Consider the following 288,358-nt stretch of genomic DNA (forward strand, 5'->3'; position numbering starts at 1 on the left):
TTTCAAAGCACCGAAACAAAAGGAACATCACCGCATACGGAAGTAGCTTTTCCAGCGCAGATGATTACGTGTTTTGGTTTGACAATAGTACGGATAACAAGCGTGTCGCAAGTAAAATCGGTGATGCAGAAATTTTGTTGTCCGTCACTTTTATTTTATTTATTTATTTATTTATTTATTTATTTAACGATAATGCAGGCCAGTATTTTGGCCCTGGCAGGAGGGACTACACAGTATACATACAATATAATGAAGATTTGTAACAACAATCAAGACAACACGAAGACTATAGCAACTTTCACCATCAAAATGTACAATGTGTGACTCAAGCTCTTTTATATATTCAGCAGATTGAAAAACCTCTCGTGGCAATTAATTTCAATCAGACACAGTTCGGGGGAAAAATGTGTACTTGTGAGTGTCAGTTCTGGCGAAAATTGGTTATAATGAGTATTCTAGGTTATGTCTACTTGTCCGTGAAGTTAAAGTAAACAACGTAGACTTTGGCGCGACTGCCTCGCTGATTTTAGAGTCGCGGGAACGGACAGAGCCTGGCACGATACCAGCAGGGATTATCATCAAGATCAGCTCTCTAAAGCCCCCGCTCTTAAACATTTCTGGAAATGGCGGTATTCTTTGCTTTGGGGTAGCAAATATGAATAGATGGAGGAATTTTTTTTTTCCACCTGATGACACCGCCTCCGCTTGTTCACTCTTTAAACACCATTGTCTCTTTCTTGCTAAATTTAGAGGGTGCGAAAACTTGGTTCTGCGCTATTATTATTGTCAGCTATTCATACGCCGAGATAACTCGTTGTAGACATGAAGTAAGAGCACGTTGCAATAGGTTGCAATAGATAAAACGAAGACAGCTGAGTTTATACACTGTTCTCATGTTCCGCATGTCTATAGAAATGCATTCGGCAGCGTTATGCCCATTCAGACAAGTAATGGAAATGTTTCGAGGAAGGTAGGAAATTAATCGCGGTGCTTCTTGCACGCCACTGGAGGCAGAAAAAAAGTGACAACTGGGCTACTTGGTAATGCATATGGGACATCTTGAAGGTAGCTCACCTAAACACGCACACTAGGGAAAGAAAACGGCAAACCACAGCGCTGACTCACAACACGTTTTTATTATAACAGACACACAGGTAAATACTTTAACCTAAACCTATGTTACCACACATCATACATAAGTCACATTGCAGCGGATCATTTCAAAACATGACAGGCATAAAACAAACTGTGTGGATGAAGGCGCGTATTGTATTGACGTTCCATAGCCATTTAAAAATTTAAATTCACCTCATGTATTGAATTGACGGCCCCTGTTCAAGTGCGCTACCTTCAAGATGTCCCATATGCATTACCAATTAGCCCAGTTGTCATTTCCTCTACAGTATATTTCTTCTACATCGGGCTCTTTTGTTAGTCCTAACTGCTACTTCGAACTATCTAACCTTGGTGTCTTCGCCTCAATGACGGCTGTGTACGTTTGCAATGCCAGGCTCTTTTCATGGTACGCAAGATATTCTCATTGGCCGAAAGAACTGCAAGGACTCAGTGGGTTCTTGGAGCCTTCAACCGGACACAAAAAAAAATTCTGAATGCGGAATGATACAGCCAAGGCCGTACTTCAAGGACTGCCTACGAGTGGCGGAGACATAGAGGAACACTCCTGGAGTGGTGCAAGACACCGGACCAGCTGGCCAATTGGATGTGGAACTTGGTGTGGCCTACCCACCCGACCGTGAAGAAAAACCAGGCGGGCGAAGCAGGTGTTTTGTTCCTGGGGAGTGTTCCCGTCCTGCTGAGGAAATGCTTGGTTTACAGGAAACGGCCTTTACAGGAAATGCTGTTTTTTTTTCAGTGGGAGATGCAATCGAAATGACAAATCATCAAAAGAGAAGTGGGCCTTTCCTGTTATCTTTAGAGTAAAAATGCAAATCTAAGGAAAAATAGATCTAGGGAGCTATTCCAGAAAGGCCGCGTACTGCCTACCTTTGAGATTCCAGCTGCTCGGGTTATGAATGTAGTGATAGTGGAGCATTATACACCTTGAGCGAAACCGCCGGAATCTGGTTCATGACACCTGGCCTAGTCAGCGCGCTCTACTCGGGCCGCCTACGGTGAGAACGTACAATATGTTCTATCACTCCCATGCAGCGGCTTTTGAAATCGAGCTTCAATACTCGTTCCCTAGCATCAACTAGACAACAGCACTACCACTCTGAAATCCTAAGCCTTACTTTTGGCCACGCCCGGAGCGGGGCGTTGCGTTCTAGGTGCGGAGTACCTTAGCACCGCACAATGTCTGTCGTCGTCCGCATGCATCGCATTTACAATCACAAGAAATCACACAGGCACCGGCAGGATTCGAACCTGTGTCCGGTAGACTAGACAGAGATAGTGCCAGTCGTCTTACCCATTGGGCTGCAACTGTGAATGAGTAGCTGTAAGTCAAACGGCTTACTGCCTCGGCGGTAACATTGCGAAGCACCGTAGGACCTCCAATGTCCATCCGCGTGCATGCGTGCCCACGCCATCATCAAGCGAAAATCAAGCGAAATTCAATTTGAGCCGCGAGTTGCAATTTCATTTATAGAATATTCAAAGTGCAACTCACAGCTCAAATCGAATGACGGTCGGGCCGAAAATCAGATGTTACTCGGGGCGCAACTTGGATCTGTTTTGTTCATCCACTGAATAATGTTTGCTTTGTGGTTTAACGGAAGCCCCAGTGAAAATCTGCGCAAGCACAAAGCAAGTAAGCAAATGGGTTTACCGTAGTGGCGCAACACGTCGGGCTGTCGACCGTCTATATTTGCTTTTGTTTTCGGCTTTGATGAGTGACCACGGCGGGCGCTTATCATTTTCGTCCCAATACAGCGTATCCACAGTGCGTTCGAGCATGAACGACGGCATTTTCGGCGTTGATGTCTCTCATTTGTCATCGACTATGTTTTTACGTTGTACGAAAAAGGCTTCCGTGGGCAAATCTTGTGTATTGGCAGCTCTTATCCACTCGCACAAGAGTGAACTCCATTTCTGACTTACCACCCCTGCGACTGTGGCACCATTGGCTGACGGTGGCCTCGTGAATTTTTTCCAGATGCTAACGGGAAGTATAAGACGACTTCGTGGCTTCGACGCTTTGTCATGGAGAAAGCGATGCCATGGGTGAGCGTAGCCTTGGTTGCTACGCTGCGCCCACGAGTGGGATGGATGTGTTTGATTAAGACTAGCGCTCGGAGAAAACTGGGAAATGGTTTTGAAAAGTCGTGCTGAACATCTTAGGGTCGTAATAGGGGTACTGTGGCTGGATTCAGTGCTTAGGGTCGTCGTGGGCGCACATTTCTACCCCGAAAGATCTTTTGTACCAAGGAGAAATTTCAAGATTGTTTTTATTCTCTCCAAACGTACTGTGCGTTGTCTGGGCAGTCATCTGGTGACAGGTTCCAGTTTGCGACGACGCCGACGCGCCTTTCGCTCCTTGACAATCGTGGAGCTAGTTTTGTCTGCACGGCGGGTTGTATAACGGGGAGCTTCCACGGAAGCATTGGTAGCGACCGCACCATCGACCGGCACCAGTTGACAGTCACGCGGTGTATGGGCATAGTTACCGCTGGAGACGTGTTTGCCGACCTCGCCTTTCTTTTAGTTCGTTCGGCGTACGTGGCTTCCGCAGGTTATACCATCCTTATATCTCTGCCACGTTGGAGCGAGCGTGCGCTTGACTTATCGTGTGCTGGCAAATCAGTTTTGGACGAGGCATTGCACGATCGTGGGCTTCAGTTATCGCCAGCGCGGAGGAGAGTTTCCATTGAGGCGTTGCGTGACGCACACTCCTTCTGAAAACGTCAGAAAAAGGATAGCTTATACGGATTGAAGGTATTCCTGGCTACCGAGGGGGTTCAGACAACATCCATGTCAAGAAATTACGCACGGAAAGCTGCAACTCGAATATGGGCCTTAGTGAAGCAGTGTAATTAAAACAAACGCCACAGGATATGCATTCGCTGCAGTACTACAATGTCGGGAGGCTTACGGCACAGCTTCATGAATGGCTGTCCGCTTGCTGTCGTGGGGGCTCCTTGAAGGTGGCAGGTGGTGGCTGCTTTTTTCTGGCTGGCGGCATTCCGAAGTAGCGACTCCCCCCTCTGACAAGCGCTGCTGCGCTTCTCTAGCGTACATGATAAGTGTAATGCTGTGGTCACTCTCCCTCACCCCCTCCCCCCCCAAAAAAAAGTGCAGCGTTTCCACCGTTAGTTTACAGATGGCAGAAGAAGTGGAGCGCGGCAATTTAAACAGAGCAAAGCAGAATTTCCCTAGGGGAAATTGTCTACAGTATATAGAGATACAATTAACGGCGCGTGTCGGTTCTCCGAGGGGATCTAATCATACTAAAGGGTTTTGTTCGGCGTCACCGTCTTATGGCGGGAAGCAGACCATTAAAGGCAGTAAAGGGGAGAGGTAACAATTAAAATAACCGCGTCACACCAGAGATAAGGTAAGCGGAGGTGAGATAGGTGCGAAGTAAGAGAGCATTAATGAAGATCCTGTGGTTCATCGCGTTGACGCCACATACTCGATGAGGTACAGCGTAGTGGAGGGCCCCGGGTTTATTTTTACCAACTGGGTATCTTGAACTTTCGCCGACATCTCGAACACTCTGGCGTTTTTACTTTTCGTCTCCATTAGAAAAGCGGACGCAGCGGCAGTTAAGAAGGGAGAGAAGACAGAGATGAGAGGAAATAAAGCAAACAAATTTAAAATGTTGTCGTTGCTGCCTTCCTTCCTTTGTAGCGTAAAGTCACTCGTGGGATTGGTTGGAAATCGGGAGCTTTGACGAGGTAATGTGTCCGTTTCGCAAAATTCATAACACTGTGATTATGAAAAGCAAAAGTTGTAGAATAGTGCTTCCCGTCACTTGCACGTGATGCCACTGGAATAGGACAGGTAGAAACCATGCTCGCAGTATCACGATTCTAGGGATGCTTTGGCGGGTACCGCTCTGCTTGATACCGCAATTTCTGCAGTAATACGAACAAATAAAAGAAAACAAACTCACACAAACACGTTATAAAAGAAAACAAGCCTCTAAAAGGGATCCGTCACGAAAACCAAAAAAAACGAAAACGAGGAAGAAGGCGCAAGTACGACGTATTAGTAAAGTAGTTACTAGTATCACCAGGTTTGCTTGTGAAAAGCACGTGAGCAGACTTGAGTGCGCGCAGGAATTTTTTTATAGAAAAACAGACAGAGGGTTTTGTTAAGGTACTACCGAACAGCGATTTTTTTTAATGTGGCGCGCTTCCATCACCAGCTTTCATTTTTTGCCATTCGGTATAGTAAACGCGTTAGTGTAGAAGAGAAGCAGGTAGGTGTAATCCATGTGAAATGATAAAGGAAAAAATGAAAGCAAGAAAAAAAGCGCAAGTAAAATGTATTAGTACAAACGTTCTTTCTCCTTGAAGGCCCGTAAGCAGACTTGAGTGCCTAGAGGAAATTTTTTATTGGAAAACGGAGGATGGGTTTGTTAACATAACACCGACCATCAACTGTTCTGAATGTGGCGCGCTTTCAGCGCACGCGTTTTTTTGACAGTCGGGCATACTCACGTGACTGCGTTGTTTGCCCTCGACGGCAGAAACTGCTTGTTACAAAAAAAAACGAAACAATACGCTCATAATAACCGCTGTAAACAAAATAAAATAATTTTCTATTGAAATACAGAATAATAAATTAAAAGCGCAATTAAGCAAATTAGTTGGATTTGCTTGACCCCAGTAGCCACTGGCTCAACCGTGGAGCAGGAGATCGCAATGGTATATGCTCCACGCCCTCCTCGTGCATCCTTGGAGCACGCGCCTCCCTGGACCCATTTCGTCACCTCAATATTTATCAAATAATATGAATCGCATTTACAAAGTGTTTTAGTCCCGTTTCTAAATACTATTATGAGCTTTAGTATAATTCTCACTAAAAGAACCAGACACCTGCCGTCTTGTTCAAGCCCTACTGATCAACCGAATTACATATGGTACTCCCTACGTCAACCTCAAACCAAAGGAACATGCCAAATTAGACGCCCTTATTAGGAAATCATACAAAATCGCCCTCGGCCTCCCTGCCTTCACGCCTACTGTCCGCCTTCTGCAATTAGGTATCCACAATTCCCTTTCTGAGCTCCTCGAAGCACAGCGGGTCCAGCAACTCACTCGCCTTGCCCTCACCCCTACGGGTCGCACGGTACTGCATAAACTAGGCTACCCCACTCCTCTTCCTTTAGACACCCCCAGCGTATCCCTCCGTCACTCCGCGCTCACATCTTCGTGTCCCCATCCCCAAACACATGCACCCTTCCTTCAATCAAGGCAGAAGACAGGCCCGCGTCACCCGCCTCCGGGCCGAATACCACAACAAACCGGACACCCGATACACGTACGTCGCTCCGTATACATCCCGCCCTGCTCACGCACTGGTTGTCGTCGACTCCAAATCTGTCAATGTTACCTCCCTCAGCATTATCCACGCAAGCACCACGACGGCTGAAGAGACAGCCATCGCTCTAGCAGCGACCACGGCTTCCTCTAACTACGTGGCAATCCTCACAGATTCGCAACAGGCTTGCCGCAACTACTCTACAGGCCGCATCTCTCCCTCAGCGCTGAAGATACTATCATCAATCAAGGATCCACCCCACATTCAGATTGTATGGACACCAGGCCATTCTTCCCTCGAGGGAAACGAGGCGGCACACGGCGCTGCCCGCGCTCATACATTCCGGGCGTTTTCGTCGACGGAAGAGGACATTTTCGAACCCTCCATCTATCCCCCGGTCCCTCCCCGATACACTCAAATCCTATATCATTATGGCCAACTGCGGCTTCAATACCCTCCTCCTCACCCATCCCTCAGCACACAGGCGGCTCGCATTTGGCGTCGACTGCAGACCAACACATTCTACAACACCACGATACTCCACCACATATCTCCCTCCACTTACCCCTACAACTGCCCTTCTTGCTCCGTCCCAAACACTACTTACCACCTAGTCTGGGAATGCCCCTACGCGCCAAACCCCCTCCCATCCCCATCCCCTGAGCAGTGGGAGCGCGAGCTGGCCAGCTCACGGTGCGAGGACCAAGAACGCCTCATCACTCGCGCCCAAGCAGCTGCGCTAGCTCGCGGCTATCTGGACTGAGAAAGCCACCCACTTTTATGATCATTTAAGGAGCCATGAAGAGAAAACATAAGTTTGGTTCATTCAAAAGATTGTCTCGTTAGAATCATACTGACACCACTTTTAACGTAAACTTCGCTCAAATAAGCTACATAATTAGGAAAAACGGGAATGGTCATGCGACCCACTAGCTCATTTCCCGCAACAGAACCTATGATGTCACGTGAGCTAAGCTTTGCGATTGGCGGAGGCTGGCAGAAGCAGACGCAAATTAGGTAGAGCTTGCAAACTAGACGAACGAGCGATTTGCACTTAAATTTAGGGCACATTCTTTACAAAGCAATAAGAATGATGGAACAAACAGTGGAAGTTACGAAAGCACATGTAAACATAGAAGTACTGATGCGTTCTGCTGTTCGTACTGCGCACAGCATGCTTGGTTTAGCTGCACAGCACTACGGGGTTTGGGGTTGTCTCAGACGACACTGGCCGATTGACGCAAGCAACGGTGTCTTACGTGACCCCATTTGTCGAGCGAGCACTGTTTCAGGGAACGAATATTCTCTCCCAGAACAAAAACAAGCCAGGTTTAAATGCGGGCAAAAACAAACCAAACGCTTGCCACGGTATGGTGGCGCCATCTAGGTTACGGAAAGTAAAGAAACACGGGAAAAAACCAACACCGCTGTACAGGGTGGAGACAACCTTTGAACGGTCCCGTGCCGCCGCAATTGGGCCAACGGGCTCAACGCGTTATTCTTTTCGTTTCCCACGAGACCTGGCAACGCGTAACAGACAATATGATTCAAACTTCTTCAGTAAACCGTGTTGCGGCGATAATTTTAGCGCGGTTTTGACACAATGACTTGCTTCGGCGGCGAGCGTGCAACCGAAAATGGCGGCGCCAGCGTATACGTGTCTTTACCCTGTACGGCGGATGCGTGAATGAAGGTACTCTAGGCTGCACAGCGGTCGGTTCCTGTGATGTCATTTGGGACCACAAAAACACACGATTGAGCGGGAAAATCAAAATTTTAGCCTAAATTGTTTAATTTCTCAGTGAATAAAGCACCGTTTGTATCCGGACAAGCGCTGGGGGCACTATAAAACACGAAATCTTTCGAATAAAACCAACTTGCAGTTTCTCTTCATGGCTTCTTTAAATGTTTTCCAATCCAATCCAATCAGGCTTAACCCAGCTTCTCTGGAACTCGGGCCTTCTGGAATTGCGCCCCTGCTAAATACCAAACACTAAGAAGCATGCGTATAATTTGTGGCTTTTAATCTCATTTTTGCGATGAGAATTTGGCGGATGTTGTTAAATATGTGGTTTGTTTTAAACACATGATGCCGACGGGGGTACGGGGTGATGATGTAGCAGAGAAAGTCCCGGCGGGCGCTACCAGCGCCCCCGACAGCATCGTGCCATTAGCCGGAAAATAGTGGGCTACACGGGGCAGGTTCTCTCCGTCAAAGGCCGGTGGATATTAATTCTGGCGATTCTCCGCCAGGTGCAAGCGTCATCTTCTCGGAACTGCTTTGAACAACGGTATTTATTGGTATCTGCTCAGAAAAGGCTTACGATTTTTTAATAGGATTTGATTAGCGTAATATTATTATGTGAATCAACTTTGGACGAAGAAAAATTTGAGTTCAGTTGGGTTTTAAGATACCCTGCAGTCATTGAAGGCAGATAAGGCAACGGCACGTGACAGGCATAGAAAAGAAAAGCGGTGGTTAGTATGTACGCCGTGTGCGTGAGAGAGAACACAAAAAAGTATTTCCTTATATAAGACGTTGAAAATTTGGAAATTATGGCAAAAAATGTCGTTATAAAAAATCTAAGCGTTTGTGCCCCACGGTGAACTTCTCCCCGCATTTAACTATAGAAACATTGTTGACAAGCGAACCAGAACTACTTGTTGATCCCCGTTTCTGTACCGGGATTGTTTTCCCGCTGGACATCATAGGCGCTTTCAAATACGCACAATTTACTATGCTGTAACCTGAAAAGAAATTAATAACATACTGCATACTAACTTTTGAATTAGTAATAGCGACTTAAATTCTCAAACAACAGAGAAAGCTATACCTTCTTGCTTATACACCAAGGGCAACACAATTGAGACAACCTACGTTTTATGTACCATTCCGTAGTGTAGCAGAACTCAGGAAGACTATTTTATTTCCTTTATTTATTTTAACCTATAGTCTTGGGACTATAGCATCAGTTGGATACATGACAGAAAGAGCAATATACATTGAATAAATTAAGACACTTCGTATGAGAGAAAATCCCACAAAGTAATGTTAAAACAGCATTTCAGGGGCAACATATAAGGAAGTACACAAAGTAAAGCAGGCCCAAGAATAAAAATCAAATGATGTGGTATGCGCATCTAAACACACATCCGCGCACGCACACACACACACACGCACACACACACACACACACACACACACACAAACGCAGACACCCACACCCACACACACACGCACACACGCGCGCACACACATAAGTACGTACCCAGAAATAAAATGAATAAAAAATACAACAAATTTGGACAATTGTATAGTTTAGAGCGCTTGAATTTTGGGAAGAAATGCACCCGAGTCAGGGCATTAAGTTTTAAAACCTCATTTCCTATATACGCATAATCAAATCTGGCCCTATACACCAGCCATCACCATTATCTGTAACTTATTTTACTATGTTCGGTTAAAACGTTTTTTTTTGTTTTTTTTTTTGTGGTAACCACTTCACTTTATTAAATAAACATTCCTCTGGCGCTCTTTGCCCTTAGTCGGCCTTGCGCCATAAAAAACCCAACCATCATCATGATCATCATCAACTTCACACAACACGACACAAACACTTCAGAGAACTCTACAGACAACATACCCCACTACATCCATCGTTGTTTCTAGGTGACGATGCCAGTGTTTCTATGAAACGTGTGTTTGATTATTTGTCAGATGTTAAGTTTTTAAACCTTATCTCATATCACGCATAATCAAATCTGGCCCTACACACCAGCCATCACCATTCCCTTAATTGATTTTACTATGTTCGATTTACATGTTTTTATTCCTACCTTTTTGTGGTAATCACTTCGCTTCATTAAATAACATCTTTTCTGGCGCTCTTTGCCCTCGTTGGCCTTGCGCTATGAAACACCAACCATCATCATCATCATCACCCGAGTCAGGGGAGCGCAAGTGACCAGGAAACGAATTGCACTGCTCAGTTGTTCGCCAAAAGAAACCATATCCAAACGTTTCCGTGCTGGAGGGATAGGGGGAAAGGTTAAGAGCATGAGTGCTTCTAGTCTGTGTTGGATTGGCATATGCCACTTTTGTGTTAGAAGACTGGAGGCACGAACCGTGAATGATACGAGGAAAAAAGTTTTAAGCATTCAATTTCACGACGGGAAGATAAGGTGGTTATGTTTAGTGATACGGGGTCTGCGGGTGGTGAAAGGGTAAGGTCATACCGGCGATAAATAAATCGGATGACTTTCTATTGAACTACATAGATTTTGTTAATATCGCCTTGACGGCAAGGGTTCCGCACGGTTCATGCGTAATCGAGTGTCCGTCTGATGAGTGTTTCAGATATTAGTATTTTTGTGTCTCCAGGTGCCTCGGTGAGTGTGCGACTTATCTTATCCCTATTTCTGAAGTGTTTTTCTACTTATGTTTTCGATGTGTGCGACAAGGATAGGTTATTTTTGAAAATGATACCGAGGTTCTTGTATTATGAAACTTTTCAAGGTTTATAGCAATGGATGAGTACATGACATTTGAAGGCGAACGATTCTTAATAAAAGACTCGGAGAGTAATTCGTGGTAATTTACGGCAATCGGCCATGTTTTGCACCAGGCGCTAAACCTAGAAAACGACGGGGCAAGTTTATAATGACACTGCGCTGAGGAAATACGTTTGTATGGTACGGAATCGTCTGCATAAAAACGGATTTTGGAAGTGATGTTATTAGGGAGGTAGTTAATGCAGAGCAAAAATAGCCGCAGTGCAAGAACATAGCCCTTCCAAGCACCGGAAGTCAAGTTAGGTTTTTTTGAATTCGTAACCGGTCAATACTACAGACTCTGCGCCATCTGAAAGAAATCTTCATTCATTTTACCAAAAACACGGTTGTTTCATATGACATTTCGTTTGAATGTCAGGTTACTATGGCCACCTTGTCGTAAGCTTTGGATAAATAAAGATAGCGCCGAACTGTTTTTCAGAATCAATGGCAGAAAACATTTCATTTGCAGATTCTGTTAGTTGCGTCACCGTTCTAAATCCACGCCTGTATGCATGCTGAAAACTACGCAAAGAGTTGTGTTGTTCTAAGTGCTGCATGATGTGCGCATACATAATATGCTCCAGAATCCTACATGAACAGTAATTTAATGAGATAAGTCTATCGTTGTTAATTCTATGTTTTTCACCAAACTTTAATAACGGTACCACTATAGCCAAATTCCAAGAGATAGGAACTATGCCTGTTTCGAGAAGTTTTTCGAATATGACGATTAAATAACGGGAACTACGACGGAATAACGGGCGAAAACGCAGCGAGAATATCGTCAGGACATTTCCATTTCTTAATGTTTATTTTATTATGTAGTTCAGAACTCCGTCTTCGCTGATAAAAATGTGCGGTATAGATAAAGACTGGTTTTTGGTATCTATGTCGTCGCAAGTAAAAACCTACAAGAAGGGCTGTTGAAAGCTTCAGATATTACCGCGCGATCATTAATGGTGTCTATGTGGTGGGCAAATGTAGCTGCCCTGGCATCGTGGGGCAGTATTGATCCAAACTTGCGTGGATACTGGACAATAGGCTGTGTAGTTCTACTCAAATGAAGAAGGTATGCAAGAAGGTATCTTGGTATGCAAGCATGGGCCGTGAGTTAAGAAATTCAACGCTTAAGGAAGCACTACTTTCTAGACTACTAGCTGTTCGCATTGTCAAACTCTGGGAATATGTTGTGACAAATCTCTAGGTGCAAACAATCTTACGCAAAGAAGCAATACTTTCTCTAACTCTTACACAGGCTGTGATTTCGGATAAATGTGACATTTTTATCCATCTCAGGGGACTCCAATACTGACAGTTGCTTCAGTGCACCAAAAACTTTGTGTGGTCAATAACAGGTCATTTCTGCATGTTGATAATCTAATTTCAGGCAACATGAACGAATACAACGGTTTACAAGCATTTGAAAGTGGTGACTTCTTTTGACTTTTTTTTGAGGCCTAAGCGAAAGGCGGCAATGCTGGCGCAAGGACGTACACATCAGCTGAACATATGATGCCTCGCAAAGCTAACAACGGCGACTGCACAGAAAAGACTTGTTTGTATGTGAATGCCAGCAGGGGACAGCCACGATAACAAACACTACGGAGGCCCCTTGATAAGGAAGCATTGTGGGAGCGCCCTACATATCAATGTAGTGGTTTCAACAATCACTTGGCCCTCTTGGGATCCGGGTTTGCATATTCATTTTGGTAGTGTGGCTGGTGTTCCAAAAAAAAACGTTGATCAGAATACCGAGGCGTGTTCATGAAGGAGAGAACTGTATACAATTATTTACATTATGAGAGTACGTTTTTAGTACAGAACGGTACAGACAGCACATACCCGAACTGCACAACAGAAAACGGTAGGAGGCACACAGCACCGCCTGGTTGTTCCCAGCAAATATCCCTAGATTTTTCTTAGAGAATTTAATTGAAAACGCCTAGTCCAATGTGCAGCCTACACTTTAAAAAACACATACGCCGCGCCTATGCTCGAAGTTGCCCCGCACACGAAGTCAATTCCAGACTGGTGCGGCCGCTTTTCTGCTGGAAGCGACGAGCAAAAACGCCCCTATGTAAGAAATTTCAGCGCACGTTAGAGATCCCCAGGTGGTCAAAATTATTCGCAGCAACCTACTACGGCGCTCCTCATCGCCTGCGTTGCGTCGGCGCATTAAACCCTACAGTCAATGCATTTTTCCACCATGCCGTGCCAGGTGACCCCGTGGCTGAGAAAGTGGGGGGGAGGGGGGTGCTGCATACCTGAGTGCCCGAGTCATAAGCCTCGCGAATTATTGATTCCTACTGTCAGTGCTGGGATGTGAGTCCTTTGACATGCTGCCGTCGTATTTAGTAAGAGAGGTTCAGTTGCTGGGGCCGACTAACGGTTGACGAAATGTCTTCAATTGCGCGATTTCTCAATTCAATGATGGCTCGCACGGGGCACCCGCCGAGTCAGGCGCTGGAGACGGAGCGCCGCTAATTAACGGCTACGTCTGTGTCAGCCAAGGTATGTAAGGTCACCACCCCGATCATGACAGCTCCCAGGTGCTCGAAGTAGATGTGAATACAGTGGTAAGAAGCAAAAATATCTTAGTGAGTGTTACTATTTAGAGGCACCTAGGATAACATTTATTTGTGTTGTTTTGTTAAGATAACTTTGGCCTCACAGGAATATTAAAAATTCCAAAATTAGCACTAGAATTCAACATGTGACTATGTAGAAGCGTGACTACAGAAATCAACTCTGATTTGTATTTATCGGGAATATCCCGAAAACCAGCGCGGCCTACGACCAATTGTTTTGATTACCATTTTCCACACCTGCCCAGATAACCGTGCTCTGCCATGGCACCGTCACGCGCTCAATACAGCCACTGTCGAACACTAACCAAAAATTGGGACTTTCAAAGGTGTTCTCGATGGATGTTCCGGACTATGATCGCAAGTCCAAATGCACCAAAAACGCCAAGAACCTTTACATGCACACGCAAACAACATAGACGCGCCACCTCGAACCTTTGAATCTGGCATACATCCCCGATAGCAACACCTCTTGCTGCACCCTTCCGTGAACCGCATAAAGGAATGACGTGAGTCGTCACGGCGTTCTTTTGGTCAAATATGGCGGCCATCAACGACGTGCAAGCAATGTAACGGTACAACGTAATGCCTCGCACAAACGAAAGCGGTTGATCAATACAGTGACTTTTGTGTGAATTGGTTTATCGTATTGCTAGATTTTTCGGATGGTATCTCGACCTTTTGAGGATCCGCAAAATCGGCGGGCGACTGTATATGACGTGAAGGAGTGACGAGAGAAACATGGTAAAAAGCTCTGCTTAAGTTGTATAATGATTACTGGGAAGTCTTAGCTCTGTTAAAAGAACGTGAATAAGCTGCTCAGCGTCGCAGAACCACCGAGGACCGCCACCGCCACGCTTGTCTATTGGGGTAAAAGTGTTCCAGGATAGATTAAATTTTCTAACTTCGAGGTACGCGAAATTGTCACTAAGGAACAATTGTTTTATGAATCTTGTGGTCATTTCTTTGTGACCGTGCATATATGTGTTAAATTGTATTGTGAGTGGCCCATCCTCGTTAACTTGTATTGGTTTTGCGTAATGATTTGCTCACAAATTTTAGCAGCTTCACGGTGGACAATGCGGGAGCGCCCAGTACTTTGGAAACGCTGCCACAGTGTTCCACGATTTCGAATAACCAACGCGGGTGGAAGTGGAGGCGGCTGGCATAAAAATCGGCGATTTTGTGGTTGTTGACGTAGCATCGATGGCCTTGCCTCAAAATGAAGCGGCGTTCATATAAATAAGGCTGCCCCTGGAAGCGACTGACCTCCGCAGAAGCCATGGCGGTTGGTCCGTTATTCTCATCTTTTGTGTATCTCTTCACTGCTGTTTTGTTAGCCGCACAGATAACCGTTGGTCGTGAAAGGTAACAGAGTGGTTCCCTATAGAAGGCAAGCGTGGCAGGGTGCGGCAAGACGTTAGATGGGCTGGTCAGATCAAGAAGTTTGCGGGGATAAATTGGTCGCAGTTTGCACAGGAGCGGGATAATTGTTAATGGGAGATGCCTTGGCCGTGAAGTGGACGTAGATAGGCTTGTGGTGATGGTGTTGAGGATGATGATAATGATTGTGATGATGATGATGATGATGATGATTTTCCCCTCCTTCAACTCAATTCAGTTGAATGTGAGTGCTCATTACCGCCTTATATGTACTTCTCCATATTCCTTCGTTGAAATTCAAACGCAAATGAATCCCTTCCTTTGCACTTATTGTTGCGGAAATCAAACTCAGTGGGCTTGTTTGGTTTTTCATTGGCAATAAAATAATTTGTTTTGTTCCGCCCGTGGCGCGTGATTAAGAAATATTGATCCGCAAGACAAATCTTTTATCGTAATGCTGTTTCAGCTAGCGCTACAAAACTAGATGCAAGAGCAAATGCTCCAACGCTTAAGGCAATAGATAACCCACCTATACTGTGGTACAACAACATTGTCTCTCATAATCACTCATTATTATTGTATGGTGATTATGCAAAAATGCACAAAACAGCTCTTTGAGTTGTATTCCCAACTAACGTATGGCTCATTTTCTCTGCTTTGTTTGCTGCTGCATTATAATTTTCTTGATGCATCTGTAAAAGGGGACCACCCTCGCATTAGTTCTCTCGACCTCCTTCTGTATACATCGTGAGGTAAATATGTTCCCTGAAATTTATACTTTCTGTTCCCTTTTCTTCTCTCCAAATCACAAGGAATGATAAAATCAGTGTATCGCGTTTTTAGTGGTTCAATCGCCCCTCTAATATAACAATTCTGATTGCTCTCTGGAGTACGAAAAACATGAGGATTAGTGACCGAACCAACTGCTCGGCTACATGCTCTCCGTTCTCACTTTTTAGGTTTGGCAAAGTGACTACATCGATACTGCGCCTGTACGGGTAAAGCTAACTGCTATCAAACGGAAATGGGCCGTCGCCTGTGGGAGAGTTTCCGGCCCACCACATCGACGGTTCGTTCAGCGTGTGCTGCCTGTATTGCCGCTGCGTCTCGGCGTAGTTGGCGATAACGCACGTGCATCAGCTTCGTCGCTTGGTGCATCTGCACTAGGTCTTTTCTCGAAGTCTGCGTGGTGGCGCTGTGCTCGCCCCGGGTACCCCTCACCCTGCTGCTTTGCATAAAAAGACCTCCGACGTTGTCTTCATCAGGATTTGCTACCAAACCAACTGCTCTCTACACGCTTCCCGTTCTCATACTTAAGTGAGTATTTTTTTGAACCCTTGTAAAGAGAATTGCTCGAGCCAGTGTTCTTATTTGTTCGCAGATCCCCCATTTTTTGTGACTGAACATGGGAAATGACTTGTCCTACCGGGCAGGAAGAGCTAGCTTCTCTCCTCGCACCAAGGTGAAGACCAAGTCGTGATTGTGTTATTATTATGTGGTTCCCCGCTGTTGCTATCCTGGCGCGTCAAATATTCTGGCTATCGTTGCGACAAGTCTACAGCTATGTTCTGGTGACGTAGAATTGAACCACAGGCCCGACAAACTCTATGCTATTCTCGCCAAGCTGGAGGCTTTGGGTTCACAGAACACGATGTTTCAGAACGAAACTAAACAGGAGCTGAGCGATACGCGAACAAAACTGATGGCCTAACGGTAAGCGTGTCAATCCTAGAGGCTGCTGCCAAAGAATAGGATGAGGTAAAATCAAGCGTTCAAGAATCTTCCACCAAAATTAATAGCCTGCAAGACACCGTGGCCCTTCTTTCTGGCTCCCTAGATGAGCATAAAAATAGACCCAGAAAAAAATAATTTACATATCAAAGGAATGGCAGAAAAAACAGAACGACCTGGAATGACACTGAAAAAAAACAGTTCGCAATTTTTTTTCAAAGTGAACTCTGTATAGAAGTAGGCGATATTGAAAGAGCCCATCGTCTAGGGTTCCAGAAGGAAGGCTTTGACAGGCCTATCGTAGTTCGTTTCCCCAATTTCAATAGCAAACAAGAAGTTTTTTCAAACGCGTTAAAGTTACAGGAGCGAAATAGCGAAACAAAGTGTGCTTCGAAGATGACTACCCTGCGAAGATGCGTGGTATCAGGAAGTGCTTGTGGGAGTTCGGCAGCGTGCACCTTCAAGAAGGGAAAAAATATTTGACGAGAGTGTAAAGTTGGGCTTGTTGGTGATGCATTCTTGAAGGCGAAGCGCTAGGCAGACACAGGACCAGACAAGAGATGGGATGAGGAGGAGCGCTTACTTCCAACGAAGTTTATTTAGAGAAGGAAACGAATGTATACCCTGTGCCAAAACAGTGAAAATTACAGAGAATCATCTAGATATAACCCACATGCCTCGTCAAATCTCGTCTCGTCCTGTGTCTGTCTCGCGCTTTGCCTAGAAGAGTGTAAAAAAGTTCGTTTAAACTATGACAAGCTTTTAGTGGATAAGCAGACCAACATCTATGATCCCGCTTCTGATGCCGTAGTATTGTATGTTGCTGTTCCTTCTGATGTTGCGCAAGCAACCTCTCCTAAATGAGGTCAGTGCAATAGCTGCCAAAATTCTATTCACATCATACCCACGCCCGTGTCATTACTGTGGTGAAATATCAGCTGTATATTGCCGAAACAGAACGATCTCATTGCAGCCGTAATGACATGCAGTAAGGACATAATAATAGGAACTGAAACATTCTCCGACGACACGCCGGACAGCGCTTTGTCATTCCAGACGGAATACAGTATCTTCAGGAAGGACAGAAAGACTTAACATGGTAGTGGCGTGTTAATCGCTGTCCGCAAGTCTTTCCACTCTGTTCACGTCCCTGTTCCACCCTCTTCAATCGAGACATGTTGGGCTCTTTCTCGCTCCGATTCTTCGAAATCGTCATGCGTTCTGATTGGTGCATCCTCTCGGCTCCCTCAAACACGGAATTCTAAATAGCTCTTCAAGCCGTACATTTGACTATATTCATTTTTCATATCCACGCGCTCCTACAATTATGGCGGCGGCTTTAATTTTCTTGATATTGATTGGTTTACAATAAAGTAGACAGCTCTTTTTTAATCCAGCACGAATTCAACAACTTTCTGCACTTACTAGGAACATTCTCTTTGCAACAAATGGTTAAGGAACCTATTCGTGGCGAAGCCATCCTCGATATCCTGTGCACTACTCACCCCGACAGCATTACAATGAACTTTCTTGACGAAATCAGTGACCACAAACTAGTACAGTTTAACTTTGACTTTAAACTAATTTTCGTAATAATTATGGGCAACAGAAATTTATTTACGTATATTCCAAGGCAAACCTTTCCGCAATCAACGAGTTCTTCGACGAGTCGCTGGTACAGGATAAACACAATTTCAGGTCTTGAACTGTGGAAAAAAATTGGATTTTCATTAAGGAAGTGTTGTTGTATGTCTGTGTCCACTTGGTTCCAAAACTACGTGTATACCCTTCAATCTAGAGCCCCTGGTTTACACGGCATGTTAAACGAATCATTGGAAAGAAGAAACGCGCCTTCAAAGCTGCCAAAAGTTCATTTCACTCCGATGCGTGGGAAAAATACAAAAAAGCCTCGTGCATATGCAAGACGAAATTAAAAAAGCAAAGGCGGGCTTTTTCAACAAAACTCTTCCAAACTTGCTAAAGACAACCCCAAGCAATTGTGGAACACCATTAATCCCAAAAAACGTAATGACAGCAAATACTCCACTTCAACACATCGAACTTGTCTGATGGAAACACCCGAGTCTCATAACACAACGTTCTCCTTTGCATTAACCACCGAAAGCTCTCTGCCGCCTCCGCATGTCCGCTCTCACCCAGAGTGTGCTGGAATGCCCGATATCTTGATAACGTTAAAAGGTGTGGCGAGAGCCATAAGGCGTCTACCCAACAGATGTAGTCCCGGTCCTGACCAAATATCATCTAAATTGCTGAAAAGAGCGGTAAACCAATCCTTTTTTTAAGTTATTCAGCAGTCCATCGACCATAACTTACTACCTGGGGATTGGAAGCTCGCTTTCGTTGTGTCCATTTTTAAAGCAGGAGACCAAACTGACCTCTCTAATTATAGACCCATATCTCTGACCTCTATACCTTGCTAAATTTTGGAACATATCTTGTACACGCATATTATGCAACACCTCTCTTACAATACTATACTTTTCCCGAATCAGCACGGGTTTCAACGCGGGAAATCCTGCGAAACTCAATTGTATGAATTTATTACCTACCTCCACACCAGTGTACACTCAAGTAACCAAACCGGTGAAGTCTTCATTGATTTTTGTAAGCCTTTGATTTAGTTCTTCACGAGCGCCCAGTATCGAAACTACGCAGTTTTTACCTTAAAAACAGCACGATCATGTGGATACAAAATTTCTTATTGAATAGATCACAGTGTGTAACAACTCATGATATCGTGTTTTCACCTGTTCCCGTCACGTCTGGAGTGCCGCAAGGTTCTGTTTTGGGTCCGCGTTTGTTTCTGATGTACTGTAATGATATTCCAGATTTAATTTCATCCAACATCCGTTTCTATGCTGATGACTGTGTTGTACCGCAAAATTAAAGACTGCAGCAATTCTTTACTACTGACGTCTCTAACTGACCTCTCTAATTATAGACCCATATCTCTGACCTCTATACCTTGCTAAGTTTTGGAACATATCTTCTACACGCATATTATGCAACATCTCTCTTACAATACTATACTTTTCCCGAATCAGCACGGATTTCAACGCGGGAAATCCTGCGAAACTCAATTGTAGGAATTTATTACCTACCTACACACCAGTATACACTCAGGTAACCAAACCGGTGAAGTCTTCGTTGATTTTTGTAAGCCTTTGATTTAGTTCTTCACCAGCGCCCAGTATCAAAACTACGCAGTTTTTACCTTAAAAACAGCACGATCATGTGGATACAAAATTTCTTATTGAATAGATCACAGTGTAACAATTCATGATACCGTGTTTTCACCTGTTCCCTTCACGTCGGGAGTGCCGCAGGGTTCTGTTTTGGGTCCGTGTTTGTTTCTTATGTACTTTAATGATATTCCAGATTTAATTTCATCCAACATCCGTTTCTATGCTGATGACTGTGTTGTACCGCAAAATTAAAGACTCCAGCAATTCTCTACTACTTCAAAACGACCTAAACGCTGTATAATCATGGCGCTCCAAGTGGCTGATGCGTGTAAACACTGAAAAAAACCTAAGCTGATGACGTTTGCCAGTGTTCACTCTCCTCACTGCTGCGAGTATTATATTTCTGATTCCCACATTGGACGAGTAAACCATTTCAAATACCTAGGGGTAATTCTCACATCAAATCTATCATTGAACGCCCATATTGATCACATCACAAACAAAGCAAGTAAGACTTTGGGACTTCTGCGTAAACCACTTTCATGGCAACGTGGGAGACCAAACTCATGGCATACAATACATTTGTACGTCCAAAGTTTGAATACGCGGCTATCATCAGGAACCCTCACCAGATGTACCTTAGAAAATCGCTCGAAGCAGCGCAAAATCGCGCTATGTGCTTCATTCTACGTAATTACTAGAGACCGGATTTTAGGCAAATGCCTATTTTTTTCCTTCCGTTCCTATCGCCCCATTTCCACATATGAGCACGAATTGGAGGTCAAGGATGGCTTTTATGGTGGTTTTATAGTGCCTAAAAATGACTATTTTGGGTGTTGGTGCCTTAACTCCCATAAATGCCTATAAATGCCTTTTTTCTCAAATTGGCGCCTAAATCAGCAATATGTAGCGTCAAGTTTCGCTTTCGAGTGCAATTTGATACCTTTATTCATTCTACCTGGAAATATTTTCTGTCCCGAATTCTATGGGTTTGAACCTGGCCCTCTTTTTAACACTGCGCTCCCCCCTCCCTTTGCGCCGGTGCAACCGGAGCGGCGGCTTCTGCATGCTTTACGGGTGGCTTTCCCGCAGGACTTGGCGGTGGACGCACAACTCTCCTCCACGGGGAGGAACTATGATACCGTAAGGGGCACAGAAAGTGATGGGGAAAAATTACGCCCACCTCTTCTCGCGGGAACCCTGGTGTGATGCAACGCATCTGGGTGGTTCCATTGGTGTTTCCGTTGGGTTGATTCTCTAAAGGAACCGTCGCATCAAGCAATCGTCGAGTACTGCGAGACAGTGCAAACGGAGCACGGACGACCGTCTACTGAGACCGCGTTCGCTATCGGAGAGAGGAGAGGAGGAGAGTGGAGGAGAGACGCACCTGTGCCGACGCCGCCGACGCCACCGCCGCCGCCGCTGTTAGGCGAGAGCGTTCGCTATCGGAGAGAGGAGAGGAGAAGAGTAGAGGAGAGACGGACGCCGCCACCGGACAGACGCAGGAGTGACATAGCCCCGAGCAAGAGATGCGTTGCATGTAAAACACTGTGACGTACACGCCCTTATCTTGTTTTTAATTTACTAGTTGAAACGTTCACCACCAGGGGAGAAATTGGCTCTAGGCGATTCGACCCGACCAATAGGAGGTACCCTTCCCTTTTGGTCCGGTCTATAACGTGCACGGTCTGGTTTTCTTTGCTGCCCTTTTCAGCCATGCCGAAACGGAAGACGCCCAGAAATGCGTTGATCCGACAGTGGACACTTAACTCACCATGCTACAGAATAGACGGAGAGACCGTGTTCTGCCAACCATGCGGAAAAAAGGTGAGCCGACGAGTTTTTACGTGGCGTGAGTGTTTCATGTGTTATTTGAAACCACGGCCCCTCGATAAAGAGCGCTTGATCCAGGGGCCATGGTCGAACTCGAAACTATGCAAAGTTGTTCATTGCGCCGCCTTTGTTGGCGCCTGGGCGTCATGGCCGCAATTCGCTGTTATTGCTTTTTGTTCATACTGCCCCTTCTTCTGAGAAAAGAAAGGAGGCACCTGTGTATTTTGAATACGGCAGAGAGCGTTCCTTTCGGTGCCTGCATTTTTCCAAACGTTGGTTATTTTCATTGCTAGCGTTGTTTATAATAAAAGTTCTAAACTTTCAATACCGCTGAGATGATTTAAATGAAATATTTTAGATACCTTGAGAAGGAGATGCACATTTTTATGTACCGTCCCTGTGTGCTGCGTTAAGTGAAAATCCAGAAATTTCTTAATCAAACGAGCAATTGATCGGTTGGTACTGAAGGATGATGTTTCAGAACTAGCGCTGATGAACGGAGCATGTTTTTAAGATATGCACTGGACATCCTTTAAATCGAAGTCCACCTCGTAGCTACTCGGTTAATTACATGCAGACGATAGCTAGAAATTCCGAAGTACGCCACGCTAAGTTAACACGCAATTGAATCTGGTATCTTACTCCCCCGCCGTGCCCCCGTGAAATTTAGGCTATTGATGGTGCGCGCCGAGTCTGTTGAACAGAACGTCAATGGAATCTCACCTTCTTGCTTTTCAAGTACGTTTTGGTGGTATGACACGCGTAGCAGCGCGGCGCTGAAGTGCAGTTAAACCATCAAATAGGACGCAGCAGGGGTGTTTGAGCGCTTCTCTGCGGAAGTTTGAATGTTTATTGATGCTTATCGTATTTATTTGTCTTCTGTTAGCATGTCAAGACGCTTAGTATGCTAGCATGTTTATCTGCGCTGTGATGTTGAATATACGCTTCGTATTTAAGAAATCCTAACGCATTTGAGCAGATTTCTAGCCAGAAGTACCACCTGGCTCAGCATGAGAAGACGGCAGGTCACCTGTCAAACCTTAAGCGGGACAAGCCCTCAACATCCAAACAGTGTTTTTTGACAACAGCCTTCAAGGACGACAGGACGAACGCTTTCAACATTGATTTGTGCGAGGCCCTGGTGGCCGCAAACATCCCTTGAACCAAAATGGAAAATCCCGTGCTGAAACAATTTCTCCAGAAATACTGCAACCACAACGTTCCGTCTGAGTCTACTTTGAGGAAGAACTACCTCCGGCCTTTGTATGAACAGACATCAGCAAGAATCAGAGAAGAGCTTGGCGACTCCTGCATTTGGATTTCCGTAGACGAAACAACAGACGTCAAAGGGCGCTTTGTCGCTCACTTTCTTGCTGGGAAGCTTGCGGCGCACGAGAAGACAAGGGCTTTCCTCGTGTGTTCGAAACCTTTGGAGTGAACAAATGCGGAGTCTGTATCATTCTTTGAAAACGAATCCCTAAAGGTTCTTTACCCTACAGAAGTCGAGGCCGCCAAGGTTCTGTTGCTCTACGCAGACGCTGCAGCCTACATGCACAAGGCCGCTCATCTCCTGAAGGCCTTCTACCCGCAGATGCTCCATGTCACCTGCCTAGCGCATGCGCTTCATCGTGTTTGCGAGGAACTGAGGAAGCACTCCACAGACGTCAATGAGCTTATTCGTTCAGCCAAGGCCGTGTTCCTGAAGGCACCCTCTCGCGTGCCCGGCTTCAAGGAGATGCTGCCTGATGTGCCCCTTCCGCCAGAACCCTTCGTCACACGATAGGGAACGTGGCTAGAAGCTGTTGAGTACTACAACTGCTACTTTTCGGACATCAAGGCTGTGATGAACGGCCTTCCCATTGACGCGAGTGTTGCAGTCACAAAGGCTCAAGCTGTCCTCTCCGTGAATAGCCTTCCAGGAGACCTCCCGTACCTTTGCGCCAACTTCATGTTCTTAGCGGATTCTATCAAAAAACTGGAAAGTGCGGGATAAACTCTTGTTACGAACGTTGCGCTAATTCTCCATGCACAGGAGAATTAGCGCCGTGCACCGTTCCCGAAGGACCCATCGCCGAAAAGCCACGTGGAAAGCTGCAATCGGTCTTGGACAAAAACAAGGGGTTTTCTGTCCTTAAAGAAGCTTCAGACGTCCTTGCTGGTGAGCACTGTAGGATCCCAGTGTCAATTAACCCATCGAATCTTCCGAAGTATGAGTACGCACCAATCACATCTGTCGACGTCGAGCGTTTGTTCTCCGCGTACAAACTCATTCTCAGCCACAAGAGGCACAATTTTGAACCCGGAAATCTCGAGATGCTGGTAGTTACTTATTGTTTCTATAGTTTTCATAGTGATTCTTAAACTAGGTTCCGCGTTCTGTCCAAACACAATTCTTAATATTTATATTTCGAATGAGCGTATGTGTATTTGGCAGGGTTGAAAGGTCTTGCCTGTATAATTAGGGTACCTGTAGAAAATTGCTAAAGTTTGTACGTAAGTTCTCACGTAACAACATGTTAATTTCTTAACAAAACTTGTCTATCTTGCATTTATTATTTTCTTGCTTTATTGTAATTTAGTTGCGTCAGGCAGACATAACTTTGCGCTTTTATAAATCAGTATTACCATTTTTCAAGTATTGTTTCTCCTGCCTGTTTCACAATATGCGACGCTTGAGTGACTTTCGCATCTGAACATGTATGTAAGCAATGGGCTTGTGTAATTAAGCCAATTGATCGCCATTAGCCCAGAGGTATTACGGGGCAATTCCACGTCTAAGGTCAATGTATAGAACTTGTAATGAGGGAAAAATAAAGAATTGAATTGAATTGAATTGAACTGTTACTGCCATTGTGGCCTCATAGCAATAACATTTTTGGGTTTCCTGTCGCGCTTACAGTTCGCTCATGTCTTCACTTGAAATTATGAGCATTTATCTAAAAATTTATTGCGTCTATTTTATTCTTTTTAGTGCCTAAAACGTTGTTTTTGCCACCTATTTTTGGCGCCTAAAACGTGCTTTTTTAGTGCCTAAAAATCTGGCCTCTAGTAACTACACACCTCAAAGCATAACGCTACTCCGAAACAACTTGAAATGACCCACTTTAGAACAGCGTCGCGAAAAAGTTCTGCTGCAGCATTTTTTTAGTTATACCACGCTGCATCAACGTTTAGTTCTTTCCATATCAAACCGGCAACCCACATCTCCCCCCGTACCGGTCACCTCTTGAAAGTATTTCTACCGTTTGCACGTACCAACATGTATACATATTGACCACTTGTATTGGAAATAAAGTTGTGGAACGCCCTGCCGTGTCACACTGCTGTAATAAGTCACCACGACTCGTTTTGGAATGCCTTATCACAGCAGTAAACATCCTTTTCTCAATGCTGTCAGTATATCAGTAGTATTGCTTTTATGCTGTCTCTATATCTGTAAATCTTTTTTTTCCCTTTTGTATTGCCTGACCCCTTCAGTCTTATTTCCATTTCTGAACTTCACCTACGTGTGCAAGTATTCGTACAATTTGCACTAAGTATTCCCATCTTCCCATTGTTTCTCAATATCTGTATAACCCCCCCGCCCTTTGTAATAACCCTTTTTGGGGCCTTTAATGGTACTCTCAATTAAAAATTGTGTTTTGGGATTTAAACTGTGCTTGGGACAAAAAATGATGCCTGTGACCCAAAATGGTCCTACTATCAGCTTAGCTGGCCGTATCCCGTTTGTTAACTTTGAATGTGTTTGTATTACGTGCGCATTGCGTTGATACCGTGTCGACAAACTGTTTACGAACTGTTCCCGCCAATTTTGTATACTCAGCGAGTTAATATAAACATCTAACTTCCTTGAAAAGTTTTCCTAAATATTTGGCTCTTGCTTCTATCTGGTACGATGGGCTGTGAAGTAGCTTATCGCCGGAAGTTGAGAGACATGATTAAGCACGGAAGTACGCCAAATAAGAACACACGCCAAACAAGGACCAATGCCTCACTGTGAACAAGTAGGCACCACCTGGCCGCCCCTGCAATTGCCACTCTCATATACGTCGTAAACCGATAAAACTGGATTACTACATGGCCGCAGATATCACTGATCAGAAAAACATTGGCGCGATCTAAGACGGCATAATAGAGATATAGCTGAGTGGAGAACCCTTCCTGGTACAGCACGCAATGGACCACTGGCTCTACTGCAAGTGTGCAGAGGAGGAAGGAACTGGTTATTCCCATGAAAACGTGTAGCAGGCACCGTACCGGGAACGTTCTCTAATGTGCTAGAAATGTCTAATCATTGCGGCTGCACCAATAAGGCGTAGACTATTGCGCAGCTTGGAATAAATTTTACCCCTTTGCATTCTAACGTTTAAGAAGTCTTATGTGTCGGACTTTGTACTTCCCTTTGTAGCGGTGGCCATTAAAATGACAAAATAACAGCAGATCTGTCACGTCGATGTAGACGATCCACCAGCTTAAAATATATCGATCTTCAGCGCATACACAACAAACTTGTCTAGACTTTCACTGCTTGGAGTACGCTTCGCCCAAAAAACCGGTCGGCACTCATGCCCTCCCAATACAATTGACCCGCGGAGCTTGAAACTGGCGGAAATGGTGTGAATCTTCAAAGGGCTCGCACGACACCGTTGGCGAAAATGAATACCCGCGTCCACCTCACCTAAGTAGTATTACGGCCGTGGTATTGAGTATGCCTCAAACAGCGAAAAAGTAGGGATGGCGCATTCACATAAAAAAACGAAAACGAGGCAAAGAGCAACAGCGGTGGCGATAAAATCGAGACTACTTTGCCAGGTATCTCAAATTTTCTCTCCCTAATTTGTGATATGTTTTGCGTATAGCCGGCACGCACATATATCATAGCGTTAACTTTTTTCCACGACAAACGACCCCTTACTGGTTGTTTTAGTGGATTGTTATAGCGCTTGCCCAACTTGTTACTGACAAGTATAATTGCCGCTGATGAAAATGACGGAACATTTCGCAAAACATGACCGAGCTGAACACGCCTAAAGAAAGCGGTTTCGCGTAAAAGGATGTATAAGCTCTGTTCCGCGAAAGGTCCTATAACCATATTGTTACGTGACGGCAGGACGCAGGAAATGAACCATGGAAGATGCGAGTGATGTATTTACACTATATACACAATGTCGGCCATGAGGGAGCCCGCACAGCTGGGTCTTCGTCTTCTTCTCTGGAGAGATTGGAACGATAGCTCTCTTCTTCTTTCCGTGACACATCCCCCTTGTCGAAAGCGACCGTCCCGGTCGAGGCCGTCGGAAATGTACAGATGCGGTGACAATGCACTATGAGAGGAAAAGTGGAAGAGTCCTTGCCGCCGCGGATGAGGATGATGGTCGTGGTGAGAACTGGCCCCGGTGCATCAATGCTCGCAGACACAGTGAAACAACGTCCAAAGGCCTCAGAGATGTGCCGGAGTTCTGGGCAGGGGAACGGCGTCGTCTTCTATGTAAGGCACGGCTGGTCACGTCGGTTTATCTCGGAAGGTCATAGGCTGGGGACACGGGGCTGGGAAATGGTGCGTCCATGGCTCACAGGGGCTGGGGCAGGCCGACGCAACCCAAGAGCCTTCCAGCGATGTTCAAGTAGCCGAGACGAAGCGAAGCTGGGGCCAGGATGAGGATCAACTCCGCAACCTCCACCAAAACATGTTACGTGACGGCAGGACGCAGGAAATGAACCATGGAAGATGCGAGTGATGTATTTACACTATATACACGATGTCGGCCATGAGGGAGCCCGCACAGCTGGGTCTTCGTCTTCTTCTCTGGAGAGATTGGAACGATAGCTCTCTTCTTCTTTCCGTGACACATCCCCCTTCTCACGGTGAGCATATAAGTGAGTACGGTGGGCTTGGCAAGCATTCGCCGGGGACGCTTCGCGGTCGTCGCGACGTATTCACTCACAAGCGCGCGGCATTTTTTTTAATTTTTAACTGCAGGGCGGTCAGAGCGAGTCGCACGCTCACTGTTCTTCCAGAGTGCCCGGCCCAAATTCCCTGCACCGGGCTACGCGCCGACCGCGAAGCCAATTCACGCCTCCTCCAAACCAGACCAAACCGCCCGCGGCGGCCAGGAGGAAACATTCAGCGCCGCAAAGTCGCCTCTCCTTTTGCATCGCGGCCGCTCGGCCGAATCATGCATCGGGTGAATGACCGGCGACCGACATGCTGCTCTTGCCTGGAGGCAGCGTCGCGGACACGGCGTAGGCGTTGCCCTCCTTTTTGTGGCGGCTCGGTTGACGCAACCGCTTCGCTTCCATTCGTAGGACTTCAAACTCCGGCCGCCGAGAGAACTGATTACAGCGATTTAAACTTCTCCGAGCCACAACGGACTTGGGGGATATAAAAACTCACCCGGAGGCACTTATCATCGGCATTCTCCGGCGGCATTGTTCGGCGGTACTTTTCTGAGGCTGAGAGTTGAGAGGTGCTCTCGCCTTTGTGCGAGTCATGTCACTTTCGTGTACCCTTGTACATACTGTATATAAATGTTACTTCAAATTGTCATCGGCTTCATTGCTTTGCTGTGCGCCGCGTTGATCACGGACGGAGCAAGGCAACGCCGCTACCAGTTGCTGCGGTAGGATGGCCGAGTCCCAACAGCGGTGACAGCAGTGGCATGGCTGATTCCAAAAATCGGTGACAAGCTGGGATGGGAGCAACCACATTGGTGACTGCGGTGGGATGCCCAGTCGAAATATTGGCGGCATCGGTGGGATGCCCAGTCCCAACAATAGATGGCAGCTGTGGGAACGACTGGCAACCGCTACTACTTAGTGTGGTAGGCGGTCAACGTTTTCTCTCATGTTCACCAGACATAGTTTAGAGAAGGCCTGTGTGAAGCACCATGAAAGCTTTCATTGTTTCCAGCCCAGAGAAAGTGTGCTAAAACCAGAGAGCTAGTGCCGAGAGTGTATACAAAGGAGCGTAGAGAATTATTTGCGCGTGCCCTACTAGTAGCTCGATAGTACAGGAACGGCAAGGCGATTCTAACGCAGGAAAGCAGCAAACGATGGGGGACATTAAAGTGATAGAACTCCTTGACATTCGCGAGGAGCTAGACCTTGGCTTAGGCCGTGCGAAATGGAAGCACGCGATTCTTGAGATCATGAGAAAGGAGAAAATAACGCCTGAAGAAGTCGATGATGCCAGGGCTGAAATAAAAGAGCGCCTTGACCGCGAAGAATCCGAAAAGAAAGATAGCTGTGAGCGAAAACGAGCGCCGTGACCGCGAAGAGGCGCAATGGCAGAGGCGGATGCAGGAGGCCGAAAGGTAGGACCGGAGACAACGAGCCGAAAGGCATAAATGGAGGGAGGAAGCCTGAAGGCAGGAACGGTGAGAGCTAGCCCAAATGGAGCTCGAGTTGACGAAGCTAGAGATGAAGCTTCGGGAGCGCTCGCTGGCGTCTAGCATTAACTCTCCAACGGTTCAGGCGAGCGGACCAAGAAGTAGGGACCAACGGCTGCGGTTCGTTCTTGGGAGGTCAAGGCCGGAAGACGGAGCGTCCCAGGATAAACGCGAAGCGACCACACTTGTCGTATTGGACAAATAAATGAGCCACGTAAGCGATAAAGGCGCAGAGGCAGGAGAGTCGCGCGAAAAGAAAGATTTCGAAACGCCCCCTTTGCCCGCGAGTAGTGGCCAATGCATGGCACTTACGCGTTTGCATGCGGGGAAGCTCTCGCAGGAACTTGATTGATAGATATATAGTACAACCTTATTTTAGCCATTGAGAAACCTAATCTTCCCAAGCGAGCGAGGCACGAAAGGGCGTTGAGCAGCATAACCGAAACTACGAGACGACTGAAAACTCTCGTGGTAGCCTAGTCTCGAATGCAGCGGCGGGAAGCGGTTGCATCACACCCTTCAGTGGATAAATGCAGTCGACGCCGGAGGACACGAAGAGTACGTTGTCCCCAGTGCCCGATCAGCTGTTGCGGGAAAACAATCTCAATGTCGAAGCGCTGCCGAGAGAGAAATCCAGTGAGCTCTTAGCGAATGACTTTAACTGGTTGAGTACCGCCGTTTTGGAGACCGAGGGGGTACCTAAACGAGGTAACACACTCGCTGAGAAGTCCGATTGAGGACCGTACTAGTACGCTGATCGCGTTCATGTGTCGGCCTCGGGTTCAGCCATCTTGGCAGAATAAGCAGAATGCTCAGAGTGAGTGGATGCAATGGAAACTGCTTCTGACTGGAGTGCGCACAGCGCGCGGAATACCGAGGTTTGCGGAAGAGTTTGATCTGTGAGGCTAGCCAGACTAAGCCACGTGAGCCCCCGGAAACAGAAGGTGTTCCTTCGGGTGTGAGCTATAACTCGGGCGATGTTTTGGCAACGCCTGTGAGTGGGCACGAAAAACGCCCGAGCAACGAAGCCCGTGCGGTGAGCGGACCGAAAGCTCTGGTTGTAGCTTACTGGTGTCGCCGATGGCCGAAGCGGGTTGCGTCATCCGCAACGGCGGGAAAAATCAGCTAGTCGCGCGTTGCTAGGCAAACTGGGTGTTGCCCCCGTGCTCGATGACTCGCTTCAAATCAAGATGAGGCACTCACCCGCATTCCAAGCCAGTGAAGTGAAGGCACTTAGTGCGAAAACGGAAGTTGAGAACTCCCTGCTTTGAGCGAAAGCGCTCTTGGGGGGCATTCGCGCCTGCCGCTATGTTATCCTTGAAGTCATCTCCGGACAGAGATTACGGACGTCAGCCCTGCGAGGCTTGTATTTGACCGGGGAAAGAGAACGCGTTTCAGATGACGAGACGAGCATGCGAAGAGCTACTTCTAACGCTGAGTTCGTTTCCCCGTTCGGACAGTCTGTCCCGTCATGTTGAGCTTCGGACTCAAAAACAAGCAGTATTGCTTCTGGACGCTAACGAATCCCGTGTTTCGCGGCCTGCCTGAGTACACGCTCCCTTACCTCGGCAATGTCGCTAGCTTTTCTACCTCGTGGTAGGAGCATTTACAGCATTTAGAATTGTACTGAGCAGCCTCAAAGAAGCAGGCCTATCAGTCAAACCGTCAAAGGGTCATATAGGTTGCCCCGAAGTGACGTAACTAAGGCAGGCGGTGGTAGTAGCGCGGCCGACACAGACCGTCGGAAATCAAAGTCGTCGCAGTGGTGAACTATAGCCGACATACCACTAAGTCCGAGATAAGGGTTTTTTTCTTGTTTGGCTAGATATTACGAGCATTATGTGAAAGCTTACTTCACACTTGCTACTGCTTTAACTGACGGATGCTCTTAGAAAAACTGAGCCAGTTAAGGTGGAATGGGACGCACAAGAGGAGAACGCGTTTCAAACGCTAAAACGAGCCTTCAGAGAGGAGCCACTTCTATAGGGCTGCGACTTTTAAAAAGGTTTGTTCTTGGCGGTGAGCGCTACCACAGGCGGCGCTGCGAAGCGCGCCTCCGTTACGTCGGCTTGGGGATTCTTGCATTTGTCGTCTGCTTCACTCGGGCTCGCTCTCCCTGGTTTTTCTTTGCGCTTGGTTGACAGCTGATGCCTGTCCGCACCAAATTGTGCGTGTTCGTAACTTTTTATAATAATAATAGACTTAAAATCGCATCCACTAGATCAAGTTGCGGGTTAAAGCACAGTTTTGGACGCCGCTACGAAAGACACATTACCGGGGTGGCCCCGTTCCTTGGAAAGCTGGTACTGTGTGGAGCGTGAAGAGTCGGAGCTAGGCGTCAGCTTCTCTAGTGAGAAATCTCTCGAACAAAGGAAACAGCCAGCTGCTATTAACCGACAACAGCCAAAATACAAGACGAAAAAAAGTTCAAGGCCTTCGGGGCTGTCGGTTTTGGCAGAAGGAATTACGAATCCTCATAATCAAATCTAAGGTGAAACAGTTGTTGCAACCTTGTCGAACGCTCGAAAGTATTATATCACATCACTTTACGTTGTCATGGTATGAAAGTATGCCGACATTCACTATGGACTGCAAAAACTGTAGGTTGAGTTCCAAATAACCCACTGTGTCTATAGGGGCGTGCTGGGCTTATACCAGGCTTCTAACTAGTATGGAGGTTTGCTCAGCAGAACGACTCGCGTCTCCGGTAAAGATACCGTAACACTATGTTTGCTCCGACCTAGAGGGATATTTCGGTACATTTTTCACCGCCATACTTTGAAAATTTTCAGATATGAGTTAAGGGAAAACTGCACTCAAAACTACTAGGAGGAGTCGGAGAAGGAGACAACTTTATTTAACAGTAAAATCTAACTCACTAGTGGGCGGGGTCCTCAGTCCAAGACAAGAGAGTAAAGGAAGTTTTCTTCAATTCACAGAAAGTCATAGAGTAGATCAGGATTTGTTCTTTACGCCTGGAAGGGTTGGAAAAACAATAAAGAGCTGCTTGTAAATATTAATCGGTTTCGATTCTTGTAATCTATGCGCGTATACTATCTATTGCGTTCGTTACCGAGTATATCAAGCCTTCAACACTGTAATCATATCATACATGTTCGGGTTGAGAATCAGTTCGGTATGATAACGATGGTTACGATAAAAATTTGGAGCACGAAAGCCGCCTTTGAGTACTCTGGGCCACAATGTCTGGGGCGCGATCGCGGCGGCGTAGCCCAAACCTTCTGGTTGTATTTGCATGTGAAAAAACAACGTACGCGGCGGATATCACATTCGTGCACACAATCACAACGAAAGCTGATTTTTGAAGCAGAGGATGTCTGTCACAAAACCTAAAGAATTTATCCACACCAAATTTGTAAGCCTTCCAAACATTCCCAAGTGTCCTAACAAAACGTTCGCGACGTTAATGAAAAAAAATTAAAGCATTGTGCACAGAAAAATTCATCTAAAGCGAGTAAACAACAACGAAATAAATAGACGACGTCCGCCTTATTTCATTCTGTGCGATGCGCGTGTAGTGGCCGCTGCTTGGTACGCAGCTATAGACTGTTGTGTCTTCATAAGAGCATCTCAAAAATACTGTAGGGAAGCCTACGCATTTTGAATACTTATCGAGGAGCTCTGTGCGCTGAGCCTCGCGAATAAGCTAGAAAAGATGAGTTACCCATGATGTTCTTACCGATGCTTTGAAAAAAGTTGTTCTCTCTCTCCTCGTGAGGTGCAAACTTGTAGTAGATACAGGTTGATATAATTCACATGTGTCCTAAGATGGCGAAAATAACTGAATTACGAGAAATACGCTTTTGAATTGACTAGAACATCAAAGCGGCCGTTTCTAGCGCAGGCACTGCTGCCCCTCACAAGCGGAGTGCAGCAGACGACAGCGGCGCGGGTCCCCTAAGGCACATTCCCACTGGCGATTCGCCTTGTCGCGCGACGAAAAGCGACGTCGCAAAGCGACGAGCCGGCCGTCGCTTTTCGTCGCTTTGCGAGGGCGGAGCAGATCGCTTTCGGTCCGAATTCCCTCGTCGTGCGACGACCCCGCAAAACCGGATAGCCAATGATGGACGCGGAGTAAGCTGAAGTAGCCGGAAACGAAACTTTTCTTTACATCCGGTAATGCAAACGGCTGCGGGCGGGCTAGGGCGAGCCGAAGCCGCCACCGCCGGGCTCGCTCGGCCAGCGCTTGAGCCTCCTGTTCTGTGGCTTGGCCCGCTATCGCTGTACCCGCCGGGTCGGGCCGGCAAGCAAATTCCCGTGCGCTTCGGATCTTTTGTCAGTGGCTTCAGCGTACGCGTGCATTAATCAAAGAATAGCGTGGAACTCATCAGTGTGGAGAAGCGTGTATGAATTGCAAAAGCAAGTAATCATCGTATAGAGCTACGTGGACAGAGAGACGGTAGGTTGACTTGCAGTCTCTTCGTGTTTCTGCCGGCGACTGGTAAACACGCGTAGAGTTCGGAGGCGTCAAAATATTGCGCCTTTGAAAAGAAGCGAAATTTGTGGGCCGTGATGCGGGTGTTGTGGCGTGAAAGAGCGTGTGCATTTCTTCGCGCAATCATATGTTGAAAAGAGTCGTCTTGAGTTTGTTATTTTCGCTCCTCCCGCAACCCGCAAATTCTTTCTGCATTGTTCCATGTTAGTAGAATTTGTTTTAGTTTGATTTCTACCTGCTTTTGTCGCGTAACATCGTTTTCATTGACTGCGAATGGTTGACTCACCAACAAGTAGGGAATCAGCTGCACTGAACGCAGTCGCATCATCGCTCTTTGCAAGTGCGAACACCGCCTCATGGCCTCATCGCGCCACGCGAGCAGTCGCGCGACGAGGCAAATCGCCAGTGGGAATGTGCCTTAAGCCGACGTCAGAGCCAGGTGGCACCACTCAAACATCTCACCTTCAAATGAGCGTGATGCGAGCGATCGTGGCATAGAAGCTGTACTGTGCCACGAGCACGCGAAGGGCCAGGAACGACCAGTTTTGTACTTAAGCCGCAAGCTAACTGGCAGAGAAGAGGCGTACAGTACATCCGAACATGAGTATGACTCTGTCGTGTGGGCAGTGCCGAAAGTGGCGTTCTATGTAGCCGGTTTACAGTTTGTTGTTGAAACTCATCATTGCTTGCTAACCGGGCTAAATAACATGTCGACCAAAAGCAGTCGTTTGCTTAGGTGGAGTATGATACTCGACCAGCACAATCTTGTCGTCCGCTATAAGAAAGGAAAGTTGAACACGAACGCTGACCCACTAAGCCGTGCGTTGTAATTCGTCCTGCCTTCGCCCTCCCCGTGACTTGCGTTTGGTACCTTTGTGAACAGCTTTTAGCTTAGCAGGTTGATGCGAGCAAAATTATTGCCTCATTTGCTGCCTCAGTTGATTATTTCCGCCCGCGTGATTTCAAGTGATCAACTTTAGTTCCGATAACTTCAAGTCATGTGTTATCTTTGACACATAGTTTGAGTTCCTATTTTAAGATTTTTGAGTCCTGCATGGGTCTCTTAGTGTAGTGAGTCCAAACTGGGGATGGACACTTAGCTAGGAGAGTCCAAGTAAATCGAACGTTGTGAGATTAAGTCCCACACCAATCGCACCAACCCAGCCAGAAGCATGCGAACCCAATTTACAGGTTATCATAACCGCGGTAACGTAATCCTTACCTGGTTTAAATGGTGAGGAGGTGTAATGGGGGTCCTCTTGCGTGTCGTAATCGGATAGACGTCGACTTCATAACGCGAGGGTGCCCGGTGAGATTCTGACCGCAGGGAGAGATTGATATTTGTTCGCTTAAGCCACGATCATCATGCCTGTCAGAGAAAGTTGGCTCTCCGGATGCGTCTTTGGGTGGACTACAAAAGGCATCAGAGGCAGTGTGCAAGCGTCGCTTTAATAACAGGCCGCAGCTATTCGCTCTCACCTCTCATTCATGCCATGAAACGATGGCGTATTTTTTATCGTCTAAATTTGCTCTTTAAAGCAATATTTTCACAACAGCTTGGCGCCTTAAGACCTACGTCCGACTGCTGAATCCCCAGCGGAGATGACAAAGGTTCGCAGTCTCTATTTCTGTCTTCGTGCTTTGCTTCGCACGCCCATTTACAGAAGCACAGAGTGTTGTTTTGGCACGCCCATTTACAGAAGCCCAGAGTGTTGTTTTGGAAAACGCCATTACGAGGTTGAACGCCTAAGGATGCGATTTCGATTGGCGGTGCTGTCGCAGCGCATTTAAACCTGCGTGTTTTTCTGCGTTTGCACTTGTGGGGCGGCGTCCAATGCATTTTCCCTCTCAGGCTATAATACGAACACGACAAAATTATCACAATGTCCAACTTGGGAACATGCATCGAGCTGAATCAGTTTTTTCCTGTGAATAAAATATTAAAATCTCTAGAATAAGTGTCTCACGTAACACATGCAACTATTGCGTTTATCCAGTGAATACACAGCATGAACAAATCATTGCAATAATTTTATTAAACATTTCTTTTATCCAATTACACGCATTTATTGAACCAAATAGCGTAAATGTACCCACGAAATGTTTTCCCGTCTTACTTTTGTCGTCGAGTAAATCCCGGCAGCATCACTCAGGCGCTTTGTTTGGGGCTCGCTATGGTTTCAACGCAAAGAAATTCTTTTAATGGCCAGAAGCGCGGCGAGCTGGTTGGGGTTTTGCGTGTTTTACACTCCATGTACCCGAGGCGGTGACTTATTTTATTAAAGAAATATTGCACATATATTTATAGATCCTTCGAAACGCCTAAGCGTTTGCTCTCTCCGTTCACACACCAGCCCGGCTCTGGAAAGCCAGGAGTGAACTCTGCAAACATGCCGCAACTGTTAGTCCTCCAATAATGCACACTAGAATAATAACCTTGTTCAAGGTGCAAGCGAAGAAATTATGTGCTCGTGGAAATCATGTCGCAGCAATATGCTTAAACTCACAAAATGTGGGGCCGAAACTGGCAATTGCAAAATGGGATGCACTGTGGTGCAGCCATAATGGGGTCGTCTGCGTCGCGTTTTCTTTCAAGGCCAACGCGTAGTATACACCGGACCGGCTAAACAAACAAACAAACAAACAATAAAACCTGGTGATATCGGGGCACATAGAAAGAAATTTCAGTGATTTGTTTTGATGCGATGCCGTTAACAAACAGGTTTTGATAGAAAGCCGATTGCGAGATCCAGACTCGTATTTCAAGTCTCCTGAATAAGGCAGGATATGTGCTCAGTGACATCGAAGGCCGTAAATATCCGCCGTGCGTAGAGGCACCAGTGGGGCGCGGTGGTCGTGATGTCATTTTTCACGCTGTGAAACCGGGCAGTCAAAGCAAACTCGACTCTGAGAAACACGTAGGACACGAAATCGGTCGTCTACCATTGCGGGCGCTGCTCGAGTTGTCTACTACGACAGGCCGATGGCGTACTACAGCCTCCCGTGGCCGACTACCGCGCTCCACTCTCTGAGGCGAAACGCATGTGCACTCCATATTTTTAAGGACAGTAGTGTTTTTTGGGCTACTTTAACCGGAAAATATTGGCCTGCCTGTTTTTCGATGAAATAATTTCTGCAATTAGGCTACCGTTCGAAACGATACTAGCGGAAGACTCTAGAGACCTTTGGAGTTTTTCAACCCTTGTTTGGTTGCTAATTTTACTCTTTTTGGGGGGGGGGGGGGGGTTAGCAAACAAAAAACATTTGTTATAGCAAAGAAATTTGTGACATAAAAATAAAGATCGTCACAAAAAAAATCTGGGATTTATAATTCAACTGCCTAGTGCCCTTTCAATTAAAAATAAATATGCAATATGCACTCCATTTTTGCATACCACGCCGTAAATCGTTTGCACTATATTTTTAAACAAACACAAAAAGGGCTCGCACCAATTTGTGGGTCTCTTGGCGACACCCATTTGATGGTGAGAAAGCAGCGGCACGAGGCAAAGTTCCAATTGCCTGCAGAAAACCTCCGCAATGTTTATCGTAGGAGAAGTGGGCAATGAGGGTCAAATCATGACAAGTTTACAGGGAAAGAACACAGGCATTTCTTAGCCGAGGGTGCTGAAGTGTATGGCTTATAAACGAGATTTGCACTAATGGAGCTGCTATGCGCCCATTTCGTTTTGAAAGGCGAAACCTTTAAAACCTGTTGTGCGAAAATCTATCGTGGTACGTTCAAAAAAACGCGCCTGCCGCAATCAGTGCACCAAAAAACAATTTAGTTTTTACGGGATTTGAAGCTGGGTCTCTATAGGGGGATCCCGGTGTCCCAGCACTTAGTAATCTTTTTTCCTTATACCATTTATTTGACTTCAACTGAATGTGTGAAATGATATTCAGGACAAACATTTATGCTGTGTGCACCTACAGATTTGTTGAAGAGGAGTTAAAAAACAAAAGTAAACTCGCTGAACTGTTATGCAGATTGCACAGCAGATTGTACTGCAAACTTAAAGAATAAGGTTTGAGACATAGCAAACGCGACAACTCCTCCTCTGAAGTTTAACCTAGAGCGGTCGGATGAGGAAAGGTATCCCACTAAAGTACAGTAGTGCACAATACTGGTACGTGGCGGAAGGACGCATGACACGAACCTAGCGATGAGATGCGGACGATGTATCCCACAATATTTACACGGCGGCCATCACAGACCTCCCACCGGCTGCATGCCAGCCACTCCCTGTTTCATGACAAGCCCTGATACTTCGGTGAGTTCCTCTACAGTCGAACATTATGTCAAATCATCCGTTCGGCACCACGTTGTAATGCAGAATAAGTGGGAAAGTTATTTCTCTGCTCGCGGTCACACTACACACAGAGCCTAAACCGCATGTTGGTGACGGAAAAATGCCAGAAAAAGAACATCAATTTCCTGCCGGAAATAAGATAACAGGGACACTAAATAAAGGTGCATGCAGGGCTCCGAGAGTTGTAACTGGTTAAGGCACTCACTTTATTTGTCACTTTGTTAACGTCAACTTTTGTTTGCATATCTTCTGTATATCTCTCCTGTGTAATATACCATTGTAAAAACCCTCTGCAATAATCGCCGTAGTGCCAACCGTGCCGCGCCATAAGGCACAAACGCAGAACAATCATTAGGAAGGCTTCTCTACACGCAACAATATCGGCGCTTCGTAGAAGCATCGCAAAAATGGACCAAGGATTACAAGTGGGGCCTTAGGACGAAAACACCCCTTCTTGGTTCGCCCCTATGGTTTCCTTTAAATGATGAGTAACCGGCCGGAGAAACAAGGTCCTCGTGATGCCAGCACGAAAGAGACAATGTTTGTTATGTAGTCTTTCGTTAAGTTCAGATTCGGATGAAGCCTTTGCAGAAAGTTTATATGGTTCCACTAAAGGGCTACCATCTAAGGAGGGATTCGAAATTGCTTCCGCGACATCATGACAGAGCCAAAAAGCTTCTTCCACCATGTGGACCTCTCCTAACAAGAGAAAGAGAGAATAGTTCCAGTGAGTTTTGTAGTTGTCTGGTGTGCCTTCAGCAGTAGAGTTCGGCTACTGTATCTCGCCAGTGTTGTAACACTCGAAGCTATCGTTCAAGACGATAGCTTCCAGACCAAGTGTTTTAGATACCGTCAAGTCATTTATAAATATTTCGAAATTACTAGCGCAAATTGTACTGGAATTTTTCGGCCGTCTTTCGCCTACTCTCGCTGCGCTTACTTAACTTTGTTCAGTAGAAAAATCAAAAAGAAAATGCTGTCCTTCTCGCTCTGTCCTCCTTGCCAGTTTTTGGGGGAATTACGTGGGACGTCAAACATGATTGCTTGGATTTCCTTATTTATTGCATGGATTGCCGACCCTCTGACAGAATGAGTCGAGCAAACGCTTATTCAGCCGGCAGCCGGCGGGTCGTTGCAATTCCTTCGCTTACTTGAACTAACCCACGGGACCTTTGTGCTAGGAAGAATTTCCCGTTAGTTTGTTCGCTTACCCACTGTATCAAGCTCTAACTCCAAGTCTCTCCACACAAGCGTACATGCGACGTTTCGATGACTGGTACGCAAGTAGAGAAATCTAAGCCATATTGAAGTCGCGGGAAAAGTCAGCAAAGTTAATATAGGTACTGAGGAACCAAAATAAACCGAAACGTTTGTCGTGTAGCATAAAACCAGGGTTGTGGGAGCTCTCTGCGTTGGCTAAGCTAGAATAATGGTCAGCAGCCCGACCTCTCATCTGAGCCCGTTTTGCGTCTGTGTAATAGTCACTAGACATGATATATTGTAAGAATTAAGGGAACGCTCACTGCATGACCGCTGTGAAATAAATAGCCATCTAAGCAGCTTCAAATGAAAAAAAGCTATACTAAAAGATGTCGACTAGCTATACAAAATATGTGGCTTATATTGCCGCCTCTGCAATCCCTGACCTATGGCCGAGTGGTCTGTAGCACAAGGCAACGTGTTTTGCAAGTCGCACGTTGGACTCCCCGTAGGTGCATGTTCAGTAATGGTTTGCTTTTTGCAGTTGATTTATTCGTTTTCTTGCACTGATTTGAATAGTGATTTTCCCATTTCCTCGATGCAACGTTCATTGCTCCACGAGCAAGTTCGCAGAACGCGTGTAAAATGACATTGCAAGCTGGTGAGTTTTCGTGAGCGTGTTCTTGAAATAGGCTACAAATTCTTTCGGGGACCGGTTCGAATCAGCCCACCCTTGGCCTTATTCGAATTCACATCTTGGACATCGTCCAATCAACGAGAACCTTCTATTGGTTTCACTGCTGTCAGTTGGTGCGGCCGCCGCAACAGGCGCACGATAATTTTTCTTCTATGAGGCTTTACATCCCTTAATGGCCCTTTAAATAAACAAAAATTACCTGCACATACATTTTTTTCGCCCCCAGTGGTGTCCAGAGCGACTATGGTGTGCCCAACCTGCCATGTAACAGCATCTCTGCTATCCCGTCCTACACCTTGTGCGGTCCTTCCCCTCTGCCTCCTGCTATACTGAAAGCTGGGGAGGTTAGCTTAACTTGACTCAATCTTCCCGCCTTTTCACTACGACTGTGCCATCGGTTGGTGCCTGAAGCAGCCCGATTTCAATATCCTTTGGTTGGTGTTGCTTTATTTTTCCACTCCTTGGCGCCTTTTGAACAGCTGTGTTGTATTTACGATACTGAAACCAATTTAGCATGTGTTATAAATAAAAGCACTCCCACAATTTTTTTGCGTACTGATATTTTCCTTCAAATATAGCTGAGGTTTGCTCTGCAAGGAATTCTGCAGAGCTGCACGAGCTATTGTGAGAGATTTATTCTTCGGGGATGGTCCGGTCTGTATATCTATATCATTGTGATGCAACCTTAGGCAGCGGTTGTTTTCGACTGCAATTGAATCGAGTCACAAAAAAATGGAGATAGAAACCAACATTTGTGGCCTTAGGCAGTGTAAGAAAGACTTACATCTGAAAAAGTGTGGCCTACGTCTGCCGATTTCGCGCTTTTGGTCTCGAATGAATAAGGAATCTTTGTTTAGTATTCAGGTGAGTAATATGTTCCCTAAGTTTTAGTTGCTTTGTAAGGAGCACACGAGAAAAAAGTGAACAAAGAAGAAATATGAAACTACTCACCATCGAAATCTAGCCCACATTCATGGCCGGTCATAATGGCACGAGTTTTGCTATTTGCCTTTAGCAGAACATTCAGCTCGGTCTGTATGGCGTTGTTAGTGACCAATCTCGCAATTAAATAACGAGAACCGCATCGCGTGATTGTGATTCAACTTAACGCGTTTAGGGCTTTTCGAACCACTACGCCCTTAGATAGGAAATTGCTTACGACCTGTTCGGTGCTTTAATTTGCCCAGCCTCTTTTCCCAGATCGGGGAATTTGCAAAAAAAGCGCAAAATATAGGAAAACGATCGAACCCACCAGCGTTACAGAGCGTTTGCGTACATACGCGAGAAACTGCGCAAACTAAGCCCCGTTTGTCACTTTCCGCAGCGAGTCTCCTCACATGATTGCGGTATGGTGTTATGCGAGCGCCGAGACCGGCGAGCGCCGAGACAGCAAGCATGCGATGTAGTGCACTTGGCGCGGTTCGTATGCATACGCTCGGCAGCCCAAATGCCTGTACCGGGAAACGTATTGTGGGCTCTAAACGAAATTATTTTTTCATGGCTGCAGCAAACGTTATATGTTGTTTACCGAAAGCGTCCGCATGGAGATGTCATCTTTGGTAGCTTCCCGAACCACATCATGCATTGGTTTTTCTAAATCTTGATGATATAGTAACCAGACCACGGTAAGCAGGAAATTGTGCAATGGAATATAGACCTATCCTCTCGCACAGAAGAAGCTGTTGGCGGGTGTAGCCTTTCCTGTCTTTCTCTGTGAACGCAGCCATGTAAGTAATGTACATACAGCTTTGAATCGTTCAGGATTCATGCTTTGTGTCTCTTGGCGCCGTAACACTATTTCCATTCATTATTGAAGGGAGAACAGCAATTTACGTTAGCTATTCTAAAATCACGGCAGAACCGGAGGCGGCTTAAGGGTTAATGGGTTAATGCTGTGGGTGGGTAAAATTGTAGTCCGAGTGCGAGTCCTAAATTCCCAAATATTTTAGAGCATCCGGTTACTTGTGGCTGCCAGACATGGATTGAATTTTCTGAGAAAGTCCGCAGCGCCTATTACATTTGTTAGCACTGATTTCGATTGTGCGTTTTAGCGCCAAAGTTGGACCCGCCGCGCCGAGTGGAGGTCTTCGGATTATGTTTCATTACGTGGGAATATTTACGCGCGGGGATATCCTGACTCCCGGGTGTTGTAATTTTTTGCCTCCACAGGAAAGTGTCCACGGCCACATAGATTCTCGTTCCTGAGCACTTCGCTGCACAGCGCACATGCGTTGCATGTGTGGTGTCAATGCGCGCTGTAATATATTGAGCGTCTGGTAAAAGGCGCGCGCCGTTTTGGCCGTGTAGCGTCGAGGTTCAGTGGTGGGTATTGGCGCTAGCAGCATGTGCACGATTCCAGTGAGTCTAGCTTTATTTTTTCTGTTCCCCTTTTTTTCTGAAGGTAATTTTTCTGTTTATTGTTTAATCGTGGTGATTTTATTTGCTTTAGGTTATTTTATGTTCGGGGCGCAGTCTCTGTCAAAGTTTAGTTAACGTTCTCAATCGCAGTGAGAGGCAGGCGCATTTACGGGTTGACAGGTATTTCACGTGGGGCGTCGTACAGATAAGCCTTAGAAATACTCGCCTGGGATCCGATCAAGACACTGGCCTTAAGATCAAAACGCAGCGCCACAGCCACTGAGCGAACGCTGCGGGTCTGAGAAATATTATTAAAAGTCGTAGCTAAAGTTTTTAAATCCAGTGATTTTTATTTTTGTTATCACATTTTAAAAAGTATAGGTTTTGGCAACATTTAATGGCATGTAAATTTTCGGTGAAATCTTTTGCAATACCGTAACGAGGAAACAAAACTTTATAAAAGGTTCTGGTTTTTGGCCCGCAGACTTACCCAATTCGGAAAATTACAAGTTGTGAAAGCGTAAACTGTTAACCATCTGTTCTGGTTTCCTACAGAATGTGAAATGAGTATGTTGGGTTTATGTCTTGGTAGCCGTATGTGCCGAAAGATGGAGTGGCTTGTCTGGCCGTCCAGGCGGGTGGTGACGTACGGAGCGACCATGCCCTCTTCTTCTTCACTGAACGAGAAGGCGACCGAGCATTGTTCCTGTCGGATGAAGAAGCCATTTGTCTACAAATGCAATATGCTAAAATATTTTAATATTATTCATGGAGCGTTTCAGAAACTGAGTTTGAACGCAAAAGCGAAAAAAATACCCAGAGTTGTCAAGCTCCGAAGTGTTTCGCCCCTTGGAATCACGCCGGCATCTTCTCTTGCGCTTAAGACTCCGCCTTGCGTACTACTTCACAACTAAAACTAGAGCGGGTGGCGTGATTTGTGCGCATTGATTGTTTGTTCTCTGTACAGCTGCTGGCCTTGCAATTGATGCTGACCGACCACATCAATGTTGTGGCCCTTTGTAGCAAACCCTGCCGAGAAGCAAGAATAGTATCGGTTCCTGTACCATAATGAGGTATCTAAATGTGCATATGACACTGCCCAGTGCGTGAGAAACTTTGCTGGCTTTTCACTCGAGGAGAACAAGCATTCTTATTGCACTCAAAACGATGAAAACTGAAGAATAGCTCCCTGCATCTTGATCTTATACAAAGAAATAGGATTTGAATATTTTCCACCCCAACCTGAAACCATTGTTTATAGCAGAATGTTTCTGAAATTAAAGTAAATTTCACTACGACAAGATTTCAAGGGTAGAAATTTTCTTCGGAATGAGCAAAATACACCCTTTGCGTTTGACTGTTGTTCGCGGGACATGCTGGCGGTGCCCCTTCCGCGTTGGGCCCGGGGCGTTCCGTTAGGCTTTACAGGAACTTCATCGTGGACGAGTGAATTGATCGCATATTAGCGGCTTGTTTGACTGTTATTTGGAATCGCGTTGATTTCGGTGTGCCCAGAAAAAATTTTAATTTGGCAGAAATGGTAAGTACGTTCATGTGTTGAATCGTTGGTAGATGTTGAAGCAGTGACCTAAAAGCAACATGAAAGCACAGCGAAATAACGTTGTCACCATAGATGATTACTTGTTTTGGTTTTACAATAGCTGATAACAAGCGCTTTGATATTGGGATTGCTGCTGCAGAAATTGTCTTGTGCGTTACATTGTAAACAGGGTTGACATTGGCTCGACTGCCTCGCTGATTGTAGAATCGCGGGATCATAGAGAGCCTGACATGATACCAGCAAGGACTGATATCGAAGTAAGCCCCCTAAAAGCTACGCTGTTAAAAAAATTCTAGAAATCTCGGGATTGTTTGCTTTGGTGTCGTAAATGTTAAAATATGAAAGAATTTCATTCGGCCTATATGATAGCGCGTTTGCTCCTGCACCTTTACCAACCGCATGTCACTCTTGCTTAATTAGGAAGGCGCAGACACTATGTTCCAGACTATTATTATTACTATCAGCATTTCGTACGTCGAGATACCTCATTGTCGCGAGGAAGTAAAAGCAGGTAGAAATATGTTTGAATAGCTGAAACGAATGCAGCTTGATTCATAACCTGTTCTTAGGTATCACATTTTTTGTAGTTTTCCATTCGACAACCTTACGGCCCGCCGGAGAATATTGGTACTATTTTGCGACCTGCGGGATAGTAATCGCGGATCTTCCTGCACGCCATTGCAGGGAGAAAAACTATGAAGTCAGGACGCTAAAGCTTCCGTTTTGTGTACACGTTGCCTCGCGATACCACGGGGCTCCTACGCACAAGACCGACAGCTACACAGTGATCCGTGTTAAGAGGAACTGTGTTGGCTCGTTGATTATTGCGATGACGGTGACAAAGCATCAGCCTTTAACGAACGGTCCACAGCTTCTGCAGGGGCGAGGCCATTTGGTGAGCGAACATACGAGGAGATCGCGGATTGACACGTCTCAGCGATGACAGAGGCATCGCCAGGGACCTATCGATGCGAGTCCCGTGTATTTTTTATCAGAGGCGGCGGAGGGAGTGTGGGTTCGAGTTATTGCTTCCACCGGGTGGTGAACCAGCTCACTGTGACTGACCAAGTGTGCCGCGAGGAGACATGACGAGAGCACAAGGGGTTTCGAAGAAAAAGGAAAGGGGTGAGAGCCGACGCCATAAGAAAGATGTGGTAATCCGGTGGAAACGAAGACGAAGCAACACATGTGCACGTGATACGCTGTTCCGCATCACTGCCTCCGCATCACTGCCTATATGCAGCCTACATATTTATTTCAGGTTCATTTGAATGATTTTTGAAAATATTGCATTTTATTGCTGCAAACATAAAAAAACGTAAATTTGTTCACAGGATGAAGTGAACAGCAGAATATAACCACGGGAACACCTACTATCAAAGAAAAAATATCTGCTCCTTCTTCCACCTAACGCTGAATATGCAAAGCGAAAGCTTTGCTTTGCCTGTGTAAAATTTGTTACGCTTGGTTAACCTTTGACTTACCTGTCTTTTGTGACATGATTCATTCCAGGCCTGCCTTTGTCTACAGTTAGCATCTTGCTTCTGGCGTTTTCCGAACCGAACTGCTTGCCGGGAGATAGCCGCAGGGCGGTCAGACGCCTCTTGCTGAGGACGACTCGAAGCCTCCAGCTCCCGCACCTCACTCACAGAAGACGACAGCCTCGCTCTTATTCGTGGACAAGCCCCCATGCACGTGTCGATTCACGTGGTCAGACGCATACGAGCGGCTCAGAGAGCGTGCAGCAAGCCGGAAGCGGACAACAGCGGCGAACGCGGCCGTTGGTGGAGCTTGGCGTGGCGCGTCCCGTTATTCTGTGCCAAGAATACAGCGGAGCATCAATGAAATGAAGGTCACATTTACTGCAATAGCGAAGCCGCTCCACGATAATCGTAAAACGATGCTTTAAAAGAGGCGGCTGTCCCGGTCTCTCTCTCATGACCCACATGGTGTAAATACACGGCTCGTTATCTGCCATGGTTCGTGTAGCCTTCATCCTGACATCAGGCAACAAACTTTTAACAGCGCAGTAGTTGTAAAACCCGTAAGTTCGGAGTTGCACAAAAAAATTCCAAGGATATGCGGAGACCTCGCGACTGCTCGACTCACGGCGACCGCTGAAGGTGCAGGGCATCCGCAGTGGCGTTAGCTAAAAACAACTTGCATAATCTACGAGGACGAAGTAATGCGAGCGTTCGTGAACGCGTGCTCCCGGTAACTGCCAAGTCACCGGCTCTCGCATTGGGCTTAGCAAAAAAAAAACTCCACTGCTGTCGTCAAGGGCTACCGCCCATGTTATGCTTGGCGTGAATACGCCGATATCGATGTATTTCACAATGATTATTGTTAGCGAAGCGCAAAGAAGCGGCTCAACATGTCAATAAACCCTTTCAAACTTGAACAAATGCGTCTTTATGTATTTCTCGGTATTGAAGTGTGAAGAAATCTAGAAGCTTTTTATGGCTCTAGCCTTGCGCATTTCTGTGCAAACTTCGCCTGTTGAGCTGGCGGAACTCTTCAATGCTGAGGATGTGTTTGCCTCCGCCGCTCTCCGGCTGAAGTACGAGTACCTCTTCGCTGCATATGATGAGGACTACTAGCACCTCAACAAACCAAAGAACCAATAATACTTAAACTTAACTGTACGTGTCCTGCAATGCTCACAAACCGCGGCTTTGTCATACGAGTCTAGTGCATGAGTGCAAGATTCCTTGAATTTTTGCCACTCGTTCACTCTCCAGCATCCCAGTTTAAGTGTTCACTTTTTATTTAACGATCACACGTTTTGCTTCGCGCGCACAACATTCGCTATCAGGCGGTGTAATGGAAACGGTGCCTCTCATTGCCCGCGTTATGAGGGCGTCCGGGATTTCTCTGAAAGCTTCCATGAATGCTTTCCGAGGCGCAATAGTCGCTTCATGTCTCGCCGCAAAGGCTACACATGAAGCGACCTTTGCGCCTCGATCCCGAGAAAATGCGTACGTAGAAACCTGTCACGTGCATGTGCGCACTACACATAAATAAAACCGATCGTTGTGCAAGTATCGCACACTTGAATAAACTCCGAGCGCGAAGAACACAACCACAGCAGGTCAGCGGCATGACAATCGCTTATCCCGTCATTCTTCTCTTTCCGTTGTGTTCTGTTCGTTGTAAATTTATTGCCGTTTTGAAGCCTTTCCCTTCTGAGAAATGGGCGGCCGCATTTCTGATAAAGCGAAAACTTCCTTGTCGTCGAACTTTCGGCGTACGTTAAAGATCCTCTTGTGGTCAATATATCTCTGGAGCCCTGCACTACGGCTCCCGTCAGCGCCTGGGTAAAACCCCAAATCAACCAATAAACATGTGACGAATGAAAAGTACTATGCTACCGCAAACAGGCAATACCCGTATTACGGTTCGCAACTAATGTATTTCAGAAAGTGGGCTGCTGACGTTGAAAGAAAAACGTACCAAAATTATAGAAAGACAATGTAATCGCAATATATTCAAAGTCTATTTGCACTACTTCCCCCGTGCAACTCCCAATTAGATTCAGTTTGTACATAGAAAATATCCGGTATAGACTTCCATCTCAGTGTTTCCAGTTTTGGTTTTAAATAGACGATATTACGAACAATTAAAATATATTAATGTGGCGTTGTGTTTTCCAACCCACTGAAAATCCCTTTGAAAATAATAATATGCGGAAATCGGTTCCAGACGATCCGTAGTCGTCGGATCTGTTCATTCGCGGACGGTTCGGGGTTCCCTTGCGCAACGATATGCGCGGGCAATTTGTTTGCCGTAAAGTCGGGGAAGCGAAGAACCCACATTTTCTTCGCTAACCTTTGTGAGCATCAAGCTTAAAAATGCTGCCGCTGGTTCTGTTGCGTGCATTCGAGATTTGACAAAAAATAAAACCCTGGAGCTTAGGCCGTAATAACGTGAAGCAGAATTCTTGTTTTGTGAAGCCTGCGTAGATATTTGCGAAATTTGCTTGAATGTTGCGGCGTCTTTCTATTCGCCAATTTTGAGTAAAGAAAAAAAGAAATCTAGTTAGACTCACATTTTGCGACGACTGCCTGTCTTCGCGATATTTAGAGGGCTTTGTAGGCCAGAATACCGTCAGAGCTTTGCTTTTCCGGCGGAGCGGCTTTTGACTCACGTCCGCCAAATTTTTATGTACACGAGTTGGCACCATAATCCGGGGTAGGGAAGCACGTCGCAAAATGCATCGCCGCGCCATTTAACGTTGTACTCCTGGTGTCGAGACACCCATGTGGGCCTGAGTTCCAACTGCGCTAGCTGCCATATCTTTTCCGTCATTCTTATCAAATGTGACCGCATTACGCCTTTGAGGATAGCGGTGTCTTTAATTGCAACATGCCTCACTCGCGCATGCTTTGGCGGCAAACAGCGATGGTGACATTTGCGTTGCTCGATGTGCACTGAATCGTCTGATGACTCACCTTGCCCGTATTGGTGACAAACTTGTGCCACCTATATTCAGACGAGTATTTGCTGTTTTCCTTAAAACAAGCAGTTGTTTGGTTTAGAAAAAGGAGCATACCAAAACGGTTAGGAATTGAGGCAAGAAATATTTCATTTGAATAAACCTTGATGGGAGGTGCCCTTCCACGCACGCTAAACTAGTATTGACTTCGGCGACACGCGAGAAGGGATGGGCTTAGTCGTGGGTTTGGCAAAAAAGAAAGAAAAAAAGGCGTTGTGGCTCAGTGGCTAAGGCGTTGTGCTGCTAAGGACATGGACGCGGGTCCGAATCTCGGCCGCTATAGGCCACTTTTCTGTTGGAGGCAAAAACTGAAAACGCTCGTGCGTTGAAGATTTCGGCGCGCGTTATATATTCTTAAATGGCCAAAATTTATTCCAAAATTTATTACCAACATTTAATGCCGAAATTTATTATGTACGGAGGCGGGTGTACATCAGCGAACCTTCAACGGCGATTGCAATAGAATCATTAAATCATCACTAGAAAACACATTTAACTCTCGACCTGTCAAAACTCTCCTCAAAACTTCGGGATAACCGCAGCCCACTAAGACGACCCGATCACACAACGAGTTAGATTTTTTGTAATAGTTAGTTTGCAGGAAACTTTCAAATGTCACAGAACTGATATCTGCTATCTATACATCAGATGCTACGAGAAAGAAATAAAATGGTAGTTATTTGTCTATCTATTCACAAACCCTTCAAATGTCCATTGCGTAATGACGCAGCCATAATTACTATAAAAACAAATAAATAAAAAAAAGAAATTCGTACAGTCTCTAACCACGCGCGGGTTTTGTTTTATTTTGTACAGCTTTGCTCTTTATTCACCTTCCCAGAGTGTATTGCCTTCCAATGTTTTGTTGAAATAGTGTTGTGCAGACGGGCAAAGCTAAGATGAACCATGTGGTATTTTGTAGCGATGTATTTTTAAGATGTGGCCGGGCTTATGCAGGGAGCCCGCGCGCCGCATAAGCCCGCCCCTCCCGCTCCCCCAACCACACACACACACATCTTCGTTCTCCTTGGGAGTTCGGACCCTAGCGCTATGTTCTAGTCTCCCCATCGTGTTCTGGTCAAAATTGCTGCGAAGGTAAAACAGTGGAGTGACAGATAATCTGTGCTCTTTGTAGTTTAACACCGTGCAGTTTGTTGCGAACAGAATTCCAGCTAATGAAAGCAGGCTTCCTCGCAAATGCCGCATTCACTTTAGAATTTGGGGTTTCCAAACAAGCCGATGGCGTCACAGCTTCCTAAACCCGGGTATGATTGAAGAAGTAGTGTATTCCTTAGGTTTATTCTAAGGCACGCAGAGCAACGGAGGGCTGTGTATCTAAGTTAAGGGAGACCAGTGGAGCGTTTTGGTTTGGGGGGGGGGGGGGTGCGAAGGCGTTTCTAATTAGGAAGGCATCGATTAACAGCAGTGTCGAGGGAGAATGCTGCAGCAAGGGTGAAACTCTTTTTGCGAAGTTTTTCTTTTATGACACTCACTATAAATCGGAACGAATCCCTCTTCTACTTCTTCTACTGTGCGCTACTGGTGAAATTCGTCCATCCCATCGTAACCATTTGGTCTTTTTGCTAACTAAAATGTTCAATCCGCGGGCCTCACAAAAGCGGATAGCGTTCTCGTTCTCGTTAAAGATACGAGGGCTGAGTCATCGGCAAAGGGGGGGGGGGAGCAGCAGAGGTTGCGCGTTCGTCCTCGCCGATACTATTTCCGCGAGAGTAAGCCTGTCTTCTAGGTAAAAGGAACGAATTCTGTGTTGTCTAGATGTAAATTTTTCCTCTTTACGGTGGCCGCGAGTTTTAGGCTGTATTACCATTGTCGGGTTCTATGTCCTCCTGCCGTGTCAGATGATTCCCTGGCAAGTCTTCCAAAAAATTGGTAATATATACTCCAATAACCTTTCACCAAATGTGCATCAGTGGTCTCGTCTCTCTTCTTTTGCGTTGAAGTTTTCGGTTGGCCAAACTTCAACAGCGCATCTGTTTTTTCGCGCCGATGAGGACGCCCCGACGTTTCGCATGGTACTTCTGGGTAACAGTACAATAGTAGGAAAAGGAAGACCCACTCTGCGGGTCCCGCTAAAGATATGGGTGAAAAGAATCGTTTTTCCCGCAAAAATTGCCCCGAACGAGCACTTTCGGTCTCCATCCTCCTCTGCATGTGCACGGCATACTCGCCGTAGGAAAGCAATGAAGTGAAAACATCTTAAGGGGCCAGAAGTTTAGTGTACTGAATATTTAAACCACATTAACTGCGTAACCAAATTGATGATAACCCGTGTCATCGAAGCACTTGAATTATAGCGGAAATCCTTTCCCCTGATTTGCTGTCACACAATTACTGAAATAAAAAATAACAAATGCAGAGCCTGTGAAACACTGACCTGCCCTAGTACCTATGCAAATCCCGTTTCAACTGCAAAACGTCATCACGCACGTTACCCATTTTTAACCACCTTTCTGGGAGGCATGATATTTTGAAGCTTCCATTTCTCTCCCGCAGTATTGGAGAATTTATTTCATTGTCCACCATTGCCCCTCCATTTTAGGCCCAGGTTTAATCCAAGTGCACCGGAAGAAGCTGCCGTCCCCTTGTTGTGTGGATTCATTTGCGGCTGCTTTGGTGCATTTTCTTTCTCTTTGAATGCTTTCACTTTTCGCTAAATCTGCGTGCTTCGAACCTATCCATCATATTGCATTTTCAGCATATTTCACTTCGTATTTCACGCCACTTTGCGGCACAAAACAGGCATTTCTATGAAGTTGTACTGTGTACTTGTTGCGCCAGTCTTGAGTGGGTGGAAATATCTGGTGTAATAATAAATAAATATATTCTCACTGCTGCGCTGGACTTTTTTCTGGTAACGCTATCGTCCTTTGTCAGAAAAACCAGCAGAATGTGCATTGAAACGTGCCGCTTGCAATATAACTATGCGTGGAACAACGTCGAAGCTGTGCACATTACAATTATTATGCTCGAATATACGGGTAATAATTGTGAGTAAGGAATACTGTCTGTCACAGTACATTGGAGAAATATTCCTTGTACATGACGCCAACTTTCGATTGGCAGAAAACTTCCCCATGGGATGTAAATACTATAGCAACAAAGATACTGTAAGGGGTGTTTGCGGTGCTCTGACATGATTCCGCATTTTATATTAGCTCATCGCAAATGAAGAGCAGTTCAGAGACTTTCGGGCAATTTTCTAAATGTCCTCTGCTTGGTGTTTTTGTTATCTTCTGGCTGGACATAGTAGCTAAGTAAAATATTCGAGATTATTTCCTGCTAAATGCACCTTTCGCGTGCGGTAGCACAGCGGCAACAAATAAACATATTGAAGGAAGTATGAAAAAAAACTAAAGAATGAATTTAAAAAGAACGACTAACTGCTTGAGTGGGCACCGGCTTCCCTATTAAACCGCGGTTAACCACATCGTCGTTGTAACAGCCGGAAATTCAACATTGGCGAGCTTAGCGTACGATAAATCTGGTGCCGTTGGTAATAACGGATTGAGTGATTGTAGGTTTTAACGCGCCGACGCAACGCAGGCAATGAGGCGCGCCGTAATGGAAGGCTTTAATTTAATTTTGACCACCTGAGTGTCTTTATCGTGCGCCGAACTCTCGTACAAAGGGGAGTTTTTGCTTTTCGCCTCCATCAGAGAAGCAGGGGCCGCGGCCGGGAATCGAACCCGCGACCTCATTATCAGCAGCGCAATGCCTTAGCCACTGAGCCACCGCGGCGGGTTGGTAATAAATGCGCCTTATGAGAACGGCGATTGCGATGAAGGATGCAACACGCCTCCTGCCACCGCATCACACATCCTCGTGCCTTGCCTTTGACAAAGTTGACCAAACGTTCGCAAATAAGTGCGGTTTACTGGCATCGCATAATCTATTTCCATGTTTAATCTGCTTTACTTGTATCACTAGTTTATGTTTTCTCATGTTGTTCTATGCGGCCGCCAAGAGCATCGGTCAGTTCGCATGACGTGAAATTTGTTTATACCGCGATGGTTCATTAGAGTCGCCCTTTCGCAGTTTATTCGTTTTAGTCGGTCAACTCTGGTGGACTTAGCTTGTCCTCGCTCCCCTACGGCTGCGCGCGACTGACGTCGTTCGGTACGCGAATCAGATATAACGCGCGTAGAAGCAATTCAGCAGCAGAATTTGGTCCGAAGATGCCGTTTCGCTGCAATTGCTGCAGTTTTGTTAAAAACGATCTGGACGAAGTTAGCGGCGAGGCTGTAGAAGCGGCAATTTCGCCACAGTGAAGAAAACGAAACTGGCCGCCTTTGCCGAATTTAATGCCTCAGTGGCGCTACTTTGATTCCTTATCTAGTGACACTAGCCTTCACAAGATAAGCTTACTGTCCCCTCCTTTACATTTCCTTACGCTTCTAATAAAGGTGAGACACTTTGCGCAGCAGCTAACTCCCTATGGCCTGCCAGACAGAGGGGGACACCACTGTGTGAAGAACGAACCTCAGAGGATTACTCGGTGTTTGTGAGACGAATTATAAGGGTCCCTAGGGAGTCCCGCATCGGAACAAAGCGGAACGCGCATTTCCTGCGGAGAGAACATGGGTGATTGAGGCGCCATGTTATTATACTATATTTTCGAATAGCTTTATTTTCTTTTCCAATTCCAGCTGCTCTCATATATTCGACAACGTAAAAATATTGTTACAATGTAGTGCGCCTTAAAAGAGTGCCTAATGCACCATACAATATTTCAAACATGAACGCGCGCGACCCAAACGGGTCGCGAAGGTTGACGTTTTCGTAACCGAGAATTGAAAAAAGGCGACCATAACCCGCGGTCGTGCGTGACGCAGGTTATGGAACGGAAGCGATCGCGCGACTGAAGGGGGCCGTTAACAGCATTTTCCAGATTCGTCTGGTAGTTTCGGGTTACGCATTGCTATCTGAGAGTTGAATTTCAAGTAAAGTTTCCCCAGGCTAATGACGTTAGGCGCACTTCCGACATCGCTTTGCTATCAGTCGAGATGAAGTATACCACCTGAAAGTAAATTTAGCACAACAATAATTGGTGGAGTAGCAACTCTTGGCACTATGAAAAAAAAAGAATGCCCAGATTTTCAAAGCTACTGGCATGTATGACACCGGAAAATCCCTCTGGTTTAATATCGCTTTTTTTTCAAAGGTAGCAAACCGCGCACGCGCGTGGAACAATTACCAACTTTCAATGTGTCATTACGTTAAATAGGTTTGTCAAACTCTAGACCGAGCAGTTTTCACATCACTGCACGTCGATAATCGCCTTGTAAAATTGTTGCGCAGCCATAGGCTAGCTTATGCATCCAGATTACGCACCACAACACGGAAAAACGTACCTATGTATCGCTGTTTTAGGGTGTCACCAAAGACATGCAGTGGACAAGTGTTCTCTTTCAACTAAAGTAAATCGACCACTCTACAGAAGTACATACTTTACTGCGGGATTTAAAACAAGTTAGTGTATCTTTAAGGAACGAAGAAGGTTTGTTAAGTTTCGCTCGCTCACCATGAAGACGACGGCCGTTTTTGTGTGGATATATACATTACCACAAGCAAAGCTGATTTTGTCGGTCAAATGCTCATACGCGCACGTGGAAAAACACTATAAGATCTGCAATCTTTTGAAGAGGTCTATGGGGTGAAGGGGATAACAGGGCAGCCCAAATACAGCAAATATTGTATCCGCAACTGCTATTGATCGAATATGTATAAAAATCATTTTTTTGCAGTGACAGATGCATTAAGATAAATGCACAGCCACGTGGGCGTTTAGTGCATATTTTTGGAGTAAAAATTTTATTTTCGAGTAAAAAGAAATCTAAGCTAACTCCAGAACAACCGGAAGCGCACGTTAGTTACAAGTAAAAAATGGAGGATATTGCTACGATTGGGGTTAGTTTTAAACGTATGATACTGAGAGCAGTACGGGGCCACGGTGTAGCAAAAAAAAAACAAAACACTGCGGACGCTCCCATGCGCCCGCCAGAGCGAGGTGCAAGTCGCGGGAAAAGCGTGATCTCCACGGGACAGGTTCTGTTCTCCGTCACAGGCCGCTCGAAAATTGTTTCGGCGACTCTCCACCGGTTGCAAACGTCGTCAACTCGGAGCTCCTATGAAGGGCGTACGCATTGCGATATGGCTGAGATGGTTTAGGTATTGGTCATGGTGTTTCAAGAACATCAACTAATTATTTTTATCAGGTGGAAAGCAAAAATGCCGGTGTGCACGAGATTTCGGCGCGCGGTAAAGATCGCCAGGTGGTCAAAATATTCCGGAGCCCTTCAATAGGGCGCGCCTCATCGCCTTCGTTGTGTCGGTGCTTTAAACCATACAATCAATCAATATTATTTGTATCAATTTTGGACAAAAAGAATTTAATTGCCGTTGTGCTGTTAGTTCCAAATTTTCTAGTTGGTCAGCCTCACTCATACAAAACTTCCCGAAGCAAAACCAGAAGTTAGCAAGTCCGGAAATGAAACTGCAGGGTACAAACATCAATTAAGGAAAATGGTCGCTGGTATCTGGGTAGAGACAATGAAGAAAATAATTTGTCACGTGACACGTTGAGAATTCTAAAGTCATGCGGGCAAAATGACGTCTAAAATATAACAAAGCTTGTGTACCACCACTGTTAAGTATTCACGGTTATTTCGCCCTGAACATACGGGTGACGAGAAAACCAGAACTACATATTCCGCCTCTTCTGTGCAGTGTCTGTGTTCCCACTGTCCATCATGACCTCTTTACAGCTGGCACAATTGACTAACCTGTCACAGAATAACGTTTAAGACGTTTCGCATACTAGAGGCTGAAATAAAAAATTCCCCGCATTTACCCGAGGGGAAGAATGTGAAAGTGCGAATGCAGGAGTTGAATTTGCGCGGTTCGGTAATGTTCGCGAAAGAGAGATCACATACACACACACACACAACTACAAAGAAAGAAAGATGCATTTATTCACAGACACCTATTTGTGTTGTCGTTGTACTTGATTGCTAAAGAGTATCTCAGCTTTGAAATTTCGTGTAAGTACTCCTTTAAGCGGGTGCATTAGCCCTTCTCACGCCCGATTCCTGGCCAATCCCCCACGTGGGTATGTGCCATGCACAGACACCTATTTGTGTTGTCGTTGTACTTCACTGCTAGAGCGGATGTCAGCTTTGAAAGTTCGTGTCAGTAATCCTTTAGGCGGGTGCATTAGCCCTTCTCACGCCCGATTCCGGGCCAATCCCCCACGTGGGTATGTGCCATGTCAGCGGCCAGACAGCGCGCGCCCATCTCCCCCGGTTGCCAAGGAAGACGAGGAGATTCCTGGCCAATCCCCCACGTGGGTATGTGCCATGTCAGCGGCCAGACAGCGCGCGCCCATCTCCCCCCGTTGCCAAGGAAGACGAGGAGCGCGCGCACCCGCAGCTGTTGCTATGCGGATGGCGGCGGACGTTTCAGGCTCGCTTAAGAAGTGCATTCGCACTTAAAAAGCGCGACTGAAATTTCCAATCAACGGGCAATGTACCTTATTCCTTGAGCATCAAAAGCCACATAATGAAACCCTTTCCATCTTATTTCCCTTTCTGAAGTGTAGCACCAGTCAAAGCATGTAAGCATGTGCCGTGAGTTAAGAAATAGAAAGCTTACCGAAGCAGGACATTTTACACTAGCTATTCGCATGGGTAAACTTTGGTGAAATTTAATGGCAAATATACAGACACTAATCATCTTACGCAAATAATGAAAACTTACTCTCACCCTTGCCTACGTGCTGATTCGTGATTTCGGTAGTGCCAACTGTTTTACATCTGAGCGCACCCCCGTACATCAGAGTTATTTCAATGCTTAAAACTTCGGTGCGGTCAATAAGAGGTTGTTTATGCGTTTTGAAAATGTAAATGCAGGCGAAATCAACAAATACCAGGGTTGATAAGCATTCGAAACTGGTTGCTCCCTTCGACTTCTTTGTGAGGCCTAGGCGAAAGGCAGCGACGCCGGCGTAAGGGCGCACACAGAAGCTGAACAGACATATAATGGCAGAGCTGACAACAGCGATTCCACGGGCGCAGAGAACAGTGGGTCGCGTGTGAATGCCAGCAGAGAACAGCGCCGCCAAGAAGTAATTGGAAAAGATCTGGATATGGAAGCTATGGTGTGAGTTCCCAGTATAGCAATGGAGTGGTTTCAATAACCACTGTAGCGTGTTGTGGATCCGGGCTCGGATATCTATTGTGGTAGTGTGACTGGGGTTTCAAAAAAGTTTATCCGGAGACCGAGGCGCGCAAATGAAGGAGAAAACTTTATAACAATATTTACATTATGATTAGACGGGTTTAGATATGTAATCTTGAACTTAACTTTCACAGCGAGCAACGCTGGACGACACACAGCACCGCCTCGTTTTTCGCAGCAAAGATCCCTAGAACTCCTCTGGTGAATTCAAATCCAAAAGTGTGGTCAAATTAGGAGTCTACACTTGGACACATACGCTCAAACTTGTTCCGCATGCTTGCCCAAGTGACCCCAGGGCTAAGAAGACGTAGGAGCCGCTTCGAGGTTAGTACTTTCTTTTTCCAAGTGCGGCGCACACCTCAGTGCCTGATTCATGTAGCTCGCTGTTTGCCGATTCCATTGTACGCACCTGGGTATCACCGCCTCTGTCATGCTACCGTCGTCCTTCATTCAGAGAGTTACAGCTGTGGGGCTGCCTGAGGGTTTACGAACTGTCTTCATCATCGCGTACTTTCTGTTCAAAGAGGAGTAGGCGCGACACGGGACGATTGGGGCGCAGGCGAAATAAACACGCAAACTAGCGTTGACGTCCCAGCCAGCATACGTATGTAGGGCCACCACCCCGGCCATGACAGCGCCCAGTGCTCGAAGAAGTGAATAGAGGGATAAGAAGCGAAAGTATCTTGGCGAATTTCACAGGTTATGTGACGCTATGGTTGCATCCATTTTCATTGTTAGGAATAATCCTTAATTTCACTCCCGCATTGTAAAACAGCAAAATCTCCATTGGACTTCAATTTGTGGGCTTGAATAAAGGAGGTATGAGTAAAGAAACCAACTCTGATTTGTTTTTATAGGCAGTATCCAGAAGCAAACTCTGATTTTTTATATGCAGTATCCAGAAACAAAATACAGCAGCCGACCAATTTTTGGAGGTCTATTTTACAGCCCTGCCGGAATGCCTGGACAGTGACATGTCATTGTCACGCACTCCAGAGAGTAAATGCCTAGCCCCCCAAAACGTTAGGGCGTTCAAAGCGCCCCTCGCTTGATTTTCAGAACTTTTTTCATTCGATCACAAGTGAAAAGTTATTAAAAAGCCAACAAACATAGACATGCAACCTCGAACCCAAGTTGCTTGTGCACAGCATGGAGGTGGAAGTAAGCCGACACGGTGCCCCTTGGGTCGCGTATATCCACCATCGCCAAAGTGTAAGCTGATCTATCGATGCCGCAACGTAGCGCCTCGCAAAAATTTAAATAGTATATAGCTACAGTGTTTTTGGGAAATTTCTGTTTTCGGACTTCTCGTTTTTTCGAACGCTATCTCGACACCATGATGGTCCGCAAAATTTGTCGGCAACTGCATATGGTGTGAAGTATTGACGTTCCTGCTAGTGAAAGGCATATATCGGTACAAGAGGGAGAACAAGGTTGACTACAAGGCTGCGAAAGCGGCTGTCTTATCTAAAAAACGCTCTGGGAAGCGAAACGCGAGCAAGATTCACACAAAGGAGCCAAGTTAGCCAGTGTCTGAGGATATGGACTTTGACGTTACTGACTTTCCGCCGCTACAACCCCAGTCGTCAGACCAAGTTCCTCAAAGTCCAGCTCGGCCCGCAGGCCCACAGCAGCCTGCCTGGAAACGCTCCAACCAATTGCGCATGGGTCGTTCCAACAAAGAGCCGTCGGCAAACTCAAGCGCCTCCCTTCTTACGCTCATTGAAGCTGTGGGTTGAATCCTAGCGCCTTTTTCGTCTCCTGTAGCTCAATGCGGGAATGGCTGTAAACCATCTCGGGAGTAACGAATCAGTGCCCATGCAAACTCTTCGAAATCGGGCAACGGTGTTTCAGTGGAATGCCTGTGGTCTGCGCTCCCGCTTGTCCGACCTACGTCAGCTAGTTAACAAGCATAAATTCCCGGTCATTGCCATCTCAGAATCCCGCCTGCGATCGGATATTCGTCTGTCGGGGTACACACTGCATCAGTCTTCGACGACCTTCGACCAGAGCAGAGTGCTACTCGGAATTCGTCAGGACTTGACCTTTGCGCTTCACACTGTCGCTCAAGACGCATCCAACGAATACATTGCAGCAACCGTAAAGCATGGCCGTGCAACCTTCACCATAATAACCGGGTACGTCCCACCAAGGGCAAAAGTCAACACGAAGCTCCTGGAAGACATTTTGTACACTACACCTCCCCCGCACTTGCTCACAGGTGATTTCAATGCACACCACCCAGCTTGGGGCAGCACAAAGACTACATCAAGGGGAAGCAGTTTGCTCCGTGTTGCCAACGAAGCGGGCCTGGACGTGTTAAACACTAGATGCCCCACATTTTTCCTCGGCAAAACTTCAAGTGTGTTGGATGTCACTATGGCCTCTGCTTCCCTGCTGCCGTAAGTGTCCTGGCATTCCGATATTGAAAGCGGGGTAGCGACCACGTGCCCACATACACAATAATTGAAGGAATTTGTGGACGACCGTCTAAGCGGAAGCCATACTGTGTAAACTGGGACACCTATCAAAACCTATTAGAAGATAATGCTGGAGCCATCACAACAAGCGAGGAGCTTGCAGTTGCCGTTGGTCGGACCAAATCAGAATCTACACGGCAAAGTCTACTTCCCAAGCCATGGTCTACATTTGATGGGGACTATGAACATCTTCGCGCTATTCGCCGGAGAGCCGAGCGCCGGGCCAGAAAAACCCTACTGCCAGACGACATCAGAGCTTCCAGGCGTGCACAGAAGCGCGTTCAGAAGCACATGGCCACGCTTGCCAAAAACCGCTTGGCCCAGTTTTGTTTTAAATTAGATCCACGCAAGCCACTGACACGCATATGGCAGGTATTCCGCAGCCTGAGAGCCCCACCCAGTCAGATTCACCCATTTTCTTCAGTAGCCCTCAAGCCTGGAGTCAGTGAAGTAGACGTCGCAGAAGAATTTTGCATAAAAGTCCGTCCTCCCCAGAGCCTTTCTCTGATTCCCGCGCAGCTGACCGAGTGGCTTCCTACCACGAATGCTGTGATGATGGATGAGCCCTTTACCATCAATGAGCTATCTGCAGCGCTAAAATCTGTTAATTTGTCCACCTCGCCTGGGCCTGATGGAGTTAGCTATTCGGCTCTGCGACATCTCGGCAACAAGGCTCTTCTGCAGTTGCTGAGTATATACAACGCATCGTGGCAGACTGGCTGTGTTGAGGCAAGCTGCAAAATTGCCCGACTGGTACCGGTTCTCAAGCCGGGAAAATGCCCCACAGACATAAACTCTTACCGACCAATTGCTGTATTAAGCTGCATTGGTAAGGTAATGGAAAAAATAGTACTACAGCGGCTTGTCTGGGACCTCGAAAACAGGAATGTCTACCCGCCAGAGATGTCAGGATTCAGGCAAGGAAGGAGCAACATTGACAATGTGATCGCCTTGGCAACAGATAATCGTGCAGAAAAGGCTGCGAAAAGGTTCACCATTGCTGTCCTCCTAGACATAAAGGCAGCATTTGACAGTGTTTCCCACGAAGCAATTCGAAGGCAGGTGGCGTTTGTAGGACTTCTAGGCCGAATGCAAGCCTGGACCGGTGATTACCTAAAGGATCGGTATGTCTACATGACAACCAAAGACGGTGACACGACACGACATGCCATCACGCAGGGTGTCCCACAAGGTGGTGTTCTGAGCCCGACACTGTTCAGTATATGCCTCATCCGCATCACAAAGGTACTACATCAAGGAATTCCCATCTCGGTGTATGCTGACGACATCTGCATCTGGGCTTCGGGGAGGAACCGCAGACACATACGAGCAAAAGTGCAGAAGGCTCTGTTCGCCATTGAAAAATACCTCAGCAGCTGCTTCTATCTCCCGAGAAGTGCGCTGCCATGGCATTCACCAAGCGCGATGTATCTCGATACCCACTGGAGATAAATGGCGTGCAGATACCCTATGTTTGCAATCACAAATTTCTAGGCATTACAATTGACCGTTCGTTGTCCTGGGCTCCCTATATCAGGCGGCTAAAGGAGCGACTCCTTTCGTTCGTTCACGTTTTGCGGATGATGACAGGAAGCACCTGGGGCTGCTCAGTGTCAGCACTCTTGCGACTCTACAAAGCGCTTTTCGTAGGCCTCTTGCGATATAGCCTTCCAGCTTTACATGCTGTGTCCAGGACGAACTTGAAGGTTCTGGAAGGCTTGCAAGCTCGAGCACTGCGAACATGCCTGGGCCTTCCAAAATGCACCTCCACGATAGAAACCTTATGTGAGGCAAGGTGCTTTTCTGCGACCACTCTCCGTTCACAAGAATTGCTCCGTACTGGCCTTCGACATGTTTCTCGATGCTTTGCTCATCCACTGGCTGCCGCTTCTGCATCTCGCGTGGTGCACGTCCTGCCATCTAATTACCTCCGACCCAAGCTGCCTGCTACTCCACCGTAGTTGTACGCGGCATGGGCTGTGTGCACCACTGTGCCTGGAATAGGCCAAAAGTCGTCCATGCCAGCATCTGCCTTGACATATTTTGTCTTATAGCATATCGAAACCCGTTATTCAGACCACATCCAAGTGTACACGGATGGATCCGTGACTTCGGCTTCTTCGGCAATCGGCGTATGGATTCCGTTAGCGGGACGGTCCATTAAGGAAAAGCTCAGCCACAGAACACCCTCCGTGGCAACTGAGCTAGCAGCTGCCAGAGCAGCACTTCTTTACATAAGCGGAAGACCCGCTCGGCGGTGGGTAATTCTTTCCGATTCCCGTCCAGCCTTGCAACTAATAAATAAGCCGCCTGATTGTCGCAATCAACTTGTCTGCGATGTGAACGAAATATTTTCTAGTGCGGTGCGCGAAGGACATAAAATTTTCCTTCAGTGAATACCAGGTCATTCTGGTATAACGGGCAACAAGATCTCCGATGAGGTCGTCAGAGAAGCCCACGACCTCAACTTCACCGTTGGAATCCCGTTTTCCAACGAGGATAGCAATGCAGCTGCAATCGACCTAGGATGGCAACTCCAGCTGCCGGCTTGGCAGGATCCTCTGAGCAGCTATGCGCCTCTTCATGCTATAGACCCTCAGTGCGATTTCCCCTATCCACGGGGTCTGCCAAGGCGCACTGAAGGCGTGTTACACCGGCTGCGACTTAATGTTGCATACACCCGAAGCTTCTTGTTTAAGCTGGGCTGGGTAGAGTCGCCATTGTGTACAGTGTGCTCTACTACCGACAACATCAGGCACATTTTAAGCCACTGCTCGCGATATGCCAGTCAGCGGGCAACAACGTCGAAGGCACTTGTGCGACAACGACGCGGAGATACTCTAGAACTTTCACACTTCCTTGGACCCTGGCAAAATCGCGAGGAGGCAGTGCTCGGTACAAAAACACTGCTTACTTTTCTTGCGGAAACAGGGCTAGAAGAGGTTCTGTGAACTCTCTGAGCTTGTACAATTTGTATGTGTGCATTTCCCCTCTTACTCCCCTTTCTTACTTTCCTTTTCTTTTTCTGTCTATTTTTCGCTGTCACCTCACTGTATTCACCCTATCTGGAGTAGCAAGCCTTACCGTTAGTGGGGCTGACCTCTTCAGCTTTCATTAAAGGCGTTCTCTCTCTCTCTCTCTCTCTCTCACGCGACACGATATAGTGGGAAGCTCTTACAAAGTCCTATAACGGCGACTGTCAAATCTTGGCCTTCTTAAAACAACGCGACGCCACTGCTCAGCATCAGAGAGACAACGTTAAGAGTACCTTCCCCGGAAGTGATTGCCAACTGGGTTGCAACTGTTCCAACTTTTATAATATATTTGTTACATTGAGGAATGCTAAATTGCATCTAAGGAACATTTGTGTGTTGTATCTTTCACTCATTTTTATGTGGCAGTGGTACAATCTCAAAATAAGGTATTGTGGTGGTGCCATGCCTCGTTAATTTGTACTCATTTTACAATTTGATTTCCTCAAACATTTTACCGCCCTCGTTGCGATGAATGCGGGTGCATGCCGTTCTTCTAAGACTGTGGAATCGTATTTCATGATTCTGATTAACCTACGCGGGAGGTAGTGGAGGCAGCTGGAATAGAAATAAGCAATTGTGTTGGTGTCGGTATAATATTGATGCCTTTGTGTGAAAGAGAAGTGGCGTTCAATGAGATAACAGTGCTCCTGGTAGCAGCTGGCTTGAGCGCGGTGGCCAATTCCAGTTCCGTTTTCTTATCTTCTATGTATCTCTTTACTGCTGTTTTCAGGGGTAAATATTTTCTCCTCTTTTAATGAAACTCAGTTGTAGGTTAGTGCTCATCCTCGGTTTTGCTATGCGTGTCTATATTCACGCGTTAGAACTGCTAATACAACAATTTGTTTCTTGTTTTTTAAGTAATACGTTCGACGCAATGAACGTTGTTGTCGTTCTAAGGGGCAGTCGCCTCGTCAAGCTACACAACGGAGTAGGATTTTGGGATTGATGCTGCTATGATCGTCTCAGGGGAAACCCCGGAAGTAAGGACGTTACGAAGGCGCCCAGACAGTGCGGCAGCGCTGAGCGCCGCGAAGAAGGAGCAGACGCAATGCTGGCGTAGAGACGACTGGCTTCCCACGCTAGAAATCGGGGGCAGCGTTTATTGTTTACAAGAGATCGCCCTCTCCCTCGTTTACCCCGCGCCCGAGAAGCGGGGCGGGGTAGTAGCGGGCACAGGCGTCCGCTCGCTTGCAGCCTCTCGCTTCGTAGTACAGTGGAATATACGAATATAAGACTCCTCGCCCATTTGATGAGTTCACCACTTGGGGAGCTTGTCTTCACTGTGCGTAATGGCTGAAGGCTTTCCGTCGTCGGTGCGAGTGCCGAAGATGGTGGTCCGGCCACTCTTTTCGTTAAAGTCTCGTGTATCGCCCCGTTGCTTGTGAAGCGGGGCTCGGCTGGCGAGCGATACTCGGCGGCTGAGGCGTAGGCATAAACATTAGATCAAGTTTTTTGTTGCCTCCGGCGTCGGTCTGACCGCTTTCGGCAGCTTCGAGCGTGGTTTTCAGCCGCTCCTCGTCGTCGGAGATAATGCAGGGAGCAATTACCGGTCGAACGTGGTCACCATGTCTGTTCCAGACGGTCCCGTCTTGCAGCTCTTTCTCAATTGAACACGAGCTTGTGGAATTCCGGGCAGTTCCAGGAATCCAAGCACGGCCTGGGCGAAAGTTTCGTGCGGATACAGGCTCTCCGGGCGAAGGCATAGGTGCCTTGCGGGCTTTCTCGTCGCAGCGAAGCTTCTGCTTGAGTAATTTAAACTCCACGTCTGCTCGCAGGTTCGGATGCCGCCTGTCGAGAGCTGTTTGAAGTTTTTGCCCCATGAGGAGCTCAGAGGGTGTCGACCCTGTCAAAAAGTGCTTCGTAGTCCGGTAAGAGAGGAGGATGCGGTCGATGCTCGTTAGAAAATCCCCCGGCTGTGCTTTCTTGAGCTTCGACTTGATGGCTTGGACGACACGTTCGACGGCGCCGTTTGAAGCAGGGTGGTAGGGGGAAACGAGAATTCTGCGAATCCCGTTGCGAGCGAGGAAGTCAGCGTAGTTGTCGCTGGTAAAGGCAGTGCCGTTGTCCGATACAATTGTATCCGGGAATCCATGCGTGGAGAAAATTTGATGGCACTTCATGGTACGCTCCGCAGATGGTGAAGTCACTGGGGCCCTTTCCACCGATTTTGAAAGCGCGTCGACCAAAACAAAGAAGTAATCGCCTTTGAATGGCTTGCCGAAGCCCACATGTAGTCGCGACCAAGGTTTTTTAGGCAATGGCCAGGAAGCCGATTGAACTCTCCTTCCCATGCGCTGGTTTTCTTGGCATGCCTGGCAGTGCTTCACTTTGTCGCTATGTCTTGGTCAAGTCCGTTTCACCACCTATGGCTTCGCGCGACTGTTTTCATTTTCTCCACTCTAGGATGTGTTTCATGGAGCAAGCTTAGAACGTCTGCCTGGCGGGACTTGGGAATAACAACACGGGTACCCCGCAAAACGCAGTTCTCGTGAACGCTGAACTGCGTCTGGCACTTTCGAAACAACGACCATTCTTTTCCTGGCAGAATCTCGTCCCCTGACCGTAACGCTCCAAGTAGACGAGACAGTGTGGGGTCACGAAGTGTTGCCTTCGAAACAGAAGAAGGAGACAGGAGTCGAGGATAGGATCCTACAAGCTTGAAGATATCTGAGGGCTGTGGAACGTACGTTTTTTGTGCAGGTAGTGGCAATCGGCTCAAGGCGTCGGCGTTGCTCATGCACGCTCCCGGTCGGTAGATGAGCTGGTACCTGTACGCCGTAAGCGTAATTGCCTATCTGATCATTCGGGGCGATGACCGCTCCGGAGTCGGTTTGTCCTGTCCCAGCACTCCCAGCAAGGGTTTGTGATCGTGGTCCCACAGGTATTGATAAACTTGGCGATTCCCATTATTATGGCCAAGGCTTCTTTGTCAAGTTGGCTGTACTTCTGTTCTGCTGGTAGAAGGCTACAAGATGCAAAAGCCACTGGGTGCTCTCCAGTTTTGTCTCGCTGTGCAAGAACAGCTCCCACGCCGTACGGCGAAGCATCGCAGCTCAGGACGATGGGGTTTGTCGGATTGAAGTGCTGTAGGACGGATGCGGAAGTCAGCAGCTCCTCGCTTTTATTGAAAGCTTCTTCCTCTTTCGCTATCCACTTCCACCGCGCGTCTTTCACGAGCAGCAGGTATAACGGTCGTAGCACTGATGACACGTCTGGTAGAAAACGCCTGTAAAAGTTGATGAGCCCCAGGCAGCTTTGCAGCTGTCGGGTGTGTGTCCCCGGGACTTGGCGCCTTCAAGACGGCTTCAACCTTCTTCGGTGTTTGGTGGAGGCCCTCTGCGTTGATGCCGTGTCCGACGTACGCCACCTCGTTGGTGAGGAAGGTGCATTTTTCGAGCTTAAGCTTCAGGCCTGCATCTTCGAAGCGTTGCAGGACACGGTTCACATTTGTGAAGTGCTCGGCGTCCTTCTATCCAGTCACAATGATGTCGTGGAAATACACGGCGACGGGAGGAAAGGCCTGCAGCAAGTTCTCCATTTCTCAATGAAAAATGGCTGCAGCTGAGGAAACACCGAAGGGAAGCCTGGGGTATTTAAAAAAAAACCTTGCGGTGTGTTGGTCATGCAAAGCTCCTGCGATTCTTCGTCCAGCTCCACTTGTTGGTACGCATCCTTCAAATCAAGCCTCGTAAACTTCTGACCTCCGGAAAGCTTGGCCCACAGGTCCTCGACTCTCGGCACTACATACTTTCCTAGCACCGCGATAGGTTTAATCGTCAGCTTGAAATCTCCGCACACGCGTATGCTGCCGTCTTTCTTCGCAACTGGAACGATCGGGGCTGCCCATTCAGACGTCCTGACATGTACGAGTACTACTTCACGTTGCATTTTTTCCTGCTTTTCTGCAACCCTGTCCTGAAGTGCGAACGGAATCGTGCGGAGCTTATAAAACTTTGGAACTGCACCTTCCTTTACGAATTGCTTGGGTTCTACTCCCTTGAAGGTTCCAAAACCTTCGGAGAACACGCTATTGTAGCGCGAAAGCAGCTCGTCCACGCACGAAAGTGCTTGATGGACTGAACTTCGGTGAGGTCTAGATCGAGAGCACAAATCCAGTTCTTCCTAGGAGTTTAGGGCACCAGTCAGGGGTGAGAAACCGCGGCAAGGTCGCTTGCCGGTTGCCAAACTGCACCGGAACGCTAACTTTACCCTTGACAGATGTTACTTTTCCGTCGGATATCGTGGTGCACGTGCGTTTGGTTTGAGTGGCGCCGTATGGTTGCGCGCCCTTGAATAAGGGCCCGCAACAGTGCAGGTGCGTGGGAGTGCGGTCGGAGCGAGCGCACCCTCCTCCCCCGGATGCGAGGTTTCTTTGATTGCAAGTATGCGCTGATCGGGCAGACCGGGTTGAGTTGTGGCTCGTCTCTGACGGGGTGCCGCGTTCACATAGCGAGCAATGGCCTCAATGTATCCTCTTTGTAACCAACTGTAAAAAGTGTAAATACAAGTTTTCGTTTCATCTCAACGGGTCGTCGCCTTCATCACAGCCGCAGCGCTGCACTAAACGCAGCGCAGGGCTGGCAGGAACTCCAAGTGTCACAAACGCCCGCCTCGAAAGAAGGTGAATTGGAGAAGAACGAGACATTATTCAATGTTTTCTACTCACCGTGTTTTTAAATTTTTAGCTGAGGTAAATTATCCGCGGTTCTTGTCATAACACATGTAATCATCCTGGCCCTATACCCGAACTATCTACATTGTCTTTTGTGTTGCGTCACTTATACTTTTATTTACATGTTTTAGTATTTACTGTCTCAACAAAAATTCAGTAACCTCTTCTCTGGCGCTTTTTGCCTTTGTTGGCCTTGGGCCCTTCAACACCAACCATGAACATCACCAATACCCCAATTGATGAAATACCGGCAATCTTCATTCTGACCCAATCCTAAAACGCCTGTACTGAAAAGAGCAGGAACCAAACAAAGGACACGGCATGTGCAGGTACTGATGAATACCCAGGTGTCGGACTAATCACCAGGGCAGCTCACAACCCTTCAGTTTTTCACGAACTCCGCAAGGCTCAATTAATTGTCACGTATCATCATTGCAAACGACAGTGCCACTTTTAGCACAAAATTACCGTTCGAGAAAAAGCAATGTTAGGTCCGGTCAATAAAAAGAATACACGCTCAATTTCAACGAAAAGAAATCATGACACTATCTTGTATATGTCGCCGATACAAGGCCTTTCCATAATTGTCCTTCCTGTATAGGAGAAATTGACCCAACATCTCGCCAGGGCAAGTGATGACAAAGTATCGAAGTTTTTGTAGTGGACTAATGTGGCAACCACTGTGAGGTCACTAGCCTCCTGCACACAGGAATGGAATAAAGCTGTACTATGACCCATCTTTGTTGCGATCCGCCTACCGGAACTGTCGAATGGATGCTTAAACATAATTAAACACTTTAGAGAGGCATGGAATGTTTACCAGCAGGAAGAGTATCAAAACGGGTGAGGAATATACTCTCAATCACAATTATAAAAGTTGACATAACATTACAGTTGAGCACGAGGGTCTCGAAAAGAGGGACGGAGCTGCTAAAGTGTCAACAATATATCTAAAAACCTTTGCATATCAAAAACCGCATAAGCAGCGCTTTTGCGGGAATTTTTTATGCTTATCCTGTGGACGTATAGAATCGTTTTATTACCTGCATCTGAACAGAATAATGCGGGCAACCTACTCAACATACAATACTTCGGCCGGAAGTGCCCCACTGGTCTGTGGAGGTGTCTGTCGAGTTTTTTATAATTGCGTCTTTTTTAGTGACGAGTACGTCGTTGAGACGGTGGTAGGGGTTCATATATAGCACCGAGTTTAATTGGCTTAGTTTTAGCGTAGTTTAACACGCATATTGCTTTGTGCATGGACTGAGTAATTCTTGAAACGATTTTTACGTCCATGGCTTTAAGAGGGATCGCCTCATGGATGAACCCGTGTTGTCGACAGCTCTAACGTGTTGAGAACCAAAGCTGAGGCACTTTGTTTCACGTACAAAATGCCAGAATACCGGGTGTGTGGGATACTTTATTGTACGCATATGCATGATCAGCGAAAACATCATTTGCGGCGGGTATTTTGCGTGATTTGAAAGGAAAGTCTGAGTTATGCTTTTGTTTGTGATGGCAAAACCAACTATGCTGTTTGTGTTGGGACAGATGGGACAACAGCTGAACGAGGCCATTCGATCGCGCAATCACCCGACGAAACAAATGGGACCCATTGGCTCAATTCAAGAGGCACACTTCTCGCATTCTTGTTCAATACTGTCGTTTGCTCGGACAATGCATCTACTGAAACAAGCCTGAAAAAATGCTCCACCGCTGAGAAATATTAAAGCACAAGTATTTTATTTCCGTATGATGCAATATATTTCCGACGGAACGGAAACACACAGGTATCATTGAATTCGGAAAACAATCTATCATAATTTTAACACGTGATTACATGGGGCGTGTTAGGTACAAAAGCGTGTTTTTGAGCCGATCGGCTGTGTGAGTATTAGGGCACAAAAAAATTCAACAGCGGCGTGGTGTCTACCTGTTGGCTCTTCAGATAGGAATGATAAGTTAACAAAGGCGTGTATCATGCTCAACAGTTTTGCTGAAAATAAAGTTGGCTTTAGGTATGTTACCAAAACGCAGGCATGCCACTGCACATGTTAGAAGAATTCTGCTTCCAAGCAGGTGGAATGTACAAAATTGTGTAAACAAAAGGAAACTTTCAACATCTCCGTATCCTTGGAATAAAGATTGCGCCTTTTCGCGCTCAGAGTGCACGTCAAATTTCAGTGCACCTAGCGCCTGTTTTTCCAGAGTTGGTTGAACCAGAGGAATAGGTTGAACCCGATAGTGTACCAAACTCTCAGTGCTGCCCGGTAACATAAACAATGATGCAGAACTGCTCATGACAGGAAAGGTGAGACTCAATAGCGTTCATATAAAGCCGATTTCTGAAATTGGTATTTATAGAGGTTTAGGCACAATAGCCCAAATAGGCATTTATAGGCCGTCTAAAAACTCCATAGAGCCCCTTCTTAACATCCACCCAATGCAAATAGAACTTGAAACTGGTTCGATAGACCACAAGGCACAAAATGGACGCGATCCTTCGTGCACGAGTTGGCTAACTTCCCAATACTGCGAGGTCCTGGATCCTGGTATATCAATTCAGTCACCGAAGTTCCAATCTGCTTATGTAGCTTGCAACCCTCGTCAAACCTTTCATTTGCCTGCAACCTCATAACGCGACAAGCAGGTAGACTGGCCCGTGAGAATTGTAGCATTCGGAAGCTGAAGTCGGAGTTCACAATTTCCAAGTTTCTTCAGTGGCCAGAAAAAAATACTTACTTTAGGAGAAACAATCTGATGGAGGATAGTTCGACGCGGCTCTGCCTCTGCATTTTTGCTTAGCTTCCCTTTTCGTAATTCCCTGCGAATGCTGCAAGGATTGCTCGCATTCCCTTGAACATAGTTTTCACTTATTTTCTTTGACGTCAGGTATAAATGTGGCGTCAACCCTTTTATATGCTGTCTTACAGGCCACTATACCCACTGAGCTGGGTTGGCCACTGGGGCTTTCAGCAGACCACACGATATCACGACAGTCGGGTAAGCTAATTCCAGGTTTCGAGCGCTGTGAGCACCACCAACCACATTCATCATGGGCCCACTGAACGAATTTCGCCAAAGGTGACATCACCTGCAGAAACAAGAATACCATGGTCAATATAGTGTCACGAAGCGGGGACAACGCAGTTGTCTTGAAGGAGAAACAAGTTTATTGGAGCGAACTTGTGCTCCCCTAACAACTCAAAAGAATACAGAGGCGGCGAAGCATTAGTCAACAAAGTGACTTGCGTTGGCGAGCGTCGAGAATCGAATGCCGAGGCGTCTGCTCTGCCGGCTTTTTATCTTTCGGCTCGAGTGTTTCTGGAACCGTCGGTTCACATCAAAAATATTGTAGATCACAGACAATTATTCTGGGCTAGCGACGTTAGGGCGAAACAGTTTGCTTATCTGAATGTGATAGCCCGTGCGGCATAAAAATAAAAAATGGAAGACGTGCTTTGCTTGGAACGCAGATAAGACAGACGGGCTTGGCCCGGCAGTAAAAACAAACAATAAATAAGCAAGCCCATACATGGTTCGCGGCATTACCCCGCCCCCTCTAAGAGTGCATCGACCCGATGCTAAAATAAAAGACAGTCCGAACAAACAACAACAACAACAACAAAGTCCGTCATCTTGCATAGTAAGGTTTCAAGCGAACCACGTGGAAGACTTCGGACCGCGTGCGCCGTCGTGATGTTCCGGAATCACCATCGGGGATCACCTCGTAGGTAAGTTGGCCGACACGTCGTAGAATTTGGTAGGGTCCGAAATATCGTCGCAGAAGGTTCGCACTGAGTCCGCGTCGTCGGTTGGGAGTCAAAGGCCAAACACGGTCCCCTGGGTGGTACTCGGCGTCTCGGCGTCGGAGGTTGTAGCGCCCGGCATCCACGAGCTGCTGGCGCGTTGTACGAACTCGAGCCAGCCTCCTCCGCACGCTGAAGGTATCCTTGGACGTCGGTGTTGAGGTCGTCGTCTTCTACGCGCGGAAGCATGGCGTCGACCATCGTAGTTGCCGTCTTCCATAGACAAGCTCGAACGGCGTCAGCTGCGTCTTCTCCTGGATAGCCGTGTTGTACACAAACGTGACATACGGGAGCACTTCGTCCCAAGTCATATGTTCAACATCAACGTACATTGACAGCATATCTGCGATTGTCTTGTCCAGACGTTTTGTTGGAACGTTAGTTTCGGGGTGGCACGCCGTCATTCTTCTGTGATCCGTGTTGCTGTAGCCTAATATTTCTTGCATCAGCTCCGCCGTAAACGCCATTCCGCGGTCCGTGATTAGGGCTTCCGGGGCTCAGTGTCACAGCACAACTTAGCTTATGAAGAACTTTTCGACTTCCTGTGCAGTGCCCCTCGGAAGAGCGGCGGTCTGTGCGTAGCGCGTCATGTAGTCTGTCGCCACGACAACCAACTTGTTCAGTGATTGCGACGTAGGGAACGGGCCTAGAAGGTCCACTCTAATCTGTTGAAAGGGCCTCGATGGGACGGCGATCGGTTGCAGAAAGCCGGCGGGTCTTGTTGGCGGCGTTTTTCGTCGCTGGCAGTCCCGGCAACTCCGAACGTAGTGGGTGACGTCGGATGTAAGGCGGGGCCAGAAGTACTTCGCCTTGATTTTTGCAATAGTTCGAGCTGTGCCGAGATGTCCGGAAGACGGGTCGTCGTGGCACGCTTCCGAAATTTCGTCACGGACCTCTGCAGGGATGACAACTAGGTAATGCGTTCTCGTTCCGCGGCTGAAATTCTTCTTCACGAGGACAGAATTTTTGAGGCTGAATGCTGGGAAGTTCCGCTTGAACGCCCTAGGCACGGAGACATTTCGTACTTCGAGCTAGTCGATCATGACGCGCAAGTCGGGGTCGGCACACTGCTGGGCGGCTAGGTCACTCTCCGTAACGACACCGAAGAATGCGCTGTCTTCATCGGAGTCTAGTGGTAATGGGTCGACGAGGGCGCGGGACAGGCAGTCGGCGTCGGAGTGTTTCCTGCCGAATTTGTAGACAATTGTAACGTCGAAATCTTGCAGGCGCAAGCTCCACCGCCCAAGACGGCCAGAGGGGTCCTTCAAAATTGGCGAGCCTTCAAAAGCGCCAGTAGTATGCGCAGAGTCCGAGAAATCTTCGCACGGCCTTCTTGTCTTTCGGCCTTGGGAAGTTCGCAATGGCCGAAGTTTTTGCCGGGTCAGGTAGGACTCCCGCGGCATTGATGACGTGGCCCAAGAACGTCAGCTCCTCACACGCAAAACGACACTTTTCAGGCTTCAGCGTTAACCCCGATGTACGAATGGCTTCGAGTACAGGCTCCAACCTTGCAAGGTGTTCATCCAAATTCCGGGCGAATACCACCACGTCGTCGAGGTATACGAGGCAAGTGTGCCACTTCTGGCCAGCTAGCACAGTGTCCATGACTCTTTGAAACGTTGCTGGCGCCGTGCACAGCCCAAAAGGCATCACCTTGAACTCGTATAGGCCATCCGGGGTTATAAACGCAGTCTTCTCTCGGTCTCTCTCGTCCACTTCAAATTGCCAGTAGCCGGCCTTCGAATCCATCGATGAGAAGTACTTGGCATGGCAGAGGTGGTCAAGGGCGTCGTCGATTTGTGGCAGGGGATACACGTCCTTTTTGGTGATTTTGTTTAGTCGCCTGTAGTCAACGCAGGACCTTAATGTGCCGTCTTTTTTCTTTACGAGTACGACCGGCGCAGCCCAGGGGCTTTTTGATGGCTGTATAATGTCGTCGCTAAGCATGTCGTCGACTTGAGTCCGGATGGCTTCCCGTTCATGGGAAGAGACGCGGTATGCACTGTAAAAACAATCCGTAGTTTTACGGACAAATTACGGACCAGATGGCCGTAATAAAACAGAGCCGTGTTCCGTTTGATGCAGAACAAAGAAAACATCCGTAATTTAACGGAAGTGCGCTCCGTCCCTCAGTATACGGATGCTCTCTCCGTTACACGTCAAACGGAATGTTTTTCTGCTTTGCAAAATACGGGCGTTTCCTCTGTATGATGCGGAACAGAAACAGGTCAGTTTATTAATAACTGCAAGAAATGTATTGTCGTGTCGATCGTCGGGAATCGATCGAGAAGCGAAAACTTCGCCTCGACAACATTCGTGCCGTAATGAATGCGGCTCTGTTTCGTTAGTTTCTAAAGTGTAATAAACTTAGTGAGGACCATGAGGCCCACACCGCTCAGCACGAGCGCTGTATCGTATACGACACTCCGGCGACGTCGCTGCCCCGGACCTGAAAACTGCACATGCGTGTGTGACCGGCACACTTGTAGAAAATATAAGGTCATTTGGGTGCTGAAGCAGAGTTACGGAAGGTAATTTAGTTCTTAAGGAATCAATATCGTCCGAAGTATTTAGCCTAAAGCTTAAAACCAAAGCACAGCAAGCACTATTCATGCAGTGCGAAATCGCAGTCGCAGCCATGCAGTCACACACATTTTTGCGAGCGCTTTCTCAAAACAGCGGAGTTGATGGCGATCAACTATTGTGGGGGCTTCGCGGAACCTTACTGCGGAAGCGCTATTTAAGAAATCGCACTTCATCAGCCAGAAAATCTGTAAGGCAGCTGTAAGGCAGGGTGGGCATCCATGTATGCAGATTGTTCGGCGCAATGGTAGCGTTCGGTGGTGCAGTCCAATAAAATTCCCCCGCATTTCCCCGAGGGAGAGAATGTGAAAGTGCGAATGCACGCGGTTGTCGGCCCGCTTGCGGCGCTTACGCTCGGCCCCCGCAGCCCACCGCCTCGCCGCCTTCTCTTCCATCTCTTCCATCGGGTTTGTAGTATCACGTGTACACCACGCAGTTATGAAGCCGCTATAACGCCGCTGAGTCGCCAACGCACACCGCTGACGACGTAGTTTGAATGCGTTAAAGATATAATGCACGTAACTAACAATGATATCAGCGTTGCGTCCGTGGCTTAGTCGGTAGAGCGTCGCGCTGCGGCCGGGAAGTCCTCGGATCGAAACCTGGCGCCGGATACTGTTTTTTTTTTTTTATGTATATAGTGTAGTGGCCTGGCTGGCGCGCCGAGAGAGGGTGTTGCGAGCTGGAGAGTAGTAAAGGGGCTTTAGGAGAGTAGGCGAGGGGGGAGAGGAGGCGCTATGCGAGCGCCCTCACGCGTCGGAAATCCGGCGCCGTTGCTAGGCACGCTAGCTAGCTCCGTTGCTAGGCTGCGGACGGAGGACGGCGGTGGAAGCAGGAGTAGGCCCGACTAAGAAGTGCTTCGCACTTAAAAGAAAAAAAAAAGTGCGGTGGTGCAATGGTCTCGAGCGTCGCGCTCATTCGATCAACGTCGCGGGTTCGGTTCCTCGTCGAACTGTAATTTTCTTTCTTTTCTGTGCGGTTTCTTTAGTGGCACGGTTTGAGTATCCTATTCGCGAATCAGTTCTCGCGTGATTTAGAGATCCTTTGTTATGAAAAATTTTCTTCGAAACAGCGAGCGACTTCTGAGAGCAGCAACAATCAATTTTGTTTTTATTTGTAACGCGTTTCTCCAAAATGCGACACCAGGGTGGCACTGTGATGCTTCTCTATTACAGCAGCTGCTGAAATGTCCGTTGACGTGCGCAATAATTTATATGCATATTCTGTAGTGCTACAGAGGCCTTTTCGCCGGAGGTTCATCCAGAACATCCAATAACAGTAATACGGCGTCAGATGCGAACATATATTTTTTTCCCTTCTATGTCCGTGATCCAATATGAAGCTGAGGAGTACACACAGTACACGCAGTACACACGCGAGTACGCACGAACGGCTGTCGTCGCGGAAGCAGCGACGCAATATGCCCACCAGGCGGGATTGTTTTTCTCAAATTTGTCTCTTTCTGTCAAAAAAAACTATGTTTCAAGAATAATGCAACAGCAGCTGCTGCGGTGCTGCTGCAGGATGATGTGCTTGATATAAGCATTGCAAATTACGTGTTGATCTAATATGGTGTGCGAAAGCATGGCTTTAAGGGACACTGAAGTGATTTGTAAACATTGTGGATTATACTTGCGCAAATTGAAGACTGTCGTTTAGACGACTTTATTACGTAACATTCACTACTCGCGTTTACGCGACTTTATTAACGTAACGTTCACCACCCGAGGCGTACGCCTGGGATAGTGAACGTTTCTGCTCTAAGCGGTTCTGGCAGGCTTATCTGTCCCAGCCTACAGCCGACAACGGCAGAAGCAACCAACGATTTATCCAAACTTGCTGCACGTAAACGCAACGGAAACTGGTTTGAACAACCCCCATTTCCAGTCACACCGCAGGACAAATAGGCCTCACATACTGAGGTTGTTGCGGCCGGCGCAAATATCATGATATTTTTCATATTTGCTATCGCTAACTATAATTTTGCGTCGCTTGAGGCAATAGCAGTGCGATGGCTGCGTCCTTCCCTACCACCGGACTCCCCATGAGGACTGTACCGATAGTCACGGAATGGCCCAGTCCATCACCTTTGTCTCGGCCGCGTACATCATAACACGTCATGTCAGCGCTCGAAACTAAAACTTATTCTGGGTACGCACACGCTCGTTTCTGGCGTGAAGGCGCGCTAGCGTACCTGCATGCGCTGAAGGCATAGAGTTTCATACAAGTATTTGACTTTCCCACGCGCGGCGGCTTGCCAGGCGCTAGTTATCGGAGCCAACGCCGTATCGTGTTTTCAATGTTCTTCCGCACTCGTCATAAGAGGCAACGACGTAGCGCCGCTTCGTTTCGCCAGTAAACCAGTAAACGGCGGCAAACGCTCTTTCGACTGCAGACGGCGCTACCGATACTACCTAATCGCTCCAAAGGGAACGACCAGTATTTCTTTCTCTATGGAACGACCGCCAAATAATCTGTACTACAATACTATATGCAGTTGCGGAACTCCGCTTCAAAATCCGGGTGGCGCTAGCCCCCCTGCTCCGTGGAAGCTGAGGTTGATGATGATGATGATGATTCCTATTGGTTTCCCCTTTGAAGCGGGGTGATGACATGTCATCTTACCAAAAAGGACTAATATAACCATGTTTTACACTATTGGTTTAATACTAGCGCTGCTTATGGCAGGCCCTAAAGCTTATTAGGCCCGAAATACTTTCTTTTCCCTGTTACAGGTGGTAACTGTCCTACGCAATATTCCCCTCTCTGCTTTTCATCCACCAGCATTCTAATCTTCTTTTCGTCCCCTCGACAGCCTTGAAGTTAACTTCCCCTCTGATACCCTTAAATCCTAGGGCTTCTGAAAGCCCAATATTCCCTTCATGTAGATTTGGATGGATACCCTCACATTCTAACACTATGTGCCGCATAGTTTCTGTTTCTTTTCCGCAGACCCCACATACCCCAAGTCGAAGCGCGCGGCACCTAGGAGACAAAAATTGAACTTCGTTAAACTATTATTTTTCGCAATGTTTTGTAAAATAAAGGTTACTTTTGAATAAAAATACATTATTTAGGTGAAATTTACTTGTTTTTTTTGCGGGTGTTCTTTGTATGACTTACGGCAGCTTCTGAAAGCCCAATATTCCCTTCATGTAGATTTGGATGGATACCCTCACATTCTAACACTGTGTGCCGCATAGTTTCTGTTTCTTTTCCGCAGACCACACATACCCCAAGTCGAAGCGCGCGGCACCTAGGAGACAAAAATTGAACTTCGTTAAACTATTATTTTTCGCAATGTTTTGTAAAATAAAGGTTACTTTTGAATAAAAATACATTATTTAGGTGAAATTTACTTGTGTTTTTGCGGGTGTTCTTTGTATGACTTACGGCAGCAGCCGCAAGCACTTGAGTACTACCTGTGGTACTACTTCAACGTCCTGCCGACAGACGACAGGCTAGTCAACTTGCCCGTGCTTGCCCCGGCGCAGGGGAGCAACCGAAGACCGGCTTTTGATACATGGGGCAACTGTAACTGTAAATATTCAGTAAGTCTGTTGCAAAGCTGCAGTGGCTGCCAAGACCGTTGCGCCGACGACCGCTTGCGAGTTCGTCGCCTACATGCCTGCCTGTTTTGGCCTTAATCCTCGGACCATCGGTTGAATGCACCATCTCTGCCGCTCATCGGGTAAGTTGATTTCATCATATGAACGTGCGCTGTATGCAAGTTGCGCTCGTACCGTTCTATCGAAATCGCTGCGTTCGGTCACGAACCGACGTCTTCGCTTGCCTTTGTTCCTCGTACAGCAGAAAACCTCAGAAAAAATGTGGAGGTGCCACAGTTAGCGAGCTGGTTACTATTATGAAACATTCCCTACGCGGTGTGGTCTTTCTATCATTTTGTGTCCCATCTTTTAGCAGGGTACTTGCAATGTTCCGTGTGAGCACTGATAGGGTTAGCGAAGCACGTTGTCGGTAAAACGCTTGTCTATATTTTTTTTTCTTTATTGTCTATAATGCGCGAGCAGCCTGCTCCGGACTGCGCGGGAGACATCTATCGATAACGCCTGGTTTGAGACTGGTAGAATGTGAGCATGCGCCACCCGCATCAGCGCGATAGCTGTTTTCCCTTGTCGCTGTGCCCGTCGCTTTGACTTCCGCACCTTCTTTCGCCGTGAGAAGCGCTGCCAGCGCTGCAGGGCCGGTAAACAATGGTGGAGATTACGTATTGTTAGTACAGCGTTGGATGCGTTTAGCTACGTGCCACGCTCAATTTTCGCGGCGCCCTACTCAGTTAATACAGGAGTTTTTTTTTTTTTTTTTTCTCTGTGTGCAAGAAAACGAACAAGCTAATGCGATGCGATGCGATGAGGCTTTGAGGGGGGGGGGGGGGGGCAGGTAGGAGGAAAGGGCCCGAAACTGTCTGGCGGAGGGTGCCGACACCTTATCGGGCCCGAGGCCCGAAGTGATGCACACACCGCCGCACCTGTGCGTTCGTCACTAATGTATCACGTGTCGTGTATGCGGTTTACCAATTGCACTGAAGTAGTTCTATCAAGATATATTGAAATACACATCACGGAGCACGTGGCTTTCGTGTCCTAGGACACGAAAGCCAGCTGGCACAAAGGCTACATAAACTTCAGGAATGCTCGGACTTGTTAAGAGATGAAGTGCCATTCTAGAAATGCGACTTTCTATTTAATTTATCGGGGGCTTGGAATGGGGCTATTTGGTTTTTGACTTGAACCATTGGTGGTGCTAAGTACGTGGTTGTGAATAAAAAGTAGTTAGTGTTCGCTTCACTCATTTGTGTACTTCGTCCATGTCCCGGTTAACGCCAGCAAGGGTTCAGAAGAATTTCTGCCAGCTGCTTAAAAGTTATAGATTATGGTGATTGGTTTTTGGATAGTGGTGACGGCGTGAGCTATGGCGGCTTCTTCGACAGAATCAAATGCTGGAGTCTTGACTGTGCAGGATGTTAATTCCTGTTCCCGTCTGTTCACTACACAGGTTACATTAGTGGGATGGGGGAATGCGTTTGCATAGCAGGTATTCGAATCGTTTTTATATCTGGCGGACATGGCTCATGCTGTGCCGATTCTTCTGGCCTTGTACTCCTAATGCACGTTAATTGGTATTGGGGCCACTTGTATGTGCTGTCGGATCTTCATATGCTTGTTTTTATATGCTCCACCAATCGAATTGCATAATCTACGTTCCTTACAGTTACAAGTGATGCAGCAGAATGGCGTCTTGCCGTCTTTGTGCTCAAGTGCTTCCTACAATGGCTGACTACTTTCGACACTTCAGTTACCACAGTGGTGTAGTGACTGGTGCTTTCTGCCCCATAAACTCATGTAGTGCCGTGTTGAAAAGCTATGACAACCTCAGAAGCCACCTCTTCAGGCATCACAGAAAGCGGCCCCACGAGGCAGATGTACATTTTCTGTGCCCTCTTCCATCATGTGAGGCTCCTCAGGAAACCCGTGCCAGGCTGCTTTCCCATGTCGCAGATCACTTGAACAATGGGACAGATGCTGTTGTGTGCCCTTTCCCATACTGTGTTAGCGTACTCCGCACTGCAGCGTCATTCAGAACCCATGTATCAAGGTACCATCGGGTGGCCAGTTATACACTGGAATCTCCTGTACTTCCAAACACATGTGTGGAATCAGCACCAGAAGCATTTCCTGACGCAGCATGTGGCCCTTCAGGTGAAAGTGCAGCAACTCGTGAGGAACCCAGCAGTAGTAGCCTTTTTACAGATAACTTTGCCCTTTTTCTGCTGAGGCTAGAATCAAAACAGCACTTACCTGCAGCAACTGTCCAGGGCATAGTGAAGGAGGTGCAAAACTTGCACAATTTAAGCCAAGAGATGGCGCTAAAAGAGGTTGCCAAGGTGGTAACTAGTGACACCTTCGAGGAAATTCAGTCACATTTCACCAAAGATGCCCTCCAAACAGCAGCGTCTGTACAATTGAAGTCTGTATACTGCCGTCACAAGTATTACAAAGAGAAATTTTGTTACCTGCAACCGGTGCAAATTTCCTTAGGCCTAAACCGATGCAACCGGACCTCTGTTTATCATTACGTCCCAGTGGCAGATATTGTAAATTTTCTCATGTTAGCCTTACCCACTGGTAACTTCGATGTGGCCGAAGGATGTTTTTGTGACTTCACTTCCTGCCAGCCTTTCAGAGATGCAACCGAAGATGTCATAAGCATTGTTTTGTACCAAGATGAGTTTGAAATTGCGAACCCCCTGGGGTCAGCTAAAGGCCAGTTTAAATTGCTTGGGGTATATATGACCCTTGGGAATTTGCCATTGCAGTACAGATCACGAGTTGAAAGCCTCCAAATGACCATTCTGTGCCGCCAAAAAGATGTAAAGGAGTTTGGACTAGAGAAAGTGTTGCAGCCTTTAACACACGATTTAGCTCTCTTGGAGAAAAATGGAGTGAAGGTCAACGGAGTTCATTTCAGAGTACGGTTAAGCTTTATAGTTGGCGACAACCTCGGGAGCCACATGGTTGGGGGCTTCACTCAAAACTTCAGCACATCTGTGTACTTTTGCCGATTCTGCCTTGTGACACGGTCAGAGTTTGAGCGGAAGGCAAGGGCTGTAGGGGAAAGGAGGACTCCACATAACTATTCTCAGTCACTTGAACGACTTGCAGGTGAGGAACTATTAAGTGATTGTGGGGTGGTTTGTAACTCTCCCTTTCATGTCCTGGAGCATTTCCATGTCTGCGAGTCAGGCTTGCCACCATGCATTGGGCATGACCTTTTTGAAGGAGTTGTCAAGAACGATCTTGCGCTCTACATCAAGTATTTTGTCACCAAAAAAGAGTGGTTCACGTATGAGTATCTAAACAACAGAATTGAAATGCAAAAGTACTCAGCCCGTGACCTTTGCAACAAGCCAGCGAAGGTGTCTAGCCAGGGTGACAAGCTTTCAGGCCACGCAATGCAGAATTGGACATTCCTGAGGCTGTTGCCACTTTTCATTGGAAAGAAAGTAGCAGACATTGACAACTCAGTCTGGCAGCTAGCAGTTCTGCTAATGGAAATAACTGACCTCCTCATGGCACCACAAATTACCCCGGCACAGGTGGCATACTTGAGGGTGCTGATTGAAGAGTATGTGAGTTCTAGAAAAGCTTTATTTCCCGCAAAGAATCTCCTACCGAAGCACCACTACATGCTGCACTATAGTGAACTCATCCAAGAGTTTGGCCCTTTGTGCCATGTGTGGACCATGAAGTTTGAAGGCAAACATCAATACTTCAAACAGTGCATGCGCAGTGCAAAGAACTTTGTGAATGTGACAAAAACTCTAAGTGTGCAGCATCAGCTTTTCCAAGCTTACCTGGCCGCACAAGGTTTGTTTAGAGATGCTGAAGAGTTTGTCGACTTGAGCTCAGCTGAGCAGTCAGCTCTGCTGAATGATTTAGAGCGTCAGCATGTACTTGAGGGTAGCGTTTTTTTGAAAAAGGTTACTCTGAATGGTTACACCTATGCAGTTGGTGATCACATCCTTGTTTCGGGTACACGGTATGATGTGAGCTTTGGGGCCATTCTTGCTATCCAGAAGTGCAACAGTGAGGTAGTGCTTGTGCTTCAGGAGATTCGTGCTAGCTTTGTGCCAGGTCTTTGTTTGTACTTTTTGCAAGATCGAACTCAAGAAACCATGTGCTTGCACCCCTCTGAGCTTCTGGACAGGACACCTTACCAGCCCTACTACTTTGATGGCACACCTGTCATTAGATTGAACTTCTCATTTGCAGAAAAATTCTGAGCAGCAGCTTTTGTTGTAATAATCACGGTGCTCTGTATGTTGACCCATCGTTTGTAACTTTTTCTAAGCAAGGTAAAGGGGCCATGAAGACAAAATACAAGTTCATTAAAAGGACTGTTTTCCCATAACAATAACACTGATGTGATCACAAACTTCGAATGGAGATGAGGTAAACAGGTGGGGCAGGGGAGACTCCCCAGCCACTTCCCGGCAATGTCTTTTGGACATCACAGAACCTTGTTTGTGTGAATGGCTGCTGCTGATCAAAGCCACAACCTAGAAACATGACTAGGCAATTGCTGTGGGGCCTCTAGTTACACTTGATGGTATCACTTGAATGCTAATGTGCAGTTTACACTTTGGTAATTATGTTTGCAGTGATGGCCTGTGTTGTATCTCTCCTGGCAACATTGCATCACTGTAGCGGTTAATTTAAACGTTTGCTATATTTACTGCGTTCATTCAACTAAAAAAAACATAATTTATGGCTGGAATGGAGCTGCGTGAACTACCAAAGGCCGATTCTTTGAAACTGAACAAAGTTGTATTTTGCTTTCGTGACCACTTTGAGGGAAAGGGTGATACTAACTGGATTTCTTTCTATTGTTATGAGATATATAATTTTCTTCATGTTGCCCTGCTTTGATGGCGTGGACAGCATAGAAACTAGTTGGTAAGGGAAACCACCCAGTTGTAGCACACATTCTTCTAATCAATGTATAAGCCAGGCTTTGAAAAGGTTGCCTCAGCTGGAACTCGCTGACTGACTGGAGTATGTGAATTTTTGTTTTCCATGGTTGTGTTGAAGTTGTTTCTGCATGTCTGTTTTTTTTCCTATGGGAGGTATTTATAATAAACTTTTTAGCTTACAGACAGCACGTGTCTCATGTCTTTTCCATTTGATCGTCTTCTGCTTGCACACAGGCAGGAGACAAAAAAGTAATGCCTTGGGGCTAGTGTACAGATGCATTAATGCTCACTACGAGAGATGGGTGACGCATCAATAAGATTGGTTTGGTGGCACAAGGAGTATATGTAGCACATGGCACCATCTGTCGTTATCCAGATGCGCTCTTTGTTGGCTGAATGCGCTTATCATTCTTTGTTGCTCGCTCACCTTGCCACACAACTGTGGACAAAATGTTGCTTAATAAAGCAAATGTGAAAACTAAATTAATTCTACCTGTGAGTAACTGGTAACATTCATTCAGGGGCACGACAGTTGGTCATGTTGATAGGTTTGAGGTTTGATGTGTTCATTCAGTTCATATAATCCCATGATTGCAGGAGTCAAGCAAGGATGCCTGTAGTGAAGATTTGGAGTGCAGACCAAACCATAAAGAAAATTGTAGCGGCTGACTGCCTGTCTGATGTGATCACACAAGCATGTGAAAAGGGCATCTGCGGCTCTGAAAATGTGAAGGTAAGATTGTCTATTGTCGCAAGGCCTTGTATGAGCCTACAAATACCGATGTGTTGCACACAACCTAGTTACATTGGCGCGCAGCTCTGGTGTGTCATTTTAAATAATGGAGACAATGTAATTATGCGATGGACGTGTGCATGTAAACTTGGTTTTTGAATTTGGCCGAAGACTGAAACAGAGCCCAGTACGTGCCAATATTTCATTCCCAGATGACACTTGCAAAAATTAATCTTTAAAAACTTAATAAAAATTTTGGTCCCAACGCAAGTCTGTGCATGTTCAAATGCTTAGCAGTGATTCTGAATCGTGAAAAGAGAACTTGAGATAGTGAAGCTTTTGACGAATGAAAGTGTTTTATTTGCTGAAGTCTTACAAAGGCTTCCTTGCGAAAAACTTTCTTGATTATTTTTAGAAACATCTAAAACAGAATTGTAGATTCATTGCAAATTTAGAAGCGCCTTCAGCTCTATTGCAAGATTTGGCCATCTAATGTTTGCAGCTGCAAACTGAGACAGTTACCTGCTGCTACATGTTGGAAGCAGTCACTGGTCTAAACACCTACCAAGACTGGCCAAGTATGAGTTTGCATGCTGTTCCCAGTTTCCGGTGAACATGTATGAAAGCCTTTTCAGTTCAAAAAACGTGCTGCCTAGTAGTGTTCCTACATGAAAAAATAAAAGTGAAATTTTTCAGACAAATACAAGCAACATTTCTTGCCAGCGTAATTTTCAATGCGACATATTATTTTGTCCCCATATTTGAAGATATTTATATTAAATAACTATAACAAAGGACCGTAGACACCAGTAATGCAGATTTTTTAATTGCTGGGTACTGTGCCACTTTTATAGTCTGTTTAGCTGCTTTTTTTTTTACACATTGACAGTAATGGGTGCCTTTCAAGGTAAAACCGTTAAGCGCCTTATCTGCGAAAAAGTCGTCATTTTTGTCTGGTCAAGAAAACGCCGCCATTCTACAGACAAAAAAAAACAATCATGATTCGAACCCGAGTCTGCACAGTAGCTGCCCGATGGGCTACCAACTGGCATTTTCGCACATTGCAATCACTAGAACACTTATTATAGTTCCTTCCTTATTATAGTTCCTATTATATATAGTTCCTTACTTATTATAGTTCCTATTATAGCACATACCCACTTAAAATTGGCTTGCAATCTTAATCGCTGAAGTGTTAATGTGCCCTCTTTCAAAAATCATGGAACTGTGCTTTAGAAAATGGAAGAGTTAGGAAGTTGAAAAATAGCTGTGTGATGTGTAACACATGAACGCCATGGCATGTGAGTAGAACAGATGCACACCAGCTAGCTGTGGAGAACCCTGATACTTGGGAGGCTGTGGCATGTGCCAGTCAGCTGGCTGACGTAATTCGCGCAGTAGGACGAAGGACTCGTTGCAAACACGATGTAGCAGAAAAGAAGCCAGCCGAAGTCATTCGTGCCAAAAGGCCATAAACACAAGCGAATGAGGAGATGCAAATGTGATGTAGCAGTAAAAAAGTTGGCAGGTATATATTGCCAGGCTTCCACTTAAAGGAGCCATGAAGAGAAAACACAAGTTTGGTTCATTCAAAAGATTGTCTCGTTAGAATCATACTGAAACCACTTTTAACGTAAACTTCGCTCAAATAAGCTACATAATTAGGAAAAACGGGAATGGTCATGCGACCCACCAGCTCATTTCCCGCAACAGAACCTATGTCGTCACATGAGCTAAGCTCTGCGATTGGCGGAGGCTGGCAGAAGCAGACGCAAATTAGGTAGAACTTACAAACTAGACGAACGAGCGATTTGCGCTTAAATTTAGGGCACATTCTTTACAAAGCAATAAGAATGATGGGACAAACAGTGGAAGTTACGAAAGCACATGTAAACATAAAAGTACTGATGCGTTCTGCTGTTCGTACTGCGCACAGCATGCTTGGTTTCGCTGCACAGCACTACGGGGCTTGGGGTTGTCTCAGACGACACTGGCCGATTGACGCAAGCAACGGTGTCTTATGTGACCCCATTTGTCGAGCGAGCACTGTTTCAGGGAACGAATATTTTCTCCCAGAACAAAAACAAGCCAGGTTTAAATGCGGGCAAAAACAAACCAAACGCTTGCCACGGTATGGTGGCGCCATCTAGGTTACGGAACGTAAAGAAACGTGGGAACAAACACCGCTGTACAGGGTGGAGACAACCTTCGGACGGTCCCGTGCCGCTGCAATTGGGCCAACGGGCTCAGCGCGTTATTCTTTTCGTTTCCCACGAGACCTAGCAACGCGAAACAGACAATATGATTCAGAATTCTTCGGTAAACCGCGTTGCGGCGATAATTTTAGCGCGGTTTTGACATAATGACTTGGTTCGGCGGCGAGCGAGCAAGCAAAAATGGCGGCGCCAGCGTATACGTGTCTCTACCCTGTACGGCGGATGCGTGAATGAAGGTACTCTAGGCTGCAGAGCGGTCGGTTCCTGTGATGTCACTTGGGACTACGAAAACGCACGATTGAGCGGGAAAATCAAAATTTTAACCTAAATTGTTTAATTTCTCAGTGAATAAAGCACTGTTTGTATCCCGACAAGCGCTGGGGGCACTATAAAACACGAAATCTTTCGAATAAAACCAACTTGCATTTTCTCTTCATGGCTCCTTTAAAGCACATAAGCATAACTGCCCTCGGGAATTGTTCCTTTCACAATGCACGCTGTTTAAATCAGCGCATCTTTGGTATAAGTGAGAGTTGGCGAATTAGACTAGGCTGTGTATTTGCAGCATGAGAAAAGCAACACCACAGGAAATTTCGGTGTAAACCAGCCCTCGGTATAGTTACGAAGTTCATGAGAACTTTCCAAAAAAGTATTGATTGATTATGAGGTTTAACGCACCGACGGTACACAGGCAACGAGGTGCGCCATAGTGGAGAGCTCTAGATTGGTTTTGACTGCCTGGGGGTCTTTAACATGCGCGCCTTAATCTCAAATACACGGGTTTTTCGTGTTTTGCCTCCATGAGAAGGTTTTCAAAAAATTACAGCAGTTGTGAAAAAAGTCAAAAGTGCTATGAAATGGGGTGTGTACACTCATAAGCAGAACTGAGATTTAATTATGCTCCAACCAATACATAGACAAAACCCGACGTTTCAAAGCCAGCTCGGCTTCTTCTTCAGGTGTGACTGGGGCCACGCTGCAGCTGTGTCTTATAGTCTTTCACTTTTGCTGTCTGTCTGTCAAAATTTTCTGTCAAAATGTTCACCTTCAACTCGTATAAACAGGTTTTTGCGAGATGAAGAGGTCGTTTTCGTCTACCTTCAGGGGATAGTTTGCTACCGGTGTTTCACCATTCGTAGTCTTGTTAGTATTAGGGCAGGATTGCGGCTTGTAATGTGTAGTAGCTGAAGTGCATGCATCACATTGCAGTAAAAAATAAGTGACAGTGTTAATTTATGGTTCAACAGGTGTTTCTTCAAGATTGGACTGAGGTGGAGGAGGAGACGTATCAAGAACTTGTAAATGAACTGGCGGTAAATGAAAGGATTTTCATCGTTGCTGATGTTGTCCCACACGCACAGCCGGCACAGCTGGCACAGCCAGGTATGCATGGCATTGTTCAATCGTGCCAATCATTTGTGCTATAATTTTTTGTTTCTTTGTGTAGTGTTCGCATTCATTTTTCTTCATGTGCCACATGCAAAACAAGGTACCTGCATAGCAGTGCATGAAATGTTTCCAGTTGCGTAATCAATTTAACAAAATCATGGTAAAGTGTGCAGTTACGTGTATTGGGGGTACTTCAAGGATTCTGGGAAGTGTATGCAGTGAACGGCCATTAGTGAGGTTAAAATAGTTTTTACACGTATTATAGAACTGCAGTTTACTGCAGTTTAGTGGGTCAAGTCAACGTCAGGCTGTATCATTCCGATGTGCTTAGGTGGGGGCTCCCTAGCAAAGTGCCATAAGAGGCTTATATTTCTTTCCAGTACGTTGCTCAAGAGCTTACAAGGTGAATACTGAGATAACAAAAAAGATACTGTAGAGTTTTGTGCCGCCATGAAGTAAATTGAGGCTTAAGGTAGGCAGCGAGCATTTTGGTGAATAAGGACGTCTAGAAGGGCCAAAAAACAGGACACAACTTTGCGCTATTCAACGCATTTGGTGTTTTATAGTACCGACAGCTTTTGCCTGGCAGCAAATTATGCTTACTTCACTGAAAACTGAAACAATTACATGTGTTGTGACATCAGCCATGATGTGAGAGGCAGGTAGCTAAAACAAAATTAGTCTGGTGATTGTATGCATCAACCAACTGCTTCAATTCTACAGGAACTGAAAGGCTACCAAGAGCCCGTTCAAAAATGCTCTTGGTTACCGTTGGCATTCCTAGATGGTGCAGCAGCGATGTTGCTCGACAGTCGTTTACTTCTGATTGAGGGTGTGCACACCGTATTTTGTTACAGTGCATGGCAGTGTCGGCTGGCCGTAGCTGCGCATTGGTGCAATAGCATGCATTTTTACATGCCTATTCAAGACTTGTTTGCCTCATCGCTGTTACCAATATAAAAAAAACATAGTCACTAAATTTTATGCTGAAATAGCTGGTTTTGCAAACTTACGATCTCTGTAATTTGTAATTGGTTAAGTTGGCCTCAGCCAATTGTACAAGTGGGCCATAGTGCATCGTGATTTTGGTTTGGGGAAGTAGCTTAAGAATTGCCTGGCTATTCTCATTATACAGCTTCCCAGCAAACCATAAAACATTGTGTGGATGTCCATTCAATGTAACTTCCCTGATATCCAATGTGCAGAGGATATTCCTGAACGCCCACGTTATGTCCACGGGATATTCAGGCGATGTCCCTATTGCCTCGGAATAGGCATCCACAAATACTTTCGTCTGGATATCCACAGGATGTCCTTAAAATTAATGGAAACTTTCTGTGGACATTTCACAGATATCCGGACGACATCATATAATGTCCATTTGATGCCATGTTGAGGCATTCTTAGGACCTTATAACATTATTATATAACTATTTATATATTATTATTAGTGACATGAAACCAACCCCAATTTTTATTGCAAAGAAAAATGGTATTTGTTTCGAAATCATTTCAATATCCACCAGACGAACCTTGCTGGAAGTCCAAGACTTAGAAAGATTAAAAAAATAAAAACAGCACCAGTTAAACACTTGTTAAATAGCTATTATTGAAACAGCGCTGCTTACACCATTCTGCCTATTGAAAGAGTGACACGTTAAAAGAAAATTGCAATCAACCAGGCGGGTCAAATACAAATTCACCATCAACAGGCGTGCATGTATGAATTGTTTCTTAACTGTGCAGCGAAAATGAGACAAAGAAAAAACAGCAAAGATTTCAGCTTTTGAATAAAAACAGTGCCAAATAAACAATGTGATTCAACTTGAAGCCGTAAAAACTTAAGCAAAGAATAAAATTTAAATGTAATAAACCCACAAAAGATTCTAAATAAAAGTTATCATGAAGTTAAACAAAACACCAGAGAAAATAGGAGCTGGCAGAATACCTAAGAAACAGGCCGGAAAAGCAAAGGCAAATTTAGTCTCTAAAAACTATACTGCATGCTAAAATATTACGCAAAAGAAGGCACGTGCTTGGATTCATATTCACGTGTTCTGTAAATTTGCTTATGAGAAGTTGGGCCACCAGTTGAAATCTTGTGTTTGATCCAGAAAGCTTGTTTCTTCAGCAGAAAGAGCGGCAGCAAACTTCGCAGCGGCGGCGGCAGAATATAGATTTGAATAAAGGGAAAAGGAACGAAATGCTAGGTACCCTTCTTGAAATGGCAGAATCTGGAGAAAACGCTAGTTGTCCTGCAAGAAAATGTCATATATCTTAGTTAGCTTCAGCTTATTGCTGACATTATGAGAGTTTCTCACCTGCTACTTGAGACGTTGATGGCTGGGATGAAGTTTTTGTGATGTATTCACTGGCAGTCTCAGAAGGAAAACTGGAAGAAAATACCAAGCAGTAATTTGGAGCCGCGAGTAGCATCACAATCTCAAAGAAGAAATACCTTGAACAGAGATTGATGGTAATTATTGAAGTAGAAGTATACGGCCGGGTCCTTGAAGTGAAGCCGATCGGTGATCTGAGAACCGTGTGGTGCAGCCGAAGATAGGAACCGAACACCAACCGTCGATTTCCCGTCTCTTGAGACGCGAAGTCCTTCGAACAGTTCAGTACGAGACAATTGTGGTCACAACAGGCGAGCCAAGAGCGAGTGAGCGACTGAAAAGCGCGGGAACGACGGGAACCCAGCTCCCCGTCGGAGAGGGCGAGGATGGTTTCCTCCGGTCCTCCTCCGCCGCCGCCGCTTTTTTCGGACGATACGCCAAGCAAGTACGGAGAAGTGGGGAGGGAGTATGCGGCGCGCTCGGGGGGGGGGGGGGGGGGGGGGGGCGAATGCACGGCACTTGCTTCGCGCCCTCTCCGAGACCCCAGCATACAAACCACCCTTCCTCGCCCACTCCATAGCAAGTAGAAAAAACACGGCCAAGCTCTCGCGCAAACCCTGCCGCAGCCCAAAACGAAGAACCTGACGCCACGCGGGAGCCGGCTCCCTCCTCCCCCCCCCCCCTCCCCACCCCCTTCCATCCGAGCACGGCTTTTGAAGCTCCTTTCATGGTGGCCGAGCTCGTGTGGGCCATTCAAAATGCAAAAAGGAAAAGTGCGCCCGGGGCTGACAGCATCACATACCAGGCGATCAGAAATGTAGCCGAGAGGCAGCGCTCGCGCCATCTTGACTTTGCAACTTCCACTGGTCTTCCGGCACCCTCCCTGCTCAATTTGGCCTCCAACTTGTCCTTCCCATCCTAAAAAAGAACAAATCTCCCATACTTTTCTCCTCTTTTCGTCCTATTTCACTCACGAGCGCTGCCTCCAAAATTCTCGAATCCACGGCGCTCGAACGCCTTGAATTACCAGTATGCCCGAATCTGCAACTTCAACCCTGAGCAGCAGATGGATTTTTGCCGCCAGCGCAGTCCCATGGATTCAATTGCTGACCTTGTCTCTGCACTAGAAAACGCGAAGGCTACCAAAAACCGGGGCCTTTGTCGTCCTTTTGGACATTCGCAAAGCCTTCGACTGCTTACCCCACGAGGCTATTATTCACGATGGAGTAAAACGCTGCAAAATTACGCGGCCGTAACCCCCATCTCCCCCGACGTTACAAGACTGGATGAGGCCCGCCACTCCATCGCGCAAGAACTAAACAAGCAACACCCAGACGCGTGGGTTGCATCATCCAATCCTGCTCGCATCCAAAGCATCAAATTTGGGTGACAAGAGTCCTGCCTACTCAGCGTGCTCCATACTGGCTCCGTACCAGTGCTCGTAGAAAATGAGAAATGAAAAATGAGAAAATCAACAGCCCCACTTGTTCTTCATCCACATAAATCAAGCAGCCTAAAATATAGTATTCAATTCCCGAATCAAACAAAGGCAACAAGATTTCGCTCAAATTCCAAATCAAATAACTACCCGCTCTTTATTTAAAATTTCAGTTAGAAACAGGCCAGAAAATATCTCGAAGCTTAAGGAAAGACGGGGATGAGGGGTGATTTGAACTAAGACGCACTTTGTGTGGCTTGGGCCCCATATGTACACTGCGTTATGAATGCGAATTGTCAGTTTAAGGAAAAATGTAAATTTGTGGACATCCTAGCAATATCGCGTAATGATGTTATACTAACACACCTGCAGTGATATCGCATGGATGTCCGCAAGCAGATGATCTTGGGTGAAACATTGTATGGACATCACATGAATGTCCTGAAATGACATTGGATATTATGACCATTTGTGGATATCCTATGGACTTTCGTGGTTTGCTGGGATACAGTGAAGTCTGCTTAGATGTGCAGTGATTGTTATTTTAACGAGGCACTGTTTTTAATAAACCAAACATATATTTTTTTCTTGGTGGCTTTTTTAATAATAAGTTTGTGTTGTTGGCCACATAATGTAACACATGTCATTTGGCTGGTCAGAGCATGCTGTTTACTCCTTATGCCAAATGTTTCTATATCTTGACACTGCATCATTCAGCTGTTTTCAGTGCTCTTGTTGATTTTGAGCATTGGACCTTGTGCTTTCAGGTCCCTCGGGAATGCAACGTTCATCTCCAGCACACCCTGACAGTCCAAGGAGTTCGAACTGCGCATTTACACTAGATGTGGAAAGGCTTCCAGTAAACTTAAAACATGCTTTAGAGTCGGCGCATTCACCTATCTCCACTAGGGACAGGCATGAGTTGGTGCGATATGTGATAGAGCAGATGAGAGCGAAAGCCACACGGCCAAGAAGGGAGTTCTTGACAGCAGTGGCAGAGGAGATAGTCAGGATGTACCCCCATGCCCTACAAGATAGGGGCATTGACGGGCAGCTGCTGGGACGCGGCTACGACTCGTTTTTTCGACAACTTGAAAACAGAGTTGAGAACATTACCCGAGGAAAAACAGGGCCAGGAGCCAAGACAGGTGACCAATTTGGCCGAAAAAACATGAAAAGTGCCTACGGCTGCTTGAACTGGCAGCCGGTGCCTACTTGCGAGGCCGAAAGCTTGGATGAAAAAATAGCTTTCTGCAGGCAAGAAAGTAGGAAAGGCCTGAAAGACATGGATGTTCCCCTTGCAATGGATTACATGAGAGACACTTACACTGAGCAGAGGAGCTACATTAATTCTACTGAGCCAGTCCACCATGTCGTTGAAATAAAAGAAGAATGGCCACTGTTGTTATGTCGGCACTTTTTTTACCAGCATGCCGACCAGCTCCTTGGGAAAGATGTAAAGGTAAACACTGCTTTTCACATGGTGTGCAATATGCAATAAGTTACTCTATTTCAGGAGACCTTCCAGGAAAGGCTAACCAAATGCGCACCTGCTCTTCTGGAGCACCTTCAGACTTCAGCGCAAAGGTCCATCGTGCAGTGGATGGTTGAAGTTGAGCATGCCGCGAAGTCGAACAACAGGGCATCTGAAGCAGCCCTCTTCCCGCTCTTGGTGGCCCATTTTAAGGAGGAGCACCATGATTTGTTCCGAATTTTAGAGGTGAAGTGTTTTCTGCTTTATTATGAACTCAATGTTGAGCCTTTTAACAGCGGACTGTTGTAGCTGGGTGCAATGTGGGGTGCGTAACACGTAAAAAATATCAAGAAAATGAGAGCTCAGGAGCGCATGCCTTGCGGCGAGTAACGAGCATTCCCAGCACACGCAGTGGGCTTTAGCAAAAAAAAAAAAAAAGAGACCTTACGAAGCGAGAAAAAGTCCAGTGCGTACCTCGTGGTGACCGCCCTACGCCCCCTGGCTCGTGCAGTGCTGATTTGTCCTTCACTGCTCAAGTAGAAAGAAATCGTGCAGCTTTGCTACAGTTCAAGCCTTGCGCGACTTAGTGCAAGCTTCCCCAGTTTGTTTGTCGTATCAGCCTAAGGATTTCCGATTTACCTGCCTACTGAAAAAGTACTGTGCACTGCGGTGTGCAGTAAACATAAGGGGTGGAACAACTGTGCCATTGAGTTCCAAACTTGTTTTCCTGCGCCGAACCGGCCCTATTGCGCCAAAATCGTTTATCAGCACCGTCCTGCGCTGGATATGACGAGCGGCGAGATATATGACCGCCATGATGCCCCGTGCCCGAAAACTTGACTGAAACCTTCTTTTTTTCAATTTGGTTATGGTTTCTGTTTTATCAAGGAAATGTGAGCGGCTATGGAAGTTGGCTTTCGCTTATCTGTAAGGGCACAGGCACTATGTGCCTTCCCGCCTCCACTTTGGATCTGTTTGTGTTGCATTTTCCAGTTTTTTGTCAGTGCCGGCCACTGTGCCACAATCAATTGAAAATGACCGAGAGTGAGTGAAATGCTTTTGCATCGCATCGCAAACACATATAAAACAAAATTATATTCGCATGAAAGGTTGTAGTTTAGTAGAGGTGGACTTCAATTTGGTCGACCATTTTTGACAAGCATAGCTGCACACATTGAACTGCAGGGTCTTGGACGCTTTGCCCTCGTTTGATAATTCAGTTTGTCTTTGTTGTGAGGTAATTACTCAGTTTTGCCTGTAAACTTTGGGGTTATCTTTGCTTATGTAGAGGATGGTACAGCATAAATTGTATTCTAGCACGCTGTCGTGACGTCTTATATCGGGTACGTGTACCGGTTCTCGCAACCCCATGACGGGTGAAGACAAAGCCATGTTTTGCTTCACACGCACTGAAACCGCTGTTGTATAGAAAAAATGCAAGCAAACGCCTTGTTTTATGGAGTGCGCTGTGAGTTTAGGGTGCTTCGATTCACGCTATGTACCGTATGGGAGTTATCTCCTGTTTGCAGCGGCGGACATTTGTGGTACATAACAACACCAGTTCTCTCGCAATAGGGACCTGCAGGCTTGTGCCTTATGAAGTGGCGTAATTTTTGTACAGAATGTTAGCAATCTGGGAGAGATTTTCATCCTGGAGTGGACAGCAGCTCTGCACTTCCGTTCTCTTTGCATGGGAGGTTGGTTTTTTATTCCGAATATATTTTGTTCTGTCTGTTTTTAGGAAGGAACGAGTGTCGTTGACATATGCAGTGAGCTGCCATCCACGCCGATCGTGGTCGCACTGGGTAAGCCTCTTTTTATATAATGGAGGTGCTTACTTCTTTTTACGCCCTTTTACATTACCCGCATTTAGAAAATGCTCTATGCTGTGTTGCTCTATGCTGTGTTCAATACAGATTGAATATTGTGAAGCCACAAATAGTATATTGTGTACATTTAAAAACTGCACACAACTTTCCATGTACATGATGTAAAAGTGTGTTTGCAAGAATGTTTTGTTCACGTAATTCTTAGCTGCCAAATGTTACTGTTACATTCAAGTAAATTTGTCAAAGGCTCATTTGTGCGTGCATTGGGCTGTTTAAGTCACTTAATTTTTTGGCTTATTTATCTGAAGGTTTGAACTTTAATAATTTTGCTTGGTGCGCCGAACATGAAAACTAGGCGGTGTTTGTGGATGCAGCGTGAACGGTCTCAGTAACATCACACTGATTTTCAGTGTGTTTTTATGCTATTCAGCCTTCTCAATCTTTTTTTGTGAAAAGTACATGTAAATTGATGAGTAAAAAAAAACAACAAAAGTTGCAGCATTGATGGTAGAGCGAGGATCTCTTCAGTACTACAGTAGACTCTCGATTAATGGAACTTCAAGGGACCGAAAACATTACATAGTTCCGTTTAATTAACAGGAGTTCCGTTTACTGAGATGTGTAAAAGTGCAAATTTGTGTGCGTATGCACTCTTGATATTATTTCATGGAACTCTAAGCACTAGAAGGTGAATGTAGCTGATAGTTTTTCAGAAAGCAAGAAAACTAAAAGAGGTTTAGGCACACAATTCGCACGTTGATTTGGCTACAATGAGTCGCTGTGCGCTACAAAATGCATCAATTATTTTTGTTTGAGTCCTTGCAACTGCGCCTTCACGGAGGCTAGAGGCCTCAACTTCGAGAGTGCTAATGACCCACCGAATTTAGAATACGGCAACGCAGTAATGAAGCGCGAATAGCACCACGATGGCACGAACAAGGTGGCAGCAGCTGAGCCCTGTAACCTCGGCGTCTTGAATTGCGACCGAACGACTGGAACAAGAACCGCGATGTTGCATTCGTTGCGCTAACACGGCTGACCACTAATGAGACGAGGCTTACGATGCCAGCAAGGCTTTAAAGGAGCCATGAAGAGAAAATGCAAGTTGGTTTTATTCGAAAGATTTCATGTTTTATAGTGCCCCCAGCGCTTGTCCGGATACAAACGGTGCTTTATTCACTGAGAAATTAAACAATTTAGGTTAAAATTTTGATTTTCCCGCTCAATCGTGCGTTTTCGTGGTCCCAAGTGACATCACGGGAACCGACCGCTCTGCAGCCTAGAGTACCTTCATTCACGCATCCGCCGTACAGGGTAGAGACACGTATACGCTGGCGCCGCCATTTTCGGTTGCTCGCTCGGCGCCGAAGCAAGTCATTGTGTCAAAACCACGCTAAAATTATCGCCGCAACGCGGTTTACTGAAGAAGTTTGAATCATATTGTCTGTTTCGCGTTGCTAGGTCTCATGGGAAACGAAAAGAATAACGCGTTGAGCCCGTTGGCCCAATTGCGGCGGCACGGGACCGTTCAAAGGTTGTCTCCACCCTGTACAGCGGTGTTGGTTTGTTCCCGCGTTTCTTTACGTTCCGTAACCTAGATGGTGCCGCCATACCGTGGCAAGCGCTTGGTTTGTTTTTGCCCGCATTTAAACCTGGCTTGTTTTTGTTCTGGGAGAAAATATTCGTTCCCTGAAACAGTGCTCGCTCGACAAATGGGGTCACGTAAGACACCGTTGCTTGCGTCAATCGGCCAGTGTCGTCTGAGACAACCCCAAGCCCCGTAGTGCTGTGCAGCTGGCTAAACCAAGCATGCTGTGCGCAGTACAAACAGCAGAACGCATCAGTACTTCTATGTTTACATGTACTTTCGTAACTTCCACTGTTTGTCCCATCATTCTTATTGCTTTGTAAAGAATGTGCCCTAAATTTAAGCGCAAATCGCTCGTTCGTCTAGTTTGTAAGCTCTACCTAATTTTCGTCTGCTTCTGCCAGCCTCCGCCAATCGCAGAGCTTAGCTCATGTGACATCATAGGTTCAGTTGCGGGAAATGAGCTGGTGGGTCGCACGACCATTCCCGTTTTTCCTAATTATGTAGCTTATTTGAGCGAAGTTTACGTTAAAAGTGGTGTCAGTATGATTCTAACGAGACAATCTTTTGAATGAACCAAACTTGTGTTTTCTCTTCATGGCTCCTTTAAAAAAAACATGGAGGAAGAAAAAAAAAGTGAAACAGCCGGAATATTAAAAAGCTGACTCTCATGCCAATGGGTTTCACAAGAAGTTCCATTTCTAGTTCCGTTTACACGTTGACGCGGAAATCTTAGTTCTGATTGCCGAGTTTTTTTATGTTATCTGAACACGAAACCAACCAACTTACAGGCTACTGTTCCGTTGAAGCGGCAAGTCCGTTTAAGCGATTTCCATTTATCGAGATTATACTGTATATCAAGGAGCTCTGGGTGGGTGCAGCTTTTTGCTTTACTGGAAGCTGCACTAACATGTAAACGTCTGGTTGCAGAATTCAAGATAGTGGCTCAGCTTTTAAATTTTATGTCAGTACTCTTATAATAGTGGCGAAGGATAGGGCAGATTGCATTAAATGGTTGGCATTAAGGGTTGTACAACCTGGGCACCGCCGTAATATTGCCATATATATGAACGTGTTTCATCTTTACAACAAACAAGTGAGAGCCAGTACTTTGTGCGTCTTTGCGAAGTCTTTGTCAACTTTTCACGTTGTCATCATATTTATGTGTCTACCAATTTGCCCAATGGCATGTTTTTTTTTTTTTTTTTTTCAACACCGCTTTAAGCAGTGGTGACCATTCAGACATGGACACCGCTTAGTTGACACGGGTATTGTAAACCTCATTGCTAGGGTAGTGGTTGTTTGAAGGTGGCATATATCTGGATGCCACCCGTCAGCCACTAGCAGTCAGCAAAGCAGTGGGTGCCATCGTCCTCCTTAGTCTACTTGCAGGCTCCTAGCTATTGCAGTTATAGGTAATGCAAGCTATAAGAGGCATAATAACAGCTTGGTTTAATATGAACTGCACAATAACAGTACTTGTTTCCATGAAATGTTGTAGTGCTCCTCAATTTTGTGGGTTTTGGCATTCTAGGTCGACTTCGTATAATGAAGTGTCAAGTGCACTACAAAAACCCTCTGCCCCATAGTAGCATTAAATGGCTTATGCCGGTTGCGACCCTTATTAGTGAGACTTTGCCAAGTTTAGTATTTTATTGTAGGAAATAAGGGACCTCTGAAGATATCTTATTTTTGGCATAAACCACTGCTTCACTGAATATTATAGCAATATTGCGGACAATGGCTTTAGTGAATCTTGCAAATATTTCTCGAACATCAAATAACCAAACTAATACTGTTTTACATTTGTGCTCATAAATATCCTGATGAACTATTGCAGGAGGCATCTTTAAGAAGAAATGCTTCGTAGTGTGTGAGCAGATAGAGCTGTTTGGAGAAGGTATGGACTTCACGGAAGCGATGTGCGTGGAATTTCTTCTCTACTATGTATTCAACATGGTGTACCCAGGAAGCGTAGCCACAACACTGGAATTCATTCAGAGGTGAGTTTGATCATGCTTAACCTACTCTTTAGACAGGCGTCCTCATTCCAGGATGCCTTTAGCTCGGGCTGCATCGACACCCCTTCCAATTAAGCGTACCTGATCTTCGAGGGGTGAGCTGGCCAAGGCTCTCTCCTGAAGCTTTGTGGAAAGGTGGTTGGCGGAGTCTAGGGTAGAGTTGGTGCCACCACCCACTAAGTGTTCAAGCAAACGCCGCCTGTATAATCATTGATTCATTGCATAACGCGTGAGCGAAAAATGGCCAAACAGCCACTCTCCTGCTGCTCTCTCCTACCCTTTCCCACTCCGTAGCCTTCCTGCGTGCTTTCATGTCCGTCGGCCAGCGCCGCTACTCGGAAACTGTGCAAAATAGTTGGCTGTTTGTTTAGCGTTCCTCAGGCAGCGCTCCTACGCTTTGTTGTTTTTCACCATGACTGTTTGTCTTGGTCTGTCGCTGATAAAACCGCGCCACGGGCGCAAAATCACTTGTGCTGCCGCAGGCTGGTGCCGGCTTTGCGCGCTTACCTACGTGGATCACCGGCCCCGAAATTTTCTGAGTGGGGCATCCCCGCTCTCTCCCCTCTGCATTTTGGCGTTGTTTTGTCACCGCTGTTCGCACTCCGCATCAGTACGCAGTTTTAAAATTGAGGACTGTACTGTAGAAGTGCCCAGACAGTGTGACCGGGCCCTCAGCTGCTTATCGTTTTGTTTTCTATAACCTTCTGAAATTTACAAGCATGTGATATTTTTGGAAAGTAATGGTAAAAGTGAGTGCCTGAACAAAAAATGTGCATGCAATTTTTCTTGCCTACATCCTCCTGAGAGAAAAATATCAGTAAAATATTGGCTGTACCCTCGGAAAATATCGTTTTTCTGCTCGCTATTTGTCCACCCAAAAATAATATGTTCTTACACTACTTCAGTTCCGCCTTTGTCAGTTATCTTTGGAAAAATACAGCAAGTATGAAGCGAGCGACGCGTTGAACGAGATCCCCAGTGCGGCCCAGAATTAGCGCCATATCGCAGCTAACATGTGAGCAAAATGGCTTTTGAAACCCAACATGCAAGCTGACAGACACACGTCGTAGAAGTGGGGGCAGTGTTCGCGACTCGCGAGCAGTGACATAAAACGGGATGTCCGCCAGCGCGTGCCACATAGTGGATTAGTGCCTGAACTAAGCGTCCCTACCCTGCCCATTGAAAAGCACGTGACGCGTTAGGCAATGTTTATACAGGCGGCGTTGGTTCAAGGGTCAGAGGCTCACCCAGAAGCAGCAAAGTGGAGACAGTTGTGTGCAGTCAGACCGGAGCAGTCTGGTCAGGGTGTTGGAAGGTGTTAAAAGGGCCATGAAGACAAAATACGAGTTTGTTTTATTTGAGGGAGTTTTATAGTACCCCTGGCACTTGTCCAGCAGCAAACAAGGATTTGTTCACTGAGAAATTAAACAATTTAAGCCAACATTTTGATTCTCCCGCTGAATTGTGTTTTGGGACGTCAGCGAATGAAGGGCACAAATAAATTGTAATAAAGAGCGGTACGTTTGTAGTGAGGTGGGTGGCTGCGTGGGGCTGAGACATAATCTGGTTTGTATACTGAGGTCATAGCTGTCGAGAAGGTCAAGGTTTACTTTTCTGCTCAAAGAACAAGGCGCATTTAAAAGCATTAGTATGAAATACGCATGCAGCTCAACTCAACTCCTCAACAGCTATGAACTCAGTATACAAACCAGATTTATGTCTCAGCCCCACGCAGCCACCCACCTCACTACAAACGTACCCCTCTATTATAAAAATTTATTTGTGAAATAATGCTGCAAGCATTATTTCACTTGTCAAATATTTGTGGTTAAAAGGGGTATGCGCCTGTGTAGCATGTGCTACAAGGTGATGGTTTTGTGTTTGCTCTTTACTAGAATGGGGAGTATGACCAATCCACGAAAAGCAGATTGGGCGTGCTACTTTTGTTTAAACCATGACGCTTTCAAAAGCGTATTTGTAATGTTAGCTCTTAAATGCTACAGGCACAGAAGGACACGACCTGCCCATTTTTTTTTTTTTGCATTCAGAATCATTGCAATTCATAGGAATAGGGCTGAAATAAAAATTGTTCACTTGTTTATCTTACAGACAACTTTTCAACATAAATCCTCTGAGCGGCACCAAATGTGACGGAAGGCGCAAGTCACGAACCAGCGTGAATGTAAAGGTTATGAAGCTAGCGCAGGCCCTCCGAATGATCCTCTGAAGTGGTAAGTAGAAAACCTGCACATTAGGTCATTTTGGGACACTCATTTGTAGTGCTGCCTGGGCACCATGCTTAAAGGGACAGACAACTGATTTGTGTCGCGTATATGTTGTCTAGCTCATATGAAAGCCAGCGTTTTATATTGCCCAGTAACCACAAGCAATTTCTAAACAAATTGGGGGAAATACTTTTAATTTGGCAGCAAACTTCCTGAAATGGGAAGGGTGGCGGTTCGTAGTGTCGAAACTTGACACTACAATATGTGTCCCTGTCACGTGACCTGCAAACCTAGCAGCTACTGTAACTGCTGAAACGTTTATTGAAGTATTGAAAACCTTTCAATACAAGTATTTGTACAAGGTTAAATTGTATATGTATTTCTAAACATGCCGCCCACCGTCACTGGGGTGCTCTCAGTGTGGCTTGAACCACCATGCCCAGAATCAACGGAAGCGTTCAGTAAACAGACCTAGTGAAGGAGCTTTGACGATTCTGCCTGAGTCAGGGGTGTTCGTTCTGCCAAAATATTTGATTTCAGTTTCCAAATACGGCAATGGCAGCTTTAAAAAAAAAAAAAAATGCCGCGCCCGGGGAGAATCGAACTTCCCACCCTTACAATGTGAAGCCAAATTCTACCTATCGTCTATCCCAACAGATGGCGCATTCGTGCAAAAGAGACCGTTGCATTAAAAACAGACATAAAGGAACAGGAAAGCCTGCGATTCAAACTTTTTTAGCTGGGGACAAGTTTTTAAATAGCGTTTTTCATCTCGCATACAGACAAAAGTATGTTGCCGAGCTACCCTATGTCGTGGTTGCCAGAATTATTTTTGGGAGGGACACATACGGCTCGTAGATCTAAAAATTTCGATTTAAGAAGTTCTGCGCCGTTATTAGCAAAACCGTTTCTCGTCAAGGTGCTAAGTGATGCCCTTTCATTTGGGATAGAGAATATATACTCGACAAAAATCGGTTGTCTGTCCCTTTAAGCTGTGTATCCCGTCTGAGCCACATCTGCAGATATGTTCTCAGCATGCCCCACAAGCAATACAAGGAGTTTTGCTCATTTCAAATTTTTTGTAGCGCAAAGATTCTCTAGAAAATGTTCAAGCAGTGTCCGATAGCAGGAGGGGCTATTATTGCGCGCTAGTAATAATGGTTCATCTATCTGAAGTGAAATTTATTGCAAAAAGTCAGGTGGCTAAACATACCAACGTTACTCAAATTACGATCGTTGTGAACGTGCACCTTGGGGATTGAAATGTTTCGCACCAGCCTCCTGCACGGAGCCTCACGGTACCGACGGAGGCCTGGTCCGGCTGCACCCATGGCCACTACGCCAAACCGACACCTCTCTATTCAACAGCTGGTGGGGTGCGACGTCTGTCACCTCGCTTTGTGAAACTTTTGCCGTGGCTCTACACTTGTGCAGAGAGCCGAGTCTGAGATTACAAAAATAATACTTTCAGCATTCCCACGATAATAAAAATGCCTTACGCTTGCTTAGTTTTTCAATTCGATATTTTCAACGGAACTCCAGGCTATCTATGCATAGAATTTAAAAATGGTTTGTAAAAAGGTAGTGCAGTTCGTACCTTGTGATACTCTATTACAAAAAAACTTTGTTGAAAGGTGGTTTCAGTTTTATGTACGTTCAGAACCGATTAAAAAGTGCACTGCTCCCCCCCCTAATTTCCCAAAAATTTGATTTTTTTTTTAGGCTCCTAAGGTGACATAATAAATGTTGTGCTTCTGGTTCAAACCAAGGTTCTTCTGCTGCAAAATTGAGATTTCGCTGCTTCAAAAACTGCTCCCAAACGTGATTCAGTTGTCTCACCCCTGGGAATTGATTAATGCATTATGGGGTTTAACTGACGAGGGTATGTTTAACCTCTGTGTGCACCACTTTGCGCCACTGTTCTTCAACCTAACCGGAGTCATGTTTTTCGGTAGCATCCTTGTTCTTGATGGAAAAGCAGGCCATCTGCTTGGACAGGCCCGTACTTATGGCGATGTCGGCCTGCTTTTTGCCATGTTCGACAGCGTTAATAATGCGTAGTTATTCCAACAGTGAAAGGGACTACCCTGCCGCTGGTTGCACGAAAAAAGTCCTCCGACACTGGCTTGGCCTGGCTGCACCCACGACCCATTCTATGCCGGCATTGTTGTTAGACAGTTCTATGCCGGCATTGTTGCTAGACAGTTTTTTCACTGAAATAAACTAACAAAAGGCATATTGGGGCTGGCACCTTGAAAGTCTGCTATTTTTTGCCCAAAAATGTAGTCTGTTGTAACCGACAGTGTGCTATGTAGCCTGGTCCATTATGAGCGAAGTGAACTCCATTTAAAATGCATGGGCACCAAACAAACTCAAATGGTCTGTTGTAACTGGAAGTTCGTTGTTGCCGGATAAACTGTAACGAGTGTAGACTATCCAGGTCGGTTGAATCATTAGGCGCCACTCATGGTTGCTGTGTCAACTACAAAGGATGGCACACTGCAGTGTGTTTCCACGCCACCCCAGCCTTCAAAGTGTTGATGTTCGAATGTTGATCTTGACCTTCAAAATGTTGATCTTGACCTTGACCTTCATGGTTAGTATTGACTATGTTCACACACACGTTCAACAGATAAATGCGCTGGTAGCCCACAAAATTAGGCCCTGTGGACTTGTCAGTCATTTGTCATAGGCAGATTCAGCAGTTGACAAGGGGATTGGTGTGAGGGAGAACTTGTAGAACCTGTCTTTGGAATGAGCTTTTTTCTTAAGTTTGTGTAAATTGGCAGCACTAACTTCGGACATGGCCTACACATTCTAGATTTAAATGCGATGTGCTAATTACACCTTTACAACTGCGAAAAAATTAGTGGACTTCGTACGTGTTAGGCTCTGAGAAATAGTGCTGCATACCTTCGCACATATTTTTGAATTCCCAGGTGTTCACGACTCAAATAAGTGATGCCTGGGGCTTTAATATCTTGTTTTCTTCTTTTTAGGCTGCCATGAGCAACTTTGGAAAGACTCCAACAACATGACAGCTAACCTTGAGCAAGTTTGGAAAGACTCCAACAACATGACAGCTAAAACTCTCTAATAATGCTCCTGCCTTCGCAACACCTAAGAAGTGCTTGGTGTTCTTGGATTTCTTACACAGCAGAATCTTGACATTGCATAGATATTGTAAATTTCACCCAAAATAAACATTTCGACAACTACCAGCTGTATTCATTATTGCATATGCCAAGAACTACATATTGAAAAAATAAAACTCATTGCCAATCTATCAATATTACGGAGAGATTAGTTTTGCACTACGGAATGCCAGTAATATTACGGTCTAGCCATAGTGGGCAGCACGGTGGGTCTGTTACATTACGGAGTGGAGGTTGTATCAATTACGGGGAGGCAGGTTTTCTGAAACGGAGTGTTTGTTTTATTACAGTCGTGCTGTACCACCAAATACGGTGGGTCCATTATATTACGGAGTGACGGTTCTATCAATTACGGGGAGGCAGGTTTTCTGAAACGGAGTGCTTGTTTTATTACGGTCTTGCTGTACTGCCAAATACGGTGGGTCAATTATATTACGGAGTGACGGTTCTATCAATTACGGGGAGGCAGGTTTTCTGAAACGGAGTGCTTGTTTTATTACGGTCTTGCTGTACTACCAAATACGGTGGGCCCATTATATTACGGAGTCAAGGTTCTGTCAATTACGGAAAGACGTGCTTTTTAAAACGGAGTGTGTTTTGTTACGGTCTTTCCGTACTACGGAATGTCCGTTCTTAAAATTCTTTCCGTTGTCTAAATAACGGAATTGTGTCCGGCAACATTTTACCAGCAGCTTTCTCCGTAAAATTGGCCATTTTTTTTTACAGTGTGGTTACGGTCGGGTAGGTGAGGCTCCATCTTCAGTTATAATACGGTGCTTCGCCAGGGGTGTCTTACGTAATTGTCAACTCGACGAAAAACATTCGCTGTAGCGACGCACCAAAGCCAATAGTTTGTTCCGTTGTTCTTGCGGTAGCGCCGGATTCACGTCGAAGGGCTGCGGAAGCTTGAAGGTGTCATCGGGTGTGCGTTCAAAGTCGGCGACCGCGATCACGTCACTTGCTTCTTGCGTTTCTTCGAGGAACGCAATTGCAGCTCCCTTGTTTAAATGCTGGTATTCTTCGGTGAAATTAGTGACCTAAACGTGAGATTGGCGTTGCTTAAAGTGCGCAATCCCTCTTGCGACGGAGACACCACGGTCGAGAAGCAACCTTCGATCACTCTCTACTATAGCGTCGATGTAAGAAGCAGCATCCTCACAGTAGACGGCGATCATGAAATTTGCGCGGGGTGGCAGGGTGATGTGATCGTCGGCGATCCTGACAGCAGCACGGTGAACGGGGTTCGGCTGCGGCATCGTGTAGTTTTCGGAGGAAAAAGTTATCGACTTGGTCTACAGATCAATTATTGCGCCGTTGTCCGTCAAAAAGTCCATTCCGACAATTACGCCACGGTAGCAGTTAGGCGAACTCAGCAGGGTACGTGGTGCCGCCTATTGTGACGCGTAATGTGCACGTTCCACTTTGCGTTAAGAGATTGCCTCCTGCTGTGCGTATATGCGGACCGTCCCATGTTGTCGTAACTTTCTTAAGCTTCGATGCGAATGAGCCGCTAATTACCGAGTAGTCGGCTCCCGTGTCGATGAGGGCGACTACGTCAAAGCCGTCGATGGACACCTGGACGTCGCACGCTGCCTTCCTCGAGTTTCGGGTGCTTAGGGGCGTTGTATCTCGTCTTGTGCGTGTTGACGGTCGGGCACCATGCGTCGTCATTGTCGTCGTCTCCTCAGCGTCAGGTTCTGTCATTTCGGGTACGGGTCGCGTCGTGTCGTCATCGGGTTCGGGAGTCACGTCCTGGTTAGATCGAGTCGTTGGGCTGCGGGTACAGTGTTCGGTGCGGCCATGCGTCGTTGGAGGGTTTTCGTTTCTTCGCCGTTGTGCAACTTCACCTCCAGAAGTTGCTGCGTTTAGTTTCCCCCGCGCAGGCTGGGGGACCTTCCACGTGAGAAGTCAGCGGTGTTATGGCGGCTTGGTGACTGGTACCGGTAGGGCGACAGCGAACGGTTGAAGCGGGCAGGTCCTCGGTTCGTGTTGAACAGGAATTCGTTGATCTCAGTAGATCAACGAATCTACTGAGGTCGGCGGCGTGGTGCGTCGACGGAGAATCCTCGCAGACTGAGCCTCTTGTAAGGGCAGCGACGGTAGATGTGGTCGGCCTCTCCGCAGTGGTAGCACAGCGGACGATTATCGGGCGTTCGCCACACGTCGGTCTTTCTTGGCGCCTGCTATTGGTCTACAGGGCGTCGGGCGGGCGGTATTGGACGGCGGTATGGCTGGGCCTCTTGACCACGGGTTGGAGCAGGGTGGGGTTGAAGAAGAGCTGCGGAGTAGGTCATCGCTTGGGGATGACGGGGTGCTTCTGAATGCGTAGACGTTCCCAGCTCCTGTTGAACCTCTTCACGGATGACGTCAGTCGGAGAAGCCACTTGAGGTTGCGGCGTTGTTGGAAAAAGCTTCTGAAGCTCCTTCTTGACCACTGATCGAATGGTCTCGCGCAATGTATCGGAGCTTCCAGTTGCGGCACCGATGGTCTCCGACAAAAGCGCGTTGACAGGGTGGTCGTACTGCCTCGTTCGAATTTCTAGCGTCTTCTTCACCGCGGCCGCCTCAGACGCGAATTCAGCCACCGTCTTCGGCGGGACACGGACTAGGCAAGCAAAAAGCTCTTGCTTCACTCCACGCATTAGAAACCTGAGCTTTTTTTCTTCGGTCATTTCGGGGTCCGCACGTCGAAAACGTCGCTTCATCTCCTCAACAAAGATCACGATACCTTCGTTGGGGTGCTGCGTTCGAGTTTCAAGCAAAAGCGCAGCTCGCTCTTTTCGTACAACGGTAGTGAAGGTCTTAAGGAACTCCCTTTTCAATTGAGTCCAGTCGGTCAAAGAACTCTCATGGTTCTCGAACCAAGTTCGAGCAGCATCTTCTAAATAAAGGAAGACATGCCCGAAAGTTTCTTCGTCATCCCACCTGTTTAAGATGCGGACGCGCTCCAGCTTCTCCAACCATTCTTCGGGGTCTTCCGGGGGGGCTCCCCGGAACGATGGCGGTTCCCGGGGCTGCTGCAGGACGATTGGCGACGTTGTTTCTTGCACAATGGTGTTGGTTGCAGCGTTCCTGCTCTTGGACCCTTCTGGCATGAGACCGAACTCGGGTAGCAATCCTTGCAGTCGGCAGCTTTCTCTGGTTGGGCTGGCTTGGCGGCTTCCAGATGTCGTAGAGAGCATAAAGGGTGAGTACCCCGCTCCTCTACCAGGTGTCACGAAGCCAAGGACGACGCAGTTGTCTTGAAGGAGAAAGAAGTTTTTTGGAGCTAACTTGTACTCCCCTAACAACTCAAAAGAATACAGAGGCGGCGAAGCAGCGGTCAACAAAGTGACTTGCGTCGGCGAGCGTCGAGAATCGAATGCCGAGGCGTCTGCTCTACAGGCATTTTATCTTTCGGCGCGAGTGTTTCTGGAACCGTCGATTCACGTCCAAAACATTGTACATCACAGACGACATTTCTGGGCTAGCGACGTTAGGGCTAAACAGTTTGCTTATCTGGATGTGATAGCCCGTGCGGAATAAAAATAAAAATGGAAGACGCGCTTTGCTTGGAACGCAGATAAAACAGACGGGCTTGGCCCGGCAGTAAAAATAAACAATAAATAAGCAAGCTCATACATGGTTAGCGGCAATACAACACCAATTCAGTTTACCCAACCACTAAATTCTCACTGTTACATACCTTGTGGCATTCACTGCGGAGGAGGCAATGTGTACAAAGCAGCCCGTAAAGAACAAGCATGACCAGATCTTCTTAAAGTCGGACTGACATCTGAACAAATGCAATACTCTCGACATATCTTTGTCAGGAGCTGTATATGCGATCATGCACCCTAAAGGTTCCGTTTCGGAAATTATCTAACCGGAAAACGATTTTTGCTCTGTCTAGAACTTTGTCACGATGGAGTATGACCACGTACTAGAGGGGGCTGTCGTGAAAGCCAGGCCTAAAACTGCTGTTCTGTTATAAACATGAAGCGAAAATGCGATCCCCCCGATGTAGAAGGCACCTATTGTCTTCTTCTGATTCGTTGTGTATCACAAGAACTGTATAAGCAATAACGTATTGATTCTGGAAGGAATGAAAAACGAAACTATTTCAAAATTCTGAACCGACAGTAACAAAACAATATTTTTTCGCATACAAAGTGTTCACCTATTGCTGCAACATGTATCAACGTATTTGTTTTAAAAGGTAATATTTCTTGAAAGGTATCAATGTTTTTGACTCTTGACCCAATCTGGAAAAATTGTTAATGCACATGTGCTCATCGCCGGACACGTGCGTACGTGCTCCACGTATGATGCAGCAGAGTGACAGCGGAGTGACGACAATAACCATGTGGGCAGCGGTTAGGAGTTCACGGTCATTTCTTTCACTAATTCCGGGCTTCCGACGCCGTGCGTATGACCACCCGCTGTTCCAAAGAACCGATTAAACTTATCTGGCCAACAACTACATAAGCTACCATCGGGAGGTCCTGGCTAAATCAGAACTCCTATTTTGATTACCACAATTTTTACATACCGCTGTTACAGACCCTGTGGCAATAATAGCAGCCGTCAGAGGCTCATAGGCGATTTTGTTGTTCCAAATAAGAGCAACGCCACCACGCCCACTACCGCATATTCTTTCACAACTGAACGAGAAGGCCAGTTCGTGTATTACGATATCATCAATTGGGCCAAGCGAATATTCTTTATATATTACAAGTTTATTTCTTGGATACGCCTGTGCCACTTTATAATGCTGCCTTCCAGCAGAAACACCTCCACTTGCGAGTATTCTTGCTGAACAATAATGTCGTTCGTGGAGGCGTAGAGCCTTATCTTGGTCATGTATTTTCAATTGACGTTTAAATTTCCATTTGCATCTCACAGTATAACCTTCCAGAAGCATGCCTCTATCTTAACGGAAATACACCGATAGCTGTAACGTGACTTTCTCAAATGTCCTTCTAAAAGAGTGCTAACCACCGCGCATTCCAACACGGGTGTCGGTATATAATACTGTCACGGGACCACTGGACAATGCCCCATGGCGGCATAGCTCGGCATCGAAGACGACGTGGAAGAGGGCTCGAGCATACTCAGCGGACTCGGTCATGGCCGCTTGTAAATAGTGTAATTAGATCGTTCCACCCCATTCCATCGTTCGTCTCATCTGTGTCCTGCCGTCGCGTAACATTTTGGTGGAGCGTGCGGGGTGCAGTCCCATCCCTGCCCTGAGCTTCACCTCGCCTCGACTCATGAAACGATCTCACCCTGGCTCTTGGAAAGCGTCGGCCCGCCCCAGCCCCGGTGAGCCATGGACGCGACCATTCCCCAGCCCCGTGTCCCCTGCCCATGCTCCGCCGAGACCAGAGGAACTGACCAGCCACGACCACATGTAGAGCCGACGACGCTCCCCCGCCCAGATCTCCGGCGCTTCTCCGAGGGCTTTGGATGCTGCGTCGTGGTGTCGGCGGTGGTTACAGCTGTTCCGGGGCCGGTGCTTATCACGACCATCACCATCATATGCGGCGGCCAGGACTTCACTGTATATACTCATCCCATCTCGTCCTCACCGCAGCTATCGACGTCAAACCTTTCCTGCTGTGCGTCGACATCATCAAACTCGCACTGGTTGCTACCGACGGATTCTCCGCGACGGTAAAAGCCTTGCCCAGAAAAAAAATTGAGATGCTGGTGCGACAGCTTGTGGACCAAGAGCTGCCGGGAGCTACCCGGTTGAGAGCCCCCAATAACAAAGCTGAGCGTCGTACAAGCACATCCAACCACACAGCCACCGTCTTCTGCAATTACGCTCAACCTATCAGCAACCGCGTGCACTACTGCAGCTGGCACTCGAGCACTGCTAAGTTAAGGTCGAGCTGCCAACTCGGACCCTCACAGGCGAAAGGAATGAAAGGCACCGCCTTCGAGTCGCATCCCCATGGTCTCGACCGGGACGGTCGTCTTTGCCCGGGTGGGGATAGTGTCACGGGACCACTGGACAATGCCCCATGGCGGCATAGCTCGGCATCGAAGACGACGTGGAAGAGGGCTCGAGCATACTCAGCGGACTTGGTCATGGCCGCTTGTAAATAGTGTAATTAGATCGTTCCACCCCATCGTTCGTCTCATCTGTGTCCTGCCGTCGCGTAACAATACTATCGAGGTTGTTCATATGGTAGCATTCACATAAAATATAGATAAAATATGTAAAAGAAATATCAATGTTCAAATTATAGTATTGTGGTGGGATCTACTTTAGGTGCTTAACAGAAATACCTTGAAAAAGCTGGAAAACCAACTGCCCAATTCTCTTGAAGCTTTGCGGTATGAAGAAACTCGTTCTACTAATCGTGACTTTAGTGTTAACTCTTGAAAAAAAAAACAGTCCCACGCAATGGCAAATACTTTGAAAGGCCGGAGCGGTTCATCATGTAGACAAATAATGTTACGTCGTTACGTAATGTGAGGCACGTATTAACGTCTAAGAGTGATATAATCCGTTTTGGCATGTTTCCAATAACCCAAGCATTAGAGTGGTTTTCTGTAGAACTATTATTCTCGTTGAGGACTAGGCCTCTGTGCACAAAACATACCATGGTACAAGCGGCAAACAACTATCCACTAAAGTTGGCTTAACTGGTTACCACACCACCTTTTTTGGAAAGGCGTGAACGCATCATAACCCTGTTTTCATTTTTTAGGATTCATTTCTATATGTTGGACCAGTGTTTGGAAGCGAAGAAACTTGCTCCGAGCAGCACCGCACGTAGGAGCACAAATACCCTTTAAGACTGCTAGAGCAAGTGCTTCGCTGTAATCACCAAGAACCGTAAGGCCAATAATGAAGCATAGTAAGCCGTGAAGATAGATCGGCATGAAGGGCATACCAAATATTATATACAAAATTATTGGTTATTTTTAAAAACAGATCAATAAGACTGGTTTTAAATTTTTTCTAAATACACGCTACATAAAGTGCGTTTTAATTCTTTAGAAGCAAGCAAAAAACGTTGCGTTAAAGTTAATAAGTACCCATAAAAAAAACACGTCTCAAAAGCTCCGAAGTTTTATTAACATTGCTAAATATATAAGTGCCGCTATAAACGTGGCTCACAAGTGGACATTTCTCTACATGCAGCGTGTAAACTGCAGTGAAGGGAAGGCTTCAGTAATGCTGGCTACGCAACTATGCACAAATTAAAAGGTAATCAATAATTGTAGACTGCGCCCAGCTGCGATACTAAGCATGGGTAGTCTCAACGCGCGAAAACACAAAGATCTTGTTCCAGTAACAAAGCAAACCTGACGACTAATACAACGTGTAGATACAGAAGGCTTACGATAACTGAATTTTAAGGTGTGGTATCGTGACAAGTAAAATTGACCAGCAAATCGCTTGTGGTGGACCCCCTCGAAATGTGAGCTGTGTACGTGGCAAAATACCCTTTCATAAATGTAGTAAATCTGAATTGGTATATGCTAAGCCAGTATTGGTAATAATGTATGTAATTGAGTCTAAAGGAGGACAAATTAGGTAGGTTCTATTTTGTTTTTAAACAATCAGCAGATATTGTTGTTGAAAACATGCTGCAATATTTATCACTGAATATTAAAATATTTGCGAGAGTTGTCGGCAATGTGACGTCTTGGCACCGACGAGGAGCGGGCGCTCTGTGCGCCGAAGACGCAGCGCCCGCGGTTATCTCGCGCCACATGGGTAACTGTTGATTTCAGCACTCTGGCGGCATGCCGACAAGGCAAGCTTGCCTGCAAGGACAGGGAAACATACTTCTGTGGTTATGTTGAAACATACCCCTGTTTCAACTGCAGCATGTCTGTTCTTTTCCACGGCCGCCGGAAGGTGACGGCACCGGTGTCTCCGGCGGCGCGTTCCGCGGTTTGCATTTCAATTGTCTATGACTGAACAAGTGGCAAGAAACACATGCCGGTTCACCACGCTTTTACACCGTGACACCAGCCATTGAGCAACTTTCGGGCACTAATTCGAAGGTCCCGTTTCCAGACTGTCTCCAATAACTTCTCCAGGACGATATTCCGCTCCTCATACTTTTACGAAAAACACGATAGTCTAATTCGTGCTCTGATGATATCGTTGCTGTTAGTTAGTGTTTACGAAATTTAGTTTTGCAACGACGAAATTTAGTTTTGCAAATTTAGTTTTGCAACGAAAATTAATTTGCAACGACGCTAGATGTAACAGGGCGTTCATAGCTCGCATTTACTTTCATGGAGTACGCAATACTCAGGCTACCTGACTGGTATTGACGGATTGTCCTACGTTTTATAACGAGAGCTCCACAGTTGCTTGACATAGCTTTCAACTAATCATTTACCTCCTACTTTCATTTTCACCTTCCTGTGAGCACTATTTGCACAGAATAAGTCTTTATTAGGTGTTCCATCGCTAGATATACCGCACTTACCCGATTCTAACGCGCCCCTGATTCTAACGCGCACCCAAGTTTCGAGGTAAAAAAACCGAAAAAACTTGCACCTCCGATGGTAACGCGCACGAACTTTGTGAGCAAGAAAAACAAATGCGAGTGAAAGGGGCGATTTATTTCCCTAAGTAATCTCACGCATCTAACCCCTCGTCGCATCCGAGAGCTCCTTGTCGCCTTCCGCTGACCGCGACATCTCGTCCTCGGTACCATAGAGCACGTTCGCTATGCCACACTTCTGAACGAACGTTCAACCATGGTCGATGGGATCGTGGCCCACGCCTCGCACGCCCATCCCGCGAGCTTCTCCAGAGGCGCACGCTTAAGTGAACCGCTCCTTGTGAACGCGTGGGAGCCGCTCGTAAGCCGTGGAGCAGCGCACCTGCTTTGCCGCTGCTCCCGTTGCTGTTACCAAGCGCGCAAGTTGAATAATTTGACGATTTGTGTGAACGCCGATAGAAGTCTAGGCGCCTAGATCCGAAAAATTGCTGCTAAAAGCTTTAGCGCCGTCTTCAGATGGCGATAACGATGGGTAGGACGAAATTTCAGCTGTTTCGGCAGTTTCTGTTTCGTATCCGATTCTAACGCGCATCCAATTTTTCGGCCTGTTTTTCCGAAAAAAAAGTGCGCGTTAGAGTCAGGTAATTACGGTATTTACCCTCAGTGCTTGTTTCCTGTTTTTTTATGAAAGAAACTGCAGCAGACACCGTGGCTTCACTATGTGAAAATAAATTTACCATCGTTGCAAAGCCTGTACAAAAGACGACAGTATTTTAAAAATATCAAAGAATATAAACAGATGTGTTAAGTCTTGCATGGGATAATCCAGTAGTGGATCAGCCCTGAAAGCCTTTTAATGCTGTTATTTTGTGGGAGGAAGGAATATTTTGGCCGGTATTGATGCATTACTTTGCAATTATTCAACAAGAAAACCGCGTCAGAGCATTTAGCTCAACATGCATACGCTGACCTGGAAGCGAGAATATTGTCATTTGAAAATCACCAAGAGAGGATCTAAGACCGGCACAAACAACCCAGCGCCGCTCGTTTGTGCCTGAACAACCACTCACTGTCACCCTACCGAGAAGATTGATTTGATTGAGCCGTCGCGGCGACGTCCTCATGATACAAAATCTACATGTTTGAAATATGCTAAACCCGAGACTTGCTTTTGATGATAGCATTATTCTCATCGCCTTTAAATGAAACAAAACGCCATCAATTGCTGGAAGAATTATTTTATATAATCCTATTATTGTCGCGGCGTAGTCGCGACATTAATCAGACATACATAAAACCATACATAACCATACATAACATACAATACCATAAAAACATATATACCATAAAAACCATACATAACATACATTAACCATACATAATGCTTCTGGGTGCTATTAAAAAGAATTTTATAGTCCGAAGTAAGCTTGCCGTCTGCATGGTACATGAAATCAAAACGGCTCTATTAGAAGGGAAGAGGAACGAAAACTCAATGTGCTGAATACCAACAGGTGAGTCATTGGTCGCCTGCAATATATACGGAGGGAGACCGAGAATACAAGCGACAATCAATAACGGTAGTAAAACTCAAAAGAACAAAAAGGACACAATGAAACATTCTATACACGTACAATAAACTCGCAGAAAAGCTGCAACTATCATACGAGTGGCGAGATACCAGACCAAGGCAAGGCCATTACGGAACATGCAGCTTGGTTTTCTGCAATACCTATAGCCAATTTTCCTACCACAGGGGCGTTCCAAATGCAATGATTTATATTGGGAAAAATTATATGCCTAACCGCCTCAGTTTTCATACAGGGAAAGCTTATTCACTCGCTTCCGGTCCAGGGCTCCTACTCGGCACCGCGGACCCCTACTTCACAATGCTTATTTCAACTGGTATCCCCCCCGCAACCACAGATGCACCTATACAATCTCCGAACTCGGCTGACAAAGGCGGTAGCGCGGTTCTCAAATGATTGCCAATAATAAACAGAAGCGCGAATGGACGTAAAAATCATCGAAAGCCGCGCCGCCGCTGACGTCTTAAATTATGCATCGCCCATGAGCGGTGGCTCGAGAATCACGGAAGCTCTCTGCCCGACTGGACAATCTTCAATAACAAGTTCTATCTACCATTTGCCAGCGCTTTAAGAAAGAAACAAGTGCACTTTTCCTCAAAACATGCACGCAACATTCTACAAAGGAGTCATGATATTTGCTGAGGAGATGAAGAACTTAATTCGCCGTGCGCACCCGAATATGACAGAAGAAAGGAAGTACATTTTTTGATGCGAGGGGTAAACCAAGTGTTTTTTGCTTGCCTTGCCCGTAACCCTGCTGAAAAGGCGCCCCATTTTACGTCTGAAGCGCCTGTTAAAGAGAAGGCACTCGTACTTCGGACCAGCGAGTATGACTGCACTGCCAATGCGCAGAATTCAGAGCCGAGCGATGCCAAAGCAATTAACTCCGACACTCTACTCGACCTAATCCGTGAAGACAGAGGCCAGCGAGGAGCTGCGAAAAATATTTCCAATGCTGTCACAGCCTCACGTCGCTTCCCTGACTGTGACGTGATCGAAGAAGAGGGTTAACAGGCACTATGGATTTCTATGCCTCCGGGAGCACACGAAAAACATGAAGCCATGACCTACGCTGCAGCTGTTCGTCGTACCCGCCAGGCTGTATCTCGTCGTCTAGAGGCTGCGCCGTACCGTCGTTTATTATTGACCTCTGTAACCATATAACCATAGAGTTAAAAGCCCGACGTCGAGGAAAATCGACGAATGCCGGGCCCACGATAATCGTCCGCTTTACTACCACTTTGGAGAAGCCACCCACATTTTTCATTGCTTCCCGTAGAAAATACTCGGCCACCGTCGTTTTTCCGTCGGCGCAACACGCCTCTTCCTGGGCAGCGACCGATTGAAAATGACGAGTATCTGTCTGAGACCGGGCATGGCTTGGCTCCTGTCAACCGATCTCCTTCCTGCTATCCATATCTACTGCCGAACCGCCGCCGCAGCGCTTACTTCGCACGCGGAAGGTACCCCAGGCAACGAAGGGGAAATTGAAAGCAACAGCTGCTGGTGGTGCAGCTGCGCTGCGGTTAAATGTCAGAAACCCTCCAACGTCGAATCAACTCACTGAATGTCAGGACTTACAACGTTCCCACACGCCGACGCCCCAACACGACGACAGTAAGATTGCGGGGTGCCTACAATGCGCGACGAAGCCCGCAGTCAACAATACCCTGACAACGACGCCGTGTAGCCACCGACCACCAAGGCGAAGCAGCAGGGTTACGACGCACTGACGCACTCGAAAATCGAAAAGGACTACTTTTGATTTTCAGCTTTCCATTGACACTATCGACGGAGTTGCACTAATAGACATGACAACCGACTACTTAGATGTGATCGGATCATTCTCGTCGTAATTAGTGTTAAAAAAAACTTACAAGTTGTGTCGGTCCGCACATATGCACAGCTGGATCTCACATCGTCACGCCTAGTGGAACCTGCATGTCGCGCATCACCGTAAACTGTAAGACATACCCCGCTGAGTGCGCAATACTGGCAATACTGTCTAAATGCTCCCGCGACGTAATCCATGGCATGGACGTTTTGAGCGACAAAGCTGCTTTGTCGATTTCAGAGGGGTAAAGATGGTCCTCAAAAGTGTCTAAACGCCGGGGCCGCCATCCCGCCACGATGTTGTTCCCAGAGGAGTAGTTTAAAATCCGGTTAACAATTTTTGCGCAAATCAGGCACAAATTCAGGGCCTTAAACTAAACCAAGGAGTATGTTTACTACGTATTGGAAGTTTTTCACGTTTTTTAAAAGCATTCATGTTTCATGAACAAAAAGTAACTAAATAAATTTTTCCCTATGGACTATATTGTAATACATTGGGTAGGAGTTAGAAAACTCATCAACAACTTGAATATGTCTTCTCCAGCGGGTCCTGATGCCATAACTTCTAAAATATTGAAATGTACAGACCTGTACTCATCACTAATTTCTTCCAAGATCTTTCATCAGTCTTTGCAGTGTTCATCCCTACCTGGCGACCGGAAAAAGGGCAAGGTGGTTCCCGTTCATAAATCAGGTAACACTAATTCGCCGGAGAACTACCGTCCCATTTTGTTGACGACCATTCCATGTAAAATGTTAAAGCACCTAATATATTCACATTTAATTAGTTTTCTCGAAGAAAATCGTTTTTCAGCAACTGTCAGCACGGCTTCAGGACGACGGTGTCATGCGAAACCCATCTTTTGTCCTTTACTAGCGACCTGTTTGTTAACACTGATCAAGGTTTCGATACTGACTGTATTTTTCTTGATTTTGCGAAAGCCTTTGACACTGTATCTCACGACATACAAATTCTGAAGCTTAGCAAACTTAACATTGACCCTAATGTTATCTTTTGGAATAAAGACTTTCTTTCTAACCGAACCCAGTACGTAACCGCTAATGACTGTTTATCCCCCTCCTGTGCTGTAACGTCTGGCGTACCTCAAGGGTCACTGCTGGGGCCATTGCTCTTTCTTATTTACATTACGATCTTCTCGACTGCATCACTTTTTCAACCATTAAACTCTTCGCTGATGATTGTGCATTGTATCTGAAAATTTCTACCCCAGCTGACATCTTGAAACTTCAAACCGATCTTAACAACCTATCCGATTGGTGCAATAAATTGCTCATGCGACTTAACGTGGAGAAATGCAAATACATGCGAATTTCGCGTCGTGATAATACTGCTAACACGTGCACGTATAGTCTTCATGGCGCTTCTTTATCACACGTCGATTCATACAAATACCTCGGTCTTCATATCACAAATATTCTGTCTTGGCTGGTGCATGTTGACTATATAACTAACAATTCTAATCGCATGCTCGGATATTTACGTCGTAATTTTTCATCTGCACCTTCATCACTGAAACTACCTCTTTACAAAACAATAGTACGTCCGATATTAGAATCCGCATGCGCCATCTGGGATCCTTTCAAACATACTCTCATCCTCGCCGTCGAATCGATTGAAAACCGCGCAGCTCGTTTCGTATTTTCTAACTATTGTCGCCATTCTAGCGTAACCGCAACGAAGGAGTCGCTAAATTTGCCTGATCTGTCATTGCGTCATAAGTGTTCACGGCTTTCACTCTTTTACAAAATCTTTCATCACAACCCCATTTTAAAAGAACAGCTTTTCACAAACCGCTCCTATATTTTGTCCCGCTTGGATCATGGTTTAAAGTTGGTGTGCCATCTAGTCGAACTAATTTTTATCATGACTCTTTCATTCCACGAACTGGCAGGGACTGGAACCACCTTCCCGCCGTTATTGCCTTCATCAGGGACGTAAATAACTTCAAAATCATCACCCAACAAGAAGCGCTTTGAATGTATTGTTTGCACATTTTTTTGTTCTCAAACCCCACTCTTTTCTGTAATGCCCTCGGGCCCTGAAAGTAAATAAATGAAATGAAATGAAACGAAATAAGCCAAAAGAAATTGGTACTGAGGCGCGAAATTCAGTTCTGGTATATTGTGAGAAGTGTCAGTCATGTGAAAGCTTTCCCACTTGCACACCACGGTGTCCTCTACTGTGTGACTTCGTCGATTGCGGATGCAATCTTATCTACCCCAGTGCGCCCGTGCTGTAGCCCGCACACTGGCGACGATACAAATATACGCTGCCGCCGCCTATTTTCAAATGCTACCATTCCCTTATGCCTGGGAGTGGATGCTGCTGATTTGAACTCGCCGTCAGCGAGTCATGTCATGTTACTTTAGACATCTCTGTGCAGATTGGCCCCCTTTGAGTGTATTTGCTTCTTAAACTAAAAGCAAACAATCGTCCGAAAGATTTTACGATGTGTTGCATAAAACTAGGTTCTTGTTTACGTGTGCTATTATACTAGTAGTGAAAGATGTTCAGTTTAAATGAGCAATGCTACATGCGCGAAAGCAATAATATTATTAATTATAATAATTTTATTCGCAAAATAGGATGGTTTTCTAGGGGAGGCCCGGCTAAGCAGAAAGGTACAACTTTTTGATTGATGCATGATCTTTCGATTACTGAAGCACGCAATCCCAAATTTTTAACGATAAGATATAGTGCACCTCTCTGCACTCCCATTGATGATTTGCATGACACATTACCGATGCTCAATGGATCAGCCAAGTTACATTATTTTCTACTTCACCAAAAAAGGGCTAGGTAGAAACAAAATGGAAAGCAAATTCAGAAAATGGCCCTTTGCAGTTTGGTGACCCCTTCAGGTTAAATAACGGTAAACCAACACCGCAGTGACCAGCACAGCGGTTCTTGTGATGCAATTTTAGAGGTGTCACGCAGACACGATTAGTAAAAGAATGAAAATTATAACTGAACTGTATTGGTTCCTAAGTTAACAGTTTGATTCCGGTGAAGTACAGGGGATACTGAAACACATAATTTTCCAATTATACAAACTTGTCTACTGTCTAATGGCCCTTTTAATGCAGCTGTATACAGCGAGTGGAGGAAGTACTGGCCAAATTCCGCCGTATTGCATTCATGCACTGCTACTGCAGATCGCCGCGGGTCTGTCGGCTGTTGCACCTGAAGTAACCCTAAATGGACCCTGCGAACCAAAGACAAGTTTAAATCATTGGAAAGATTGCCTGCTAAGAACACCACTTTTAACATGCCACCACTTTTAACATGGAATTTGCCCGAAATAAGCTATGTAATTTGGGGAAAAAAGGAAATGGCCACGCGACCGACTAGCTGATCTCTCGCAACGAAACCTATGATGTCATACGGACAGGTTGACTCGCCGCTGCAATACCATTGGGTGAGACAACGCCACAGCAATAATGAAAGAGCCAACACTATCCTTCATAACCAGGTTCACCGTGTAGTCGTCTTTCATGTGCATAGTGGCCCCGTGGTATCGGGAGCCACCGGCTGCACTAAACGGAAGCTTGAGTGTTCTAACTTGACTTTTTCTTTGGCCTCTAATTGCATGCAGGAAGCACCGCAGTTACTATCGTACAAAATAAAACACATTACCAATACTTTCCCGAGTGGCCATATCGCTGTCGAATGCATTATTAAGAAACGTGATATCTGCCGGGTATGAACTCAGCTGTCTTCGTTTCGCCTGTGCCAATATATATTAACGTGCTCTAACTTCCTCGCTACAATGAGTTATCTCGACGTACCAATAGATGATAATAATTATTATTTTAGAACAGAGTCTTAACGCCCTCCAATATACGCAAAAAAAGGACAATGGTGAATTAGGAGTGTACAAGCAAAATCGGTGTCATGTAGGTCGAAATGAATCCCTCCATATCCTGATATTTGTGATACCAAAGCAAAGAATCCCGAAATCTACAAGGATTTTTTTAACAGAGGAACTTTTCAATGGCTGTCCTTGACACACTCCCTGCTGGTACCATGCCCGGCTATCTCTGTCTAACGAATCTAAACCAGCCAGGCAGTCGCACCAATGGCTCGCTTGTTACAACGTTACACGCAACACAATTTCTGCATCAGCAATCTCAATTACATAGCGCTTGTTATCAGCTATTGTTGTGAAACCAACAGGTCTAATCGCCTACTGTGACAATGCTATTTTGTTGTGCGTTGGTGTTGATTTTATTTCGCTGCTTCAAAATCTACAAACGATTTTCCACGTGAATGTACTTCTTATTGGTTCCAAAAAAAATTCTCTCGGACCACATCGTGAACAACGCGATTCCAAACAACACGTAAACGAGCCCCTAACACATCGATCAATTTAGTAATCCACGATCACGTCCCCACAAACATAGAAGGAGCGGCACCGACATGTGCTGTGAACCGCAGTCAAACAGCCATGAGTGAATTTTCCTTCTTCCAAAGTACATTTCTAACCTTGCAATATTTTCGCAGTCTTCTTTACTTTCAGTGTAAAAACATTCTGTTTAAAGCTACGGTTTCAGAATGGTGTGCAAAAAGCCCGTCCTAATTTTTATGTAAGGTAAGGCTGCGGAAAGCTCTCATTGAGTTTGCAGCCGTGTGAGCGCAATAACCATCTTTTTTCTCCTGGAATAAAGCGTCAGAAGATTTTGTCACGCATCGGGTGGTGTCATATGCACTTGTAAATGCCTAGCCATACTATGGGAACAGAAACAAATTCTTACATCGGGGGAGGATCCCCTATAAATACCTAGATTACTGCTATTGTGTTTAAACATCAAGCATTACTCACAAATACAGCACCCCCACTAGTTTTAGCTTTGAAGAACCACGCGAGGCAGAGTCAAGGCAACAAGAGATGCGGGCGTTGGGGGAAATGTCAAACTCTTTGCTGCTTGACATTCGGGATTTCTTTCTTCCATTACTTTCCAACACGGTACGTAAGCGCCCCAGAATTATTAAAATATTCATAACAAGTCGCAGTAGGTGACAAGTTGCTTCCTCATCCGACAAGCCCTTCCAACACCCCAGAAACCCGTTCGCGTTCGCGTTCAGCGGAGCAGAAGGCAGTAAGTTCCCTGCGGAAGTCACCGCCATCGAAGCTGCCATACACAAAACATAGCCATAACATGTAGTAACAAACATCGACGCTAAGTAGCCTTAGTCACTTAAGTGATGTCGCTCAAGACGTGTAGGCAACTGTGAAACAATCTATAACCTGGGAAGACAAAGATTCATCTGTTCTGAGTAGGTCGTTTCTTAATTTCTAATTCCTTAAATTTATGGATTCTGAGGGTCAAAAACCAGATACTTTTATAAAAACGTTTATAGCGTTTTATTTTCGCTATGGATGTTTTAGCACTTTCTTTAGATGTGCATAGGACCTATAGTTTTTAATTTCAACCATAGAAACCACAACAGGAAATTTATAAACTACCCACTTTTTCATGTATTTCTTAACCCTCCACGCTGGCTCAGTGGCTTCGGCATGGCGCTGTTGGTTATAAGGACAGTGATTTGATTGCAGGCGCGTATTTCTAACACTTCTCGTGCACATCGCCCTACTTTACAGGTATATTCGTGCGGATTGGAACGTTATATAACACGGTGATAGGCTGCACTCGAACCTAACCTGAGTTAGGCTCGGGTGCATCAACATTATTAACGAAAACAAGAACTATACATTAGTATAGGGAAAAATACTAAAGTGAAAATGAAAAGTAGACTCACTAAGGCTAGGGCACATGCCGTAAGCGCCGGTGCCCATAACTCTGCCATGATGCCACACAGCCCGGACGGCGGTCTCCTTTTAGCAAGCACTTAATAGAATATAGCACGCGTTGACGTCACACATGTAACGTTGGGTGCCGAGCAGCGATGTGCTTAGAAACACGAATCCAGGCCAGGGTGGATTCTCTTCTGTGGAGACGAAAAGCGAAAACGCCCGGGTTTCGAGATTTTGCCCCCCGTTAAAAATCCCCACATGGTAGAACTTAACATGGATCCCTCCACTATGACACCTTCAGAGCTCAGGTGTTGCTTCGGCGCGTTAAAGTCCACAGTCGATGTCTTTGTGGAAACAACTATAACAGACGCTGCAATCACAACAGAGCTCCTTCCTAAGTAAACCTTCACCTATGCATCTTGCATGGGAGCCACAATCGTGCAACATGTTTGTTTAGGGCTCGCACTAAGGTTACAATTTTTCCGACCCACAGTGTGACCTTACTTTTACACAACCATTAGGCCGCCCACATGTTCTGACCAACGATAGAATAGTACAGCTATATTGCGGTTCTCCCTTTAAAAACCACCGGGAATATTATTACAGGGCGGCAGGGCACGCGCCATGAACAATGATAGATGTGATCGATGTATTTCCGTTATTTACACGGCGGCCGTCACCGCTACCGGACAGGCTGGGCCCAGCCCAACATAATTTTTTTTCACAGGATAGTTAATCACCGCCACGCAGCACTTCCCTCCCCATCGGTGTCTACTGACATTTTAGATGAATGCTTTAGAACTAGCTCAGTCGTTCGTTCTGTGGCAGAATATTTTATGGTACTGCAATAAAACAATGCACGACAAAAGCCACTTTAAACATTCTCCGAGTTTCGGGTAGATCCCGGTTGAGGTGGGTTGTCAATACGACAGTTTAGGTGGAGTAAAGCATCGCTAATGGTCACAGCATACAGAGAAACGAATCTGATAGGGTGATTTTAACCACTTATGTAGATATTATTTACTGTTGGTAAAATTGGTGATTGGCGATCAGCCTCAGGGTGGTAGAAGAAGGCGGCGGCTTTTGGGAGAGTCTCCAAGTGGTGCAAAAAAAAATAAATGTATAAAAACAGTGTATAAATTCTCATGGTATAAAGGGTAACCAATCAAATACGCACGCATGTTAAACCAATGCACACGTTTGTCGTCAACACCTGGGGCCGCAGAGTTATAAATACGCAAGTTCTTTCGTGAGAGAAAATCAAAACGATGCTTGACCATTAGACCGGTAGTAGTCAAGCATTCATTACTCAATGTATTACTAGCACTACAAGTATAACTCAACGGTAATACTTTACTCAATTATTAGTAAATAATCGTTCTATATAATAACAGTTACATGTATTAGTCAATGTATTGGTGAAGGCATTAATCAAGCATCGATTCCACTGTCTAGAAAGAAGATTGTGCATTTCCAAACCAGTGGCTTTCGATGGGGACAACAAACCCGGGCATTTGTCAAACCAATTGTATATTTTGCTCATTGATTTATGTACCTTGTTAATACAGATGTGTCATATTTTCAGTAAAACAGTAGTTGAAAGACACCGCTGTGTCGGGGCGTATCCTTTCCTCCATGTCTTCTTAATGTATGCTTTCTTTACGTTGGCCTGTCTGTCGCTTTTCTACGCCTGAACGCAGAATAGAATCGGAGCGAGCGGCAAAGGTGGTGCTTCGACATGTACCATGCGGCGCAGTCCGTAACAGATTCAGCGTTGGAACTTTAACAACTAAAAAAAATGTCACCGATTTGCATCAACGGTAAAAAAGGTGCCCACTGTTTAAAACTTCGTCTGTAACAATGGTGTAAGGCAAAGGTAAAAGGATTTTTTACTTTGAGAAAGATAATCTATAATAAAAAATATTTTCAACGGTTAGACACGGTGCTGTTCGTCGTCTTCAACCTCTGAACAATTTTGTAGTCTCGGTCTGCATTATGCAGCCGCAGATTCTGGTGCACTGCAATGACAAATGGCAGATAACTCTTGTTTTCCTTACCGCTCATCCCAGCTAGTTGTATCCCCTTTTCTTTTCCAATACAAGCCCCAGGTCAAGCGTGATAGACACAGTACTATGAAGCCAAAATTTCAAGTGCTGGAGCTAATTCTAGAACATCCAGTTTTCTTGCCAAGTTTTCTAGCGCATGCTTAGTATCTTCCCATAAATAAGTCAAAACCAAATTTTCTTTTTTTCTTTTTAGTTTTGAAGCGGATCTGGTACTCTAAAAGGCCGCCTTGGTGTTCAGGACGCCTGGGACCTATGTAGTGTTGAAAGTAGTTTTGCATTCTAAATGAAATAAGAAAAAATGAAAAAAATACCCGGCAACATTCACTAGCGCGAAACCTGGGGAGATGCGAAGCGGGTGGTAGATGAGTGATTTAATAGCGTCTTGGTGTCTTTGCCCACGGCGATCACACCGTGGGAGGTAGAGATATACAGCTTTTCTGAAAAAGACGCGTGTCTTTGAAGGAGAAAGCGTTCCAGCGCGAGGCGCTCGAGATTAAACCGTTAAGGTTAAAGATACGCTGCTTCGCTGTAAAAGTATCGTGTCTTTTAAACACGAAGCGTTCGAGCCCGAGAATCGTAACGATTACTATCCTAGCCATTCCAAGTAGTTTAACGCCCTCCGCCTCACCGGAGGCGCTCAAACGCAAAGCGATTTTCTCCCATTTTAGGAGCTTGCCTGGCTCGTGCCTGGGTCGTAAAAGGCGTGTTCGCACCAGGGCGAGAGTCAGCCGATTTCCCAGTTGCCCGGAAGAAGTCAGTGCTTATTTCTACACCACGCCAATGAGAATTCGTTGGTGCATTAGTGTCAGTCTCCTCGCATTCTGCGAACTCACCCGTGGAGCAATGAAGGTTGTAGCGCAAAATGGTGAATTAAGTATAAAAAACGTTTCCAAAAAACAAAAGAACCCTCTTAGAAAAACTCATGTGCTCTTGGGGGTTCGAACTTGCTAAGTCCAAAACAGCGCATCCAATTCAAGAGACCACGCGGCCATTGCGACAGCACAATAGACCCTATGCAAAAAGCGCCCCGCCATCTCACGTCGACTCCGGTAACTAGGTCCGCCATTTTGGTACGGTCGTTTGAAACCGAAACCAATTAGTAAAACATAGGAGGCGGGCGTTCACCGCTCTTGGTGATGGACTATAATACCGGAGCTTTGCTTCGTGCCACAGTGCACGCAATGCGGAAATACCGGTCCAAATGGAGAAAAGGTACGTGAAGTTCCACTCTTTTGAATGAACTTTCTGACGCGAACTATGCCGTCCCGAGCAACATTTGGGACACGCTGGGCGCGGTGCGCTGGGAGCGACTTTTTGTTGTTCGTTCCCTAAGCGCGGGATTCCGTAGTCGCTGTGCGGATGAAAAATACAGCTGCGTTGGAGTTCTGTGGTCGAGCCTTTGTATTCTAAATGAAGCCTGAGCGTGCGCTACCTATTCATGCGACTGACAGCAGCACTCGACCTGGAAAACAGTACCACACGTTGCCAAAATTAGGCTGTTTCTTTACTCGTCCCTGTGGCGCTGTGTCCGCTTCATTTCATTGTTAAATGGTGCCGGTTAGCCCCTGCACGAGTCTTTATCTTACCTAGGGCTGTAAACAAACTTTTCTTGCCGCACTACGCCGTCACGGTGCGGTTGAAAATTTCCTCTGTGGCCGCCGCGCACGGTATGGGAGAGTGTTGTTGGTTTTTTTTACGTTGCATTTAGCCGTCTGTCGTTGCAGAAGTGGCGTACACTGTTTTATGATGATCTAACGGTGGAAAATTCGAGCTTTTCCCCTTGGTTCCCGATTTGCCTGACTGAATTTGGTTTTACGTCAAGTTAACTTGGTGCCCATTGTTATTTCAGCCACGATGTATTTACTGTAGAATATTTTGCGACTAAAATACACACTCACTCCTCTAGTTTATCATATGCTGCATGCATGCCTCCGACGTAATGATAGTGGCCATTGATGTAGGTAGCTGAGACAATTTTCAAGTTTTTTAAAAAAAAAGAAGAAGAAGACGGCTAGAGTTGCATCAGGCCGCCGCGCATCAGCTTCGGTGCTTTTGCATTTTTTGTATCCACAGTGAAAATCTCAGTAAATTAAACTACTTCCCAGATTTATAGCGCGTGCAGTATAGCAAACTGTGGATATAAATTGAACAAAGGGAAGCATTCGCGCACTCCTGCATGCCGCGGTCTAGTAAACACGACGTTGCGGAGCGTCTGCGTGCTCGCGAGATGACCACGGCGAAATGTGGCACGAATACTTGCTGGTAGCTCATAGGTGACCCTTCAGGTGCCATGCCATCCTTGTTTCTGTCACTGTGGGGGGTGAGGTCAGCACAACTGGGGCAAAAAAACACATTCTCAAGGCTACCAAGTTTTCTCCGAAGCGCCTGCATGGCACTTTGTTGCTGCTCGCATTGCTCCTATACTCGATGTGCATCGAACAGACGCATTGGAAAGGGAAGGGAGAGGCCATGTTCTCACGGGCTTCTCCAGTCAATGTCTTGGACACTCGCTAGCTTGATGCCCTACTGTCTCGGGCGTCCCCACTGTTGTGGCAGCTCAGTGCACGCAAGCTCCGGTGGCACCTCTTAAAACCTTCGGCCTGCAAGAGGGCGGTTAGGTGCACAGCAGCCAGCATGTGACTCCATGCTCCACTGCAACCCGCCGGGCACTCGCACGCTGCCTCCACTATCGCCCCACTGTCCATCTCAAAGGTGAGGCACACAGCATAGGGCCGGCCACTTTTCTTCTTGGAGCGAAAGCAGCTGCTGATCACATGGATGATGCCCAACCGGCAAGAATTGAGAGAGTAACAGTAGATATCACTCAGTGAAGAACAGGATTAGTCCGCTACAGTTTATGGTAAAGGGACTGAGCAGAAAAAAGTGACCGCAAGAAACAGACTCAAAATGACTAGATTTTGTGTCTTGCTTAACACTGTTGCAAGGGCAATATCTACACCACAAACAGCAATGATGTCAAAATTGTTTGTCAAGTTGGAGCGTGCAAGTATCTCTGCATGCTTGGTTAATGCATTTTCAAGAGAAGGAAGTTTAACATTTAAAAACCTCACCGTTGGTAATGATACCAGTACCCGCATAATCGTGTTCGTCATAACTTAAGCAAGCAATATTATGATTATCTGGAACTCACTTCCAGAAGCTTTTGAGATAAACAGGTAAACATTCGGGCTATACCGATGACCCAACGAATTAAAAAAATCTTCTAGTTCAGTGAGTTCAAGCTAACGAGGTTTTACTGTATTATCTATTCGTCCACACCAAAAACATGCGCTTTAGAAACAAACACAACCACCCCACCGTCAAAAAAGGACAAGAAAGACACACAAACAGATTTTTGCGGCAGAACATGCGCAATAAATAATGAGAAAGAAAGAAAATTCAAGGCGTATGTGCGCTTTTGTAGTTTACCTCGCCGCTAAGCGCGATTGCTTTGCGGCAAACGCGCGGGCGGACGACCGTCACGGAAAACGGCTGCAACCTTTCGGTAAAGATCTTCGCCGAAAATCACCCCGTAAATTCGATGTACAGCATTTGAAAATACCTAATCCACCCACCAGCGGTACGATCTGGCGATTGTCGCTTTCCTCTTTCAGGGGGACTGCAACAGGGTCGCCGCTACGCATTTGCATGGTAAACAACGGTGAACAGTGCTATACAAATGCTCATACCGGTTAACTCGCGTCAAGTAAAAAATAAATAAGGATTTACTTACGGCGAGTCGCACGTGTTTGTTCGCACCGATGAAGGCGAGCAATGCGCCTGGGTGGCTAGGCGGCATGCCCTGCTCCGCTGCCGCTCGGATGGGTCTTTGGCGCGGCACCCCGAGTGGTATGAGTCTTCAGACACAGTCGGCCGCGCAGTTAAGTCCTTCGTCCACAATCCGGGGTCGGGAGCCGGAAAACTCCGTCCAGTTTGAGCCATACCGCGTTACCGTCACCTGCTCTTCCACTGTAAACAATACGAGACTTTCCGATCGGCGCCCGTACCAATATGGCCGACGGTCTCGTTTACATCAGTGTTGCTAGATCACCAAGCAATTTGGCATAAGGTCTATTGCGAAAGAATATTAGAGGTTTACATCATATAACCTACTATATTGTCACGTGGCCAAAGACGACGCAGTTGTCTTCAAAGAAAACAAGTTTATTGGAGCGAACTTGTGCTCCCCTAACAACTCAAAAGAATACAGAGGGGGCGAAACAGCGGTCAACAAATTGAGTTGCGCAGGTGCGTGTCGTCGAAAGGAATGCCACGACGTCTGCTCTGCGGGCTTTTATCTTTCGGCACGAGTGTTTCTGGAACCGTCGACTTACATCCAGGACAATGTAGATCAGAGAAGATTATTCTGGGCTAGTGACGTTAAGACGAAACAGTCTGCTTATCTGAATGAGATGAGCCCTTGCGGCATAAAAATAAATAACGAAAGATGCGCTTCGCTTGGGAGACAGATAACAGAGCCGGGCGTGGCCCGGCAGTAAAAACAAACAATAAACAAACAAACCCATACGTGGTTCGCGGCATTACCTCGCTCTGAGAGTGCATCGACCCGATGCTAAAACAAAAGACAATGCAAACAAACAACAACAGTGTCCGTCATCTTGCATAGTAAGGTTTCAAGCGAACCACGTGGACGACTTCGGGCCGCGTGCGTTGTCGTGATGTTCCGTAATCACTTTCTTGGATCACGTCGTAGGCGAGTTGGCCGACAGGTCGTAGAATCTGGTAGGTTCCGAAATACCGTCACAGCAGCTTCACACTTAGTCCGCGTCGCCGGATGGGAGTCCAAACCTAAACACGGTATCCTGCTTGGTACTCGACGTCTCGGCGTCGGAGGTTGTAGCGCCCGGCATCCACCAGCTGCTGGCCCGTTGTACTAACTCGAGCGAGCTGGCGGGCCTCCTCTGCCCGCTGAAGGTATCCTTGGACGTCGGGGTTAAGCTCGTCGTCTTCTACATGCCGAAGCATGGCATCAAGCATCGTTGTCGGCCGTCTTCCGTAGACAAGCTCGAACGGCGTCATCTGCGTAGTTTCGTTGATAGCTGTGTTGTTCGCAAAGGTGACATACGGGAGCACTTCGTCCAAACTTTTATGCTCAACGTCGACGTACATTGACAGAATATCTGCGATTGTCTTGTTCTGACGTTCTGTTATTCTGTTCGTTTGTGGGTGGTACGCAGTCGTTCTTCGATGATCCGTGTTGCTGTAGTGTAATACTCCTTGCATCGCTCCGCAGTAAATGCCGTTCGCGGTCCATGATTAGGACTTCCGGGGATCCATGTCACAGCAAAACTTGGCTTATAAAGAACTTTGCCACTTCTTGTGCAGTCCTGCTCGGAGGAGCGGCAGTATCTGCGTAGCGTGTTATGTAATCTGTCGCTACGACAATCCACTTGTTCTCTTATTGGGATGTAGGGAACGGGCCCAGAAGGTCCATTCCAATCTGTTGGAAGGGCCTCGATGGGACGGCGATCGGCTGCAGAAGTCCGGCTGGTCTCGTCGGTGGCGTCTTTCGTCGCTGGAAGTCACGGCAGCTCCGGACGTTCGCTCAACCAGCTGAGAACGCATTGCGTGTACTGTGCATAAGATTTCGGTGCAGGGTTGTATGGCGGGGTCATTGATGGCGACAGCGCGTTTCGCTTGCCGTAGAAGTACTGACCATTTTAGTCAACGTCCACTCCGACCAGCAGTTCAAAGCATGGCTAGGCGTAATTTTACTTCGTGATATTCGATATACATGTCGAAGCACAGTATACCCACAGTTGTTAGGTGTGCCGTGAGCGTGGAGGGAATGTTATTAATTGCCTTTGTGACATTTAATAATGTTCCTCTCTGGTCACACAAAAAACAAAGGGATATATCTTATAGGTGTTAAGCATTTTGTGCTATTATTGCGTGCTAATGTTTTATACTTGCCTTACAAATCGCAATTCACCAGGTATTTTATATGGCTGATTGTTATTCTTTGAAGGCGGACTGCATACAATAATTCAAATCTTATTGTAGTCGTAAAAATAGTAATTACATTCTTGTAAATATGGCTACTGTTTATTAAGGTTGCATCACGGCCCAACCCGTAAAACCAATTTCGCGCGCTGAGTAGCCATAGCCACTGTTAAGTTCTGAAAGTAGATGTGGTTAGTCTGTCAGGGCTAGCAGTTTGACCGTTGGTAGACTAGCAACTGTATATAATGTCGCATTATGGCTGCGATGTGAGCAGTCGTAGTTGATTTTACCCTACTGGCCGAACCGTTTACGCTCACTGACTATAAAGAGTCACTGTAATTATTATTAATGACTCTGGGCTGTCAGCGTACGCGGTGGGTCTGGTGGGGTAAAACAAGACAGACTGATCCGTTTCCAGTTGCGAAACGACACCAGCGAGGATTGCTGTACTGACTGGGAGCCGTCTGGCTTGATTTTTACCCAACCGGGCAAACCCCATCCGCGCACTGACTAGCCAGAGTCATTAATAATAATTACAGTGACTCTGGGTATTGAGTGAGCGAAAGCGGCTCGGCCGGTTGGGTAGAAATCAAGACAAACTGCTACCATCGTCGGCATTATGTGACACAAATTACACCATTGCTAGCGAAAAATATGATAGACTGCTCCCAAACGGTAGATTAATACACTTTTGTTGCTCTGCATTAGCGAGTGATCTCTGTAGATTTTACCCGATTGGGCAAAATGCTTCCGTTCACTGTTTATTCTGCACTACTATAAACTATGAATAACTCTGGCTAATCAGTGAACAGCAGCAGTGGGTCGGGTTTGGTGTAATAATAATTGACTGCTCACATAGCGGCACTAATGCAACACTAATGAGATCTTTCGTGCAGTAAAAATTCGCGCCTATCCAGCCTGTGACTATGGCTGGAAAGCAAACATGTAAACGGCACACACAACAATCACCCATGCGACGTCACTTAAATTCAATCACGTAGCTCTGGAAATAGTGAAACCAGAGAGAAGTGAAATACACTTAAAAATTACTTCTTATTTTTACTTATTTATTTAATAATTACATTATTTATTACTTCAAAGAGATATTCTTGGTAATGTTATATCCCTGCATGATGCATGAACGGTAGTTGGTTGAGTTTTATTTGTGTAACCCATGAATGGAAACTCTTTTTTTTAATTAAGTACGCTCAAGCCCGCCTTTAGACTATCTTACTTCTTTGTCTGTGCCGCTGCGGACGAAGGCGACGAAATCGTCGGTAGAAACGTAGTAGGAGGTGGAGGAAATACTTCGATTCAGATTTCTGAAAGGCCCAGAGGGCGGCCCAGGGGAGTGGTTCATTCTTCACTGGAGCCCATTCGCAGTCCACCGCACCTCTCCTCTGTCCACCAGCTGAAGCAGGGAAGGCAGAGAAATTTTGCACAGCAGCATCTCCCATTGCTCTTGTGTAGTTGACAGAAAGAGATGATGGTGCTCAGGGCTAAAGTCGCACAACCCGATTATGTGGCCGAGTGTTCCTACTTCTGAGCAAAATTTACATTCAGCGTCGTAGCTATTCGGGTGCATGAAGTTTAGATGCGTCGGGTGTGGGAAGGAGCCGAATTTTATGATCGGTAGGGCAGTTTGTTGTTCTCTGGAAAGGTCAGGGTAAGGTGAAGGTACGGTCTGTCCCAGAAGGCGATAATGCTGGGTTATCTCCCTGAACGTGCTAGCGGGTGACTGTCCTCGTGCAGCTCCATAGCGCGGGGGGGGGGGGGGGTAAAAGCGCTGGATGCATTCGTCGCCCACCATGTAAGTGTGAGCGGGTGTCCAGATAAGCTGAATCAAACTGTTTCGGGAGTGGTTTTTAGCACATGCAGCGGGGGGGGGGGGGGGGGGGGTAAAAGCGCTGGATGCATTCGTCGCCCACCATGTAAGTGTGAGCGGGTGTCCAGATAAGCTGAATCAAACTGTTTCGGGAGTGGTTTTTAGCACATGCAGTGCAGGTTGGGACACCCAACCCGACTGGTAATTCCAGTAGGCTTGTTTGGAATCGGTGACTACGTTACGAACCCCTGGTTGAGTGAGAGCCAAGACGATGGCTGCCTCTTTTGCTGCCGTCGTGCCTTGGGTCTTGAGTGAGGTACACGCAAGGAGGTTGGTTCTGGACGTAGCCACGATGATGGCGTATTGCTTCCCTCGATGTTAGGAGGCGTCTACGCAGATAACTGCATGATCCCAACCGCAGATAGTCTTGAGCGCTGAAGCGCGTGTTTGTCGGCGACCGTCGTCGTGTGAGGGGTTCAAATTTCTAACCAAGGGAAGCATCTTTAGTTGTGTTCGCCTAAAGTCCGAGAGTACATCAAGCAGAGTGACATTCTGCGCTGCCCAGCCATTGTAGTGAGTAATGCGGCGACCCGCCGAAGTTCTGCTCAATTGGGAGCATCTGGTCAGACAGGTGGCCCTCTATCAGCTCTTCCACCATGCTGTAGAGCCCCGTGATAAGCAGCCTCTCTGAGGACGCACTCGTGGGCAGACTAATCGCCTGCTCAACCCACTTTCTAAGTAAATTTATGTCCTCCTTGCCAACAAGACAGGGGCTTGACGTAAGTGATTCTCGTGAGAACAAAATCATCAATTTATTGAAAGGTATCAGATTCCTTGAGGTCTCGCGTCTTGGTGGCAACTCGCCTGACCATATCTATGATTTGATTGATGCTGTCTTTGAGGCGCTGCAAGGATACGTACTTCTTGGTGCTGGGCTGGAGATGTCGGACCAGGATCTTTATGCTATGGCTTGGAGTGATCAAATAAATCAAATCGTATCAAATTATTTTATTCAAACATCTTAGGATGCTTAGGGGCACGGACAAAGAGGCAAGAAAAGGCTTGACGGGGACCGCGCCCCCTACAAGGCATACTGTAAAAAGCGGAGCACGTTGAAAAATAGACATAGTGAATTTCAAATTGCAGACGCAGCTGCTTGTGGGCAGAAATGTACACACAAAGATTGCGATATAAATAACAAGGTAAACAATATCAGGATGAGAGAACAAGAATTACCTGATTAGATATTATGCGTAAAATTAAAAAATTCAGATGACGCACCATTCAGATGACGCGCAACAGAAAACGAACTCAGGATAGTGCTACCTGCACTTTGTTTTGGTGTAAAGAAATATTTGGCTTAAATCTTTAAATGATTTCTTTATGACATCAGGGGTATGTTTTTCATAGCGTTCGTTCAGGGTTGACGGCAAGCTAAATTTTAACATGTTTTTTTCGTAAGTAGGGCGGCCAAAATTAACTTTTCTTTTTTCGGTATTTCGAGTAAAATACTCAGGATGGTGCGTTGCAGCCCGGCTAATTCAGCTAATAAATTGTCGTGCTTACTTATTTCCGACTTGTAATAACCGGTCAGTCAATAGGTGTATAAATAGTACAAACGGATAATCTTAAATGTTGTAAACAGTTCTGGTCTGTGAGAATAGTAATGGGCCTTGGTTGTTATGCGGATTGCACGTTTCTGTAAACGCGATAAATTATAAATATTTTCAGCTGTTGTCGTTGCCTAAATCAGAGCGCCGTAATTCCTGATCAAGGAAAACCGAGAATGGTAGAGAACTCTATTCACTGAAATAGGAAAGAAATGAGCAATAGCGACGCAAATACCCAGCCGTACGCGAACGTTTTTGTGTAAGGTAGGTAACGGGGTCGCCGGCCATGAAATATTTTCTGCGAAAATGATTCCAAGAGTTTTAAAATTGCGAAGGACTAAAATTGCACTGTTATTTATTATTACAAGCGACGGAAGAACAAGCACTTTTTGACGAGAGTGAAACATCTTAGCCTTAGTCTTAATAACGTTGATTTTCAGATCGTTTTAGCTTGCCAAGTGGTTTATTTATTCCAATGCCCCATTCGCTCCTTCAGCTAAATCGATGCTTGTCTGCCCAGTGAAAAACATACGTGTGTCATCGGCGTATAAAATATAGTCAGTAGATTTGTCGATATTAACTATATTATTATATAAATTAAAAACAAGAATGGCCCTACAATATTCCCCTGAGGAACCCCTGAAGTTACTTCCTTTACGACTGAGCAATGTCCGTGAATGTCTACGTATTGTGTCTGATATTGTAACAAAAATAATTCAGAAAGCAATTTTCCACAGAAGACGTAGTATTCGAACTTCTGAATGAGGATAATGTGGTTGATGAGGTCGAAAGCTTTCGTGAAATCTAAAAAACGGCTTAACATCATATTTTGCTTTTCAAAATGGTCTAGTATCAGTTCCTTTTGAGCAAGCAAGGCTAGTTAGGTCGATTTGTTTTTTGAAAGCCGCACTGCATATGCGTTATGAGTTTGGGCTTGTCGGCGAAAGCCAGCAGACGTTAAGGAATAAATTTGTCGAAGTCCTTGGAAACTACGGGGAGGATAGATATCTGGCAATAATTTGACAGATCGTCTTTGCTGCCTTTTTTTAGATTACGGTAACTGTTGCGGACTGCATGTTTACCGGAAACACAGCGGACGACAAGCAAGCAATAAATAAATTCGTCAAAATTGTGCGATTACGTCAATTGGGTATGGCGTGATATGAATGCCGTGATATGAATGCCATAAGCATCTTCTGTCTTACTGTTGCTGAGCGACACAAACGCTGCAATAACTGCATCATTAGTGTCTCGCTTTAAAAACATAGTGTGACACTTATTTGGCTCCATGTAAGAGTAAGTGGCCGTTTTGTTTTGCGGTCGTGTCACGGAAAGAAAGTAATTTTTTAAAGGCATCGGTCAGTTCGATCACGCTTGTTTCCAGGTTATTAATAGCTACTTTTGAGTTTCCAGTGGCTGCCTGGTTAGACGATTGACTACCTTCCACACGTCCTGCGATTGTCCTGCAGATGAATTAAAAAGTTTGGTGTGGTAACGCCTCTTGGCGTTACGAAATTCTTTATTTACAAAATATCGATGGCCTGGCCATCAAGGAGTATTTGAATGTGTTACTTGATGTGTCGTTTAGCCTGAGGGCGGACGACAAGAAGCAATAATTTTTAACGTGGACATTGGATGCCACAGGCGTTAGCACATTGGCGTACTAGAAGTGAGATGCCATGCATTGGTGTGAGCTTCCTGTTTTTTGCAACTCTTAGCACGCGCAAAACGCGCGCAAAGGACCGATAGACGTGCCGTGGGAGTTCCGCACAGCGGCGCGAGTGGTCAGGTGACATTATCACATGGAATTCATCGAGAATGCAGGTTATAAACCCGTAGATGTGCTTGGTGAGTGCACCACCTGTCTTTTTGTTTCCACGTGAGCTCGTAGCTAAATAGGAAAGACTACGGGCTCTGGTATTGTTATTCTACTAGTTTCATGGTCGTTTCCTGGTGGTGCCAGTGAATTCTTATATTCGTTCGCGGGAGTTTTCTGTTAACACCACCGCTCACGAACAAACACTTGGCGGATAGAGTTAAAAGCTTTGCTTTAAAATGAAAAAAAAAACAGAAGAGCAAACGGGTAGCAAACTGGAATTTAATTGATGTTTCGGATTATAGAATACATCTACAGTTTTCGGACGGCCTTTCCCTACTAGAGAGGTCTCTTTCCGTCGTCCCGCCAACTTGCCTTCTTCTCAGTTGCTAGCAAGCAGCGTAGAGTAAAATTAGCGTACAGGACTATGGAACGCAGAACACAAAGTAACCCAAGCAGGTTCATTAGACAGGACGAGCTCACCGCAATGTGCTGGACCAATAACACATAAATAAATACAGTCGCCAATATCCCTAACACCAATTCCCTCCCTCGAAAAACAATTAGAGAACCTAATGGGCCCTCCGTACCGCCCCCTCCTTCTCTCGAACGCTATTTTTTTGTTTTTTGCGGGTGTCTTGGCCTTTAGAGCTCTCCCATTCATATGCCTTTAAAGCACTGCATGGCCACAAAATTGGCTCGCCCGGCTATTTCCTACTATTTCGTTGGTACGGAAGTACCACAGTTGCAAAGGCTGGGATCACACAACAATGTCAAGCCGATACTGAGTCCTTTACACTTGGCACTATTATTGCGAACACCTCCCTGTACACAACACGCCTCTATGGGCACCGCTTAATCTCGGTTTCCTGGCATCGCCGAGGTACAGACATAATGTCACGTGAGTAAACAACGCCGTTTGACAACGCAATTACGGTAATGCGAGCATTGCAAACAAACGGCGCATTCTTACATTGGCGAAAGAGCCCTAGAGCGGACATTCGTCAACTCGTCGTAGTGTAGTGAAGGAGCGGCCTTCAGAGGAGTTGCTTCCGTGCATAACGAAGAAGGGCCAAATAGAAATTTAACTTCTTTTATAAATGGCGAGTGGAGAACATCCACGAAAGAGACAGTAGCACACTCCCACGCTAATAACAGGACAACCTCAACGGGCAAAGTGACGTTCTGAAACTCAACACGAACGCGCTGCACGACGCTGGCAGACAGCGCCTTTTTGTAAGCAGAACTCCTAACGGTAGTCAAGTGCGCTGCGTGTTGTGCACAGCACCGAAGTACACACACAAAAACAAAACACTCTCGCAGAGCTAGAGGGGTGATCAGTCAGACGCTGTCACTATGAATGGCCGCTCGGACTGGTTCTGCCGCGGCGCATTCTCGAAGCAGCATGAGCTGCTTCGAGAATGCACCGGAGCTATTCGGGAAAATATCATGCCGCAGCACCGTTGCGTGCTCGGTCGGAACTGCACACCGTGTCAACAAACAAACACGTATACAACACACGCACACGCACATGCACAAACACAAACACGCAGGAACGCACACGAACATGCACACACACACACGCCACACACGTACACATACACACAGACAACACACACGCACACACACGCACGTACCCACACAAACACACACGCACGCCACGCACATGCACATGCATACACACGCACGCACACGCCCACTGACACGCACACCCAAACACACACAAGCACAAACGCACACGCACACACACACATACGTACGCACAAACACCCGCACCCACACGTACACGCACACACACACGCGCGCACACAGACACGCACGCACACAAACACACACACACACATAAACGCGCACACGCACACACACGCACACACGCACGCACGCACACCCACACGCGCTCACGCACACACCCTCACACACACTACGCACACAGCGCGTGCGCCAACACACACCGGTGATTCGTAACATCACCGGGGACACGAAGCGCCACTTCGCTTTAGCCCGACATTATCTATTTGTCTCTGAAGGCGCTAGTCACGCATGTATGCCCAAAATATGGGCTGATTTAGAACGTGGACTGATGCAACGACGTGAAAAGTGCCCATCTATTGGTCAACGCGTTGTCTGCTTCGGGACAACAGGAAGTTTATTGCAATGCTTGAAGCTTCTCCGCAATACCCACACTTTAAACCCTTCGGGAACCTAGTGGAACCATTATACTGAAGCCAGATTTTGTATACTGGCAGTTTTGCACCCCGAAATACGTTACATGATAAGAACAAACATCGTAGAAGATTTTGAAAATTAGTTGTAATCGTGATAAAAAGATTGACGTCCGCAGAATTACGCTCGTTTCTGAGTGCCTGGTGGCCCCTCGCTGAACTAGGCATGAGTGGGAAGGCTGGGTATGATATTTGTACGTTTTCTGTGTTGCTGTATGTACCTTGGGTTTTTTTCAAGAAAACAGTAGTTGAAAATTAGGACTCCGTCAGGGCGCATCCTTCCTATCCGCGTGTTCGTAGTATATCTTTCCTCTACATCGGTTTGTCCGCTGCTTTTTAGGCCCTAAACGTCGAACAAACCTCGGAGTGAGTGACGGCAATGGGGCTTATACACATACCATGCGCCGCAGCCCTTAACATGTGTCGTTGTGGGACTCTAACAACTACAAAATATTACCGATTAGCTTCGAACGAACAAAAGTGCCAATCCTTTTGAACTTCGTGTGTATTATTGGTTTGGGGCGAAAATAGATGGCTTCACGCTGTGCTTAGCAGGCAATTTTGCATAGACAAATATAATCTAGAATGATGAAAACCTAAACGGTTTTCTATTCTCAATTTGCATTATCGGCCCTTGCAGGTAACAATGCCCTTCAACAGAAAATAGAAGAAAACTCTTGTCCTGCTGAAGGCTTGTACTCGCTCAGAGCACTGCTTTTTTTCTTTTAAATGCAAGGCACATTTCACGAGTGATAGACACAGCCCTACGTGGCCTTATATGTAAGATGTAGTGACGCTAGTTCTAGAACATCTGATTTTCTTGCGGAGCTCTTGGAGCTCATGCTGAGAATCATTTGAAAAAATCAAAGTAAACTTTTTTTAGGTGCTATAGTGATGTTGTTCTCGGAAAACTTATCTTGTTCTTCCCGACGACTTCGGCCTATGTAGAGTCGAAATTAGCTGTTCCATATCGAAATAAATTTAGAAAGAATTAGTCTGACTGATTCAAAATGTCTCAAACAAGATTTGGTTTTATTACGAAAGACATTTTTGGCCTCGTAGCGTAAATATACATTAAGTCAACCAGGAATAAATACATCTGAACTCAAATACCAGACACAAATATAGAAAGCCCAATACATACGCGTTTTTATGCGAACGAAATCTTCTAGGGCGCATAGCCATTGTAATTTTTTGACCTAAGCAAGTACAAGTACACCCCATTTATTTTAATACCACGTTTTGCTGATCACACCAATCTCAAAGTGAAATTTCAAACAAGTTGAATGTGTAAAGAAGGCACATTACTTTTTTGGGTACATTTAGCGTTGACATACATAAACTGGAAGCGTATCTGCTCCTTTCGTTGCAAATGTCGCCGAAACATGATAGTCGACTGCCGCCCCTACCAAGTAAAGGCCTCCGTTTTCTTTCCCGCTCCCCTCTCATTCTGTTCCTTTCCCGTCTCGTGCCTCCTAAGATTACACGGTAATGGTTTGCTCGAGTAAATTTAAATTTACTGCGTTCTACTGCGCCAAGTATGGTATCTCGATGCCTGCACGGTCGTGTGTCGGAGACGCGCGTGAATTGGGGTACTCTACTACATCATTTATTGAACCACAATGCCATACTGCATGACCGTTACTAGAGAACGTGCATACCATCTAGTGGAACCTTTCGTTGCTATTGTTACCGCCAGGAGATAGCGCCGGCAACAGTGCGCGACGGTTTTCTACCGTTGGTGTAGAATTTCATTTGCAATCGCAAATACCAAGCATCCGTGATTTTTCTAGTGAAGGAACACTGCAAATATCACTCACTTATTGATTTTAAGCCTTATGTTTACGTGATATCTTGTTCTAACCTGGAGCTTTCCTTCCGTGGAAGTTGCTTTCGGTAAAGCCTGCCAGCGCGCTGTTCACACCTTCATGCGCTTAAATTTGCACGGTACTTACTGCAGTTGGTTGGTTATCCGATCCGGCCCTTCAGTCCGCCGCTCGTCCTAAACAATCCGTGAGGAGTGCGGCGCTGCGCTCTTGTTTTTTGCGTTATGTTAAGGAACAGGAGGAGCAGCGCGCACGAAGACTACAAGACACGGGTGGTAGCAAGCGAATGTATATTTCACGCTTGCTTCGCCCGATAGAAAAGAATACCGATTCCACTAGCTCGGAGAATATGCGAAGGCATTGATCACCAGACAGGAAGGCGGGAGGGGGGTGACGGGGGAGGTCCCCCCTTGGTCGTCGCGTACGGGAGGCTCCCCTATGAGATATTCGAAACGTCATCCAAAGGCGATTCGTTTGCAGGCGGCTCTTTTGGGTGGGGTTGGCCTGTGTGCGTGGGCACAGGGGCCTCTCGAGCGTGCAATATTTCAATATCATTTGTCACGCCATCAGGATCCGGTCACGAAATTCCTAGCCAGCCTACACGGCCAGAGAAATGTTGTCGAGGTCGGCCATTGCATGAAGACGCAAAAGCTTTTGCTGCCAGCGTGAGAGCGCCTCGCGCCACCTTGTGGCACCCATTTACGCTGTAGACCACACCGATTCTCCACTCCTGTCTTGTGACTCAAAGGAAACGTAACGTAAAAATAAAAGGTAAGTGCGAGAAAGAAATGTCCGCTTTGTTTGCTTATTTCTCACCAAATACGGATCTTTTCGCTTCGAACAAATCCTGCGAGATCTACGAAAGTATCAACTTTCAGTTAAAACGAACTTTCATTCAGGATTTACCGGCCCTTTAAAACACTTTATGCACTAAAGCACTGCTGAGGTAAATTTCCTCGCCATGTCATGTCATGGAGAAGAAAAAAACGAACCGTGTACGGCCCCGGAAAAGATACGGGCGGACGAGAATCGGAGTAGGCGACTCTGGCGGCACCACCTCGCATCAGTCCCGGGAAACACACGGACGTCCGCAGCCAGGCCAACTGCAAGGCGTCGTCACCAGTACCTCGGCGGTGCGCTCCTTGGCTGGTGTTTCTGCAGTATGTGTAGTATCTCGATTTATATCGGACAAATCAAACATCCATGAGTTTTTTAAGAAACTCTGCAAATGCACCTATATGCCTGTTTGTGTCTCAGATATGCGTGAGGATTCTCTTTCGCCCCACAACGTTGACATGTTACAACGTTGCCACCAGATTCAGAAGATTAGAAATGTCTCCACCTATATAAACATCTCCGCCAACAACTGTTTTAACTTTTGCTTCGCAGCGGATTTACGGCACGCACGTACAGACCGACCAAAATGTCTGCATTCAAGTAGCCACGAAAGAGTATCATTGTTAAAAGCCATGCTTCTTAAAAATAAAAATAAGTGCGGCGGGTGTGGCTAAGTTCATGTCTGTCGCTCCGGAGTGATGCACACGGGGCTACTCATTAAGGGAAGATCAAGTGATAACGGCTTGTAGCCGGTGGGGGGAGATGCGGGGCTCCGGTAGAGCAGCGTCAACCTGGCTATGGCGAACCCGGCCAAGCGGTAATTAGAAATGGGTAAGGCACGCGACATACGTTAAAGAGAATGCTCTGTACAACATAAATCCTGATTGGTTGGCCGAACAAAGTGCCATTCTTCGGAACTGTTGAGAACTGAAACACACAAACTTCTTTGTACTTATGAATATTTTTTCCAGTTGGTGAAACGTGCCAAAATTCGCGGGGAGTTTGAAAACGTAATTGAATATACGCTTATAACGTTCCTCGTGTTAAATTTAAGTAATGGCGTTTTTGTGTTTGTGACTGGAACATTATAACAACACACCCCTCAAATCAGCACATGTAAACATGGCTGATAACCAGCGTAACAGTTCAGATATATGCCACGAGAAACGCACGCCATGATTGTCTTCAGGGTGGCTTAGCGCTTGAAGGGTTATGAACACAAAGGACATATGAAAAGTGATTGTGATAGCTTACAGTGTTTGAATTTCAGCAATTATGGAGGCGCGGTGGCGTTCTCTTATCCCCGATTCCAAATAATTGTCCCTAGGATATTCCGTAACTAATAAAGATGGCGGTAGCCTTCCAGCTGGAGTAAGCATCGCTTTACAGAATCGCTTGACACTGAACCAATGTCTAAGTACACCTAAAAAAAGATTATTTGCTGCACTGTACATGTCAAGTCACTCCTCTTTTAAGCATCTGCGTGTACAGTAATTCTTGGAAAAATTCTGTAGGATCTCCTGAAACGTGCCCTACAGATTACTCAACTTTAGGCTGAAAAAAATGAATGGTTGTGCGCAGCTTGTGCATGCTGGGGTCTTTGACTCGATGGGAAAAAACTGGGGATGTAATATTTGAAAATTTGAGCAAAGCCCTTGATAGAGTTTGTCGTGGCAGCTTCACCTGAAAAATGAAACACAATTATGCTTCCTTGTATTTTGAAAAGTATAACGACAACCGTATGTTGGAAAGCTGTTAATCTGCGCTCGAATCGGCGCCCAACTGCCCGGCTGCCTTCATGTGGCCTACAAAATTCCGAAAAGCAGTGTTTTCGGATACCTCCTGTTCTTTTGTGTTTCAATGATTTTGTATATGTTCTGTGTTGTATTGCGAAAACCCGCTTTTTGGAGTCGATTGCGTGTTGCTTTAACAAACAGTTTCAATCGAAATCAACATCAGCATAGAAAAAGCCTGAGGAGTGTGCTTTATTCCTGTGATCGGGTGCACACGGAAATAAACTGGGATAAAAGTATATTCTTGCTTGTACCACTTAGAAACAAAATCTCTGCAACAAGTTTTCGCCCTAATTTTATCACTCGAGCGACAGTTACTCACACCAAAACATTTAGGAATGACTTGGACTGCGGTTATGATTGCGTTAGTATACCCGATTTCTTGCCGTGGGAAAACGGACTGCTTAACTTTTTATTTAGTACAAGTTTCTCCCCGCCATTATTATGTGCGTTGGACCACAGCTGCTACAGCCCCTTCACGTTTTTCTTTTTTGTTTTTTTCTGTAAAGCCAGTGCTCTGATGCAATAAAAGCATATGATTATCAACCCGCGCGAGTGCTTCTGTCTCCTTTTTCCATAGAATATAAGCATAATCTTTTTATCACGGACTTTTATTGTTATATACAAAAATTTGTTGTGGTCCTGATGGCGTACTTGAAATTATATTGTCGCTTTTTGGAACCTTCTGCATTGCGTTATATTTTTTACAGGTATGCTACGTCTTTAAGTCTATAGAAAATGCAGAGTAATTATTTTTTTTTCATTATCTAAGATTTCAAGATTCAAGGTGATAATTAATAAACACATGAAGCCATTCCAGCTCATGTGAAAGCTGCCGGAAGTGTAGAGCAGTGATTCTCCATAATGGGCTTTAGCGCCGTAATGCACTCACTCCTACCACGCAGTCAAAGTTAAATTTCCTCCCTTCACAGTGCTCGAGTGCCCCTTGCCTGAAACGTTGCCAGCGAGAGTTCTGTTTTTTATACGCTTGCTTTCCCTCCCGCACGTGCCGGCATTGCGCTGCGACTTTTTTTCGCTTACTATCGTAAAAAGCTACCCACACGAGCGTTCCTAACTAAATGAACGTGGGCCATGCCGGCTAATTGCGTATGTTTTGCCTAAAAGGTATCATATTTTTTTTGTGCTAAACAAAGAGGAGGTGTAGGGCAAGCGCCAGTGGTTCACAAGTTTCGAACACGTATGATTATATAAACCGCTTGGCTTTAGGAGCCTCTGGGTTACGACGCGACGACAGAGGCCACGCCGGTACGCCCTGTTGCTCGTCTTGGGTCCAGCGAGCGAGCAACGACGGCACAGCGAGTGCCTAAAATGATCTGCACTTAAAGTGGTTGCGGCGGTGTAGTTTTTATGAGCATCGGCAACTATCGAAGGCCAGCAAATCACTGAAGCCACCGACATTGCAAACTTTGAGGTCGTCGCTGATCGCCGTATACGCCGTAAAAACAACAAATACCAGCAAAGCCACAGGTCTCGAGGCATGTGAGGTACTTCTCGCCGTGAAGAAATGCCTTTTACAGCTGGCACAGATAAAGGGGCTATGAACGCAAAACACCATTCAGTGTAAATTGAAAAAAAGAAAACTCTAGCCTTCAAGGCCTTACTCAGCTCTATCCTAGCACCGAATGCCACTGGTTTGCCTCAAAATGGAAAGAATGATTGAATGACTTTGAAGTTTCACTCTACATTCACGTGCTGCTGGCATGAGAGATGTCATCTGGATCAACAATAATACAAACATAACTTTTCATGTTTTAACAGCACGCTAGCACTCAATCGATGCAACGAAACAAAACTAAAAGTCCCTATACAATCTTCCAGTCTTGTGTCTTAGCGATGGCTTAGTTCGCCAATCGTTCAAAGATTCTGTGACGTCATCATAAACCTGCCGCATTTCGCTAGGGGGTCGACAGGGCTTCACAAGATTGCTTTATTATTTTCGTTATGTTTACCGGATGGAGATAAAATTGGTATCATTGTTATTAGGACAAAGCAGTCTTTCTACTGAGCACAGGTTGTATTTTGTTTTTGTGGATCTGTTAATCCTCATTAGCTGTAGAGTCTGGTGAAAGAGGCCAATCAATAACCGCAAACGCATTGGAATCTCTTTTTGTTATTCATTTATGAAAATAAACATTACGATACCTTTCCTTTGATGCATTAGTTATGTAGTGTCAGGAATTTATTTAAAACGCGCGGTCTCATGTGCCATTTATAACGGGTCTCCAAAATTTTAAATGCAGTGATGTTCCTGTGTACAACCACGCTACACAAATTATGTAAATATGTCAAAGAAATCTTAGGGGACTGAATTAACCAAAATTTTCTGGGGTGTAGCAGAGATAACTCATTTTGATAGTCTAGATGGTCCTGGCAGTCTTCGTTACAGATATTGAGACTTTTTGGTTTCACGGCATATGTCACAGCAGTTCAAACGACTGAATACATAAACGCTTCAATGGCTCGGTTGTTGACATCCCATTCAATAATAATAATAACGAACCGAAGAAAAATACCACTAGAGATGTTTGATCCAGCTGCCTAAGGTAAGTTTTATTTCGTGTTCAAATGAAAACCTCAACGCAGATTCATTGATTTCATGTCGCGAACGTTGATTTTAGCAGCGGGGCAAGGCTTTCCCTAACTAAAAGGTAAGCGTTATGAACGTCCACTTCAAATGGCAGCTTGAACGAAAAAACGCAGCGTGTAAGGAGGAAAAACGGAAACAATGCTGACTATCAACTCACTGTGAACTACGCAAAAGGGGCAAGTATATAAAAAAATTGCACAGCATTGGCACAGCATGGCTCTCGTCGTTCGAGATCAGTTGTAAGGATAATGATTTAGAGGGTCGACTTATCCTCTGTAAAAGCTACGGAAGCTGTGGCGACACGCATGTCACTTTTTATGTTGACACCCGTTGCCTCGCCAATTTCAAGTGCTAGGTGGTTGCATTACGTTCCAAAGAACGTCTATATTGTCGATTCCAGCGGCAATCGCACCAAGTCCAGAAATAAAATGGAACGTGGCCATATGATGTTGTCTTGCTGATGTGCAGGTTTGTCGTGCTGTGTCGTTTATGCAGCTGTCGGTTGCCCCACTTAGACTTTCGTGCATCATCATTGAATGCTATACACGACTTGGGTCTCGCATGCCGGGTATCTTGTTGGAATATTGGTGGTGCATCTCTTCATTCTTGGTTACCTGTTTATGTGTGGGCACATTTCATACGGCTTTTGGGGGGCAGTTCCCCCAAACAACACACCTTGCCTAGCTGCCATTTGTATAACATTGCGCGCGAAGCCATTTACGTAGGCAATCACAACTGTATTCGCTTTCGTGCGTTTCCCGCTGTTAAAACTATTAGAGGAAGAAGAGGTAGCTTGGCAGCTGCCTCCTACTATCACCGGCATTGTAATGATCCATCCGCCATTAAAGATTCGCTCACGTCCCGCGGTCCTCGCCTTGGTTCTTCAACAAAATGGTACCCTGACCAGAATTAGAAGATCTACAAAGTAGAAGAACGGAGTGTGTGGACCGCCATCAACGCTGACGTGAGTGACACGGCTGCGAGGGAACTGCGCATCCTCACCATAGACCGCAAGCGTCTGCGAAGAAAACCCAAGGAATTGAGGACGCACCAAACGTGTACCGGATACCACGCCCTCAACAACTTTCACCGATTCTTCGCGGACGCCTCGCGGACACTGAAAGTCCCCGACAACGGTTTCGACCTTCCACCGGCCGTGATCTTTCCTAACGATTACGTAGACATGAACGACGTCGAGAATGGACCTGGAAGCCCTTTGCCAAAGACGGAGCCTCGTCCGAAAGAAGGTAACCACACCGATTGGCGACATCAAAACTCAGATGAGCGCCGAGTCACCAATTATCTGTAAGCTCATTTTCTTAAAGAAACGCCTACTCGAAACATATGATATTCTAAAGAAGTTTGACAGCAGTATTGAAGAACTTGTTGATTTGGATCATTTACCCGAGGAATATAAAATCGCATAAAAATTCGAAGATTCCATCCTGTTAACCAACTTTAAAATGAACAGATTGTTTCCGGAGTTGGAAAACCATTTCAACAATAACACTGCAACAATATGACTGAAAACACAGGATTATATCTATAACAACAATGACTCGGCAGTACAGAGCACTGACTCTCTCAACAGGAAGATTGATTTGTTGACACCCATCAAAGAAGCTCATCAGGAGACACCAGTAACGCAACGGAGTGCTTCATTCAAACAAGGAATTAAGACATCACCTGACGAGACATCTGCTTCTGATTCTGGTTCAGCCAATTTCAGTCCTGAAAACGAACTTTTTCCAATTGGTCACCGGAGCAACGACAACGCAGTGGGTGCACCAGAAAAGGCTTCCACTTCGTGTAGTCTTCATGAGGCGAATAGAAGCACAATGCGCAACGGACAACCTCATGAAGACCTGCAAGCAGAAAGCGTTGACCGCCAACCCCCTATTATGAGCCGACACAACCACGCAGCCTCAGACTCATCCACCAAGCGTTCAAATTTATGTCGACATCGCGGTAGCACCAGTACAGAATTGATTCTTTTTGCCGAGGCCAAAGTTGAGGATTTGATAGCCCCTACCCCAAAACGAAGACGGCGAAAACAGCGAAGCCGGAAGGACCTACGACAAGCATGTACGCGCGTCCTAAATGAAGATCCACCGAAATGTATGATAACCTGCCGATTGATCCGAAAGTCAAGAAAGAAAGGACAAGCCTAACATAGAAAAATCGGTAAACACATCAAAAGACCCAGCCTACACCTGAATTCTTCTAAGACACGACAGGCAACCCCACGCTCATGTCACACGAAGTTTGGACGGACACTATAATGTCGTTATCCAGGACGGAATACGGTCCAGACGAGCAACCTATTCTGGTCAGATTCATCAATGCGCTGGTTCCACAGACGCTCCAAGCATCGTTGGAAGCACAAGTACAGAATACTCTGATGCGGCTAATACGGGCATGACATCGATCGGGCTCACAGTGGACCACTCACATGAATTTGGACTTAAAGGTTTTGCTGTTGTCTATTCCAAAGGCAGAAGCAATGGATGACTGCTGACAAGTGAACTTTAGGCGTTATGTCAAACTTCTTCCTACATTTATTGCGCGGCCTTGAGGATGTTAAAAATATTAGAGGAAGAAGAGGTAGCTTGGCAGCTGTCTCCTACTATCACCGTCATTGTAATGATCCATCCGCCATGAAAGATTCGCTCACGTCCCGTGGTTCTCACCTCGGTTCTTCAACACCCGTCTTGTCCTCGCTTGTTCCTTCGTTTTACGCATGTTACCAGACTTTCGCACACTACCTCGAAGATGCTTTTCGCCTGCCGGCATTAGGCAGCCTGGGTATCTGCTAGTTGAAGGTCGTCGTCATGGGACAGAGGCAGGACTTCTCAGTGGGGGATCACAAAGCCATAACTGCCACCACTCTTTTCACGTTCTTCGAGTGTGCCGAGGCACGTGGTAGGAAGCCCACCTTGATCCGTGTGCTGCAACACCTGATAATATGCCTTTGTTGAACAGCGGACTAAGGTCTAAAAAACCGAGGTCGCCCTCTCCGGTAGCTCGTGTGAATAGGCCATTGGCGCTACCTTAAAACCATCTCGTAGGTTCACCCGGCAGCTGTTACTCGAGCATCAATTTGTCATGTCGAAAAGTTAACGTAGGACCAAGTGGCAAGGGCCATAACGCAGGGCACGACAACATACCGCTTCAGCCAAGACAACGTAATCCGGACACCTTGCATTTTACACAAATCTACACAGTTGAAGAACGGAGTGTGTGGACCGCCATCAACGATGATTGCCCCGCAATTGCCCCGATTCCCCCGATTGCATAGCGTGCATCTACGATATCAACGTTCTTTGAAAGCACTTGCCTCGCACGTAGCATTAGCGAGGCATTATAAATTGACCGCTCCTGATTCCCTCTAACCTGTATTGTACGCTTAAAAGTTTTTGCGAATTGTACGGTCCTTGCTCTAAAAGTAAGTTCAGTATTAGAAAGCAGCAGATGCAATGCACATGTTCTGCAGTGCGCTGCCATGTCGTCGTCACTTCCATGTGTTTTAGGTTCATTCCATGCTCTCTTATACCTATGTCACGCGGGAACTTTCAATCGTGATTCAGTTATCCGGATCTAGATCAATTCTCATGGGATGCTTTTACGCAGTAATTTCAATCTTCAATCGAGCTCGATCCCGCTCGAACTAAGCCAATGCTCCAAAGCGCGATTGACGTTTTCAAGCGCAATAGGAAAGGGGCGGCGGTACTCTTGTACACACTGAGTGAGGGCATAGATGGTGACAATTTCAAACGAAGACACAAATATAGGAAACAACTCGACTAAAATAAGCGTGGGATATTTATACAGAGAGGTAAAAACGCATTTAAAAATCACAGCTTTGCAGGCTGAACCACGTTAGCACGGTGGCGTGGGTTTGTTAGTGCATACTGACTGAAATTCAAAACAGCGAAAAAGACGAGACAAGAAACGACACACGGCGCTGACTAGCAACTGGTTGGTATATTCCGCGGCTTACAAAATATTCCCAAGGAAGGAAGGCGAGAAGGAAACAAGTAAAAATGAAGTGCACCCAACAATACACAGACAACATAAGATCTATACACGTGCACTAACCAAACGTTATCACTGCCGATACAGCGCAGCGAAATAAGACGTGGCCAGAAGCACGAGGCAAGAAAGGGCAATCCTGAACAGTGAATCGTGTTTTTTTTATGAATCCAGACAGCGGATTTCCTGACTTAGTAATTCAAGAGACGGCTTACTAACACCATCTCCGCCTGCCTTGTGAACGTGGTAAGCTCTATGGATTTCACGCCCACGCCGACCCTTATACGTTTTTTGTCTCGTTTCGTGACCCGTCTCTTCGCGCTGTTTTGAATTTCAGTTTGTTAGGCAGTCTTAACACCACGGATCAATCCAGAAAGTACACGAAAATGCGTCGCCACGGCGGTCGGCGGCTCATTCCAGTAGAGCAGTTTTTCTGAGTTCATCGTGCAGAAGTATCGCACTTAGGACGTACACAATGAAACAACACGGCGGAAGCCCACCGTAGTCCTATACGAAGACCTCACAGACTGCAACACAAAGCTTTGCAACCATTTTTACAAACCACCATGCTAGAGTGAATGGCCGTATCATGGCTGCCAATACGGCTGATACCGGCTGCAACTTCGCCGGGTAGCAATAATGCAGCCGAAAAGTACTTTATTAGCAGACACCAGGCGTACATGAGTGTAGCCAGTGCAGCTCTTCAATCGCGATTTATACCGTAAAGAAGCGGCGTTTCGTGGAGCACGCTGTAAAAGTCTGCCCGCTTTGTTTCAATCCGATTTAAAAGTGCCCCGGCGACAGGGATATTAGCCACGTCTTCGCTAACCGGCCCGTATGGCCGCTGTACAAAAACACCGATTGACAAGGGTGTTTGTAAAACCATGTTTGCGGGGCACGGAGCAAAACATTGAAAATCAGCTATTTGACATTCCCCTTTCCTAACCCGAACAGTCTAGTTCTGACATGTGAAGAATTTTGGGTACCGGTTAAATGAGCCGAGAATTCCATATTCACACCGAAGCGCATTGCAACATAATTAAAGCCATGCGACATCTTCTGCGCGAAATTCACAACAGCAAACATTTTTTTTTCACGGCTGCTATTCCCTTGCAATTGTACTCACTTTACCAGGTTATTCTCAATTGCACAAAGCTGCTCATTCTCTATCGTTTCCCGTTAGTAGCCTCCTGGTTTTTTTTTCTGGAAACTGTGAGATATTGTTGCGATTTATGAACGCTTAACAGCTACACGTTAGCAAGAGCAGACCTCACTATACACATTCAGTTTCGAATCAGCAGAATCATAATCTAGCAGGCGTTACACTGTACCACTCCTATAAATCCTAGTAGAATTAGTGCCTGAAAACTTGAAAGCGCACGTCAAGAAATTCCACTTCATTTTAACTCGGCAGCGCGAACTACAACCCAAGCGCAAGTATGCGCTATTTTTGCATCCTTCTTAGTTTACGTACAGTGGTCAGCGGATTATAGTTGGTATAAAAAAGCGTGGCCACCCTTTCTTTCACAGCAGTCTAGAACAACCTCACTAAAGCATCGCGCATGCGCGGTGGTAATCACAACAAGGATAACTTTTATGGCGGTCATCGGGTCATCGGAGCATCTGGTCTTCTTCGTTTGCTAAGTTGCTCGTCGTCTGCTAACCGTATATCACTTTGTGGCTTTAGCGTCAGCTTCTTGCATCGACGAAAGTAAATCATCCCCATCAGCCAAGTTAGCTAGTTTAAACTAGGACGAAGGCCTTTCCCATTGACCTTTACCTGCTCCGGTCCTGTGCTGCTCGAACTCGTTCTATGTCCCAAATGTTTCTTAAACCTCCATTCAGTTGCTGATATTCCCCTTCTTGTAATTCCGTTTCTCGGTATCCTCTCTGTTACCAGAATTTTCCAGCGCTCCTCCTTCCGTCGGACTACATGACCTGCATAAGTCCACTTCTTTTTCTTTACTTGAACTACGGTATCTTCGCCAGTTTGTTCCCTGATCCAGGGAGCTCATTTTCAGTCCCTCTGCGTTACTCTGTTAATTGTTCGTTTCATAACCCACTGCGATGACTTGAGTTTCCATTGTAGATGAATAGTAAGGCGCGAAGTTTCCAATACTTACGTCATCACCAACAGGATGCAATGGTTCGGATTCTTTTGACTATATAGAGCTTACAGTTATATATTTTTGGGTGTTTAACGAAAGGATCCAGGGCATACCTATTCCCTGCCGTATTTCTTTGACACGATTGTTGACAGCTATGATGACCGATCTGAAACAGATATACGCTTCCACTTGTTCTGTGGTTACAGTACGCAAGCTGAAGTTGGCGCTTTCGGCACGTTAATTATCCAACAATTTGGATTTATTTCTTATTTTCAATCCCACAGCCTTCCTTTCTGATTCTAGCTCCCGAACCACGTGATTAGGTTTTCGTAGACTAACTTAGCAAGACGATGTCGTCTGCTCATTTAAAATGTCCCAAATAGTTCAATTTTATCCGTAATGCAAAGCTTTTCCATTCAAGATTACTAAATACTTCGTCTAGATCTGCTGTGAATAGTTTTGGCGAAACGATATCTCCCTGTCTTACGCCCTTTCGGATCGGCCATTCGTCGTTTTGCTTGAGAACAATGATGCTGCCCGTACATGCTTGATATATGTCGTCAACAAGTGTTATATAGTCTTGGTTCCACTGTCTTTTAATGCTTCAACATTGTGGGTACTGAATCACTGTGGGTGGTGGGCGGTGGGTACTGTGGGCGGTGGGTACTGAATCACACGAGTTTTCATAGTCATTGCCAATTGCCAATGCGATTAATATATTTGGTATAATTTGAGAATTTTGCGAATTCTTTATAGATGGCATGAATATATGTTCATGAGTATCCTTTCTTACACCCAGCTTCCACTCTTGGTGGTTGGGAAGCAAGGATTAAACTTATGTGGTTAACTGTTACTTTACTAAAGAGTTTGTATACAACTGAGAGTAGCTTCATGTGCCTATGATTCATAAAATCTTTGTCAACTTCGTTCTTGTCAATCAGAAATATGGTGGAGGTCGTCGTCCAGGCTATGAGTACCTTTAAAGTTCTTAATCATACAGAGAATAGTGCAGCAGGAATTTCCAGCACAATATCTTAATCCTCGTTCACAACATATACAGTTATACCATCATGATCTGCACTTTTCTCTTTTCATGCCTAGGAGAGCCGTGACAGGGTTTAAATTACTTTTGACGGCACACGTACATTGAATAAACCAGGCGGGCTAGCAACTAAAACGGTTCAATGGGGACCGCGCAAAAAATAATTCCTTGGTGTGAGCAAAGTGCGGTCATTATTTTTGTGCTTATTTGTAGATGCCCCATATTTCGCGGTAGTGGGCAATTATGGCATGGGAATCCTGCTTTATTTCCTACCGTAGGTAGAAGAGCCGCAGGCCGGCCAAATGCCAATCAATTTGAAGCGGAGCCCACATGAGCACTCCTTTCATGTTGGTTACTGATGAAGACGCCCTGTTTTTAGACAAAGTGATGCCATACTTCTTCAATTTGTTGTTATTTCCTATTGTGGTTGATTCACTCAAACCCGACCTCGAAATGATATGGAATCATTAGCGCATACGCGGAGACTGAGTAAATAATTGTGCGGTATGCTGGTATTTACATGCTGAAAAGAGGCTATTTAGGATTTCTGCTCAGTAGATAATGCATCAGGAAGGCTTGATAACAAATCCTTTTGTGCTCGAATTTCCTTTATGGCTGCAGAAAATATTCGGCATAAAGATTTACAGACCTGCTGATTCTCGAATTGTTTCACAGACGTCAAAATTTCGAGAGAACGGTGTCTTATAAGGTATGTGTTAATAGGCGGATGTTTAATTGATGTATTATCATAACAATGGACATAAAAAGGGTAATTTTCACTCGGACTATATCGGTCTGGTACGCTGTAATTCCCCTCTGACTAATGAACGCCATTCCTAAGAGCAGACTAAACAGCGCACGTTGTAGGCGATGCAGTTGGTACATACAGGGTGGTAAACACCTGAACAAGGGGACGTCAATAGAGCACACTAACCCAACGCTGACTGAAAACTAAGCTCTGTTACGACTTATAAAGGAATAAGGAAACACAGAAAACACGCGATTTCTGACGCCAGGAACAAATTACAAAAATACATTAAAAACAAGAATACAGATAAAGTCATCTCGGCTACTCAGACCGATATGTAGCCTCCAGAAAACCGCATATCACACCGCAGGCACAATATCCCCTTGTCATCGGGAGTCATCTTTGCGGATGAGGATTTCCCATGCTTTTCGTACCTCTCACCTCATCGTGCCTCTATTGCAACCAGGAACGGGGCACTGCACAAACGAAGGAGAGCTGCGTTAAAAAATCGCAACATGTGCCAAAATAGTGCCCCTTCTGGCGTTTCTAGTGTAGCAGGCCTGTCTACAAAGGCGATCATTCAGTAGCGCGCCGTTTGCCCAGCGGACGAGTGTTCAAAATGTAATTATCAGCAGTGTAAAAGTTTAGGTTATTATTTTTGAAGCAGATGAGGAAAAAAAGGAGCAAATACTTTTATCGAGATTGCTGAACGGCCTGAAAAAAATTGTAGGAAAATTACTGTGAACATTGGTCACATGAAAGAAGCCGAAACTAAGCGGAATCTTCCTAAAGACAACGCAAAGCTCCGCTGTATCAGTTGATTTCACACTGGGTGGAGCTGGGTTTACTTTGTCATCAGCTAATCACGTTTAGATTGCGTTGTTAATCAGTGATATCACCAAGCGAGCAAAAGAAGGGCCAGAGAATAACTAACTGTAGTGTGGTTGCGCGAACAAAGAAAACAACACAAACACGCTCCTGTGGTGGAGCGCCATTGTCTACGGGCGACTCTCTTCAGCAGCCCCTAATACACGGAAAACTTGGTACTGACGTGGAGAGAAGCGGCGTCGATACGCTTCGCTTGGTGCGAACGGCACTTCGCAACGATGCTGTGCTGTCAATTTCTTTCACGGCATACACGTGCCCGGCAACGTACAATCTCTGTCCCTAATTCTGTACGTAAGTCAAGCCCCGTAAATGTCCGGAAACCACGCAGAAGCACTTCAGACATGAGGAAAGTATTCACCAGAACAGCTTTCGAGCACAGGACAAATTTCCAAAAACAGTCATAGAATCGCAAAAACAAACAACAAAGAGCTGTCGAACCGCCCGCCGTCTGGCTCTCACCGACCCGAACTTTTCGTAAGCTTCCGTGGGGAGGCGCTGGGTGTACTTATTCGTCACGCCATCTGAGCAGTGACCGGTCCCTATATCTAATTTGTCGGCGCAGCACCCTCTATGTTTTCTTGTTCAGTTGATCTTGAATCTCCTTGAGCGAAAACCAGATGAAACCCCTTCGTACGAGAGACATACTGGTAACCTCGAGACATTAGAGAAGAGCTGAAGGGCTTTCCAAAAAAACAACTCAGTTAAAGCGCTTTCTGTTTAGTTTCTCACACGATGACTCTCGTTGGGTAGACGCGTCGCCCCTCGTCTTTTATGTTTATGATAGGTCGCGCCCTTATTGAGTCAAGGGCGAACACCCTTCGGCTGCGCGGGTTGTCGGACGCATTCTTAAAAATCACGTGGTAGCGGCGCTGGCCTTTTACACGTTTTAGGTTGTATTCCAGTCTTAGAACGGGACCACGATTTCATTGTCTAACGTTCTGGACCTTTTGGTTCTAGAATATGGGAGCTCTAATTTGCTCTAGGCACCTGCGAACCGCAAAGCAGTGGCGTCTGCTGGAATGCTTAGTTAGAAAAAAACATAAAATGGGTGACCGCCACAGGACGTTTGTACTGCTGAGGTTAACCGCGAGTTCTGTATCAACTGTTTGTTGCAGTAACCATATATGCCTTAGAATCAGTGGTATTATAGGAACAATGTACCAGCAAAACATGTTACCCTGAGGGGTAATATATCGTTCTTGTTCTGTAGAGGAATTACACCCGGCAGTGCTTGTGTTATTAGTACATGCATAGGCCAGCATACAGACTCTGCTGCCCGATTTTTTTTGTCACTTCCGGCCCTTACCACCACACATACTAACACACACACACGTGCGAGCCCTGCGCGATTTCGCTAACTACGCTACAGCACTTTTTACTGAGGCCACACCTGGGCTTTAATGTCAGCCGTCGTGTAGGGCTCCAAAGTAATTGGCAACGCGGGGATCTTGAACGTGCGTCAAAATGTCGACAAACACACGTTTTGTTTTTTTCTTCCATGACGAAAACGACCACCAGGGACGGGAATTGTCCCCACATCCTTATTTTCGGCCGCGCAAAGCCTTACCCACTGACTCAATCCACCGTATTTTCAACGGAACTTTTTTAAACTGGAACTGATTGAAACTGAAACTGGAAGCAAGAGACTAACGCCAGTCTCAAAAATTAAGGAAGTTTGTTTATACACCGAAGAGAAGGAGTGGTACACCTTATTTAGGCGAGTCTTAGGAGCTGATATCGGTGCCTCGGCCTGTTGGGAGGTTTCCTGTATTCCATGATATTCTTGCCTGCGCCGGCTACCCGGGCCCTCTCCACTACGCTACGCTGGGAGGAGAGGTCGGAGCTGGTATGCCATGTCACCGACTGCTCGTATGTAGGTTGAGGATTAGGAGTAAGGGACGGGGTTTGCGACACCCCCGTACCAGATGGTATAGGGTGCCAGTGTGGGGGCAGTATTTGCACGATGCAGGTAGAGGGTGGAGTACAGTGCACGAAGAAGAGAATTGGGGCGGTAAGAGATCGGATGAAGTCGCCGGGATATTATAGCTTCGGTTCTGGTTAAGTGTTTGTGGAGTGCTGGGTATTGTTGGCTCCCGCGGTGGTAGTGGGTAAGTATGTCATCGTGTTTTCGCCGGGGCGTAGGCTTGAGGATTTAGTCATCGTGAAGGTTTTCATTCTCTTGGGAACTGGCCCGGTGTGAATGGGCACGGGCAGCGGCGTAGGCCGACTCATTTCCTTTGAGGGATTCATGGTCAGGTGACCAAAGAATTAGTAGTTCTGGAAGCTGTTTACTTTGTTTTAGTATTGCCAATGGTGGTATAGATATTCGTCCTATCAAGAAATTGCGACATTCAGCTTGGGAGTCTGTCAGTATAAATAAATAAAAATACTACCCGGCACCCAGTGTTTAATCACAAAACTTTTCACACTACTTTTCGATATTCCAGCGCTACTGTTTCGAGCACAAGCGCTGGAAAAGGGTGTACGGCCCGAAAGGGCTAAGTTAAACATCACCCGATAAAAGGGAATGAATGTGCTTTCAGACACACACGTCCGTAAGATCGTCTTAGCTAAGCGATCAAGCGGCAGAGGCAACGCCACTAACAGAACTTATAAACTCTTTAACAAATTACCGACCGTATGAAACGCCTAACCAAGAAAAATGGAGGAATGAGAGAAGAGGAAATGATAACACCGATGCGGCCACTGATCATGAGCCTGATAAGGCACGTTATTCCGTACCTAAAAGTTACCTAAACCTAGGAAATTCAACTACTAAGTATCAGTATCAACAGAGCGTGAAGGACAGCCCTCTAACTTGCAATTTTAATTTTTACCATGAGACGAACTGACAGCCGGTGGACGACCAGGGGGACAAAATGTATCGACACAGGTTGGTGTACCAAAAAAAACGTAATGAAACTCTGTGGGGGATGGAATAAGAAACCTCGGAGGCCAACGATGGATGCGGGCAGAACCGGGCCGGACTGACAGAAGGCTCATCGGTGAGGAGTGCGTCATGCACTGGAACTTAAATGTGTTCTTAATGATGCTGGCAATCAATAGGTGGTTACATTGACTCATTATAAGGCTTTTGATACAAAAACAGAAACCACTCTTCCAGCAGCTAAGAAGCGGCTGGGGAGACAAAATCGGGAGGGGTCTTTTTGTGGAAGACAGGCACCCCCCTCCTCCCCCCGTATAGAAACGATTTACCCCGGTGTTGGACATATCACCAACCCTGTGACTCCACATAACACATCTCCCCTACCGAAAACATAAATCGAAACGCACACCAGGACAAGTGAGCGTTTCAATATTATGTCAATAAGATTTCACAATCATGAGAACACTAAACACTGATTCTGGGACGAGTTAAATACGAGGCAGAAATTGTTGTCGTTAACAGTTTTGGGAAGCATCGTAACAGCGTCACTCTCCTACATGCTGGAGCGACATTCGGCCTAGCTGAAATACCGCACACATGTTTAAACACTATTACAGACTCACAAATGTCATTATACTATTACCTGGACATGCAACACCTAAAGGCTTCGATAAGATACTGCCATCTACAACAAAGGGTGTTAGCTATAGCTGGACACCCGGACAGAAGTGTCTGGAAAAAAACGACGCATGAACCAAGAGGTTCATGAATCCACAAACCTCCCTCCTCGTGGCCACGATTACTGCGGCAGTCGTTGTTGCGCGCAGCCATCCCCGAACAACATTACGAATGTATCCCTATCACATATTAGAAACAAGATCTTTTACGGTTACACAAGGGGCCTCAATTTCGAAGAAAAGCAATCCTAGGCTGACAAACCAACACAAGTATCTACAAATCATGTTGGGAGATGATGTTTGGTTGGAACGTGATACGAAAGCTCCAAACTCTGGTAAATTCCGGAGCACATCCATTCTCTTCCACGCAACCTAGCCATCTGCAAGTGTATGCTCTTGGGAAAACAAGTCGAATGTGTTATATAGCACTCCTATCAACTCATGGAAGGCCGCTTCTACAATATCGTTACCTCACGGTAAGCGCGAGCTGATTAAGAGGGCACAAAAGGGGCTTCTGGATATGGTGCCCTAGGCTCAATTTTCCAACTTTCAGCCCCCTACGATCAGTTTACCCCAATCTCCTATACTGTAACTACGCCTTTCACCCCAAACTTCTTTCCTCTCTCCCTACGCAAAAATGCATGCATCGTTTAGACCGGCATAGACAATACAGATATTGTAAAACACTGCACATTTCTTCTCGTCACTGAAGTTATCCACTACCTTGCTTTTTTTCTTTTATAATGCCCACCAACACGTACCGACAACATTTCACAATCGCTACTTGCGGCACCCAACCGCAGAGGGCCTCTGTCTTTCCTCGAAATCGGTGATCAAAAAACATTTGATCGTAGCCTCTCTTTTTGTCTACATTCAGTGCTCATGAAGCGTAAGTGTAAATGCAGTAACTACGTCCCAAAAAGGTTACTGAGTGCCAATAAACCATACCACGGCGTAGGTCTTATGAAGCGAAATTTCCTCTGCGACTCCTTAATATCTTAGCATACACGAGCCTCCGAAGCATTAGCTGCTCTTGTGGAGCTTGATTAGTGCATGAGCGTTGCACATCCTCCTGCAATATTACGGGCAGAGACCAGCAGTGGGAAGCAATCAACTTTCTTTTGGCTACACTTGCCAAGAGTTTGAAATAACAAATCATTCGCCTGTTTCACCACAGCAAGATTTATTCATTCACCGCTAGTCGGACAAAGCCGGTGTCAGTGCAGCTCGCTGCTACTTTTTAATAGCGGCGGTGTTGAAGAATTCTCCTGTGCTTGCGGATCTGGCTAGGAGGCAAGGAACCCCCCACAAGCTGTAAGAAGTGCGTATCTCAAGAAAAAGTGCGCTTAGGGAGATCCGGGGAATCAAACTCGAGAACTTCACGCCACCAAATCGGCAACCTAACCACTGGGCCATTCAAAGAGACCTTAATAACTACACACAGAACACAAATAAGCCGAAATGGGAGTAAATGGCTTGTCGCATAACTCAGTACGATTTCGAAGTTTTCTATATTCCTTCCAAAGGGAGTATCGCCTTACTCCGATAATTTTTGTTGTTGTTTTAGGTAGCATATGGGAGTTTCATTTTACTGCCACTACAATGGAAGTTTTCAGGCGTACCATTTGGAGTGTATGATTTTCTCCAACTGGGAGTTTCAAGGGGCACGTTTGTAGCAGTGTTGAACTGCATTCGAGGTATTTTTTCCTGATTCAAGCGAAAGGTACTCCTTAAGGCTCGGTCATCTCGCCAGTGTTGTCCCACCGAAATAGCAGTCAATTCAAAACATTAAACATGCGCTACATGCGGATGACCTGACCGTCATGACGCCTACTGACTCCATTGGAGAGCAGCATGACGCCTTGCAGCAAGCGACGACTGCTACCTTTCACTACCTCCAGACACGAGGCCACCAGTGTGCACCCGAAAAATCGGCTTTGCTGACGCTCCACTCCCCGCCATCTCACAAATCTGCTCGAGGTATACCTGAACCTCAAGACCATTCCAGGGCAGCCAGTGTCGAACGTCCCGCAACTGCAGGTTTTGGGTCTCACAATACCCAAAACCGGCTCTGGACTGCACACAATTTCCCCTCTACATAAAACCCTGTCGCAACTGATGCACCATCTGCAGCGCACCTCCCACCGCTGTCGAGGCCTTAAAGAGCACGATAGCCTACAAATATAGCAAGCGTTGCTTAATAGCCTCATTACCTGCGGAACCCCATACCTCACTCTCAGAACAACAGAAAAGTCCTGACTCAGCATCATGATTCGTCTACCGCATATAACTTGGCCACGGCCACTGCGACACAAAAACTACTTGCTTTGGGAGTCTACAACACGTAGGAAGAGCTGCAAAAACCCCATTATAAGCTCAATTAGGGCGCCTGCAATTGAATCCCACAGGTTGACAAGTCCTTAAAGCATTAGGACACCGCCCGATACCCCCGAGGAAACAACGAAAACGCATCACTCTAGCCCTGCGCAATTGCACCCGAGTGGCCCCAATTCCTCGAAATATGCACGTCAACTACCACATTGGGCGCCAGGCTTCTCGCACTCGACTCCTTACTGCGCAATACGGGAACGACTCCAGCGCCCTGTACACCGATGTTACCCCCTACCCTGCGCGCGCAAGCCACGTAGCCTGTGTAGTACACATACTGGCCAATGCATTAGTGCCTCTACTACTACAGCGACCTCAATCGATGTCGCTGAAGAAATAGCCATTGCCCTGGCTGCTACCTCCCGCTCTGAACCAGTTACTATCCTCATCGATTCACAGACAGCCTGCCGACATTACCAGATTGGCCGCATTACATTATCAGCCCTACTCATCCTCAACAACTGCTCGACAACCCCTGATATCTGCATCGTCTGGGCTCCTCGACACTCCGCCATCCCGGGCAATGAAGCCGCACATGCCGCGGCTCGCGATTTAATACACCGAGCCATTGCCGACGGTGGCCAATGTCTACCCCTCAAGGAACACCCCCCCACTGAGCGGCTACACAGAGATTCCCTCCCATTGCAGCCTCGCCGCAGCCTCGCACCACCACACTGGCGCCACACCATAGAGGAAGCTACAACCTGGCGGCGTCTCCAGACAAATACCTACCCACCTCCCACCCGCCTCTACCTCATCTTCTCATCTTAACCACCCAACAACATTCGCTCTGTGCTTACTGTCCCCAGCCTTGCACCCTCTACCACATCATATGGGGGTCCAACTAACTCCAGACTTGTCCCCCCCGCCTTTCCAACCCCACCGCCGAGCAGTTCGAGGGCTTCTCTTGCCAGCCCGGGCCCGGATATCCAGCTTAAGTTTGTGACGCGAGCACGGACGGAATGCCGAAGTCAAGGCATTCCGGACTAGGGACGTGTTCCACGGGGCGAGGCCCACACATCAGCCTCTGCTGGAGAAATAAAAATATTTTATTCCGTCTCTCTCTGTCTCACTCTCTCTCTCTCTCTCTCTCTCTCTCTCTCTCTCTCTCTCTACCTATCTATTTCGGTTTTGGGGCGTTTGATATAAGCACTGTAGGGGAATTTATTACTTTGTTCGGGAGTTCTTAATGAGCGCACAGGCCACATTTTCATTTTTCATTTAGGATAACGCAATTTGTAATCATTTTCCGCTTGAAACGTTGAATGGCAAAACGTGAAAAGCTTGTGTTCTGCGCACAGTCAATTTCTGCACAGTCAAGTTCTGCACACCGTCAAACCCAAAAACACTGAATAAACAAAATACCTACTTCGAGAATACCACGTATCTTCTTAAGAACTTAATCTGCTATAACACTCCTCAACGGAAAAAAAATGTAAGCCATTTTCAAACAATGAGTTCAGCATGTCGTCGGTGCATCGTTTGCTTGCACTTGCCTCCCAAACGACCACGTTGCCGCGCCTCCTGGCAAGTTCCCTAGGAAGCCACAGTAGCACATGCATTACAGGGATAGCAAAACGCCTAAAATCTACGGCAAAAATAAGAACCATACTGGGCTTCCGACCTAAAACAATAAAGAAATGGCATTGTATTGACGCCGCACTTGCCCTTCTTGTGTCCAACTTTCCGTTAAGTTTGAACGTTTATTTAAAGCTACGCAAAATTTCACTTCCGTTCGAGACAACTGCGTTCACTAGTTGGTCAGAACGAAGTGCTGTTCGACAGTGAGCGCGCCCCTAGTGGCGACCAACTTCTCAAAACGCTTCCGTTGCCTCTTTTCCCCGCGTGTAGTGTTCTGCGGGCGAGCTTCAGACTTTACCACCCGCACTTCCCCACTCTCCCCTCACCCAAATTTAAAGAACTACGGAAACTAAATTTGTCTCTTTCCGTTTTTATGCTGTAAAGAATACCTAATGGTCTAGTAATTACAAATATCGAACCAAAAGCGGTCGGCCGCCAGCGTGGAACTAATTATACCTCATTTCTTCCAATCAGTTTCAACTTCGGTCGCCGCGCGGCAAACGGCCATTCAAGTACAGGACGGAGAATATGATGTTAAGGTTTTCGTCACGTCAGGGGCGTTTGCCGCATCATCTGCTACGATTGCACACGGTCGGTACTCGCCCCCGCAGTGGACACGTCGTCTGAATCGTCAGACTGTGATGAGTCGTTGCCACCCGACAGACACAGAGACAGACCGAACAACTTTATTTGGCAAGGCTATTAGGCCGGCGGCGTGTTCGCCGTCGTCCGTATTAAATATCTCCGGCACGAACCGGTGCAAACCGTGACAGCAGCAGCTTGTCGCCACTATTCTAATCAATCTAATCGCGAAAAAGAAGTTCCACGTGAAAAAAACTAGATGTTGGTGTGGTGAAAAATTGTGCTAGGGGTTGTTATGAGCGCAGAATTTAAAAGCAGCGTTCAGATATTTTCCAGGATGGTAAGTCTACTCTGACCGGCAGCGGAAGTTCGGCGCTCCGATCAGCACTGCCGGCACCGCGGTGCTGCAAGCGGCCCACACATGGCGCCTCCTGCGCGGTAGAATCAAAACAGGCCACGGCTGATGTCTTGGTCACTGATCGCTCAAATTGCAATTATCGCTAACTATAAGCTCCACTTGCGAAAAAAGGGGATGATAGTGCGGTGAAAAGTTGCGAAAGTGATGGTCATTCGCAGTTGTACAGATAGCGGCGAACTAAAAGTTCCCAAACCCAAGTTGTCCCCAGCAACACCCAGTTCGCTGGCTTGGGCGACAGTTCTTGCCGCCGCCGCCGCACAGGAACTCAGTCCACGTTTCGCACTGCGTGTCGCGCGTGGAAAATAATGCATCCTGGCGTTGTCGTCGATTTCTACGAACAGGCTTCCACTGAGCAGTACTTCCCATTCCGCGAGCTTGCCATAGTACAACTCGGGCAAGCGCGGCGACGCGCATAGGCCGCTTAGATAAGACACCGCGCATCTTTCGGCACCAGTGCAAGGGAACACCATGCGCCGGCCATGAACTGAAGAAAAAACACGTCGAACACGCAAAGTGCGGAAAGTTTACAAGCTTTACACACAGAGGTACACCCACGTTTCCTGCCCAAACGAATACAACCGACAACAGCAGTGAAGGCTACTGTGATAGTATTGGTGGCCAAGACCTCGGGATTCGCGTCGCACAAATGAGACAGGCGCTTGAGATCTTTATGATGACGGCCACGAACATTTATCCGGACGAGTTAAGAAGTACAACATTGCAGGGACGAGGAGAACGAGATACAAAACTCCCTCCTAAAGACACAAAGTTCGGGCGACGGCGACAAAAAATTCACAGTTCACAGTCTAGAAACCCGGCCGTTACAGATTAAACGTCGCACTTCGTAAGGCACACTCACGGCTGAGGCGTTGGCCAGTTTCGGTACTCGGCGGCTGTCGGTAGATCGGCACAGAGGGAACACGACGTCACCCAGTCGAAGCCGGCGATATTATGCACGGTCGACGACGCCAAATCGGCCCAGTCGAAGCCGGCGATTAAATGCGCAGTCGACGAATGGCAGGCACTCCAGCCCGGCTCGGTCCACGGGCGTCCTTAACGACGGCCTCGGTAGACGACGGCTACCGCACCTTGCGGGTAGCCCTAGGAATTATTGCTGCTACGAACACCCCTGCATCGTCACCAGCCAGGATCTCCTCTTCTTCTTCCTTTTCCGACGCATACCCACAAAGGGCGATTGTCCACGCTAGGCCATTAACTCCATCGTCATCAAAGCCATCTTCCACGTGCCCACCACCACTGTCCTCTATCTCATTACAAGGCTCCCCACTTAAGAAAGTTGTTGGGTGCCCACAACACACTTTCAAAAACAAAATCACACCATGAGATAAAAGTCACACTATCCACAGTGCACAGATGTCACGTCACGGAGCTGGATGCCTAAAGTCTGCACTTTCTAATGTCGTAGTTCGCAAACTTCTTATTTGGCACATGTGCACGTGAGGTCATCCAGTCCTTGTCTTTTCATGCCGTGAGAATCCAATCGGTTTTGCCCCTTCTTTTTCTTTCTGTATTTCCAATTGGGCTAGCACGGAGAGGTTCAGTTGAAGAGATGACTCAGGAACGTCGCATCGTTCCTTTTACACGGCCTTTTGGTTTGCCTAAGGACATGCATAAGGCCATGTGCGACTGAGCACTGCGTTTGTTGACGAAATTCAAAATGGTAGTGCAACTTTTTTCCCGTCTGCTCTGCTTTCTGAGATTACTCTTTCGACTCTTCAGAAAATGACGAGCACAGTCAAGGTTGGGACGTTTAACCTTGCAGTGAAACAGGCTCAAAGTTTCAACGGACGCTGATCCCAGTCTCAGCCTTACGCATTTGCGGGGGAAAGTCTGCTTCAAGGCGGTGGCTATGGATTCGCAACTAACTTTAGCAGGCCATCGTGAGTTGTCGCATTTTCCTTTGCAGTTTTCCTGGGTTTGTGCTTCCGATGACGTCGGGTTCCTAATATTCTCTTGCGGTTTTTTAAATTCTATCGTCCGGCTGTTTGTTTCGATCTGAATACAGGATACGAGGTCAGCTAACCCGGCCACAAAGCTGTAAGCGTTGTTGTGGCTAACATTTGCGAAGTCTTGTTTTAAACACCACACAGGCATTTTAGCGTGACCGCCTTCTGCAAATTTTTGCTGGAAAGCGTAATCTCTCTTTGAAAAGGTCCCCTTATCATCAGGATGGTCAAGATTGCCTCGGCTAGTACCGTTTGTACTGCGCACTTGATGTTCGGGGGCAGTACTGTGTAGAGAACTGAATGTTTCGGTTCTGTCCGTGACATGTTCTTTAAGAGGATGCTCATCATCGACACATGTATCCGTCATTATGGCTGCTGTATTTGCAACTACACTACTCCCAGCAGTGCCCTCTACCTTATAGTGCCGTGTTGCGTCGATACCCGCAGTCGGTTCAACAGCTCTTCTCTTTTTCGAGGCCTCTAGAGCTGCCAACTGCTGCCTTAGCACTTCGTTCTCCTTTTCCTGTGCTTTTTTTCCAGCTTCTTATTCTGCTTCCCGCTCTGCTTTCAATTTCGCACGCTCACCGTCCACCCACTTCCGCAAATCTGCTCCTCTCAATCCTGATCTAATCCCTTCCGCAACAAGCCTTTCCAATTCTTCGATTCCCATATCGAAATCTCAAACTTGCAAGTCTCTTTCACTCGTTAAAGACTCTTCGTCTCTAAGGTGTTAGTAGAGATTCATGTCTGCCGTCCAACTGTCCCTAGCTTCTCAACGTCCATGTCTGGAATCAGCCCCGTTTATTTCGACTTCTAGCCACTTCCCTCTTCCAGATGGTGGAGGAGAGGTCCTGTCGCGAACGCCAGTTGTGATGGTATTGGTGGCCAAGACCTCGGGATTCGCGTCGCGCAAACGAGACAGGCGTTTGAGATCTTTATGATGCCGGGCACGAACATTTATCCGGACGAGTTAAGAAGTAAGACATTGTAGGGACGAGCAGAACGAGATACAAAACTCTCTCCAAAAGACACAAAGTTCGGGTGACGGCGACAAAAGATTAACAGTTCACAGTCTAGAAACCCGGCCGTTACAGATTAAACGTCGCACTTCGTAAGGCACACTCACGGCTGAGCCGTTGGCCAGTTTCGGTACTCGGCGGCTGTCGGTAGATCGGCACAGAGGGAACACGACGTCACCCAGTCGAAGCCGGCGATATAATGCACGGTCCACGACGCCAAGGCTGCCCAGTCGAAGCCGGCGATTTAATGCGCGGTCGACGAATGGCTGGCACTCCAGCCCGGCTCGGTCCACGGGCGTCCTTAACGACGGCCTCGGTAGACGACGGCTGCCGCACCTTGCGGGTAGCCCTAGGAATTATTGCTGCTACGAACACCCCTTCATCGTCACCAGCCACAATCTCCTCTTCTTCTTCCTTTTCCGACGCATACCCACAGAGGGCGATTGTCCATGCTAGGCCGTTAACTTCATCATCGTGAAAGCCATCTTCGACGTGCCCCCCACCGCTGTCCTCCATCTCATTACAGGTACACTTTCTGGTTCTGTAAACGACTATATGACGTCACCCTGAACCGGCGAGACACGCCGGCCAATATGTCGTCACGCCAAAAGCGATTGCGCTAGTGCTGCCGATTTGTGGAAGCTCGCGGCCTGGACAATCAAAACGCAGTGTCTAGAGTGCCGTCCGACGGCACTCTAGCTGAGCGCTGCAGGCATGGCTAGAGTGCCGTCCGACGACATCAGAACAGAGAAGACTAGGCTAGCTCCGACCGAAGTGTCTGTCGTTTTAGTGTAGAGGATCCATCTTAGCTTCCTAATCCGAAGGACGGAGGTTCGGTACCGGCTCGGCCTCGGTTTTTTTTTTCTTAAAATTGAACTGTAATTTTTATGGCTTAGGTTAGTTTTGGTGTTTAACATATTAACATGGCATGGCCATAATTAACATGGCCATAATTAACATATGTTAATATGTTAATAATAATATCTCATGTAATATTATTTTAGTGAACTCACTGCGCAGTTTTTCACCCCTATGTCTTCTCAAAAATCCTACCCAAAGCCTGCCATTTGCCTGGCGCAAAAGAACCAAAATTAGGGCATCTTAACACGTTTTACGCTGACAGAGTTCCGGCCGCGCGCTGCTGAGCTGGTAGGGCATTTTCACGACGGATTATTTTGCATTTGACGACCCTCCTCTGCCTGCTTGATCAGTTGCTTTTTGCTAGTTTCTATAATATGCCACAATACTTTTTAGCCCGTTGGGGTTCTTTTTGCACACGAGTGCGGCGAGCGCTAAGTAGTAGCTTCTTCCTCGCTGTCGGCAACGTAGCGCACGTCGTTTGGGAACAAAATAATTTAGTGTTTAAACTGCAAGTCCACATACAGGGGGGCATGTAATTCTGCTGTTATGTGACATCAAATAAAACATAGATGCACTTTTACCATTTTTGAGCTGACGCCTTCACTGATGGCTTCACTTTAACAACCCGCCTTCACCTTTACCGCCTTCACATGCGCTCACCTTTATCAACATAGGCTCCAGCTACTTGTCCAAGATATCATTAAACAGAGCTTGGAATCTTGCGGGTTGATAAATTTGAATAGAAATTCAGCACCAACAACCAATAAAAGGTTGAACGCATACTGCATTATTGCTGTACGTGAAAGCCCTGTTGGCTTTTACCAAACCACGCATGTTTGTGCAAAGCGGACAGCCAGATTTCTCTCCAGTACGCATTCTACGTGGTCCATAACAACATTTCCGAGATTGTGTCCGAGATGTGCCCGACACAGTAAAAGATCTTCGTGCAGAAATTCTTAAATGCACCTATGCATGTACCGGACACAGTACACGATCTTCGCGCAGTAATTCTTAAAAGCACCTATGCATGTTTCATATTTTGAGCATTGTGTAAAATATCGTGTATTTGAAAGTATTGAGGACCAGTTCCGAAAACAAGCAGAAAAAATATCGGTTCGGTTTGGTGTGGTTTGGGTGAATTTTGTTTTGTTCTGGTTCAGTTCCGGTTTCATTAAACCACAAGCCAAACAGTTTTGAGAACCATTTCGGTGAGTTATGCTATTATTGAAGTGCGAAAAAAATAGCTGTAGTTAAAAGTGAAACCCACTTCCCAAAACATATTGGTGTGTTTGATACCCTGAACCTACTCACGATTTTGCTATGACGCACACGGTATATTGGAGACCACCAAAACAATTAAACCACCTGGAGATCTTTAACGTGCGTCAAAATCTCGACACATGGAAGTTTTTGTTTTTCGGATAAAAAGAAAAAATGAAGCTGGCTGAGGTGATAATACCCGCATCCTTGTGGTCAGCAGGTCACAGCCAATGAGCAGTTATTGAGGGTCACACTTGTCAAGTATATGCTGCTTCCTGGTGTACAATCTTTTTAACTAATTATGAAATGCGAAAAGTATACACATTTGGTGTGTTGGCCTTCACCATTGTACAGTGCAGCAATCTTCGGTCCCGACTACGTTACATTTCGTTTCCTCCGCCTTTCAATCTACCTGCACTGCCAGCATACCATTGCACCATTGGTTCGCATACCTCTCCTCGTGTTGTAACGACGAAGGCAGCGTTGATATTAGAGGAATTTTTTTATCTGAACAGGCTGTGCCGGTTCAAGCAGTGCAGCATATGTTCATTTTTTTACTAAATGATATGTTCAGTCGCACTCGACACTGGTCTGCATGACAGTGCACTATTCTACACCAGTTCAGGCAAACAAAATGCCCCTAGTGTTGGAGGATCTAAAGGGAAAAGTCCGTTGTAAGTTAAAAATTGATGGTGCGCGAAAAAGAAAAGCCCTGAATGATGTTGACTGCGTATTGAGAGCGGATGGTCGAACGACAATTGTTTCGTTGTGAATTGGTAACCGTTATTTCTTCTTTTGCTACAGTTCCAGTTTGGGTTTATTCTGACCACAAAATAACGTTTCGGGTTCTGGTGCTGTTACAACAGAATACCGGTTTGGTTCCGGTGTTCAGTTCTGGTATGACACCCTGAGAATTACTAGGATTAACACGACATGACTCATACCAACATCATACTCGGACCATGAACACATGCAGCACAAAAAACCTACAAGGCATAGCAACTGACTTGATTTTGCAGAGTGATGCAGAAATGGAAACTCACTATCGTGCATAGCTACCGAGGTCAGGCTCATTTACAACTCACCTTTTTTTCAATTTCATTCTTTCTTAGCATGTGCCCTCGGTGGCTCCGCATGAGAGTGAATTTTCATTTGTCAATCACTCCGGCAACGTAACAGCCAATTTTCGCACCTTGTAGGTTTTGTGCATTCTTTTGTTTCGAACATATTTGAGTATGAGTTCGTGGATTAGTTATGTCAGTGTTAGTGATAATACAGTAGTACCTTGTTAGTACATGTTAAGAAAAACACCACAAAGAAACTTACTAGCCACGATATCGTACTACCCAGTAAGAAACGTACTACGGGGAATTTTTGTGTTCACAATTGAGAGCGTACCAACCGGGAAATCGTATGAACCGAGAAAGTGTCAACAGGGTTCTACTGCATGTATGTATAGTTTGCCTTTCAATAAATTAGTCACAAGGTCAGCGCTGTGCTTTTAGCTAACGTCCTCCTGTATTCGTTTTCTGAAGAATTATAATTTACTTCAACATTGCCTACCTTGCAGGGGCCCCAAACACATACGGAATGGCTTGCTGTGGCACAAGTTTTCGAGGAACTCTGGCAGTTTCCGCATTGTGTTGGAACCCTTGACGGGAAGCACGTAATGGTACAGCCCCCTCCACGCAGTGGCGCTCAGCTCCGCACCTACCAAGGCACCTTCAGCATTGTGCTGATGGCTCTTGTAGATGTGGAAATGAACTTCATTTTTGCCGATGTTGGAAATAGTGGGCGACTGAATGACAGTGGGGTGTGGATGGAGACAAAGCTGTGCGAAGAGCTGGAAGTAAAATCAGATTATCTCCCTCCACCGGCCCCACTGCCTCATTCACCCACTTCTCCTCCCCATATCATTGTGTGGGATGAAGGCTCTGGCGTGAAGCCCTACTTGATGCGGCAATACCCTTCGGCTGACCAGGAGCACGAGAAAAGAATGTCACACAACAGGTAATACTTCCACATTTCGCTCACTCTGCAAATATTGTTCGCGGGCTTTAAATGCTTTTTTTGGCGTCTCGACATCTCTGCTACTTAAGGTGTTGAACTGCCTGAGAAGGCATCCCAGTACTATAGCAAACACAACCTCATGGCACGATACTGTTACCAGGCGATGATGCCGGTCAGAAATGTATTTGCAATATTCAAGACGAAAGAGGCTGGGTGCCGCTAGTACACACTGACCGATGCGCAACCATCACACCTCGTCCTCTTCTTCTTCGAGAATTCATCGCACAATCCCCATTCATTTACACGTGGAAAATCCCCCCTAACCATACAGTTTTTTAAATGCAGAGCATTTATTTAACTCACGATGTCACCCGTTCTTGGCGTCCGTAGTTGTCCGCATCGCTCGCCTCGAAATGCCCGGCTCAGACGTTTCGCTATCGGCGCGATCAACATTCGATAGCGCGCCCAGGCACGTTTCAAGGACTCTCTCCCCTCTCTCGGACTCAACGTGCGCCGAGGCTGCCAATTTTACTGCTGACGAGCGCTCTCTTGTAATTAGGTGCCACAAGTGCAACAACTTTAACGTAACGCAAACTACTTAACGTCGTGCGCCCCCGGAAATTTGATCGTGCCCCTCGCGAGTGGGATGTTTCACTGCGTCGCCATGCGAACAGTTTGCCACGCTTTAGTTTCACTTCCGTATCTCCCCGCCGCGGCCGTGGAGAGAAGGCGGCCGGCCGCGACTCTCGCCACCGCGGCACTGCGGTTGCGAGTTGTGCTAGGAAAGCGAGCGTCGTCTGCTAGCGGGGAGCGGAACGCGTTCCGCTCGGCATCTCCGGTTTTCGCCACTTCTGGCTGCGCACTGCAAATTTTGTAGTCACCTGTCGGTGCCTCGTGTCATTATTCACCGGCGGAACGAGCGCCGTCGCGGCGCTATGGGTTCACAGCGTCCGTTGGAAAACATGGCTTCTGTCATACAACATGTACAATATCTGTAGAAGTAGTGTGACTCGACGGCGTCGACGCCACCGGGGAGATTTCGTACGTCGCGTCGGTAACTTGGCGCAAGACGCGAAATGGACCACAGTAGCAGGGGAGAAGTTTTTCTGAAAGGCCGATACGGGGGGTAGCTTTCCAGAGGAGGAAAAGGGATTCCGGAGCGAAGTGCGCCACCCGATGTCTTCGGTCATAAATCGTTTTCAGATCATCTTGGTGGGAACGTAGCCAATTTAGGGAAATCTGCCTAGCATGGTCAGCGCGACCAATGGCGTCCCAGGCGTAATCCGGTCGCACTGAGGGTTGGTCGACCGACCTAGGCATGAGGGTGTCCAGCGGTAGGGTGGGCTCATGGCCATAAAGGAGGTAGAACGGCGAATACCCAGTCGTACAATCACTTGAAGAATTATAGACAAACGTCACATAAGGCAGCAAAGGCGTCCCAGTCGTGGTGATCCGCGGAAACGTAGCAGGAAAGCATATTTGTCAAACACGACTTAAGCATTGGGTAAGTTCGTTAGCATGAAACGGTACGCTGTAGTTATATCATGTTTAGTAGAGCAGGATCGCAGGACTTGTGAGACAAAGCAACAGCCATGGTCGGTGAGCAACTGACGTGGAGCCCCAAGCTGGAGAATGACATCGCGAAGAAGGAAATCAGCCACATCAGTAGCAGAGCTAGTCGGCCAAGCAGGCGTGACGGCGTAGCGTGTGGCGTAATCCGTGGGGACAGCGATCCATTTGTTTCCCGATGTCGACTGGGGAAATGTGCCGACCAAGTCCAGGCCAACTCGTAAAAAGGTGCTACCGGGTTGTTGAGTGCATGCAGTGTTCTGGAAGGAAGCGATGTTAGTTTCTTGCGGCGCGGAAACTGGTCGCAAGACCTGACATTGCGGCAAACCGAACGGGAGAGGCCCGGTCAGAAAAGACGCCAGCGTACGCGTTCATACGTACGAGGATTCCCGAGGTGGCCAGCAGTAGCCATATCGTGAAGCTGGTGGAGGACAGGGGAGCGCAGGTGCGCAGGGACGGCGAGCAAAAGTTCCGGCCCGTCAGGACGGGTATTCCCGTCCCGTCGAGGCGTGAGGTGAGGCCGAGCTTATTTTGTCGATGATCAATCGTAATGCTGGGCCACAACGCTGTTCTTCCATAATGTGGAGTAGCCCAGACAACTTCCTTCTCCACCTCTTGGTGTCGTCCTTTCTTCAGTCCTGTGAAGGCCATTATCCTCGCAGCGCAGCTGAAAAGTTCGCTCCGCTGCTTCCGCCATCAGCGCACGATCTTCTCATCGACGCTGCATCCTCGTTGCTCTTGGAGGTTTGAAGTTCTTTCGGCCTCTAAGACTACCTTCCGCTTAAAAGAGCCGCCGTGTAGTGACACCGCTTGGGAACTGCCATTTTGCCGCTAACAAAGGCGCTTCTTGAGGTCACGCGGCGACGAACGCAAGAAAGCACAGAGCGCTCGAAGCCGAGTTTACTACGTTCAAACAAGCAAAATGGCACCTCAAATCCTGCAAGACGTCTGCAAGCTCAAAGCTCGTAGTTGTGGAGCCGCGAGATGGCGTTGAGTGTATAGTGGTGGCAGTGAAGCTGCATCCTCGAATCTGAGCCGCCCCTGCCTTCGTAAACCACTTTTTAAAAAAAAAAAACCTATAGGCCTATATTCGAGTAAAACTTATTTCAACAAACTCATCATTGAAAGTGGTTCATGTAGAATAAAAAAACAGAAATAGATCACAGCACTTGCCACCTGTCCTGGTATCTATCACTGGTTGTTTTTCGAAGGAAAATATGCTAGGCAGACCAGCAAGCATAGTTTTTGTGCACACACATGAACAAATATAGGAATTGTGGCAAAGAAAGGTTAATTTAATTTTTAGTCCGTAGTGCACATGGCGGAGGTAGCATGAAACACAAGAATGAACCACCAGCATGCATTAACGCTTTCTTTTTGCCCCATTTGTGATGTCAGACTGATCTTGCCTTCAAGCACTTTCACAGGCAAAGTTTAAAAGTTGTGAAAAACTGGGATTGAAATGGCAAAAGACCACTTGTTTACGGGGTTTATGTTTGCTTGACGAGTGCCAAATGGTTGAGCCATCTCTGTGAAACTATAAACTGTCAAAACAATAAAAATAATTGCAATAATTAAATTCATCAAAGTAAAAGACCAACTTTTGCAACAGGCGCATACTTTTGCTGAAAAGACACAAAGCAATGAGGAAATGCAGGTTTTTTTAAAGTCATGCGGTGTCTCAAAATTCGAGGTGTGCCGACACTTGTTCACCTCATTAGTTGTTCCACTGCTTTTCACACAAAACATGTGCAGCATGTCTACGTTGCCCAGCTCCTCTACAATTTATAACTCTTGGACACGACCACTGTGTGCTATCGCGGTATACTCGTTATCCGTAACACTGCACTGCTTCGCCCTGGCTCTTGTACACCACTTGTGTACAAGTGGTCTCCTCAGCCCTCTGGATTGAAAATTTGTGTTCTTCGTAAAATATCACCATTGTGTTTGCGTAATAAAAAAAAATACTGGTTAGTTTTCTGGCTTTGTGTTCAGGACACATCCGCAGGGCTGCTTGGAGAGAGCAGGCCAACCAATGTGTCCCGTCCTCGAGCTATGTGGAATTAACACTTTCACATTGAACTAGTTCTACATGAATAGAGGCTGAATAATTAACTGCAGCTTTGTAAACTTTGAGAATGCCTGTTTGGGGCGGAGGCCTTGGGGGAATTTGACGCAATGTTTTAGCAAACAGCACCGCGAATGTGTCACATTCGTCATTTACCGTTGCAGGCCTCTGAGCTTTCTCAAGCGCTTCAACTGCGGACGTCAGCAGGCGTTGACGCTGCTCTCTGTCATCATATGGGGGACTTTTCGCCGCAGGCCGTGTTGGGATGGCTGCTCAATTGGTTTCGACTACCACGTACTCCCGGGAAGTCCCAGCCTGGTTGTCTGAAGAGCTGACGTCCTCCCCGCATCTGTCCTCGGTGTGGACGTCCTCGGGGTCCCAGTATCATTGTTTACTTGCGGCATGTTGTCAATCATCTGAAATCAAGGAGACCACGGCCTTGTATTCACATACATAAAACACATATAACTTCTTTTCTCGTCATTCTCTAGCTGTTCTTTTAAGTTGTCGCTTCTAAGTAAAACGTCAAAATACATGCAGTCACGTTTAAATGACAATGAAAGAAATGCATATATGCTCCGACTTTAGAAAAACATAATTGGGATAATAGACAAGTACATCAGTTGGAAAAGAGCAATATTACTAGTTGGTTTTGCCCCATGGCACAGAAACAACATGATATTTGTAATATTGCATCAAAATGCCTCGCCAAGTCCACGATAGTTCTTTTATCTTTTTCTTTTCTACCCACTCTTTATTGGGCCATTTCTTCCCCCATACCCAACCCACAGCAGAGAAGCTTATAGCCGTCTGTAAATGCCGGCTAATATATCGGCTTTTCCAATAAAGAGTCTTCTCTCTCTGTGTGTTCTCTCATATTAAAATATCTCCCAGATGCAAATGTCTTGCAAGGGCATCAATGACACTTTATTCAAAATTTGTAAAATGGGGGTGGTCGGAAAGGCTCTTCCATCACCCCGCATTCACTTCTCCTTTTTACTACACCTTTCTGGAAAATAAAAATTGCGGCTTCGCTACATGACACCTTCGCGTAGCCGATGATTTCACGTTGGCTTTTCTACGACACGCCAGCTATACCGATAAGCCCTTTATTTACATCATAAAGGTGAGAGTTGGCTCTGGTGAAAAGTGAAATGACTTTCACTACCTACCTTAATTTCTTGATCAGTGTGCCTGTTTTACACACCTTTCTGGGTAGGGTTCCCAGCTGTCATCAACTTGAGCCTGTCATAGTGTACCCAACGGAGCACGTAGACATCATCCGCGATCATGGGTGACTGCGTCTGCACCTTCCTTTTCTCTCGGGAGGACTGCGTGCGCAGGTTCGCAAAGTGCGAACGCAGCTGCGCGACTGAAAAAAAAATAATGTAAAGCAAATGGTGTAAAAACTACGAAATGCGCACGTCGGCAAATTCATGCAGGTGAAAGAATTCCCCCACCCTCAAAAAAAAGAAAAGAAAAGAGGGGGGCTCTAGCACAGAACTGTCCAATGCTAGGATGAAGTATAAAAATACGTGCCTGTAAATTTGTCCAAACGCCACCGCCACCACGCTGTAGGCAACTTCTTTCAGGTCTATCCGGTGGTAGTGCCTGTGCTTTACGTCCCATATCAGCCTACGCTCTTGAGCAAGAGATATAAAAAAATGGCTCCTCCTCCTTCGTAAATAGCATATTGCTGGATATCTTGGCGCGGAGAAAGTACGCGTGCATACTGTTATAGGTGGATTACGACGTCCATGTATCCATGACTTAAAAATATTGCGATTTGTTGATTTCACATAGTCATACAAACTTTTCGTACAGTAGTTTGCCGTGTCGTTATTTACCAACAATGTGACTGTAGTTTTGTAGTTGTAGACACATAATAATAATGTGACAAATTCAGCATGATTGTGGGCCATGCGCAAAACAAAACAGCATCGCTACGATGTAATTTGTAGTACTGCACCCCCTGGACATTGTTTTTATCGAGTCTGTGTGAGAGCGAAAATATTAAATGTAAGGAGCAAAACTGTTATGATTGCAATGCAGGCATCATTGTGAAATGCGGACACCTTCCTTGACATAAAAAAAAACAGCGTCAGGTTGGTACCGGGGCCATGGTGCCAAAAACGTGTTGCTCAACCGCACATTTAATAGCACTGGTTTGATTGCACGAGATGGACCGGTAGGTAAAATGCGACGCTCTCCACTTATTGAGGTACCGCTCGCAGTGGGACACTAAAATGTAAAATGCCAACTAGGAAAGAAAAGCAGCCCACAATGCTGACAAGAAAAAGTTCGGACACTTGAGACCACTGCGCCATGGCAGCACAGGCGAACCGTTCGGAAATAACCTGTATAGCACATGGAGGCGCACTCTTCGTGATTTGTACATCGGTATTTACTACTTTGTTTACTCAATTCATGGCTGGTAAACTGAAGCCTTTTGAAAAGAGCTTGTGCAGTATGGTTCCCTGGAGCCCCAACAATAGCTGATTGCCATATACTCAGCTGCTTCGAGAAAGCGTTCCCAAAAATATGCGTGCCCGGCGGTGACTGCGATTTTGCACTGCGGGGGTAGTGCTTGCAGTAGTTTGGTTTTACGTTTTACGTTAAGAACGATGGCCACTATTGATTTCTGATTACCTAAATTTTCTGCCGTTACTCTTATTTTGCACGAAACTGACCGTATGTGTTCTACAAGCGTGCCGATAGTGTGTGCAGCTCAAGTGCAGCGACGTCGCTGAAGGCTACGGCCAACCACGCGTCGGGTGACCGGTTTTCTTGGCGTCTTCGGTCGGCGAGTCAATCACACTACGGCGACTTTCCATCGGCAGAGGTGTTTGTGTCACCGTCGGCGTAGAGTGACAACGCGATCTGGCAACTCGGCAGTTGGACGATGGTTTGGCGACTCGTCGGCGGCGCCGTCCTCTCGGCCTAGTATGAACTGGCCTTTATGGAATGTGTCGTGCGTCACGTCGGTCCATGGGAGGCTCAACATCTCAATCGCTGCCAATCAGCACCTCAATCACTGCTACGAGACCACGCATTTTGGTCGCAATTGTAGGTGCGTCGAGTTCGATATATCTGATGCAAACTTCGTTTTAAGGAATATGCTTTGCATGCATTTTCTTAACGAAATGGCTTTTTTTCGTTATATAGCATATTTCGCTCTATCAGGGTCGTTATAATCGGGTATTACTGTATTCTTCAGGTTGTTAGCACAAGTTAAGTTGGGAGCACTATTTCGTTGTAAGAAACTTTTTTCCCTTCAAAAAAACCACGTCATTTTTCGCTACGTGACAATACATTTAGGAGGTATCCATCACTACTGCAAGTTACGCAACTACGTTCTCCTAACATCTTATCTCAGTCGATCCATATTCAATTTCGTTTTCCTCACTGTTTTTGTCGAATGACGGAAACTTCCTTCGTTATCTAAAATGCGAAAGCTGTTTACGCTTTTATGTGGACACTGCATACGTTTTCTCAGATACAAAAGCCATTTACGTTTTTTTAAATAGGTTTTGCCCGTAAGAGTACAGATTTTTTTTACAGTGTACACACGAGCTGCTCTTGCCTGCGGAAACGCCCATTGCACGCATGGCCTTCCTGTTTTTCAACATAGGCAGGCATCTTGTGCACGTCCTTTGGCAGACCAAACGCAACGTCAAACCAATCTGTTACAGGTAGCACGTGGCCGCATATTTACGTTAATAAATCGCGCACTGACTCATCGCATGTTGATCAGCTGTGCTTATTTATGTGCATGTTGTGATCTAGATGACCGTTAAGCAGGTACCGCAGCATTGGCGAAACGTAAACGAGTACATTAGCATAATAAACACTGAGAGGGAGAGTATCATGACTTCATATTGATCGTGACTTCATCGTGACTTCATATTGACTCATCGCATTTTGATCCGCTGTTCTGATTTATGTGCATGTTGTGATCTAGATGACCGTTAAGCAGGTACCGCAGCATTGGCGAAACGTAAACGAGGACATTAGCATAATAAACACTGAGAGGGAGAGTATCGTGACTCCATATTGATCGTGACTTCATCGTGACTTCATATTGACTCATCGAATTTTGTTCTGCTGTGCTGATTTATGTGCATGTTGTGATCTAGATGACCGTTAAGCAGGTACCGCAGCATTGGAGAAACGTAAACGAGGACATTAGCATAATAAACACTGAGAGGGAGAGTATCTTGACTTCTAATTGATGGTACATAGTTGTGCAAGTTCATCTTATAGCGTGTGCACAAACAGCTTCAGTATCCCTTTGAGGCGAGGAATTTCAAGCAAAGCGGAATCATAACGGGCAATTCATTCAATTTTCATTCATAACAGCCCAACTGATCAAAACAAGCATTTCAGGAAGTAAACACTGCAGAGATTCTGATGCCGAAAATATCAAGAATTCAGTAAAAACGAGAACATGGGCAAATAACAGTCATCTTCAACATAAATTTCGCTGGAAACATAAAGGAACATTTTCTTTGAGGTTTCTGGATTTGTCGACGCAGTTTCTGTGTATTCCAAACATAAAATTGATTTATCGCCCCTAGAAATTGCACCTTTATTTCACACCAGCAAATGGGTGGTGGCATAAATTATTCCTGAAGTAACGGGAATAGAAGGGTGTTTTAAGCTACAATTTATTTCCTTCATATTTATCGTGAGCACAGTAGCAGACCTAATGCTTCATAGCTTTACCTACACAAGACGTCAAATTTCACGCTTTTACATTCTATATACATCAATTTGGGTTTAGGTTTCTTGGGTGGAGAACCACGCTGTACAGGGCATTTCGGTACGGCCTTTTTGGAAGGGGGATCTTTCGCGACATGGGCGTTTCGGTACACTGCTGTTCGGTACAGATCTATTCTCGTATTCTCGCCAGCTTTAAGGAGGCCAAATTCGCGCCGGTTGTTAACATTGGGCTTGCAGAACGCAATATGAACCTGCTTATATACAACTGTTGTTGCTCGTATCACTGCGTTATTTTAGTACAGTAAAAGTTTAAGCTGCCTTGCCACAAAATGCTAATCTATTTGCGTAAAATTCCCAGAAAATGTATAGCTTTTTCATTACTTGGTTTCTTAAGCGATTTCCATCACCAGTATTTTATAAAAGAGATAGGCGAAAGAGAGAGAGAGAGAGAGAGAGAAATAACTTTATTCGCCCAGAAGTAGAGAGCTTGGACTCTCTTTGCCGCGTTAGTCAGCCAGAAGATCTTGGTCCCTGGCGGCTTCTTCGGCCATCTGGACAAGGCGTAGCTGCGTTAGCGGATCAGAGCTGCGCAGCAGGGTTTCCCAGTGCTCTAGGTGGTTGATATCTATGCGGGATAGAGGAGTCTTGCTCCGTGGTTTTTTTTTGCACTTCCACGTAATGTGCGTGAGGTCTGCGCGGTGGCCGCAGTGCTTGCACTTATCCGAGAAGATCTCTGGATGGAAGTGACTATAGGCCAGCGGGTTCGGGTAGGTATTGGTTTGAAGCTGCCTCCATGCTTTCGCCTGCGCAGCGTTGAGTGTGTGGTGGGCGGCTGGAAATTCGCACCTGCTGTGTTTGTAGTAATTTGTGATCTCTTTGTACGAGTTGACGCTATCGAATTTGTCTGAGTGATCTGTTGCCAGTGCAGGGGGGTTAACTGCTGCTCGGGTGACGATCTCGCAAGCAGCTGTGTGGGCCCGTTCGTTGTCCTGTAACTCTTCGTGTGCAGGAGTCCATATAAGTTTCGTTGACCGGTCATTTGGTGCTCGCAGCTGTTGAAGCATTCTTGCGGTGACTTTGGATATCCGCCCTTTGCAGTAGCTACGTATGGCTGCCTTCGAGTCGCTCATTATGTATCTGGCTCGAGTTGCGGTGATCGCAAGAGCGATAGCTGCTTGTTCTGAAGATGTAGTATTTTTTGTGAGAACTGTCGCCGAGGTGAGCGTTTGTCCTTTGTGGTCCACTACCACCACAGCCATGGCGTTGTTGTCGGGATAGTCCGCGGCGTCTACAAATACTGTTTCGCGGTTGTTGCCGTATTGTTTTGTGAAAGCTTGTGCTCTTGCCGTTCTCCTGGCCTTATTATATGTCGGATCCATGTTTAAGGGTAGTGGAGTTATGCGTATAAGCTCTCGTAGCGTGGCGGCTATTGCAACTTCTTCGGCTTGTGTCGATACATAGGGAATGCAAAGTTCTCTTAGAATTTGTCGCCCCGTAGGAGTTTTGGAGAGCCTTTCAAATTGTGAGATTTGCTGCGCCTCTATGAGTTTGTCGATGCGGTTGTGAAGGCACAAAGCATCGAACCTGTCGTTTGGGGTTGACATTGGCAGTCCAATAGCTCGTTTATATGCCCTTTTCATCATATTGTTGATTTTTTCTTTTTCCGCCTTCCTGAGATTAAGGTAAGGGGTGACGTAGATTAACCGGCTGATGATGAAAGCCTGGACGAGTTTCATGGTGCTTTCTTCTTTCATCCCCCCTTTTCGGTTGGTTATGCGAGAGATAAGGCGGATGGTCTGTGTAGTTTGCTTGTCCAATGCCTTTATGATTTCCGTGTTACTTCCTGTGGCGTGGATATTTAAACCCAGGATTCGAATTGAGTTTACAGTAGGTATGGTTCTTCCTGCGTGATGCAGCTCAATCTGGGGATCATCAGTGGGCATTGACCGTCGCGTACGGTGTGCAGGGCGGAGGATAAGTAGTGCTGATTTCTCCGTGGAGCAGGTCAGACCCTTAGGAGAGATGAATTCGTTTATCGTATCTACGGCGAGTTGTAGTCGTTCTTGTATTTCTCTGTCACTGCCTTTATTTGTCCAGAGCTTGCTATCATCAGCATAAAAACTGAATTTTAGGTCCTTTATCCCCTCTAGTTTCTTGGGCAGATCCAGTACAGCCATATTCAAAGGTAGGGAGATAACGCTGAGCCTTGCGGCGTTCCTCTGCTGTCGAGGTTGATATTTTCGCTTTGGATGCAACCAAGACTGATTGCGGCTGTCCTGTCACTTAGAAAGTTGCGGATAATGTGATAGGTTCGCGTTCCTACCCCTATCTTTTGGAGACTCTGGAGAATAGCTTCGTGCCTCACGGAATCAAATGCTTTGGCCAGATCTAACCCAAGTATGACTCTGGTGTCCAGAGGGGAACCGCCATGCCCTTCGAGAATCTGCTTCTTCAATCTAAGCATAGTGTCTTGAGTGGAGAGCTTTCTCTGAAACCCACCATGGTGAAGGGGTACAGAACTTTTTCTTCCATGTATCGATTGAGTCTGTTGAGTACGGCGTGTTCCAGAAGCTTTCCTAGGCATGAAGTGAGGGATATCGGTGTCAGATTTTCCAGATTTAGTTTCTTTCCTGGTTTTGGGATCAGTTTTATTGCGGCTGCCTTCTACTGCCTTGGTATGTTGCCACTTTCCCAGCATTTCTTGAAGTATTTTGTCAGCACTTCCACTGCGGTGTCGTCTAAATTTCGGATCATTTTATTTGTGATTCCATCCGGTCCAGGTGCAGAGTTAACTCGTAGGGTTTGTATTGCGTAATTAACCTCTGCTAGCGTTATAGGGGCGTCCAACGCCTGGTTATCCATCCCGTAATACGGTGCCTGGGGGGTGGGTAGTTCTGCCTTTAGGTATTTATGACATAATTCCTCGATAAGTTATTGCTCTGTTCCGGGGTATGTTTGTATGAGTTTTGCAAGATTGTGCTTTTGGGTTGTTCTATTATTCTCTGGATCGTCAAGATAACGAAGGGGGTGCCACGTTTTCTTATTATCAATGTGTCGATCCATTGCTTCACACAGTGAGTTCCAAGACTGATTGGCAAATTGTCGGGTGTAATGTTGTATCTGCTTATTACGCTTGGCTATTCTCCTCCGCAGATTGCGGAGATGTTTGTGCGCCTGGAGCCTCTGTTGTAACCGTTTTTTTGCCAGCCACATGTGAGCGAGTTTCGCATCCACATCTTTTGGTTCTCCCTGTCCCCTGGGAATCTCCTCTGTGGCGGTGTTGACGTCGTCAATTATTTTTAGCACCCAGCTATCGATGTCTGTGATTTCATTGATGGTATCGCTTCCATTGTTGCGGATATGTCGAAACGTGTCCCACTCGGTGATCCTAGTCATTCTTGAGTTTACGTTACTTGACGTGGTTGTTATTGTAGTTGCGACTATGTAATGATCACTGCCTAAGTATTCTTGCAGGTTGAGCCATTGAGTGTTTTTGACGTTTTTGGTGAGCGATAGGTCCGGCGTAGTATCTCTGGACACGCTATTTCCAATTCTGGTAGGGTAGGTAAAGTCGGTGACGAGTGCGAGGTCTAATTGATGAATGTCTTTCCAAAGATTTCTACCTTTACGAGTTTCCTTATCGTAACCCCAAGCGGCGTGCGGGGCATTGAAGTCGCCAATAATTAGTAGGGGGTTATTCTTCGAGATGCTGAGGGTGGCTTTGAAGAGCTTGGTGAACTTGTGCTGCTGTCTTGGATTACTGTATACGTTTAATACGAATATACTGTATTTAATTTTTTTGTTCTGACGTCCGATCATTTCTAGAAGGATGTGATCTGCCGTCTCAATTTCGGTGTTGTGCTGGATTACTGGGATATTTCGTCTAACTAACGTTGCTATCGAAGGTTTGCCGGTAATTTCTGGCTGTACGTATGTAACGTACCCCGACAGCTTTGCAATTACACCCGTTTCTTGTAGTGCAATGACGTCAGGTTTTTTTGCTGTTTCCAAATGGTCAATGTATAGCTGCAGGTTATGTTTTTTCCGTTGGTACCCTCGGCAATTCCACTGCCAGATTACATACTGGTTTCGAGATTTGTACATGGGACCTGTACTGCCTGTCTTCGCTTCTAGTTGTGCTCCCCGACGATGTGAGTGTTGCCTGGAAGCCTGGGGTCGTTGCACTGTACTGCCAAGGTGTTTTCCAGCTTGGTGATTCACGTGTTCATAATTTCCATTTGTTTCTGCATGCTAGCAGCAAAATCGGGAATTTGGATTCGATCTTCTCGGTGCTGGAGTCAAAGCGCTTATCCAGGTTAAGGCTTAGTTGCCTTCTAATTTCTTCTTGAATTGTTGGCCTGTTGAGGATTTCTGAAGCTTTCCTCTTGGGAGGAGGAGAATCTGCCTCAGAATTGATTTCTGCCCCGTCCGCTTCTAGCGGCTCATTTTCAATTGTGGGTACTTGATCTACCGCTACCTGTCCTGTGTTAATCTGTGCCTTCAGTGCAGCTATTTCTTGCTTAAGTGCAACGTTTTCGCGAACCGTTGTCTCTAAGAGTTCACGGATCCTTTGTAGTTCCTGTTCGAGCTGCGCATTTGCATGTGGTGCGCTGTGTGTTTGGTATTGGTCTTGGGAAACCGCTGCTTTCCAGCTCACCTTATTGTCGTTGCGCTGGTCTTCTTCTTTCGGGTGATGATCTCTGCTAACAGCCCTGGCCTGGGATTTTGAGCGCCCCCGCGTTGAGCCGGATACATTCTTGGATGCTGAGCGGGAGCTCCTTCCGCTGTTCTGTGCACCCTGTGTCTGTCGTGGTAGCCTTGGGAAGGACTTTGATCGGCCTCTCTCCTCATTGTGCGCTTTATCAAGTAGATGTTTCCGTGAAAGGTGGGCCGTAGTTCTCGATCGCTGCGTTTCCTCTCGACTGTCACTGCCCGAGGCGTCTGATACTGCATGTTGGTAGTGTAGGCGTTGTTGCTTGATTTTTTCCCATTTTCTCTTTGGCGGCAACGTTTGTCACCGGTTACGTGGTCCTTGCCACATATTGCACACTGAGGTATGCATCCATGTGCACTGTCCGGGTTGGATGCGCCGCAGGTGTTGCAGGTTTTGTTCTCCGGCTGTGGGCATACATCTTTCCGGTGTCCTACACCCCCGCAGGCGTCGCAGATTTCTTGTTTCTTTTTGTGCAAAAAGCATCGATATTCTACTCCTCTGTAGTACACGAAGTACGGAACTTGGCTTCTGTACGGAACTTGGCTCCGTCGAAGATGATGATAGCAGAGTTGGTCTTGCCTATTCTGCGTGCTGTTAGTATGGTAGGGTTGTTGCTATATTTCAGACTTTTGTTGATGTCTTCATCGGAGTCGTAATCAGGGATATTATCAATGACGCCCTTGGTAGCGTCTTCAGGAGCAGTGGCGTAGGCCCTGATTTCATATGTCTTGTCGGATATGCGTATCTCTCTTAGCGCGTTGTATTTTTCGGCATTCCCAATCTTGGGTGTGCTGATAAATACGATGTTCTGAGTCGGGTTCGTCCTTACAATGTCCATTTCTACATCGCTGGGCTGTAGTGCCGTAGCGCTGTTTATGGCGTCGCGTATCTGCGCGTCGCTGTGCTTGCGAAGGTCAAGCTCGTCACGCGGTCGGAGAACTATTTTGATGTCCTCTTTCGGTAACCGCGGTTGCCTGTAGCGCGCCGGAAGACGCGAGCGAGGTGAGGTGCCGCTGACTGGCGTGCTTGTTGCTGCTCCGGAACACCCTGTGCCCGGCCTCCTGTCCGTTGAGCTTAGCGTAGAGTACGTACTCTGCCTGCGTTGTTTGTGGCATGAGAGCCAGCCTGCGTCGTTATGAAAATTTTCCGGTGAAATATCCTCACCTTCAACTTCTACTACTTCCATTCCTGTGGTGGTTGGAGGTGTGGGTTTGCTAGCGCCGGGCATATCACCGAAGTGGCGTCGAGTATCATCATGTACTTTCTGTGGTTTTTTATCAGCGTGAGTAACAATGTTTTCCACTTTCCAGAAACTAAAATAACAGCAGCGCTATTTAACACCACCGCAGGGGCTAAGGTACCTGTGTCTCTAACGTAACGGCGAAGACGATCAAGCAATATTTTAGCATTTTGTAGTTATGGGCGGAGCTTTGTCTTGATAACGCAATACACATTCCCCGTTGTAATCAATACTTTACCCAACGCATTGGGTGTACCTGCCCGAACGTTTCTGTCCCGGCCTTATTGTTGATAGCACTTACAATGCTTGGTTTACTGCGTTTGTGAATTAAAAATTTGACAGGCTCTTTTGCAATATTATGAGTTATCTACAATGTTTTCTGCATCCTACTAAAATATAATTCTTGTAAAGGCTTTTCTCTTGTGCTTCGCCGCTTCTGAAGATAGTTATAGTCGTCATAAAATGCTGGGTTTTTTCTCCCACCAGGTATCCATGGCACCTGCAGATCCTCACCATCAATATTTTTTAAAGGTGGTACTCTTTCTTGGGCACATTAAATGCCGACATTTGGCTCTGTCTGTACGTCTGCTTGTCTGTCCCTCGATTCAGCAGCCCGGCCAAAGTAAATGCAGAGGTTGAGCGATACGTTTTCATATCCACTGCATTTACAAACATTTAAGTTCCGTGGCGATGTGAACAATGTCAATATATGTCATCATATCTAAGCCAAAACAAAAGAACGAGCATATTCGAGGCAAAGCAACAATACATGACCAGTATTCGCAATTTTAGTTTACTAAAAATAGATTAGGAATTTTTTTATAAAAAATGCCCCCAGGAAAACATACCAACTGTCCCATTGGAACCCTTAGCGGCATTTAAAAAAATGGCAACAGTATTGAAAGATTTTTACCCCACCACAAATACTCAGGAAAACGAAGTTCGCAGAAGCAGGTGTCGCGACATGCACAGGTGCCTCCGGTAACGCATTGCTAGGAACGCAATGGGTGCATTGCTTTATCAGAAAGCAACGCACAGGCCTTTCCCAATGGGGTGCTGCTCAATCATAAAGCGGTTGTTGCAGATTCGGGAAGTGCAAAAAAAAATTAGTGTCACTCGCTTTAAACAAAAACTTATGATAAGGAGTGGCTTAAAGAACCGCATGAAGATAGCGCCACTGCGTTTTCTCAATAAAACAGTGGTGCTGCTAGGTCGCTAGAAAAAAAAAATATATGCAAGCTATACTTTTTCTGGCAATTGTGACGTAACGGACTTTTTGCCAAAACCACTGGAGAAATCCAGGGGATGGCAAGAGGGGGAACGCCCCTGTTTTCCCCATTCCACAGTGCCGACGCGTGAGCAGAACAGGAATTGTCCGGTGGCTTTAAGACATTTCGGTGCACAATGTTTTGGTGCGGGACGTCTCGATGCGGACCATTCGGTGCAGGTAATTTCCCTAAAATTCTTTCAATATTTTAGTTTTATATCTTAATTTTGTCATGCAATACGGTTTTAACATTGAAGGTTTGCGTATGGGCTTTTGAAAGTTTACTTCCGTTTACTTTGTAAAATTTTGTTCGTTAAATTAACAAACCAATTAATTATTCTGAGTGTTACTGAAGCTTTGTTGGTTTCAGTTGATGCGTTCTTGTGATTCACTAGAAACTCTGCTCCAACGACCGATCAACAGAAACAAAAATATTTATTTACTTATTTATTTGACATCATGCCAGTCTCTTTTGAGAGCAAGGCAGGGGGGAATACAGGAGTATATACGTATAATTACAAACGTACTGGTTTGGTAGGTAATATGACAGTTATAAACGCCAAAAGTCTTAACAAATACAATGGCTGAGTAACTCATAATGTAAGGGTGTTTTTGAGATTCCACATATTTCCGAAGAATACCGAAGAAGTGAAAGAAGTACTAGTTTTTTTAAGGCATAATAGAGACACAATCATTTTAGTTTTCACATTTTATAACGGATGCCAACAGGGGAAGTGTACTCAGGTATGCTAACTAAACTTGTCAAAGGAAACGATATCTACTCCCCGACACACCATACGTGCGGAAACTACAACAAAGTGACTTCGCACGAACGGAACAATCAAATCCACAAAACCGTTAATCAGCAAGTAATCATACTACTGCAAGTTTTCACATGTGGGAATGTAGTATTGGCATCAAAGAAAACAAATGATCGTACCCATTGGTGAACCACGTCATATTATTCAATTCACCATAAAAACACTATTAAGGAAAACTAAGTACATTCTAAATTCTTAGACGCTCTAAATGACGTTGTACGTTATACAGGCGCAACTTAAGGGTTGTACACTGGGCAGTGTACAGTATACGTAACTTTCAAATCCATACTTCGCATAAATTCCACTTGCATGTTTTACTTTCGTGGTAATTGTTAATGTTAGCGATTCTGGACGAGAAATCAGTCAATAAATCTGTGTTAGTTACGGATGTGTCGAAGCGAATTCTTGATGGCGAGTTGGGAAAAAAAATATTTGACGGCGTCATTGTTGAAAACTCTTGAGTCGAGGTGTGTGCGCGTTCTTACCTTTTTTGCCGGGTATTCTGAAAGGTGGATAAACTTGTATGCGCCGATTTCTTAATGGTGGGGCAGTAATTGAAACAGATACTTTATACGGGCTTGTTCAGCTCTAAACTCTAGTGTGTTAAGTCCACAGTCCAATAGCAGATGAGTTGGTCAGTCAGTGCGTTGAAATTTGTTTCAGATAAATCTTACGGCTTGCCTCTGTACCTTTTGTAGCTTTTTTTAAGTTAGTGACAGTATACTGGAACCATACTCAGCTAGAGTATTGAAATACTGGATTTATATATGTGGTGTAGGCTAAAAGCCTACTTGATTTTGGTGTGAGCCTCAGATTTCTTTTAATATATAACAACTTCCGCAAAGCAACGAATGTAATGTGAACTGTGTGGGAGTTCTATTTAAGGGTGGTTGTTAAAATTACGCCTAAACATTTATGTTCGTTACTTTCGCCAGATCCGTGACGTTAATGTAGTAAGAGAAATCATGGGTTCTTTATTTCTTGTTACGGTTATGCAGGCTGTTTTGCTGAGCTTAACCTTCGTTTGCCACCTAGCACATACGTTATCAAGCTAATTTAGCACTTCCCGTAGCGCATTCTGATTTTTGGAACTAGTTTTTCAAAGAAAAGGAAAGGAACAAAGCTGGTTTACAAGCACGCCGAATTCCCGTTTCGTGATTTTCTCTATCACGGCCGTCGTTGTTGCATTCTGTGCTGGTTGTACTTACAAATATCCATCAAGCGCACTTACAGTGGCATTGAAAGAGGGATTGGCCGGGGATACCAGAGAGGGATACCAGCCTCCTCGGCACAGGGGTGCCATTTGCTTTTGTGCCTCCTAGACCTGTAAATTTGGCGCCAAAAGCTGGAAGATGACTGTTGCAAGTCGCCACATTAGCGTATTCAAATTTTATTCTATCATAATGAAAGCTGGTAGGGAGAACTGTGCATCCAACAATGTCAGGAGTGTCACTAGGCATCGCTTGAAGAGCTGGTGGCCGATCGGGCGACCAGGGGCGAAGAAGGAGCGATTACTGTAGTGGGGCGCCGTCTGTGTGACAGCGACACGCGAAAGGGTGCAGCGAGCAAGCTTGTTCCTCCAGGGGGCAGAGGAACCATGATAGAAGCACCAAGGGGCACACATCCTGACCGACAAAACCGGGCCATCTCGGAATAAACCTCAATTGTGGGCGACACGGAGTGGCTTGGCACATGGTCTCTAATGTGGTCGTAAGCCTTGAGCGAAGCGCCGTATCATTTTTCTGCACAATCGCTGCAGTGCGTTATCTCAGTATCGGGTTGTTTACATGACCATATGTGTTACAAGCTACCGTTTTTACTCCTGTCATCTTTATTTTGATGTCCCGGAGTAAACCGGGCATTTCGGTTTCTTTGGTGTTGGCGTCACTTTGTTGGACGGGGTCAGCCTCGCGAAGCCTTCGCACATAAAGTAGGTTCCTTCACTGGCGCCCAATGCGGTTTGATCCAAAGCTATTTTTTTACTTTTCGAGCTGTGATACTCTCGGATCATGATTCTGCTTCGGAATATAGGTTATACGGACATTCTCCCTGCTGCCTTACAGTCTGAATTACACAATATTACAACCGCGAAGGAGCCAATACAAATTCCATTATTCTGTAAATATCGTCGTTCATCAAGAGTAATAAAAGAATTATTGAGGTAAAACGTAAGACTTGAAATTGCCTAAATAAACTCTTGCGGTATTTTGAGACGGAATCATGCTGTTCTCTTCTCCACAAGAGCTCTGTTGCGGATTTCTAATTTGCACCCGAACCTGAATACTCATGATGATGAGTGGCGCAGACAAGGAAGTGGCACGTTGTTACGCACGCCAGGCACGCGACTGGGTTCGCAGCACTGCTCTAGTATCACCGTGGACGGCTAGGCGTCGCGTTCTTTACAGCGCCAATTATATCTGAAGAACGGCTTTCCCACTTTGTTTCAACCTCACCGGCTTGAAGGGAAAGCCATGAGGCAATGAATAAAAAGGTGTTATTCATCCACAGAGAAGCCGTTGACTGTGCACTCATTTTCTTGACAGAATTTACGAACATCCTCAGTGCTCGGGGCATTTTTTAGCTCTTTAACCTTGTCATCAAAAACAACGACACTCTCCAGTGAAACGACACTGTGCTTGCGCAACTTGTATGATCCACTGCCGGCTTCCCAACTGTTTAATTCGTCAAAACTATATTAATTGGTGTAATGGCCGTTTACATGACGGCGCCCACAAAGGCTTGTTTGTAATTCGATTTATGGCAAAAATAGCCCTCAGACGACTACAAAGATGGCATGATCCATCTAGGCTGCAGGAGTTGCACAATATATTTTTTGTTAATGTTTCTATTAAAACCTACTTCAAGGACGCGTAACTATTAGGAGATCAAGTTTAGGTTTGGCACGCATTTTCCAGTAGTCATTTCGGCAGTGCTACTTAATCAGGGCTGCATCTTGCATCATGCGCATCGGCTATCATTTTAGCCCAACTGTCTACAAAGAAATTGTCGCCAGTTTCAGAATCCTGAGGGTTGCTTTGCCGGAATTCCACTCGGACACACTCTTCGGTTTACCGGAAGGGCTTTACCAAAATGTAGTCTTATGTGCAACATCTGCCGCATCGTTTACGTACGAATGTCTAAGCACACCTAGTTCTTCTTTGGGCAACCGGTGTCTAAGGAAGACGCCCTCTGGTCATTGGGCCAACTCCGGCCTAAGGCGTCGATCTCGTCCTGTGTCTCAATGAATGACGCGATCAGATTTTTCCGGTATTCGCTAACCCTAAGCGCAAATCCACCTTCACTCGAAGGCTCCACAGCGGTGGTTTTAAAGGTGGCGGGTTGGTGTGACAGGCTCACTGTCAGATGTGATGGCTCCCGCTCCAACGCCTGGCAGACACATGCAAGTTCATGTGCCCGGAATTTTTCTCATGTGCCTCTTAGGCAGCCTCTCGCTCCGGAGCTCGTTCTGCATCACGATAATATATTTTGTTCAAGCAATCCCTCTCAATCCTTCGCTGAGAGGAACCATGAAGAGAAGACGAAGTTTGCTTCATTCAAATTATTGCCTCGTTTAGAATCATACTGACACCACTTTTAACGTAAACTTCGCTCATATAGGCTACGAATTAGGAAAAAGGGGAATGGCCACGCGACCAACTAGCTCATTTCCCGCAACAGAACCTATGTGGTCACATGTGACAGCTGTGGCATTAGCAGAGGGCGCATATGCAAACGCAAATTAGGCAGAGCTTATAAGCTTGCCGACCGAGCTATTTGTGCTTAAATTTAGGGCACATTCTTTTCAAAGCCGTACGAATGGTGGGACAAACAGTGGAAGTTATGAATGAAAACGTAAACAGAAGTGCTGATGCGTACTGCTATGCGTACTGCGCGCACTACGCTTGGTTTTGCTGCACAGGACTGCGGGGCTTTACGGTTGTCTCAGACTACACTTTCCGATTGACGGAAGGAACGTTGTCCGACGTGACCATATTTGTCAAGCGAGCACTATGTGTCACGAAACGATTATTTTCTTCGTGAACCAAAACAAGGCAGATTTAAACACGGCCAAAAACAAGACAAAGACCACGGAGAAATTCTTCCTGCGTGCCAAAGGCAGAAAACGGCTTGCTACGGTATGGTGGCCCCATCTAGGTTCACTAACGGCAAACAAGGCTTTCCAAATGGCTGCAGAGCTACGGTCCCTAGAAGTATATTTTTAGGGACCTTAGCAAAGCGGCCTGTTCCTGTGATGTCATCGCAGACCAGGAAATTGCAATGATCTAGCGGGAAAATAAAAATTTCAACCTAAATAAATCATTTATCTGTGAATAAAGCATCGTTTGCAGCTGAACAAGTCTTCGGGGCACTATAAAACAAAAGTCTTTCGAATAACACAAAGTTGTATTTGGTCTTCATGGCTAATTGAAGCTTCTTACCAGATATTCCCATTGCCTTGCCCAAGTCGACTAGCACCTCCAGGTGTATTCTCCAAGCTTTAGTTAGTGTAGTAGCGAGGTTGGTGTTATCGCGGAACTAGATGAATTGCAATGGTAAACGGAAGTTCTTCAAACTTGCCGGCGTGAGTTCGATACAGGAATCGCTCAGGCAAAGCTTCGGAGAAGTAATAAAGCAAACCAACGTCATACACGCCGGAAAGAGTCGCAGCAAGTTCACTGGGGCAAAAATGTCCCAGTGTCGTCTAGGAGACGAGTAGAACAGAAATTTTGATGGTTTTGCCGTGGCCTTGCGCGATCTCTAAGTTCCAGTTTCGTTCACGATACGAGCATTCCGCCCCAAGGCGAACGCCTCGAAGCCTAGTGGACTGTTGGCCTCGGGGCCAGACACGTGTCGGCGGCTAGTGACCGCTACGCTAAAGATCGAAAACGTTTTGAAGTTGAAGACGGTGAGGAGCATCGAGTCGAAGTGGCAGAAGTATTCACTAATTTAAAAACATACTTCTCAAAGCAAAAAAAACCTGAAAAACACGGCACGAAGCAACTTATTTTTGCCCCAAACCGTTGTTGCACAAACAGGTTTAAAGAATGGCCAATAGTTTTACTCTCGAAGCATATTGGTCATGTTTTTTTTAGTTGTTTGAATTACAACAGGGACACACGGTAGGGCGGGGTGGCGCATGGTTTTTGTCTAAGCATAACCGTTTTCCCTCGCCCCGAAGAAGGTCTGTTCTAGGTTTAGGGGTTGAAAAGCGACGGACAAGCCGAAGTTAAGGACAGATATACAAACAACACACCGAGAGAAAAGACCCTCTACGTAGCGCTCACTTTCGACTACTTTTCTACTCTAAAGGCCACATACTTTTATTCTCAAGGTACATAAAACAAAACTCAAAATATAAAACTGTGTTAAACAAGGGCAGGCGTCTATCATCCTCATCTGAACCAATAGAGTTACAAATACGCAAACTCTTTACAGATAATTCATACTATGCTTGACTTAATCCGTGTTAGTATATATCTTTCTCAAGCAGAGATTTCCTTATCTCGAGAGGAGATTGCGTATTTCGAAACCCGCAGCACTAGAATTAGAATATCATCACATTCCATAAGAGTATCACGAGATCGTAAAAATCCACTGCATTTTCTTTCAATATTTTGTTTGGGGGGAGGGGAGGAATTTGGAAGGCCTCCTAGTCACCACCGCCTAATTTTATCATCTTGTGGGGGATAGTAAGTCACCATATTCACCAGTATGTAAGATGAATTTTCACTTCAAAGGCCTTCAAAGGAAATCACTTTGTAATTTAAATACTATATGCAATGCTTGGTTTCGCAAAATTGTCTCGGCGATTTCTTGCGTCTGGTGCATTTCTAGATCTAACGCACAAAAAAGACGTGCATGACTGCTAAAAATGATCCTATCAGATTCTTCCCTCTGCCTCTCCTGTTCATTAGGTATGGCTTACACCACCTAAACCGGCGTATTGACAACCCACCTTGACCGGAATCTATCAATATTTAGAGAAATTTAAAAGTCGCTTTTTGTCATGCTTCTTTGCATTTCATTAAATAAAAATATACTGCCACAGGACAAACAAAGGACGCACTTATAAATGATTTATCTTGGAGGTCGAGGTGCTCATAAAAGAGGGACAAAGTGCGAAAGCGGGGTGTCGTCTTTTTTTTTACCTTTGGCCCTGTGTGGTGACTGCGTTAATCACCAAGATGAATACCATGAAATACACGAAACGGAATGAATGTTTTGCAGCTAGGCTACTGGACAGCAGGCATGCGATATAGTGCGCTTAGCGCTATTCGTATGCATGGGATAGCCGGCGTAAATTTTCGTTGTCAGAAATTTTCCACGGGCTCTAAAAGGAGTTATTTCTGCAGGGCTGCAGGATGCGTTAAATATTTTTGCACTTAAAGCATGCACATAAAGATGTACACTGTGGTAGCTTTTTAAACCACATGGTGCATTGGGTTTTTAAAATCTCGAAGATATTGTAACAAGACGACGGTGAACAGAAAATTGCGCATAGCAATACGAACCTATCCTCTCACAAAGAAGCTGTGGCCTCACGTCCCGTCTCCGAGCTCGGTTGTGGCAGCCATGTAAATAGTTTAAACACCGCATATCCGCCCATCTTTTATGCACGTATCATCGTTGGTGGGGTGAGCGGGTTTATCCCAATCGCGGCCCAGCATCGCACTGTCAACGCATTGGCGCAATCACCGAAGCTACACGGGCCGCGTCGGGAAGCTTCACCGCAACCGCGAGCTGCGCTCAAAGATGCCCTCCATCCCGTGTTTCCAGACCATCGCCAGCGATCCAGAACAACAGAGACTATACCAAATGTGAGCAGTCGAGACCTTCCGACTATACCGAGTTCAACGCTCTTTTGCCCACCGTGTTTCCCGGACCCTTAGTCGTTTCTTCTTGACCTTGCAAGCGTCAATAGATGGAGACCAGTCTTCACCATGTCCTTCATTGCCATCTGCTGCGGGAAGAAATTCACTATTTATAATATTCTCATCAACAGCACCACCGTTCATTCACTCTGGTCTTGAAAGACCAGCCACCAGCGACGAGAGGAAAATTTCACAAGACAGTGGTGATGACTGTAGTGCAGCGTATCGGTATGCATCTACCCTCTAAAAAAGAAGAATCTGTGGGTTGGTGGAGACTTTCGCGGCTCGGTGGTGGCGGCCATATAAATAATGTAGATACATCGTTTTAATCAATCATGGTTCTAGCCTTACGTTCTGTCGTCCCTTAATAATATTTCCTTCCCTTAGTGAAGGAAGAACAGTAATTAAACTTAGGTGTTCTAAAATTTCTCAAGATGCGGGGGTGGTTTAAAGGTTAGTGAAAAATTACATCATGCAGTTGGTCGGTAACACTGCAGTCTGAGTGCGATTCCTAAATTTTCAATTATGTTGGATAATCCGGTTACCTGTGGCCGCCAGGCATGGGTTGAATTTACTGAGGAAGGCGCTGTGCCCTAACTGTGACGTTTATTTCATTTGTGCGGACAAAGACCGACTGTGAGGCTAAACGCGACAAAGCCGCACAGCGGCTATGAGGCGCACCCTTAGTGGAGGGCTCCGAATTACGTTCGAACACCTGGAGACGTTTAACGTGCGCCGAAATCATGATACCCGGGCGTTCTCGCTTTTCGACCTCACAGGAAAGCATCCACCGCTGCCCGGAGGCGCGTTTCTAAGCACTTCGCATAACAGCGCACCCATTTTACACGTCTGATCACAACGCGTGCTATAAAGTGTGGTCAAAATTAAGTCGACAGGGTTTTTTTAGATTGCCGGCTGAGAGTTACGTGAAGGCCACCCTAACTGTAAGGTTATGCGCCTATGGGGACACATAATTATGCCGTAACGATTGATGTTTGTCGCGCTATTACTAAATTTGAATGGTTAACTTTTTATTGACTGCAGTAAGCAGGCGTGTTTCTGTTGAAAACTAAGACGCTATCGTGTTTCTACGTAGTGTAATTTGGCCGAAATCTTCTACCGCTCTGTACTCCGAGATATCAAACTGTGAAGTTTACTTGTCGTTCACATAATTACGCACGCTAGACAGCGAAGACCGGCACTGACTCCCCCCTTTTGTGACGTCCCTTCTATGCACGCTGTTTAGTTAGATAACAGGGTGGAGGCATAGGCAAAAGTACCAAATGGCACCCTTTCAGTTCTGGCTGGTGTTATAGCAATCTGATGTACTCGGAACCGCTATCGAAGCACAGAACAAAACGGAGGGGCTTTGCGCCGGTCTGCGCTGTCTAGCACGCGTAATCACACGAACGGCAATTAAACTTCGGATTCTATATCGCGGAGTACAGGTGCGCTAGAAGAATTCTGCCAAACGACACTGCGTAGAAACACGATTGCGTTTAACTTTTGAGTACAAACATGACTGCTTACTGCAGCCACTACAAAGTTTATTATTCTAATTTACTTAATTACGGTACCAGCATAAATAATTATCACGTTAATAATTATCCGCTAGGGCGCATAACCGCACTGTATAAACGGTCTGCATGCAAATGAAGCGCCTTATTTAAAAAAAACCTTTCCACCTAATTTTGATCACCCTCCATTTTATTGAGCGATTGCTAAAAGGAGCCCACCGTTCAGGCTGCGCGTCGTCGAGGCAAAGTTGTGGGTATTAGCGCTTACAGTCTGTGCCCAAGCCCCAGTGCGTCTACTTTCTGTTTTTTTCATTTTTTTTCTGAAGGTTTTTACTTTTCTTTTTTTAGTATTGCCAGAGTCCGTCAATGCTTTTCAGCATTGATTGACTCTGGTATTGCCCATTTATATGCTTTAGATCATTTCAGCTTCAGGGCGCAGCTCCTGTCACCGTTTAATTACCGTTTTAAATCTCAGGAAGAGGCCTGTCTGTTGGCGCGATGTGCAGTCAAGGTTTTGAAATAAGCGCTTCAAATGAAAACAGCGTCTTTAGAATCACTGCTAGCCCTCCAACGACTGAGCCAGAACGGCAAATCAGAAAGCATGTAAACGTACGTAAATCAAATTTACAAATTCAGTGTTCTAGTGTTGGTGTGAATTTTATAAAAATGTAGATGCTGGGCGCATATAAACATACGCAATATTGCTTTAAAGCAACAGTGGAATTGGTAATGCGCAAAAAAGCTATTAAAAATCTTCAAATTTTTCTTCGCGCTCCGTTGGCCAGTTTGAAAAAAGAGAAATTGTGAAATCGCTTTTTCAAACAATTCTTAGCTCTTGCCGTTTCGTCAGAGTCTTATACACAGTATTCTGTGTCCGTTTGTTCTGTACATCCTAGGGCTATTGTTGTTGTCGAATGGTGGAGTGGCTTGTCAGGCCTTCGTTCTCATTTTTAATCCAACTGGATGCTGGTTACTTACTAAGTGAACTTGCCCTCTTGTGTTGCACTTATCGAGATTTCAGTATGCATTATGTTAGAAATGTTTTTTTTTGTAATTTTTGCAGTTCTTCAGCCACTGAGTTTGAACGCAAAAGCGAGAAAAAAACTGTATTGTAAGCTGCAAACAGCATCGCACCCTTGGCCCAACGCCGGCATCTTTTGTTGCTCTTGAGTCGGTCTTCCGCGCTTCTCCGCAGGTAGCACTGGTCAGGGTGCCATGATGTGTGTGTTACTGTTTGTTGCCAGTACCGCTTCTGCACTTACAGCTGATGCTCAGACACAGCAGAAAAAATGTGGCGCTTCATACGAAAATGTCCCGAGATGCAACAATGGGTTCTGATCATTTGGTATAGGCAGGCATTTAAAGGTGCATATTACAACACCCAATGCGTGACGAAAGCAGCTGGCTTTTCGTTCTAGGAGAACAACCACAGTAATGGCAAATAAAACGCTGCAAACTCAAGAAGACCTCCCCGCAGCCTAAAGGTATACAGTCAAATAAGAGGGGATTTTTCAACATCATAGTTACGCCATTGTTATAGAGTACACTATTTTTACATATAAATGAAATATTGCTTCAAAATGATTCCTACTTCTCACTCCTCACTCAGTGTTGTTTTCTGGTGATTTCTCACTCAAGGTTGTTTGACTGTTGTTTGACGACCAGGAACGTCCCATTTCACATCTCGGTAAGTTCAAGGTGAACGAGTCAATTAATGGACGTATTAAAGGCTTGTTTCTCTTTAGGATCTCGTTGGGTACGGTGTGCTGCGACATAATATTATTGTGGTAATAATGAGGCGTACATTCATGCGCGGATATGTTTCTAGATTTTTCAAGCAGCCAAATAAAAGCCAACATCCCCGCTTACTGAAATAGCTTTTACAGCGCAGACGATTACGGGTTTTGGTTTTACAATTATAGCGGATAACAAGCGCGTTTCAAGTAAAATTGCTGATGCACAAATTGTGCGGGCCGTCACATTGTAAGCACGGTAGACTTTGGCGCGACTGCCGCGCTGGTTTTAGGTTCACGGGAACAGGCAGGGCCTGGCACGGTACCAGCTGGGAGTTTCATTTGTGCAAGACCTTGAAACAACCCCACTGTTAAACAATTGTGGACACACCGGAATACTTGCTTTGGGTAGCCAATACGAATAAATGGAGAAACTCATTTAAAGACAACGCCTTCGCTCTTCCACTGTTCAACTACCGTTGTCTCCTTCTTGCTAAATTTTGAGGGCGCGAACACTTGGTTCTACGCTATTAATAATGTCACCTATTCGCACGTCGAGATAACTCATTGTCACGAGGAAGTAAGAGCACAGTAAAATAGGTTGCAATAAACGAAACGAAGACAGCTGATTTCATAGGCGGTTCTCAGGTACCACGTTTCTATAGGCATTCATTCGGCACCATTTTGAAAATTCAGACAAATAACCGTAATGTCTCTGGGCATGTAGGATCTTGTAACGAGGCCAAAGACGACGCATTTGTCTTCAAGGAAAACAAGTTTATTGGAACGAACTTGTGCTCCAATACAGGCGGCGAAGCAGCAGTCAACAAAGTGACGTGCGAAGGCGAGCGTGGACGATTGGAATGCCGTGGCGTTTACCCTGCAGGCTTTTATCTTTAGGCGCGAGTGTTTCCCGAACCGTCGATTAACAGCCGGGACATTGTAGATCAGAGCAGAATATTCTGTGCTAGTGACGTTAAGAAGAAACAGTCTGCTTATCTGAATGCGATAGCCCGTGCGGCATAAAATTAAATAATGGAAGACGCACTTTGCTTGGAACACAGATAACAGAGGCGGGCGTCACCGGGCAGTATAAATCCAAACTTTTAATAAACGAACTTTTACATGGTTCGCGGCATTACCCCCGCCCTAAGAGTGCATCGACCCGACACTAAAAAAAAAGACAGTCCAAACAAACAAAAAAGTCTGTCATCTTAAATAGAAACGTTTCAAGCGAACCACGTGGACGAATTCGGGCAGCGCGCGTCGTCGTGATGGTCCGGAATCACAATCGGCGATCACCTCGTAGGAAACATTACCGACGCCTCGTAAAATCTGGTAGGGTCCAAAATACCGTCGCAAATACTTCTCACTAAGTCCACGTCGTCGGATAGGAGTCCAAACCCAAACACGATCCCCTGGGCGGTAGTCGGCGTCTTGGAATCTGAGGTTGTAACGCCCGGTATCCACCAGCTGCTGGTTCATTGTACGAACTCGAGCGAGCTGGCGGGCTTCCTCCGCACGCTGAAGGTATCCTTGGACGTCGGGGTCGAGGTCGTCGTCTTCTACTTGTGGAAGCAAGGCGTCAAGCATCGTAGTAGGCCTTCTCCTGTTAACAAGCTCTAACGGCGTCATCTGCGTATTTTTCTGAATAGCCTTGTTGTACGCAAACGTGACACACGGGAGCACTTCGTCCCAAGTCTTATGTTAAACGTCGACGTACATTGGCAGCATACCTGCATTGTCTTGTTCAGACGTACTATTAGTCCGTTCCTTTGGGGGTGGTACGCCGTCGTCCTTCGGTGATCTGTGTTGCTGTAGCGTAGTATGCCTTGCATCAGTTCCGCATTTAAGGCCGTTCTGCGATCCGTGATTTGGACTTCAGGGGCTTCATGTAGCAGGACAACTTGGCTTATGAAGAACTTTGCGGCTTCTTGTGCAGTCCCCCTGTGAAGAGCAGCGGTCTCTGCGTAGCGCGTCTAGGAGTTTGTCGCTACAACAATCCACTTGTTCTCGGATAGGGATGTATTGAACGGTGCCAAAAGGTCCATTCCGATGGGTTGGAAGGGACATGATGGGACGGCAATCGGCTGCAGAAGTCCGACGGGTTTTGTCGGTGGTCATTTTCGTCGCTGGCAATCACAGCAGCTCCGGACGTAGCGGGTGACGTCGCATGTAAGGTGGGGCCAGTAGTACTTCACCTTAATTTTTCCATTTGTGCGGGCTATGCCAAGATGTCCGGAAGTCGGGTCGTCATTGAACGCTTCAAAAACGTCGGCGCGAAGGTCTACGGAGATGACAAGAAGATAATTCGTTCTCGTTCCGGGGCAGAAATTCTTCACGAGAACGGAGTTTATTAGGCTGAATGCTGGTAGGTTGCGCTTGAAGGTCCAAGGCACGGCGACGTTGCATCTTTCGAGGTAGTCGATTGTGACGCTTAAGTGGGGGTCCGCACACTGCTGAGCGGCTAGGTCGCTCTTCGTCACGATTCAGAAGAACGCGCTGTCTTCATCAGAGTCTTGTGCTGGTGGGTCGAAAGGAGCGCTAGGCAGGTAGTAGGCGTCGGGGTGTTTCCTACCGTATTTATAGACGATTGTAACGTCAAACTCTTGAAGGCGCAAGATTCACCGTCAAAGACGGCCTGAGGGTTCCATTAGAGTAGCGAGCCAACACAGCGCATGGGGGTCTGTCCCAACCTTGAACGGTCTACAATACACGTGTGGGCGAAATTTTGAAATCGCCCATATAATAGCGCGGCACTCTTTTTCAGACGCTGAGTAGGCTTTCTCCGCCTTCGACAAACCACGGCTAGCAAAGGCGATTACTTTTTCGCAACCGCTTTGTTTTTGGACGAAGACGGCACCCAAGCATATATCACTGCCATCCGTGTGCATTACCGTTTCGGCTTCTTCGTCGAAATGAGCGAGCACGGGCAGGCTTTGCAGGCATATTTGCAGCTCGCAGAATGCTCTTCTTGGTCTTTTTCCCAGCTGAAAGGGGTGCTATTTTTCGTCAAGCGCGTGAGTGGTTCTGCAATGCGTGCGAAGTTTGCGACGAAGCGTCGGTAGTATGCGCACAGTCCAAGAAATTATCGCACGCCCGTCTTGTCTTTCGGCCTTGGGAAGTTCGCAATGGCTCAAGTTTTACCCGGGTGAGGTAGGACTCCCGTGGCATTGACGACATGGCCCAAAAACGTGACCTCCTCGTATGCGAAACGGTAGTTTTCAGGATTCAGCGTTAATACCAACGTACGAATGACCTCGAGTACAGACTCCAATCTTGCAAGGTGTTCGTAGAAAGTCCGGGCGAATACCACAATGTCGTCGAGGTATACGAGGCAGCTGTGCCACTTCAGGCCAGCTAGCAGTGTCCATGACTTTTTGAAACGTTGCTTGCGCCGTGTACAGCCCAAACGGCATCACCTTGAACTCGTAAAGGCCGTCCGGTGTTATCGATGCAGTCTTCTCTCGGCCTCTCTCGTCCACTTCAATTTTCCAGTAGCCGGTCTTCAGATCCATCGATGAGAAGTACTTCACATGGCAGATGTGGTCGAGGGCGTCGTGGATTCTTGGCAGGGGGTACACTTCCTGTTTGGTGATTTTGTTCAGTCGCTGGGACTCAACGCAAAACCTTAAAGTGCCGTCTTTGTTCTTCACCAGTACTACCGTAGCAGCCCAGGGGCTTTTATATGGCTGTATAATGCGTCGCTTAGCATGTCGTCTACTTGAGTCCTGATGGTTTCCCGCTGGTGTGAAGAGACGCGGTACGGTGACTGTCAGGTAGGTCGGGCTCCACCCTAGGTTATCATTCGGTGCTCCGCTAGAGGTGTCTGGCGTAGATTTGACTTTTAAAGAAAAACACTCCCTGTAGCGACGCAGCAAAGACAATATTTTTTCCATTCTGCTTGCGGTAACGCCTGATTCACGTCCAAGGAATTCCGAAGCTTGAAGGTATCTTCGGGTACTCGTTCAAATTCGGCAACCACCATCGCGTCACCAGCTTCTTGCGTTTCTTTGAGGAAAGCAATTGCGCACCTTTATTTAAATGCTGGCACTCGTCGGTGAAATTGGTGACAAAAACATGGGATTTGCGTTGCTTCGAGCGCGCAATGCCCCCTACGACCGAGACACAACGGCCGAGAAGCAACCCTTGGTTACTCCCTACGATAGCGTCGACATCAGGAGCAGCATCTCCACGGTAGACGCTGATCATCAAGCTTGCGCTGGGTGACAGGGTGACATGATCTTCGGCCATCGTTACAGGAGCACGGTTTTGGGGTTCGTTTGCGGCGTCATGCAGTAATCGGAAGAAAACGTTATAGACTTGGCCTGTAGATGAATTATTGCCTTGTTGTCTGTCAAAAGGTCCATTCCGAGAATTACGCCACTGGAGCGGTTAGGCAAAATGACGAACGCCGCAGGGTACGTTGTGCCGTCTATGGTGGCGCGCGATGTGCACGTTCCACTAGGCATGACAAGGTGGCCTCCTGCTGTGCGTATGTGCGGACCGTCCCATCCGGTCATAACTTTCTTTAGCCTAGACGCAAATGGTCCACTCATGACAGAGTAGTCGGCTCCCGTGTCTATAAGGGCGACTACGTCAAAGCCATCGATTGACAGCTGAACTTCGCAGGCAGCCTTCCTCGAGTTCCGGGTACATTGTTACGTCGTATCTCTGCTTGTACGTGCTGACGGTCGGGCACTATGTGTCGTCTTCGTCGTGTTCTCAGCGGCAGGTTCGGTCATGTCAGGTACGCCTCGTGCCGTGTAGCTCGTGTTCGGGAGCCTTTGAGGGTTCGGTTGGGTGGCCAGCCTAAGTGCATGTCCTGTATCATGGTCTTCAGAGAGTCGCTGCGTTGTTGGAGGGTTATCATCTTTCCGTGGTCGTGCAACTTTACCCCGAGATGTTGCTGCTTTCAGTTTCCCCGCGTGGGCTGGGGTCCTTCCACATTGGATGTCAGCAGTGCAACGGCGGTTCGGCGACTGGTACGGGTAGGGCGACGGGGTACGGTTGAAGCGGGTTGGTCCTCGTTTGAAGTTGGAGAGGTATTCTTCGATCTCAGTAGGGCGCTGGCCGAGTCGGGGGAGTGGGGCATCAAGGGAGAACCCTCGCAAACCGAGCCTGTGGTAGGGACAGCGACGGTAGATGTGGTCGTCCTCTCCACATTGGTAGCGCAGCAGACGATTATCGGGAGTTCGCCATGCGTCCGTCTTCCTCGACATCTGGTTTCGAGCTACCGGGGGCTGGGCGGGAGACAGTGGGCGGCGGTACGGCGGGTCCTCTTGACGACGTGTTGGAGCAGGGTGGAGTCGGCGAACTGCGCCGGAGAAGGACATAGCTTGTGACTCGCGGTGTACGTCGGATGGCGTATAATATCCTAACGCTTGTTGCACTTCTTTCATAATCACGTCGGCAAGTGAAGCGACGTGGGGCTGCGGTGGCGTCGGGAGACGTTATCGCAGCTCCTCTCTCACCACTGCGCGGATGGTCCCGCGTAGGCTATCAGCCAGAATCAGCATGCTGTCGAGGTAGTTCGCATTGGCCTGGCCAGCAATGTTACGGTCACACTGCTACACTGCTTAGCACGCATTTCGAGAGCGTTCTCAATCGTGCTGGCTTCGGTCACGAATTCGGCGATGGTTGTGGGCGGGTTGCGGACAAGTCCAGCAAACAGTTCCTCCATCATACCGCGCACTTTGCATTTTCTTGTTCTTCATGTATATTCGTAATTTGTTCCTAGAGCCTGAAACCCCGAGTTTTTCATTTTTGCTATTTACTCCTTGTTAAGCGGTATTGCTGTTTAGTGTATAGTAAGCGCCGTGGTTATGTGCTCTACGGTTTTCTGCATTTCCGCGGTGCTTACCGCTCGGTTATGTCTCCACTAGCCCGACTACAGCATGAGTTATTTAGCATTCCCGCAAGATTGGTGGTTGCTTAGCATACAGCAATTATGTTTTTTATAAATCGTTATTACAAGATAAAAAGAATGAACCTTGCTCTCTGTATGTCAATTGTTATGATAATACAGCAATGAACTATCCACCTATTAACAGATATCTGTTAAGAGACGTACTTTCGAAATTTTGGCGTCTCAAAAAAAATTCCAGAACAGCTGTTCTGGAATCGACCGTGACCAGGGTGGTGCCGGGTATCTTGGGATTCTGAGCAGCAACGTACTTTGATTTATCCACAAGATCGGCAGAGGCTCTAGCTATAGCCCATGCAACCACCACTCACCACGATCAACCCTATCTTACCATCATCTCGGACTGTCAGGAAGCCTGCCGAATGTACCAAGCTGGGCTGGCACAACCCCAGGCCATCCCAATCCTACAGCGATTGCCTGAAGACATAGAAGTATCCATTGTCTGGACTCCTGGTCACTCGGGTCTTTCTGGGAACGAAGCGCCACACGCTTCCGCCCGAGAACTCCACTCCCGGGCATTCCCATCCTCAATGCAAGCTACCCTGAGGGGCACGGACAGTGGAGCTACCCACCTGGCACCCCTCGACAACAGCTACAACTCACTCTTGTCACACGAGAAGAACATATCCTCTTCCCCACCACACGTTATCTAACTACGAGGCATATATCTACCGCCGACTACAAACTGACACCTTTTACAACCACACCATCCTCGCACACATATCTCCATCCACATACCCCTACAACTGACCGCATTGCGACACTCCTCTCACAACCTATCACCTCGTCTACTCCTGTCCACGCAACCCTGACCCCGTCCCCTCTCCTTCCCCTGAGCAGTGGGAGTCTGCGCTGACCAGCTCGGCACCGGAGCGCCAAAAAGCGCTTGTGCAACGGGCCCTGGAATCAGCAAAGGCTCGCGGCCTCCTGGACGTAGGAAGCTGACCACCACCCCTCACACCCGCCCTTTTGCTCAATAAATGTTTACTCCTCCTCCTCCACAGCTGTTTTGTAAATATTTTGGGCGAATATTTTCTACGCGTGAAGCGAAACGTGAGCTTGGATAAATGTGTTATAAAGCCTTTGAAGAGCTATATTTCCTGAGCAGCAAATGCTAAATAAGCGCCACGGGATAAATAAGCGCCACGGGAACCACGTCGCATAGTTAGAGGAACGCTGGCGGGCTCCCCTCCATCATTGAAATCGGTGTGACTGGCCAGATATTGGGCTATAGTGCTACGCTGTCCCAGATAGCGTGCTGTGGCTGCATTGGACTCATAGCCATTTTTATTCTTCGGTATCAAAAGGTCGCAGCAGGACAGCATCGCAGTTCAAACAAAAACCATTGCAGTCCGAACATCAGATCAAAAGGGCCCACCAACGGGGGTGCTTTCTCTCAGCTGAAAATGGTTCATGGGTTATTTTGTTTCTTTAAATATATTTCCACCTGCCTGCAGGGAAAGCGTGTCCCCTAAAAACATTGGCCGCGTTTCTGCTCCTTTCGCTGCAAATTTCGACGAAGGACGATTGTCGACTCGCGCCCCTGGCAAGTAAATGCCTCTTTTCGCTTTCCCGCTCACTTCCTAGGCTGTTCCTCATCCCTCTCGTTCCTCCCAAATAACATGCTACAGCTTTGATCAAGTCAATTTAAATTTACCGCGTTCCACTGCTCCATGTCGGGTGCCTTGATGCCATTGTACACTACGACAGAAACGCGCGAAATACGAGGCACTCGACTAAAACGTTTGTTGAACCACGTTGCCGTACTCCATCACTGCAGCAAGCGAAACATGCAACCTTTCTAGGGGTACCTTTAGTTGCTGTTCCTATGTGAGTTTTTAAATTGTCTTCGGGTAGCGCGGGAAAACAGCGGGCGACGCTTTTCTGCAGTTGATGTGGTATTTTGTTTACTAACGCCTAAACCAAGCATTCGTGAATTTTTAATAAAGGAACACTGCAAATATCACATAAGAATTGATTTGCGGCGAGATGTTTGAGTAATGTGTTTGTCTTGTTGAAAAATTTTTACAAGTGTGAACATTAACCCAGGACTTCAACGTTTAAACTTGGCTATGTGTATATAAAACTACTATTCAGTTTCTGTTCCACTTCGGGCGGGTGGCTGAATCGAGCCTGACAGGAGCGTAGTGAGTCTTGTCCTTATAGCGGAAGGGCCCGCGCGGCCCATCGACCTCGTGCTGCTCGTCCGAGCGGCGGAATGCCGCCACCGCGCCTTCACTACTTCAATACTTTGTGTGCCCTCGGGCATGTCGGTCGACGCCGTAACCGATGCGGCCGAGGCAATTATCACGCCGACGGAGCTGTACAGCGTACAACATATAGGCGCACTGGAGTTTCAAATATGTGTCGACTCAGCGTCAACTCTACGGAAATTTCTGGATACCAACGGTTTACGCTGTAGGAATCCCGACTTTTACGCGAACCCCTTTCTGGCTAGCATTTTATCGCGGCCGGCTTTGCACAGCACGCCTCGCTCGCGCCAGGGTACAGCCGCCCATTTTCCCCTCTGCCTTACCCGAGAAACAGTTCTTCCTCAGCAGTAGCGCCACCGCTTGGCGAGGTCTGGTGGGATATAGCATGACGAGAGGTCGGACGCTTGACTTGGGTGATGCTGTAGCGCGCAGACGTTTCGATGCCGTGGTCCGGACCTGGGTAACTCGCCACAAAGGGACGCGTCCTTGCGAGCTCGGAGACGGAATTCACGCTCGCACGCACGGTGCCCCGCTGCTCCGGTATTCCATCGGTGAGTCTAACCATCTCGACCGCTAGTGTTGTTTAATGCCTCGCTCCCAATGTTACCGTTATAGCCCACGATTATTCTCCTTCCAGTGTATTTGATTTGCACGTTGCAATAAATGCTGCCATTGGGGCCTTGTCGCCTCCTGCCTTTGTCTGCCTCCGTAAACGACGGACCCGTCCACAGCCGGCCCTCGCAAGGTATGTTGGCTGAGCGCGATGGCTACGAGGTGGGGAATAACTTGTGTGTGAAATGTGTAACCCCAGAACGCAAAGGAAGCAAAATTGTCACTCACGAACCAGTAAAGAAGCAGTATGACAGCATTGCCGTCTTTTTTCTGGCCTCCATTTTTCACGGACGGCGTCCCTGCTCTCAACGTGGCGCGGCGCAGGAAACCAGTGCACACTAACGTGTTGGGCGACAGCCACGAGTTAGTACCCGAGATTCAAACGACTTACTGCCTCGCCTGTAACGTTCGGAGTACCTTAGGACCCCCCAATGCCCGGCCGCGTTCATCCGTGCGCACTACCATCAAGCGAAAATGAAGCGAAATTCGATTTGCGCCGCGAGTTGCAGTTTCATTTATGGAATAATCAAGGTGCAACTGTTGGCTCAAATCGAATGACCGTCGGGGCGCTAATAAAATATAACTCGGGGTGCCACTTGGTTTTCTTTTCGACTACCGGTACTCCGCACCCCCTCCATCATCCCCAGATTGGAGATGGTGCCTTTTTTGCATTGCAATTCGCGCAACTCAGCTTTTTCTCGAAAATCGGCTTATCTCAATTTTTTATAGGTTTTTCCTATTTTGAGTTCACGAGTTATTAGTGTATACCTTCATTTTAGAGCATATAACTAGTGATTCACAATTACCAAAAACAGAAAATGATGCCCACTTAATAATTGGTAGCATGAATGCAACCAGGGAAGCTGACGTGCCCACGTCGCTTTTTTTTACTTTAATAAACTGAAGTTAGTAAGGGCTTGGATACATACAAAAAGGCTTACAATTGCTCTATTTTTACCAGGAATTAAGCAATTTACCTCAAGAAACCCAATGCGATCATTTGAAGTCGGCAGTCAAACTAATTTTGTTTGACTGATGAAACTTGGAAATATTACAGAATTCTCCTATAAATAGCAATGTGGCAGCTCTAAAACAGTTTTCACAGGGGTTTAGGCGAACCTGCGAGGCTGCACGAACGGGATCGGAAGCACTACCTTTTTAATGGGCGTTAGGCTTCAAAAAAAAAAGGAATTTGGGAGGGTCGCGGAGGGGCCCACGAAGTCCGAATTGTATTCAGGGACCCCTTTACGTGTGCGGACCCCATGTGAGAACGGGGCTCTGTGCAATGCTTTGCATATAATACGTGTAAATCACCTGACCTTTTTTGAGTATGCCGTAGTTTGTTTACCGCATGCCGTCGACCATAAGCTAGTAAATTTTTTATCTTCAATAATCGAATGACCGGTTACCATTTGGGTCACATTAATCCATTTCAACTTCTACACCAGAAGTTCACAAAACTGACAACAATGTGTTCAAGTGAAAATAACTCCAATAAAAGAATGTAGTTTGTATGCATTTTGATAGTCACTGTGCCTCGAAAGCGCAGTGGAATGGTATATACTATCGCCGTAGAATTTTTGAACTCTAAATATATAAAAGGGTGCCTGGACCTTGAACAAATTGCGAAGCTAGATTTTCCAGAGCAATTTCGAAGTGGCACATATGGCGCATATGGCAAACGAAGTTTCATAAAGCGGTACTATACAGGTGCCCCAAAAAGTTAACGGAGCACAGGTTGGTGACTTTAAGGGAATTTCTCTACCATGTGCCTATCCAGCAACCTATAAGTAATTTCAAAAATAAGTCATTGTACAACAAATCGGGCTCCGCATACTCTATACATGGTGGCAGGTGTATAAAATAGAAATTCTCCTAATTTTACGAAGTCATGCTCCGTGTACTTTTTGGGTCACCTATAAATACTTAAGCGCATCAGTATTTTCAAAGCCCTTGCATGTATTGTTACCAAAAATAATTTTTCAAGTTAGTTCACATTTTCCGAGCGCTATAATTTTGCGACCATCCTCAAACCCGGAAAATATGGTGTTTTATCTTATTTTTTTTCGACTGCGAATGTATTTTTTTCTCCTTCGTTTTCTATGTCGACATATGACGCGTAGAGTTTGAAAAAAGAAGCTTGAAGCACAAGGTAATAACAAGCGCTGCTCTACCAGCGGAGCAGCGTTGTCGCAGATTGTGCCAGTGCGCCGTTTCCACAGTGAGAGGTCAGCGAGGTTCCCCTTGCGTCAGTTTATCGGAGCGTGAAGAAATCGGGAAGAACAGAACGATTGCGGCATGGTGGTGTACTGCTCGGCCACGCCTGCGCTCCGCGCTGTTTCGATAGCAGGCACCGCGAAACCAGGCGGCCCAGCGATTACTTTTGGCCACCGCTCCCGTGGTCTGTATACTTCCACTCACTACTGTACAGGTTCCGTCAAAAGTAACTGGAACCCTATCTTGGCTCTCAAGGAAAAGAGGATGAAGATATTACACTAGAAATGTGTGCTGCACTATTCTCAATGCAATAACAACATGAACGTTACCATAGCCAGGAAGAACGCTAACGTAATTCTGATTCACAAGAAGGAAGATAACAAAAAAGGAAGATAACAAAGACCTTATAAATTACGCATGCATCAGCCCACTCTTAAATGTGTACAGACTGTTTAATAAAGTAACAGTTAACGGCAACAACCTACATTCCAAACAACCAAGAGAGCAAGCTTGGTTTAAGGAACGATACTCAAGAACATATCACAGTCACGTCGTCGATACAGTACTACCAAAATCCGCAAATTACCACATTCATAGACCCACTTATGACCTTTTGACGGCATATATTAGGAATTTACGGACAGTATATTTTTTCACATGCAAAGGGACAAATTCTGTGTACGAAATTACGGAAGAGAAGAAGATACCATTAACCAAAACTATTCACAGCGTGTCTGGACGGGGTGTTTAGGAAGCTTGACTAAGAAAACACAGGATTACAAATAAACAGGGAATACTTGAGCCATCTGAGATTTGCGGAGTACAGAGACTTTCTTATTGAGCCAGCGGAACACCTGCCAAAATGCTTGTGAACTAAAATAAAAAATAGGCATTGGGATTGAAGATAGATGTATGTACTGGAGACGTCACCAGGCAGTGGCGATAGGTGCGGACGCCCAGGGGTTTCCAAGGATGGCTACCAGGTGGCGCAACCAGCGGCACCTACGCCGGTTCTCGTCGTTCCGTATATAGGACGGTGCCCTCCATGGTTCGTCTTTTATTTCTCCATGACTATGCATGGTGAAGAAATTGAACACGCTGTGCATTAACGCATACATTGTGTTAAGTGCGGATAGCTCTGAAAACGACAACGCCAGATCGCGCGCTTTTCCGCCCTCCAGCGACCATAGAGTAGTCATAAAGTGATAAGTTCTGGCGAGATTACAGGCCCAGAAGATGTAAATAAATGACACCAGGACTAATAGAACAAGGTCGGTAGAAGACTATCGTGTTTCGACGACATTAGGAATGAGCAAGCAGATACACTGCCATGTTTTTTATGCGCATGCTTACCGGGTACAATGGGGGACCTTATTCACGCAAGACAGCGGTAAATTTCGTTTACCTAGTAAATAAAGCTTTGATTTCTAAAGCCAGGACGGCGCTTGAGCTTTTATTGTGCGAGAATGAATGACCATTACTTCAACATTTGGTTCCTGTATTAGATGGCTACGTTAGTGGCTGCTGCGTTTCGGTCTTTTTTAATAATGTTACTTAATAATAAACAAATAAAAATACAATCCCAAAACATTATTGGAGTTTTATTTATTCAAAAGTGGTGTTTTAGTTGAGCTTTGTTCGTTGGCGTTTCCAAAAAAATTCAAAGAAAAAAATTTGTCGGCGGATCGCGGCTGCACGCTTCGCCGCACGGGTCGCGGCCGCACCTAGCGCTAAAGCGATCCGTATTATGGCTGATACTTCAGCCGTTCTCTTTGGCGACACTTCGTTATTGTTACAAGCTATTGTTAGGCGTTGCGTAATCACACCTTCTAAACATCTTTGCTAATCCGGTGGAAATGCCTTGGACTATTGAGAGCACACTTGTCCCACAAAAGGACAATGCAAATTCTTTAGACGGCTCAGCAGACAGCTCATCGTCGAAGATGGAAAACGGAGTCATTAGTGCGCAGCCATGTCAGCGGATCTCAGAGCAGCTAGGACAGCTCCCTCAGACGCAGATCCTCGTGGTCAATGAAGAGTCCCGCTTCGAGAAATTCAGGTTAGGCACCGGAACGGGGCTAGTCCCAGGTAAAAGGCAGTTGCAAGCACCCGGTAAGGGGGCTGAGAGGCAAGAGGGCGAGAAAAAGTGCCCTTGTTTTCGTAAGAGTGCGAAGCAGAGGAGGAAAAAGAGTTTGGGTCTTAGGACGGTTCAAGTGCATGAGCGGAACTGTGCGAAAATTGATAGGGTAGCGGGGAACCTCGTAGAGTTAGCGCACGCTACGAAGATGACGCACAGACGACGAGCTAAGGCCTGTACCCCGGCCAAGGTGGCGTCTTCCAAAAGATAGGCAGTGAGTTCTCCTCCGGGATTAGCCAAAGTACCAAAGACAGAGGAGAGCGAAAGCGCAAATGCGCAAAGAAGACACAAAAGAAGAGACCGTGTGAGTCTCGCAAATTCAAGAGAAAGATTGCAATAGGCAAAGACTGGAGAGAGCGGTCGGGTGATTGGGTAGTGAGACAAGTGAACCTTGACGGTGGTTCAAAGAGAGATCGCAGTGTAGCGAAAGGTGCAGAATGGAAGAGGCGCAAGAAGGTGAAGATGAAGTCAAAGCTCAACAAAGCCGGTTGAAATCATGGAGTTGACTGGAAAGATATAGGACTCATAAGTTATTATGACAAATAGGTTGTATATTAATGTAAAGCATAAATGTTGTGGTATGGTGCAGACGACAGGGTGTTGTAGGGGTAATGAAGTATACAGAGAAATGACGTAGTTGAGAAGGAGGAGGATAAGCATCTTTATTGTGTAGTAAATCTCGCGTCTTTAGGAGGTGGAGAAGTTTACCTTCATTAAGAGTGTTTGCAAGCTTGAGATTTGTTGATGTGTTTGATTTTGGTAATGTTAGAATAGATTGTATGAGCCGATTAGTGTAAGAGGAAGAGAAAGAGTTATCTGTTTGTGTTACGTGTCGTGACTGAGTGTAGAATTTGTAGTTAGTTTTTGTGAAGATTAAACGTGGTGTGTGATAGATATTAGTAGTTTCTTGGGACTGATATAGTAGCTTCATAGGACTGATGTTGGGACGTGCGGACTGCGGACTTTGTTGCCACAAACAGGCGTGGTGTGTAGCAGGTTTTTTTAGGAAAAAAAACTCTTCAATTTCGGGGGGTAATATTATGTGGTAAGAGGAACCCATACCCGAAGGGGGATTGGCCCGAGAAGAAAATGATGAAAGAAAAGAGGAAGAGAAAGAACAGTCGGCGTAGGGGAAGGCGGGAAGGATTTGGAAGGGACCAATGAAGACGACACACCGGGTGACCGAAGAGGAGGAGAAGGTTATCAACGGCAGCAAATAGGATCCTCACACGACAGAATGCGAGGTGAAGAGAGGGACGACGAAGTTGTAGTGTACAGAGAGTGGAAAGAGGTCTTGAAGGAACGGTGGCAAGTTCGGGCCGTGCCCCACAACGCACCAGCGGCATCGCACCGTCTGGCAGCGGGCAGCTCGGGACCACTTGTTACAAGCAGCTTCGTACTGCTGGCCTCCTGCTGAGCCGCGCTGCTCAGCGAAGCCGTGTCATCGCACCGCATTCATCCGGACCACGACGCACCAGCGACGTTCGGCGACGTTCGGCGACGTTCGGTGACGCGGAAGCCTACGCGCCGGGCCACGTCATCGGCATCGCAGCGGCTTCGACGTGCTACAGGGTAGGACTTGTTTGACTTCGGCGTAGACAGTTGATGTAATATAGTGACGTTTCCGATAGATTTTTGGAGTGTGAGGTCATGCCGGTTTTTTCTGTTTAGTGTGATATATGTGTATTCAGTCGCTATGATTCCGTTCATTTGAGTTGTTTTCTTTTGTAAATTTATTGCGTGGAAATCCAATGCTTCAAACCGACCTTCATTTCTCTGCCGCGTGAGACGCGTGACACTGAATTCGTGACCAAAACTTCCATGATCGAGAGGACCCTCGGCATGCGTTTGAGGCAGTACAATCGACTACCCAACGCGTGTTTGGCGAACCCCGTTCCCGCCCCTGGATTCGCGATGGAAGACTTACGGGAAACCATACACGCCGTCGTTCGCTAAGAGCTGCGGAACCTTCTCCCGATGACGCCACTATCCCAAGTCGGTTCTATGAGTGACGTGATTCGGGGAGAAGTTCAACACGCTTTGGAGACTTGTACCCCATCCGAAGAACCCCGCAAACTACACGTTTTCACCTACTCCGCTGGTGTTCGTCGACCCCGCCCTGCTCCAACACGTCGTAAAAAGGCCCCGCCGTACCACCACCCACTCTCGCCCGCCCAACGCCCTGTAGTCTGGTTTTGGACGTATGGCGGGCTCCCGAAGTTCGTCAGCAGTGCTACCACAGGGGAGAAGCTGACCACATCTATCGTCGCTGCACATACAAGAGACTCGAACTGCGTGGTTTCTCTGTCGATGCACTCAGCCCTCTCCCTGGCCAATGACCACATAAGGATGACGAGCATCTATCTTACTACAGCTATGTCCCATCCCGTTACCACCGTTCTCCCGTCCCCCTACCCAGACCAGTCGCCGAACCGCCGTAGCAATGCTCGCTTAGCACTTGGATGGTCCCTACAGCCCCTGGGGAGAAAATAAGAACAACCTGGAGGTGAAGTTGCAGAGCGTCGGAAAAAACTAAACCCCTCCAACGATCCAAGGACAACCCGAACACCAAGATTCACTACGTGCCCTCAGTCCGACGATCTGATCAAACCCTGACGTGACTCCCGAACACGACGACAGCCACACGGTGCGTCGCGTACCCGACATAACCGAGCCTGCTTCTGACAAGACGACATCGATGACGCATAGGTGCCGACCGCCAACACGGACAAGCCGAGATACGACGCCCCGACGCACCCGGAACCCGAGGAAGGCGGCGTCCGACGTAGAGTTGTACGTCCATGGACTTGATGTAGTCGCCTTCATAGACACAGGAGCCGACTACTAAGTAATGAGCGGATCATTTGCGTCTAGCCTGAAAATAGTCAAGACTAGATGGGACGGTCCTCACATACGCACCGCAGGAGGCCCTCTTGTAACGCTAAGTGGAACGTGCATATCACATGTCACCATAGATGGCGCCACTTACTGTGCCGCATTCTTCATTTTGCCTAATGCTCCCGAGACGTAATTCTTAGAATTGACTTCTTGACGGACAACGGTGAAATAATGTATTTACAGACCAAGCCGAGAACGTTTTCCTCCGATCACTCCACGACGCCGGAACCGGACCGTGTATACAGTGCTGCTGTTAGGATCGCCGATGATCGTATCAAGCTGCTACCCCGCGCAAGCTTGATGTTACCGTCTACTGTGAAGAACTTGCTCCGGACGTTCACGCCATCGTATAGAGCGAAAAAAGGTTGCTTCTTGACCACGGTGTCTCCGCCGCAAGACGCATTGCGGGCTTTCGGCAACGCCAATCTTGTGTTTTGGCCACTAATTTCCCCGAAAAACGCAATTAAAACGAGGGTGATAAAACTGCGTTCCTCGAAGAAACGCAAGAAGCGAGTGACATGATCGCGGTTATAGACTTTGAACGCGCACCCGAAGCTACCACAAGCTTTCGTATCCGTTCTACGTAAATCCGGCATTGCCAAAAAAAGAAAAGAAGAAATTATTGGCTTTGCTGCGTCGCTTCAGCTAGTGCTGTTAGCGGAACTCAAAACTACGTCAGACACCTCTAGCGAAGCTCCGAATAATAACCGAAGATGGAGTCCCACCTACCCGACAGTAACCGTAACGCGTGTCTTCACACGAGCGGGAAGCCTTCCGGGCCCAAGTGGGAGACACCCTCAGCGACGATAATATACAGCCATCGAAAAGCCCCTGGGCTGCGCCGGTCGTACTCGTGAAGAAAAAGGATGGCACATTGAGGCTCAGCGTTGACTTCCGGCGACTGGACAAGATCACCAAAAAGGACATTTACCCGCTGCACCGATTCGACGAAGCCCTCGACCACCTCTGCCACGCGAAGTACTTCTCATCGATGGATCTAATGACAGGCCACTGGCAAATATGTGGACGAGAGACACTGAGAGAAGACTGAATTTGTAACCCCCAACTGCATTTACGAGTTCAAGGTGATGCCGTTCAGGCTTCGCACAGCACAAGCAACGTTTCAGAGTCATGGACACCGTGCTAGCTAGCGTGAAGTGGCACACCTGTCTTGTATGCCTGGACCACGTTGTGGTATACGCCCGAACGTTCCACGTACGTGTTGAAAGGCTAGAGTCTGTACTCGAAGCTATTGACTCATCGGGGTTGACGCTGAAGCCTGAAAAGTACCGCTTCGCGTACAAGGAACTACGTTTTTTGGGCCATGTCGTCAATGGCGCGGTAGTGGTGCCTAAACCGTTGAAAACGTCGGCTAATGTAGGGAAGATGTTTGAGTGGCGGCGTCTGGCTGTGACGTGGGCCTACGGACTGGCGCCGCTGTCCTCTGTTACGCTCCGCTTGACAGGGGCAGCAGTGTTTGCGTTGGAAATCCCCTACTTTGATGCGTTAGTGCATTAAAAAGCCTGTTTTTGTAATTCAGCTATTTGTGCCAGGTTATACCCATAGTGAATTTTTTCAATCTGTATCCCGCACAAGTTAAGAGCACACGAGGCGAGAGAAAACAAATTTCTTCACAGCATCAGTCAGACTATTGTGTTTAACTCGTTCTTCCTAGCTTATTCACGAGGTTCAGCACTCAGAGCTCCTCGATAACCATTCAAAATACGTGGGCTTCCTTCAGTATTTTTGCAAGGCTGTTACGAAGACTCAAAAAGTTAAGTCTACGCACCAAGAAGCGGGCCGCCACACGCGCATCGTACATCAGTAAATAAAGCGGTTGTCTTCTATTTCTTTCGTTGCTGTCGACTTGAATCCAATGAAGATTTTTTTCTGTGCCCAACAAACTAATTTTTCTGTACCATCCCAAGCGCCTTATTAGTTGGTTTGTTGTTATGGAAGCTCACAAATATAGCCTGTATATTTTCTGCAGGCTGTATGCTATTCCTTCTTCACAAATTGGGTTTCGTTATGGTGGCGTGCAAGAAGATGGATTCCGCAGCTTGCATTGTTCATTGCCGTGGGAATACAAGAAGGTTTCTCCTACGCCACCGCGATCGCGCCCCAGAAAACGTTGTCCAGAGTACTCGAAGGCGGCTTCTGTGCTCCGAATTTCTGCTGTAATCAGTTATCATAACGAACTCACTCTCAACCTGAGCAATGTTTGAAATGATTGCTGTGTAAATGCTTTATACACTCGCTAACGAATGTATTAAATATTATACGTGCATGCTTCACGAGAATAGAAAGCGATGAATATTTTCAAGCAGTTCTTTATTGTTTTCCAAAGTTTCCATCTGTGAAGAACAAATTGTGGTCTACTTGGGATGGCGTGCTATGAATTGAAGAGAATTACTCCTACTCGGTTGTCCTGTAGTCAGGACCGGCCAAGTAATCAGCCCGACATTACTATTAAATGGAGTTAGTGGAGTTTTTCTATAACACAATTCTGAATATTGGGGCGATATGACGGTCAGAAATGACACCCAAAGATCACCAAAGGTGAGATTAAACATAGCGCTAGTGTATCTTTGCCGCATACGTCACTGGTTTTGCTCAATAATCCTTCATACTGGTTAGGTGCCTGCTATACACCGAGCATGCTCCAATGCACGCAGAAGGTTATTTGGAACTCGACCTACAGTTTTTGTGCGCCATATTGCATGTTGGCATACTTTCATGTCTTGGCAACGTAAAGTGATGTGATACAATACTTTCGAGCGTTCGGCAGGGTTGCAAAAACTGTCTTACCTTACCAATGATTACTGCGAATCGTAATACCTTCTGCCAAAACCGACAGCCACGAGGGTCTGGGATTTGTTTTGGACTTGTGTTTTCGCTGTCGTCGGTTACTACCAGCTGGCTGTTACCTTTGCTGGAAATATTGCTAAATACAGAAGCTTACGCCTAGATCCCACTCTTCTTGCTGCTCAAAGGAAAGGCTTCGGTAGGAATGGGGTGACGCTGGCAATGTTTCTTCCGTAGCGGTATCCAAAACAATACTTCAACTCACGTCTTGAGCCACTGTATCCGATGTAAGTTATCAATGTGATAAAAATTTACCCACACGCGAAATCATCTGCGTAAAACCAGCGGACGAGAACCGAGCCCAATGAAACGGCACAGGGAGTGAGAATGATGGTCTCATACGACAAATGCGAGAATCCCAAAACCGACGTCACATAGGCGCGCTTCGCGGCGCCGCCCACGGTTGGGCTCACCACCAATGCCGAACTTCCCAAGACTGAACCGCAAGTAGGGCGTGCAAAGATTTTCCGAACTGTGTACTTACTACCACGCTTCGTCGCAAATTTCGCACGCATTGCATAGCCACTAACGAGCTTGATCGAAAACAGCACAGCTTTCGGGTGGGAAAAGGCCAAGAAAACGCATTCTGCGAGCTGAAACGACGCCTGCAAAACGTGCCGCTGCTCGCTTACTTCGACGAAAATGCCGAAACGGAGATGCACATGGTCGCCAATGATTAAGAGTTGGGTGCCCTCCCTTATCCAAAAGCAAATCATTTGCAAAAAAATAATCGCCTTTGCCAGCCGTGTTCTGTCGAAGGAGAAGAAAAACAACTTATCCCATGAAAAGAGCGCAGCGCATATATATGCGTAAATTCAAAATTTAGCCCACACATGTATGGTAGACCGTTCAAGGTTGTGAGAGACCACCATGCGCTGTGTTGGCTCTCCACTTTAAGGAACCTCTATTGCCGTCTTGGGCGGCGGAGCTTGCGCCTGCAAAAGATAGACATTACAATCATCTATAGATCCGGCACGAAACACTCGGACGCTGACTGTCCCACGAATCCGTCGACCCAACCAGCAAGACTCTGATGAAGATAGCGCGTTCTTCGGAATCGTCACGGAGAGCGACTGATCCGCCCAGCAGCGTGCCGAGCCCAACTTACGTGTTATGATCGGCTACCCCGAAGGATGCAACTTCGCCCTGCCTAAATCGTTCAAACTGAACTTACCAGCATTGAGCGTAGAAAACTTCGTCCTCGTAAGAAGAATTTCCGCTCCGATATGAGAACGAATTATCTTTTCATAACCGCAGACCTTCGTGAGGAAATTCTGGAAGCGTGCCATGACGACTCGTCTTCCGGACATCTCGTCAGAGCTCCCACTATTTGTAAACTCAAGGCGAGCAACTACTGCCACCGCATAACATCCGACGTCATCCACTATATCCGGAGCTTCTGTGACTGACAGCGTTCAAAAACACCGCCGAGGAGACCCGCTGGAATTATGCAGCCAATCGCAGTTCCATCGAGGCCCTTCCAACAGATTTCAATGGACCGTCTAGGCCGTTCCCTAAGTCACGATCCGAGAACAGGTGGGTTGTCTTAGCGACAGACCACATGGCGCTCTACGCAGCGACCTGCGCTCTTCCGAGGGGGACTGCAGAAGAAGTCGCGAAGGTCTTCATAAACGAAGTTTTGCTGCGAAATTGAGCACCTAAAGTCCTAGTCACGGGCCCCGGAACGGCCTTCACTGCGGAGCGTATGCAAGGAATTGTACACTACGGCAATACAGATCATCGATTAACGACGCCGTACCATCCCCAAGCGAACAGACTAATGAAACGCCTGAACAACACGATGGTGGATATCATGTCTATGTACGTCGACGTAGAACATCAGACTTGGGACGAAGTTCTTCGGTATGTCACATTTGCGTGCAAAACAGCTATCCAGGAAACTACCCTGCTGACACTGTTCGAGCTTGTCAAGAGAAGATGGCCGACTACGATTCTCGAATCCATTCTCTGCCACGTCGAAGACGGCGGCCTCAACGCCGACGTCCAACAGTACCTTCAGCGTGCTGAGGAAGTCCGACAGCTCACTCGAGCTCGCACAATGGACCAGCTGCTGGTGGATGCCGAACGCTAAAACCTCCGACGCCGAGACTCCGATTACGACCCAGGATATTGTGTGTGGGCTGGACTTCCATCCGACGACGTGAACTCAGTAAGAAGCTACTGCATCGGTGTTTCGGACCCCGCCGATTTATACATGTTGGCCAACTTAACTACGATGTGATACCCTATGGTGATTCCAGAACACCGCGACGACGCACGCCGCCCTACGTCATCCACGTGGTTCGTCGGAAACTTGATTACGCAGGATGAGGGACTTCATTTTTGTTTCTTTGGAGTGTAGTTTTATTGCATTGGGTGGGTACTGCCACGAACCACGCGTTGGATTTTTTTGCATATTAGACTTATTCAATCTACCTGCGCCGGGCTGTGTTATCGGTGTGCCGAGTGCAGCGCGTCTTTATTGGTAATTTTATATACCCCACTTAGTATTTCTTGTGATAGGAAGTGTGCGTCAAAGTAAGATCCCCCACCTAGAATAATCTTGTTTGATCTGCCGTCATCTCGATGTAATTCGACGGTTCTAAAAACACCCGCGTCGAAAGATAAATACCTCCAGAAATGACCCTTCGGCATTATTATTTTCCTACACTCGCCTGCGCGCGCACTTTGGTGACTTCCGCTTCAACAAATGTGTATTTGTTGAGATAGGAGAGCACACAATCCCTCAAAACTACTTGCTTTCCCTTCAAGCCGACCGCGTCATCTTTGGCTTCGTGACGATATGAAAGGTAAAAGAGCTTATATTTTTATTACGGGAACAGTTAATGTAAAGATGTTCACATATTTACTTGTTTACAAGGCGTTTACTATTTTTATTACAGGAATACTTATTAAGAAAGACGGGTAACTGGAAAGGTATTTACATGTTTTAAACAAAGTGATTTTTGTCACATTTGGTCCTAACCAGTTCATTATATTCATATATTCAAAATTTAATATAAAGAATGGGTTGCATGTTAGGCGACTGGTAGGTATTTATTCTGGAACAGTGGACTATCACATTAGATGTGGGTTATTGAGCGGCAGACGAATAAATCAACGTGGTTCCTGTACCCTTCCACTTTACCCTTCTTTCTGTGGCACCGCTGACCTTCGAAACCGGGAGGCGTCCCTCTGTCTCTGGTAACAGTGCGTGGGTTCGAGACAGTTGTTAATCCATGATCAATGCATTTACGCGCGAAAGAAAGATGGACTAAGGAAGTGAAGGACTCTGTCCTTATTGCCTTCGTCCTGTCCTTCGCGCGCTTTTTCCAGGTTTGCCGCGTTTAAATGTGTTGTGTCTTCTCTCTCTCTCCCTCTCTCTCGCTCCCGCTCTCACTCTCTGTCTCTCACGCCAACACATTTGTGTGCATTTGGGATTTTTTATTCGTGTTTATATTTTTCGAGAGGATAAAGTGATCAGACTAACGGGACGCCCTGGTTACAGCATTGCAACGACGAAGTATCTGACGTTGCCCATAGCCTAAGCGGGCTCAGTCATGGCCGCCATTCTTATGCTCTAAATATATCATTTGCTTATCTTATGGTTTATGTCCATTGTACCTCAACGTAACAATATCTCCTTACCTGAAATTGTGGCCAACTTCTAAGCGATAGGTAATGCCGGCCATATGTTTATAAACATACCAGAAACACATCGTTATGTCTGCTGTGCTGCTTTTAAAAACGCAATTTAAATATAAAAAATACCAGGAGAAACAAGAGTCTTGAAGTGGGCCATGAGGTCCGTGATCCAACCTCAAAGGTGAAAAAAAATGTTTTAGTAGGAACACGGCGTAAAAATTCGGCCGAGGAAGAATAGATCCGCTGTCTTTCAGAAGTTCCATGAACCTCAGCCTTGCGGTTATGAAACGCAAGGCAGCTTCCTCTGTCACCTTCAGCGTTTGTAACGTAAAGGCTGTAAAGCGGGGCCTATGTCTAAAGACGTTTGACTATGACGCATGAATTGAAGCCTAAAAGTGGGTTGTGTCACTCTGCATGTCTCTGTTTCCCTCGATTCCCCTATCATGTCAAAAGGTCAAGCTTCAATGCGTCCGTAGTGCAGCTTGAAGCCACTAGGAGAACTACACTGGGACAACTTGAAGGGGCTAATGTGGCAAAAATATCATGCCTGATCTTCTGATGGAATCGCTGTACAGATTTAGCAGTTGCCGTTCACATGTGTGTGCCCGGCATAAGGTGCCGTGTACCCGGTATAATTTGTAGAAACTGGCTTTAATCCCACCTACGTATTTCGGAGCATTACTCAACCATATAAGTGGAGTCTTTTCACCGATGAGGACGTGTGCGTTTTTCCAGCTATTTTGCTGTGCTGGTTTACTGACCGTTTTATTTATGGAGCTTTAGGGGTAAAAGGAAAGGGCCGTGATATTTACGAATTTTGCATGCATGCAAGTGAAGTACACACGCAAGAAATATGCATCGCCCAAAAATGTGGCGCCGGAGACTAATAAGTGAATGTTGTTGTCGATTAGAACATTTTCGTTATACCAACTATCTGTCTGGGTGTTTTTACTATTATTGACCAATGCTGCGTTTACTAGCAGTGAGCAGGCTCGTAGACAAATTACTCAATGCAAATTGAAATAATAAGGCTCTTACGTAGTGCGGATAAATTATGTCGCATGCTTTGATATACTGATGCTTCTCCGGTTTATCACCGCCAGCAATTGCTCCGTATGACATACTAAGTCATGTGCGCAGCCCCAGAAAGTCCGTATAACGATTAAAGTTACTCCCTTGAATGATTGCATTGTTCTATCCTCGCCAACTTTAGTGATGGCGAAATTCCGGCCAAGTATTCCGGTTAGTTTATTAAAATCAAATGGTGTACTTATGTTGGTGTAATGAGCTTTTATTTAATTTAAATTATTAAACTCTTTGAGTCGTTAGCAATGTTTCTTAAATAGAAATCTAATAGGATATGTGCACTCTAATAATTCTGACGAATGACAAAAAAACTTAGTATTGTTTTTCCCGTGCACACATACATGCATTTGTTTTGTGTTGTGGAATTTCACTTATTCAAAAAATACCTAAAAAAAATTACATGGCTATTAAGCAACTTTCTCACGATTTTCAAAGCGGCTTCCCGCCATTCGATTGTATATGCTTGGTGTGGTAGTGTCATAGAAAAAACACTCTATGTGAGGTAACTTGGGCAGAGTGCTTGCGCTATGTTTACGTGGATGCCTAACTTTTTATTCTTCCGACAGATGGATTTTGTGTGTTATTTCAAATAATACACAATGGTATCCTTGTAATTGTTTTTCCTTAGTGGCGTACACAGCTAAATTTATCTAACAATTTCAATAGTTGTGAATGGCCATTTATGTGGCTTCTTTATGCACGATATCAAGTCAAGCCTAGCCAACCCGCAAGGGGAAGCCGCCATTTGGCTCTTTCGGCAGAGTTTACACGTGCGTTTATGCAGCGTCGTGGTAACTGCTCTTGTGTGAAAAAGACGCGCCCGGTGCTTTTTTCGCGACATTGAATTTGCGTCTTGAACGAAAGTTGAGATTTAAAAAAAAGCGCTGGTGTGGCGTATCATCTTTACGTTTTCTTGTAGTTCGAACTCTGCGATTATCTGTTTGCTTCACGGAAATCCGGCGCCGCCGTTTCGGCGTGTTTAGGATAAGAGCTAAGGAAACGCACCGGAAATGGGGAATAAACAATTTTTTCAGCCGGACGTAATAACATTTTAGGCAGGTTGTGCCGTTTGCTCAAGCGCTGAGGGATGTCAATGGTACGCGCCCGTAGTAGCGCATAGCGTTGACGTGCCGCAAACCACGGATGTGGAAGTGGCCGGTTGGCCGGCGGTCCGTAGGCTAAGTACACGGGGTGCGCTCTGGCTGCACTGAAGTTACGTGAGCCGCACACTGCGTTGGATTATTCTAATAGCTAGCCATGGCAAGCTTGGCGAACTGTTACGGCTATTATTCATTATGCCCTAAAACACTGCGATGCCATCCGTGCGAACGTACGTGAAAAGGGAAACCTATCTGCGTTATTTGTCTGATCAATGCGTAGTCAAGGGCCAGTGCAGTGTAGTGGCCAATCCGGCGAGCCACCGGAGAGCTCGCCGGAGGGAAAGGGACAGCAGGAAAGAAAGCGAACAAGACGCAGTTCGGAAGCGGTTGGCGAAGACGGCAGCAGGACGGTACCCTCATGGTGTAGGCATGAGGACCGTCGCCGAGGCTGCCGCCCAAGTGACCATGCGATCGCGGTGTAGGCTCGATGATCATCATCCTTGACGCTGCCGGGATAAGGTCTGGACGCCCGACGAGTGAGTGGTGTGCCGGTGGCGCAGAGCGCAGGCAGCGAGGCCTCGTCTGAAAAAAGGCCTACGCTCCCCTCCCCCCCCCCCCCCCCAATAGCTATCGGCCATCGCCACGTTCCTCGCCGTGGGACCATCACGCCGGTTTGCAGCTTCTGCGAAGACTGAGCTCAGCAGCCTCGTGGACATTGCCGCCTCGCATCGACTCCCCGAAGCCAGCACCCCGTCTCCCCTTGACTCTACTGCACCGTGCCAACACCAGCGAACTCACGTATGCCAGTTCTCCTTTAGTCGTTTTGGATACTTGTAAATAGTTTTCCCCGCTTTCCGTTCGCGACCGTCGGTTTGTTTTTTAAACATAATGTGTGTGTTCCCGTGGATGCAGTAGCACATCTCATCGCTGTCGGGGCTATCCTGCCCATTCTACCATAACAAAGAGTGGCGATGCTGCAAGAATCCAGCTAGTATACTGATCGATATTAATACAATACGTGCTGAAAGACCCCTGTGGACGTCAAAACGCACAGCCCTAGGCTCCCAGTACGGCTTAACTTGCCCTGAGTTCCATGAGTAGGTCGAAAAAAAAACGCGCCTACCAGCACGCTGAACAAGTCGCTCAACGGGAAGCAAGTCGCGAGGAAGACGAAAAGCTGAAGGCTGTGGATGAAAAGCGCAAAGAGCTTATTTTGCTGGGGCTCCGACTTCGGGGAACGCCGGCAATTGCCTGGTCTCTGGGGAACGCCAGCCACGAGAATAGTGTCTGAACGATCGGCACGCCGTCTCTTGGGGTCATGGTGAATCCCCAGAAGCTTCACCTGATTTTTTGACGAGTGTCAGGATGCCTTACATGCATTTCTACAGTGCTTTGAGCGGGTAGGTACTCCACAAGAATGACAACCAGAGAAATAGGCCACGGCCCTCAGTATGTGCCTTTCTGGAAAGCGTTGAGCGTGATAGGCCAAATGTGAGCAGAGCAATAGCTGGATTTCCAAATGGTCAAAAAGGCTCTATTGCAGGGCTTACGCTACACTTCCCAGGGCTACCAAGAGAAATTCAGGAAAGCGCGTGCCATGGATGCCGAGACCAGACAACAGCAAAGTATCCTGAGAGCACGGCTCTCAGGATACTTTGAATATTGTATTGAGATTGCGGGCACGCAAAAAAACATTCCTGTGACTCAGAGATCTTCTCGTCTCAGAGAAGTTTATTCGGTGTTGCCACACCAAGCTCATTATATTGCTAAAGAGCGAGACTACAAGATACTCAGTTCTCTAGAGGACAACGTCGATCGCTCCTTCGAGGCCATAAACGTGACGAACCTTAGGAACGAGATTGAAGTGAGGAAGCTAAAAACTGAAGTGATACCGAGAAGCCGCTTCAATTCTAGCTGTGCAACCACACCAGCCACACTGCATCTGACCATCGCGTCACTTCAAGGGGACCACGCAAATGCAGTTAATTGGGCAAGTCGTGGCATGGGACTGAAGTTTGCAGGAGCAAGCACCCCGACCAAGAACATGTACGGGCTTGTTCCCTCATGAACGTGCCCCTACACTAAGAACCTGGAGATCACAGAGCTCCATTATTCAGCAGAGCGGAAGGCGCCTGGATTCTAAGCTGATGGACTACCCGTCCTCGAAGGATGCTTATTTGTGAAAGAGTCCCCGTCCTCGGGCACACGGAAAGCAGCATAGTCAATGTTAGACGAAAACGCGTGACAGATGAGAGACTCAACGGAGAAGCGAAGGAAGTTCTGCTTCTCGACCGGTCTGCGCAACAGCTGCCGGAATCCGTCATTCCCGTTCACGCACCCTTCTTCGTTGGTGAAGTCACTATCCTTCATGGAAAACCCGCCATACGATCTAGTCAATGGAAATTTATCTCGCGTGAGAAAACCACACGATCCTGACCCATGCTGCGAACCATCGTCAAGCACCAACAAGGGGAGTGTCAACTGCGGTAACCAAACCATGGCGCAGGATGCTTTCTCTCTGATATCTGCTGTACACCCACAAAAAACCCAAACAAGGTCACACCTTTAAAGATTTCGTCGATTAGATGTTCCAGGTGTCGCGAGCCGAACTAGGGCAGAAACAGAAGAGAGATGGGACACAAAGTCGCTGCTACTGCAAAATCAGCAAACCGTTCCTTCGCGGGAAAGGACACTCCTATAGGTTGCTGGAGCAAGACGGTATCCTATACCGACGGTGTGACTGGCGAGAGGTCAAACGTTCTACCAAGTGCTTCTCCCGAAACCACTTCGCCAACCCATACGGCCAATTTCCGCATAAGGTCATCATGGCCGGCTACCAGGAAATACGGCGAGAAGGAGGAATGGTTAAAAAAAAGCCGCCCGTTCCTGTGTTCTTGAACCTCCGGGCCGGCATGATGGCCTGGCGTACCGTTTGTTACTGTGTTCTCGGACAACCGGGCCGGCCAGTGGGCCTGGCGTACCTCTCGTTCCTGTGTTCTCGGACCTCCGGGCCGGCGTGCCCTTCGTTCGCGTTCCTAAGAAGCACTCCTACAGCTCCGGGGACCGCATGGCTCGCGGGCTAACCCGAGGCGGGTTGCCTAATAGCGCTGTGCCGTCGAGGCACGTCATTAAAGCAACAGGACGCGGTGGGCCCTTTGCGGAATAGTCCCCATGAGCACTACCTTATCAAGTCTCGCCCGGTCACCGACTTTCGAGATATCCGCGAAAGGAACGGGGTTTGGTGAGACCCCGTCGGCATATTTTCTGTTAACACTTTTGTCTGAAACCCTCCGCGTGTGCTGTGAAGTAGTCGCAAGTGCGTTGTTTCGCTGAATTTTTTGCGTAATCGGAAATATACATGTGATGGCGATGGATTTCGGAACGAGTCATTAGGTCTTGTGCGAGGTGCTTGTTGGACCTCTGAACCGTGCACTCTGCATAAAGAGCACCCGTACAATCATCAGCTTCTACACGGCCGCCAATGATTGTGCGCTGCTTGCGTACCCGGCGAACGCACTCGCTGATGCCAAAGACGCGAGCGCGTCGCTTCGCAATGGCGACTGAAGTGCGGTGAAAACGCGTCTGTATTCGGCAGATAAGAGCTTTTCTCGAGGTGGCGTGAGTATGCAGTGAATTGAAACCTTCAATTTAGGTCTTTATTTTACATTGTATAGCAAGTCTGATATCCCAGGCATTGCATAAATCTGTTCCGCCATTCCCATTTTTGAAGCGTTGGCTTGTTTTCCACTGGTCCTATTAACGCCAGTTTCATAAAACACGTACCGCGCACATTGCACCTATTCACTGAGCTGTGTGGGTTCTTGCCATGCTTTCCAGTCCATTGCCTCTGGGGGTCTTCGATACAACGCGTACTGCTGGGCGCCACAGTGCGCATAGAGTGGCCAAAAATACCCTCGTCCGGGGCCCGTTCTCGGGATGACTTTGTTTCGCGGCCCCAAGGGACAAGAGGCTTTGTATTACGCTAATTTCTGTTTCGCTGTTAGTCGTGATTTAGCAAAAAACACAAAGCGATTCAGGGTATATGAGCCGCATTATTATTTTTGTTATACCAAACAACAGCTTGAATGCATTAGGCATTTGCTGACCAGTATTGCGCAGTCACACAAACACATATTTTTGGCGTTACTAATAGCGCGACTGCACGATCACTGAATAGAATAAGATCAGGTTGCTAATGACGGAGGCAATACTTGAGTACCAGTTGCAAAGAAATTTAAAGACTATTCGCATTTCTGTTGGCAGGTCATCTGTTTTTGCAAACAGTGTGTACTGTGTCCTTAATCGCCTAACAAGGTCTACAGCATGGATGGCCAATACTGGATGAGGTGCCATCAAGACAGCCAACTAGAAAACTGCATTTGTCATAGCAGACATGCAATAAGCACTTCATGACACAAGACTTCATGGACCCTGCCCTCACACGACTCCCAGAAATGACCGCGCCAACTGTTCTTCCAGAGTTATTCAGTGGCATCAATCACTCCTGACAACTGAAAAGTTACAACTGAAAAGCCTCACTTTGATGCAAGGGGCAAGGGTATCTTTATCTCTGACGTGCCTCACCTGGTCAAAACCACTTGCTACAACGTCCACAATCCCACAACGGCTCGCAAATTATCGTTGCTGCTAGCACTTCAGAACTCTGTAACAGAACATCCACAAAAAACCTTTTACAATATTAAGATTGCCAGTGTGAGAGGTCATATTTAATGTCGTTGTTTGTCAGCATACGCCTGGCATATTGTTACAGTCATCTACATGGTAGAGAACCATGTTGAAAAAGGCATTTAAAATGCTCTCATAACGTCCTCAGCAATCATGGCTTTCTTGCTATGCCTTAGAAGTTCGTTGGTACTTAGTGAAACACCTCAAGAGGGAAAAATGTAGGTTTTTTTTTTATATCTAGCGAATTGTGTACTCGCTTCGTGGTAAATAGATGCAGATGTTGTAGGTGCAGTGAACGCCGACTGTGTAGTGCGGGGGGCCCATTTTGCGGCTCTTTGCTTTCAGGTGAAGCACAGCTAGCAGATATACGCAGTGTGCCAATCATGTGCCTATTTAATCAAGTTGCACTGTAAGTCAAACCCGTTTATAGCGAACTTCAATATGCACCGCAATTAGTTCGATATATCCAATAGTTCGATATAGCAGAACCCGCCTATAACGAGCTTATTATTACGAGTTCGCTATTCGCTGGAGCCACCCGCGGCCTCCCCAACTCCGCCATCCGCGTAGACAGAAACGAACACGGTGAGTAGCCATTACCATACCAAAATATTCCACTAATTGCAAGTATCAAAGCTACTTTCCGCCTTAACGGCCCACGTTGCAAAAAAAAAGCCGGTGATTTTTGTTTTCACTTTCGTTTTGGCGGCTTAAACTAGCGTAGCATTCTCTACACGAAACATTGCACCAGTTTGAGTCCGCGTCCTCAAAAATCTAAGAAGCATTGGCGGAGCACATCGACTGCCGCAAGCGCTTCATTAGAAGCGTCGGACGGATTTCACTCGCGACATCATCGGGAACGTTGGCGAGCTCTTCCCACCGTTCACCGATGCTGCTGTCTTGGTCCGGACTCGCTGACTGGGCGGGTTCCGTCGCGAGTCCCGCGCATCGGAAACAGTTCCAAAAGTATTAGGCGTCACGTCGCTCCATGCGAGGCGCAATGTCTCAGTCGCCACTCTTGCTCCGTGGTCGTGGCCAATCCACATCTCAATCGCCGCTCTGAGATAATGCATTTCGGCGGCCATTCTAGGCGCCCGGATTTCGATATATCGGATGTGAACTTCGTTATAAGGAATATGTTTCCCATGTATTTCCGTAACTGAATTATTTTTGTTCTATATATATCATAATTCTCTATATCCGGGTTCGTTAGCGCCGGGTTTAACTGTAATTATACTGGATGTAATCAGGTACATAAAAAGTGTAATACCATGTCGTGTGCACATATGTGGTGTTACGCACGAGCATGTAGCTGGGACAAGTATTTTCAACCTCTGTTGTACGACATGGTGGATAGTAAAACATGGCTGATGTAAAGTGTACTCTAGATGCCTTACTTATTGCCTAGTGCTTGGTTGTGAGATGCAAAGCAGAGTTATCTGAAGTTCAATTGTTGAATTGTGCATGGTACTGCTTAAATTGCGCTGGAGTGTGCGTTGAAAATGTCAAAAATGTGGCACGTGGTCCCACAAATGTTGCCACGTAACCATATATGTTCAGTGCTTGATTTGGCTGCGGAAGACGTGAATTGGCTTGCCTTGGTCGATCCTTGAAGCTGTCGTTTCACTACGTCAAACTACCTAAAATATCCCTGCCTGCCCTTTGCCTTTGCTGGGAAGGCAGGACTTTCGGAAGCTAACCCGTCTTCTTTGGAAATCGCATACTAGCCAGGAGCCAATAGAAGTAGAATTGTTTTGCGTTTTGTGTGGACATGGAAACGTTTTGCGTTTTCATGTCCACACAAAGCTTATTTCTGTTGAAATACTACTACTGATTCGTAAGTGCCCAGAGGCAACAGCCTATGTCCTAGGTTCGTCAAAGCCGTTTTGGTAAACATGGCACAAATTCTTTCCTTCTTTAGCATTCTAGCAGAAGAAATTGCCGCAGTAAAAAAATTATCAGCAAAAATTAGTTGTAAACTCCAGCGAGTATTCTAGTTCTACATTTTATTATGGCGGAGCTGTTTTTTGTGACTGCCTCCTTATCTACAGTGTTAGGAGGCTAGAGGCGCAAATAAAACCACAAATGGTTGATTCTTTTGGATTCTCAGCGTTTTAGATTGTCTTGCTGCATAAATACCTTGTCTGGTTGAGGTACCTGTACTTGTTGCGCGTTTTCTTATTCCTGGCAAATTATTTTTCCTCTCAATACTCGGTACTGTTTCCTGGGTGTGTAATATTAGTCACTGTTTATAGTTATGCCTGTATTGCAGAGAATGCCGACCCTTTTATTTTTGTTATGCTTAGTATCCTGCAATAAACATATGTTTATGTATGAGATGTCTCTTTTATGTGGCGTGAGAAATTTAGGAAAACACAGAAGTACAGTAAGTCATAACCGTCTGTAAATAGTGCTTTGAAATCGCTCTTTCGCAGTTCCATGTTTTATTTTTTCTTTAAACAGCATGCACTCACCATATTGACAATGATATATTCAAATCAGCGCTCTATTGAAGGTATAAAACCATGGAAATACCGTTCAGATGCCCTTCTCTGCGAGCAGCGATTTCAAGCCATTCAAACATCCCGCTAAAATCGGTGCCTGCCAAACTGAATCCCAAAGATAGCAGTTAGTTCTCTTCCCAGCCGCTCGGTGTGCTACAGTCAATGCAGCCACAGGACTCAAAGGAATTGTCCTGCCTTGTTATTTGTTTCTCTATGGTTATATTTCAATACCACCTGTAACCCCTACCTCACGCTGCACTGACTGAAATAGAAGCGATCTTTAAACACAAACACGACTCCACTGTTGTTCTCTCGTTCTGCGTACTTGAACTCTGTCATCTTTCATTGTCCACGAGTTACAAGCGATTCTGCACGTAGACAGCCTGGACACCGGCAAACCTTCGCACACACACCTTTCCCGGTCCTCGAGGATAATCAAGAGTGTTTGTACGAAGATGTACCAGTTTGACCCACAGCCACTTTATTTTCGAGAAGCCCAAGGCCGAATATTTAAGATTTCTCTGTTTACGCTTCCTTGTTGTGCAACGTTTTGCGACACATCATTGTTAATGTGCCCGTCAATTTTATTTACAATGGTCCGTTCCCATCACACCACAGACAAGAAAGGGAGTGTTTCTTTGTAATTGAGATGCGTTCCTTTTAAGTGGCCCTGAAACACTATTTTAGCAGTGCAAACACACCTGAGCGATGTTTAGACTAGACAGCAAGGAATACCTGTGACAAATATTACACGTGAGGTGAAGCGGTGAGCGCTCAAATAGCTGTGAAAGACGCGGAAAACCCAACCGCATTATCTTCAATTTTCCTTATTATGCACCCCTGGCATGGCACGAAATGATGTCATTGCGACCACGGCTGTCTTTTGGCTGTCGCTGGTTAACTGCGCGGCTTATTACTCGGATTTCCTGTGACAGTCCGCTGTCTCCGGCGCTGTGTACCAACCTCTTCTATGCCAGAAGCTCTAAGTATCGTTGCTGTTTTTCTTGTGTGTTCTGTATGTGCACTGAGTTTGAGTGACGAACTCTATACTCCTCTTCCAAGTGGAGCAGTCGAAAACAAAGGTTTTTTTGCTTCAATAACACCCAACCAGCCCGAGCACCGCTTGCGAGCAGGCATCTACTCCTGCTTTTTTTGGTCAACTGGACCCTAAATAGACACTCCCATGTTGCACAGATCAGAATAAAACTCCCCGGTATGTGACATATCGAGGGCTGCCTACAAGAACGCCGCGAAATGGATTCCTCTCCAGGAGACAGAACGCAGATTTCGTAGATTTGAGGATGCTTCATACCCGCTCCGCCATACAGGGTGGCGAAAACCTTTGAACAGTTCAGTGCCGCCGCTTTTAGATCAACGAGCTCAACGTGCTGTTCGTTTCGTTTTCCAGAAGACCGAGCAACGCAAAACAGGTAAGATGATTCGAACTTCACCAGGAAACCGCGTTGCGGCGATAATTACAGCCGGATTTTAATACAATGACTTCCAGCCGGAGGAGCAAGTTACCCAAAATACTGGCGTCAACCCATAACTGGTTCCACCCTGTACGGCGGATACGCGCGGATGGAGGCAGCCTAATGGGGTTGTCCGCAGTCGAGTTGAGAAGGGGAAATTATACCGGATTTCTCAGCGGCCGTAGTCTCCGTTACAGTGAACGAATTTTTATAAGTCTTGCGGGAGGAGATTGCTGGGACAAAAGACTTTACCCCAAAATACATGGGGAGCAGCCGATGGTAATCGCTGTCGGGTCCCTTGAAACCCCCGCGTCGCAGCCGCCGTGCGAGCCGGATGTTTTTTGCGCGCAGATTGTGGAGCCGCGTTTCTCGAAGGCGCAGGAAAGCAAAATGACGCGTTCCACTTTTAGAAGAGCGAAAAAAAACACACGCAACCAAATTTCCCCCGGCTTCCCGGAGGCTTCGCCAGAGTAGCGACGTCATTAACATGCCCTCTGCATTTCCAACGCTGTTCAAGAGCGATGCAAAACCACGCGCTAGTTGCTGCATGTCAAGACTGATCTTCCTAATGGTGATGTGTATAAATATGGCTATAGTGTACGGCCCAAACCGCACAAAAGCGCTGCTCGTTCAAAGTGCGGGCTCCGCCTTGAACGCGCTGCCATCACAACAATAAAAACTGCAGCGACAAGAAATGTTTATAAAATCCACAAAAGACATTTCGGCTCCCGCACATGTGCCTTGTTCACAATGAAAACATGGAGAGGAAGCAATCTGGCTACGTTGGCCTCAAGATGTGACGTAGGCAACGTGCCTGCATGTTGGGGAAATGCTGTCATTGTGGTTTAAGTGTGTGCTCCGTTATCTCAATTGTCACGGGTTCAACATCAAATCAAGAGGTTCAATTCTTCTCTTTTTCGATTATTCTCGCATTGACCCAGCCTATTTTCTGGCAAGATACTCGTCCCTTTTCCGCGGAAACGTTAGAATACGCGTGTTTCTTGTGTGCTTATTACTTTTAAGTGCTATTTACGTTCGATGTTTAAGTCAGAAATCGGAACTAATTCTACGCTGTCGCAATAGCGCGATCCGACAGCCGTCGGCTACATAATGCAAGGGTGCCTATGGTCGATTCTGATCACAAGAAGCGTGCTTAAAAGCACTTGGTGCGCCTTGCATATCACTATCATCGTTTTGTGGACCCAGTAAGTAAAGTTGCCTTTCCTGCCGTGCGCTTTACTAGGACTTAAAACCTGTTGTTGAACAGGAGCAGAGAAAGTCGCGCCGTAAGTCGTCAACGTACCTCTTGCGGCCGCAATATTTAACGCATTCCGATGCGGTATACTTTCTTCTCCTGGCGTTTGCTGCTTTGCCCGTTCTCAGAGACGTCCTGCAACCCACCTGCGCACTGCTGTTTACGTGGCAATGAGGGCTATTTTAAGTTCGCGATTCGCGCTTCTAGAGTCGCTTCAATTCTGTGTACCCCAAAACGATTATTTGCATCTCACTCGTTCTGTGAAACACAAAGATCTCATCCTTTCACCTTAACTACTGTGCAAAGCGAAACGGGGCGACGAGGCGGCAATGTTAACAGTACGCCATGAGAATCTGCAGCCTAGAGCTCAAAGCACTACAAACGTAATTATGAAACCAGAGATTGTAATATTGGCACTTCATCAAAATCAATCGCGCAAGGCAATTTTCTTTATTAACTTAATTTCTGATCGTGAAACCACAAAAAAACAGGCACATCTTTGCTGTTTATTAAAACTGCCGGTTTTTTTTATTTGTTGACCAAACATATTCACCACGTACTGGTCCCACGTGCTTAAAAATACTTACTCCACGGATTAGAAAGTATTCCTTCAAAAACTAATTAATTTGGTCTTACATAACTTCACTAGTCCTCTGTCATATTATTACTCTTTCAAAACAACCAGCGCATTTTTTCCGACAAGAATGAAGCTGGCCAGGGTTGCGGTCATTTTTGATGTTAGAATAAAAAAACCACGGGCGTCTACCGCCTGAAATTACGTCTGCTTCTTTTTGTAAACTGTTTGAAAAACCCTGTTCTATTATTGGCGGAACTTGTTTGAAGCAAATCAGTCAGTGTAACATACTCAATTTGTCTGCAATACGCTTTATTTGAATGGGGTAATTCATTCTGTTAACCACGAATTATATGCAAAACACTGTTTGCACCGGTAGCTGCAAAGGCTAGTCGCCGATAAATATAAAAATTACAAGCAATTAAAATCAATTCCGCCGCAGAGCATAGAGGTTTGATTAAAAATTGAGCAGCATACCAGACTAGATATTATACAGCTGTAAGTGTACAGATGCCGTCAGAAGTAATTGGAGCACGGGAGTTCTGGCCGAACCGCATAGGAACGCCGTGTAACTGCACCTACCGGTGGTTGTAGCCCCTCCATAATTCTCAAGCCACCTATTCAACCGCAGCTTCGAGCATTGCTCGCGGCATACTGGGCCTTAGCGATGGTGCTGATAGCATAGGCGCTATCTGGCAACGTTTCTCACGCACTTTCAAGCGCTCGCGAGCTGCTGGAGAAGCGTCGAAATTGCAGGGTTTTGATTTGACAATTTTTCATTTGTAATAATTTTAAGTGGGTCTGTAATCAGCGCCATCGCCGAGATCAGTATGCCGCGAACAACGCTCCAAGCCGTGTTAAAAGAGTGATTTGTGAAGTATAGATCGGCAATTGGCGTCGGCAGGCACGCATGCGTGTTCCGCTCCTTTTGTTTGCCACCGGTGCGGCTACACAGCGCTCGTATGCTGTTCGGCACAGTTCCGGTTCTCCAATTACTTCTGACGGCCCCTGTAAATGTTCACAACATGCACACAAGAGATTTAAGAACAACAAATGTGACACTAACTAAGAAAATTCTCATAGGAGGGGTATTAGATAAAATTCCACTAGACCTGTTATGCTGTTTGGTGGTCATTTTAAATTTTCTCTCTATTTCGAGCTCGATCAGTAGTTCGTTCCATATTTTGAAGCCACTCTACATGATCAAGAATTCACTATTCATTGTCACACTTGGGAAGGTTAAATTTAAAATTTCCGGCTAGCATTGCTCTACGAGAGGTTAAGGGGAAAATACTTAACTGAAGGGGAGTGTTGCTCTTTATAGTATATTACATCAAGAGCGACATTTCGCACTTGGGCTTGAACCTAAGCGACACTACATGATCATTATGAAAACCGGCACTCCTGGGAAGACCAGAATAAGTAGTCAGGATGGTCAATGCTCGTTTTTGCATACGATGTAAAGGCGATAGTTAGGTTCCATGTGTTTGCCTCCAAGATTCACAACAATAACTGATATGTAAGTGACAGGATGCTTACTAGAGGGGGCATCGTACATAGTACAAAAAATAATATCTCGCCTTTTATATAAATACTTTACCTTCTCTCTAATGTAAATGAAAATAAAAAATAACTGTCAGGTATTTCGAATACGAGACTTGCTGTATTAACAACGTACGGATAGTAAGTTTAAATAAATTGTTGGCGGTCTTGTACCTTGAGTAAACATGACGTACTCAGTTTATCGACATCATTCGTTTAACGATTTTTAAAAAATCAACAAGGCAAGTCTTTCATAGAGCCCACTATTCTGGTTTCAATTCCCGCACGGGTTTCTGCACCCGCACATACAGTGGCATCATCTGCAGAGATGATAATTATGAAGAGTGAAGAGCCTTGTTGAGATGGTTTGAGTAATGTCAAAACAATGGGGGACCAATAACGGAGAATGTTGTACATCGCAAGTAATCGATTAACGCCCGAAAAATAACCATTAGTAAGAGTTCTTAGTTTTCGGGGGGATACGTAGCTTGGAAATACTTTATGTAAGCCCTCTGTAAAACCGGAGAGCTCATTCATTTTTTACGGAATAGTCTCTACGAACGGCATCTTTTCCTGAGTACATAAAACAGTTTTAACATTACAAAATGTAAATATTGTTGCTGTTCGTTTCCCCAAAGTCCAGTATCGATCCGGAACCAACACGACCGGGCTCCAGTTGATGGGGCAGGAGCCTCGCAGGGCGCTGGTGTTGAAGTTCTCGGAGATGGTGGCTGAATTGATGAATTCGAGGCGTTTGTAGTTGATGAAGGGAAACGAAGAGTTTATATACAGCAATTTACAGTAGGATAACTTGGTACATGAGTAATAAAAGGAAAACGACGGCCGGGACTAAGTTGCCACCGCAGGACCCGTCTTGTGGCCAGGAACACAGCTGTACCCTAAACTTCCGATGCCATCCTAACCACTTGCTTAGGGGACTCACAAATCCCAACTTAGCTTTAGCGCTCGAGACTCCTTGTATCGCCGGGAACTGCCTATCTGAGAGCTCAGACAAGAACGCTGTTTTGCGGCCAAGTTCGGCCTCATAACACTTCGGTATTTCTGTCTCCCGGGCACGCCCCTCTATCTTCCGTACACACGTTAGGGAGGGCCCAAATTCACTTAGACAGCTGTCACTCAGTGCGCATTGGAATATCCAATAAGGCGCCATCACCTTCTGGTCAACAGCCGACACGCGGGCGATCAAGCACGCGCGACACCGAGGGGTAAGGGGGAGAGGGGGGGCGCAAGAGTGAGGCAAAAAGCGGGGGCTGCCGAAAGCTAGCCGTTCCGACTGCGGCGCACAAAAACAATGGTGCCTCGCGGTAAATCCACCGCGTGGTCAGACGCCGATAATCCCCCCTTTGTTGTCTGCTACGACGTCAACAATTCTCGGAACCTGGCAGGGCCGTCTGCATTCTTAAATGAGTATATTCCCGCTGCATACCTTCAACCAGACAAGCCAGATACCGTACGCCCCGTGTCAAAATGGCATCGACGGCTGCGTAGTTTTGGTAGTGCTGTGGCGTTAAACCGAGCGGCGGGGATCTTTCCCTTCTCACGCGCAGCCTGGGCGCCTGGCCACTGACTCCATGAGTGGGCCTTACAAAAAAGTTCTTGGACTTCAGTATGTATTTTGATTTCATAAATTAAACCACTAGATTCTTCTTACGAGTATAAAATATCTTTCAGGGCAAGGAGAGCTGACAATATAGACACAAGGTATGGCTTACAGGTGCAAATGTTGCCTGAAATGGGAGGTTATTCAAAACGGTATGTTAGGCCTTTTACTTTTGAACGTTTACATAAATGACGTAATATCATTATTAGCAGCCTATTTAGGTCCACTGCAGGGCGAGGGCCTCCGCCATTGACCTCAAGTTCCATTCTTTGCCTCCGAATCATCTCATTTCTTCTCTCCATCGAGTCAAGGGCCTTCCCCGTCTTCTGGTCCCGCCGCTTGATGTCCATTCTGTAAGTCCCGTGGTCCACATGTTGTCATTTCATCGTCCAGTATATTTCTTTTTCTAAACTTGAACTACGATACCTTCTACTCGAGTTTGCTTCCTAATCCTCGTTCGTCGTTTTCTGTCCCTAAGCATTACTCCTAGAAACTTTAAAATAAACTGAGTTTTTGGGACTTGTGATTCTTCTATCACTGGTATTCATTGCAGAAATAATCGCGAAAGCAAAAACAAGAATGAAATACTTTTTAAGCTGGTTAAAATAAAAAATAAAAATGATAATCACTAAACGCGGCGAAATAAGAGCCTGTCTATTAAACAGTCTAAATTGTCCCGCAAAACCGCATTTATTAATTAAGCTCAATATTACTTGTACTACGCTGCAGAATGTAGTAACAAATTATTGCTGACGAGGGTAAACCACTGTGTGCTATTACGAAGGGATGCGATACATAAAGCACCCTAATATCTGAAACGAATTCAGTCAAAAACTGTATCACCATTTTACCAGTGTCGTGGGTGTTTACTATTTCATATCAAAAAGCAGGCACATGTGCCATCTATCGTTTCAATCACATATTGCACAATGTCATCATTTTCGACTACGGCCCTACAGTACAGTGTACTAGAAAGCAGTGGGTGTGTCGTGGTGGAACAAACAATGGAGAGCGCGAGTCACTTTTGTGATGAAAAGATGATATCGAGCTCAAAAGCTCAAACGTTCCCCAGAGAACTGCTGTGCAGCCAACGCCCCCTAAATATTTTCAAACAAAACTCAGCAGTTATTTTACGGGTTTAATAAAACTTTATACGACGAAAGGAAGTTATACGATTATTTAGGCCAATAAATATGGATTGATTAATTGACAAACAACACTTCTAAAATCAACTGCTAGGCAGTTGTTGACAGCCGCGCTGCTTCCAGCAGAAGTTCCCTAGGAGAAATTTTCATCTCAATAGGGACCACCCAGTCGGCACCAAACGACACACTTCCCTGTTCTAGTACACGGCAAAATATAGCAAAAGTGACAGGGGAGGGTTGAAGCCAGAAATTTGGAAATCGGGTAGCGGCTGTGCTGTGAAATACTAGACGGGAAATACTGTAGTGGATAAAAACTCCGCCTTTCATTCAGTGTTTGTGTGCTCGAACTGCGGCGTAGGATAACTTATTGTTCATGTGCATGGAGCGCACGTAATATTAGTTTAAAAGCAGACTTGTGGCCAGGGTAATTTGAATTGTTTTCCAGTCGAGTTCTATTACGCTAGCATTTCACACAATTTTTTATTCACTCACATCAAGAAGTCTTGCGGCAAAGCCAACCTTATCTCATTCTTTCAGGCGTCAAGTGCAGCGAGGTGGTCGTGGCTGTGCGTTTCTTTTTTGTTTGCTTATAGCTGCTCCAGAGGGTCAAATTGCGCTTGAAGTGCGAAGCGTTCCAAAACACGGGCTTTAACTCTTTAAGAAAACTAGCAGTGGTGCAAGGCACAAAGCCTTGATCGAATGCATTTGCATGCTTAAGGCACGAGAGGATAGCGAATCGGACATCGAGAACACGGTGCGCAAGCGATGTGTTCCACATATAAAGGAAAATTCAGAACACGAAAAGGAAGAGTAATGAATAATAGAACACACACCTAAACATGAAATCAATTCAAAACTTAAAAAAAAACATCGGTGGGCCCTTCAGGCCATAACCAGTTTAGGTTTTGTCCTAATCAGCTTTGTTGGTTTCTGATATTTGAGCGCAGAAGTCTTGGCGTCGTTAGCACGACCATATTGTCCGATGACGGATGGAATTGTGCTGAATAAAGTTGAAGACTTTTAAGCTAGTTGCATCGCTTTCAAGAGAAAAATAAGTCTCAGTTATGATTGGGATGGACGTGCCAATATTCCATCCTCTCCGAATGAACGTGAACATTTCGGGAAACAGGGCGCCCCATTCACTTTCGTTTCTTCATACGGCTAAACCCATCATGCTTTCTGTGGATGCGTCTTCGATGATAAATACAAGCGTGCTCCAGCGATGTGATGTGGAAAGGGCTTCGTAGCCTCAATACGTCACGAAGTTGCAGCGCCGACGCCACAAGTGCAGAGAAAGAAAGGCACACCACGCGTTCAAATTCTTGACATGAACCAAGAAGCCCAATTGGTTTGTAGTGGCGTGAATACTTGTATGCGCTGAGCCATCGTAGCCGATTAAATGCGCGTGGGACCTCATGTTCTCTCCCCTATCGTTTCTTTTTTCTTCAATGCGTGAACGGAAGCAGCTTAGGGATCCGTTAGAAAATCTATGCAAATCCCGCATAGGATCTCGACAGACAATTCGTTAAGTGCACATTATCTCCCCAGGAATACTAGGAAATGAAGTGGTTCGAAATGTTTCTCAAGTACAGTTCACTCTTACAATGAGGCAAGCTTTGGTCGCGGCAAAGAGGAATTGGAAGTTGTGTAAAGCGTACAACTGTCGTAACGTTCCTACGCCCGAATTCACAGCATTTCCGAAAGTGTGTTCTACGCAACGTTTATTTCCTACCGAACTTTTTTGTTGTCATTCATCATTATAAGCTTTAAATCAGTAGGTGTGCGGCGCAGAGCTGCTGCTAGTTTTCTTGTTCATGTGTTTTTAATATAAAGATCGGCATAAGCCATGATGGGAAAATTGGCACAGCAAGGTGCACGCGGTGACTGCACCCACCAAACTGTTCCCTCTAGGTTTCTACAGCAGCCCCCCGTGCGCATTTCCGCACTTCGGGCTTCAGAGGTTGCTGTTAAAAATTCCCTTGCTTTTTCCACTATTACACTATTCTAGTTTCCTGGGACTGCACATTAGTTAATTTGAAGGCAATTTCGAGCCCACGAAAGAAACCAATTATCCTCGTTGAGTTTTAAGTAAAAAGAAAGAAGGGGGTATGCAGAGGGCAGCGGATAAATTAGTGGGAAAAGACGATGATCTGGCCCACTGCCTGGCCAAGCTGTTCCATGGATACGCCTGCAGGATGGACGGACATGCCTTGGAATCACATGATACTAAGGCACGTTTAATGCAGCGAGGTGGTCGTGGCTGTGCGTTTCTTTTTTGTTTGCTTATAGCTGCTCCAGAGGTTCAAATTGCGCTTGAAGTGCGAAGCGTTCCAAAACACGGGCTTTAACTCTTTAAGAAAACTAGCAGTGGTGCAAGGCACAAAGCCTTGATCGAATGCATTTGCATGCTTAAGGCACGAGAGGATAGCGAATCGGACATCGAGAACACGGTGCGCAAGCGATGTGTTCCACATATAAAGGAAAATTCAGAACACGAAAAGAAAGAGTAATGAATAATAGAACACAAACCTAAACATGAAATCAATTCAAAACTGAAAAAAAAACATCGGTGGGCCCTTCAGGCCATAACCAGGTTAGGTTTTGTCCTAATGAGCTTTGTTGGTTTCTGATATTTGAGCGCAGAAGTCTTGGCGTCGTTAGCACGACCATATTGTCCGATGACGGATGGAATTGTGCTGAATAAAGTTGAAGACTTTTAAGCTAGTTGCATCGCTTTCAAGAGAAAAATAAGTATCAGTTATGATTGGTATGAACGTGCCAATATTCCATCCTCTCCGAATGAACGTGAACATTTCGGGAAACAGGGCGCCCCATTCACTATCGTTTCTTCATACGGCTAAACCCATCATGCTTTCTGTGGATGCGTCTTCGATGATAAATACATGCGTGCTCCTCCGATGTGCTGTGGAAAATGCTTCGTAGCCTCAATACGTCAAGAAGTTGCAGCGCCGACGCCACAAGTGCAGAGAAAGAAAGGCACAGCACGCGTGCAAATTCTTGACTTGTACCAAGAAGCCCAATTGGTTTGTAGTGGCGTGAATACTTGTATACGCTGAGCCATCGTAGACGATTAAATGCGTGTGGGACCTCATTTTCTCTCATCTGTCGTTTCTTTTTTCTTCAATGCGTGAACGGAAGCAGCTTAGGGATCCGTTAGAAAATCTAGGCAAATCCCGTATAGGATCTCGACAGACAATTCGTTCAGTGCACATTATCTCCCCAGGAATACTAGGAGACGAAGTGGTTCGAAATGTTTCTCAAGTACAGTTCACTCTTACAATGAGGCAAGCTTTGGTCGCGGCAAAGAGGAATTGGAAGTTGTGTAAAGCGTACAACTGTCGTAACGTTCCTACGCCCGAATTCACAGCATTTCCGAAATCATGTTCTACGCAACGTTTATTTCCGACCGAACTTTTTTTTTGTCATTCATCATTATAAGCTTTAAATCAGTAGGTGTGCGGCGCAGAGCTGCTGCTAGTTTTCGTGTTTATGTGTTTTTAATATTAAGATCGGCATACGCCAGGATGGGAAAATTGGCACAGCGAGGTACACGCGGTGACTGCACCCACCAAACTGTTTCCTCTCTAGGTTTCTACAGCAGCCCCCCGTGCGCATTTCCGCACTTCGGGCTTCAGAGGTTGCTGTTAAAAATTCCCTTGCTTTTTCCACTATTACAATATTCTAGTTTCCTGTTACTGCACATTAGTTAATTTTAAGACAATTCCGAGCCCACAAAAGAAACCAATTATCCTCAATGAGTTTTAAGTAAAAAGAAAGAAGGGGGTATTCGGAGGGCAGCGGATAAATTTATGGGAAAAGACGATGATCTGGCCCACTGCCTGGCCAAGCTGTTCCAAGGATACGCCTGCAGGATGGACGGACATGCCTTGGTATCACATGATACTAAGGCACGTTTTTCTTTCAATATTTTCAGCTAAAGACACACTGCTAACAACACTACTCAAACCAAAATATCAGCGTTGAAAGTAGTATCGGTAGCCCCTAATCACTAAACCTAAGACAAAATGCAGTCAGCATGCAAAATCTTGCACCCTCTACACTAGTTTCCTCAGTGATGGCCCAAGAATAAATGTCATGCTTCAATTTAACACATTTGACCCAGCCTTGCCTAAAGGAGTACTGACACAAAATTCCAAAACTCAGATAACTTGTTAAGATACTTTCGTTGCATATGGAGGCACATCGCTGGCAGTTTTGACAGGAACCACTCAGTATTACTTATTATACATCTTTTTCAATCTCTGTGAACAGGAAACCTCAGAACAGGTACCCATTTAACGTCGGTATCAGAATGACGCCGTCTGCTCCTGGCCCCAACTTGCCGACGTGGTGGCTGCGGTTGGCCTGGGCTGCTCCACCGTGTATAACACGCCAGAGTTTTGGGACTGACGTCAGGCTGATCGGGCGCCCGCATATTGTAGAGACCACCACCGGTCTGAACACGCGTGCCTCCTGACCGGCAGTGGTACGACAAGAACGGTGACGTCACGAGCCCAGTCCTTTCATGACTGCTGCCAAGGTGCTCGTATTGTATAAACTAAAACTGACACAAATAATCCAGGCTGTAAATAATTGTTGATGCTGATATCAGAAGCTGATATCTGATATCAGCTGATATCAGAAGCCACCCATACCAGCGAAAAAAATAACATAACGCCAACCTTTCTTGTCTATACTCCTTGAAACATAGAAGATTGATAGTACGCAGTCTACATACGGCGTAGCATTTTGTTTTATGTCGCCTAGATTGAAAGGATTTGCTTGTTTTATCTTTGAGGTCTGCATATGCGTGTCAATTGAAGAAGCGCCAACTACTGGGACCGGGTAGAGGGGAAAGGGCTACCGCGTCCACGGTGGCTTCACAGGGACATAATCACCCTGTGGCCCCGTACCGGGATTATTAACAGCCGAAGTGTTTCGGCACTCCCAATGTCACCTGCCTATTACGCAAGGAACCAGTACCCCGTTGGTGGCACAGATAGAGCCATTACAATAAAAAACAAATAGGAAACAGTAACTTCGTTTAGGGGCTCAAGAAAAAATATGCGCCAAGCCAACCTGTGAAGGTGGTTGTAAAGCGAAGCTCTAAACGACACCCACAATGATTACCCATGTGACATCATTTCAGTCCACACACGTGGCTCTACAAAGAGTGGAATCAGAGACAGTGAAATACACTAAACCACACCCTTAATCACTTCAAGGATATATTCTTTGGTAAGGTTAAATCAATGCATGATCCATGAATAGTGGTCGATTGAGTTGTATGGGTGAAGCACCTGAGTGGAAACTCTCTTTTATAAAAAAATTAAAGGAAGCTCTAACCCGGTGTTAGACGATCTCACCTCTGCATCGTCGCTGCCGCCGCCGACGGAGGTGGCGAGATCGTCGTAAGAGATGGAGGAGAAGTGACACGCCACACGTTGGTGTGAGCTTCCTTTTATTTTTGCCAACTCCTAGCTCATACGCATTTTACGCACACGGCCGCTACACGTGCTCTGGGCCGAGCGCACCACGGGGCAGGTCGTGTGACGCTATCACATGCCTTTCCGCGAAAATGCAGGGGCTAAACCAACAGATGTGCTCGGTGAGTGCGCCTTCTCTCACCCTCGTATCCACTTTGGCTCGTATCTCAATCGGTAAGACAACGGGGCCTCGCTCCGCTTCTCTATTCGTTCCTATTTCGATTCCGGGCGGTGCCAGGAACTTCTTTTATTATTCGCAGGAGTTTTATTTTGACACCAACTGCAGCGAAATAACCCTTGGGCGGTAGAGGTTTAAAGCTTTGCTTTAGAAGGGCTTCCCGTGGTAGGAACCGATTCTGCGTTTCTCGCGTAATAATATCGACGTCTCCATGATTGTGCCAGTCGGATGTAGACGATAAAGAAACACGGATGTCATGTTTAAACATCTTAACATTGCGTAGAGTGTAGACTGGAGGCCATAGCCATATTTCGAATTCTCTCGGTGCGTTGACGCGACATCATTTAGTAACAATTCCATGAGAAAGTGCTGTCTTCCTCTCCGCATTTTCCTTGCCGATTTTCTCAGATGCTTTGTGTGATGCTCAAGGGGGATGGTTCGGCTTGACAGCGCTACTGCACGGTTCGCTGACTATATTCCCGAGCATATATGTTCGGATAACACATTTTAGTACTTTAAATGTCCATTATACTCATTAACACATTAGTAAGATAAATATCCAATGATAAAATAGGGGCGCCGTTTCTCATACTCGTTTCTGGTGAATCTTTTGTACTCCGCCCCTGGGAGTATGCCCGTAAATAACGTGTCCAAAAATACGGAAACAATTGCGACTTGCTCTTTTACCTACAATTGCAATGGCGTTTTAACTGCTTCCGTGCCCAGTCATGGCAACGTAATTAGTTGAACAATTCTAATATAAATTAATTAGGCAACCAAAGGAGGTGATATCCGTGTTTGTTGAAACGCTGCTAAAGAATTCGCCCTATGCTCGTCTTCGCTCACAGAAACTCGGTCATTTCCCGAGTAACTTTCGTGTAGCTGCTGTTTATTGCAAGAGTACTAAGTGCGCCATGAGCGATACAATTGTTGTGAGGAGCCGCTTTTTGACGGCCAAAGAAGTGAAGAAGACGAGGTGCGTGCTGATGCCGAAGAATACCGCGCGAGAGGAAGGGGAAGGAAGAACACGAGGAGGTGGAAGTCGGAGGCAGAAGGTGGGTGGTTCGCTGAGGTTTCAGCTGGATGCAAACTCCCAGTAGACTCGACGCCAAACCGCATCGTCTTCCAGACCTTGAAACTGCGTAAGTCCTCGCAACGTGCGCAACTCAACCCTCTCTGTGTCCAGTGCCAACGTCAAGGAGAACGGTGGAGGAAGGCGAGAAAAGAAGACGGTGGTTGCACGGACAGAAGGGAGAACGCAGTTCGGGGGCGACCTGCCGCACGCGAATGTTCGGGGAACATCCGCTCCGAGCCGCACCTTCCCAGATGACGACGAGGCAACTTTCAGCCCAGGCGGGCAACGGAGCCCCCGGGCAAATTCGACGTGTCGTTCATCGGCCGCAGCACCGACATCGACACGGGCACCGAGCCCAGCGCACCGAGCGCAGCGCACCACAGCTGCATCCCAAAGCCATCGATCTCCATGTAAGCGTGATCATTCCTTAACTAGACTTTTCCATAGGACTGTATCATCTACATTTGGTTTGATTTTTATGCATGTGCAGTTTGTCTTGTAATTTGTTCCGTTGTTATATCGCATCCTTGTCATAAGAGTACAGCTTCGTCCTTCTCCGCGTGGTCAAATTGACACCTCCCCGAACTGAAAACAACCTGCTTCACACTTTTGGTTTCTGTGAAGGCCACGGAGCAAAAGAAGGCTTAGCAAAGACGATGTCGTCGAGCTTCAAGCAAAAAGGTCGTTTAGCTACTCTTCGCGGTTGGGGAGATTTCAGAGTGGCACCCCTAACGGCGCCAACGAGAAACAGAATACAGGGGCAAACAAAGAAGACAACACAGGCGGTTTCACATGGCCAAAGAGGTACATTAAATTTTTTAAGTACGATGTTTAGCTGTTTATCTAACTCTAGAAATCACTTGTGAGTACATGTTGTTCTGAAAGAATTGCTGCAACTGCATATTTTTGCCCTGAAAATTTTGCTGGCCGCCTTACAGCGTTCTGTTTGAAATAAAACCCCAATTTCCTGACGTTCCGCCTTCTCTCTACGAGAGCAGCCGCTCTCAGTCATTCTTACCATGGCTATGAGAATCCACACAACTGCCGCAGTTACTAAAAAAAGAAACAGAGGAGCGAATTCTGCGGCGTTGTTTAGTTGTCGGCGTTCAAAATAAATTCCAGTCTGATAAGAAACTGCATTCCAGTCCGTGTGCTGCTTCCCCGACTGGTGCAAAACTTGGTCTCCCACCCTGAACTTAGTCGCACCCAGTAGCCGCTTAATGCCGCAAAGTTATAATACTTTCACAGGCTTTCGCAGACTATACACGCGCAAATAGGCGGGACACTGACCTTGTTATATACGCATGCAAATAATTTCGCGATGTTTGGTAATCGCCCGCGGCTATAGGAGCCATCGAACTGCCCTAACGGCTGCCGCGCTTGCCGCGTTTTCTTCGTGTTCTGTCGCTCAGGAGAGGAAGAGGGAAACAACAAGAGTGGTGACCTCCCGCATTTTTGTGTGTTTGTTTTCATTCCGACAGTCCAATAGGCGCAGAGTGCTGGAGGAAGAAAAGGGAGGGGGGGACCAGAGGGCAGCTTCCCCCTCCGTATCGTTCCCTGCCTCAACGTCAACTTGTCTTTCTTTGAAGGCATTGATTTTCAGACGGCTCGCGTGATTGTTTAGAACAATGAGGGTTGGCGTCGGCGCGAGAGATTGTTCGAAACGTACTGGTTTTCTCGACGTGCTAAGGCTGCGCTGAATGGGTGGGCCTATCGCCCGTTGAGTTAGCTGGCCTGTGTCGGTGTGCAGTGTGTCCGGTAGAATTATGAAACTGTGTGGTGTGTCCATCTCGCGGTTTGGCTTCAATTGCCTGTGCTTGGTTCATCACTGTCTGCGTGTCAGCTCGCCCGTCTTATGTATTCTGCCGACTCTCCGTACGACGACGTCTATTCACCATTGGATACCGATTCACAAAACAGAGTGTGTGGTACATGTTGTGCTGCCTATTTTGTGCAGATTACGGGTCGTCGTCCGCGCTGGAGCTTTTTGCGTTGCTACCTGTAAGTATCGCGGTCCTGCATGTTGTGCAACAGGTGCAAAATTAAAACGAAATCACTCTGTGTGATCGTGCTATGCTCGTTTTTTTTTTGTAAGTTCGCGGAGGTGTATCCTGGCATTTCTTCATCAGCATTTTCATCTTCGAAACATTAACTTGTTTTAAGAGGGACCTGTGGTGTGAGCGTTGCAGGTGAGAGGCGCTAATGTTACGTGTACGCATTTGTAATGGAATAAACGCGTTTTTAGACCACTGTTGCGTGCGTTGTTTTCAATCAAAGGTTGCTAGCAAACAAAATATTTTGAGGGCACATTTACTACGTTCAAGTTGCATTTCGGCGTAGCTTGGACTGTGGGGGTATCCATTGCCCTCGCAAGCGGGGCCTTAAATTGCCGCACAGACTCGCGACTCAATTCTTAGGTATGGAATTTACTACGTACGCACCGGGTTTTTTAAAAGAGACGTAGAGCCAAACTTCTCTTTTGCCCAGTTAGGAGCAACGTTCAATGCGAATTCTCAGAAACCTTGCAACTTTCGGCGGCTTATCGTGTAGTCGCCAAGCGGGCAGTCCTTTAAGTCACTGTTTTTTCACTGACGCGAATCATTTTAAAGTCTTTCGCGTCAGCTCTTAATGACGGCGGTGATTTCTCTGCTGTCACTATCATTTCCGTCCTAGATGTGCCTAAAACACTGTGTGTTGAGGTGTACTACAAACCAAGTCCAACGCTCCCTCAAAATTTTTGTTTCGATATTCAGAGCTTGCGTTGGGTTTGCGGCTGCGGAAAGCGATGCAGGGTAATGCCTCATGCGTATTTCGTTGGTTTGCACTGCCCCACTGCGCACAGGTTCGCCTTACATCAAATGAATCTTGTTTGACCGACTAGTACCCTATAGAATCCCATGAATTTTTGTCGTTTGTTTCCCCTCTATTGAAATTTCACCATGGCGCCCCGTAACTTAAGCGGCGCCACCTGTAGGACGATCTTTTGTATAGTAGCTATATTTTATGGCTCATTTCGTTCATTGCTCACGAGAGTTAAATGAAGCATTCAACTTAATCGAAGGGATTGATAAGCACGATGAGTCGGTCTTGCTGGCAGTGTCCGTGCTGGCGCTGCGTTGCGCCCTGATATGGCTGCTTCTGCTCGCTTGTGAATACGTGTGTGTACGATTGTTTTAAAGTGGAAACTGGAAGCAATTGTGTGCTCTGTACGTCCGCTTACTGTTTTGTGGAAACGTAACCCTTTTTAACTCCGCGATATACTTTACTGAGAAAGACTAGGCGAGAGGAAAATCAACAATCTCTTAGTCGAAATGACATGGGGGAACGCGAAGCTTTCCAAAGTCAAGTCCAACTAAAATGAACGTTGTGAGAGTAATTGCGACACCAAATGCAGCAACCCAGCCAGAAGCATGCGGACCCAATTTACACTGTACGAATTGTGGTAAGGCGATCCTTCCCTCATTTGAATAGTGAGGTAGTGTCATGGGGGTCCTCTGGCGTGGCGTAATCGGATAGACGTTGACTTCGTAACGCGGAGGTCCCCGGTGCGATTCCGACCATGGGAAGAGATTGATGTTTGTTCGCTTCGCAAACGATCATCATGCCTGTCAGAAAAAGTTGGCTCTCGTGATGTGCTTTCCGTGTGGAGTACAAAATATATCAGAGGTAGTGTGCAAGCGTCACTTTAATACATCCCACAACAATTACCTCTCAGCTCTGATTCATCCAGTGCAACGAGGGCGTGTTTTTATCCTCAAAGTCTTCTCTTTAAAGCAATATTTTCACAATAGGTTGGCACCCTGAGACCTACCTCCGACCGGAGAATTCTTCGCAGAGATGACAAAGGTTCGCAGTCTCTATTTCTCCCTGCGTGCTTTGTTTTGCACGGTCATTTACAGAAGCCCAGAGTGTTGTTTTGGAAAACGCCATTACGAGGTTGAACCCCTAAGGATGCGATGTCGATAGGCGGTGCTTTCATAGAGCGATTTAGAGGTGCGTCTTTTTCTTCCACTTTGACGTGTTAGTCGGCGTCCAAAGCAAGCATTTTCGCTCTCATGGTATAATACGAAAACCGCAAAATTATCTCAGTGGCCAACTTGAAAACATGCGTCGAGCTGAATAAGTTTCTTCTAATGAAAACCGTGTAAATAAATATATTTAATATCTTCAGTAAGTGTCTCAATATAATAGCTGCAATTGTTGCGTTTCAGCCAGTAAATACACAGCATGAATAAAGATGGCAACAAATGTATTACACATTTCACTCATCCGAATTAAACGCATTTAATGAGCCAAATAACAAAAATGTGCCTATGGAATATTTTCCCGTTTTACTTTTGTCACTGAGGAAATCGCAACAGCCTCACGAAGGCGATATGTCTGGAGCCCGCACACACGAGTCGCGCAAAAAGGCTATTAATAGCAGAATCACGGATAGTTACATATGGTCGGCATTTTCCACGTTCTACACTCCATGTGGCCGAGGCAGTGACCTATTTTAGTAAGGAATTATTGCACATCAAAGATTCTAAGGAACGCGTAATCTTTTGCTCTCTCCGCTTACACACTAGCGCGGGTGTGCAAAGCGTGGAGAGGAATCGGTGGACTTACCGCACAGGTTAGTCCTGCAATAATGCACACTGGAATAATCAACGTGTTCAAGGTGCAAGCGAAGGAAATATGTGTACGTGGAAATTGTGTTGCAGTAACATGCTTAAAAGCACAAAATGCGGGGCCGACCCTGTCAATTGGCAAAATTTGATGCACTCTGTTGCAGCCATATTGAGGCCGTTTTCATGGCGTTTTCTTTCAAGGCCCACGCGTAGTATTGACCACACCTTCTCAAACAAAAAAAACAAAAAAACCTGGCGAAGTCGTCGGGGGCCAATAGCAAGGAATTTCAGTGATTGTTTTGATTCTATGCCGTTAACAATCTGGTTGTGCTAAAAAGCCGCCAGCGGGCTACAGACTCGTATCTCACGGTTGCTGAATAAGGCAGGATATGTGCGAGTGACATCGAAGGGCGTACATTTCCGCCGTGCGCATAGGCAGCAGTGGGGCGCGGTGCCCGTGATGTATTTTTCACGCTGCGTAACTGGGCAGCTGGCGCAAACTCGACTCTGAGAAACACGGAGGCCATGAACGTGGTCGTCTACCATTGCGGGCGCTATTCGAGTGGTCGTCAACTACGACGGGCGATGACGTACAACGTCTTCCCTTGGCCGACTACCGCGTTCCACTCTCTAAGGCGAAACGCATGTGCACTCCATATTTTTAAGGACAGTGGAGTTTCTTGGGCTACTTTAACCGGAAAATATTGCCTGCCTGTTTTTAGGTCAATGAATTTCTGCACCGATTTTACAGTAACGGGAATGTTAGCGGAAGACTTTACAGACCTTTGAAGTCTTTCCATCCTTGTTGGGTTGATCTTTTCACCCTCTTTGTGAGGTTTTCGCAAACCAAAAAGATAAGTTATAGAAAAGCCATTTGTGACATATAATCATAAGTTTCGTCACAAAAACAACTGGGATTGATAATTCAACTTCGCAGTGTCCTTTCAAGTAAAACTGAGTATGCACTTTATTTTGCATAACACGTCGTAAATTGTTTGAACTATATTTTTAAGCAAAAACACAAAAGGGCTCGCCCCAATTTGTGGGCCTCTTGGTGACACCCAAATGATGGCGGGCAAGCAGCGGCAAGAGGCTAAAATGAAGTTGACATCACAAAATCTCCACAGTGTTTATCGTGGGAAAATTGGGCGGTGAGGGTCAAATCTTGACAAGTTTTCGGGTAAAGAACAGAGGCATTTACGTGTCCGAGGCAGCTGATGTCTACGGTCTTTAAACGAGGTTTTCAGCAAATGGAGCTTCTTTACGCCCAATTTGTTTTGAAAGGTGAAACCTTTAGGCCCTGTTGAGCGAAAATCCGTCGTTGTCCTTTCGAAACATGAGCCCTGCCGCAAAGAGTGCATCAAACAAAATTAATATTTTTATGGGATTTGAAGCTTGGTCTCTTTAGTGGGATCGTGGTGCTGTTGCACTTAGTGACCTTTTTTCCTTATAATATTTACTTGACCTCACCTGAGTGTGTGAAATGATATTTAAAACAAATATTTAGGCTGTGTACACCTCCAGATTTGTTGAATACGAGCTGAATAACAAAACTAAACTCACTGAACTGTTATGCAGACTGTACAGCGGATTGTACTGCAAACTTCCAGAATAAGGTTTGAGACATAACAAACATGACTAGTACTTCTCTGAAATTTAATCTGGAGCGGTCGGATGAGGAAAGGTATCCCATTAAAGTACTGTAGTGCACTAGACTGGTACGTGGCGGAAGGACACATGACACGAACCTAACAATGAGATGCGCACGATGTATCCCAGCATATTTACACTGCAGCCCCGCAGACCTCACACCGGCTGCACGGCAGCCACTCCCTTATAGTCGTGATGGTGGGCCTTTGGGCATTGCTCTCCTGTTTCATGACAATACATGATACTTCGGTGAGTTCCTGTACAAGTCCAACATTATGTCAAATCGTCCGTTCTGCACCATGCTGTAATGCAGAAAAAGTAGGAAACGAATTTCTCCGCTCGCGTTACACTACACACAGAGCCAAAACACAAGGTTGGTGACTGAAAAATGCCAGAAAAAGAACATCAATTTCCCTCCGAAAACACAATAACAGGGACATTTAGTAAAGGTGCATGCAGGGCTCCGAGAATTGTAACTGGTTAAGACTCTCACTTCATTTCTCACTTTGTTAACGTCAACTTTAGTATGTATATCTTCTGTATATCTCTCCTGTGGAAATGTACCATTGTAAAAAGTCGCGATGGTAGTCCTATGGGCATTGCTTTTCTGTCTTATGACAATACATGATACTTTGGTGAGTGCCTCTACATGTCGAATATTACGTCAAATAATCCGTTCTGCACCACGCTGTAATGCAGAAAGAGTAGGGAAACAATTTCTCTGCTCGCGTTCACACTATACACAGAGCAAGAACCGCATGTTGGTGACAGAAAAATGCGAGAAAAAAAACCCACCAAATTCGCGGCGAAAAGATAATATTAATAAATAAATGTGCATGCAGGACTCCGAGAGTTTAACTGGTTAAGGCTCTCACTTTATTTCTCACTTTGTTAACGTCAACTTTAGTTTGCATATCTTCTGTATATCGCTCCTGTTTAAATTTACTATCGTAAAAACCCTCTCCAACAATCGCTGTCGTGCCAACCGTGCCGCACCATGAGGCACCAACGCGGAATCATCATCAAGAAGGCTTCTCTACACGCAACAATATCGGCGCTTCGTAGATGCATCGCAACAATGGACCTAGCCTTACTAGGGGTGCCCTATGACAAAAAAATCCCTTCTTGCTCCGGGCTTATACTTTGCTGTAAATGATGAGTAAGCGTCCGAACAAACAAGGTCCCCGTGATGCCAGCACTAAACAGACAATGTTTGTTATGTATTCTTTTGTTCAGTTCAGATTTGTGATAAAGCCTTCGTAGAACGTTTATATGGTTCCACTAAAAGGCTACCATGAAAAGCTTCTTCCACCTTGTGGACCTCTCCCAACAAGAGAAAGAAAGAATAGTTCTAGTGAGTTTTGTACTTGTCTGGTGTGCCTTCAGCAGTAGAGTTTGGCTACTGTATCTCGCCATTGTTATAAAACTCGAAGCTATTGTTCGATACGATGAGTTCCCAACCAAGTATTTTAGGTACCGTGAAGTCATTTAAATATTTCAGAATTACTGCCGCAAATTGTACTGGAATTTCTCGGCAATGTTTCGCCTACTCTCGCTGCGTTTACTCGAATTTATTCAGTAGAAAATTCGATTGAAAAGTGCTGTCGTTCTCCCACTATCCTCCTTTCCAATTTTTTAAGGCATTTCGTGTGACGTCAAAACATGATTGCTTATATCTTCTTCTCTACTGCATAGATGGCCGACCCTCTTAGAGAGTGAGTGGACCAACCGCTTATTCATCCGGCGGCCGGCGGGTCGTTGCAATTCGTTCGCTTACTTCAACTAAGCCACGGGACCTTTGTGCTAAGAAGAATGTTGCTTTAGTTGTTTAGCTTGCTGACTGTATCAAGCCCCAAACTCCAGGTCACTCCACACAAGCGTACATGCGACGCTTCGCTGACTGTTACGCAAGTAGAGAAATCAAAGGCATATTGAAGTCGTGCGAAGAGTCAGCAAAGCTAATATAGGTACTAAGGAATCCAAATAAACCAAAACTTGCCTGCACATATATTTCTTTCTCCACAAGTGGGGTCCAGAGCGACAATGTTGTGCCCAACGTGCCATGTAACAGCCTCTCCGCTATCCCGTCCTACTCCTTGTGCTCCCCCCTTCCCCTCTGCCATCTGCTATACTGAGTTCTGGGTAGGTTAGCTCAACTGGATTCAATTTTACCAACATCCCTCTGCATCTGTGCCATCGGTGGGTGCCTGAAGCGGCTCGATTTCAATCTCCTTTGGTTGGTGTTTTCTTTATTTTCCCAATCTTTGGCACATTTTGGAAAGTTGTGTTGTATTTACTATACTAAAACCAATTTAGCATGTGTTATTACTACGAGAATGCTCGGAACTCCTTTGTGGACAGATTGTTTCCTTGAAATATAGCTGAGGTTTGTTCTGCAAAGAATAATGCAGAGCTGCAGGAGCAGTGACAAGAGATTTGGTTTTGAGGGATGGTCCTGTCACATATCTATATCGTTGTGATGTAATCCTTAGGCAGTGATTGTTTTAGATTGAGTGGCTTGGCAGGGCTTCTTTCAATGTTGCATCCACCTGGCGGGCGGTGACTTACGGAGCGAACTTGCCCTCTTCTTCACTGAACGAGAAGGCAACCGTGCATTCTTGTTGCCGTGTGAGGAAGCAATATGTCTGCAAATGCCATATGTTAGAAACGTTTGTTATTATTATTATTCCTGAAACGTTGCAGAACCCGAGTTTGAACGCAAAAGCGAAAAAAATACCCAGAGTTCTCAAGCTCCGCACTGATTCGCCCCCTGGCCCCACGCGGGCATCTTTTCTTGCGGTTAACACTAAGCCTTGCGTACTTCTTCACAAATAACACTAGTTCGGGTGCTGTGGTTTGTGTGCATATTGTGCAGGGTTGCCACTGGTGGCTACCTCTCGCCAAATTGGCGACTTCAAGAGGCCCGTGGTGACGTAAAATTTTAAATGGCGACATGGCGAATTTCTGGCGATTTTCGGCTTAGCACTCTCCCCCTTATCCGCTTCCCCTTTATCCATCTGTCTCGGCGGCAGTGCAAAGCTGTGCCGTCGGGCCGGAGCGAGAAAGCAGCATTCGAAGGTCTGTTTGCCTCATTTCACCCGAGGCGTGCGCATGTCTAGGCGGGGGCACGGGGGTATGCATCGGGTGGTAGAAAGCGGGACGTACGCAGCTGTCCCTTGAAAATCTTTCGCCGCAGTGGCTAGGGCACCGCGCAGCTATAGTTCATACCACAAGCTAGGTGCAGCACTGTGGAGGCTACATTGTTGTCAACAGTGCATCCACTGAGAGCGCCTAACTCGCCGCGAAGAGGTTTCAGAACGGACATTGCCCTCTCCCCTCTGAGCAAGTTGAAGCCCAAGGCCACGGTGACTTTTGTCGCTTCCTTCGCGGTGACTTAGGCGCCCTGAGGTGGTGGGCTGTTGACAACAGTTAAGCCTGCACAGTGCTGCACCTAGCTTGAGGAATGAACTACAGCTAACTTTCACCGAGCGTTTGGGTACTTAACCATCCAAGCCCAGCCACGACTTTTTTTCTGTGTTTGCAAGATAACGATCACATGCTACGTCGGTGGAAAATACCCTCCGTCGGCTAAGCCATAGCCTACTGTATAATGCTATGGCTGAAGGTAAAGGTGGCCCCTCGGCTTGGTTATCTTATTGTTTATTATTAATATTAATTAAGCCTTTCCTGCAACTGTTGCTGCGTTACCCTAAACCCTGCGGTACTAGCCTTCCCAGTCACAAAGGAAAAAAGTTAGGAGAGGCTTTCGCTAGAAGCAATGAAGGAACTTTAGTTAATGATGATAACTTATGATGATGACGATGATTAGTGGCTCTCCCTTTCAATCAAGGCGTCCGTTGTCTGCAACCGACTTGCCGGTTTTATTACGCTTACCTGCCATACTCCCAGCTAACCTAATAGATTTGCTTCCTCCCTCCCATCTACCCTCTTCCCTGTCTTAACCTTATCGCTCCCACCCCTTTTTTTCTCCCCTCGCTGTTCTAAATTCTCATCCGCATGATTACTCCGCCTGCGTACTCATCCCATTCTTACTTTCCTCCACCACTATTCCTGTCGCCTCTTCGTCACCTCTATGACCTTGAAGTTTATGTTCCCCCTCGCCCCAAATCCCAAAGCTTCCGCCAGCGCAGTCGGCGTTGGCCAGCGTCGTTGCCCCCACTCCCCGCGGTTGTATCTCTGTACAGCCCCTGACAATATTGTCTATTGTTTCCCTATCACTGCCGCAGCATGCACATGTTTCATCCTGCTGCCTGTAGCTACCCGTGTATGCCCAGGTTGTCAGGCACCCCGCCCGTACCTCGAAAAGCAATGCACTTCCTCTCGTATTGCCATAGAATCCCTCCTTAATTTCCCGTTTCTCTGTTTTATAAGCCTCCGGGGTTTTGTTTCGCTTCCATTCTCTGTGCCCATTTTGTCGTCTCTGCTGCCTTTACCTGCTTTTTAACTGTTGTGTAAATCCCACTTTCACCTACCAACTTTCTGTACAGCTTGGTCAACTGTCTGGTCCTCCGTCTCCACCGCGTGTCCACGCTCCTCATATACAAGTACTTAAACACCCTCGCGAACCATTTTTCGTCCTCCATGTCACGAAGTCGCTCCTAAACTTTTATCTTGCTCTGTACCACCCTGGCCTCGAAAGGCGACCAGCCTATATCCCCCTGTACTGCTTCATTTGTAGTTTTTTTGTGGGCCAATAGGATCAGTCTGCTACCGCCCTCTGATTTACCTCTAGGCCCGCTTGGGTCTCTGGTTTCATGCAGAACCGAATTTGCGAAAGTTAATCCTAGTACTATGACCCCTTTCCAGACTCTCCTTACCATTTCGTATTTGCTGCATCCCCTGAGGGCTCTGTGCTTCATTATAGCCGCGTTTCGTCTTCCTTTCGTCTTAAGGTGGGGGCACAGACACAAAAATTTTGCATCTTGTTTTTTTTGTTGCGGTAAGTAGCTAGTGACCTACTTATCACCTGTAGAAACCTCATTTGCTTCAGCGTGTGACAGTTGTTTAATTAGAGGCATTTTCAATGCGGCCAGTCGCAGTTTCGGTTTCAGCGGGTGCCGCGAACCGATGGATTTTGTGTGAACAAAGCTTACCACGTGACCATCGGAGGGATATCACAGAGCAGAGCTGCCGTAGCACTGTCGAATCCGCATCGCAGGCAGTTCCTGCGAATACCCCCACGTTCTGATCTCGTGAGCCGCCTAAATAAAACGCGACCGTGAACGTAACGCAGGCGCTGCGAGTGCAAATGCTACCGCGGCTAAAGAACGACGCGCGACGCTGGAGACAGAGGGCGGCAAGGCGCGTGCTGGGAGCGGCCGGCCGGTCCAACGTTTCTAGATCCTTGGGCCGGTCTGCCTACAGGTCCGCCTACAGATGTGTTCGGCTTAGCACTGCGGCGGATATTCGATTGCCGCTCTCGTAAGCGGCGCAGATGACAATTTTTATTGCAACCCGCCATCACATCATTAATTCCTTTCTCATATAGGATGCCATGGTTGGGACCTGGGTCCAATTTCGTGCAGCAGTAACAAGCTATCACTCGAGCTACCTGCGCCGGCCTGGGCTACTTCGCGGCCGTGGCCGCCGCCTGCCTAGCGAGCGTGCGGCTCTCTTAGTGGGTTTTTCATGTCTCCGTCGCGTTTTCGCGTCTAATGTAAATTAAAAGTAATAGAAACAGAGTGCCTAGAATCGCTGTAGATCTTTGGTCGCGGCCAGCTGCCCGATGAGCTGACGAAATCACGGCTCCACCGCCGCCAACGATCGGGTCGTTCGTTCTCGAGAGAGGAAGCTCCACCCTCCGGCCCTCCGATTAGAGCGGGGAGCCGGGCAAGCCGGCGAAAAACGCCGGCAGTGCGGAAGCAGCGAACACAAACTCATGACGTGTGTGGATGTTGTTTATTTACAAAATATCCTCGGGATGTCGATTGCGCGTGGACCTCTGCTGGGTGCTCGGTTGCGTTTAGAAAACTTTAAAATTGATTTTAAATATGGTATAGGCTGTATTCGCCGCTGATATTTTGCAGATGGTGTATATGTGTTCAAACCAATCTATCTCCGAAGTTATCTCGCCTTCAGATTTTTGTGTCAGCACCCCTTTAAGGTGAGCCTCATGCGCGTGCGTGTAATCTTCGCTGTCGTTCAGCCCTTCTAAATATTTGTATTGTTCCACAAATGGTATTTCTACTTGTTGCACTGATACTGTTTTGTGCTCCGCACCGTCGTTAAAGACCGTGATTAGAGTGTACTAGAAGTTTACCATGATAACTGGGCTAGCCTTGCGGCGCCATATAAAGGGTAGTCGAAGAACCAGGAATGTTGAAGCGCACGGGGCGACTGGCGTTGAAAAATGTCAATATAATGTAAGTGTTTTGAACAGTGCTGATTTTTAAGAGATTATACAAAATTAGCTTTCATTTTTAGGTGCTACCGCAGAAATCAGGTGTGGCGACATTTCTGGCGAAATCATAAGAAAAAATGGCTAGTTCGGCAACTTTACTCGCCGTCTGGCGAAATTCACTCCAAACTCAGTGGCAACCCTGGTATTGTGCGTGGCCTGTACAGCTTCTGGCCTTACAATTCATGTTGAAACACAACAGCAATATCGTGGCGCTTTCGAGGGAACCCTGCCGAGATGCAATAATAGTTTCCGTTCCTGTACCATAATGAGGTATCTAAATGCGCATATGACACAACCCAATACGTGACAAAATGTGCTGCCTTTTCACTCTAATAGAACAAGTATTCTCATTGCACTCACAACCCTGAAAGCTCAATAAGAGCTCTCTGTACCCTGATCTTATGCAGACAAATAAAATAGGATTTCCGCAGTTTCCCATTCCCATTCCGATTTCCCATTCCTGTATAAGTGTTCACTTTTACTTCGAAGCTCACACCTTGTAGTTCGCGCACAGAACACTATCAGGCGGTTAAATAGGAACGGTGCCACTCCTGGCAGGCTTTATTGGGGCGTCCGGGTTTTCCCTAAAAGCTTCCCGATGCGCAATAGCGCCTCGAACCGGGGAAAATGCGTACGTAGAAACACGTATCTTGCATGTGCGCACTGCACATCAATAAAACAGATCGTTGTGCAAGTGGTAGCGCACTTAAATAAACTTCCATCTCGAAGAACACAACCACAGCTAGTCAGCGACAATACAATCGCTTATGCCGTCATCTTTCTTCTTCCGTTGTGCTGTGTACGTTGTAAATGTATTAGAGTTTTGATGCTTTTCTCATCTGAGGAATGGGCGGACGCTTTTCTGATGGAGGCGAAAAGCGGAAACTCCCTCGTTTAGGAGATTTCGGTGTAGGGTAACGATCCTCATGGGGCCAAAATATCCCTGGACTCTCCACAACGGCTCCCCTCATCGCCGGCGTAAAACACAACCATCAATAAACTTGGGACGAACGAAAAGTACTCAGCAATCGCAAACGGGGCAACTGGTATTACAGTTCGCAAATAACGTATTTCAGAGCGAGGGGGGGACTTTCAAAAACAAACTTACCAAAAATAAAAGAAAGGAAAGTAATCGCTTTATATCTAATGTCCATGGGCGCTACTTCCACCGTGCAACCCCCTAATTAGTCGCAGTTTGTAAATAGAAAATATTCAGTACTAAACTTCCACCTCACCGATTGCATTTTTTTGTTTTACATAGATGAAAATTCAAGCAATTATTATATATTCATGTGGCGTTGTGTTTTCGAACCGACTCAAAATTCCTTTGAAAGTAATAACCCGCTCAAATCGACGCCAGACGATCCCTAGTCATCGAATCTGTTGTCGGACAGACGGCTCGGGATTCCCTTGTGCAACTATCTTAGTGGGCGATTTCCGCGCCGAAAAGTCGGGGAAGCGACGAACCCACATTTTCTTCGCTAAATGTTGCCAGCACCCGTTTAAAAATGCTGCTGCTGGTTCTGCAGCGTGCATTCGAGTTTGGAAACGAAGTAAAATCATGGAGCCTATGTCGTTATGACGTTAAGCAGCATTCTTCTTTTCTGGAGCCAGCGTAGAGGCTTGCGATACTTGCTATAATGTTGCAGGGTGTTTCTATTCACCAATTTTGAGTAAAGGCAGCAAGAACAGTAGTTCAAATCACATTTTGCGAACCCTGCCTGTGTAGGCTTCATCAATGTGCGACCTCGGGTCTTCGAGATATGTAGGAGAGTTTCGTAAGGCAGAATACTGTAAGAGCTTTTCGTTTACGGCGGAGCGGCTTTTAAATCAGGTTCGGTACTTTTTATGTACATCAGTCGGCAAAATATTCCGGGGTAGCCAAGCACGTCGCAAAATGCATCGCCGCGCGATTTAACGTTGTACTTCTGCTGTCGAGACATCCATGAGCGTCTGTGCTCAAACTACACTCGCTAGTATGTCTTTTCCGTCATTCTGATCACATGTGACCACACCGCGCCTTTAATTGCAACATGACTCACTCGGGCATCATTCCGCGGCAAACACCGAGGGTGACATTTGCGTTGCTCGCTGGTCCCCTAATCGTGAGATCTTGCCCGTATTGGTTATAAACGTGTGAAGCCTATATTCAGCCACCTGTTTGTTTTTTACCTCTAAAACACACGGTTGTTTGGTAACTAAAAATGAGCATACCAAAACGGTTTGGAATTGAGGAAAGAAATATATGATTTCAATAAACTTTCATGAGAGGCGCCCTTTCCCGTACGGTAAACTGATATTGACGTTGATGACACGTGAGCAGGGTTGGGCTCAATCGCGCGGTTGAGCAAAAAAAAAAAAATACGGTGCATTGGCTCAGTGGCTAAAGCGTCGCGCTGCTGATGACAAGGGCGCGGAATAGATTCCCGGCCATTGCGGCTACTTTTCTGATAATGGCAAAAATCGAAAACGCCCGTGTGTTCGACATTCGGGCGCACGTTAAAGATCCTTAAGTAGTCAAAATTTACCCGGAGCACTCCAGTACGGCGCGCATCATAACCTGTGCAGATTCGGCAGGCTAACTCTCGCAATCAATCAATTTGGAAAAAATAAGGAAAATAAATAGGTTCAAATGGACGTTGAATTGATTAGTACTGACAAAGGCCAAAAGTTCTGATTTTAGGCAGTCAAACGTACGTGGTCACAATAAAACTAAGATATCAAAATCTCTTTGCAATGCACCCTTTGTGAGGGCTAGGCCGATAGAGCAAAGCTCGCTTCACCCTCGGCCTCCGCCAGCGAAGCGTGTGACAGCGAGATCTGTTGAGCAAGAAAGGGACCCCTGGCGCAAGGAGCTCAAAGCTATCAGCTTTGCCGCTTGAAGCGAAAGTAACGGCAGGGTAGCGTGCAGGGGTTGTACAAGCGCGCGCGCGGAGAGGTGTTGCGATAACAGAAGTGCGACGTCAGATGTCATGGCGATGTATTTCGCCACGCGCTCGAGTTCCCCGGCTCAATGGCCGCCAGGTGCGCATGAACAAACCTTGAACGCCAAAGGAATCAGTTATGATCAGTATAGAATACAGGCAACTGTCTATCTGTGAAAAATGTCCTCAAAACTGTGGGAATACCACAGGCTGCTAAGTCGACTCCTTTGTACAACGAGTCAGATTTTTTATCATAGCGAGTTTACAGGAAAGTTGCATAGGTCACAGAACTGATATCTTCTTTCTATACATTAGATGCCATTTGAGAGAAATGTATCGCTCGTTATTTGTCTGTCTTTATTCTAGCCCTTTAAATTTTCGTTGCGTAATACCGCAGCCATAACCCCTTCAAAAACCAAGCATTTAAAAAGACGAAATTCCAAAACATTCTATTACCATGCGTGGGTTTCTGAATTTCTATTGCATTGCGCTCTATTCACCATCCCCCAGTGGAATGCATTCCAATTTTTGTTAAAACAGCGGTACGCGGTGGTGCAAAGCTACGATCAACCATGGGTTTTTGTGAAGCGATGAATTTATAATATGTCGCGGAGGAAAGCTCTTACGCTGCCTAAGCCCACCCCCCTCCCCACAGATTCGTTCTGCTTGGGCGTTGCTTCAATAGCACTATGCTCTGGTCTCCGCATCTTGTTCTGGCAAATACAGCTTCGAAATTAAAACAGCCGAACGAAAGATAATCCGTGCTTTGTGTAGTTTTGCAATGCGCAATTTGTTGCAAGCACAATTACAACCACTGAAAGAAGGCTTCCTTGCCAATGCTGAATTCGCATTAAAATTTGCGGTTTTCGAACATTCACATGGCCTGAGAGCTTGCGACAAAAGGGTATTAGAGGAGCACTGCATGCCTTAGGTGTTTCCTTAAGCCACACAGAGGCTGTGTACATACTAGACTGAGACCCCGAAGGCGATTGGGGGTAGAGTGGGGTGGGCGGCTTCGACGCTGAGCAAACGACGCTTCTCTTCGCCAGAAGCGAGAGAAAACGTTGTCCAATTGCAAGATTCCTGCTACGTGACGCGCACGGGAGAAGAGATGACGTACGTGCGGGAATACGTTATAGGAGAAAAACACGCGGGAAAGGGCGGGAACGTGGTTAAAAACTTTGCAACGATATGGTGAGCTTTTCGCTGCACCTAAAAAGTTAAACATGGCACAGATTACTTTGACCACCCAACCTAACGATTGCGCTTCTTTATTTAAAGTGCTCAAAATGCCTCTGAGGACCCTTTCATGCACCCCTTAGTTGGCTTTAACGGTGAGGTATTTATTCAGAACTCCCGGGTTGCTATATCCTCAAAAGTCGCCCATGCTCCATTTTCCTAGCTAAATTCAATCAACAACGTCAAGTAGAATAAAAACAAAAGGTGGAAAGAATCTTCCGCTTCGTGGCTGATTGTTTTGTCATTGGCAGCTACGGAAAGACTTGTGCCTTTAAACATGTATAAATGACATGCTTCAAAGAACACGGTGTGGTTTACTTGCAATGTAAACATAAAAAAACAAGCAGATGTCTTTAGATTTGACTTGATCTTTTTCCCCTGATTACACACGCCGTACAGTTTACCCGTGTCTGAGAAGTCTCTGTTAAATTTAGAACTTCGCACTCAAAGCCTGTGATGAACCGAAGTGCCCTCGCCGGCATTGTCTGAGCTATTAAAGTACTGCTGTCACACAATGCTTCAAAGGCGTGAAGGACAGGTTGCCAGGTTGTCACAAGAAATTTTTCCGCCCATGTCCATTCTCGGTGAGTGCGCGAAAGCTTTCAAAGTATCTAAATCACCTTTGGAATTATTGAAGGATGGGGCACGGGAATGAAAATGATTGTAATAGCGTAGGTTCATGGGCTCGCATTTGGTATGAAGATAGACAGGTAGAATAATGTAACTTTTATTCTTACCAAAGAACTAAACTAAACCGACTGTGTCCCACTGTTCAGCGCATGTACTAAAAGAGAACGCAAAATAACTGCTCCGCACGTAAATCTGATATTGACCATACTCCCCCATACGTTGAATATAATGAGAGGGATCGTGTGTGTATCACACACCCTTGAATTGTGATCGCGTGTACGTGGGGCTTTCGGGCTGGTGTGTAAATACCATACTCAGCATCTCTCGCCGCTAAAAAGCAGGCCCTGTAGCCTCTTGTCAGTTCATTGAAATAAAGGCAAGTGTACCCCGCCCTTCAATGGCACAAAGATACTGTACGAACACAGCAATCAAACTGCAAGAGAGAGGTGGACGTTTTCCCCATTAGAGATCGGGAGAGGACGGCATAGGTTCCTCATATGTTACCCGATCATATAAGGAATTTGGTTTGCTGGTGCCAAGGTTGTGAAAGGGAAAGGTCAAACCGAAAATATTGCCCGTGTTTTCATCACTGCCCGCAGTCAATTTATATGACCAGATGCATGTATGTATATATGCTCTTATTCCTTTGATTAAAATTTACTTGAGCCTGAGCGCTTGTGTTGGTCCTTTATTTGTCCCCGTCGTCTCAACACTATTCAAAGTACGCAACCATACCAACTAGCACGACTTTCATAACTGTTTTTCAGTTCGGAAATTCGAATTCCCGAGAGCGCATGGTTGTTTTGAAAAGGTCATCTGTTTTTGCGAAATGTTTTCTATACTGGATTCGCCATTTTTGCTGCAACTCTTATTGCTCCACAAACGAGTTCGCCAAATGCGAGTAAACTGAGACTTTAGCGCTGGCGAATTCTCGTTGGCGTGGTGGTGACATAGGCACCGGCTGCTTACGTTCACAGTGGGAAATCAGCTTACTCTCTCCCGGTGGTTAAGACGCCTCTTACGGCGCAGGCACGAGCCAGGCTAGCTGTTAGGGGGGGGGGCACTAATCACTTTGCATTTCAGTGTCTCCGGTGACGCGAATGGGGTTCAGGCACTGCGTATATCTAGGATATTGATCGTTACGATTCTCAGCCCTGCTTGAGGCTTATTATCTGACCAATACTACAAGCGACAACATGGCAGGAGCACTATATGCAGATTCCTGGATTGCGAGAATGAGCAGCCAATGACAACGCCGGATGTCAAGTATCTTGTTGCATAGAACCAAAACCGAAATAAGTTCGAATTGCAGTCTTGAACTTCGTCCAATCACATCACATTTCGAATGCACGTTAGTGCTGGTAGGTGTTGCGGCCGCCGTGGGCTTCGAAATGTATTTTTGCTTCTTTTTGCATTTACAAATAAAATACTCATTTTTTGAGTGGATAAAGGATTATAACTGTGTTTATTTGAGCCCGTATAATGCCATGTAAGCAAAAACAGGAGTATGACAAATCAACAACAGTGCCCTTTAAAGTAGACTTTCTTATACCCACTGATGGCGAGTAACACGCCGAAAATGCACTCAACAAAATCCACCTTGGTGTGATGATAGAAATTCCGAACGTTTCGACAGCATGGTGGGTCCACTCAGCTTTCCACTCGGGCCTGATAAGCGCGAGCAAATCATCACGCGCCTGTGGTGACAGCGGTGAGGAGGAGGAAAGGGTTTCATATGAGAGAGTGAGGCCTGCAGACTGCCTTTCCTGGCATAGACGCCGAATGGTTAGGATGTCGAACTTTTGGATGGTGAACGCGAGCCAGTACGAGCTACGGAAACAGCGTACGCGGAACGACTAGAACGTCAACCTGAGCTCACCTGTGAACGCCAGCTTCGTCGAAGCGCGAATCCGTCCGTTCTTGCTAACTCCTAATGAAAATAAAATGAAAGCCACTTCCACGCTTCAAATACCTGGCATCCTATCAAACCTTTTACAAGCATTTCCCACCCGTGGAACTGCCTTTATTTTTTTAACAGCCTGTCTACGGTACAGTGCTGTCGATGCCGTACTCTCGGCCGTCCCGTCTGCCAACTATTTCACAAAGGTATGTCTAATTCACCATCCTTTTCCTTTCATGCTTATAAAATTTCAGCATCGGACAAGGGGAGGTCAAAAATTCAACGGCAAATGTCCCACGAAAGAATTTATGTATGAGGAATGTGTTGTGGCAGGCAAAACAGTATTCAATCACGTGGCGATATCTCCTGGCTTTTCAGCTGCCCGCCGAAAGCGGTTATGAGGTATGCGGACTAGGTAGGAGTACTGTTTCTGCTCGAGGAAGGGTCTAAGGCGGAATACTTTATCGGGATTTTAACAAATCCTTGGCCACAACAAGGGCAACGGTCTTAATCCCTTCTATGTGGACGGCGAACGTGTAGGAGGAGGTTTGATGTTTCCGGAAAATCGGCAAATTAATCAATCAGGCAGAGCTAGGTGTAGTCTTTATTATGCCCATCAAAACATCTTTTTTACTTACATCCCGTGTTTGATCTATTAAAAAAAACACGAGTGACAGCGGCAAGAATAGAAAACTTTGTTGAGTGAAAACTTTAACTCGGAAGGGAAGCACAATGCTGTAAAATAAAATAAAACTCATAGTAAGCTTACAGTAATCTACAATATATTTAGCAGCATAAGAAGCTAAAAAATCGAAGCCCTGAGGTTAATGGACAGTAGATAGAAGCGTTGCGGTAAATTAAAACATAATCTTCCGCATGCGCACCACTTTGGGGGCCCGACATTTTGTCGTAGGTCGACCGGGGTCATGGTATGTAAGTACCGTAGTCGCGGTGTCACGTAACTTAACAGAGGCTTCGAAAAGTTAAGAGCTTCCCTGGTGGAGATCCAACCTCACTCCATCGCGGTACGAAGCCAATGTCAAACCCAAAGCGCCACAGCAGCACACTTTACCCACACGAAAAAAGCTTTGAGGGAACTTGGCGCTAAGCTGTTGCCACGGAGGCTGTCATTGCAAGTTCCGCAAATAGGCACAGAACATTATAAAGTTAGAATATCGCATTATTTTCCCCAGAAATAATAACAACTCAATCCAGTGTCTCTTTGTAGGAAGTTGTAGCTACAACGCCTTCTGTTGACTACTTTAAGGATCAACTCGGGGCTGATGCTATAACTAATCAAGAGAGCCCGCCACAGACAAGAAATTTCTTCTCTGCAGTAAACAGCTTTCACGTTTGGGGGACGAGCTTGTTTTCACATTAGTGCGCTGATCTCCGCTGCTAAAACTGTGACCGCAGGTATCTATGTGAAATCTACAAAGGGTATATCAACGCTGTGGGTCTCCAGCTTCCCCGAAATACGTTGCTGGGCATAAAAAGGGCCCGCGCAACGAGTCTTCGAAAAATTTCAACACGTGTTTGACCTGGTCTGGGGAAAACAGGTGAACCGCAGGGAGCGCTCTTCCCAGAAGGTGTCAAGCTTCTACAAATCTCAAAGTTGATTTGTGGGGCTTCCTGTGACGTCAAAAACATATTTATCGTGTCTCCGGAGTTAAAAAGTACCTTTGTTCGACAATGCGAAAGGTCAGACTTAACCATACTGGACTGCTTCACCGCAACAAAGAGTTCGCAATGCAAGTGGATCTAAATCTCGTGGACGACTAGTTACTTATTTCAACCACAGTTAGAGAAAGCTAAGTTCACTGTTCGCATGAATGCGCCCTCAAATGTCGTCCGTTGCTGAAGCTTGAGATTTTATCAGCCGTATGTATGACAACTTCCATTTTTTCATTTATATGGAATAACCATAGTATGAAAACCTTAATTCATTTGTATATGCAAGCAGAATTTCAGGCATATACAAGAAATGTAACGACTTTCTTATTGCTGTATCTACTTAGAGTAAAAAGAGCCAACGAAGTTTCAAATGCCCTTGCATTTGTAGGCTGCAATACCGAACCGGTGCTAGCGATCTAATTATTTACATGAATATAAAATATGAATGTAAAGTGCAGATTCCTGTCTGTATTTGATTTCCCGAGCTATATATGACATGTCATATGTAAAAGTCCGAATTTAACTTGGGAACGTACGCGAAAGTCTTAACTTATCGGTCGCCATAGATAAAATATATTCATTTTATTTTTCTTCCTTTCTGTGGAGGTGGTTTTGGGAGTGATCGCATTAGAGAAACGTAGAACAAACGTCAGTTTTGGATGGAATTCGCGAGCACAAACATTGTATGGGCTGTATGTTTCCTGTATACGCTTTCGAAGTGTACGTGTTTTGTAACCGTTGATTCAGGAATTTCAAAACGCGTACCCTTTACGCATTTGTTCACTATAGATGCGTAATGCTCCAATGAAAATATTGAAAGCTTTTGATTACAGTAGGATGATTTGTTCCTGTGCAATACTTTCAACATGAACACTTATACCGCGGGTGGCTATCCAGTTCAGGAGTTACCCGCCGCGGTGGCTCAGTGGCTAAGGCGTGGCGCTGCTAAACACAAGGTCGCGGGTTCGATTCCCGGCCGCAGTGGCCGCTTTTCTGATGGAGGCGAGAAGCAAAAACGCCCGTGTGTAGGAGATTTTGGCGCACGTTAAAGATCAACCAGGTGGTCAAAATTAATCCGGAGGCCTCCACCATGGCGCGCCTCATCGCCTGCGTTGCGTCGGCGTGTTAAACCCTACAATCAATCAATTCATGAGTTGTTTAAGGCTAAGCCTGGCATCTCAATATACATTTCACGCCCTAAAATGGCCAGCCAAATTTAAACATTCGCGCTACAAGTACGTGTAATCCTTATATACATGTTTAAGTGGTCATATTTATGGAACACGATTTTTACACCTGAACAGTTCATTCAAAAACGAGTAGCTTTTTTGTACATGGGTTCAGTAATGCCGTATTTGTCCATGAATGTGACTAGAAAAACTCGTTCTAAAATTTTTTCAGTGGGTGCGGTAAATCGCTTAGGTTCACGCATAATTTTTTCCTAGAGAAGCTTTTTATTACCAGCGGAGCTGTTTAAAGCGAAGGGTTATCCCTTTATTTCACCAAGAAAACTTCCGGAATGATGACGTCACCTCGCGCTGCCTAGCAACCGCTAGCGCAGCTGTGCATAGCCTTCCGCTCGCTTCACTAGCCTATGCATGGCTTCGCCGGGACTCACCAGCGACGATCAATTTCTGACGTCACTGGGGAGCACATGGCATTATAGCTCTACCGTCGTCCAGAGATGGACCACCAACTCCGCCTTGCACCACTGTGCAATCTGCGCCAACTGTTTGGGGACGCCATGTTCTAAACTGCCCCCACTGTAACGGCGCCTAGTGGTGCCCCTGTAGCCTCCCCCCTCTCTCTCCGCCCGCTGCGCTTACCCTGTTGCGTCGATCTGTACTCCAGGTCTCACCTCCCCCCCCCCCCCCCGGGAAAAAAGAAAGTCTAACCCACTGTTACAAAACACTTTTGCGTAGTCACTGTTCATGGGTGGATACTTCTTTCTTTTTGTACCTTGTTCTTGCAAACTTGTGCTTTCTAATTGTGCCCAATATGCTGTGTTATAAATTTGCAAATTGAGCTACTTCACCTTTTTATATCTCGAATTAAATGTTTGTATAGTAGAAAGGTTACGCGAAGTAGAAGAAACACTCACCCTGGTTCTTCTTCCTTAACGGCCTTTTGAGCACAATAAAGGAATAAACGCCGTCGTTAGGTTTGGTGGTCAACGTCATCTGTGGTAAGTATAACCATTTTACGTGCAGCCGACAGCTTACAATTTCGTTGCAAAGTATTTTCCCACGTACCCACCATTTCCTGCGTGGTTTCGGCAACGCCATTCCAACGCATGTGCGTCGTTAATCCTGCCAAGTACGTTACGGAGCAGAAATCTTGCAATTGGATGGCCTCGCATTCCAGGCGAAGAGAAGCCTCGTCTGCGCAGCGTCAACAGGTCGCGTCCGCGCCTTTGGTTAATTAGTGCTTCCTGCAGCACACTAAACGCTATCATGGTCGTCCATATTTATCTTTGTTTTCTAATACCACGCTTTTCGTTAAGGCGCGTTGGCTAGGCTCACACAGCGACGACACAGCAGCCACTCCGAATTCCGTTTTGGCAGGGCGCCTTGGGACACGACTTAGACGGCGACACGAGCGCATTAGCCGACGAAAGTCCGCATGGCTGACTGACTGAAGCCGCTGCCAATACCGATCGGCCGAACGGTCATCGGGAATCAATTGTGAAGATGAAATCACGCCAATCAACATTCACACCGTAGTTAATGGGGTTCTGTCTGTTAGTTCCTTGAATGGAACAAACACAGTAAGATCGATGAAGGTAACACAACCCAACAGTGGCGCTAAAACGATCCGTATTTCCGCCTACGACGCTTCGGCCGTTCGCTATGCCGACAATTTGTTATTGCCGCAAGTTATTGTTAGGTATTGGGTAATCACAACCCCGAAACAAACTTTTCTACGACGTATATATTCGGAACAATGCCGGCTTCGTTGTCCGCGTTGCAAAATGAAACCACTTTCTCTCTGCGTCAGTGTGAAGTCTAAACTTGGCGACATTAGAATTCACTTGTGCGTGACGTATTCTGAGGTGACACTGGTGATGTCCTGCTGCCGTCACGAGTGGTCGTAACAGCGGCCTAGAACCCCAGTACCGCGTCCCCGGACAGCACTTGTTGGCGTTGGAGCACTCTACCATGACGCAGCTGTCCTTTTAAGTGCCTTAAATGTACTATTTGCTGACAGACATTGCCATAACTAGTTGTTTAGGAAGCTTAATGGCGAAAAGAAGGGAAAGAGAACCAAAACGCTGCATGAGCCCCTTTCAGCCACGCAGCGCTTCTGCCGTAAGCGCTCTGGTGATGTGGCAGGAGGCGGCGCAGCGATGGCGAAGCTCCAGGCGTATAGAAAAAGGCAATTATATTTTCAGAGGAAGAAGTATTGGTGTGGGAATTTTGCGAAATTGGTAAGTCTTTATACATAGTAAACACAGTTTCCTTCCACCCAATTAGCATGGCAATAGGTGGGCTTGGAGGTTGGAAGGTTCAGCTGGGATATAGGGTCGTAGCCGGCAACCAAACAATCCACATAATCCTACTCGCAGCAGTGAGCACGCAAATATTGACCAAGAGCGTTTTTAAAGAAAAAAGCGCCTCACGGCAATCAACGGAAAAAGCGAGAGTGCTATATTTGTTTTGTGCAATCATATGCAGGGTCGTACAAAGAAAAGGCGCCGCCCAAAAGCTTAAACTACTCTTCCAAGAACACTGGTAATATTGGTTACGGTTTACTTGTGTAGTAGTTGATAAACCAAGGATCGGTTAGAGGTTTCCACGAAGCTTCGACAAAGTCTCGTCCCGTGCAACCTTTCGGCTACTTTTTTGTTACGGTTAATAATGCTAGGACCGGTTGTAATAAAGGTATAAAATATTACTACTCCCTTTGTACGCCTGTGTATGGCGTCACTACCACACGGTTAAGCTCGGAATGCGGAACGAGCTACCAAATTGTCAATATATCAACACAGGTCACTTAGCAACGCATGCACATCCCGCCGAAAAATAAGCAAGGGCAGGCGAATGCGTGGGAAAATGCATCGCCGCGCCATCTCACGGTGCACTTCTGGGGTAAAGACACCGATGGCCGCGTGCCCGTCGAACCCCTCCATGCTGTCCTGCGATTTCCTTCGCTTCAAGCGGCAAAGCGATAGTCTTGAGCGCATGGCGCTACGGCCAGTTTTTATGCTCAACGGATCTCGCTGGCACACTCTTTGAGAGTGGCCGGTGTTGGTGAAGCGTGCTCCGCTTTATAAAATGGAATCTCACAAAGGACGCATTGCAACAACATTTATTATTTTAATTTTAATGGCGACAATGTTGGTTTGGATTCATAGACGCAAAACATTTGGTGTGTGTCTGTGTCAACCGATCCAACGCGTATTGCAACAGATTATTGTTGTTCATTGTTTTTTCAAACCAACTACTGCAACGATCTGTACTCGCGTTCTTTTTGCGGCAATACCTCTTTTAGTACGTGTGCAACGCAACCTCTCATCACACTGTGTTAAAACAACCAATGCCTCGCATCAATTCCATTTCGTTTTGGAGTGCTCATTTTTAGTTACCTACCAGCTACCTGTTTTAGGCAAGAAATACAATTCGGGTATTGAAATTCTGTGGCGAAAGCTAGTCATCGAGACCGCTGAAATATATATTCTTTCAGACCGGGTCAGCGCGAGCAGCGCAGACTATAGCCTTGCCGTTCGCCACCTAAGAGTGTGCGATCGAGACATGTTAGCAAATAAAGAAGCCAAATGCTTAATGTGATAAGCTTTGCCGCATGAAGTGAAGGAAGAGACAGGGTAGGGATCATGGTTGCACCCGCACGCGCAGATCGTTGTCTCGACACCATATGTGCAACGTCAGGTAGTGCGGCGATGCATTTTGCCACGCGCTCGCGTATCCCGGCTCAAGTTGCCGCCGGGTGCACATGCTCACTCTAAGGAACTTTGATGCTGTCCTCATGGCATTCGTAAACATATTTTAGACTCGAATGGCCAACACAAGTCGTCGCTGCGTTACTTCGGGTACAGGGCCATCCTCCTTTCGCGCGGTCTTTCGGCATGATGTAGAAGCTTCACAGTCCCGCCCCATTCTTTCTATCAGCTGTTCAAGCCGTGATGGAAGTGCAGGATTCATTAGCAGAATGATAAAAAACGGCGAAAAACGGAACGAATGAAGTCAGAGGGCCCCGTCCCAAAGCGATACTGTGGCGCTCATTGGGTTCCTTAGAATATGCACTTGAGAGAATCTGGCGCTAGCGTCTATGCGGCTCATATCAAGGCCGTCCGTGTCGTCATGGGCCGCCAATATGCCATGCGCTCGCCTGCGTTTTGTCATTGGCCTTGATCGAAACGCTTTAAAGGCCGTATATTTGAACACACTGTCACAAAAACGCAAAAAATTGTGTTGTTCTATAGGTGGCAAATATAACAGCCTTTTTTCAAGCTAAGCAAAAATAAAATAAAGCGTGCTTTTGCCGCAGAAGTTGTTTTTACTATTGCGGATGCCTAACTGATAGTTACAATATTGTTAATAGTTAGGGGGAAACTCAAAAGAGACTTCTTTTATTAATTTTGCCATTATTCGAATGCATAAGTTTTTTGAAGAGCTTAAAAATATTTTTGAGCGTGCCCATGAAAACGTCGCCTTCATAGAGAACAGGCGAACCGAGTGTCAGCGACACTTTAACAGAAATTTTTGCTTGGGGAGTTGGTTAACACTTCAAGGAAAAAAAAAACGTGGCGTTAAACAGTCGTGGACGAAGACAAGGTAGGAGGGATACAAGCGCCCGTATATTTCTTTCACTCTTCACAAAATACATTTGTTTATTGTTTCTTTTTTCGTCAGCTCCAGCTTTCCGGGCGGCATATCTTTCCCTCAATCATACGTTTCTTCGACTCCGGCATGACCACTATTGGTACGACGACGCACTGCCTGCTGTTTTACCGAATACGCAGGTTCCGCGGCGCACAGCTACCACAGCACAAAGAAGACTACGGCTACGTGGTAGCTCGTAGACGTGTTAATGCATAGTGAAGAAAGCAAATCCGAGTATGCGGTAATGAATCGAATTGTCAAGCCAAGCCCAAGCATGAAGCAGTGGTTTTTCCATAACGCCCGATGACGACATAGTTTGCCAGATGCAATTTCCTCTCTAGTATAGTTACTAAAAACTCTATGGTGGCGCACAAAATCGCAGCAGCAGCCGACACCTGCAGCCGAATGTTCTTGCCGGCGCCAACGAGGAGAGAGGCATTATGGGCAGACACGCTCCTGCGGTACGATAAAGTGGACAGAACGACGGAGAATGGAGGCGAGGGCAAAAATTCGATGTTTGGAACTGATGTGTCTCAATAATAACCATCGCTTTCACAAAATACTTGAAGCAGGCGATTACTAGAACATTGAAATATTTGAAAATGGGAACACCCATCCATAGGCAAAACCGTACTTAAATCCGCGTTTACAGGAATGCGACAGAATGCGATAGCAGCGCTTCAGATTTAATAGCGCATCACAAGTAATGCGATGCGCTAGCGTTTACAGGTAGCGCATTGCCCCTGTTGTGATGCTGGTGCCATACGGTGCCGCACATCGAAGGTAAAGCAGAGTTTCTGGCGCTTCCAAAGCTTCCGGAATGGCTGGTTCTGTTCTTTTTTCATGACTCGCATTTTCTTGCGTTTTACACTTGATTAAGACGTTTTTAAATGCAAAGCGGCGTTTGCAGGGCTTACTTTTCTTGTCGACATAATTTCTAATGCGATGCGCTCGCGTTTACATGCACTTCGAAAGTCGACTTACGCGTCTCAATCCTCCCCGGTCTGGCGCATTTATGCGACGCGCTTGCCTAGCGAATTCGCCCCGTTTACATGGATGCGATGCGCTCGAAAATTGATGCGATGCGATGCGATGCGCCACTTGTCGCATTCATGTAAACGCGGCTGATGGCCTCTTTAAAATTCATTTGAAGATGTTTCTTGTGTGAATTTTGTCTTTACATATACTGCCAAGCAATCGTTCCTCAAAGTTGCTCAACACTTTCTCAATTTTCCTCAATATATCCTCAAAAATCGTCTTCAAACAGCTTTCTTTATTGGAAATGTTATAGATAACTTTGAGCAGCCTAAAAAATCCGATCCTTGCTTCTAGCAGAAAGGCGAGCGGTGACAGGTAATTACTACCGGCGACCGGGATGGGATTTAATGGTGCTAATTGTAAAAATCGACAGAAACAGCCGATCCATAACTATAGCAGAAAGATTGTGTCAGGCATCCCTTCCCCTTCTTCCTGTAACCCAAACCCTATTACCATCGAAGGTCGGGCGATGAGTCTTCCGTGAAATATTTTAGGTGGCTTCATGTTCGTAACAACATGGGCGTAAGTCAAACCAGGAAAATGTCATTTTATGAGAAAGTGCTACGGTGATCCCATTCTTGCATAATCACAATTGTCTCCAAGTTTCTGAGGTCGACCAGGAAAGCAGCTTCGTTCTTTGAAGCGCAGGGGTTGGTAGCTTGGTAGTAATACTTTTTTATAATTCCTCCATTTTCGAGGGAGCTAGGCCACCGATTGCTGATACACAAATGATGAGCGATTTAGTTTTTTCTTTGTCGAAATTTAAAAAATTTGGAGCTTCTCGGCATGCTTCTTGTACAACATTATTTTTATAGAAAGCACAGCTCGGTTCGTTTGTGCTTATAGACGTGTGTACGAATTGCAAAAAATGAGCTGTATGCAATTGTGAATGCAACCATCTTCCACTTTCGGAAGAAGAAAATTTGCAGTGTGTCTACTTGCTTCAAACACTGATGTCGCCAAACACGACTGTGTTGTGCCACCACTGCCACGCAGTTCCGCCCCTCTCTGTTCCCAACCCTCACGCTCTTTTCTCCTGATCTTACTCCTCCGGGATGGTTGGAATAAATTTCGGTTGAATTCGATTCAGCGTTCCATCTCTCCAGCTACTCGTATGTCATCCGCTAGGACAGTTCGCAAGGTTTCCGTGATTTTTTCATACGGATTTTTTTCCAAACAACTCGAATTGTGCTTGTTTTAGGGCTTTGTTTTATATTGCATGCGTTGGAGCTGTTCTCCAATATTTTGAAGCGGTATTGTTTCCTTCACTTGCTATAGAAAGCCCCTCCGCGTGTATGAATAACTAAAAAACACGGGAACTGCGCCTTATGTATTTGTAGGGTTAAGAGTGGAAGGTTTTTTTTTTCATATATAAAACACAAAACAGGCGACGACAGACATAATTATCCTTTGATGTCTCATTTGGAACGGCTTACTAGACAGCTATCTTCCACCACGTGGCTCTTTGATGTACAGCGCTAGTTGTGGCGGGCTGTGGCTCGAGGGAACGAAGGAAGAGAAAAGGGTATTGGCTCGTAGGTATATTTCGCTTTGGAAGGAAGTAGCACTTCCTTATTACCATCGAAGGATTCATTAACACCGATTGCTCTTAATGAATATTCGCTGTTTCATGCACTAGGGCTTGGAATTTAAAAAAAGGAGAAATCATTGACCCGCCAGTGAATGTCCAATGCATGGGGGAAACGTCGCCAAAGTGTGTTGCATCTGACATGACATTTTCATTGCTCCTAAAGGTAACTCGTATAGGCAAGCCAACGTAGATGTGTGGTCACGTAAAAAGCTGTACGGGAAAGCGACAACTCGTATAGGTTTCTTGTTTCCTGAGGATGCAGCCACTCTTGAAGCCAAGCCGATCAGAGTGCTCCAGAATGATTGCTAGGCGATTGTGGATAGGGTCCCTGCAACATAAAATCATGCAAAGCGCGTTAGCTTATGCCAATTGAATTTGTCGTTTGTTTTGTTTGGAAAGTTCAGAAGCATGGTCTCCCAAGATCTTGTGAAAGGTATAAGTCCCGAGAATTACATGGACACATCAGGAACGACCTATTTTTATAGCAGATAGCTTGAAAGTCGTTGACATAATTTAAACAGAAAATGTTAATTTCATATTTAAAGGTAAAGACATGGTTTTAAATTAGGCGACTGAAAGGCACATTCTCGATAATAATAATGCTTAGACAAATGACAACGGTTATTCAGCGACAATCGAATGGGTAATCGTGTTGGCTGGCCTCTCGCACTTTCCCCTTTTGTCTGTGGCAGCACTGGCCTTCTAATCTTTCAAGCGTCAATATCTCTGTCTTAACAAATCGTGGGTTCAAGACAGTTGGTGCCCCACGATCAAGACATTTGAAGCGCGAAATAAACTTGGACGAAGGAGGTGAAGAACAGGAGCAGGCGCTTGTTTATATCCGTAGGGCCTCTGGTCTGCCCTTCGCCCTCTTGTACCAAGTTTTCCATGTCTAAATGGGTTGTGTTGTGTTTATATTGTTATGAGAGGAAGAAGAAATGAGACGGGGAACAGGACACTCTGCTCTCAGCGTTCCGGTGACGAAGGAGCTGACGGTTCCCGTAGCCTGCGAGGGCTTGGTCTTGGCCGCTATTCAGGCACTGGAAACATATCATTCGATGCCTTGTTGATCCTGCCCGCAGGTAACAACACCTCCGTATCTGCAATGGTGGCGAAGTTGTAGGTGCTAGTTATTTCGGCCAGATATTTCTAGACAAATCTGTAAGAGATCCCTGGTATAGAAAAAATATAAATGTTCGCAATAAAGATTGACTGATGTGCTTTTTCTGAAAATTTGTAGTTTAAGGATACAAAAGGAAACCGGTATCAATTTTTTCAGAAATTCAATCGCCTTCGACCCTGCCGAACGACGCCTTCAAATATTCGTCGGCTTTATAATGCGAATAACCCAGGTTGGATTCCGACAAGGTGTAGAACTCTTTTTTTTTAAATCGATAGTCTTGCTTTGGATACTTTAACGCAGAAGTATTGGTTTGTCTATATGTCTGTCTGTCTGTCGGGGTGTCTATCGAATAGAGAATTTATTAATACTAATTACAGCCAAGACGCGGTGTGGATAGCTACCACACGGGTTGTATGTGAATGTATTCAGCCAGATGGCCATGGTGAAACACAAGCTGCGGAATACGTTTATCAACCCACAGCCAAGCCTAACGTGTAAGTCAGGTGTTAATGTTCATAATTGACAACATCGCTGAATAAGAACAAGAGATTACGGGAAAATAGGACAGAAATCCTATGCATTTGTGATATTTGCAGTGTTCCTTTATTAAAAGTGCATAGATGCTTGTCTTTTGCGATAGCAAATGAAATTCTACATCAACTGTAGACAACCGTTGTCCGTTGTTGCTCACCGTACTATAGCACCTCGCGGCATTTAAGAAACCAAACGGCAACAGTAACGAAAGGTTCGAATGCATTAGTTCCACATTCGTCTTGCTTACGGAGGAGGGCAACGTGGTTCTACGAACGTTGGAGTAGTGTGCCTTGATCACAGAGAAAGAATAAAATAGGATGGGAAACTGAGCTTCCTGGGGCAGCCCGATAACGTCACAAGCACTTGGCGAACGTCAATTTTCGCCACGGCCGCCGCGCGTTCTGTTCGCGCTCGTCGAGTGCAACCCGGCCGCGGCATCGCGTCGGCATTTCGCCGCGCCGCCGAAATATTCCGTGCCCGAAGCGAGAGTGTGTGCGCTCTTCTGCGCTTCCGTTGGCTGAAGAGCCCGCCATCGCGATTAATTTTCTGTCAAATTTAAATCAGCCGGTACGAGCGAATAAAAGGGGCATTTTCTTTTATTGCGTAAACAATCTTGCACGAGCAGCAAGCCGGAAATACAAACCTGTAAACGCAAAAAAAATGTAAAACCTGCAAACGCACGGCCTAATCTCGTGTGCGATGCGCTCGAGGAGAGTTGAGGGCACGGGGCAATTTATCACGCCCTCACGCGCGCGCGTTCCGTCTTCGCGTCCCGGCCAGCTCTGCTACGACTGCGGCAGGCAGACCAGCCGTCCAGCTCCTGCGGGCATGTAAAGACATCGCTGGCGGCCAAGCTCCATGCGGTTGCCTCTGGCGGCTGCGACGTCCGCCTGCAGTGGCTGCCGTCCCACATGGGGATCCCGGGGAATGACGCGGCCAACGCCCTGGCCAAGGGTGCCCACCAGCCAGTCACCCCTGTCTCCCGAGGCGTCACAGCATTCGACGTTGCACGCCAGCAGCTCGCCCAAGTGGCCCTCGCCATGCACCCAGACTGCCGTGTGGTGAGTGGCCAGGCCCCTCGGGTCCTCCCGGGGTGTCTGAGCAGGGACGTCCGCAGCCTGCTGCTCCGGCTTCGGCTGAATTGCTCTGACGTGGCAGCCCGACTGCACCGCCAAGGCCGCCGCTCCTCCCCCACCTGTGCCCACTGCCCCGAGCCTGAGACGCTGGAGCACCTGCTTTGCTCCTGCCCGGAGTTTGCGGCACACCGGGGAGTGCTGCAGACTTCGCTACAGCGTCTTGGGCTGCCCCACCAGCGTCTGGAGAGCCTGCTACACCCAGCAGGCCCCGACGGCACCCGCCGTGACGTCTTCCGCCTCCTGCTGGCCTACTTGGAGGCTACAGGACTTGCCCAGCGCCTGTAGACGATAGTCTGCTGGACGCGCCATTGCTGCTGCTTCACGAAGATTCACGTCGAGGCTCCTCGCTCTTGTTGCTCGCCTACCTATCCCTTTATCACCCCCTTTCTACTCTCTGAACTTTATATACCCCTCCTCCCCCTCCCCCCGCACTGGGTTGTATGCAGGTGAGCCCCCAGCTGGGCTCAATATTATCCCCAGTGCATCTCCTTTCCTTTTCTCTTGAACCACTTAGTAGTAGTAGTAGTTCCGTCTTCGCGTCGCGCAGCAGGTCGTGCGCGTAACCATTCACGCCTTGTGGCAAATGCTTCAAACAACAGTATTGCTTTCAATATATCCAACCAGGTGCCGCTGTCAAATTTTTCGCCGCCGCATCTGCGGAGCTCCGGAGGTCACCGTAGTTATCATTGTGACATTATCTGGTCGCTGGATCGCGCCGGCCGCAATGGGCGTTTCCTCTCCTATATACTCTGGCTCCGTGGCCTTGATTCACGCGCATCTCCGCTGTACGGCAGCGCTGGCATCGAGGCACCCTTGTTAGAGCAGAGGAACGCATTATATGTAAACTAACTGTAGCAAATCTCTAGCGCGTTATCTTGGCAGTACCCAGAGCAGATAGGAAGAGCATCATAGGAAATTGGGAAAAGAAGGCACACATTTTCTTGGCAGGGGTGCAGTCGACTATCGTCTTTATGTGTGATTCGCAAGTAAACGAGCATACACGCGCTCATTTTTTTACTTCACCCACTACCGTCATTATTGTCACCGAAATTAGGCTTTCGTGTTGCAGGGCGTTCTCGACGCCACACGCGCCATCAGTGAGACATATAATGCTTTCATTTAAAGCTAGTAAGTAGTCCTGTATGGCCACGATCGGGATAACTGCCACCATGGGTCCCTGTCGAGAAAACGAGGCACATCAGGGGATTCGTCCTGTTGACCGTCACGCTGTGTCTACGTGCGTGCGTGTGTCCGCGCATGTGAGTGCATTTGCACGTCCTTGTGCGGGCAGGTCGCCACAAGGTCGGTTACATTTCTAATTACAGGGAGGGCGCCACTGGTCTAGCCCAGACGCCCGTGTGCGCTCCGAGCTCCGCATGTATTGCGTTTTAGTGCGGTTTTCCTTTTGTGTTGGAGCATATCATTACCAGGACGTGTTTCGGAACATTACCGGGACCTCCTCAGCAATTTTTGGGACTCTCCTGCGAACATTGGTGAAGTTACGGCGTTCTTTGTGTGGACCACGTTGGGAGTAGGCCTAGACCGTTAGGCCTAGCGACCACCTCGTCTGCACCAGGACGGCTTCGCCGATCAACACCGCAACGAGAGCCTCACAACCTGGCACGATGAAGGGATTCACTCCTGAACAAGACGGCTGGTTCCGCAAAACTTCCAAAACGAGGGTGAGCGATCCTACATTTCGTAAACTGATACTTCGCTCCCAGGACGGTTTCCCGATTCAGTCCTTCTTACCCCGAGACCTTCGTCACGAACTATGTCTTCAAGCCCAACTCACCGCGAACGAAGCTGCCGAGCTCAAAGTAAGCCTCTTACCAGGCAAAAACATTGCCGTCTTGCTTGCTCAAGAGCCATCCGCAATCTCCAAACTTAAAAACTGTTCCTTCGTCACGCTCAACGGAAAACAACAACGCATCAGTGTCTATGAAGCCGCCAACTGGGAATCATGCAAAGGAGTGATCCACGGTGTGGCCGCCAACACGTCTCCGGAATTTCTGCTTAAACACCTTAAAGCTGTTGGATACGAAATCCTCGCCGCCCGCATGATGGGCTCTACCCAAACTGCGATCATCACGTTCTCCGGTACATACGTGCCTGTGGAAGTAGACTACGACGGCGGCCTACATAGGTGTACGCCACACAAACCACGCGCCCAATACTGCACTAAGTGCCTTAAGCTCGGGCATCGAGCTGACGTCTGCACGCAAGTATCTCACCCTCTTTGCCCTAAATGCGGATCAGCAAAGAAAGATGAAGAACATGAATGCATCACCAAGTGCGCCCTTTGTGGCGGCCCGCACCCATCCGAAGACAAAGAATGCAAGGTCCGACGTGAAGCAGACGCCGTCACAAAGCTTCAAGCCTACCAAAAGAGGCTTGCCATTCGGAAGGCGACGGAATCACCGAAAGGATCCATGTCCCAACGAGAACCACCGACCAAGAATGACAAGGCATCAACAGAGCAGGCATCACAAGAACCCCCACTCAAGAATGCCAAAGCATCAACAGAGCGGGCGTCGCACCAACATCGAGCGTCCACGAGCACGGGGCTCATGCAAGTGTCGAAGCCCCCTCAGGAGCACCGAACTGGTCAGGTGAGTCAGCCACTCCCTGCTGTGAAAAATCGTAGAGCAACTAACGCCAGGTACGCATCGTTTGCACATGCACTTACAGGCAAGCACACTCAGGACACCACACCAAACAACACGCCAGAACACATCCCAATGAATCTCGAGGAAGGTACTCAGGAAGACCCGACCTCAGAATCTGCCAACATGGACGCGGAGAGTGAGAACAACGCGCACGACACTGAACAAGCGCCTCTCGCCAAGAGAAGCAGATCCCAAACCCCAAGCAGGCCATCGTCCACCCGATCACACGAACTCAGCAAAAGGATGGAGGCTCTCGAAAAACAAATCGCCGAAAATGAAAAACAAGTGGAGCTACTGCTAGAGAACAACACAAAAATGTGCGAACAGGCCAACGCCTTACAAGCCGCCTGCTTGACTTTGCAGCGAAATTTCGAAGCTCAAGCACAGTCAATTGCTACACTAACCAACCTAATTACTCAGCAAGAACAAACATTTGAGGCACGTGTTCTGAAGGCGATAAGCCCTCTCTTTACCAGGGTAGAACAAATAGCATGCCACCTTCAGCTCCCCCCCATGCCCAGCTACGATGAAAACACACAGCAATAACGATATCAGGATCCTACAGTGGAACTGCCGTGGTTTCAAAGGAAAACAGACAGCATTCTTCTACTGGATCACATCCTTATCCCACTCCCCGGACATCATCCTTTTACAAGAAGCAGGCAAAAACCCGAAAGTTCCAGGCTACATGACGTATCAAAGACGCCACAATATCGCCACTCTGGTCAGCAAACGTATACCCGCCAACATTGAACATGACACGGATGCAAGCCTCACAGTATCTGTATCTACACAGCAAGGCCCTCTTCACGTTACCAATGTTTATAGTCCGCCGAAAGACAAGCTACAGGAAATAAAAGAACTCCTCAAACCCAACGACTCACATGCAGGATATGAACACCTCTTGGCAGGCGACTTCAACGCTCCGCATACAGCTTGGGGCTACCACAGAAACACAACCAAGGGCAGCAGATTACTTCGTCTACTACACGAAGCCGAATACACGGTACATAACGACTTCAGTGAATATACGAGATTGGGAAATTCTGTCGAGAGAGACACCAACCCGGACCTCACTGTCTCCACAAGACAGCTTAACATCCAATGGTCACACACTCAAGAATACTTTGGCAGCGACCATGCTGTCATACAAGTGATCATTCATGCTACGGCAAAGCGTCTAAAGTGGAAGAAACAGCACATCACAGATTGGTACAAATACAGACTAGACAGACAAGGCTGCGACCCACCTACTATAGACGCCTGGACTGAAGAAATCAAGCAAGCAAAGAATAAGCACACTAAAGCATACTCTCAAACGGAGGACCAACCAGCAGCGGATAAACACATCTCGCATTGCTGGGAAGCAAGAACGGCGCTGGTCAAACGCTGGAAAAAGAATAAGACCAACCGTAAACTTAGGAAGCGGATAAATCAGCTGAACAAGCACATACAAACCTATTCAGCGCAACTACGCCATGAGCAGTGGATGGAAACGTGTCAACAGCTACAAGGCACGCTTAGCACTGGGAAAACGTGGAGGATACTCAGAGCGCTCATCAACCCGGACGCGACGAAAACCATGACGCAGCACAAGCTACAGGCACTCATGAAAGAACACGAAAACGATCTGGACAAGCTCATCAAATCCATCAAAGACACATACATCCCAGCACCTAGACAACCACAATACGCTGAGTATTCGGGCGCCCCAAATAAAGACATCGATGAAAAATTCGACATGACAGAACTGAAACGCTGTCTCAGCCACTGCAAAGGAAACAAGGCACCGGGTACAGATGCCATAACCTCGGTGCATCTAAGGAACTTAGCGGAAGAAGACTTGTCGGCACTTCTGAGAGAAATTAACAGTATGTGGTTGGGGCAAAAACCCCTTGCGAAGCAATGGAAGATTGGGAACATGATTTTATACCCAAGCCAGGGAAGCCAATCCGACTTGCAAACCTACGACCGATTACACTACCTCAAACGCCGGCAAAATCATGGAACGTATGGCCTTATACCGCCTTCAAGATCACCTTGAAAAGAAAGGAGCTCTGCCATACAACATGGTGGGCTACCGAGCAAACGTTTCCACACAGGATGCACTACTTCAGATCTACGAAGATATCACTAAGGAACCCAGCAATTCGCAACTCAAAGCAATACTAGCAATAGATCGAAAGAAAGCTTTTGACAATGTGGATCATGATTCAATGTTAGAGGAGCTCGCTAAGACTGACTGTGGGGCACGTCTCTATAATTATGTCAGAGACTTTTTACGAGACAGGGTACTCACGGTTGGAATTGGCGAGCACACATCAGAAGAATTTCCACACCCGCAGCGAGCAATCCCACAAGGTTCTGTACTATCTCCGACTTTATTTAACCTGCCTATGCTGAAGGTTCACAGGGCCTTGGAATCGGTACCAGACATCCGTCACACCCTGTACGCGGACGACGTTACCGTATGGGTCAACACAGGTAGTCCTGGGCACATACAAGACCTGCTACAACAAGCTCTCACGCCACAGAAGCTGCCGCCGTAAGGATAGGACTAAACTGCTCCGTGGAAAAAACAGAACTTCTGGCAGTCCATAGTCATCGATGGAAACCTCCAGAACTTCGCTTGTCATTGAACGGGCACACCTTCGTCCCGGGAAAGCACATCAAGGTACTAGGACTGCCACTACAGAGTGACGGAGGAGGACACATGGCGGTGAATAACATTATCAGACAGGGAGAACAGATTCTGCACATGTTTCGGAGAATCTCTAACAAAAACAGAGGACTCCTAGAAGACGACCTCCTTCGTCTGAGAGATGCTCTCATCACGTCCAAAATCAGATATCAAATACCGTACGTCAATCTCAATAGGACTCAAGAGAACAAACTTAACACGCTTTTGCGGAAGGCCACAAAAATCGCCCTCGGCGTACCTTTGTGCGCCAGTACCAAGCTGCTACTCGACACAGGTACCATTAATACACTCCAAGAAGTATTGTCAGTCCACAGACATAACCAACTGGATCGACTGCGAAAATCCCCGCAAGGCCAGGACATTCTCCGCGCTGCGGGCTACAACCCCTTGCGAACCCCTACCGGAGAACTGGCTATACTGCCACCAGAACTTTCAAACCTCATTCAGACAGCACCCATCCCGAGAAATATGGACAAGGAACGCAACCCAGCACGACGACTCATCCGGACCAAATTTTACGCAAAGAAAGCCACCAGAGACGCCCATCAGATCCATGTTTACACCGACGCGGCAGTGCAAGGATATAGCTATGGCATTGCATTCACGAGCAGTTCAGGCCAGGAAGGGACAAACCAAGGCAATGGCTATTCCGTCAATGAAGCCGAGGCCACTGCAATAGCTTGGGCAGCCGCCTGCACTGCGACACAGCACACTCTCACCAACATATACACTGACTGCAAGAAAGTCTGCACCCTTTTAACACAAGGCTTCATTCCCAAACCGGCGTTGGAAGAGCTTAAGCACCTTAAAGGCACGATAAGGGTACACTGGGTACCGGGACACACAGGTTTGGCAGGAAACGAAAGAGCAAACCTGCTCGCCCGCGAAGCGCTTCTCCGGGCACCTGCCAACTGTGGTCAAACCCAAAAGCCCGTGACACCGCCAAAACTGCAGCTAAAAGAATACGCAGACAGCAAACGCAAATTCACTCCTCCGCACAAGAAATTGTCCAGGCAACAGCAAACCACTATAAGGCTGACGCAAACGCAAACGCTACTCACACCCGACAAAGTTTACATCTACAAAGGCTGTATGAACACTTCCCCGCCAGAGTGTGATGAATGCCACGTACCGATAAATCAAGAGCACATGCTATGGCTATGCCCCAAGGTAGATAGAAGCAGTATCCGCAGGGAGTGGCTGACTCAACCGGCCACGCTAGAGCAGCAGCTATCGTTGGCAAGCTTTGTCCAAAAGACCATAGGCACCCCGCCTTCCCGGCTAGACCCCTGGAAGACCAACTAACGAGGAATTCCAGTGGCCCCCTGGAATGTGGAGGCCTTAGCCAAAAGGGCAAATAAAATTTTATCTCTCTCTCTCTCTCTCAAACCTCGTTTAGAGTTTTATATGAATGTCTTTTTAGATAAAATCTGGAGTAACAGGGCATTTTCTTAGGCAGTATGCCGGAAATCCAAAGTAAGCCGGAAACCCGAAGCTTAGCTTTTGCCCAAAATAATTTCTCTGCATTCGCAAAATTCGTACTTTTACTGCACAATGAGTGTACCAATATAATATCATTAACCCAAACCGCTATGATTAATCAGCTCAAAGAGAAACAGATAATGTAATTGACCATTTTGTAGGTTACGGGGTCCAGCAAACAAGAGCGGAGTAATTTAGTTTTTTTTGATGCATCACTATCAACCTAATAGGACGTCAAACGTTTTTTTGTAGGAGTAGTAGTTATGTCTAATGCTGCTTATCCTTAATTCATAACTGAGCAAAATCTTTTTGGTATTTAAACATTCAAATTGTGGCTCAGCGCTCATGAAAGACATTTTATGCGATCAATCCGAAGATGCACCGTGTGGTATCGGTGGAGAATACCGAGATGAATAAGACTGTTCTTCTGCGAGCCCAGAGGTTTGTTTAGGTACACCTAATACTAATTCTGTACAGCAAGAAAGAAATCACCACTTGTTCTGCAATACCACAAAAACTGGCATTATTAGCAGTTCTTTTAAACGGGTATTCCAAGTTTGTTTTAGCACGAATGTGAGGCGGCATACAAAATGTGAAAATATTGTATCCCTGGAATGTATATAATTTGTTTCAGCACCTTGCGCTGTTGTGATGCAGCTTTCTTGTTTAGCTAGAAACTGTCGTGATTGCCAATACTACAAGTTATTCCTGTTACTCAATTACGTATATTTTTTTGTGCAACTTCTTTTGGAAGAGACAACTGAAAGCTGTAATATGCTCTAAATATTTAGAAGTTCATTTTCGTCCTGATGCGACAGTCGGCACAAAAAAAAGCGCCTGGAAAAACATTCAGGCAGTTTCCTCTGCTGCATACAAACACAGATATCATCAAAGAGCACTGGATTAAAAAATAAGCAGTTAGAGTAGTTCTTGGCTAATAACGCAGGCTTCATTCCCCGACTAACCTAATGCCATAAACGGCATTTGTAAGTTTGGAGCACGCTGAAAGTTTTGTCGCATTTTGTTGCTTTACCACTGCATGCCTGGAATATGTTAATCAACCTCCCTTACAATGCCAAACCCCTAACGGCCCCACGTACACGCCCTGGTCATGAATATTTTCTAGCCCATATTTTTGCCCGATATATGCAATAATTTTTTACAGCTGTGTAAGATTAGTATTCAGGGCCCTCTGGCATTTTTCCTTCTAGAAGATTTCTTGGGGACTTCAAGTGTCACCTCTTTTTTTAACCTAATATTTCTCCTTTATTGTTCTCCCTTGTTTTGTACAATAATGTTTTGATGTACCCCTCCTGCTTGGGCCAGCACATTTGTCTGCAGTAATATGATAAAATATTTTAAAATATGATAAAAATATGTTTAAAAGATATCTTCTTTTATTCCTGACAGAAATCCTCATACCGTTACTATGTGCACCAAGAATCTTATGCGAGTAGAGAGCCGGAAAAATTCTCAAATTGAAAAGATTGCAATCTTTCAAAAGGAATTACCAGGATATATAATTGAAAGTAAAAAAAACGAATATCAATTGTTATAATGAATTTGTACAGAATAGGCCCAAAACGAAAAGAAAAAGGCATCAATAAGAAGCTCATCTGGCTGCTGATGTGCACGCGTTTCTGCGAGAGGCTTTAAGTACCACTTGAGTGCTGATTCACAATGAAGAATGTGGGCATCAAATAGAGTGTGGATGATGACGCCTGCCTGGAACACTATGGCTTGTAGGTTTGCGACAGCTCGCCAATGCGTCTTGGCCAACAGACGGAAGACATGAGTGTATAATCGATCGGTCATCATCGAAGCTGCTCACTTGGTCCTGCGGGACTTACGTCAGGTTTGCGCCTTAATTTTCCGCTTCTGTCTTCTCGTTCTGTGCATTCTCAGTACGCGTGTATTTTCTGTGGTCGTGGATGGGGCAAAAGTTTGTGTGGTGAATTTTCTGCTTGGGCGCGCTAGGTCCGGGTCCACCTCGTGTATTTGTTAGCAGTTCATTATTGACATGTGGTTTATTTTTCATTCTGAAAAGGCAGCATTTGGTCGAAAATCAGTGCATATTTAATAGATTCTCCCATAACTAAATTTGTATCCTCTTTTTTGCTTACAATGACCCATTCGACATGGCCAGTGTAATTAAAGAACAATTTTGCGATGGTCAGCTCCACGTGCCACTATATGTTGCTCAACTATTAAAATGGCTCCACTTGTAGTTTTTGCTTTTCGCGACTGCCCTGGGAGAAATCACTGCCATAATTGATTAGATAAAAATTACGAGTGCAGTCCTGAACATATTTATCTCATTACTGCAAAATCTGCGCCTCACGTCACAGGAGGTTCCTTTAGCCGTGTTACCAACTCGACGTTTCAGGGGTAAAGTCCCTTAGGGGCTGGTACTGTTGGCGTTTCCTGTCCTTGCCATTATGGTCGTCTCAGGTAGTTACAGTACTCAAACACCGGGAAACACTTTTGCACCTTGCGCTAGAACGTAACGTAACAAAAACACTGCAAAACCCATTCCCGCCTCGCGCTGGAGCTTTTCGTAATGCGTGCCAAAAAAAAAAAACGCCCCGACATTCGTTGAAGCCTCGCGCTGGAAAGCCCGTGCTTCAAGGACAAAAAGACTTTTCAAGGAAAGCTGTATACCTATAACACGCAACTGTGTCACCTTTCTTTCAATGTAAAAAAGCGCAAGGCCCCAACCCAAGAATACAGTTACCCACTGCCTGGTTCGCCCCTCCCTATGTTTAGCGTTGGTGGAGACGGCAAAAATTTTCCACCGGAGCATTTGCTCAACTTAAGAAAGTAAAAGTAATTCGTCTCCAAACAACAGAAAATTTACTTCGAATGACCAACCAATCTCCATGCTGCCATACTTCAGCGAGATTGTGGAAAAGGGTTTATTTATTTATTTTTTTCCTTCATTTTTTGTGTATGTAATATTGTTTTTTTATGTATTTATTTATTTATTTTTATTTATTTATTTATTTATTTTACATTACCTGCAGCAGCGATCTTCGATTACAGCAGCGGGTATACGAAAATACATGCGTATAATTCGTCAAACGGGGTAAAAGTGGAAAAAACCCTTACTGACCTCGTAACTAATGTGCAACTCGTTCTCTCACGGCTATCGTTGTGGTTCACTCTAGTAGCACGGCGCAATATAGCGCTTCCAAGCAAATATCAACCTTGCTATCATTGTAGTCGTCTTGGTCATTTCAGGTGGGTACGCCACAAGAAACGACAGGGCGTTACTGTTCGTGAACCTATGTACCACAAAATGCCCGAGTTTAAATATGCAAGCAGCAATCGCGGAATGCGCCCGTGTTCTCCGGAATTCACGTCGATGAATCCATTGGTCACGGAATTTTAACATTGTTATTTTACTAAGTATGACGAGTTTCCACTCGACCGGCTACTCATTAAGATTCACTTTTATCATTTTAAGAGTACCAACATTTCAAGATCGGGTGGAATGTTCATTTTTGTGGTTTTCGGCAATGCGAGGTGACCTTCACCGAGGTGCGCTGTAGGATTCCAAGGCTTAATTTCTATCTGTTGAGATCAAGACTTTAACCTACGGAACTATGTGTGCGGGGCCAGGTCCCTGAAACAATTCAACATTTTTTTCTCGACGGTCGCCGCTTCTCAACAGCTAGACAACTGCTTTTGAAGGACTCAATTTAGCGTTTGGGGTTGACTTTATCGATTCCACTTATATTATCTATTGGCGCATCAAATTTGGTGTTTGTGAAAAGGGATACACATAAGTGCATTCAAAATTTTCTTTCTGCCTCAGGTCGTTTGAATTGCTCAACGGGGATAATCAATGGGTAATCCGCCTTTTGTTCACAACTAGGTTTCCTTTTGTAGCCTCTTTCCTGAAATAATTTAGTAGTTTGAAGTCCCCACTTATTCCAACAACCGATTTAGCCCTGACCAATTACCCCGTGTGGGTACGTGCCAAAATCTTTGAGGACATCATCATCATCATCATCACGAGAGATCGTTTTTCAAGGTGAGCGAAGGAGGCGCGGCCCGAGGTCTGGAAACCCGCAAGGCACCCGCGGCAGTGCCGGTTGGTCTCCTTATGCTGTCGACGCGGGTGCTGCTGGACAACAGCGGCTCCGCTCTGCCAGCCTCAGCACCGGCTTGAACGGGCACACACGCACCAGCGGCTTCATCCTACTGGCCCCGTCACCGTCTTCGCGGCGCTGCGCTGAGGGAGCAGCCTCAGCGATAATTGACACCCGACTCCCGAAACGATCCCTTGGAACGCAACAAAAAAATGTGTGGAATGAAATTGGCCTTTAAGAACCTATAAGGACCAATAGATATAGGGAGAGGAAAATATCATAGTTTAAGTACTCAAAGCCATTTGAGGTTTTATTTTGTATGTAATGTATTTCGAACACATTTATTGTCTATTTTTTTACCTTCTCAATACAATTACCTAACTTGAAGTCTCGTCTGAGTGTGCTAAAAGGTGACGCGTAACACACGTTAGTGCAGATGGCTCGGGATTTTTTTAACAGTGTGTCATTATATTGTCCTAGTAGACTTCCGAACGAGTGTTAGTTTTACCCTGATATTACCCTTTTCCCTTCAAACTGTCGCGTTTTCGGGGTTGACGGTGATCATTCGCATGGCAAACAAAGTCGTGGAAGTGGGCTTGTTTGCCTCCGAAGAGCTGTAAAATTTTCCATTCCCTTAGTCCGCCTTCTCGCATAGAGATATGTCATTATACTTACCTTAGTTTTATGGCGATAACGGCGTGGCCATTACCTTAACCTTTAGTTTGGTACCAACACTGTATTAGGGGAATGTTTTTCGTAAGGGTATTTTTCCACGTTGCGCTTGTGGAAAGGGTAGTAGCGGAATCCCGCACCCACCGGCGCGGGGCACGGAGGGGCGATCGCTCCTCGCCCGGAGGCAACGTCGTCACCTCACGTCACGCACCACGTGAGTCCAGACGGCCCAATGGGGCGCGGGGGAGAACGCGGTGACGTCAGGAGCCGTACGGCCGGGCGGGAGGAAGCACGGAGCGCGCGCCGAGGCAGTCCGGTTCGGGACAGCGAGGAGATCGGCTGCCAGGTAATCCCTCTTCCCTTTCCAGGCGATCTTCATACGCGGGCGGCCCCGTCACGAGCCGAACGGCCCCGGCCGCCGCCACATCGGAGCAAGCAGAAGAAGGGTTCGCACAATAAACCCCGCCATTGCTTGTTGGACGGTTGTCTTTGTGTTGCCTGCCTCTCACCCCGGCCCGTATACACGGAAGCCGCGTGCGGAGGACCGTCCGAGCCAAACCCACGCAACACGCTATTCCCGATTCGGGTGCAGTGGGTTGGGTCGTTTCGGATGCAAACAGATTGTGAATATCTTTGACGGGCGCCTGCATTTCGTGGCAATTTAATGGTATCCCGTTTTCATATGTGGGGCATTGAAATACCTTAGTGCTGGGAAGGGGGCGCCAAGACAGTGTAATTGCATTTTAGGTAATGGTGTTGAAATCGTTGAGTTTGTGGCTAGGGGGACCGTACACTTTAAGAAAAAAGAACGATGTTATAATAGTTGTAACATGTATTTTTACAATCCTTTGTGAGCTATCAGAGTCAAGGTTGTGATTTAGCAGCAAGATATACTCTCGAACAAAAGTAGCGATCTGATGGTAGGGGTCACTTCTGCTGGTTTTGTATTCAATCGGTTGAGGTTCGGTGATGTTTGTTTCTTGAAGGGAAACGACATCAGCAGGATAAGATGCGAGGTAGAGATCAAGCTGATATAGATTGCTTGCCCCGAACGAAAACAAAACGAATTCACAGCTTCCAAGCATGATCCTCATCAACAGCAGCAATCCTCTCCTGGGACATCAATCATCATGAATTATCTATTATCAAAAATGAATGTCACGTTTCCAGCCGCACTCACCACCTAACAAATACGCGCTTCCAAGGACTCTAGGAAAACACCTAGACTCCATGACGCCACAAGGCGCACGACATTGTGAAATAGAATTACTGCTGGCACGCAGTTCACTGAATAATTACGCGAAATCATTTTTATAAGGGTTAGCGGAGTTTGCCAAAAATGCCATCATGGCACCGTCATTATAAAAACACAGCAGAGGCAAAATTGTACGCATGCCGTATAAGCACGGTTGTAAAGCGCAGCATTTTTTCTAAAAGTAGCCTTAAAGGAGCATGAAGAGAAAATGCAAGTTGGTTTTATTCGAAAGATTTCGTGTTTTATAGTGCCCCCAGAGCTTGTCCGTATACAAACGGTGCTTTATTCACTGAGAAATTAAACAATTTAGGTTAAAATTTTGATTTTCCTGCTCAATCGTGCGTTTTCGTGGTCCCAAATGATATCACAGGAACCGACCGCTCTGCCATAGAGTTTCATACAATAATAACTAGAGGGGAAACTGGCGCTAGTGTCAACGCGAACATGGCAGCGGCGCTTACGCTTGAATGGGAATGATGGGTAATTGTGGAACCGAATTGCGTAGGATCGAAACAAGCTTCTGGCTGCGCAAATTGTGTTTTTTGACAAAAAAACTCTTATTGTCCGGTTCTCCGTTTACAAATTACAAGGCGAACAAAAAAGTTAGTGACAAAAAACTGGTTTTGTACGAAATAAAACGCGGCGTTAAATAAAAAGAAGACGCGGAGTCGAGGAGGTTTGCGGAGCAGGTTTGCCATTTGCTGCCAAATACAGCAGTACGCGGACTTTAAAAACTACTTGTAAAAAGTTTCGGCGCTGGTGGTTTGTAATAGAAAGCGAAAAGTTTTGTGCTCATAAAAAAAAAGAAACCGATTACTTTTGTAGAAGTTATTCTTGCCTGAATAGTGACATTCATCAAGCTGCGTTCCTATCAACGGCCGATACTGCTGGTCTACGTTGTAGGAGCCGGCGTTCGCATGGTAGGCACGGTAGGTGTGGCTGTTCCAAGCGATTCGCAACCGTCGTTAGCTTCGACAATACATTGCTCTGCCGAATAACCAGCGCCGCAACTCCTTATTCGCAGACAACTTCGCCGCACAGAGCCCGTCGTTTGTGTTTTCGTGCTCGCTGCGCCGGCAACGAATTGATAACCCACCCAATTCGCAACTCTAGTCATAAAACTTTCTACTCAGGGTGGCGTCAGTGCGCGCGCGGCATGTAGTTCAAGGAGAAACGTATTTTGATATATTCTTCCAACACCCCGCATAGGCAAATGCGTTCATGGAAATCCAAAACGAAAACGAAACTGCCTGCAATCCATAATAACTTCCGCAAGCCATTGAGCGCCAATCCGAATCCACAACTACCCATCATGCCCATTGAGGCGTACGATCGCAGCGCCAGTTTACCCTCTAGTTATTTGTATGAAACTCTATGCGCTCTGCAGCTTAGAGTACCTTCATTCACGCATCCGCCGTACAGGGTAGAGACACATATACGCTGGCGCCGCCATTTTCGGTTGCTCGCTCGCCGCCGAAGCAAGTCATTGTGTCAAAACCGCGCTAAAATTATCGCCGCAACGCGGTTTACTGAAGAAGTTTGAATCATATTGTCTGTTTCGCGTTGCTTGGTCTTGTGCGAAACGAAAAGAATAATTCGTTGAGCCCGTTGGCCCAATAGCGGCGGCACGGGACCGTCCAAAGGTTGTCTCCACCCTGTATAGCGGTGTTGGTTTGTTACCGCGTTTCTTTACGTTCCGTAACCTAGATGGCGCCGCCATACCGTGGCAAGCGTTTGGTTTGTTTTTGCCCGCATTTAAACCTGGCTTGTTTTTGTTCTGGGAGAAAATATTCGTTCCCTGAAATCGGCCAGTGTCGTCTGAGACAACCCCAAGCCCCGTAGTGCTGTGCAGCTAAACCAAGAATGTTGTGCGCAGCACGAACAGCAGAACGCATCAGTACTTCTATGTTTACATGTGCTTTCGTAACTTCCACTGTTTGTCCCATCATTCTTATTGTTTTGTAAAGAATGTGCCCTAAATTTAAGCGCAAATCGCCCGTTCGTCTAGTTTGTAAGCTCTACCTAATTTGCGTCTGCTTCTGCCAGCCTCCGCCAATCGCAGAGCTTAGCTCATGTGACATCATAGGTTCTGTTGCGGGAAATGAGCTGGTGGGTCACATGACCATTCCCGTTTTTCCTAATTATGTAGCTTATTTGAGCGAAGTTTACGTTAAAAGTGGTGTCAGTATGATTCTAACGAGACAATCTTTTGAATGAACCAAACTTGTGTTTTCTCTTCATGGCTCCTTTAAATCCTGTCTTCGCGTTAAAATGAGGTTCAAAATTACACCGAGGCGTCAAAACACCTTGCATCATTGCCATGGACACAAACGCCTCCGAAGATGCAAGTCAATCTAATCGAAAACAGTCCGTCAAAATCCCGTGAATAAATTTGGGGCGAAATATTTGTTACAGGGCAAACCTAGACATCTGTTGCACGTTGCTGTCAAGCGGTCGTTATGGCTTAGCAGAAGATAATACTTGGAAGTATCACTCATGCGGAAGTTAATTTTACTTTTTGACCGGTGGGAGATCCAGACAGAGTCTTGCCCAGTGGGCGTCCCGGGGGCGTGAAAACTGCATTGACGTAACCAAAAATCAGAGTCATTCTTTCATGCAACGCCTCATCAGTCGTGAGCATGAAAGTTTTGGGGAACTTGAAGAATATTATGTGTAATTCATAAACTAGCACTGACATTTCACATTTATAATTATTAAGATCAAGGGATTTGAAATCGCAAAGACCTTCCATTTTCCCGCTCCACTTTAAATCAAAGCAGGAGCTGGATAAGGAAGTATATGGACCACCAGTTGTTGCTGGGAAACCGCACCTGATTTTCCTTTAGAAGGGGAAGGCGATGGGCAAAGAGGTCCGGACTCCGGCCGTTGAGAAGCGGAGGAAAGCACAAAGAATGTTCGCTGCCCTAAGCGCGTCGGTCACAAAGTAAGTGGCGTCCTGCCTGTACATATGGCTGGTAGAATAGGCGTCGATTTTCTAAGCTTTTCCACGTAGACGTGCCTGCGTAATAAAATGGATCGTGTTAAAATTTTACAAATACGATAGTTGTATAATTGAGAAGCTTACACATAGTAAATATTCAAGGACCAGAGATAATATGCCAAAACAGTTAAAAAATATAAACTGCACGAGCAGAAAGAAAGAAGAACGTAAAACAACTGACAAGAAATTCAATGGTTTTTATTAGACATAATCAAAATGATCGCCATGCGGCTAAAATAAACGTGTACATTCTTTTTTTAAGGAAATTGATTTTATACGATTACGTATTCCCATGATTAAGATTGAATAGTTGTGTTACAATGAATGCCGAATTGAAATGCGCGCAACTGAAATGCCAGAACGTACGTAAAAACGAGAACCCTAATTTAAATTTTCAACATGTAGAATAGCACATTTGTACAGTTAAAAAAGGAGAAATGTGGTGTAGGCGTATGTATCAACATTGCTCGCTACTTCCTGTGTGCGTGTGCCAACACAGCCATATTGTTCATTGTTCATTCCAGTCTAAATGGCACTTTCAGCAGAAAGCACTTCGGCTTTTCGTTTTCTGCCTTTTCGTGCAATTTTGATTACCCTCCGATATTCATTCTATCGAATTCAAATAACTAGCATTGCTTTGAAGTATTGACCTTTGTGCAACTACAGACAGAAAAATATATAACGGCGTCCAGACGCAGACCTCGACATCTGGGCGCTAAAAAAAGACTTCGTGGCAAATAATAGTAAGGCCCCT

General features: G+C 46.4%; 1 long non-coding RNA gene across 1 annotated transcript; it reads left to right on the top strand.

Moving 5' to 3' along the window:
• Window positions 1–96,103: 96,103 nt before the first annotated feature.
• Window positions 96,104–102,153, top strand: LOC144164038 (uncharacterized). Its single transcript, XR_013321012.1, has 3 exons — window positions 96,104–96,545; window positions 98,673–98,794; window positions 101,788–102,153. It is a non-coding gene; the product is annotated as an uncharacterized LOC144164038 (long non-coding RNA).
• Window positions 102,154–288,358: the final 186,205 nt, after the last annotated feature.

This window comes from Haemaphysalis longicornis, unplaced genomic scaffold (genome assembly GCF_048455015.1).
Source record: "Haemaphysalis longicornis isolate Haplotype H1 unplaced genomic scaffold, Haemaphysalis longicornis Haplotype H1 scaffold_13, whole genome shotgun sequence".
NCBI classification, from domain to species: Eukaryota; Metazoa; Arthropoda; class Arachnida; order Ixodida; family Ixodidae; genus Haemaphysalis; species Haemaphysalis longicornis.